This window comes from Muntiacus reevesi, chromosome 22 (genome assembly GCF_963930625.1).
Source record: "Muntiacus reevesi chromosome 22, mMunRee1.1, whole genome shotgun sequence".
In the NCBI taxonomy this organism is placed as follows: domain Eukaryota; kingdom Metazoa; phylum Chordata; class Mammalia; order Artiodactyla; family Cervidae; genus Muntiacus; species Muntiacus reevesi.
The window spans coordinates 1,433,623-1,642,905 of NC_089270.1; the positions used below are offsets into that span (position 1 = coordinate 1,433,623).

The following is a 209,283-nucleotide window of genomic DNA, read 5'->3' on the forward strand; positions in this document are numbered from 1 at the left end:
TCATTGGATTGAACGTGCTCTGCTGAACAAGTTCCTGCAGTGGGGGAAGGTCTGCATGGGGGCCCAAGCAGGCGCTGTGACAAAGGCAGAGAATTTCCCCTCACCTGTCCGACTGGCCTCTGCAGCAGGGGCAGAAGTGGTGGCCCAGCAAACTCAGGGTGCTATTAGGAGTGATGCTGGTTGGTAGTCCACAGGGTACCCACCTCCCCTCCTGGACTGGGCGGCTGCTCAGAGCACCTTGAGAGAACCTGGGGCTTCTGTTCATATAGACACCGTGGAACCTGGAGGGCAGCTCTTGGGCCATCCCCTAGTTTATGGCCTGAGGCCCGTCTTGTGGGGTAAACAGATGGCAACGTGTTCCTTGCCTTGTAACTTCCCATCAGGAGGCAGGGTTTCATCTTCCCCCGTCCTTGAATCTGAGCTGACTTGCTTTGGCCCATAGGGTCCAGCAGGAGTGGCCGTGTGCCAGGTGACAGCCTGGACCTCAGGTGGCCTTGGAGGTCCCTCTAGTTTTTCACCTGGCCACAGTGTGGGCCTGTCCCGGGTGGCACGGGCCTATTGGGATGATCTGGTATTCTCAGAACAAGAGAGACAAGCTGGGCTCTTTCCTGGTTGCCAAATCCATGCCCAGGCCCAGTTCTGGGAGCAAAACTCGAGGAAGCTACCACCAGGCTCTCTAATCCCCATTCTGACATGCAGCCCCACCAGGGCTGGCACGCACCTTTGCTCAGAGTTGGGTCTTAGGACCCCCTGAGATAGGCACCGCTGTCTTCTCCATACAACAGGCCAGGGAACCTTGAGACCTGCCTGAACCCTGGAGCTGGGATTCAAACTTAGGCAGGAGCGATCCAGGGTCCACACTCTCTGACTCCGGGAGACCTCCAGCCCGCTTTCCCAGGACCTGGCTGGGCCGGAAGCCGGCGGGAGTTCTCCGTCTTCAGCCCTTTCCTGACACCTACAGCCTTCAGAATAATCAAGACTCAGCCTGATATCCGGGCCCTCCAAGGTCTGCCTCTTGCCTCCCGCGACCCCCGTTGCTCCCAACCCCTGCACCCTGGCATGCTGGGCAGCCTTCAGCTCTCTGGTCATGCGTGTCCACCTCTGCCCACCCAGGCCCCCTTTTCCTGGAGCTGCTCTCCTCCATTCTAGTCCTTTGGATGCTGAGCTAGCTCCCTCCGGGGAGCCCTCCCAGACGGCCCGGTTGAGTGCCTCCCCCGGCTTCCCGCAGATGGGCCAGTCTGTGCTTCCCTCCCTCCCTCCCTCCCATCTCCGCCAGCAGCCCGGTAAAGGCCCGGGATCGCGGGGAGCAGCCGCGCGCGGGCCCAGGGCCTGGCGCGGCCAGGAGGCCAGACCGGAGGCGACGCAGATCCCAGGGAACCAAGGCCGAGAGAGGGGCATGTTCCAGCCCGGACCACGACTCCCGGGAGGCCTTGCGCGCCGAGAGGCGCCGGCCGCTCCTCTCGCGGGAAGGTAGGAGCTTTTTTTGAGTTCGCGGGCGTGGGCGGGGCCGGAAGCAAGGCGCGTTTCAAAGTGGTGATAGATGGTTTTCCTATCCAATAGGGTTGAAAATAGAGCCCCCTCCACGGGCGGACCGCGGGGGTTAGGGACGGCGGCGGCCAGTAGGGAGGCGCGGGGGCGGGGCCGAGGCCCCCAGAGAGGAAGTGGGTCGGTACTGAGGCGGCGGCGGCGGCGGCGTCTGCTGGAGGTCTTCCCTGAAGCTGATCGTGGAGGTGCTCCCCTCGCTCGGGTGCGTCGACCGCAGCGCCCGCTGAGCCTCCCCGGCGCCAGGCAGGGCTCGACTTCGCGGGGGGAGCGGGCGGCAAGCCGGCGCCGAGCGGGTTCGGGGGGTTTTTGTGGCCTCGCGCGGCCTGAGGAGGCCTCGGCGCCGCGTCCCGAGGAGCCGCCGGGGCGCGGCCGACCCCGCTCGGGCCCCGACCCACGACCGAAAACCTCTCCCAGGGCCCCGCGCGGGGGCCGCAGGAACCCGGAGCGGGCGCGGAAGTGGGGAGGCCTCGCCGCGGGTGTCGGCATCCCGGGCAGGCCGCAGCCTGGGCGCCCCGGTCTTAGCTTCACCGGGGAAACTTGAGGCGGCGGGGCGGGGAGGGGCGCGTCCAAGGTCACCGGGAAGGCCGGGAGGGGCGCCGCTCGCGGGCCGGCGCGGGCGTGCGGGGAGGCCGGGCGAAGGTTTCGTCCCCGCCGAGGCCGCCGCCTTTGTGTGCTCGCGCCATCGCCGCCGCGGGCTGGCGAGTCGGCCGGGCCGCCGGGCGGAGCCGTCTCCAGGCCGTGTCGGGGCTGGCACGCTCGAGGCGGGGGTGTGGGCAGAGCTCAGCGGGTCTTAGGCTCCGCGCGCTGGTCGGACGCGTGGCCGCCGAGGCCTGCGGCCGAGCCCGCGGCGGGCGCCTGTAGACAGGTGCCTAAAGCCCAGGACTCGGCGCAGGCCGCTTTCCACGTCTTGACCCGTCGAGGGAAAAGGGAAGAGTTCAGAGCCTTGGTAGGCGTTTTCTTGGGGTGTTGGCTTTTGTGTAACTCCAGCCCCTGCCCGTCGACTGTCACGGCCATAGCTTCCTTCTTCTGCGCCACTCTTCTTGGAACCAGACCTGGGGTCTCCAGCTATGTGGTCCTGCACTCTGTGCTCCAGCTTAGGCTGCCTTAGTGGCCAGGAAGCCTGAAGCGGTCTGCCCAAGGTCACAGCCTCGGTTCCCTGCCTGCAGAACTAGACCTTTGAACTCAGTGACCAGGAGCTTGGGGGCCGATTGGTTATGAAAGATAGAAAAGTTGAAGGGAATCGTTTGGCTTTGTTTTTCTGGTGGTTTGCTTTTTGAGGGGTTGGGGTGGTTCCCCTGTGAGTTTGAGAGCATTCAAGTAGTGCTACGATCTGTTTGGCCTGAACTTGAGCTTCCAACTTGGACTCAGATCCTGCTTTAGTGCAGTGTTTGTAAACCTTTCACATTCATGACTCCCCTCCATCCCCAGCCTTTTTTACACATTGTTTTCCTAATTGTTCTCACCAAACAATTGTTCGCTGCAGAATGTTAATGATGCCTTCCTACTGTAGGCTCTTTTTATGAGCTATATGCATGTTTATGCTTTGCACATAAAAAGAAGGGGCTTTCCCCGCCTTTAAGAATTCATACATTAATATTTTAAGTCATCACATTTTGAGGTCTTCTGTGTGCCAAGCTTTTGCTTGGACGAAAATAGGCATGGTACAGGCCCTGGTGGAGTTGAGGAGCCAGAGTGGAGAGAATGAGGGGTATTCCCCGAGGTTGAAACATCAGATGGGGCTGGAGAGGTAGCAGGAACTAGAATACAGAAGGTCTGTGGTGCACCTTCACAATGAGGAATTCAGGATTTATCTTAAGGCCAAGTGGGAAATCACTAAGTTGAGTTATAAGGAGGGAACTTAACAGGGTTAGATTTGCGTTTTAGAAAAACCACTGTTCTATGAGAAGGATGGTTAGAAAGGTGGACAAAACTAGTTGCTTCAGGAGCAGTTAGGGAGAGAGAGAAGGGTAGCTTGGGCCAGGGTAGTGACTACGGGTGTTCCCAGGTGGTGCAAGTGGTCAGGAATCCGTCTGCCAACGCAAGAGATGCAAGACACTTGGGTTTGATTCTTAGGTCGGGAAGATGCCCTGGAAAAGGAAATGGCTTTCCACTCCAGTATTCTTGCCTGAAAAATTCCATGGATGGAGGAATCTGGCGGGCCATAGCCCATGGAGTTGCAAAGAGTCAGACACAACTGAGCGTGCACACACTCAGGGACCAGTCACTGAACTTGGTGATGCCAGTCATGGAAGTTCTTTACTGACTTTTTACTTAAAAACTTTTAGCAAAGTCCATGTCTGGGAGTTTATACCCTTGCCAATTTCTGGGAAAGACTTGGGGTGCTGCTTGATGAAAATATATGCCCAAGTTGGTTGGTTTGTATGTGTTCCTGTGTATATGTTACCCATGTCTTATTTTGGAATGATTTATGTACACTTTTCACTATCCCCAAATTAGGGGTTTTTGAGGGATAAGGTGGCTCCTGTAGAATATCATAAGGTTGACTGTTGTTGAGTGAGATATGAATCATATGTGCTCTTCTGACTTATCTTTCCTAAATAGCTTGTTTCTTAGAAGAACTTTGGGAATTTTAGAGCAAGGCATTTTGAGGTTTCCTCTCTAAGGAGGAAGGCCCAGAGCACAGATTCCGCCTCACCCCAGGGTTACAGGTCAAGTGTGAGTAAACGTGGGGTTAAGATGGAGGTTGCTGCTCCACAGGGATGGGGAATTTTCTTTGGAAGGGTTTTGTTTTTTTCCCCCCAGGCATAAGTAAGTCTTAGCAGGTTTATTGAATACCTCTTTGTGAAGAGAAGGAAAGGCTTGGGAACGTTTCAGAATGAGTATTATCAGTAGCCTTCTTGTGCAAAAGAGAAGTGACCATCAGGCTTTCCTGTACTCCAGAAACCACATGGTTTCCTGACGTGCCCAGTAGGGTACCTTAATAGCAGAGTGTGCCTCCGGATCGCTGAGTAGATCGGCTTGCTCTGTAGATTTTCTTGACAGACACAAATTTAAAATGAAAGGATAGCTCCTGAATGGCGTTATTACCTGTTAATGCCATTTTGTTTGGGAATTATAATTTTTTCTTTTTGGTGTTTATTTATGTGACTGCACCAGATCTTGGTTGTGGCCGAGGGGGTCTGTAGTCTTCACTGCTGCATGTGAACTCTTGTAGTTGGGGCATGTGGGACCCAGTTTCCTGATCAAGGATCAAATCCGGGCCCTCTGCCTTGGGAGCTTGGAAAGTGAGCCACTGGACCTCAGTGAAGTCCTTGGAATCATAATTTCTAGTAGTAGGAGTGTGACTCAGATGTCTCTAAGGGTTACTCTAGGTTTGTGATGTAATAATCATGTCTACTATTTAGGAGTCTCTACTGCTAAAAAATCCACCCTGCCTGGTAGTTTGGGTTAGCTCCATCTTACGTGTCCTGAAGCACGGGAGGGGCAGAGTCACTTACCCAAGGTCATACAATTAGTAAGCAGACCTAGCATCTGAACCTCAGACCCCAATGTCTTTGTTCCTTTCGCTGGACTTTGTTAGTGTTTATAGTTACATTTCTTTTTCAAGGAAGGTTTACCCAGAAAGGGTCTAATTATAAATATTCTCGAGAAACTTAATTTTCAGTCATTGCATTGTACTCTTGAGTATAGTTCCTGTTCCTGAATGACCCCCTCCCCCAAGAAAGTGGTCTCACAACCTGGGGATTTTCCTGTCTGCTGCACCTCACTTCTCATTTTAACCAAACCGTTGCTGAATTCTGCTGCTTGCTATAGCAGACCAATATAAAGTTTGCTGCTTTTTTGAACACCTTCTTGATATTTTTCAATTCTTAACTAATATTTAAAAACATAAGGTTGTGGCCTCTTTTTCAAGTTGAAAATGCTTCAGATAGAAATGTTGTGTCCTATTCTCCCATGATGGTCTTCTGGTTTTAAATGTTCCTTTGTTTCCTCATGGTGACTGCATTTTTATTTGCAGTGTAACAAGGCTCCATTTCCCCATCTTTTTTCCCACCTCAGAACACTCTGTGCCGTCTTGAAGAATCTGCCATCTCTTTCATCTCTTTCGTCTCATGAAGTTGGTAATTTAATTTCAATGGGAAAAAAAAATCGTTGAGCTACCATGTTTGTGCCAAATGCTGTTCAAAGAAGAGGGTTCAAACCTGATGGGTTTTGACATAGATTTATGTTTAGCAGATTGGAGTGCAACAGAAACAACAGAGGATGAGGAGTGACAGAAATGTACGTAACGTTTCTTTGAGGTCGACCTAGAAGAATGAGCAGTTCTCCAAAGTGGGATGGGGTAGGAGACCCTCACAGGCGAGGTAACAGCGTATATCAGATTACAGTGCTGGGACTGTCATCCACAGTACCCGAAGTGAGGCAGTCAGTTCTCTGTTGGTTTGTTTTAAATCAGTGTATTCAAATATAGTAGATTTTACTCAATTCTGCTCTCACCAGTTGTTTGGAAGCAAGGATTAATTCCAGCAGAACTGATATTTTACGAAACAGGTTGAATATAATGGGGCTGTTGAGTTTAGTGTGCATAATTTCACAAAGAAAGTTGAACTCAGCTGAACCAAGCCACAGAGACCACGAACGCCTCAGACACCTCTCAGCTGTATCAATTCACTGTGTTTGAGCCACACCCCCTGCACATCTGATGTTACAACACCCTGTTTCCCAGTAACTCACAAGCCACAGACTTGGTCAGGTGCCACGGTTATTATGGTATATGGGCATCTCTTAACCATTTAATTTGTCTAACTATACTGCCGCTTTTGTTAGGTTCTTACTGGGTATGTGTGTGAAATTGTCCAAATTTTGGAGTGTTGTACCCCTAATTCCACTTTTACCCCAAAACTCTATACACCTTTTATATTGTATGGTGATTTTTAGGAAGACCTGTGTCTGTCACTGCAAGTGAGGCCAGGCCGCTTAGTGGTTGGCTATACCCATGAAGGCAGTGGGTGCGTTCTTCTGGGGACGTTTGTCGTGTCCTTGGGCCCCTTGGAGTCTGGCAGATGTCTCTGAGCTCCTGTTTAAAGGTTTGACTTCTCGGGCCCCCTGAGCGTTCTTCCTCCTGCTTTGCTGCGTTGCCTTTGGAACATCCCCAGTGTCCCCTTGTAATGGGTGCCTGCTGTCCGGGGAGCCAAGGACCGTTGCCTTATTCTAGTTCCGAGGACGAGAGCTGCAGAGGGTCTGGATTCCACCCCCAAGGTGAACGTCTTTAAAGAGCTGGGTTTGGCTTGCCACTTGGTGATGGCATGTATGCACCCTTTAGCCAGCCCACGTGTGTGTCTGCCTGAATAGAAGGCCATTCTTTGGCTAAGGACTCCTGGGGGCAGAGCTATTTGAGACCAGCTCCCCTCTTAGGGCTTCCCTGGTGACTCAGACGATAAAGCGTCTGCCTGCAATGTGGGAGACCCGGTTCGATCCCTGGGTCGGGAAGATCCCCTGGAAAAGGAAATGGCTACCCACTCCAGTACTCTTGGCTGGAAAATCCCGTAGACAGGGGAGCCTGGCGGGCTACAGTCCATGGGGCTGCACAGAGTCAGACACGACAGAGCACCTTCCCTTTGTTTCTGGTTTCTTTCCCTTCATACGCAAATGGAGGGATTCTCTCTGGGGGGCTCCACTGCGCTGCTGCCTGCTGTAGGTGAAGGCCGGAGAGCCGCATCTGTGAGCTGCCGACGCCCCCGGCCACCACCGCACTCTGCACCTTGGCCTTCCTGGCTTAGTCCACACACACGCACCCCCTCAGCCCACCCCAGGTTCCTGGTTCAGCGGAAGCCGCAAAGGTTCCTAGCTTTGCTTTGGTGCCCTCCGCACAAGCCTAGCATGCCTCCTTCCTGGGAGTTTTAGGGTCTGTCTTTTCGGCCTCTGGTATGTTTTCAGCCTCTGGTGGAAATGGATCCTGAGGTTTCCTTCATTGTATTTCTCTTGCTCCTGATCCCCTGCAGTACCTTTGTTTGTATTAATATCACGAGCCCTTCCCTCCCCTCCCTGCTGCACCCCTCCCCCACCCCCTCCCCAGCCCAGGCCAGGATGACTGAAAGAAAATGAGAAGTTAGGTAGCGGTCACGGGTGGGGCAGCCACTGAGCTGTGCTTCTGTATGTCCCAGAGAAACCTGCAAAGAAGTGGTCGCAGGACCAAGTAGGCAACTTCTTACTTCCAAAATTAATTGGTTGAACTTGGTGTCTATTGATATCCCTCCCACTTGTGAAAACTTTCCAAACCTATTACCGATACAACCTTGGGAGATAATGGCTTTGGAGAATTGAGGTACCCCCTCCCCGCCAGGCTCCAGGGCTTTCACTGATAAAGGGTCAGCCTAATGTTTGGGGGGGATTTGTCTTAACCCTGCATGTGAAGCTATGGAGAAATTCCTGAGAAGAGCTTCATCGAGAAGAGGGTGAGCCAGCACTCTGGTGATGTTAGAGTCATAGGTATGTTTTGGAGGTACCAGAGCTTGGAGGAGACTGAGGGTCCTCCCGCAGGTAAGCTTCTTACAAATGTTTCTCAGCTGTACCCACGGCAGAGCATTTCTGAATACTTGATTAAATCCTTTTAAAAGTATACAGGAAAGAAAAGAAAGATAAAGTTTGTTTTTTAATTTTTGTGTTGTGGTAAAATACGCATAATGTAAAATAGACCATCTGAACCACTTGTAAGTGTTCAGTGGTAAGTAAATCCACTTTGTTGTGCCGCCCTCACCATCTATCTCCAGAACCTTTTGCATCCTCCCAGGCAGGAACTCTGTATTCATTAAAGTAAAACTCCTTGTCCCCCAGCCTCTGGCAATTACCATTCTACTTTCTGTCTCTGAATTTGATGTCTTGGGACTTCATGTAAGAGGAAGTATGCAGTATTTACCCTTTTGTGTCTGTCTTCACTAACTAAGCATAATGTCTTCAGGGTTCTTTTTCTTAAGGCTGAATAATACTCTTTTTCCTTTTTTTTTTTTTTTAACTGATTTTCAGAAAACTGAAGTTCATTCTTAATTCTGGGCCCTTGAACCTCAAGGCTGGATTATAAACAAAAGTAGAACATCTCTTTACCCAAAGAGTTGTTCTTTTTTTCTAGTAGAAGCAAAAACAATCCTCATCGGGTCCTTTGTTTGGAGAAAAGGGGAAACTTTCCTTGGGTGACAAATCGCTGAGCAGGTGCGAAGTCCCCTGGTGCCCCTTTCAGCCCTCTGAGACGGCTGGCGCGGTCCGGGTCCCACAGTAAGTGTGCCTCGGGCCCAGCTGTGTGTCTCCGGGCACAGTCAGCTGCTCTCTGTCCTTGCCAGTCCCTGCGGGGCCCCAGGGGAGATGGGTGGGCGGCCGCTGGGCCTCCTTCGGCATCGGTAACTGGGAGGGGCTGCCCGGCGTCTCCCCGCGGGCTCTCCAGCTCCCTGTCCGCCTGGGCAGGGTGGTCAGCCATGTCCCGCCAAGTCTTTTCTGGAAGTGAGCTGAGCTTGCTGAGAGCAGAAATGTTTGTTCCAGTTCCTTCTGGGGTGGAGAGTTTGCTTTGTTCTCACCTAGTAGCACTCACACTTGGGAGAAGAGCTGTGGTTACTGGCCTTTCTGATGTGATACCTGTTTATTAGTTAATTTATTGATTGTCTTTCCACTTAGAATGTATGCTCCGTGAGTGTCTGTTTTGTTCACCATTGTAAATCCAATCCCTGAAGCAGTGCCTGACTCAGAGTAAGCCCCATGCACGGAATTGTTGAATTACTCAACTGGGAGGGTTCCGTCCAGGGTGCTAGAACCTACTGGGCACTTTGTTTCAGTATCACAGCTGCGAGGTAGGGGCTATTTTTCCCACATGGAAGATGGTAAAACTGAGGCATGGAGGTCAAGTGTGTGTGCAGGGCTCTGGGGCTCATTTGGCCAGTCTCATGATTGCTGTCTATAAAGTGCACCCTCCTTTGTATAAGCAGGAGACTCTTAATTTTTATTAAGTTCTGAGGCCTGGTCGTTGATGTGACGGTGACATCAGTGTTCATTTAAGAAGCTTTGGTGAGGACTCACCAGTTCTCCCGCAGTTAGGACTCCATGCTCTCACTGCCGAGTGCCTAGCTTTGATCCCTGATGGGGAACTAAGATCTCACCAGCTGCAAGGCTGGCTGCATAATTTAAATAAATTTTAAAAACGTGTGACCTAGACCGTTGGTACTAGCCAGGGCCTCGGTGCCTAATCAGTTGCTGATAAATCGGCCTCGCATTGATGAGACTATAGGTGGAGGCTTCTCTGCTTTTACCATGCCGGCATTGAGTCAGACTCATTTTGCTCCTGTCTCAGAATAGCTTCATGAGTTGACAGAGATCCGCTCTGTAACTGCCACACACAGGGAGTGCGTGACCCGAGGTGGCTGCCTCTCGTCTCCCGGTCGGACACACAAGTAGCCACTGTAGAGCCCAGATCGCAGCAGCCTCACCTGCCCTGGTGGCTGAGGGTCCTTGGGCCGGCCGTGGGCCCTGGCTGGACAGAGCGCCTCGCCCAGACAGCTCCCTGGGGCCCTGCAGCTTCCTTGTTTTCTGGCACACCCCTTCCCTGCCCCTCTTCTGCTGATCCCTCCTTTCTTGGCTCCTGGGACAGTAAGACCACAGGATCCAGCTGCAGCCAACACTGCCCAACAGTTTCTAGCCGTGATGCATGTAGACATTCGCATATAATCAGATGCACAGAGGCATCACATGCACATGATCGCGTGTCACCCCAACTAGCGTTGGGGGGGTCATCTTTCATGTCCGTAGTAGCCTCCTGGGAAAAAATCAACCTCTGACAGCAATGTCATGATTGAGTAGACCGTTAAACTTGTGAGAACGCTGAAGGTACTAACCTTCACACCTGCCCGCTGCCATCCAGTCAGGTGGTCTCACTTCTCTCCACACTTGCCACTATCTCCAAGCCACACAGCTTTCTTCTGCCTGGGTTACTCCTCGCCTCCATGCGGGTCTGCGTTCTGACTTGTCCAGGCTCTCACAGGCCTCCTCGCGCAGGTGGTTCTGTCTCTGTATGAACCCCTGCCTGCCCTGTCCCAGGAGCCGTGTGGGCCTCAGGGCTCCCACACAGCACGCTGCACATCTCGGGCAGATCCTCTGTTCTCTTTGGATGGCCCTGCCCACCGATGTGTTTGTTGAATAGCTCCATCACTTGGGGCCTCGTCTTCAGTGTCACTTCCTCCAGGCAGCCCAGTTTGGCCCTCCGTAATAGCTAGGGCCTCCACTTGCTTGGTCATCCATGAGCAGCTCCCTGTGGCCAGCTCACTGGCCTCATTCTAGGTCTGTCTGTTTACTGCTGCTTTCTCCTTGAAATGCCAGCTTTTGTCAAACTGATAGCCAAGTTTTCCAGACTGTCTTTCTGCCTTGTGATTCTCTTTTCAGGTTTTTTTTTTTTTCCTACCTGACTTCCCAAATTGTAACACAGATTCTAAAACCTCTACCTCAACCCTAGTTCTCTTTCCTGGGTTTTTCAGCTGCCTTTGGACCTTTCTCCTTGGATACCCACGTGCAGCATTTCTAAAACTAAGGTGTCTGCCTTGTTTATCCCTTCCCTAGCCCGGTTCCATGGCGTCACTCCCATGGAATAGCCAGATAGATAACCTCGCAAGGGCTGGTCTTCCCTCACCTTCCTGTCAGAGCGTTAGGGGGTCCTGGCATCTGGCCTTCTTGACCATTCCCAGTGCCACCCTCTACTCCTGGTCTTTTCTTAGTGGCAGGGACAACATTAACCACCCTGTCTCACTTCTGAGCCACTCACTGCTTCAGTAACCAAGAACATCTCCTTTGGGCAAAGGATTAGCTAGGTGCAAAGTGGACAGAGCTCTGACCTCTGGCACTTCTTCAGGTGAGGCATGCTGAATAACTGCACCGTTTGCCTTGGAAACCACAGTGGGGGGATGTTGCTGAGATGGAGTGCTGGCATGTTGGAAGGAGTTCCTGGACACTAAGTTTGAGAAACCTGGAAAACACCCATGTTCCATATTGTTCCTAGAATTAATACATCTGATTCTGGCTTGTATTTGTGTTTTTAAGACTGGGTGTTCTGGTGCCAAACTGCCCTGGTTTAAATCCAGAGTTGGTGTTTACTCGGTGTGGACTGTGGGCAAGTTGCTTAACCCCTGGTCATTCTTGGCTCCCTTGTGTGTGAAATGTCACCATAATGGTGTCTGCCTCCTTGTTGGGTGAGAGGAAGATTATACAAGATGGTGTGGAAAGCGCTTTAGTGTCTTGCACACAGAAATGACCTCTGAGTTTGAGCTGTTGTTAGTTTCACTATTCTAGTGGCTTCTATCACCTGCATGGCCCAGAACGCTTTGTAGTTGGTGAGGGTCATGTTTCCCACAACCCCTGGCCTCTCTGTCCGCACACTGCACTTCCATGTTCGCAAACTGGCCTGCTGGGGAGGCCCCCCACAACCCGGGTCTCCCCACCTCCACACTCTGGTGAAATCCAGCCCCTTGGCAGATTTTCCTGAGGCTGGCCTTCCACCCTTTTATGTCCTCTGACCGCTGACCTTTATTATCCCCTAAAGGAGAGCCAGGTATGGAACGAGCTGTTGGGTTGGGTTGGGGCGTGGGAGGGTGTAGCCGAGCCTGGGGCTGCAGGTGGGTGGCAGAGAGCGGGGAGGGTGCGCTCGCCGAGGAGTGGGGAACCCTCTGGCACAGCGGCCGGATGCGTCTGGAGCCACCATGTTTGAAAACCTAAAACTTAAAACAAGGAGGAGGCAAGAGGCTTTGGATCAACCAAGGTTTGTGCATTAAATTATTTCCTTGTGCTCAGCAGACAGGTCACTGTCGGTGACATTTGTATCAGATTCTTCTCAATTCTGAGAGAGACTGCTGGGATCGATGAGTTCTGGATTAGGATCCAGGAAGCCCGGTGGCTCTAGAACCACATGTGATCTGGTCTTGTGAGTCCCCAGGGGCTGTGGAGGTGCCGCCGCCTCCCGTGCTCACCAGGTGGACTGTCTTCATCTCTGCTTGGGGAGGCGCTTGTGCCAGTCACGAGTGAGGGCACCCCTGGGCTGGCCTGAGGGTGTCGGGCGAGGTCATGCTGTAGGCCAGTTGCGAGCCTCCTTGGAGAGAGTGAGACAGCACAGAGACTGTCTGCAGCTCTTGTGGGGCCGGGGGAGGCTCGGGGGGGCGATGTGTGTGCTTCCGGCTGACGCTGATGTGCACCGGAGTCCAGCTCAGCATTGTCAAGCGGTTACCCACTGGTGGGAATAAACTACCTGGGGTCTGAGTGGATGATGCGGGCGGGGGCATGCCTGGATGCAGACTGCCGGGTGCTGGAGAAAGGCTCAGCTGGCTGGACGCTCCCTCAGTGGGGCTGCTCCTGGAGAACCTCTGGCCTCTCCCGGTCCTCTTGGTTTCCCTTGCACCGGGCTCATATGCCCCAGTTGTTGCAACATCTGAGCTGTCTGCTGGCACCCACCCCAGACCGGAGCTGGTGGCTGGATGTATTCACTGCTGCATTCCCAGGACAGGAGCCATGCTGATGAGTGCATGATGTGGGGAGACGTGCAGCCCGTGGGTCCGTGGTGGAGCTGGGTCGGTGCGGCGATCCACAGCCTCTTAGGGCTGCGCAGTGGGCGGTACCGGTCCAAGTGCTCTTTGTAGTAGCTCCTGTAATCCTCACACACCGTGAGGTTGGTGCTGTCTTGTTTTAGAGACAAGCAAATAAGGCCTGGGCTTCCCTGATGGCTTAGCGGTAAAGAACTCACCTACCGATGCTGGAGACATGGGTTCGATCCCTGGTCTGGGAAGATCCCCTGGAGAAGGAAATGACAATGCTCTCCAGTATTCTTGCCTGGAGAATCCATTGGACATAGGAGCCTGACAGGCTGCAGTCCATGGGGTGTCAGAGTCGGACACAACTGAGTAACTAAACAACAAATAAGGCACAGAGAAGTTCAGAGTCTCGCCCAGGGTCACAAGTAGGGGTTTGGAAGTGTGACCCCTCTCCATGGTGTCTGGCTGTGGAGATATGCTGTAACTGAAAGGCCAGATGGCCTCCACAGGCCATGCTTAGGGGTCGGGACTTGATGGGGACCTCGGGAAAGGCTGTGGGGTCAGCTGCTGTCTCCAAGATATGTTGGCAGTATGGTAGAAGAGTTCCAGGCTGGGGGGACCATGTGGAGGAGGCGGCAGCACTGGGGATGAGAAGAACGGGGTTGACAGAGGTCCCGTGTCTCACACGTGTATGATTGGTCCTCTCCAGCTCCCAGGCTGTGTCCTAGACAGGCCTTCCCGTGGCGTGGCCTGCAGTGGCCCCACTAGCCTTGCTTCGGGACTTGTGAGCCCCATCCTAGACTTACTGAATCTGAATCTAGTTTAACAAACCCTCCAGGTGAGTGAGCCTGATGCAGGCTCCACTTTGAGAACGCCTGTCCTTGTGCAAACCACTGTCACCCCGGACGGGCTGACCCAGAGCTGCCGCCTCCCTCTGCTCTCCGGTCCCTCGGCTTTGCCCTGTGCGGGGTCCTCTCCCACTAGGAGCCCGTCTACACTGACTGCACCCTGACTCCTGCCTGCACGTTTTGGCCGCTCCTTCACTGCTTTCGCCACTGCCTCCCTGAACTCAGATCTGCAGGGTTAGTCCCCACCTTCTGCGGGCCCTGAACAAACCAAGGGCCTCCCGTTCTCCAGGAGCCTCTGCACCTGCTGCGCTCTCTGCCCTTCCCGGAGCCTGCCTGGCTTCCCGACCCACAATTGCTTAGTCCTTCTCCGCTCATCTGTTGCCAGTGGCAGAGTCTCAGCTGGGCACGCAGGGTGGGTCAGGGTTGGTGGCCCTTGTCTCCTCCCCTGAATCGTGGGCACCTGCAGCAGGCTCCAGTTCCCAGTTGTGGGGAGAGGCAAAGGCTCTTTCCTTCCTGGGATTGTGCCGTCACATAGAGCAGTTCTGGTTTTCGTCGTCTTCCCAGAAACTAGCACAGGACTCTGCAGGGGTTTCTTGTCTTTGTGTGTGCGTGTCTGGGGGGGTCCTTTTCTTTATTGATCTCTTGATTACTCCAGAGAGGATTCAAGAAGGGAGGGGGCTTCAGCGTCACCCACCCTCCCAGTTGGCAGGAGCCTCAGAGTGTGTGCAGTGAGGCAGGGTCACTGCATCCAAGGGAGCTGTGAAGGAGAGGCCGGAGCTCAGGGTCCCCAGCCTGTCACAGTCAGAGTCACAGGGCAATAGCTGCTTTCCTAAGCTTGAGTGAGGCAAGCCGTGTCCGCACGGATTGTGCAAAAGGGTTCAGGATTTTTCCTTTCGTAACAGAGACCTGGGCTTTGTCCCTTCTGCCTGCTCCCCCAGTGGGTCACAGGTCATCACCATTCGGCTGCCTGGAACGGCCTAACTAGAGCTGGTCGCCCAGTGACCAGCAGCTGCCTGGCACCCTGCCGTTTGCATTTTGTCTCCCGGCACAGCCTGGGGGAGGTGGGCACACCTTTGACAAGGCCAGAGCCCGTCTTAGCCTCATGGGGGTGACTCCAGACAGGCAGGGAGGGGGCCGTGGGCCGAGGAGCATCTGTGTGAGTTTCAGCAGCCAGGAGGGCGAGGGGTGACCTCATGGTCCTGCTTGCAGGCTGTGGGGTCACGCGGTCCTGTCTTCTGCAAGGGTGTGTATCTCCCACGGAGGATGTGGGTTAGGACGTGAGTGCGCAAAGTGCTCAGCAAAGCGCAGCTGACAGAAAGGACCAGTAGGCGATTGAGCTGAACTCTCTTGTCAATAATACGGGTGCAGCATTTGTCAACTTGATACCTTTATTTTCCAGGGCTTGAAGATTCTGGAAATCTGCGGGGGTGCAGATCCCTGTGCTAGTCAGAAGATGAGTAAGCAGCAGGCATGAGAGGCTGAGGCCAGGCCTGGTCTAGACTGTGTGTGTTTCTCTGTAGGCTGGCACCGAGGGTCACCATGAGCACGGTGAGTTTTACAAGTTCATGGATTCTATTTTTTAAGGCTAAACAACTACTTCATTCCTTGTGTATCTAAATTATGAGAGTACCATAAAGGTGCTTCTGAGTAACCCACATTCCTGAAAGAGTGTGTATAGGACCTTTCAGTAGTTACAGCAACCTACTTGCCTTTGGTCAGAGTTTCCAGTGTTTTGGTTGATGCCCTAAACACAGAGGCTGAGAAGGATGGCCAAGGGTTTGAAATTTTACGCGTTCAGAGCAGCTGCCGGCGTCCTGGAAGTATTAGGGCTCTGGTTTATTTAATTATTTGCAACCCGGTGTTCCGTTTTCCTTTCTGTTTCTTTCCCCTGTGTGGTCCTTGATCTGACGCCGGCATTGGTGGTGATCATAGCCCTGGGTGAGTTCTCTCAGACTCAGTGGCCAGAGTTGGTCACTGTAATTGCCGTTTTAGACGACAGAGGTAGCTGTGGTTTGTTGTAACCCAGATGTCACCGGGAACCCCTTGAGTCTAGAAAGTGCTTGACGGTCGCCCTCCCCGCTTTACTGCCTACTAACGATGCTGCGCATGTGGTCTAAACTCAGAACAGCTGTTTTCTGAAACAGAGCATTCCCAGCCAGTGGACCAGCTGTGACACTCATCCTCTCTCCAGGTTCTAGAAGTGTTGGGGTGGCAGGGGGGAGGATGAGGATGACCAGTCAGCTCCCGGGGTGAAGAGTGATGGAAATCCTATAGATGTTGTTCTGGCCCAGCTCCTTCCCCTTGGTCTATCCCTTCTGACCAGTGCAGTCCCCACTGTATTCCAGGCCCCTGGACCTGCCCTTTAAAGTCCAGGTGACCTCCCACCTCAGTCCCTTATCTGCAGGGAAGCCTCCTGAACCTGGACACTTCCCCTCAGAAGCCACACTCTGAACAGACAGAGCAGTGTGGCCCCTTGTGAGAGGCTGTGAAGCAGCTGGTTAGACTCTCCTCAGGGCAGTGTGAATGAGGCGTGGCGGTGATCAGGCGGTCAGTTTTAACCCAGGCTGCGGCCCTCTGAGGGCTCTGCTGGTCCACGGCAGGAGAGCATGACGAGAATCATGGGCGGGGCGGGGGCAGAGCCGTCCTCAGATTCTAGGCTGTCAGCCTGGCCTCTAGGCCGTGCGGGTGGAAGAGGAAAAGGCGGAGAAGTATAGGGGGCTTCTTGTGGGGAAGGGGGGAGGGGGACGGGGACACGAGATGGTCAGCAGGAGGGCTCGAGGGAGGTCCTCAGGGTGGAGCCGCCAGTCGAGGAGGTCCCTCAAAGCTGTGTGAGAGCTGGTTCAGTGAAGAGGGAAGGGGCCGGCGGTCCAGGCGGGGAGAGGCTGAAGGAGGAGAGGCCTGTTGCTGGGATGAGGTGCGGGTTAGCGGGACACATCGGTACGGTGACAGGACAGGGCTGTTGGGTCTGCACCCGGACTGTGGCCAGGATCCAGGACTGCTGCCTCCTGCCTGGGAGAAGCCGCACAGCGGGGGCTGAAGGGTTCTGTTCAGCAGTGTCTGCCGAGAAAGACTTGGCCCTTTTCCAAGGAAGGACGCTATCAGGACAACTTCAAAGAGAGTGGGGTAGAGCCTTAGGTAATCTGGTAGCTGCTGGGGAAACTTAGAAACACCAGGCGGTAGCCTCACCTCTGGCCTGAGGGACGGAGCAGCTCCCTGCTGCGGAGTTCAGCATGCTGCTGCCCCTGGCCTCCAGGCCCCCCGGGGCTGGGGGGCAGCTCCCCGGGCAGCCATCGGATGAGAGCGATGGTTAGAACACGGAGCGAAGCCGGCTTCTCTGTTGCCAGCGAGCACTGGGCTGGGTGAGGGGCACTCCTCAGTCTTATGTGGATCCCGAGGACGCTTGCCTGTCCTGCCAGCATGTCCAAGGTTAGGATGCCTGGTGAGGCACGAGAGTGTAGTAGTGGCATCTTCGCCAGCGCTCCGTGCTGTGCATGCGCCTCATCCTTAGGAGAGCTCTGTGCGGCTGGTACTGGTGAGGAGGTGTAGACGTGGTAGGGAGTGACTGCCCATATCACCCATTGTGGACAGAGTGGGCCCAGCACCACTGAGGAGCGGGACAAGGCAGGGAGGAGCGCTGAAACGGAGCTGGGGTTGGTCGGGGCCGCACAGGGCGCGGTAACAAAGCTACGTCAGATGGGGGCTCTGTCTCTGGAGGGAGACCACAGGGGGCAGGCCAGACGTGCTGGAGCGCGTTGGTACCTGGCTGGAGGACTCGGGGTCTGAGCTGCAGACATGCTGATGAACAGTCTAACCTTCCAGAAGGCGCGTCTCTCTGGAAGCCCCTAGGAGCTAAAACTGGTTCTTGTATAGCATAAAGAGCTCCACTCTGTACTCTCTAACGGTCTATGTGGGGAAAGAATCTTAAAAAAAAAAAATACATATATAAGTGATTCACTTTGCTGTATGGCAGAAATTAACACAACACTGTAAGTCAACTATACTCCAATGAAAAATTTTTAAATTCTCATTGCAAGAAAAAATAAAAATTTTGGTTCTTGGAGCTGTGGGGAGTGGTTATTAGGGTGTAAACTACGATTTGATAGTATTCTAAAAATTTAGAGGCCAGAACCCTTTCCCAAAAAAAGACCTGCTTTTCACAGGGAATAGAAACTTGGGAAACTGAAGGTCTTGGGCTGAAAGACAGAAAGTGCTCAGTGGGGTCAAATACAAATCCAAGGGAAATAGGTCTGTAACTTTTGGTTAAAAGAAGGGGTTTCTAATTCCAACCTGGACCAGAGGCCTCCATAGAGTTATATGCCACGTACTTATGATGGACTAACAGTCTGTATAACAGAAGATTTTTATTTTTCTAACTGAAATCTTACTGGTCAGAAGCTATTTAACTGTTTCTTTTCCCCTGGAAACCCTCAGAGAAAGCGTCGTGGTGGGACAGTAAATTCTAGACAAGCCCAGAAGCGAACTCGGGAAACCACCTCCCCACCTGAGATGGCCTTGGAGGCAGAACCTATAGAGCTCGTGGAAAGCGGTAAGATTGCCAGCAACCCTGCGACCCTGGGCGTCAGTTGGCAGCCACCGGCCTGGTGCAGGCTACACAACCTGTGGGCTCAGTTTCCTCATCTGAAACGGGGGATGGGGTGTGTGTGTGTGTGTGTGTGTGTGTGTGTGTGTGTGGATAAAGGCATATATGTATGAGGATAATGTGTGTGTGAGGATAATGGCATGTGTGTGCGTGCAGATAAAGGCATATATGTATGAGGATAATGTGTGTGTGAGGATAATGGCATGTGTGTGTACACAGATAATGTGTGTGTGTGTATAGGAGGGTAATGGCATGTGTGCGTGCGTGGATAATGGGGTGTGTGTGTGTGTGTATGCGGATTATGGCATGTGTGTGAGGATAATTGTGCGTGTGGATGATGTTGTGTGTGCATGCGGATAATGAATGGCATGTGTGTATATAAGGATAATGGCATGTCTGTATGTGAGGATCATGGCATGTGTGTGTGTGGATAATGGCGTGTGTGTAGGTATGAAGATAATGGTATATGTGCACACGCAGATAAATGGCGTGTGTGTGTGTGTGTGAGGATAATGATGTGTGTGAACACATGAATGATGCGGCGGCTGTGTGTGTGTGTGTGTGTGGATCATGGCGTGTGTGTGTGCAGTGGCTCTGTAGAGCTCTTCTAGCTCTGAAATGAGTCGGTGACATGGAGCACTTGGAACTTGCTTGGCAGATGGCACTGTACAAGGTTCCGCTCAGTCACTGTGTTCGTAAGACCTACGATCTCAGACTCACTGGTCACAATGAAAGCCGGAGTGAGCCCGAGCTGCCCCTGGGCCTCACCAGCCGTCCTTTGAGGCTGCACAGCGTGGATGTGGACACTGTCTGGGTCCACCTTTTCTCTTTGAAGTTGTGTCTCAAATTACTTGGCCTCAGGAAGTACTCAGGTTTCTTCTCTCGTTTATTAGGACAGACAGTTGCCCCAGAAGGCAGACCTGTGTACAGACCTTCCTGGGTTGGAGGGCATTTGGTGCGGGCAGAGGCAGGTTGACTTCTTCCCCTCCGCTTGCCCTCTCAGGGGAGTGGCGGACGGCCTGTCAGGTCTCTCTGCTCTGCACACAGTAAGGTTGCTTTTATAGTTACGAGGCATGAAAACTGACACTTGGAGAGAAGCGGCTGGCCTGAGGTCGTGTCATGGCCCTTCAGCGGGTGAAGCCCTCCGCGTTGTCTCTGTGGCCTCTGACCTCACTTCTGACGGACTTGTGCAGCCCTGGGCCACCCCGCTTCCCCTGCCCGCTCCCCCAGCAGGTGCTCAGCCCACACGTGCTTCTCGAAGGGCTGAGACTCCAGCCTGGCTGAGGCCCACTGTCTCCACTGTGGCGTTTTCCCCTCGGTTAGCCTCACGCCCACGTGCAGGACTCCGTGCACAAGCTACCATTTGGCATATTTTTATTGTTAGACCCCAGAATTGTGTTCACCAGAAAGAGAAGCAGTTCTGTAAGTTGTGATAGATCCATTATGGGCCGTTCTTTAAAAGAAATAAAATCATTTTGTATAATTTACGTTGGAATCTTTGATATATTATGGTTTTTATTCCTGTGAACTTTTTAATCCAGGAGAACAAAAATTTGAATATGTTAAATGTATCACAAGTCACATTCCCCAAATATTAACTATTATTTCTAGAACTTCTTCCCTCCTACTTTTTAATGTTACTAATAATAGAAACAAAGATGGTTGTAAATCTTTCAGTTTATAGAAATGGAGGTTGTACACTGCCAGACCCCAGTGCTGGTAACCGTTTGGCACACGTCCTTCCCACTTGGCCTGTGCGTGGGTAGACATGCACTGTATTCTTGGGCTCAAAGGCAAGTTGCAGGACAGGCTCAACCTCTCTTGGCAAGTTGGGGGTTTGGGGGAACCGTTGTGGCCCAACCAAGTTGTGAAGCGCTGACAGGCTAAGTGGAGATTGCAGTGTAGCTGATGAAGGGTACAGCCTGGGCCGTGCCGTGACCTGAGGGCGGGGGGGCGGAGCTTTCAGACAGACCCGCCCCGAAGCCCGAGCCCAGCGCGCCTGGTCCCTTCCTGGCTGTGCACCCCCACGCAGCCTGGCTGACCCGCTGCCTCTCCGCTGTGAATGAGCAGGGGTGGGGTGTGGAGGTCAGCAGTGGCAGTGTGATGCCGCGGGGAGGGGGTGGTGTATTGGTTAAAACCACACAGTGCTGTTCAGAGCAGGACTCGAGGGGTGGTCACTGCTTGCCCCTTTACCGCTGTGCTTTAGGGGTGTTAGTTTTGTTTAAGCCGTGTTCTGTTAGTTGTCATGTTAATGAAACTGAGCAGTATGCCTTCACTTTCCCTCTAAAGCTTGTTAAAACGCTTTATTTTGAAGCGGGAGACGAAATAGTGGACCTCACCTGTGAATCTTTAGAGCCTGTGGTCGTCGACCTGACTCACAATGACTCTGTCGTGGTAAGTGGGGAAGCCTGAGCGTGGGTGCTCTCGGCGGTGGGCCCCTGGCTGGCACGTCCGAAGGCCTTGGTCATGGGTTACAGCACTTAAGGTGGAAAATGTTTCAGGAAAGTCATTTCTTGTGACTTTATTGCTTTAATTAATCACAAGTGAGCCTCCTTTGCATAGCTGGGGGGAACTCTGAGGCTTGGTCTCTCTTTAGTCCCTGATTCCACCTTTAATACCAGCTGCATGACCTTGGGCAAGTTACTTAATCTCCTTCACTTGTCCATAAAATGAGGATAATGCCATCGGTGTCAGTAGGGTACTATGAGGATTAGAAGAATCCTGTGTTTGAGTGCCTGGCACCCAACGCCAGGCACTGTAAAGCCCAGTAAACATGTGTTTACACCCTCTTGGCTGGTGGGAATGGGGACGTTCGCGGAGCACTGCCGCGGGGTCTCGAGGCCTGGAAGCCGCTGCCGTGGAGCAGGCAGGCTCCCTGCACTGCCCACTGATGCCCGACGGTGCCATGGCTCCCAGATGGTGGAGCCTGGGAGCTGCTGGCCCCCCCCGCCCCAGGGCACCCGCCTGCCCCTGCATGGCCTCCAGGAAGGAGACCTGCTCGGGTATGGGGAAGCCGTTCCCGCAGCCCAGCTCCCCGAGGCAGGGCGCCTCCCTGGGTGGGGCTGGGAGTCTGCTCGGCCCGTGTCCTGAGGGTGCCCTTGTGTCTCAGGATGCTGCTGATAGAGGCCGCAGGTGTGCGGAGCGGAGGCGGACCCGTGTGAGGGGGCAGTGGGGGTGGTGCTGCTGAGGACTGGTTTGCTGGGGCAGGTGGAGCCGAGTCTCCCCTCGGTCTAGGGCCCATGATCTTGGGGCTATCCTGGCTGTGCTTAGAACCTCAGGGTGACACCGAGAAGCTTCGAGCCTTCAAAAGAAGCAAGAGTGTGAGGACAGGGAACTGACCTGACAAGAGATTTACACTCGGGGCCCAGTTTGAAACTGCTGGGCTGTCTGGCTGTGTGTCCGTCCGTCGCATTCTGCCACCACCCCACCCCACCCCTCCAGAGGCCAGGCAGCTGCTCCTGCTGAGCCTGTCAGCTGTCCGAGCACTGGGGACACCGCTCCTGAGCAGGAGGCAGTCATTTCACTGGAGATAAGTCTCAGTGGCTTAGCTGTCAGTGGTCGCCGTTGGGCCTGTGAGTGTTTTCTAAGGCGCATACATCCAGCTTTGCTGCTGTTCCTGGCAAGCTCCCTGAGGTTCTGAGAAGACAGCTGAGTCTGGCACCTGGGCTGACTCCTGCAGCTCCATTGCTGATTGACACTTCAGAGTGCCGCCAGTCCTTCTTGCCCCCAGCACTCGGTGTCCACCTGGAGTGTGCCAGGCCCTGGGGAGATGGCCAGGATTCTGCCCGCAAGGGGACGCCGATGGCTGCTGCTGAGTGACAAGCCAGCGTCGTCATACCCCTTCTACGCCCTGATTTTGTTTTGATGGTTGCTCTGCCTTGCCTGCGTGGGCTGCTTTTCTGAGTGCTCTAGCCTCCTCCTGTGTCCCCGGCTGTGGAGAGTCACTGGGAGACACTGGACAGGAAAGCTGGCACTGGGGGCGGTGGGGAGCCTGACTGGTGGTTGGGTGGAGGGGAGACCAGCCTGAGAAGCAGGGGTTCCTGGGTTCTGGTGGATTCCCCTCCCTGTGGCCTCAGTGTTCCCAGATATAGAATAATTGGGATTTGATAGCATCCCTTTTAGTCTAATCGTTCTTCATTTTTTGTTGATAATTATTTTAACAAGTCCAAACGCCAGTTTTAAAATTCACAGTGAGAAGTATATCTAGGGTGAAATTCTCACTAAGCAGATGCACTTGGAGTACTTAGTAATATTACTGACTCAAGACAAGGGGCCTCTATTAGAGGGGTTACAAGTTTAGGGTTACCTCAGATGCCACATTCAGGAGAGTGAAATGATTGTGTTGTTTCCCAGATTGGGGTAATCTTACCAGCCCCCCAGAATCCAGGGGGTAGACTAAGTGTACCACTTGGACCCTGTCTGGGAGTAGCTTGGCATCTTTACACCCCAGGACCATGGTAGAACTTTGGTGAACCCTCTTAAGACTGAAGGAGAAACCACAGACTGTTTCTCCAGGGTGTGTGTTCTCTTGGCGGTTGCTGGGCAGTGACCCCTGTCTTACACAGAGGCCGCTCCCACCCAGGCTCCCCCCACTGCGCTTCTAGCCTGTCTGGTGTTGCCGGGGTCTCCCGTGAGCTTTCTGTGTGTTCTCCCCGTGACCGTCGGGGTCCAGTACCTTGTCATGCTTAGTGGGGGCTCGTTTTCCTCTTTGGTGTGTTGCCTGTTGGCAGTTGTTTTTTTTTTTTTAACTGAATCTTTGCTCATTTTTCCTTGTGACTGCCTGCCTTGTCTCATTTTTTTAATAAATTTCTAAATATGAGCCTGCCATTAGTTGTGTATTGAATCTTCTATTCAGAGGCTTGTCTTTTCTCTTTTTTGTTTATATACAAAGGGTCTTAACATAGTTGAATTTATCAACTTTGTTAATGAAAGTACTGTACCATAAAAATTTCTTCCTATATTCCAAAAGTATTACTGTTTGACATTTCACATTTAGGTCTATAATCCATTTGAATTGTGTATAGTTTGAGATAAGATTAGATACCTCTTAGTAACGAGATGATTGGATGGCATCACTGACTCAATGAGCATGAGTTTGAGCAAGCTCTGGGAGATAGTGAAGGACAGGGAAGCCTGACATGTTGCTCTCCATGGGGTCGCAAAGAGCTGGACACGACTGAGCAACTGAACACCAAGATTAGATACTTCACAGTAAACTTTATACCCTGGAGTAATTTTGCAAGTCTTTTGTTAGGAGATTTATTCCTAGGTATGTAGTATTTTAGGATGCTATAAATGGTGTTTATTTTTTATTTTATTTTATTTTTTAATAAATGGTGTTTAAATTTTTCATTTTTAATTTTGATTTGCTAATATAAAGAAATGCAATTGATTTTTCTTTTTTAACAATTCTTAATCTGTAAATCTTTTGAATTTTTGTGTATATGGAACAAGTTTTGGTTCTTCTCGATTTTTTTTTTTTTTTTTTTGGCCTTAACACATTGGCCAAAAAATTCATTATTGACTGAGTAAAAACAGTGACAGTCATGGGCATTCTTGTTTCATTCAAAATCTGAAAGAGTCCTTTCAGTTCTACCATTAAATAGGACCTCTGCTATAAGGCTTTTGGGTTTGTCGATACCCTTACCAGAGTGAAGAAGTTTCTCTTTTTCATGTTTGGCTATAAGTTTCATCTTGAATCAGCGTTGAAATTTAAGTCTCATCTAATGATGATTTTTTTCCCCTTTCATAGGTTGAAGTGGAAAATTATATTGGTTTCTAGTGTTAAACCACTTAAGCATTGTGGTTGTAACATAATTTTTTTTTTTCTATGTTGCTAGACTCAGTTTGCCAATATTTTATATATAATTTTTGCCACAATTTTTGTGAGTTAAGATTGATGGTCGGTAATTTTTCTTTATAAAGTTCTGGTATCAGAGTTTTGGTATCTTTATAAAGTGATTTGGGGACCTTTTTTGCTGTTCTTCAGAAGATTTTGTGAGATTGGGACTATTCCTTCTTTGAATAGTTGGTAGAACTCTACAGAGAAAGTACTTCAGTTCAGTTGCTCAGTCGTGTCCAGGGCTTTACTACCCTATGGACTGCAGCATGCCAGGCTTCCCTGTCCGTCACCAACTCCTGGAGCTTGCTTAAACTAATATCCATCGAGTCAGTGATGGCATCCAACCATCTCATCCTCTGTCGTCCTCTTCTCCTCCCGCCCTCAGTATAAAAGACCCAGCATCAGGGTCTTTTTCAGTGAGTCAATTCTTCACATCAGGTGGCCACAAGTATTGGAGTTTCAGCTTCAGCATCAGTCCTTCCAATGAATATTCAGGACTGATTTCCTTTAGGATTGACTGGTTGGATGTCCTTGCTGTCCAAGGAACTCTCAAGAGTCTTCTCCAATACCACAGTTCAAAAGCATCAATTCTTTGGTGCTCAGCTTTCTTTATAGTCCAACTCTCACATCCATACATGACTACTAGAAAAACCATAGCTGTGACTAGATGGACCTTTGTTAGCAAAGTAATATCTTTGCTTTTTAATATGCCTTTTAGGTTTGTCATAGCTTTTCTTTCAAGGAGTAAGCGTCTTTTAATTTCATGGCTGCAGTCATTTGCAGTGATTTTGGAGCCCCAAAAAATAAAGTTTGTCAATGTTTGCCATGAAGTGATGAGACCAGATGCCATGATTTTAGTTTTCTGAATGTTGAGTTTTAAGCCAGCTTTTTCACTCTCACTTTCATCAAGAGGCTCTTTGGTTCCTTTTCACTTTCTGCCATGAGGGTGGTGTCATCTGCATATCTGAGGTTATTGATATTTCTGCCAGCAATCTTGATTCCAGCTTGTGCTTCATCCAGCTTGGCATTTCACATGATGTACTCTGCATTTAAGTTGAATAAGCACTGTGACAGTATACAGCCTTGACGTACTCCTTTCCCAATTTGGAACCAGTCTGTTGTTCCATGCCAGTTCTAACTGTTGCTTCTTGACCTGCATACAGGTTTCTCAGGAGGCAGGTAAGGTGGTCTGATAGTCCCATCTCTTGAAGAATTTTCCACAGTTTGTTGTGATCTACACAGTCAAAGGCTTTGGCATGATCAATAAAGCAGAAGTCGCGTTTTAGTAGGTTTTGGTAATTATTGGGGCCTTTCGGGTGGCTGAGACAATAAAGATGCTGCCTGCAGTGCAGGAGGTCCAGTCTTGATTCCTGAGTCAGGAAGATCCCCTGGAGGCGGGCATGGCGCCGCACTGCCGTATCCTTGCCTGGAAAACCCCGTGGACAGAGGAGCCTGGCAGGCTGCCGTCCGTGCCGTCGAAAAGAGTCGGATGTGACTGAGCAACTACGCGTTCACGCTTTGGCAATTATTGGGCTTCCCTGGTGGCTCAGATGGTAAAGAATCTGCCTGCAATGTGGGAGACCTGGGTTCAATCCCTGGGTCAGGAAGATTTCCCTGGAGAAGGAAATGGCAACCCACTCCAGTATTCTTGTCTGAAGAATCCCATTGACAGAGGGAGCCTGTTGGGATACAGTTCATGGGGTTGCAAAGAGTTGAACACAGCTGGTCAGCTTTCACTTTTCATTTCACTTTGTTAATTACACTTTGTAGGAATTTGTTGATTTCATCTAAAATTTTCATTTTTATTGGCATAAGTCTGTAATGTCTTCAGTTCTGTGGAATCTGTAGTGATGTCTCATTTCTGATACTGGTTATTTGTGTTTTCCGTTTTTTTTTTTTTAGTTTTATTAGATCTTTTAAAGAACCAACTTTTAGCTTTGTGTATCCTTTTTCTTATAAGTTTGTTTTCATTCATTGGTTTTTCCTTTCTTTGAGTTATTTTGCTAATTTTCATCATTTCTTTTCTAATAAATGAATTAAAGATTATATTATCTTTGGCTATAGCCTACAAATTGTGTTTATGGCTGAAAGTGAAGAGGAACTAAAAAGCCTCTTGATGAAAGTGAAAGAGGAGATTGAAAAAGTTGGCTTAAAGCTCAACATTCAGAAAACTAAGATCATGGCATGTGGTTCCATCACTTCATGGGTAATAGAGAGTCCCTTGGACTGCAAGGAGATCCAACCAGTCCATCCTAAAGGAGATCAGTCCTGGGTGTTCATTGGAAGGACTGACGCTGAAGCTGAAACTCCAGTACTTTAGCCACGTCATGCGAAGAGTTGACGCACTGGAAAAGACCCTGATGCTGGGAGGTATTGGGAGCAGGAGAAGGGGACGACAGAGGATGAGATAGCTGAATGGCATCACTGACTCGATGCCTGTGAGTTTGAGTAAGCTCCGGGAGTTTGTGATGGACAGGGAGGCCTGGCGTGCTGTGATTCATGGGGTCGCAAAGAGTTGGACACAACTGAGCGACTGAACTGAACAAATTATGTTGTTGTTCATCAGCTAGGAGATGACTCAAGGTCACATGAAGGGCATGGAGCTGGGAGGCCAGGCTGTGGGTCCATTCTTTTTTGTCTTTCGGGCAAGAAGTCTTACCTCCGAGCTCTTCTTCCATTGAACGTGGGGACGTAGTCATCACCAGTGAAGGGGGCTCTCTGGCCACCGTGTATTCATTTGTTTTTCAGTCACTAAGTCTTGTCTGACTCTTTGCTACCCCATGGACTGCAGCACGCCAGGCTCCTCTCTCCCCCACTGTCTCCCTGAGTTTGCTCAAACTCATCCATTGAGTCAGTGATGCCATCCAACCTCCATCTTCTGTCGTCCTCTTCTCCTCCTGCCCTCCATCTTTCCCAGCATGAGGGTCGTTTCCAATGACTCAGCTCTTTGCATTAAGTGGCCAAAGTATTGGCACTTCAGCATCAGTCCTTCCAGTGAGTATTCAGGACTGATCTCCTTCAGGATGGACTGGTTGGATCTCCTTGCAGTCCAAGAGACTTTGACAAGTCTTCTCCAACACCACAGTTCAAAAGCATCATATTCTTCAGCGCTCAGCCTTCTTTATGGTTCAACTTTCACATCCATACATGACTACTGGAAAAATCATGGCTTTGATTATACAGACCTTTGTCGGCAAAGTGATGGCTCTGCTTTCCGTATGTTTTTGGTTTACTTTGCTCAGATCCTTCAGAGAAAGTACTGCTCTGGCAGCTGTAGGGTTGGAAATAAATTTCTTAAATTACAAGACTTGAAAGTTGAAATGACTCCTTGATCCATGGGCTGCAGGATGTTGTGTTACTCGGCAAGAAAACAGCATTTGTCTCGTTCATCTCCATCAGAGCTCTTGGATGATCAGGTTCATTGTCAGTGAGAGGGAATGTTTTGAACGAAATCTTCTGAGCAGTATGTGTCAGTTTTAGATGGTCAGTAAATGATGTGGTGACGAGATGTGCTGCCATTCAGGCTTTGTTGTTCCGTTTACGGCGCACAGGCAGAGTGGGTTGATTTAGCACCATTCTTAGGGGCTATAGAGTTTTTGGAATGGTAAACGAGCATTGACTTCAACCAGCTATTTACGCTCCTAATGAGGGAGTCAGTCTGTCCTTCGAAGCTTTGAAGCCAGGCATTGACTTCTAGCTATGAAAGCCCTGAATGGCCTCTCCTTCCAATAGAGGCTTTGTCTACACTGGAAACCTGTTGTTTAGTGTAGCCACCCACATTAGTGATCTTGGCTGGCTCTTTTGGGTGACTTGCCGCTTCTACATCAGCAGTTGTGGCTTCACCTTTGCACTCTGATGCGCCAGAGACAGCATCTTTCCTTTGACCTTGGGATCCAACCCCTGCCAGCTTCATACTTTGTGCAGCTTCCTCCCTTCTCTCCATTCTCACGGGATTGAAGAAGTTGGGGCCTTGCTCTGCCTTGGGCTTTGGTTTATGGAAACACTGTGGCTGGTTGGATCTTCCGTCCAGACCAACGCTGACTTTCACCCCGTCAGGAGTAAGCCTGTTCACTTTCTTATCGTTGTGCATTCACTGGAGGAGCACTTCACATTTCCTTGAGGAACTTTTCCTTTGCATTCACAAGCTAGCTAACTGGTACAGAAGGCCTAGCTTTTGGCCTGTCTTAACCTTTGAAGTGCCTTCCTTACTAAGCTTCATCATTTCTAGGTTGGGATTTAAAGTGAGATATGCAGAAAAATCTCGCGCAGGGTCAGGTGTGCTCGCAAGCTGCGTCCGCCGCTACTCGTGCCGGTGTTGTCTGCGCTCGCGGTGAGAGTACTCGGTGCGGCGTTTCCCGTTCTCCGTCCTACGCCGCTGCAGTCCGGGCCTTGCCTGAAGCAATCCGACCATGTCTTCAGCTTTGGAAGAGCTCCAGAAAGATCTAGAAGAGGTGAAGGTGCTGCTGGAAAAAGCCACTAGGAAAAGAGTACGTGATGCCCTGACAGCTGAAAAATCCAAGATTGAGACAGAAATGAAGAATAAGATGCAGCAGAAATCACAGAGGAAAGCAGAACTTACAGAAAATGAGAAGCCAGCTGCTGTGGTTGCTCCTATTACAACAGGATATACAGTGAAAATCAGTAATTACGGATGGGACCAGTCAGATAAGTTTGTGAAAATCTACATTACCTTACCTGGAGTTCATCAAGTGCCTGCTGAGAGTGTGCAGGTGAATTTCACAGAGAGTTCATTTGATCTTTTGGTAAAGAACCTAAATGGAAAGAGTCACTCCATGATTGTGAACAATCTCTTGAAACCCATCTCTGTGGAAGGCAGTTCAAAAAAGGTCAAGACAGTTACAGTTCTTATCTTACGTAGAAAGAAAGCAGAAAACACGGTGGGACTACCTGACTCAGGTTGAAAAAGAAGCAAAGAGAAAGAAAAGCCCTCCTATGACACTGAAACAGATCCCAGTGAGGGATTAATGAATGTTCTAAAGAAAATTTATGAAGATGGAGGTGATGATATGAAGAGAACCATTAATAAAGCCTGGGTGGAATCAAGAGAAAAGCAAGCCAAAGGAGATACAGACTTCTGAGACTTTAAAGTCTTTTCGGGAACTGTGATGTGGAAAAATAATGTTTCCGATAAGGAAATGTTGCTGAGCTGCACAAATCTGACATATAACTACTTACAGCCTTCTTCTAAGTAAAGGCAATGAGTTCTCCACTTCCTGCTGGAGGATTTAATTTAAATAAAATTCGCTTGTTAAACACTAAAAAATAAATAAATAAATAAATAATAAAGTGAGATATGCAGCTCTTTCGCTTCAACACTGCAAGGCCGTTGTAAGGTGACTGATTGGCCTAATTTCAGTATTGTTGTGTCTAGGGTGTAGGGAGGCTCAAGAAGAGGGAGGGAGTCATGGGACAGTTGGTCTGTGAAACAGTCAGAGTATATATTTATCACTTAAGCTCATCATCTTATATTGGTGAGGTTCGTGATGCCCCAAAACAATTAGGGTAGTTACATCAGAAATCACTGATTAGATAGAGCCATGATGAATATAGCAACAATGAAAAAGTTTGAGATATTGTGAGAATTACTGGATGGTGACACAGACACGAGGTGAGCAGATGCTGTTGGGAACAGTGGGAGCAGCAGGGCTGCCGGGGACTTCAGCGGGTCAGAACCACAGCGCGTGCGCAGCGTGAGGAGGCCGCTGGGCCTGGAGCCCGGCCCTGGGCTGGTGGGTCCTCCCTGCTGGCCTCTGCCCGCCTCCAGCACGGGGCCGGGTTGGTCTCAGTCCGTGGCGTGCGCTGCTCTCAGGGTCCCTGCTTGACCTCCTCTGGTCGGTAAAGCATGAAGCCTGCAAACCTTCTCCCAGTGAGGCCCTGTCTCTGGCAGTAGCCTGTGTGGCGGGTGGTGGGCTGCGGGCCCCTGGTGCCCTTGGCGGTGTGGCCCTGGGGCGTCTGTTTGAGTAGAGCCCGTGGGCAGCTCCAGGACGGTGAGCGGCACGCCCACCCACGCAGCTCCCGGGACCCTCAGCACCGGGTGCCAGGCTCAGCCACTCCAGGCCTGGCTGCTCCCCTGAGGATCCCGCATGGGAACCAAATGTGCCAGCCTGATTGTTGAAGAGTGTTAAAAGAGTGCAGAATATCCTATGTCAAGTTAACTGTGTCTTTCTCTTCTGTTTTTCTCCTGTTTCCAAGATTGTTGAAGGTGAGTGGTCTCCCTCCTTCCTTGGGTTTGGCCGAGGGTGGGAACACCCCCTGGGGCAGCCCTGCCTGCTGCGGGGACTCACCCCGCCTCTGCTCGCAGCAGGGTTGGGGGCTCCTCCTGGGAAGACGGGAGGCTGGTCCCGAGGTGGGTGGGGCTGAGAGGCCCTTAAACGAGGACTCGAACCTTAGAGAGGAGGCGGCCAAGGAGGAACGGCAGGCGGCTGCGCCAGGACCACGCTGATAGCTGTGTAGTGAGCAGTGACGAGGAGGAGCTGGCCCGGGACAAGGACGTGTATGTGACCACCCACTCCCCCAGGAGCGCCAGGGAAGAGGCAGCTGTGGGCCTCAGGTACCAGGGGCCGTGCTGGGGGCAGGCTGTCTGCCAAGCAGCCTCTGGATACATGGGCCCTTGTCCCCGGAGTGAGGATCCCTTCTTCCTCCAGTTTCCAGTGAAGAGGTTGGACGGAGGCAGGCTGTTAGAAATCCCGGCCCCTCGGCAGATGCTTCAATCCTGGGCTCAGAAAGGGCTTGTTGAAGCGTCTGGGTGGCGGGCGGATCCCAGGCTGGGCTCCACTGTCCCCCCTGTGACCTGACCAGGTGCACCAGGCACTGCCAGGGCGTGAGAGTAGCTGAGGGTGAGCCCCAGCACCCCCGCCTCCTGCAGTAGGAATGCTTGGAGGAAGGGGGTGCTCGGCCAGCCCCTGCCCAGACAGGGAGGCTGCAAGGGGGACTCCCATTGTCTGCACTTTCTCTTGCCCTCTCTTCCCCCCTTTCTCCGAGGACCCCTGCGCCATGGGACTGCCCACCTCCCAAGTGCCTGGGCTGTGGCACTTGGGCATGAGGCTGTGAGGAGGGGGCATGGGCGGCTTAGATGGAGCCACGTAGCGTTAGGAACTGACCATCTGGCTTGCATCCCTGACGTGAGCTCTGTGCTTCTAGGCCCTCCGGCACCGTCAGCTGCCCCATCTGCATGGACGGGTACTCGGAGGTAAGCAGGCTCGGCTGCGTCTTCCCTGGTCCTGGCCTCAGGCTGCTTCAGTCAGGGAATGAGACGAGCGCTTCTCCGGTGGGCTTGGACGCCTGTCTTGCAGTCATGCCGGGGCTGGCACATGGCGTGGCGCACATCTGTGAAGGGAGGGCATGCCATCTCTTGGGGCCGCACAGTCTTGGACTCTGGCCCCTTCATTCCCTGCACTGCCCTGTGCCAGTCCTGTGTGTTCCCCACCCGGCCTCAGCAGACGCTGCCAGTGTTTTCCGTGGCCCTGGGCCCTCTGGCTCTGCCCTATTGCTGCCTGGGGTTCCTTGAGCCCCAGGGCTTCACCTTGGGCTCTCACTGCCCGAGGTTGGCTCCTGCCTGTTTTCTGGCTTCAGAGATGCTGCCCGTACCTTTTGGAGCCTCAGAGGAGCATCCTTAGTTCTCCAGACCCCCTCTCTGCTTTCCTGCTGCAGCCCCTGGCCCCTCCCCGCTCATTCGTCGTCTTAGGAACAGGTGGGAGTGGACGCTGGGGCTCCGGCTGCTCCAGTACAAGACGTGACCTGAAGGCTGTTTGTATGTTTTCCAGATTGTGCAGAATGGACGTCTCATTGTTTCTACAGAGTGTGGCCACGTCTTCTGTAGCCAGTGCCTCCGTGATTCCCTGAAGAATGCTAACACTTGCCCAACCTGCAGGAAAAAGATGAGCCACAAACGGTACCACCCCATTTACATATGAAGTGCCGAGAGTTGCTCAGGAGAGACAAGTGGACACAGAGCCTGGCGGGCTCTCTGTGCGCCTTACGTGGCTCGTCTGCCTCCCGTTTCTTGAGCTCAAAAAGACTTTCAGAATCAACGTCCAGTATGTAAACTGCTCTCTTGTTTCCAACCCCATCTTAGATCCTTTTGTTACCTCTAGTTGGATGCCGTGGAGCTGGAGCCAGGCCCCTCCCAGCCGGTCGACATCTCCTGGGTAGTCTGGTTCCAGGGTAGGAGAGAGGGAGTCAGGCATGCTGGAAATGAGAAGCATGGTTCTAGCCTCTTTCAGAAGCTGCCCGTTTGCCAAGAAGTTTTCCCTGTTTGGAGAGTTTGCCCCATCTTCCTCCTGGTGGTGTCGTGGAGCACCAGCCCTGGTCAGAGAGCACGCAGGTCCGCCCAGCTCTCCTGGGCATGCTACCTCGTCCCAGGCGTCTGCCCACCGCAGTGACAAGCCACACATGGTCCATCCAGTCTGAGGATCCCAGAAGCAAGCGTGGCCCCAGAAAGACCAACCACTGGACTTTGTTTTCCATCCCTTGTGATTTAGAGGCCACCCATGAGGCCACCTACATTGATGTCAGAGGTTCCTGCAGATCACCAAGGCCTTGGCACGGCAGTCCCTAGTTTCTAAGAACGAAATGTGCAATAAAGCCCGTTCTTTGCCTCCTTTCCAGCAGCCCAGGAGACGTAGCGCTCTCAGTGTCCTCGGGGGGCCTCGTGTCGCCTGCGGAGCAGTGCCTGTGTTGCCCCGTCCCGCTCACCACCTGTTCTCAGGACCTGGACCCGCGCCCGAGCTCACCTGGCGTAGGAGTCACAGTGGGGCAGGCACGTGGCCGGGTGTCCTCCTTTCTGATAAAAATCATCCCGTGTTTACCATAGGCCCTCTGGTCCTCAGTTCCCACTGCCTAATGTCTACTCAAGCATAGACCCGGGCGGCGGTGGCAGTAATTGTGGCCTTATCAGCTGCCCACGTCTATCCTGTTGGCCCAGTCACAGCCACCTTCGAGTCAAAGCTTGGCTCTCCAGACTCAAGCTGGGCACCACCACCCCCGCAACTGACATTCATTGCAGAAGCTGCTCTTCTGGCCATTGGGCCTTGATCCTTTGGGCTTCGATTGCTCCTTAGATTTTGGTGGCAAAGTTCTGTGCCCCTCCTCCCAGGGGCCCAGATAACACCCTTCTGCTCAACTCCAGGTGTGAGAGCCTCTGATCCTCAAGGAGGTGGCAGCGTGGCCCACGGGTGGCTCCCGGGGAGAAGCCCTGCAGAGCCTGCCGCCTGCACCTCCACACCCTCCTTCCTCAGAGGGCTTCAAGCCAAACCCACAGCCTTCCGTGTGAAACAGCTTCAAGGTGGAAGGGGGTCTCCTCTGGCGTTGCTAGCAATAACTGACCTTCAGTTTTTCCTTCTGGAGGAGCAGGGACTCAGCACAGAATTCACTTTAAACAGGGCCGAAGGAGTGTCCCTCCTCTGTGAAAGGAAAATTCATGCTTCATTCTGACTTTATAACTGTTTGGCTCACTTCCAGTTGGTTTGATAAAAGTACTCTTTTCTCCTTACAGTCGAGGAAGGCAGGATATCAGTTCTCGTCAGCGTGATGGGCACTGTCTGCCCTTTGAGTAGACACAGTGTCCCCGTGAAGTTCCCTTCAGGGCTTCATGGAACACTCCTTTTTTTTTTTTCTTTTTTTTAATATTCTAACAATACCCAGACTTCAGAAGCCAGGACAACCATACAGCCAAAATCTCTTACGCTTTATGCTTAAGGACAAATGGTTGATCATAAAAGTTGTGTTCCTTCATACTAAACTGGGGGAAAATGTTTAGTTTCTACTATTCAGAAATTGCAAAATAGAAAAAGTTGATATGGAAAAATCCCTTTCTCTCCCTCAGTGTACATAGTTCAGATCTTTCTTTGTTGCGTTTATAAACTTTATCCATGTCTGTCAGTCTGTTTTTGACTTCTCTGCTAGTGTTACAGGTGAAAATAAATCATTAACTTGAACCAGGTACCTTTTTCGTGCGTTCATTTACTCATCGGGATCCATTTCACCTCTCAGCCCACACCCTTGCCCAAGGTACATGAGTCCTGTCTGCCTCCAGCTGTGTGTATCTTGGGGCACACATGTGTGGGAAGGTGGCTTGGTCATGTATGCACCAGCTTAGACGCCAGCAGGTAAGAGGTCACTCTTGGTCGGAGCCGTGAGTTGAGCAGAATTTTAAATTCAGCCCCTAAGGAGTGAGGTTGACTGTGGGTTGTGTGCTCCGACTTGCCAGTGCCAGCCCAGGAGTGGAGCTCTGAGCAGTGTGGACCTAGTGCACCAGCCACCACACACGGTTTGTCCTCCATGTGGGAAAGGGGACCCAGGAGGGCATGGCGTGCCTGTGAGTGCCTTGGGAAGGCTGAAAGGATGGATGGGCCTGAGGTCTCCAGAGAGGAAGTGATGGCAGAGCTGGCCTTCTCCTGTGTGCCCTTCTCCATTCCTGTCTCGTGGTCCCGAGATGGAGCAGGCTCACGTGCTGGAGGCCTGGGGCTCCGGGGCTCACGACTAGAGAACTTCAGAGTCCTGCCTTCCACAGGAGACCACCAGAGACAAAAACTTGTTCAGTCGTGTAGTCTAGGTAGGGCGAAGAGGAACAGCTCCTGAGTGCAGAGCTCAGGCCCGCGCCCTCCCGGGGTACGGGCTTCCCAAGGCCTGAGGCTCTGACTGACCCCACACTTCCTGGGTGGCCACCACAACCCAGCAGTGGTCTTGAAGCCAGGATCCAAGAGGCCTCCATCCTCGGCAGGCCCTGGGAGGAGAGGAGCGTCCCGTGAGAGGGTTAACAGCAGCGGGGCCCCCAAAGCTGCCTGCTGCAGGGGCTTGTTTCTAGGTTTCTTACTTTAGAAACTTAAGTTGTGTTTTAACTACATTTTTCTGTTGTTTGCACATAGTGGTTTTTGTATATTGTGTAAGCATCCTTGCCAAAGCTTTATTCTGGTAAGTCTCTGGGTTCTATTGAATCCTCTACATTCACCGCCATATCATCTTCAGTGACTTGGTCTAATTCTTGGAACATTCTCTTTCTTGCTGGACTTGTAAGAGAGTTAGCAAGAAAGGAAGGTCAGATGAGGTAAGAGTTTGTCTTTTATTTCTGTTTTATTTTATCCACAATGGATGTATGTCCTTATTGATTCTTTTTCTCCTGTACTGGGATACAGGATATTTTCCCCCTTGAGATCAGTTAATACTATGTTTCACATTAATTTTTTTTTTCAGTGTATACTAGCTTTGCATTTCTTTGGTAAATCCACTTTGTTCATGATTTATTGACTTACAGGTTTCTTTATTTTGCCACTATTTGGTTTTGTTGTTCAGTCACTCAGTTGTGTCTGACTCTTTGTGACCCCATGGACTGCAGCACGCAAGGCTTCCCTGTCCATCACCAACTCTGGGAGCTTGCTCAAACTCATGTCCATTGAGTCAGTGATGCCATCCAACCATCTCATTCTTTGTCGTCCCCTTCTCCTGCCTTCAAGCTTTCCCAGCGTCAGGGTCTTTTCCAATGACTCAGCTCTTTGCATCAGGTGGCCAAAGTATTAGAGTTTCAGCTTCAGCATCAGTCCTTCCAATGAATATTCGAGACTGATTTCCTTTAGGATGGACTGGTTGGATCTCCTTGCAGTCCAAGGGACTCTCAAGAGTCTTCTCCAACACCACAGTTCAAAAGCATCAATTCTTCAGTGCTTAGCCTTCTTCATGGTCTAACTCTCACATCCATACATGACTACTGGAAAAGCCATAGCTTTGACCATACGGACCTCTGTCGACAAAGTGATGTCTCTGGTTTTTAATAAGCTTTCTAGGTTGGTCATAGCTTTTCTTCCAAGGAGCAAGCGTCTTTTAATTTCATGGCTGCAGTTACCATCCACAGTGATTTTGGAGCCCAAGAAAGTAAAGTCTTTCACTGTTCCCATTGTTTCTCCATCTGTTTGCTATGAAGTGGTGGGACCGGATGCCGTGCTCTTTGCTTTTTGAATATTGAGTTTTAAACCAGATTTTTCACTCCTCTCTCACTTTCATCAGAAGCTCTTTAGTTCCTCTTCATTTTCTGCCATAAGGGTGGTGTCATCTGCATACCTGAGGTTATTGATATCTCCCGGCAATCTTGATTCTAGCTTGTGCTTCATCCAGCCTGGCATTTCACATGACGTACTCTGCGTATAAGTTAAATAAGCAGGATGACAATATACAGTCTTGACGTGCTTCTTTCCCAATTTGGAAGCAGTCTGCTGTTCCATGTCCAGTTCTAACTGTTGCTTCTTGACCTGCATTCAGATTCCACAGGAGGCAGGTAAGGTGGTCTGGTATTCCGATCTCTAAGAATTTTCCACAACTTGTGATCCACACAGTCAGAAGACTTTAGTGTAGTCAGTGAAGCAGAAAGTGTGTTGCTCAGTTGTGTCCAACTCTTTGCAACCCTACGGACCGTGGCCTGCCAGACTCTGTCCACGGGATTCTCCAGGCAAGAATACTGGAGTGGGTTGCCATTTCCTTCTCCAGGGGATCTTCTGGACCTAGGAATCAAACTCAGGTCTTCTGCATTGTGGGCAGACTCTACTGGCTTCCCTGGTGGCTCAGCTGGTAAAGAATCCACCTGCAATGTGCGAGGCCTGGGTTTGATCCCTGGGTTGGGAAGATCCCCTGGAGAAGGGCATGGTAACCCCCTCCAGTATTCTGGCCCAGAGAATCCCATGGACAGTATAGTCCATGGGGTCGCAAAGGGTTGAACATGACTGAGCGACTTTCACTTCACTTCGGTGAAGCAGAAGTAGATATTTTTCTGGAATTCTCTTGCTTTTTCTATGATCGAAATGTTTGGTTTAGGGTTTTTAAAAATACATGTTCACAAGTTACATTGACCTATCAAGGAAAGATTTTAAAATGCAGATTTCTCTTTCTGCCTCTGCTGTTTCTTAGTTGTGGCATGCGGGCTCTCGTTCCCTAATCAGCTATGAAACCTGCGTTGGGAGCATGGAGTCTTAACCACTGGACCACAAGTGAAGACCCGATCTTTTTTTTTTAATGTTTCAGAATTATTCATATTTAAAATCAGTTACAGGTTTCTACAAATTGTGTATTTCATCTTTTTGTAAGAGTTTGGTATCAAGTTCAAAATATTCTCTTATAAACTAGTTTCTGCAGCACCTTCTTTATCATTAATACTAATTTATGCTTTCCCTTTATTTTAAATAAGTTTTCTTAGAGATTTGTCAGTTCCACATTTATGTTAATTCCAGTACCCACAGTTTTTGTGGATCTAATTCTGAGGCCTTTTATTCCTGCTGGCTATAATAGTGACATCCTTCTCGGTATGTTTTGTGAACTTTTTTCTCCCTTACATTGAACCCATTTATCTTGGTGTACTATCGGAAAATTCTTTGAGATCTGGATTGAAGGTGGATTCCTCCAGAAAGTATTAATCCTTGCTTTTTTTGTTTTTAACCCCTTTTTTCTTTTTATTTTTTTATTGAAGGATAATTGCTTTACAGAATTTTGTTTTTTTCTGTCAAACCTCAACATGAATCAGCCATAGGTGTGTGTATGTATATCCCCTTCCCTATGAACCTCCCTCCCTGTTTTTTTTTTTCCCTCCCTGTTTTTAACCCTTGCTTTTATGAAATGTTTACGGTTGTTAAATGTTTAAGGTTTTTACTCAAGGCCTTTTATACTGTGAAATATGGACTTCCTAGGTGGAACTAGTGGCAAAAAGAAAAAGAAAAAACAGCCTGCCAATGCAGAAGTCATAAGAGAGGCGGGTTTGATTTCTGGTTCTGGAAGATCCCCTGGAGAAAGCCATGGCAACCCACTCCAGTAACCTTGCCTGGAGAATCCGTGGACAGTGGAGCCTGGCAGGCTACAGTCCGTGGGGCTGCACAGAGTCGGACACGACTGAAGCGACTTAGCACGCACTGTGAGACAGAGAATAGAAAAAGCATACCTCAGACTTCCCTGGGAGTCCAGTGGTTAAGAATCTGATTGCCAACTGAGGGGACCCAGGTTCAGTAGCTGGTTGGGGAAGGTTCCACATGCTGGGGAGCAGCAGAGCCCGTGGGCCACAACTACTGAGCCTGCTCTCCACAGCAAGAGAAACCACTGCAATGAGAAGCCCCCGCACTGCAACCAGAGACAGCTGTTTGCCACGACTAGAGAAAGTCCACACACAGCAAGGAAGATGCAGTGCAGCCAAAATTAAATTTAAAAAGTTTCAAAGCATATTTCATAGAATTACTTCAAAAGTACAGTTTAGTGAATTACCATAAAGCAAATGTTCATGAAACAACCAACTGCAAGAAGAAACTATTAATCAACACCTTAGAAGCCCTTCCTGTCCTCTCTCCCAGTCAATTTTTATAATGCTGAGTTTCAAGCCAGCCTTTTCACTCTCTCACCTCATCAAGAGACTGTTGAGTTCCTCTTTGCTTTCTGCCATTAGAGTGGTATGCATATCTGAGGTTGTTGATATTTCTCCCAGCAATCTTGATTTCAGATTGTGATTCATTCAGTCTGGCATTTTGCATGATGTACTCTGTGTATATTGTAAATAAACAGAGTGACAATATGCAGCCTTGACATACTTCTTTCCCAATTTTGAACCAGTTCTTTGTTCCATGTTCGTTTCTAACTGTTGCTTTTTGATCTGCTCAGAGAGATATTCATAGCTATAAATTTCTACATTGCAAGATAAAATCAATAATTAATTGGATGCCTTAAGGAACTTGAAAAAGAACAAGCTAAACCTAAAGCTAGCAGATGGAAAGCAACAGAAGATAATGAAGGAGAGATATGAAATTGAGACTAGAAAACAATAGGAAAGAACAGACACTAAAAGTTGGGCCAGGCCCTGCCCACCAGAGCAAGAGCCAGTTTTTCCCATCACCAGTCCCTTCCACCAGGAAGCCTTTTAGCCTCATCTGTCAGAGGGCAGACAGAAAAAGAAGACGCACAATCCCAGAGTGACTAAAACAAAAACCATATTACAGAACATTAATCAAGATGAAAAGGAAGTTATGTCCCAGATGAAGGCACAAGATAAAATCCCAGGAAAACAACTAAATGAGGTGGAGACAGGCAATGTTCCAGAAAAAGAATTCAGAATAATGATAGTGAAGATGATCCAGGATCTTGGAAAACAGTGGAGAAGATGCAAGAAATGTTTACCAAAGACCTAGAAGAACTAAGGAACAAACAACCAGAGATGAATAACACACTGGGAGGAATCAACTGAATAACTGAGGCAGAACTGATAAATGACCCGGAGGACAGAATGGTGGAGATCACTGCCACAGAACAGAATACGGAAAAAAGAGTGAAAAAAAAATAAAGACAGCCTGAGAGACCTCTGAGACAACACTGAACACACCAACATTGGCATCATAGGGGTCCCAGGAGGAGAAGAAAGAGATCCTGAGAAATTATTTGAAGAGATAATTGCTGAAAACTTCCCAAACATGGGAAAGGAAATAAACGAGTCCAGGAAGCACAGAGTCCCAGGACAAGATAAACCCAAGGAGGAACACACCAACCCATAGTAGTCAAAAGTGATGAAAGGGAAGAACCTGAAACCAAGAACACTCTACCAGCAAGACACCTTCCAATTTGATGGAGAGGTCAAAAGCTCTCCAGAGAAGCAAAAGGTGAGAGAATTCGGCACCACCAAACCAACTGTACAACAAATGGCTAAAGGAACTTTTCTAGGCAGGAAGCACATGAGAAGGAAAAGACCTACAGAAAATAACCGCCAAACAATTAAGAAAACGGTAATAGGATCATACATACTGAAAATTACCTTAGATGCACCAACCAAAAGACAGACTGGCCGTGTGGATGAAAACATGCGTATGTGTACAGTTCCATCACATCACTCTGCTTGATCCCCCAAATTGTATGTGGCTATTTTATATTGTTAGGTTAATCTTCTTCCCATGATGGCTTGCGCTTGTAATTTTCTTTTATTTTTTTGTTTGGTTATTGATTGTGAAAACTGATAAACATATTTACATCTTTTACTATTGTGATTATGTAACTATTACTTAATACCATTGTATCATGAATGGTCAACAGAAAAATAATAGAATTCTGTATCACCGAAACTACCGTTTAATAGGAAAACTTGCAACCACTTTTTAAAATCCAAATGGGTATCAGAATTATCTTGCAATTTTAGAAAAATACAAATGCTCAAGTATTGCTTTTTTCCTCCAGAGCTCCAGATGTTTCTAATGAGCAGTCATGTTTAAAAGCAACTGGACTATATAATGATCTTTGATCTAGTTTCACTTTATCATATTCAGTGCTCCCATTCCATTTACTTTATGTTTTCTAATTTCTCCATCTTTTTTTTTGGATGTTTTTTTCTCAAGTCTTTATCAAGTGTAGTAGAAAAGCTTTTGTATACATATATAAAGATAGTATGTATAATATATATGTTTTAGAAAACTTCCCAACTTTTGCCTAACTAAAAAATTTATGACGTTCTGATTCCACTTGTTTGACTTAGTATAAATAGAATGCTAGATTTCTAGTTAAGAAAAATATATATGCAACAAAGGTTTTACTATATTATACAGGGGACTATAGTCAATTATCTTGCAATAACCTATAATATATTTTCTATTATCTGAAAAATAATGTGTGTATATATACAAGTGAATCACCTTTCTGTGCGCCTGAAGCATTAAGTCAACTATACCTCAATAAAATATATATTAGGCAAAAATAATAATAAAAACAACAAAGTAAAAAACAAACCTTCAGCTAGGTTGATGCAAAAGTAATTGCAGTTTTGCATTGTTGGACTTTGCTGTTTGATATTGGAACACATCCTTAAATGTGGATATGTTATACATCATTTTAATGCACATTGGTCACTTTATGTTTTTTTGCTAATAACGTATTACTTTTTATTTTATATTTATTTTAGACTAGGAAAATTATATTAGACAAAAAGCAAATTAGAGGGATTTTCTTATTCAAGTTCAAAATGGGTCTAAAGCAGCGGAGACAATTTGTGACATCAGCAAAGCATTTGGCCCTGGAACTGCTAACAAACCTACAGTGCAGTGGTGTTTCAGGTTTTGCAAAGAAGAGAGCCTTAAAGACAAGGCATGCATGAAGTTGACAACAACCTATTGAGAGGATTATGGAAGCTGATCCTCTTACAACTACATGAGAAGTTGCTAAAGAACTCAACACCAACCATTGTATGGTGATTGGGCATTTGAAGCAAATTGGAAGGTGAAAAAGGTTGGCAAGTGGGTGCCTCAAAAATCATCGTTTTGAAGTGTTGTCTTCTGTTATTCTACACAATAACAACGAACCATTTCTTGATTGGATTGTGATGTGTGATGAAAAGAAGTGGATTGTATTGTGACCACTGCTGACGACCAACTCTGGTTGGACCGAGAAGAAGCTCCCAAGCACACTTTCTGAAGCCAAACTTGCACCACAAAGGTCATGATCACTATTTGGTGGTCTGCTGCCCGTCTGATCCACTACAGCTTTCTGAATCCTGGCAAAACCATTACATCTGAGAGGTACAGATGTAATGTACTTCAGCAAGTAATGTAATCTCGGCAAATCGACGATGCACCAAAACTGCAACACTTGCAGCCAGCAGTGATCAACAGAATGGGCCCAATTCTCCTCCACAACAATGCCTGACTGCATCACACAACCAATGCATCAAAAGTTGAACAAAGTGGGCTATGAAGTTTTGTCTCATCCACCATATTCACCTGATCTTTTGCTGACCTACCACCACCGCTTCAAAGCACCTTGACAACTTTCTGCACTGAAAATGCTTTCACAACCAGCAGGAGGCAGAAAATGCTTTCCAAGAGTTCTTTGAATCCCAAAGCGTGGGTTTTTATGCTACAGGAATAAACAAACTGATTTCTTGTTGGCAAAAATACGTTGATTGTAATGATGCCTATTTATAATGACTTAAAATTCATGATCTGAAACCATAATTACTTTTCCACCAACCTATAGATTGACTTACGAGCAAGAGAGAAGCTTCAAACTGCTTAAAACAATGGAACAGAGGCTGCTACTGACCTTTACAGTAACACAGAGGGTTATAAGACTATGAACACCTTCATGCCAACAAATTGGATAATGTTGATGAGATGGGCAAACTCCTAGAAACAAAGTTACATGTAGAGTTTCCTAAATAGTACACAATACATAAAATTACAGTATGAATTCAGCAAAGTTGTGGGATACAAATTCACAAATCAATTGTATCTCTATGCCCTATCAGTTAATAATCTGAAAGGGAAATTAAGTTTCCCATAGCATCTAAAAAGAATAAAACACTTAAGAATAAATTAACCAAGTAGGTATAAAATTTGTACACTGAGACCTTACTATAACAACACCACAGAACATTGCTGAAAGAAACCTTTAAATAAATAAACATCCCATGCTGCTGGGTTGGAAGACAGTATCCTTAAGTTGGCAATACTACCCAAAACAACATAATACAGAATCAGTGCAATCCTTAGCAAACCCAGTGGCAGTCTTAATAGAAATGTATGGAATTTTAAAGGACTGAGGGCAGATAAAATAATCTTGAAATAGAAGAATTTGGAAGATTCACTTCCCAATTTGAAAACATTATAAAAGTACAGGAATCAAAACAATGTGGTGCTGGCTTTGGGACAGATATAGAGACCAGTGGAGTGAGACTGAGCCCAGAAATCTTCACTTCAATGGCCAAGTGATTTTCATAAGGGTTTCAAGATCATGCAATGGAGGAGAAAGGTCTCTCTGATAAATGGTGCTTGGAAAATTGTATATTCTCATGCATAAGAATTGGAGTAGGAAATGGCCACCCAATCCAGTGATCTTGCCTGGAAAGTTCCATGAACAGAGGAGCCTGGTGGGCTACATACAGTCCATGGGATTGCAAAGAGTTGGAAATGACTGAAGAACTGAACATGTGCAAACAATGAACCTGGGTCTTTAAACCATAAGTAAAACTTAATTTTAAAATGGATCAAATACCTAGATTTAAGAACTAGAACTATAAAAATTCTTAGAAAACATAAATGCAAATATTCATGATTTTGGATTTGGCAAAGCTTTATCATATATAACATCAAAGAGGCAACAAAAGAAAAAATTAATTTGACTTCATGAAAACTTTTGTGCATCAAAGGATACTATTAGGAGATTGAAAAGACAAACCACAGAACAAGAGGAAATATTTGGAATTCACCCATCTGATTGGGGTCAAATAATCAGAATATATAAAGTGTTCCCACAACTCAAAAAGAACAAGAAAAATCAGCCTAATTCAAAAACTGGTAGAGGACTAAAACAGATATTTGTCCAAAGAAAACATACAAATAACCAATAAGCCCATGAACTCAACATCATTAGTCATGAGTAAAATGTTCATCAAAACTACAGATACCACTTCACACCCATTAGAATGGCTATTTTAAAAAATACAGAAAACAAGTGTGATGAGGATGTGCAGAAATTGCAAGCCTTGTGCATAACTGCTCGAAATATAAAGTTATAAAGCTGATCTAAAAACAGTTTGCTGGTTCCTGAAAAAGTTATATATATAGAATTACTGTGAGATACAAAATTTTCACTCCTAGATTAATACCCAAAAGAATTGAAAACGGACTAAGGTATTTGTATATCAGTGTTCATAGCAACATTATTCACAGCCAAAAGGTAGAAAGAACCCAAATGTCCATCCATATATGAATGGATAAAGTGTAGTATATCCACGCAATGGAACAGTATTCAGCCTGAAGAAAGAATGAAATTCAGATGCATACTTTCAACATGGACTAACGATAACATCATGCCAAATGAAATAAGCTACACACACAAGTACAACTACTATGATTCCAGTTACATGAGGTACTTAAAATAGACAAACTCATAGATGCAGAAAGTGGAGTAGAGGCTAACAAAGCCTTGGAATATTCACTGGGTAGTTGATGTTTGAGATGGTGAAACATTCTGGCAAAGGATAATGGTGATGGCTGTACAGAATTGTTCAGTTCAGTCGCTCAGTTGTGTCTGACTCTTTGCGACCCTGTGAACCGCAGCACGCCAGGTCTCCCTGTCCATCACCAACTCCCAGACTCCACCCAAACCCATGTCCATTGAGTCGGTGATGCCATCCAACCATCTCATCCTCTGTTGTCCCCTTCTTCTCCTGCCCTCAATCCCTCCCAGCATCAGGGTCTTTTCCAATGAGTCAGCTCTTCGCATCAGGTGGCCAAAGTATTGGAGTTTCAGCTTCAGCATCAGTCCTTCCAATGAACACCCAGGACTGATCTCCTTTAGGATGGACTGGTTGGGTCTCCTTGCAGTCCAAGGGACTCTTTAAAGAGTCTTCTCCAACATCACAGTTCAAAAGCATCTCTGTATGACAAAACCCACTGAAATGTTGTGAAGTAATTAGCCTCCAACTAATAAAAGAAAAAAAAAGATAAAAACAAAAAAACAAAAGCATCAATTCTTCGGCGCTCAGCTTTCTTTATGGTCCAACTCTCACATCCATACAAGACCACTGGAAAAACCGTAGCCTTGACTAGATGGACCGTTGTTGGCAAAGAAATGTCTCTGCTTTTAAATATGCTCTCTAGGTTGATCATAACTTTCCTTCCAAGGAGTAAGCGTCTTTTTTTTTTAAGCGTCTTTTAATTTATGGCTGTAGTCACCATCTGCAGTGATTTTGGAGCCCAGAAAAATAAAGTCTGACACTGTTTTCAGTGTTTCCCCACTTGTTTGATATGAAGTAATGGGACCAGATACCATAATCTTTGCTTTTCGAATGTTGAGTTTTAAGACAGTTTTTACACTCCCCTCTTTCACTTTAAGAGGCTCTTTAGCTCCTCTTCACTTTCTGCCATAATGGTGGTGTCATCTGCATATCTGAGGTTATCGATATTTCTCCTGGCAATCTTGATTCCAGCTTGTGCTTCCTCCAGCCCAGCGTTTCTCATGATGTACTCTGCATATAAGTTAAATAAGCAGGGTGACAATATACAGCCTTGACATACTCCTTTTCCTATTTGGAACCAGTGTGTTGTTCCATGTCCAGTTCTAACTGTTGCTTCCTGACCTGCATACAGGTTTCTCAAGAAGCAGGTCAGCTGATCTTGTATTCCCATCTCTTTAAGAATTTCCCACAGTTTATTGTGATCCACACAGTCAAAGGCTTTGACATAGTCAATAAAGTAGAAATAGATGTTTTTCTGGAACTCCCTTGCTTTTTCAATGATCCAGCAGATGTTGGCAGTTTGATCTCTGGTTCCTCTGCCTTTTCTAAAACCAGCTTGAACATCTGGAAGTTGACGGTTCATGTATTGCTGAAGCCTGGCTTGGAGAATTTTAAGCATCACTTTACAAGTGTGTGAGATAAGTGCAACTGTGTGGTAGTTTGAGCATTCTTTGGCATTGCCTTTCTTTGGGATTGGAATGAAAACTGACCTTTTCCAGTCCTGTGGCCAGTGCTGAATTTTCCAGATTTGCTGCATATTGAGTGCAGCATTTTCACAGCATCATCTTTCAGGATTTAAAATAGCTCAACTGGAATTCTATTACCTCCACTAGCTTTATTTGTAGTGATGCTTCCTAAGGCCCACTTGACTTCATGTTCCAGGATGTCTGGCTCTAGGTGAGTGACCACACCATCATGTGTACAGCATTGTAAATGTAGGTAATGCCACAGAGTCACACACTTGGAAAGGGTTCAGTTCAGTTCAGTCGCTCAGTCATGTCTGACTCTGCGACCCATGAACTGCAGCACACCAGGCTTCCCCGTCCATCACCAACTCCCAGAACTTGCTCAAAGTCATGTCCATTGAGTTCGTGATGCCATCCAACCATCTCATCTTCTGTTGTCCTCTTCTCATCCTGCCTTCAATCTTTCCCACCATCAGGGTCTTTTCCAATGAGTCAGTTCTTTGCATCAGGTGGCCAAAGGATTGAAGTTTCAGCTTCAGCATTAGTCCTTCTAGTGAATATTCAGAGCTGATTTCCTTTAGGATGGACTGGTTGGATCTCCTTGCAGTCCAAGGGACTCTCAAGAGTCTTCTCCAACACCACAGTTCAAAAGCATCAATTCTTCAGCACTCAGCTTTCTTCATGGCCCAACTGTCACATCCATACATGACTACTGGAAAACCATAGCTGTGACTAGACTGGATTACTCTGCTGGCAAAGTAACGTCTCTGCTTTTTAATATGCTGTCTACAGTGGTCATAGCTCTTCTTCCAAGGAGCAAACGTCATTTAATTTCATGGCTGCAGTCACGATCTGCAGTGATTTTGGAGCCCAGAAAAATAAAGTCTATCACTGTTTCCATTGTTTCCCCATCTATTTGCCATGAAGTGATGGGACCAGACGCCATGATCTTAGTTTTCTGAATGTTGAGTTTTTAGCCAACTTTTTCACTCTCCTCTTTCACTTTCATCAAGAGGCTCTTTAATTCTTCTTTGCTTTCTGCCATAAGTTTGGTGTCATCTGTGTTTCTAAGGTTATTGATATTTCTCCTGGCAGTCTTGATTCCACCTTATGCTTCATCCAGCCCACATTTTGCATGATGTGCTCTGCATGTAATTTAAATTAAGCAGGGTGACAGTATGCAGCCTTGATGTACTCCTTTCCCAATTTGGAACAAATCCGTTTTTCCAAGTCCAGTTCTAACTGTTGCTTCTTGACTTGCATACAGATTTCTCAGAAGGCAGGTAAGGTGGTCTGGTATTCCCTTCTCTTTAAAAATTTTCCAGAGTTTGTTGTGATTCACACAAAGGCTTTGGCATAGTCAATAAAGCAGATGATTTTCTGAAACTCTTGCTTTTTTGATGATCCAACGGATGTTGGCAATTTGGTTCTTCTGCCTTTTCTAAATCCAGTTTGAACATCTGGAAGTTCATGGTTCACGATGGAGGAGAGACACTTCACAGCCTCAGGTCATAAGTGAGAAACAGACGGACTGGTATTTTAGGATCTGTTACTATGTTACAGTCTGCTTACCTGAAAAATATAGTTTGAATGTCCACAATTTCTTAAAAAACTTTTTTGTATTGGGGGTATAGCTGACTGGGGGTGACAGAGATGAGATGGTTGAATGGCATCACCAGTTCAAGGGACATGAGTCTGAGCAAACTCTGGGAGATAGTAAAGGACAGGGAAGCCTGGCATGCTAGAGTCCATGGGATCTTAGAGAGTTGGACGTGACTTAGCGACTGAACAACATAGCTGATTAATAAACAATGGTAGTTTTAGGTGAACAGCAGAAAGGTCTCAGCCATCCATGTATCCATTCTCTCCCAAACTCCCCCTCATTCAGGCTGGCACATAACATTGAGCAAAGTTTCATGTGCTATACACTAGGTCCTTGTTGGTTATCTATTTTAATTAGAGCAGTGTGTACATGTCCATCCCAAACTCCTTAACTATCCCTCACCCCCATCCTTCCCCCACCCTTGTAACCATAAGCTTGTTCTCTTGAAATCAGGTTTGTTTCTGTTTTGTAAGTAAGTTCAGAAGGGATATCATACGATGTATCTCCTTCACTGTCTGACTTACTTCACTTATTATGACATTCTTGAGGGCCATCCATATTGCTCCAAATGGCATTGTTTCATTCTTTTTAATGGCTGAATAATATCCCATTGTATATATGTACCACCTCTTCTTTATTCATTCCTCTGTAGATGAACATTTAGGTTGCGTCCATGTCTTGGCTACTGTGAACCGTGCTGCAGTGAACACGGGGTCCCTGCATCTATTCGGGCTGTTTTTCCTCTGGATATATGCCCAGTAGTGGGGTTGCATGGTAGCTCTGTTTTTAGTTTTCTAAGGACCCTTGATACTGTTCTCCATCGTGCCTGCACCAGTGTGCATTCCCACCAACACTGTAGGAGGCTTCCCTTTTCTCCACATCCTCTCCAGCAGTTATTGTCAGTGGATTTTTTGATGATAGCCATTCTGGCTGGTATGAGGTGATATCACACTGTAGTTTTGATTTGTGTTTCCCTAGTAATTAGCAATGTTGAACATCTTTCCATGTGCTTATTGGCCATCTCTAAGTCTGCTTTGGAGAAATGTCTATTTAGGTCTTCTCTTCATTTTTTGAGTGGGTTGTTTGTTTTGATGTTGTTTATCATCATGAGCTGTTTGTAAATTTTGGAGACTAATCTCTATTGGTCACATCCTGTGGAAATATCTTCTTCCAATATGTATGTCCACAATTGTTTTTTGTCTCCATACATGACTGACAGTTTGACTGGCTATACAATTCTACTTAAATGTGATTTTTTCCCAGAATTTTGAAGGCCCTGCATCACTGTTTAGCATTGAATGTTACTAATTAAGAGGTTTAGTGAGGTTCTTTTTTCCTATTTTTTTTTTTTTTTAGATGAAAAAGTTGGTTTTCCTTCTGAATGTTTTTAAGTTTTTGGTTTTTTTTTTTTTAAATCTCTGGTTTACTACAATTAACCATCTTCCTCAGTGGGCTCTTTCAATCTGGACCTTCATGTTGGTGGTATACTGAGGAGCATAGCTGCGTTCCACTCTGGATGTTCAAGTCTTCATTTCTGGTAAATTACTATTATCTTTAAAAAAAAAATACTTGTTTGGGTGCACCTGGTCTTAGTTCCAGCACATGGGACCTTTAGTTGCGGCATGCAGGATCTAGTTCCCTGACCGGGGATGGAAGCTGGGCCCCTACATTGGGAGTGCAGAGTCTAAGTCACTGGACCAGCAGACAAGTCCCATATTCTTGCTTTTAAAAGGTATTTCCCTCCATTGTTCCCCCTCAAGCTGTTTTTATTTGGCTGCACTGGGTCGTCACTGCAGGTGTGAGGGCTATTTGCAGTGCAAACTCTACCGAGCGTGCAGGCTCAGTATTGCAGCCAGGGGTGGGGTGGGGCTCAGCTGCCCTGCAGCACGTAGATCTAGTTCCCTGACCAAGGATTGAACCGTGTTCCCTGCACTGGAGAGCAGACCCTTAACTGCTGGACCACAAGAGAAGCCCTCCCCCAGAATTCTTAGGGGAAAGTTGTTAAGACTCCTGAAGTGAGATTTTAAGTCATTCCGAATTTTCTGTGTCTTTTTGTTCTACTTCCTGTATAATTTCCTTCTAATTTTCTTTTTGTTCTACTTCCTGGATAATTTCCTTAGTCTTGTAGCCCTTCTATTGAATTTCTTTTATAATTTTGGCTATAATTTTAATTTTCAAGACTCTTTTCTTAAACATCTCTGAGGCTACGAGCAGTTTTTGAAAAAAAATTTTTATTCCCTCCATTAACTGTTTCTTTGCCTGCCCACCCTGCCCATACATTTTTTCATATTCCCACTCAAGCCATTTCTTAAATGACTGGTGATCCTTTACTGTTCCTTCCTGTTTACAAGCAATGTGATTAAAAGCTGACTAGAAGCTCCATGTGGGCAGAGCTTATGACCTGTGGACTGCAATTCTGGGTGATCCTCAAGACCTGCCTGATTCTTTGGGCTCACCAGACATCAACATGCCCGTGGCTGCGCTCGCTGTGTAGTTTCCGCAGGGCGTTTCCTGTCTCCGCCCGGGCGGGAGCTCACGGCCGCTCGTTCTACTTGGGGCAAGGAGATGGCTTGAGCAGGGGTGCTCAGCTGCTCTTTCTGCAGGCTTCATAGAGCCACAAACTAGAAAAGACTTTCAGGTAATGATTCACTATTGTGTAATGCTCCCTGATGATGAACTCTGAGACAATGAACTCACCTAACTTTTCTTACAAAACCGTCTTGTGCTATTAGTACATATTCACATCTTCATTAAGAGTACACATGAAAGTAACAAAATTTGAGTTTTACAAAAGTATCCAACATATGCTGCCTTTTCCTGCAAGTGGTTCTAAGAGATTTCCAAATCAGGAGGGTGCTTTGAATGGCTATCTCCATGCCTGGAGCCTCTCCAAGGTCACTGTCCACATCTCCCTGTGACCACTTGTGCTCCTGCCAGACCAAGCTGCTTCTACTTTTAAGAGTACACAAAGACCCTCCTGACCCTATGTCCTGCATTCTCCCTTGTGACGGTTATTTTAGGTCAGCATGAGTGGGCCCTAGAGTGCTCAGATATTTGCTTAAACATAATTCTGGAGGTGTCTGTTGAGAGTGTTTTGGGATGAGATTAACATCTGCATTGGTTGACTGAGTAAAGCAGATTGCCCTCCTTGACGTGGGTGGGCCACATCCCATCAGTTGAAGGCCTGTGTAGAAGAAAAAGACAGCTCCTGTTGCCTGAGTGCCTCTAAGCTGGATCATTTATTTTTTTCCTACCTTTTGGACTCACACTGAAACATCAGCTCTTCCTGGGTCTCATACCTGGCTGACTTTCAGACTAGAAAACCTCCATTGGCCCTCCTGGTCCTCAGGCTTTTGGACTTGGACTGCACCACTGGCTCTCCAGTTTGCTAACTGAAGGTCTCAGGACTTGTCAGCCTCCATCATTTTATGAGCCAATTCCTTACAATAAATCTTATCTGTTTCGTATTGGTTCTGTTTCTCTGGAGAACACTGACTAACACATCTCTCAAGGGGTGAAAACTGATTCTTAAGGGAAGAAAGAAATCTTAGATATTACAATGGTTTTTGGCCCTCCCAAAAGTTTGATTCTACCAGACAAAAGTTTGTTCCTTAGTATTTTCTCCTTAATATCTTAATTTTCCCTTAGGGGTAGCTAATAGAAAATGAGCTGAGAACCACTTCTTTATGCCTTTTGTTTGCCAAGAGCACCCTCTCCAACTGCTGGGCACCCTTCAGGGGTGTCCCAGCCTCTAATCTTGCTCCCCTGACATCCATTCTCAATATAACAGCCAGAGGTTTCTCAAAAACATGCATCCTACATGACAGTCCTTGCTCAGAACCCTCCATGACTCTCAGTTCCTTTAGAATAAAGCCTGACCTTGATTTTGGTGGGTCCCAGGGACTGCTGGGCTTTCCCCTGCTTGTCTTGAGCGGCTGAAACACCTTTGCTATGACAGTTACTAGCTCTGGTCCAGCTCTCCTCCTCAGAGAGGCTTCTGTCCCCAGGCACCAGAGATCTCTGGATTGCATCACCCTATGCTCTGCTGAAACCACGTCGTACCTGAGCCACATCTGAGCTGGAACCTGGGCCTTGCCTCTGACTATCTGGGTGACTTTGGGGAAACCCCGCACCATCTGTGAACTTCTGTTTCTCATCCACAGGAGAGGGCTAATGGTGCCTATCTGGAGAATGGCTGTATGGATTGCATGAGAACATGCAGCAGCAGAGTGGACGGTGTGAAACTGCTTGACAAACAGTCATTATTATGTCACTCATTCATCCAGCAAATACTGGATTGATGTGTGTCCAGCCCTTGCCTAGCAGGAGCTAAGGTTCAGAGGTGCAGGAGGCAGACATTCCTATGGCCAAGACTAGACTTCTCCGGGGATACTGGTGAACACCAAGAATCCCAGTCCAGTGCGACGTGCTCCGACAAGCAAAAGCATAGCGTCTGTGGGAGTGGGGAGTCTGACCCAGGCTTGTGGGGAGAATGAAAGTCACTCGATCGTGTCCAATTCTTTGCAACCCCATATACAGTCCACGGAATTCTCCAGGCCAGAGTTCTGGAGTGGGTAGCCTATCCCTTCTCCAGCGAATCTTCCCGACCCAGGAATCGAACCTGGGGGTCTCCTGCACTGCAGGCGGATTCTTTACCCACTGAGCTATGAAGGAAGCTGTGGGCAGGGGGGCCGAGCAAAACACTGCCCACCCAGTGGAGTGCTAAGACAAACACCCCCACTCACCCTGTCAAACGCTACCTTCAGCAAGGTCATTCAAGACCCAGCAGGAGGAGTGAGGGGTCTTCTTCTGCCTACATGATAGATCATATTAGCTCATTCTGGCTGTGGCACTAAGAATAGGTCAGAGGATTAAAGGCCGCGGCTGCAGCCGGGGCAAGGGTGAAGGTGAGGCGGAGTCCTGGCAGGCCCAGAGATGAAGGTTGTGGGGCCCAGGAAGAAATGCAAATGAAGGCCCTGGTACCATACACCCTAGCGCCAAGCTCCTCTGTATCTCGGCCCTGTAACCAGCCATGGAACCAAGGAAGGTAAAACCCGTCTCCTGTGTCTCGGTGTTTGTGAAGGGTGGAGCCCTCCTGAACGCTGGGCCCGACGAGGGATCGCTGTGGTCCGGGTCTGAGGGCAGACTTGTACCTGGGGCTTGTCGATGACGGGCAAGCGGCCCGGGGAAGGTCCCGGCGGAGCGGCCCCACTGCAGGGCCGGGGGAGGGCCTGACGGGGTTCGTGGCTTGTGCGGCGGGTGCATGCGAGGTCGTGAGGAACGGCTGGACCGCCCTGGGACAGCGCAGGGTCGCAAGGTACCGGGAGGCCGGGCGGTGGCTGCAAAGGGGCAGCAGGAAGAAGGCGAGGTGGGAAGGGCGCCTCCGGGCCAGCGGTTCTAAGCGAGTGGCCAGGTCTGAAGGCTCTTGGCGGCCCCATCGCCCGGGGCAGGAGGCCCCTGACCAGCCGGCAGCGAGACCCAGCGCTCTCCGTCCGGAAACGCGGCCCAGCCCCCGAGGCGGGTCCTTCGAGTCCCACTTAGTCACCTGGACTCAGGCGAGGGCCCCAGTCCAAGGTCACAGAGCCAGCCGGTGGAGGCGGATTCGAACCCGGAGCCGGGCCAAGGTTACAGAGCCGTCCCGGGCGGGCCAGAACCGAGTCTCGCCTGCCCGACGCCATCCCGGGGGCAGAAACGGGCGGCGGACCCGCGGCGGGGGCGTGGGGCGTGGGGGCGTCTGGGAGCCTGTCAAAGAGGCGGAACTCTCCTCATCGCCGGCTCGTAGTTCGCTCACCCGGCCCTGCGCTGGGCCGGGCCCCGCCGCCTGACTACAAGTCCCAGAAGGCCGCGCGGCGCAGGCGGGGAGGGGGCCGCGCGGCTGGGGCCCGGGGTGACGTCACCTCCGCATCTCGCTCCCCGTGCCGCAGCCCCTCGCGGCGTCGGGGCGCTTGAGCGCGCGCGGCCTGACGGGAATCGTAGTTCCTACACCAGGCGGCGCGAGCGGCGGGTGCGGGCGCACGGACTCTAGCTCCCGGCGTGCCCCATGGGCCGGAGGCGTGTTAACGGCGGGCGGGGAGGGCGCGGCCGGAGGGGGAGCGGCGCTCGAGAGGGCGGAGTGAGGCGGTGGGGGGGGCGGTGAGGGGGGGGAGGAGGGCGCCCACACCCCTCCCCCTCCCCGCCGCTCCTTCCCCCTCCCCCGACGTAAACTGGGATCCCTTTCCCCTTGTGTCCGCCATATTGGACTCTAACTCTGGTCAGCGGCGGCGCCGGGCCCGGTGGACTCGCCGTCGCTCCCGCCCAGCCGCCGCCCCGCAGCTGCCGCCCGCCCGCCCGCCCGGAGGCGACCCCGCGCAGCGCCCTGCCCCCCCCGTCCCCCGCCCGCGGCCGGCCGGAGCGTGTCCCGCCGCCGCCTCAGCCTCCCCGCCTTCCCCGCCCTCCGCCGCCGCCCGCGGCCCCGCGCCCACTCCGCGCCCTCCCCGCCCGCCCGCCATGAGCCCGGCCGACGCCAAGCGCGGGGCCAAGCGCCGGAAGAACAAGCGGGGCGGCGGCGGCGGCGGCTCGGGCGGGGGCAACGGCGGCGCGGGCGGCGGCAAGGCCGGCCCGGCAGCGGCGCTGCGCGGCTCCCAGGCCGCGGGCCTGGCGGCCCCGGGCGGCGCGGCGGCGGCGGCGGCCAACGGGCCCCTCGGCGCGGGCGCGGGCGCGGGCGGCGCCGCCCCCGGAGGCTACTTTGAGGTAAGCGGCGGGGGGCGGGGGCGGTAACGGTGCGGGCCGGGGGCCGGGCGGCTCGCGCCCTGACAGCCTCCCGCGGGGCCGGCGCGGGGGACCGCGGCCCCGGGCTGTGGGAGGCGCCGCTCGCCCGGGGCCGGGCCGCCGCCGCCGCCAGGTGCCGCATCTCCCGGGAGCGCGCGGCGCCCACCTGCGCGGCGCTGTCACGGGCGGGCCGGGGCCGCCTCGGCCCGCGCCAGGCCCGTCCTTGAGGTTTACTCGGGTGCGATTCCAGAGCCACTGGGCGTCAGGTGGACGCGAGCGGGGCTCGCCGCGCGTGCCCACCTCCTTCCTCGGCGCCCGGTCATTGCCGAGCGCCTCCTCCAAGTTTTCTTGTGCTCCTCCGAAACGGGCGTTTGAAAAAAGAGCCCTGGCAGTCCTCGCAATTGGCGGCCCTGGCTCTTCACCCCTTGCTCTTTGAAAGTGTTTATAGAGGTAATGAGTGGTCTGGTTACTCAGGTATATATTTGAATCGTCATTTTTTTTTTTTTTTTCTTTCTTCTGTCTTTGAAGACAGTAGCACACACCGCCGCTGCTAGCTGTGGATGGCTGCCACTTTTATTCCGCTCTTGGTCACAACACTTTGCAAGACCCAGGATTGGTACGCGGATATGCAGTTGGCGGTCATTTCCACTCATTCAGTCGGCTGCTGAAAGATAATGGATTTTTTTTTTCCCAGGAGTTTGTGTTGTTAGGACTGTTTTAAGTTGGTTTGAAGACATTTTGCAGCAGTGAAAACAACCGAAAGCCTCGTAAGGAGTATTTGTGTGCCCGTTTCTGAGACAGAAATTATGCGGGATTGTAAATGTTGTGTCGGAATGATAGGTAGTGAGAACAGGTAAGAAATCATTGCATATGGCATGGCTCTCTGGTGCTGATACTATTATCTGAATACATAGTAATGTGTGTGGGCTTTAGTTGTAGCTTATAGGGTTTTGAGTGTTCTCTGCAATTGTTGGAACATTATTTATATTGTCAGCTTTGTTTTGGGTCACAGCCCTGCATTTCACAGTCTCTAGAGCTTGCCATTTTCCAGTACACTGGAGAGCGAAACTGGTGTCGTTCTTAGGATACTGGGTGAGGCTTACGTATTTGCATGGATGGAGTGCAGATTAAGGGCCCTGTTTGCTGCCTCTGGGGTGGGGAAGCAGGGAGGTCTGCTTGAGCAAATTCTTTATAAAAATATTGGTAATACTGGCTGCAGCTGGATGTAAAATAGATCCATTTTTATTGATTTAATAAAAACAAATTGGTGGCACAATAAAAATTCTTACAGTAGCCTTTCATACCATTGTTCTTAGTTTTAATAATTCTCACTTATTTTACATTATTTAGCTAAAATAACCTTTTAGTTATTATTCGAATGAACCTTTTCAAAGTTGAATAACTGTCTGCCTAGTATTATCTTGACAGGACCGATTATTTTTTCTGTTAAATTTTAGAATTCAGAGTTTTGACTGTGATCCACTATAAGAGCTAAATACCTTGAGACTTGTAGTGCTCTGCGCACACCCTGCACTCACAGATGTACACACACACTCACACTGCAGGGTTTACAAAACGATACTCTTGATATTTTCTAGTATCTTTTGTTTCGCTCAGTTTCATTAACAATAATGGTGGTTGTAATACACAGATTATTTTATTATGTACTGTTGAGTTGCGACCTGCACCTTTGAAAACATTCTTTTCTACTATACTTTGAAGTTTTCAAGCTGTGTCTTTAGTTTTAAAAGTACTTCACAAGTGTTTTATTAATAACGCATCAAAGATACTGTTTATGGTAACAGGTGACACCAATCACAAAAGTTCTTCGTGTAATTCTGAAACCTCTGAATTGTTTCCCCTCAGATGGTGAGCTTTTTGGGACACCTTGTTTGGGGCAGAACAGGCACCCCAAACAGTGTTGGTCAACGAGTAACGGTAAATGGGTGCTGGCCCTGCATTTCCCAGAAAGGCTTATGGTTCTTGGGGCGCCTTGTTTCCATCTCAGTGGGTTCACCAGGGCAGAGGGTGCCTAGGAGAAGTGAGAGTAGGAGGGCTGTCTGTTCTCAGGAGGGTCTTAGCTCCCTCGCTCAGTGTGCTGGCCACGGCGCTGAGTGTGGACCCAGGACCACCTTCCTGGGAAGTGGCTTTGAGGCAAAGGGACCCTCCAAGTGTCGTTGGCTCCTGCAGGAAAATGAGGACTGTGGGATAAGTAGGAAACATAACTGAGCTTCTAGAGTCTTCGGCCCATCACCTCTTGGTCTTTTGACTAAGCTCGGTGTAGAGTCTTCGGCCCAGAGCACAACTGTCTACACAAAATAAACAAAGCTCGGGGACACAGACTTGCTGCGCTCTGCGCCCTGAGGCACAGCCTCACGCTGCCCGTCTTATAGGCTCCCGGCTTCTTGGGTTGTTGGGAGAATTACACAATTGGAGGCTGGGAAGTGGGCACACGGCTTGTGTCTGATCCTGACCCTTGTCAGGAGGCCGGCCCGGCTGGCTGGACAGCGGCTCTGCTGCAGGATGCTTCCATGAAGCGCGCTCTCGTGACGTGATGCTGCAAAAATGATGACATGCGTCTTGGACCAGACCTGTTCTAACAGCCAGGTGTGCGGGTCTGCTCTAACGTGATGATAAAGAGTTAGCCCTGTGTGAGAAGTTGGTAGGTGAAGGATATTATGAAAATATCTTGCTTTTTTGCATCTCTATTTTAAAATATAATTTTCATAACATTCATGTTGCATTAAGTGAAGAGAGAAGCTTACAAAATAAAAAAGAAGTGTGTGTGGGAATGTCCTGGTGTTCCAGTGGTGAGGACTCCACACTTTTGACTGCTGAGGACATGGACTCAATCCCTGGTCAGGGAACTGAATCACAGCGTGGATGGAAAAAACAAAACATTGAAGAGAACAGTGTTTGTAGTAAGGATCCGATTTTGTAAAGTATCTCTGTGTGTATATATATTTGCATAGGGAGTCTCATAGGGTATATACATAAAAATATTTTGTGGTGGAAATTCTGATGGCTTTTTTTTTCCTTTTTGCACATGCCTCAAGCTTTAAGACTTTTCTACAATGAACACTACTTACGGAACAAAAAGGTGAATGATATTTTTACAACGTGATATTACCGTCATTTTTTCTTTTGCAAATAAAACTAAATTTGGCTTTTCCCTCCCTTTAACAGTTAAACATTCAAGTGTTTACACAAAATAAAAATATTTATACCATCCCAATTCTGTGTTTGAATTGGGGTGCAAAATTAACTCATACACATGATTATTTACCAAAATTTTTGTATTGTGGAAATTGAGCCATGACATAGCTATTGGGGTATCAATTTACATAAAATGTACACTTATGGAGGGCTCAGATGGGTTTTTAGGGCTATTTTGTAACGCTGTTAGAGGTTTATGACAGGAAGTTGTTTGGGGTACAGATCAAGGTACATTTTCAAACAGTGATACTGTTTGAAATCAGAGAGCATGGTGTGTAGGGAGCATTTGTATTGATAATAACATAAATCCTTTTTTGTTGCTGAAAAAGTGGTAAGAAGATACTATTAATGTTTCCGTTCTGTTCAGTCGCTCATTCATGTCCTACTGTTTGTGACCCATGGACTGCAGCACGCCGGGCTTCCCTATCCTTCATCAACTCCCAGAGTTTATTCAGACTCATGCCCATTGAGTTGGTGATGCCATCTAACCATCTCATCATCGTTCTCCTCCTGCCTTCGATCTTTCCCAGCATCAGGGTCTTTTCCAGTGAGTCAGTTCTTTGCATCAGGTGGCCAAAGTATTGGAGATTCAGCTTCAGCATCAGTCCTTCCAATGAATATTCAGGACTGATTTCCTTTAGGATGGACTGGTTGGATCTCCTTGAAGTCCAAGGGACTCTCAAGTTTTCTCCAACACCACAGTTCAAAAGCATGAATTCTTCGGTGCTCAGCTTTCTTTATGGTCCAACTCTCACATCCATACATGACCACTGGAAGACCACAGCTTTGACTAGACAGACCTCTGTTGGTAAGGTAATGTCTCTGCTTTTTAATATGCTCTTAGGTTTGTCATAGCTTTTCTTCCAAGGAGAAGGTGTCTTTTAATTTCATGGCTGCAGTCACCATCTGCAGTGATTTGGGAGCTCAAGAAAAAATAATTAAAATAATAATGTTTAAGGGCCATCGTACAGGGTATCCTCCTAGAGAAGGCCATGGCAGCCCGCTCCAGCACTCTTGCCTGGAGGATCCTGTGGCCAGAAGAGCCTGGCGAGCCCCAGTGCGTGGTGTCGCAGAGAGTGGGGCATGACTGCAGCTAGCGCCGCACACGCCCTGCGCCCTCTGGTCGGCTGGGGCGGCTGTGGGTCTGGGCACCGCTGGGGCCGCGGCCGCCGTGCGGTGCTGCTCCTCACGACTCGCGGGTTCCCTGTTTTCCTGGGGGGGTGCTGGGCTGGGTCTTCATTGCTTTCTTTAGGTGCGGGGAGCAGGGGTGCTCGCTAGTTGAAGTCCATGGGCTTCTCACTGCGGAGGTCTCTCTCGTTGTTGAGCACTGGCTCTGGGGCGCGGGGGCGTCAGCAGCTGCGGCTCCCAGGCGCTAGATGCAGGCTTGGTAGTTGTGGCACTGGGGCTTCGTTGCTCCACGGTACGTGGGGTCTTGGATCAGGGGTCAGAGCCGCACCACCTGCGTTGCTGGGCGGATTCTTTGCCAGCGAGTCACCAGGGGAGCCCTGGTTTGCATTGGCTTCAGTGACCTGAGGAAGTAGGTCCGGTAAAAATCTAGAGCCTTGTGTGATTCAGCAAAGATTTGCAGTGGGCAAAGCCCCAGGGAGTGTCTCTGTGTGCAGTATTCTGTGTGTGCACACCAATGGCACCAGTTTTTCGACATAGACAACATGGGTAAAAAATATTCCCAGTGCCCTAGAGTGTGCCCACGTTCCCCTCCTCGTCAACCTTACTGTTCTTGTGTGTTTTGCCTGTTTTTGATTTTCACATAAAAGTGCTCTGTGGTAGGGCTCTTCGGCTCACCAGCTATATTTGAGTTACATTCCTGTTGTTGATGGAGCAGTTCGTCATTCCTTTTCATGGCATGAGGTTTCCGTTGTGTGACTATCTCACAACTTAACCATTCTAACATTGATGAACATTGGGCTTGTTTTATTTCATGACTGATACAAGTCAGGCTGGTATGCACATTCCAGTACATGTCTTTTGATGGAGAGAGTGCTCCTTTTGGTTGAGTGTAAACCCGAAGTGGAATTGCTCAGTATATATGTGGCTAGACTTTGGTAGGTACCGTTAGAATTTTTCTAAGTGGTTTTATTATATGCTAATTTAAAAAATTAACATGTAGTTATATCTATTTATCTGTCTGTATATTATCAGTTCAGCACAGTTGCTTAGTCGTGTCCCACTCTTTGTGACCCCATGAACTGCAGCACGCCAGGCCTCCTTGTCCATCACCAACTCCCAGAGCTTGCTCAAACTCATGTCCATCGAATCAGTGATGCCATCCAACCATCTCATCCTCTGTCATCCCCTTTTCCTCCAGCCTTCAATCTTTCCCAGCATCAGGATTTTTTCTAGTGAGTCAGTTCTTTGTATCAGTTGACCAAAGTATTGGAGTTTCAGCTTCAGCATCAGTCCTTCCAATGAATATTAAGGACTGATTTCCTTTAGGATGAGCTGGTTGGATTTCCTTGCGGTCCAAGGGACTCTCAAGAGTCTTCTCCAACACCGAAGTTCAAAAGCATTAATTATTCGGTGCTCAGCTTTCTTTGTGGTCCAACTCTCCCATCCGTACATGACCACTGGAAAAACCATAGCTGTGACTAGACGGACCTTGGTTGGCAAAGTGATGTCTCTGCCTTTTAATATGCTGTCTAGGTGGTCATAGCTTTATTCCAAGGAGCAAACATCTTTTAATTTCATGGCTGCACTTAGCATCTGCATTGATTTTGGAGCCCAAGAAAGTAAAGTCTGTCATTGTTTCCATTGTTTCCCCAGCGATTTGCCGTGAAGTGATGGGACCAGATGCCATGATCTTAGTTGTCTGAATGTTGAGTTTTAAGCCAACTTTTTTACTATCCTCTTCCACTTTGGTCAAGAGGCTCTTTAGTTCTTCTTCGCTTTCTGCCATAAGGGTGGTGTCATCTGTGTATCTGAGGTTACTGATATCTCTCCCAGCAATCTTGATTCCAGCTTGTGCTTCATCCAGCCCGGCATTTCTCAAGATGTACTCTACATCTAAGTTAAATAAGCAGGGTACCAATATGCAGTCTCGATATACTTCTTTCCCAGTTTTGAACCGGTCTGTTTCCACGTCCAGTTCTAACTGATGCTTTTTGACCTACAGACAGGTTTCTCAAGAGGCAGGTAAGGTGGTCTGGTATTCCCATCTCTTGAAGAATTTCACACAGTTTGTTGTGATCCACACAGTCAAAGACTTTGGCGTAGTCAATGAAGTAGTAGATGTTTTTCTGGAATTCTCTTGCTTTTTTGTATGATTCAATGAATGTTGGCAGTTTGGTTCCTCTGCCTTTTCTGAATCCAACTTTAACATCTGGAAGTTCTCGGTTCAGGTACTGTTGAAGCCTAGCTTGGAGAGTTTTGAGCATTACTTTGCTAGTGTGACATGAGTGCAGTTGTGCAGTAGTTTGAACATTCTTTGGCATTGCCCTTCTTCAGGCTTGGAATGAAAACTGACCTTTTCCAGGCCACTGCTGAGTTTTCCAAATTTGCTGGCACATCGAGTGCAGCACTTGCACAGCATCATCTTTTCGGATTTGAAATAGCTCAACTGGAATTTCATCACCTCCACTAGCTTTGTTCGTAGTGATGGTTCCTAAGGCCCCCTTGACTTCGCCTTCCAGGATGTGTGGCTCTAGGTGAGTGATCACACCATCGTGATCATCTGGGTCATAAAGATCTTTTTTTAATAGTTCTGCTGTGTGTTGTTGTCACTTCTTAATATCTTCTGCTTCTGTTAGGTCCATACCATTTCTGTCCTTTATTGTGCCCATCTTTGCATGAAATGTTCCCTTGGTATGTCTAATGTTCTTGAAGAGATCTCTAGTCTTTCCCATTCTATTGTTTTCCTCTATTTCTTTGCATTGATCAATGAGGAAGGCTTTCTTATCTCACCTTGCTGTTCTTTGGAACTCTGCATTCAGATGGGTATATCTTTCCTTTTCTCCTTTGCCTTTTGCTTCTCTTCTTTTCTCAGCTATTTATAAGGCCTCCTCAAACAACCGTTTTGTCTTCTTGAATTGCTTTTTCTTGGGGATGGTTTTGGTCACCACCTCCTGCACAGTGTTACAGACCTCTGTCCATAGTTCTTCAGGCACCCTGTCAGATCTGATCCCTTGAAATCTGTTTGTCACTTCCACTGTATAATCCTGAGGGATTCAATTTAGGTCATACCTGAGTGGGCTAGTGGTTTTCCCTACTTTCTTCAATTTCAGTCTGAATTTGGCAATAAGGAGTTCATGATCTGAGCCACAGTCAGCTCCCAGTCTTGTTTTTGCTGACTATAGAGCTTCTCCATCTTTGGCTGCAAAGAATATAATCAGTCTGATTTTGGTATTGACCATTTGGTGAAGTCCATGTGTAGAGTCTTGTCTTGTGTTGTTGGAAGAGGGTGTTTGCTATGACCGGTGTGTTCTCTTGGCAAAGCTCTGTTAGCCTTTGCCCTGCTTCGTTTTGTACTTCAAGGCCAAAGTTGCCTCTTACTCCAGGTATCTCTTGACTTTGTACTTTTGCATTCCAGTCCCCTATGATGAAAAGGACGTCTGGTTGTTTGGTGTTAGTTCTAGAAGGTCTTGTAGGTCTTCATAGAACCGTTCAACTTCAGCTTCTTCAGTATTAGTGGTTGGGGCATAGCCATGGATTACTGTGATATTGAATGATTTATCTTGGAAACGAAGAGATATCATCCTGTTGTTTTTGAGATTGTATTCAAGAACTGCATTTCAGACTCTTTTGTTGGCTAACGAGGGCTACTCCATTTCTTCTAAGGGATTCTTGCCCACAGTAGTAGATATAGTGGTCATCTGAGTTAAATTCACCCATTCAAATCTATTTTAGTTCACGGATTCCTAAGATGTTGATGTTCAGTCTTGACATTTTCTGTTTGACTCCTTCCAATTTACCTTGATTCATGGACGTAACATTCCAGGTTCCTATGCATTATTGCTATATCTACTATATATATAGATAGACAGGTGTGTGTGTGTGTGTGTGTGTGTGTGTGTGTGTGTGATGGTTTAGTCACTAAGTGATGTCCGACTCTTGAGATCCCATGGACTGTAGGCCACCAGGCTTCTCTGTCCATGGCATTTTCCAGGCAAGAATACTGGAGTTGGTTGACATTTCCTTCTCCAGGGGATCTTCCCCACCCTAGGATCAAACCAGGGTCTCCTGCATTGCAAATGGCCTCTTGCATTGTAGGCAGATTCTTTTTACTGACTGAGCCACCAGGGAAGCCTTCTATATGTGTATGTGTGTGTTGGTATATATACACGTGTGTGTGTATATACGCATGCAGTTTGGCTTGCGGGATCTCAGTTCCCCAACCAGAGATTGAACCTGGACCATGGCAGTGAAAGCTTGGAGCCCTGACCTCTGGGCCCCCAGGGAGCCTCCGCTCCACGCACAGCCTCGCATGGCCCCGTCAGAGCACAGATCAGTCCCAGTGCCCTGGCGGGCTCCCCCCAGCTGTGCCTGCGCAGTCCCTTGCCTCCCGCACCCCAGCTCTGGGTGGTCATGACTTTGTTACTGTGGTTTTGTCTTCTTGGGAAGTCATATAGATGGAATCATACAGTCTAACTTTTTGAGGCTGGTTCCTTTCACTCGGCTTAGTCACTTTGAGTTTCATCCAGATTTTTGCAGGTATGAGTAGCTTGTTGCTTTTCACTGCCACGTAGTATTCTGTTATGTGGATGGATTGCTGTTATGCATTCTTCCATTGGTGGACATTGGGGTTCTTTCAGTTTTTGATGGTAATGAATAGAGCTGGTAAAACGTTTGTGTACAAGTTTTCGTATCAAAGTAAATTTTCATTTCTCTAGGGTAAATACCAAGGAATGGGGGCATGGTCAGTGGTGACGTTATAAGAAACTGCCCAGCTATTTCCGGAGTCGCTGTGCCGTGCCGACGTCCCGCGAGCGACGGCGAGAATCCCGTTGCTCTGCGCCCACGCCAGCTCTCAGCGCTGTCAGCAGGCGTCGTTTCGTGCTGCGTCGCTTCAGTCGTGTCCGACTCTGCAACCCTGTGGACTGTAGCCCGCCAGGCTCCTCTGCCCATGGGATTCTCCAGGCAGGAATACTGGAGTGGGTTGCCGTGCCCTCCTCAGATGTTATTTTAATCATTAATAAATAGGTGTGTAGTGGTGGTGTGATTTAATTTACATTTCCCTAGTGACTACTGTTACTGAACACTTCATTTATTTGTTATTCTTGTATCCTCTTGGATGGAGTGTTTAAGACTTTGCTTATTTGCTTTATTTTTTTTACTTGTTTTATTTTCTTACTTTTGACTTCTGAGAATTCTTCTTAATTCTTGTTATGAATCTTAGGTCAGATTTGTGATTTACAAAAAAAGTTTCAGTCTGTAGCTAGTCTTTAAATTCCATCAACTTTTTTTTTTCTTTTTTTGCAAAGAAAAATTAAATTTTGATGAAGTTCAACTTTCCAGATTTTTCTTTTATAAATCATACTTTTTGGTATCATGTTTAAGAACTACTTGTTTTATAAAATCTCATAAAGATTTTTTTTTTTCTGCATTTTCTTTTGAAAATGCCGTAGTTTTACATTTAGAGCTGTGATTCGTTTTGACTTGATTTTGTATCAGGTATCAGATTTGGGTAGGATGGATGTCAGGTTTGTTCCAAACCCATTTGTTGTACCTTTTCTCCACTGAATTGATGTTTCACTTGTGTCAGGCATAGTTGAGCGCGTTTGTGTGGGTTAGGGCTGCATTCTGTTGCCTTGATCTGTGAGTCTGTCTCAAGGCCTGTACCACACTGTCTCAATCACTGTGGGTCTTACAGTATTAGTAAGATGATTCATCCAACTTAAGATTGTTTTTGCTATTTGGTCATTTCACTTTTCCATACATTTTAGAATCAGCTTGTCTGTGTCTACAAATAATTCTGCTGGGCTTTGATTAGAGTAGCCTTAAATCTATAGGTCAGTTTGGTGGAGAATTGACATGTATACTGTATTGAATCTCCCAGTCTGTGAACATGGTCTGTGGTTCTGTTATGTTTCTTTAGTCATCTTTGATTTTTTTATAATTGAGATGGAATTGACACACCGCACATCTCTGGTCTTTTTTGTCAGTGTTTTGTATTATAATGTTCAGCACACATATCCTGTATATGTTTTGTTAGATTCATAAATGATCAGTGTGGCTTTAAAGCTATACATCAGTTTGGTGGAGAATCGACGTAAATACTGTGTTGCATTCTCCAGTCTGTGAACATGGTATGCGGTTCTATTTCTTTGGTCATCCTTGATTTTTTAAATTGAGATAGCATTGACATACAGCACATCTTTGATTTTTTTCATCAGTATTTTGTACTATAGTTTCCAGCGTACATATCCTTTACATGTTTTGTTAGGTTCATAAAATATTCCATTTTTTTTCAACTTCTGTAAAGGGTGTTTTGAAGAATTTGTGTTTCTATTCATTGCTAGTATATAAATGTTATTAATTTTTGTGTGTTCAGCTTTTATCTGTTGATCTTGCTAAAATCATGTATTCTGGGAATTTCTTTGTGGATTTACACTTTAAAAAAATATTTATTTGGCTGCGCTGGGTCTTCTTGGCAGCATGTGGGATCTTCGATCTTTAGTTGTGGGCCCCCCTGTGATGGGAGCATGGGGTCTTAGCCACTGGACCACCAGGCAAGTCCTTTGTTGCATCTGCTTTTATAAGATATCTGTAAATAGTTTTCTTATATTTCCCTTGCCTGACTTTGGTGTCAGTATAACGCTGGCCTCATAAAGCAAATTAGGAACTGTTCCCTTCTCTGTTAGTAGTTTGTGCTTTTCAGAGAATTGGTCCATTTCATCTTAACTGTGGAGTTTATGTTTGTAGAATTGTCTGTAGTGTCCCTTTTATCCTTTTAATGTCTGTGAGGGGTCTGTGTTCTCTCTTTGATTCCGATACTGTCTATTTGTCTTCTCTCTTTTCTGCCAGTCTTTCTAGAGGCTTTTCAAGTTTTTAATCTTTTTAAAGAACCAGCTTTTAGTTTTATTGTTTTTTTCTCTTTTCTTTGTTTTTATTTTGTTGATTTAAAAGAAAAATTTTTGAAAATTTTATTTCTTACTCTTTGTCTTATTTCTTGCTTTGAGTTTGTTTTGATTTTTCTTTCTCTAATTCCTTAAAGTAGAGGTTTGGATTATTGATTTGAGACTATTCTTCTTAAAAATATGTATTTTCAAGATAACGTATTTCCTAATATATATACACATGTGCATGCTATGTACTCTGTCTAAGCCATAATTTAACTTCATCCCACAAATTTTGGTATGTTGTACTTTAATTTTCCGTCAGTTTAAAATATGTTCTAATTTCCCTTGAATCTTCTTCTTTGATACTATTTAAAAGTCTGTTGATTAGGGACTTCCCTGGTGGTCCAGTGGTAAAGACCTACCTTCCAGTGTGGGGCATGGGGGTTCTGACCCTGGTGCAGGAACTGAGATCACGCCTGCCTGCCGCTGGGCTGAAACCTGCGCCACGGGCTGAAACCTGCGCACCTCAGCTAAGGTCTGTGTGCTGCAGCTGACGCCTGCGCAGCCAGATAACTAGTTAAAAAGATAATTTATCATGTTACTGAGTTGTAGTCTAGTTCCAGTATGGTCAGAGAACAGCTTGTATAATTTTAATTTTTTGAAAAATTTTAAGGTTTTATGGCCTGTGTTGGTGAATAGTGCTTATGTGTTTTAAAACATGTAAATTCTGCTGTTATTGAGTGGAGTGTTTGCTTGAATGTCAAGTTAAATTTTTTTGTTTAATTCTATAGTTTTAAAAGAGTTTTTGGAGTATGGTTGATTTGCACCATTGTGTTGCAGGGGTATAGCAGTGAGTGGTTACAGGTCAATTCTGTATTCCTGATGGCTTTCTGGCTCCTGGTTCTGTCAGTCGCTGAGAGCGGGGCGTCGGGGGCTCCGGCTGAGATGGTGGTTTCTCGGTTTCTCCTTACAGTCGAGTTTTTGTGTTGTGTGCTTCAGAGCTCTGTTGTTGGTGCGTAAGCGTTTATGATTGTTATGTCTTTTTGGTGACTTGATTCTTTTTTTCATTTAGGTTATGTTCCTCTTATCCCTGGCAGTTTTCTTGGCTCTGAGGTCTACTTCCTCTGATACTAACAGAACCACTTTAGTATATTTTAATTGGTATTTGTGTGATATAGCTTTTTCTATTATTTTGTTTTTAATCTACCTATGTTCTTTTACTTAGTGGATTTCTTATAGACAGCTGCTTGATTAACTTTCGTCAACGATGCATATTCCTGTTTTCATCTTTATTTGTATTTCATTTCCTGAAATGTCCTTACTAACTTGAGGCCTTTTTTCCTGGTTAGAGTACTGTCTGTCTGCTGGTACTGTAGGGTGCTTCTCTGCATTCTGGGACGCGCTCTTGTCTGACTCCATTGGCCTTCCGAATACACATGTAGGCACAAGCTGACTTGGTTTTAGAGACTGTATAACCAGAGTGAGCTGAAATAGAGCAACATGTATCTTGTGGGCCCGGAAGACATTTTTTTTAACTGTGCAAATCAGTGTTAGTTTCTAGATTATTGTTGGTCACCCAGCCATGTCTGACTCTTTGCGACCCCATGGACTGTAGCACTCCAAGCCTCCCTGTCCCTCACCATCTCCCAGAGTTTGCCCAAGTTCATGTCCATTGCATCAGCAGTGCCATCCAGCCATCTCATCTTCTGATGCCCTCTTCTCCCCTCAACCTTTCCCAGCATCAAGGACTTTTCCAGTGAGTAGGCTGTTCGCATCAGGTGACCAAAATATTGGAGTTTCAGCTTCAGCATCAGTCCTTGCAATGAGTATTCCAGGTTGATTTCCTTTAAGATTGACTGGTTTGATCTCCTTGCTGTACAAGGGGCTCTCGAGTCTTCTCCAGCACCACAGATTGAAGGCATCGATTCTTCAGTGCTCTGCCTTCTTTAACGGTCCAGCTCTGCAGTTTCTAGATTATCTTAGAGTAATTCCAGTAATATTTGTGGCATTTAATTACCACATTTCCTGTGGAAATGAACTTTTTCTCATTCATAGAACGCAAAGAACATTTTTCTCTCGATTTGAGTACATTATTAGTTACATGTTGAAACTGAATAAGAAGTTAGGAGATTTAACTTCTGCTGACCCAGGATTTTTTAAAAAATAAACTTTTCTTTTTTTTGGAATAATTTTAGACTTAGAGAAAAGTTGCAGAGTTAGTATAGAGAGTTCTCATACTCCCTTCAGCTGACTTTTCCTAATGTTGACATCTCCCTTAACCTTGGTGTGTTTGTCAGAACTAAGACATTACAATTGGTACAATATTATTAACTACAGACTCTATCTGGGTTTCACTAAGTTTTCCGCAAATGCCCTATTTGTGTTCTTGGATTGATTCCAGGACATCTCATTCTACAGAAGTGCTTGGCAGTTACTCCCCTGTGGTGAAATAGCCTGGCAGGGGACACGTTCTCTCCGAGTTCCTGCTGAGAGTTTGGCCCCCTCTGTGGCGGTTCCTAAAGGGCGCGACCTGCGGTGTAGGTGCATCCCTGGTCGACGGTCAGGACAGCCTAGAGAAGGGAGTTAGCAGCCCTCTGCCAGAGCTGCTTGGCCGCCTTGGATGAAGAAATCCCATAAGTGGATTCTTGACGCTTCTTGTAATATTGTTGCTGGTGTCTGGTTTTAAAAGCATGAAAAGCAGCACCACTCATTAAGTGGCTTAAATTGTAGCTACAGTCAATATTCTTTCTATTTTTTGAGTGTGCCACATGGCTTGCGGGATCTCAGTTTCCCAGCCAGGGAGTGAACTTGGGCCACCTCAGTGAAAGTGCCAGATCCTAACCAGCAGACCGCCAGGGAACCCCCCAACAGCCTCTGTTGCTTTAAAAGAATGGGAAGTCAGCTGTATCTCACTTTGAAAAGGGGAAAACAGGAAGGTGGGGTCTGTCAGCCAGTCATTCCAGTGGCATGTCTCTCTGCAAACACGTGTTGACTGCTGCCCACGCTGCTCCAGTTGGTGTGCTGGGACGGGCAAGTCAGAGACGTACGGAGCTTCGGAGCTGAGCAGGACAGTGACAGAACACGCGTCTGCGGCCCGACGGTGTCTGCTGCCTGAGGAAGCTGAGGCCCGGAGAGTCGAGCTGGAAACGCCTGTGATGGTCCTGGTGAGCGGCCCCGCTTGCCCCCTCCAGCTCCTGGTGGCGTTTATCACTCACCATTAGCCGCCCGAGAGGCAGAACCCTCCTGTTACTGTGGTGTCGCTTGTTCTCACCCCGCTGCACATCGTCTCTCTCTAAGCCCGTCTTTGCTCCTGCTTTCTTCACCGTTTCTACACGTAATCCACGCTGGCCTGAGCAGCTGGAAGCCTTCGCACGTCCTTGGTGACCCCTTTCCTCGTTCTCCCTCCCGCGCGTCGCCTCCAGACTGGCTGGACGGCGGGTTCTCATCCTTCTTGCTCTCAGCCAGCTTCCTTCCATCTCGCCGCCACCCCCTGTGTCTGGCACCGACACAGCCACGGTGTTCCGCTCGCGTGGTGCGGCCTGCACAGCGGGAGCGGGCTGGGCTCTGGGGTGCTGCGTCTTTTTAAAAAATACTTGGCTGTGTCGGCTGTGGCACGCGGGATCTTGTGTCATTGAGGCCTGGGGGATCTTTAGTTGCGCCCTGTGGGATCTCGTTCCGGGCCAGGGGTGGGGCCTGTGCCCCTGCACTGAGAGGGGGCCCTAGCCCGAGGACCTCCGGGCCGTCCCCGTCGGTGCCGCTGCTGCTCAGCGCTGCTCTCGCGCCTTTGCCTGGAGCTGCTGTGTCTCCAGGAGGGCACGTCCGGTCCGTGGGGCGGGTGTTGCCTTCACTAGCCTGGGTTCCCTCGGTGCCTGTCCTCAGTTGGGCCACAGCCCTGGGTTAGAACGGACCACAGGCCCCGGTTTACTGGGCTCTTTTCTCTACAGTCAGCTCTGAGGCTTATCCAGCACGTGGTACACGCTGAGAAAGCTTTCCTGTGAGGTCCAACCAGTTCACAGGAGCTCCTGAAACTCCTCCCTCTTTGCCTTTTTCCTGAAATGTGTTGTTCTTGTCTTCTAATTTGGAAGAAAACATTGTCTTTGTTGTTTTTTCGCAGTGAATCCTATACTCCAGAGGTTCTGACTCTGGACTAGATTTGAGCAAGTCTGTTAACCGTGGAAGCTCGCGGCAGAGTGTGTGTGTGAGCGCGGCCTGTTGCCACGTCGCTCGTCCTCTCCTTCGTCAGTCTTCCCTTTTCTGTTGCGTTGTGTTCGTTAGCTTTGAGATTTTGAGCTTACCGTTTTTCCTTCCCTCTCAGTCTGTCTCTTGCCCTTCATTAACCATTTAACCACATTTCTGTCTGACGTTTCCCACCTACTGCTGCCAGATCCCTTGAAATACTGGTTAGCACTGCTTGCTTCTCTTCCTTCACCCTCAACTCCCATTTTCCCCCCTCACCCACCTCTTTCACCTGCCACTTTAATCAGCCTTCCCGGAGATGATTGTGACCTTCCTACCAAATCCTGATGTTTTCTTTCAGTCCTGATATCCTTTGAGTTTGTTGCATCTGACGTTGATTACATGTGCCTTTCTGGAACTCTCTCACCTTTCTCTGTGTGGCACCGTCCTGCTTCTTCTCCCCCCTCACTTAAGTGCTCACCTCGATACAGGACAGTCTATGTTCAGTTCTTCCTCTCGGGTTCAGATTTATACTTGGTGTTTTTACCATGTGTTGGTAGAGGTTTCTGATCTTAGTGAGAAACTCGGAGGGTTGACTGAAGTCTAACATTGTGCTCCTACTCACTAGGATGGTGGTGGAGGCCTGTTTCCCCTCATCTGTGCCACGTGAACTCAGCTGGTCCATGTTTAGGCTTAACTCTTCTTTCCATGTTGCAAAGTAGGGCTTAGGTATTACTGGTTTGTTTGCTAGAACACTTAGCAAGATCTCAGGCCGGCTCTGTGTGGTTGTACATTGGACATGTCTGTCAGGTGAGAAGGTTGTGCTGTATGTTAATCTTGAAGGTCTTTGCAGCGTTGTATCGTAAACTGAGTGTGATTGCTGCTCCTGTGGTCACACACTTAGGCTGCCCGTCGCCCACGGGAGGGGTCTCAGGCGTGTGGACTGTGCAGAAGCCCCCTCAGAGCAGGTGAGGTGCTTCCTGGGGCCGCACGAAGAGCAGGTTGGTTCGTATTTTTAGATAAGACATCGCACTTCATAGACTCTTAGTGTGGATCGAGGCTGACGCCCGCACGTGGTCTGTATTTCCCAATCAGGAGTCTCGCATGATTCCTGTGGTATCCTGAGGCAAGAGAGGATGTTTGTGCGCTTAGCGGAGTGTTGATGCCTATGGCAGTTAATGAGTGCTCATTAAGTAAGTTCATTACTTCGGCTGCTAGTTTTAATTAAACTGGGTCTCACAGAACAGGTAGTCTTAAAAGAAACCCTGGATTGGAGAGAATGCTGATAACGAAAGCATAGGAAACAACAAGGAAATTGATGGCAGACCGCCACCACTACCTCCTATATCAGCTCTTTGTTAACCATATAGTGAGGTTGAGAACAGAGAACTGACTCAGAGATTATTTGAAGAGTGACGTTTTATCCAGGTTTACTAACGATGTGTCCAGAGTGGTTATCGTGTCTTGGGATGTTAGACAAGGAAAGCAGATAGCCTTCACAGTTAAAGTGTTTACAGGTTGAGCATACAGAAGAGAAACAGCACCTACGTGTTTTGCAGCCATGTTTAAAGTTGTAACAGTGCTCCATCTAGTACTGTACAAAATTTCATCAAGCTTAAGCATGGACTACTTTTATTTTTATTGGAATATAGTTGTTTTACAGTTCAGTTGCTCAATCGTGTCGAACTCTTTGTGACCCCGTGGACTGCAGCACACCTGGTCTCCCTGTCCATCACCAACTCCCAGAGCTTGCTCAAACTCATGTCCATTGAGTCAGTGATGCCATCCAGCCATCTCATCCTGTTGTCCCCTTCTCCTCCCGCCTTCGATCTTTCCCAGCATCAGAGTCTTTTCCAATGAGTCAGTTCTTTGCATCAGGTGTCCAAAGTATTGGAGATTCAGCTTCAGCATCAGTCCTTCCAGTGAATATTCAGGACTGATTTCCTTGATGGACTGGTTTGATCTCCTTGCAGTCCAAGGGACTCTCAAGTTTTCTCCAACACCACAGCTCAAAAGCACCAATTCTTCAGCACTCAGCTTTCTTTCTAGTTCAACTCTCACATCCATACATGACCACTGGAAAAACCACAGCTTTGACTAGACAGACCTCTGTTGGTAAGGTAATGTCTCTGCTTTTTAATATGCTGTCTAGGTTGGTCATAGCTTTCCTTCCAAGGAGCAAGTGTCTTTTAATTTCATGGTTGCAATCACCATCTGCAGTGATTTTGGAGCCGAAGAAAATAAAGTCTGTCACTGTCACTGTTTCCATTGTTTCCCCATCTGTTTGCCATGAAGTGATGGGACCAGATGCCATGATCTTAGTTTTCTGAATGTTGAGTTTTAAGCCAGCTTTTCCACTCTATTCTTTCACTTTCAATAAGAAGCTCTTTAGCTCCTCTTTGCTTTCTGCCATAAGGGTGTTGTCATCTGCGTATCTGAGGTTATTGGTATTTCTCCCCGAAATCTTGATTCCACATTGTGCTTCATCCAGTCTGGCATTTCTCATGATGTACTCTGCATATAAATTAAAGAAGCAGGGTGACAGTATGCGGCCTCGATGTACTCCTTTCCTGTTTTGGAACCAGTCTGTTTTTCCATGTCCAGTTCTAACTGTTGCTTCTTGACCTTACATATTTCTCAGGAGGTGGGTGAGGTGGTCTGGTATTCCCATCTCTTGAAGAATTTTCCACAGTTTGTTGTGATCTGCATAGTCAAAGGCTTTGGCGTAGTCAGTGAAGCAGAAGTAGATGTTTTTCTGGAACTCTCTTGCTTTTTCGATGATCCAGCGGATGTTGGCGATTTAATTTCTGGTTCCTGTGCCCTTTCTAAATTCAACTTTAACATCTGGAAGTTCTCAGTTCATGTACTATTGAAGCCTTGCTTGGAGAATTTTGAGCATTACTTTACTAGCGTGTGAGATGAGTCCAATTGTGCGGTACTTTGAGCATTCTCTGGCATTGCCTTTCTTTGGGATTATAATGAAAACTAACCTTTTCCAGTCCTGTAGCCACTGCTGAGTTTTCCAAATTTGCTGGCACATCGAGTGCAACGCTTTCGCAGCATCATCTTTTCGGATTTGAAATAGCTCAACTGGAATTTCATCACCTCCACTAGCCTTGTTTGTAGTGATGGTTCCTAAGGCCCCCTTGACTTCGCCTTCCAGGATGTGTGGCTCTAGGTGAGTGATCACACCATCGTGATCATCTGGGTCATAAAGATCTTTTTTTAATAGTTCTGCTGTGTGTTGTTGTCACTTCTTAATATCTTCTGCTTCTGTTAGGTCCATACCATTTCTGTCCTTTATTGTGCCCATCTTTGCATGAAATGTTCCCTTGGTATGTCTAATGTTCTTGAAGAGATCTCTAGTCTTTCCCATTCTATTGTTTTCCTCTATTTCTTTGCATTGATCAATGAGGAAGGCTTTCTTATCTCTCCTTGCTGTTCTTTGGAACTCTGCATTCAGATGGGTATATCTTTCCTTTTCTCCTTTGCCTTTTGCTTCTCTTCTTTTCTCAGCTATTTATAAGGCCTCCTCAAACAACCGTTTTGTCTTCTTGAATTGCTTTTTCTTGGGGATGGTTTTGGTCACCACCTCCTGCACAGTGTTACAGACCTCTGTCCATAGTTCTTCAGGCACCCTGTCAGATCTGATCCCTTGAAATCTGTTTGTCACTTCCACTGTATAATCCTGAGGGATTCAATTTAGGTCATACCTGAGTGGGCTAGTGGTTTTCCCTACTTTCTTCAATTTCAGTCTGAATTTGGCAATAGGGAGTTCATGATCTGAGCCACAGTCAGCTCCCAGTCTTGTTTTTGCTGACTATAGAGCTTCTCCATCTTTGGCTGCAAAGAATATAATCAGTCTGATTTTGGTATTGACCATTTGGTGATGTCCATGTGTAGAGTCTTGTCTTGTGTTGTTGGAAGAGGGTGTTTGCTATGACCGGTGTGTTCTCTTGGCAAAGCTCTGTTAGCCTTTGCCCTGCTTCGTTTTGTACTTCAAGGCCAAAGTTGCCTCTTACTCCAGGTATCTCTTGACTTTGTACTTTTGCATTCCAGTCCCCTATGATGAAAAGGACGTCTGGTTGTTTGGTGTTAGTTCTAGAAGGTCTTGTAGGTCTTCATAGAACCGTTCAACTTCAGCTTCTTCAGTATTAGTGGTTGGGGCATAGCCATGGATTACTGTGAAATTGAATGATTTGCCTCAGAAATGAACCAAGATCATTCTGTCATTTTTGAGGTTGCACCCAAGTACTGTTATTTTGGACTCTTGTTGACTGTGAGGGCTTCTCCATTTCTTCTAAGGGATTCTTGCCCACAGTAGTAGATACAATGAACATCTGAGTTAAATTCACCCATTCCAGTCCATTTTAGTTTGCTAATTGCTGAAATGTCAATGTTCACTCTCGCCGTCTCCTATTTGACCACTTCCAATTTGCCTTGATTCATGGACCCAGCATTCCAGGTTCCTATTCTGTGTTGTTCTTACAGCATCAGACTTTACTTCCATCACCAGTCACATCCATTACAGGGTGTTGTTTTTGCTTTGACTCCGTCTCTTCATTCTTTCTGGAGTTACTTTCTCACTCTTCTCCAGTAGCATATTGGGCACCTACCGACCTGGGGGCTTCGTTCATCAGTCAGTGTCCTGTCTTTTTGCCTTTTCACACTGTTCATGGGGTTCTCATGGCAGGAATGCTGAAGTGGTTTGTCGTTCCCTTCTCCAGTGGACCACATTTGTCAGAACTCTCCACCATGACCCATCCTTCTTGGGTGGCCCTACATGGCATGGCTCATAGTTTCATTTAGACAAGACGGTGATCCGTGTAATCAGTTTAGTTAGTTTTCTGTGATTGTGGTTTTCATTCTGTCTGCCCTCTGATGGAGAAGGATAAGAGGTTTGTGGAAGCTCCCTGATGGGTGGGCCTGGCTGTGGGGAAATCTGGGTCTTGTTCTGAAGTCCTGCTTTACAGTGCGTGATAGTGTCTGGTTCACAGCCAAGTGAATCACCTCTCTGGTGTACGTATATTCCCTCCCTCTTGAGTCTCCCTTCTCCCTACTCTTCCCGCCCCCTTAGGTCCTCACGATGAGCTGAGCTCCCTGCGCTGCGCGGCTGCTTCCCACTAGCTGTTCATGTTACACATGGCAGGGTGTGTATCTCAGTCCTGATCTCCGGATTCCTCCCTTCCCCATCTCACGTCTGTGTGCCTGTTCTGTACATCTGCATCTTTGTTGTTGTTTAGTTGCCGAGTCATTTCCGACTCTTTGTGAGCCCTTGGACTGTAGCCCACCAGGCTCCTCTGTCAGTGGGATTTCCCAGGTAAGAATACTGGACTGGGTTGCCATTCCCTTCTCCAGGGGATCTTCCTGACCCAGGGATCGAACTTGGGTTTCCTGTTTGGCCGGCTGATTCTTTACCAACTGAGCCATTGTGTCTCTATCCCTGCCCTGCAAACAGGAAGGATGAACTTCTTTTGAGGAAACTTACATTTCTCTAAGTTTCGGTTGCAGAAGCAACTTCAGCTAATTTGTACAGACAGACATTTAGTATGGAGAATCAGAAATGTATAACGTTTTGGAAGGTGTTGGTGGACAGGGTCTCTAATCTGGGCTTCCAAGAATGATTTCCAGAACAGAAGTACTGCACCCAGCCAGGGAGCCGACCAGCCCAGCCCACAGCGTCTGCCGTCCTTGTCTAACACGGACAGACAGGAGGGGCAGACGTGCTGCGGTCCCTGGGGCTGCGGTCCCTGGGGCTAGGGGAAAGGGCTGAAGAATCCCCAGGAGGCAAAATGGCAACAAGGTGAACACATTGATTTGTTGGCAGACAATTTGGGCATATTCACAGAAGACAGTGCAGAAGGTTTGCAGAAAGTAAATTGTTAGAGTAAATGATGATGTGTGGAGGGTTTGCCCTGGGATGGTAGAAGCACAGGTGTTTCTAAATAGGTTTCAGCTAATGCTTTTTGGTAGATTCAGATTGACTACTTTTCTGTGTGTGAGCTGTTGAGTAACCGAGAGCGTGTGTATTCTGAAACAATTTCTTTGGTAAATAGGGTTTTGTGGGAAAACTAGATATACCAGTGATGGAGCAGCCAATGTAATTAAAAAAAAAAAAAAAATCTTGGATGCAGTGAGATTGAAGCAGGAACAGCACCACGAGATGCACAGAGAGATTCTTAAGCAGCGATTTGAAGCCAGAAGCACAGAAGGCATCAGCCTGAGACCTTTACAAAGCAGTTAATCTTTACAGTGTTTCTGGTGAGAGGGGAGTAACTATGAAAATACTTGGCAAGACACAGGTTTGCTGGTTAGCTTGTGGCAGAACTAAAAGCATTGCCTCTTCTGTGCTGAATTGTTTTTCTTTTATGCAAGGACGAATGGTCTAAGTTTGCTGACCTTTTTTATAACAAGTGGCTGTCAGTAGAAGATCAGATAGAAAATTCAGTATTTTTGAGAAAATAAATACTTAATCTGCCCCCTCAAGGTAAAGGCGACATTTTAACAATAAGTAGAAAACTGCTTTTTGAAAGGAACTCTTGCTGTAGAGAGCATTTTGAAAATGGTTGTCTTCGTAATTTGTTTTTGTTTTGCTTAGGTAATGTAAATGTCATTTTAGTGCACACTTATACCTAGAAATGAAACTTTTAGCCATTTAAAAGCTTCCTGTTGTAGTTCTTACTTTTGAACGTATTTTTTAAAAATAAAAGAATATCATATTTTCTGATTCTGTTTAACTACAAAGAACTTTGATGAGGAAGATGAAATTTGGCTAGCTGAATTTCAACAAAAATCCTTGTGTAATTGATTGATAGGATTGAAAATCGATTAGCATGATTTAATAAATGTAGCCAGCGGTGTATTTCTTCTACTTAGAGCTCTGTGTCTATAAAGTAGAAGGACCATTTCAGTGAAGACTGGCAGTAAAGCCAGTTTTCTAAATAATTAAGTTCTTAGTGCTGCGGCAGTCTCTGGCTTTACATGGCACCCCACTCCAGTGTTATTGCCTGGAAAATCCAGAGGAGCCTGGCGGGCTACAGTCCATGGGGTCGCACAGTGTCAGAGCCGACTTAGCGACTAAAACGATGATACCTTGTTCTCTTTGGATTCCTAAAAAAAAGATACCAAGATTTAGAAAAATAATGACGTACATTCCATCACAGTGGCTTCCTTAACTTTTTTTTCTCATGAGTTTCTGTGATATGAAATGTTTTGGGTGTTAATAAAAAATACAGGCTTGCAGAAGTGCAGTCCTGTGTGTGTGTCCCTGTACGGTCCTGCCTTCTGTGAGTTTCCCACGTGTGAGCCTCCGTCGGCATGCTAGCCCTCCTCTGCACGGCTGGCCTGCCCCCTGGCCGGGCCGTCGGTGCGCGGCCCCGCCTTCCTGGGCGGACTGCCCGCGGGGTTAGCCCGCTCACCTGTCACCTGGTGCTGTCCCACAGCCTGCAGGGTGGTCCTGCCTTCCCCCTTCCGCTCTCCAGGGAAGCTCTTCTTCACTTCCTCTCTTTTCCCGCCCCCAGCCCCTTCCTTCCAGTTCTGCCTCCTAAGAATCCATCTCTTTAAGGGCCTGAACGGAGGCTTCCTTCTCCATTCCCCCATCCTGATCTCTCAGCCACAGCCATGAACTCTGTGACACTTGAACACTTGCATATACCTGCGCATTTATTGTCTTTTACTAGATTGGAAGTTTATTGAATACAGAAAAGTTTTAAGGGCATCGTAACCCAACATCGTAGCCCAATAAATATTTGCTGAATGGATCAAATGAAATGTAGAATTAGGAATTTTTTTAAGTTACTTGAAAATTTCAGTATCACTTTTGAACTGTGGAAATTTTTCACGATGTGAATTTAGAGAGTCTAGCCAGTTTAGTTCAGATGTTCAATCCTGCTAAACGAAAGGATACAGGAAAGCATTCTAGGACAGTGTTTCCTGCTATAAGGAGTGTGTATTACTGCCAGTCACTATATGACTACAGGATAAGGGGCAAAAACAAGAGAGGTGTCACTGAACAGGGGGTGGGTGTTATTTGGAAAGAATTAGATCTTAGGAGATAATGCCCTGAACATGTTTCCTTGTGTGCAGGTCCATTCCAGGTTTAGTTAATTTTGACTCCGGGATACGGAAGGACCTTCAGATCATCCTCTGCCCTTCACTGCGGTGTGCAGACTCATGTTGTGGATGAAGTCTTTGGCTTGTTCTGGAAGTTAAACACAATTTGTTTCAGTTTTATCCTAATTATTTATTGAAAAGCTCATGGGCTTATTCATCCAGACTCTGGTAAAGAGCCAGCTGATTAGAAATCCACGTGTGGGCTTGAGAAATTGCAGTTGAATTTCTGTTGCTAAGAGTGATGGAACATACTTTCTAAAAACTAGATTTTATTTAGCAATAAGACAAAGCAGTCCAAACATAGTTTATTCAGTCATATTTAAAAATAGTTGTGCAGGTATGAGGCTAGAAACCTGTATACAGGACAAGAGCAATAGTGAGAACCGGACATGAAACAACAGACTGGTTCAAAATCGGGAAAGGAGTACGTCAAGGCTGTGTATTGTCACCCTGCTTGTTTAACTCATGTGCAGAGTGACAGTGACAGTCGCCCAGTCGTGTCCGACACTGTGCCACCCCACGGACTGTACAGTCCACGGAATTCTCAGGCCAGAATACTGGAGTGGGTAGCCGTTCCCTTCTCCAGGGGATCTTCCCAACCCAAGTCTCCTGAGTTGCAGGCGTATTCTTTACCAGCTGAGACACCATCATGCAAAATGCCAGGCTGGTGACTCACAGTTCAGTTCAGTTCAGTCACTCAGTCGTGTCCCGACTCTTTGCCACCTCATGAACCGCAGCACGCCAGGCTTCCCTGCCCATCACCAACTCCGAGTTTACCCAAACTCATGTCCACTGAGTTGGTGATGCCATCCAACCATCTCATCCTCTCTCCTCCCCTTCTCCTCTTGCCCTCAATCTTTCCCAGCATCAGGGTGTTTCAGATGAGTCAGCTCTTCACATCAGGTGGCCAGAGTATTGGAGTTGCAGGTTCAACATCAGTCCTTCCAATGAACACCCAGGACTGATCTCCTTTAGGATGGACTGGTTGGGTCTCCTTGTGTCCAAGAGACTCTCAAGAGTCTTCTCCAACACCACAGTTCAAAAGCATCAATTCTTCGGCACTCAGCTTTCTTTTTAGTCCTACTCTCACATCCATACATGACCACTGGAAAAACCATAGCCTTGGCTAGACCTTTGCTGGCAAAGTAATATCTCTGCTTTTTAATGTGCTGTCTAGGTTGGTCAAAACTTTCCTTCCAAGGAGTAAGCATCTTTTTCATGGCTGCAGTCACCATCTGCAGTGATTTTGGACCCCACAAAAATAAAGCCAGCCACCGTCTCCACTGTTGCCCCATCTATTTGCCATGAAGTGATGAGACCAGATGCCATGATCTTTGTTTTCTGAATGTTGAGGTTTAAGCCAACTTTTTCATTCTCCTCTTTCACTTTCATCAAGAGGCTCTTTAGTTCTTCTTCACTTTCTGCCATAATGGTGGTGTCATCCGCTTATCTGAGGTCATTGATATTTCTCCCGGCAATCTTGATTCCAGCTTGTGATTCACCCAGCCCAGTATTTCTCATGATGTACTCTGCATATACATTAAATAAGCAGGGTGACAGTATACAGCCTTGACGTACTCCTTTTTCTATTTGGAACTAGTCTGTTGTTCCATGTCCAGTTCTAACTGTTGCTTCCTGACCTGCATACAGATTTCTCAAGAGGCAGGTCAGGTGGTCTGGTATTCCCATCTCTTTAAGAATTTTCCATAGTTTATTGTGATCCACACAGTCAAAGGCTTTGACGTAGTTGATAAAGCAGAAATAGATATTTTTCTGGAAGTCTCTTGCTTTTTCTATGATCCAGCGGATGTTGGCAGTTTATCTCTGGTTCCTCTGCCTTTTCTAAAACCAGCTTGAACATCTGGAAGTTCATGGTTCACGTACTGCTGAAGCCTGGCTTGGAGAATTTTGAGCATTACTTTGCTAGCATGTGAGATGAGTGCAATTGTGCGGTAGTTTGAGCATTCTTTGGCATTGCCTTTCTTTGGAATTGGAATGAAAACTGACCTTTTCCAGTCCTGAGGCCACTGCTGAGGTTTCCAAATTTGCTGGCATATTGAGTGCAGCACTTTCACAGCATCATCTTTTCGGATTTGAAATAGCTCAACTGGAATTCCATTACCTCCACTAGCTTTGTTCGTAGTGATGCTTCCTAAGGCCCCACTTGACTTCGCCTTCCAGGATGTGTGGCTCTAGGTGAGTGATCACACCATCAAGGTTATCTCGGTCATGAAGATATTTTTTGTATAGCTCTTCTGTGTATTCTTGCCACCTCTTCTTAATATCATCTGCTTCTGTTAGGTCCATACCATTTCTGTCCTTTACTGAGCCCATCTTTGCATGAAATGTTCCCTTTATATCTCTAATATTCTTGAAGAGATCTCCAGTGTTTTCCGTTCTATTGCTTTCCTCTATTTCTTTGCACTGATCACTGAGGAAGGCTTTCTTTTCTCTTCTTGCTATTCTTTGGAACTCTGCATTCAAATGGTTATAGCTTTCCTTTTTTCCTTTGCTTTTCACTTCTCTTCTTTTCACAGCTATTTGTAAGGCCTCCTCAGACAGACATTTTGCTTTTTTTTATTTCTTTTTTTGGGGGATGGTCTTGCTCCCTGTCTCCTGTACAGTGTCATGAATCTCCATCCATAGTTCATCAGGCTCTCTGTCTATCAGGTCTGGTTCCTTAAATCTATTTCTCACTTCCACTGTATGGTCATAAGGGATTTGATTTAGGTCATATCTGAATGGTCTAGTGGTTTTCCCTACTTTCTTCAATTTAAGTCTGAATTTGATGACTCACAAGGTGGAATCAATATTTCCAGGAGAAATGTCGATAACCTCAGATAGGCAGATGACACCACTTTAATGGCAGAAAGTGAAGAGACACTAAAGAGGCTATTTTGAAGGTGAAAGAGGAGAGTGAAAAAGATGACTTAAAGCTCAACATTCAGAAAACAAAGATCATGGCATCTGGTCTCATCACTTCATGGCAAATATATGGAGGAAAAAGTGGAAACTGTGACAGATTTCATGTTGGGGGGCTCCAAAATCACTGTTAGATGGCTTGGTGGGTTCCTAACATTCTGGCAGAGAGAATCGTTTTTGGGCTTTCTTGATAGCTCAGTTGGTAAAGAATCCGCCTGCAATGCGGGAGACCATGATTCGATTCCTGGGTCAGGAAGATCCACTGGAGAAGGGCTGTGCTACCCACCCCAATGTTCAGCCACTCTGTGGCTCAGCTGAGAAAGAATCTGCCTGCAGTGTGGGAGATCTGGGTTCGACCCCTGGGTTGGGAAGATCCCCTGGAGAAGGGAAAGGCTACCCACTCCAGAATTCTGGCCTGGAGAATTCCGTGGACTGTATATCCATTGGGTTGCAAAGAGTCCCCATGAATGAGCAGCTGTCAGTCACTCACTCAAAATCACTGTGGACGATGACTGCAGCCATGAAATTAAAAGATGCTTTCTCCTTGGAGGAAAATCTATGACTTTGCCAGCAAAGGTCTGTGTAGTCAAAGCTATGAATTTACCAGTAGTCATGTATGGATGTGAGAGTTGGGCCATAGAGAAAGCTGAGCACCACAAAATTGATGCTTTTGAACTGTGATGCTGAAGAAGACTCTTGAGAGTACCTTGGACTGCAAGGAAATCAAACCAGTCAATCCTGAAGGAAATCAGTCCTGAATGTTCATTGGAAGGACTGATGCTGAAGCTGAAGCTCCAATACTTTGGCCACCTGATGCGAAGAACCAACTCATTGGAAAAGACCGTGACGCTGGGAAAGATTGAAGGCAGGAGGAGAAGGGGACAACAGAGGATGAGATGGTTGAATGGCATCACCGACTGAGTTGACATGAGTTTGAGTGAGCTCCTGGAGTTGGTGATTGACAGGGAGGCCTGGCGTGCTGCAGCCCATGGGGGTTGCAAAGAGTCGGATACAACTGAGCGACTGAACTGAACTGAAGCTGTTTATATATTTTGGAAATCAGTCCCTTTTCGGTCACATCATTTGCAAATATTTGCTCCCATTCTGTAGGTTGCCTTTTCGTTTTTTATGTGGTTTTCTTTGCTGTGTAAAAGCTTTTAAGTTTATTGAGGTTCCGTTGATTTACTGTTGTTTTTCTTCCCATTACTCTCGCAGGTAATTGCTTCAGTGTATGTCAGAGTGTTACGCCTACATTTTCCTCTAGGAGTTTTATATACCTTACAGTTTGGTCTTTAACCCATTTTAAATTTATTTTTGTGTGTGGTGTTAGAGACTGTTGTAATTTCATTCTCTCACCTATAGCTCTTCACTTTTCCCAGCAGCACTTAATGAAGAGACTGTCTTTTTTGCATAGTTTCTTTTTGCCTCCTTTGTCATGCATCAGGTGATCACAGGTGTGTGGATTTATCTCTGGACTTTCTGTCCTCTTCCTGTGATCTATATTTCTGTCTTTGTGCCAGTACCATGCTGTTTTGATTACTGTAGCTTTGTGTAGTATGAAATAAGGGAGTTTAATTCCTTCAGCTCTGTTTTTTCTTTGTCAGGATTGCGCTGGCTGTTGGGGTCTTTTGTGTTTCCATAAAAATACAAGTTTAAAAATTTTTTGTTCCAGTTCTGTGAAGAGTGCCATCTGTAATTTGGTTTGTGCTCAGCCACCCTTCGTGTCTGACTGTTTGCAACCCCATGGGATGTTGTCTGCCAGGCTCCTCTAACTGTGGAATTTTGCAGGCAAGGATACTGGAGTTGGTTGCCATTTCCTACTCTAGGGAATCTTCCTAACCCAGGGATCAAACCCACGTCTCTTGTGTCTCCTGCATTGGTAGGAGGGTTCTTTACCACTGTGCCATCTCGGAAGCCCTGGTAATTTGATAGGGATTGCTTGAATCTGTAGACTCCCTTGGGTAGTATTATAATTTTAACAATATTGATTTTTCCAATCCAAGAGCACAGTATATCTTTACATCTGTTTATGTCATCTTCATAGTTTTCAGAGTACAAGTCTTTTGCCTCCTTAGGAGGATTTATTTCTAGGTATTTTATTCATTTATGATTAAAAATAAAAAACTCTCCAGAAGGTGGATATAAAGGGAACCTACCTCAACATAATAAAGGCCACATATGACAAGTTCACAGCTAACATCATACTCAGTGGTAAAAAGCTGAGAGCATTTCCTCTAAGATCAAGAACAAGACGAGGATGTCCACTCTAGCCACTTTTATTCAACATAGCTTTGGAAATCTCAGCTACAGCAATCAGAGAAGATTCTTCTAAAAGAATTAAAAGTAATCCAAATTGAAAAAGAAGTAAAACTGCTACTGTTTGCAGGTGACATGATGCTATACATAGAAAATTCTAAAGACTCTTACCAGAAGACTGCTGGAGCTCATTAATAAATTCAGTAAAGTCATGGGATACAAAGTTAAAACAGAAATCTGTTGCATTTCTATACACTAATGACAAAAGTTCAGAAAGAGAAGTTAAGGAAACCATTGCATTTATCATTTCATCAAAAGACTATCTTAAAATACCTAGGAATAAACCTTCCTAACGAGGCAGACTCATGGGGTCGCAAAGAGTCGGACATGACTGAGCAACTGAACTGAACTGAACGAGGCAGACACGTACTCTGAAATCTATAAGACGCTGATGAAGGAAATCAAAGATGCACAAGTTTCTGGATAGTCATGGGATTCATGTATTCATCCCTGAATTTTAGGACTGGCATATTGTCATAACTTGACTTGACATCATTCAGTGCTCTTTAGAGTGGTTGCCAGCTGCTCAATCTGGGACCAGTTTGGATCTGCGCTTCCTTGGAGAGATAACCATAGTCTTATCTCTGCCTGCAAGGTTGAATTCAGTGTGTTGAGGTCTCCATTTGTAAGAATGTAGTGCATTCTGTGAGCCATTGTTCACTTCGTAATCTGGATGGCTCACAGCATTTTAAGTTGAAAGGGTCCTTCTGAGCTGAAGAAGTAACTAAATCTCTCTTAAAAATCTTTGACAATGTACTCAGAAGGTATCAAAGTAAACCAGATCTCCATGTTTTTCAGTATAGTTTAAATTTTTTCTAAGTATTTCATTGTACTGGGGAAGAATAGTGATACTCCTGGTCATCTCCTGTTATTCCTCCTTGCCGGGGTCACCACACAGTTGTGTGGTCTATCACACAGCCCTGAAGGACCCTCCAGCCTTCTCTGTCAACTGGAATAATTGAAACTTGTTTTTTTTCCTCCTTCATTGACGAAATTCCATGGTGACCCAGGGAGTAAACCTTTCCTTGTCTGGATGTCAGGCTGTATGCGGCCTCCCCTGTGGGTGGAGGTTTGGGGGTCCCTGCCTGGAGCAGGGGTTGGCTAAGGAGCCCGCCCTGTGAGCCGGCCTGCCTGCTCCCGTGCTCTGCTGTGGTCAGGCTCCTTATTGCATGAAACAAGGTCGCTTCACTCAGCTAAGTATAAGGCCTGCTGCTCACAGGCACCTGGTCGGGCCTGGAGGTCCTCCTTGCCGCGGGCGGCCTCCCTGAGCCCCTCCCCAAGCCCCCCCCCCCCCCCCCCCATTCCACCTGCCTGACCCCGGCTCCTCCTCCTCGCCTTTGATGAATGCTTGTGCCTTGTGGTTTAGTTCACGTTTGTCTGAAGTGGACCAGATCGTACTTTTTGCTTGGCTTTATTGTGGCCCAGCTGTGCTGTGAAGGGCTTCCTGTTCCCCGTTGGGTTTGTTATCCTTCTGAGGCATGGAGGAGAGGGCTGGACCGGGGATGCAAGGCAGGGGGACCGTGGGGACATGTCCCCTGATGAGGGCCACCTCGCAGGCAAGCTCAGAGATGACCATCTGTCGGGAGAGTGCACTTTGTTCAGTTACACGTAAGAAAGTCACGTGTGCAGTATGAGTTTAGGGTTAGTGGTTTCAAGGCAGAAAACCTAGTTTTATGTAAAGATTCTTGGCGGAGGAGAGTTTTGAGGGATGTGTGTCAAGTAAAATCCTAGAGCACAAGTGTGTATTTGCCATTTTCTAGAATTGTTCTCAGGACATCCAGACAGGTCATGAAGACCGAATGTCAGCCGAGAGTTAAGCTGAAAGCAGCACCCCCAGCCTTCTTCTAATAGCCTTTCCCCTGAGTGAGGTCCTGAGTGGTCCCTCCTGGAAGGCAGATCGCCTGAGGCTGTGGTCGTCACCACTGGCTGGCCTGGGGGCCTGGGTGTTTTTCCGACCTTGTCAGTTCACTATGGGACCCAGAGAGGCTCTTGTGCTCCTCTGATTTGTAAAATGAGCAAGTAGGTGGGGTTACGGTTATGGACCGGGCCTCACGGCTGCCTGTGAATTAGAACTGTCTGTCGTTAGTCCAGAAAAGAGGGAAGCCTTCTGTCTGGCCCAGCCTTCTCCAACGCCCCAGCCTCCCCCACGAAGCGTGCTGGAGCAGGGGGCCTGCTGGAGGGGTGGGGACTGGGATGTGCTGGGCGGGGCCTGCAGGCCTGGGCCCGAGGGTTTTGCTCTTTTGGTTAAGAGCACCTGGAGACCCTTGGTGGGCTTTGAAAAGTGGAGCTCTCTCTGGCTACAGTGAGGATTATGGTTTGCTGGGTGACAGTGGATACCAAGGTGCCTCAGTGACCCAGGTGAGCGGTGCCATGGGGATGGAGAGTGGGCGGAGTGCGTGTGGGGGGCTCACAGCGAACTCTCAGAAGTCTGACTCCACAAGCGATTTCCCTGCGGTAGGAGATGGTGCGGGAAGGCTGGAGTGGTGGGCGGTCTGCGTTCCCTGCATGCGTCTGTGTGTTTACTACTGACCCGTCCTGCTCCTGCCTGCAGCTTCCTGTGGAGATGGCACGTAGCCGCTTGTGCGTCACCAGCGTCCCTCTGTCCCGCCGGTGTCTGCTGGGTGCCTGCTTGTCCAGTCTGTTCTGGACGGAGGGTCTCGCGTGCCCCTCTGACCACATCAGGTTTTATCTTGTTAAGAGGGGAGCCTGGGGGAGTTTTGAGTAGAGGAGTGATAGGCGGTGACTTAGGTTCTAAAGGGCTTCCCTGATAGCTCACTTGGTAAAAAATCTGCCTGCAATGTGGGAGTCCCGGGTTCTATTCCTGGGTCGGGAAGACCTGCAGGAGAAGGGAAAGGCTACCCATTCCAGTATTCTTGGGCTTCCCTTGTGGCTCAGCTGTTAAGAATCCACCTGCAATGCGGGAGACCTGGGTTCAGTCCCTGGGTTGGGAAAATCCCCTAGAGAAGGGAAGGCTACCCACTCCATTATTCTGGCCTGAAGAATTCCTTGGTCTATATATATAGTCCATGAAGTCGAATAGAGTTGGATATGACTGAGCAACTTTCACTTTAGGCTCTAAAAGAGTGATTCCAGATGCATCCTGGGTGTAAAGGGCAGAGGCCAAGGCAGAAGGCCAATTGGTGGCCTGGTGTCAGGCCCGGGGGTGGGGGGCAGTTGATAGGCGTGTCGTGTGCCTCCTTGAAATTGGTTATGGACTCAGGGTGGGTGAGGGCTGTGGGGAACGGCCTGTGGGCATCTTACCAGGCCCCAGATCTTCCCCATATTGGGCGGGACTGTCCCTCTGCCCACCTGCCATTTTCTTCGCAGTGGATGCTGCCGGAAGCTCTGGCTGACCATTGCCACAGAGGCCCAGGCATGTGAATTTGGGTTTGGACACGTTGAGCCCAAAGTGCCTTGAGACATCCAAGGGGAGGTACAGGTTAGATGGTTTTACCATAGACATCTGCGCCCCCGAACCAGCTTCTGGGAGTTGTGTGTGCGGGTGGTGGTGGACGTGGCTGGTGGAGACTGCAGCCTGAGTCGAGGCTGAGACCAGGGCCTCAGGGTTCTCGGACACTGGGGAGCTGCAGCCTCCTCCCTGGTGTTGATGCTTACATCTGAGCGGCCCAGTACGTTTGAGCAGAGGAGTTCTAAATCCTGTATGCATGGCCTTGTTCATTATATGAGTAAGTTCACTCTGGGGTAAGTTAAAACCAACATTAACATCGAAGCAGCATTATTTCATCATTTAATTCTGGCTATTGAGCAGTTACTTGGGTAGGAACGAGGCCTTTTGCCCTGTTGGAAGCATTGAAAAGCTGAACTAGATTTTTAAAAATACATGGGAAATAAAAGGACTTGTGGGTTCATGACTCACCTGTGGGAAGGGAGGCTTCGTGACCCACTCACTCCATCTGTGGCACAGCCTCTTGCTCGATCCCTGGGTTACACAGTGCTGGCTGACCCGTGAGGGGAGGGGGGCAGCAAGGGGGGCGCACGGCCGTGAGGATCAGAGCCGCAGTGGTCAGCTGAGTCCTGAGTGAGCCGAGTCGGGGTCGATGTCCAGCAAAGGAGTAGAATCTGCTCAGTGACTCCCAGGGCCAGAATTGCCAGGGGTGTCAGGAGTTTGAACTGCAAATTGGCATGGTGTAAAGAATGCAAGTTTACTCATTGAGCAAATTTGTTGAGGGTTTTTGATGTGTTAGGTACAATCCCTAGATACTGTGATTGTAACATCAGAGGAACATATATAAATCTTGTGTGTTGCTGGAGATGATCCGGTTTCAAGTAAGTGTCATGTGGAGTGGTTTCTACTTTGAGGAAGCTTTTTCCCCCTGTGTGGCCCCCCCCCCCCCCAGTGATCAGATAGAAGGAGCAGCAGTCCAGGCCTGTAATAGAAAGCAGATCAGAAGTTAGTTTATATGATCTTTTGGCATTAATTGGCAGTGTATCCAGTAATTACTGAGTAGTTCTGCCTCAAACCTGATTATTAGTATATATTAACCTTAGCTGGCAATCAGGAACTTCACTGGTGGTCCAGTGGTTAAGACTCCTGCCTCTACTGCAGGGGGCGAGGGTTCAATCCCTGGTTGGGTAATTAAGATCCTACATGCCACCAGCACTGCCAAAACCAAAAACCAGCAACGACAAAGAACATGAGCTGGCTCCTGTGCAGCATTTACACAGCACCTGCTCTGTGCTAGGCCTTGTTCTAACCGTGTAGGTTGCGTGTTCTTGTCCTCAGTACCGTCTGCAGTGGAGGCGCTGTCACCCCCGTTCTGTGTTGAGGAATTGGGCGTGGGAAGGCTGTGGGTCTGTGCAGGGCCAGCTGTGCGGCTCTGAGTGAGGGCTGACCCGGACGGCACCCGGGCTCTGGGGGCCGCCTCTGTGCCTGCTGGGGAAGGGGACGGCTGCCCCTCCAGGATCTGGCCTGGAGAATTCCATAGACTGCACAGCCCATGGGGTCGCAGAGAGTCGGACACGCCGAGCGACTTTGACTTTCTGTGCCTGTTTCCGCACAGCACTGGGGAGGGAAGATGCAGGCACCTAGGGTGGGGGGCGCCGTTCTCAGAACAGTCTTTGTAGTTTGGAGGGTAAATTCCATACACACACACAGTGCTTTCTTGATGTGATCTCTTGAGTTTTTTAGATTTCTTTGTATTGGGTTTGATCTCAAAGTTACATTACCTAAGGTTTTCCGTTGCCATGAAGACTAAAATACCTCAAAATTTTGAGAGTATTATGGAGTCCATGTAATATTTATTACACATGTTCATTATTTTGGTTGTAACTAATTGGTATCATTCTATTCTTAATTTTACGAAGGCATGGATTTGAATGGAGAAAACGTTGAAGTTAGGTTTTCCTGGAAGTCACTTAGCTGGGGACTGCCCATCCCCCAGCACTCATTTCATTTAAACTATTTTGTGTGGTTTTTTTGCCCTGTAAACAGTGATTATCTTATGAGATTAATATAGTAAAGTCAAACAGTGCAGTGTGTGGTTAGAGGCAGAGTTTATTTTAATCTTATGTGTTTCTTAAAGGTCTGATGAGGTCATGTAAATATTTTAGTTATTTCTCATAGCAGGTGTCCTTTTTTGAAAGAATTGTTCACTGTTTACTCCTTTCTGGCCGCGCTGGGTCTTCTGTCTGTCTGCATGGGCTTTCTGTTGCTGTGGCGAGCAGGGGCCACTTGCTGGCTGTGATGCGTGGGTGTCTCGTCTTGGTGACTTACCTGCTGTGGTGTGCAGGCTTCAGGAGGTGTGGCGTGGGTTCAGTAGTTGTGGCACGAGACTTGATTGCTATGTGGCATGTGGGATCTTCCCAGATCAGGGATGGAACCCAGGTCTCCTGCATTAGCAGGCGGACTCTTTACCACTGAGCCACCTGGGAAGTCCTAGGTCTGGAACTTTTAAAGGAGGTAATTCTCTGCTAATGTTTTCAGTTTTTTCATGGTCACTGGTTTAGGTTTGATGTTTCTGCCTGAATCAGTTTTAATCATTCATTAATTAGAATCAGAAAGTGTTTTATCCCTTTTATCTTTTTGTTAAAATATACTGACCGGATACACTGGGACACGTTCCTGGACTTGATATGTAGTTAATGTGTGTGCTTTTTGTTTTTTTTAATACTGTCTTATTTTAAAATATTTTCAGTAACCTCCTCCCTTTATATTTGACCTTTTAAAAATTATTTTTATTTATTTTTTCTCATTTTATCATGAGCTTGTTTTTTGGTTTTTTTTTTCAATTGTTTGGCTGCATTGTGCTTACATGATCTTGGTTCTTTGACCAGGGATTGAACCCATGCCCTTGGAAGTGGAAGTGCAGAGTTATAACTAATGGACCACAGGGAATTCTTCTTTTTTTTTTATTTGTAAATTTTATTGAAATAAGGTTGATTTACAATGTTGCGTTAGTTTCAGGTGTAAAAATTATTTTTTAAATTGTGGTAAAATATTTAACATAGATTTGCCATTTTAACCATTTTTAGCATAGAATTCAGTGAGATCTACCAAGTTTAAGTACTCTTTATTGTTTAACAATTCTCTTTTATATGTCATTAAACTTTTCATATTTTAAAGTAACTTGGTCCTATTTTCTTATGAGCCTTTCTGAATTATTTATAATTTTGAGCCAGATTTTTTTTCCTTCAAAATAATATTCGTTGTTAAAGCTGTGAACTTAATTTTAAGTACAGCTTTGGCCGGACACCATCAGTTTTGTTGTTCTAAATCTGTTCACTAACCAAATTCCGTTTAGTGCATGTCATTTGCTAGTTACTATAGTTGCTACTGAGAATTTAATGATGGTCTTTGTACGCTAATATTAATTATTGATGGGACTGTAATTTTGAATTTATTACTTCTTTGTTACAATATTTATATGAGAGAGCTTTGACTGTTGAAGTGAATTGGATTTGAAGTATATGATTTCAACTTTAATAAATCTTATATTTCTTTTTTTTTAAGTGAATATGTCCTGTACAACCTATGCCTTTTGAAATGTAAGTTTGTTTGTTTGTTTGGTAGCATATTGTTTGATTGGTTTGTGTTTCTGGAGCTTAACAAAAGAAGGATGTGGTGGAATTTAAATCTTGACAAAAATCCAACAATCAAGTCTTATTTAAATTTGTCATTTACGTTTTTGTTTACTTGATTTGTTACAGATGGCTAGGTACCCTGTATGACCTGTGGTAAATCCTGTTAAATTTTACTTGGAGACACTAATGCTTTTTGCATTATGTGTTATATTTCTCTGACTTTAATACTGCTACCCATGTGTCTGTTTTATTTGCATCTACCTGCTTTATTTTGCCCGTTTAACATACCTGTCATTTTGTGATGATAGACAGCCGCCGTTGACCCCGTGACCCCTCGGAGCCTCTGCTTCCCGCGGTCTCTTGTGGGTTCCGCGGCGGCCCTCTGAGCGGGTGTTTCATGAATCCCGTGGGCAGCCTTCAGCCTTCAGCGACTGCCGTGCTGTATTTCATCCTGAACGTCTTTTTCCTGAGCAGCTGTAGGGTGCGGTGTGGTTTTAAAAAATAAACAGAGTGTTTTTTAACACCTTACAGGGTGTCTCTTTCTCAGAAGAAAAAAAGTGAGCTCTGCGAGGGTTTAGTGACAGGTCATGTACCTTGTTAGGAGATGGAGTTGGGATTCAGATCTCAGCATTCTGGCTTCAGAGTCCCAGGCTCTTCATATGAAAACACTGTCCTTCTGCAGTTTTTTCTCATTTCATTTCCACTGATGTTCCATCTATGTGTGTTGGTCTGCCTTTGATAGTGAATGGTGCTGATTGAAGGCATTCTGTTGGTCTGCCCCCACTGACTTATTCCATTGTATCCTTCATGTATTTTTCAGCATATTTTATTTAGAAGCATGTTTATGTATAAAAACAAAGTCATAGCCGACTAAATTTTGTTTGGGGAGGGATTATAGTTCTGGCATAATGTTTTATTTTTTCTTCATTCTTTTTCATGACATAAATTCAGAGGGTTGGAAAAAATTTATCAGCATTAATGTTACTATTCTTGGAAGACCTGTCAACATTTTAGAAGGAAGCTTAGATCCACCACCTTATCTAGTCACTGATTGTTGTTTGTTTCATTTTTTTAAAGTTAGACTATTTTGAGAAAGATCTTTATTTGCTTTACACAGCAGTAAAAAATATGTATTATACATTGCATGCGTGTGTGCTCAGTCATGTCTGAATCTTTGTGACCTCATGGGATGTTGCCTGCCAGGCTTCTCTGTCCATGTGATTTTCCAAGCAAGAATATTGGAGTGAGATACCAATTCCTTCTCCATCATTTTTGTTTGTTTGTTTTTTTAACCTGTTGCTTCAAAGGCATTAGGAGTCCAGCTGGTCAGGCGAGCTTCTGATATTCTGCAAACGTGTCACCAGTGCAAGCATTCAATTCCTGAGCGCTCAGACTCCTAACCTGTCAGAGCCTGAGTGGTGGAGGCGGGAAGGAAGCACTTTCTGGATTGGTCACTAGGTGTCGGCGAGATGCTCCTCTCATGCGGACCCTTCTTTCCCGGACATTAGGAGACACACCACAGTAGCGCCTGTTGGTCATCTGTGCCGTGTGTGTAAAGCTCGGCTTTGTGGGGCAGCTCTTTAACCCCAGAGCCTCCTGTCTGCTGCGGTGAGTTCTCAGGAGGCCGTCGCAGCGTGCTCTGGAGCCGGTGCTGCCAAAGGATCCCGTGTGTGGCCGACGAGCGGCGCCTCACCTCACTGTTCCCCTGAAACGAGCTCCTGGGTCCATTCTGTACCCTAACAGTGGATAAGACACTCAGGGTCCCCAGGTGGTGACGTTCGGGAGCAGGCACACTGGATTAAGCTGGGTCCAATGAGGAGACAAAACCATGTACTAGTCATTTACACCAGAGAGGCTTAGTGTATTAAGGAATTACTAAGCTGTGATAGGAGAAAACTGTCAACTGGAAGGAGAGCTCTATACTCTAACTCAGGGCTGTTACCCAAAGGACACACGGGAAGGGGACCACTTGGCAGGGCTGGGGCTGACACCGTGTTGGAGCCGATACCGTTGCAGCTGGATTGCCTGGGCCAGAGCTGGTTCACGGTTCCCGGGCACACAGGAGCAGCCTGGGGCGCAGGCGCGCTGAGGCTGCAGAGGTGGCCAGGGGCCCTCTGTATGTGCGTCCTGGGGGTGTGCTGTCTGCTGCGAGGGCCACAGGAAGTGCCCCTTGGGCTTGGGTGAGCCAGGGTGGCTGGAGAGGGGCACAGAGACTCAGGGTGCCCCTGCTGCAGCCCGCTGCTGGTGCAGACGTCCCTTGTGCGTGAACTCCTGCCCTCGCGTGTGTCCCTGGCCAGCCAGCCCTGGGGGCAGGGACCGAGGAGGGGGCGCAGGAAGTGGTAGCCACGGCTGGGGCACTGGTCCTGCACTCTGGGGCTCCCAGTTGCGTTTCTGCTTCCCAGTCCTGGGGCTGGAGGGAGCACGTGCTGCCAGATGCTGGAGACGCTCTGCCCTGCAGACAGGTCCCGGATGGGAAGCCAGGTCGGCCTTGGTGCGCCTTCCCGTCCTTGAGCGGATGTATCACTCCGTCCTTGCTGCCGTAGCTCTTTGTTCACGAGCTTGCTGAGAGGTGGTGAAAGAGGGCAAGGGTCACGCACAGGGCAGGGCGTCTTGTCCCCCGCTTCTGCAGTGGGTGTCACCATGGAGCTCTCAGGACACAGGCCCACTTGAGCTCCGTGCCCACCAGCCTCACATGCCTTCTCTAGATCTCTTTGCTACCAATTAGCCCTCCCTGTTCTTTCCAGACTCCTGACCGTCCCTGCCAGGGAGTCAGTGTGGATTTGCACCTCTGGCCAGGTCTGCTTCCTGACCAAGGGTGCAGCTGAGCGCGCTTCCCAAAGGTCGGCTCCCTGGAGGGAGTCCCCCGCGCAGAGCCTTGGGGACCACTGAGTGCCAGGCATGCTGCAGCCATCCCGGGCTGAGCCAGCTTGTCGTGATGGTTGGCTGTCCACAGCCGCCAGATCTTTCCTTAGTTACTGATCGTAAGGAGCTCGCCACGAGGACATAGGTTTTTGAAGATGTGGCTGCGCAATATATGTGTGATGTCAGGGTCTTCTCACACAAGTTACCCTCCTGGGAAGGTCGGGTACTTCCTGTGTCAGGCGGTCAGCCTTTTCCTGTCTGCTGCCTTCACTTTGAAAGCCACTGGGTGTGATGGTGCTCAGCCCAGGAAGACTGGAGGGTCTCCTCCTCGTTCATTCAGTGGGCCTTGCCTGCCCTAGGAGCGATATCATGGAAGGTGTTGGTGGGAGGACTGTGATTGAGACAGAGCTCTGGTCTCGCAGTCTACAGTCGGTTCCCTGGGGGGAGGCCGAGACAAGTGTGCCCACCGGAAAAGTCGTGAGAAGTGCTGTGCGAGCAGGAAGAGCGTGTCACTAATCGTGAGCCTGGGAGAGAGCTGGAGCAGAATGAGTCAGGTTTTAAACGGAGGATGATGCGGGAATCATACGAAAGATGAGGGCGGTTCTCCAGGTGGGCCATGAGAGGAGGTTTCCCTCCCAGACCCCCCCAGGAGGTTGGCTTGCAGAGAGGCGTTAATCTCAGTGCTATGAGTACATGGCCTGAATTCAGACTGCCTGGGTCTGAGTCCTCATCTGTGATGTTGGCTGAGGTTGCTTAGCGGCTCTGCTCACAGTGCCTCATCACAGTTACGGGAGGAAGTGGGCTGTGCGTCTAGCACAGTGCCGCGCGCCGTGTCAGCTGTGAGGCCGGACACTCGTCTCCCCTCCTTACGTTCGTGACCTGAATCAGGCTGCTCCCTGCCGTTTTCCCAGGGGCCAGAGCGCAGAGCACCCTGCTGGGCTCCAGGAGATGCTGCCTGCGTGCACGGAAGAGCTCAGGGCACTTTGCTGACGGTGAAGTGTGTTTCTGGCAGTGCGTTTTGTCTGCATTTACCGTGATCCCCCCCCCCCCCCCAGGCAAGAGCAGAACGGACACTCTTGACGGCGCGATTACTTGGCAGCTGCTTGTGTGCCGGTGTGAACGCTCGTCAGCAGGCCGTGGCCCAGTCAGGTCTGGGGGGATCGTGCTCAACTGCGGGATCCTAGCCCCTTACCACGTGCTTCCAGAAGAGCCAGCTTCTCTGCAGCTGGAGGGCCAGGGGAGGCAGTCTCCTCTCACTTAGAGAGGCACAAACACTGAGTATTTTTTAAAAGCTAATTGTATCAACTCCCAAAACAGTAATTAAAAATATGTGTGTCTTGAGGGAATATGAATACAGTGCCAGGGTGGAATGTTCATAGTGATTTTTTTCTCTTGGCTGTGCTACAAGGCTTGTGGGATCTTAGTTCCTTGACCAGGGATTGAACCCTGGCCCTTGGCAGTGACAGCAGAGTCCTATCTACTAGACCGCCAGAGAGTTCCCTGGTTCACAGTGATTTTAAACCTTCGGTCTGACAGTCTTTGGTCAGATGACAGTGAGCCCCGCCTTGGGGGTTGGGCCTCTGCTCCTGTGTGACTCGGGCTCATTTGTGGGTCCCTCACTCGGTGCCAGGGAGGGGCTCTGGGCACCTCCCTCCTCACCCAGGCCTGCGAGGCAGGTGTTTGAAGCCAAGGAGACTGAGGCAGAAGGTTAGGTGAAACCCACGGTGCCCTGCTAGTAAATGAAACTGGGCAGTCTGGCCTTGGAGCAGGCATTCTTAACCGTGCCTTGCTGTCATTAGTAGACTTTTTCTTTTTTCACTTTGAAAAATACTTTATCGAGGTATAATTTGTACACGGTATGCATGCACTTTAAGAGTACAATTCTGTGAGTATTGGCAAGTGACCATCGCCCCAGTCAAGGGTTAGAAAATGCCCATCACCCAGAGCTCCTCGTGCACCTTTGCCAGCCCATCCACTCTCCCCTGTCCAAGGCAGCTGGAGGGGTCACGGATGGGACGTGATTAACGTTGATCATCTTGCTACCACTTTTCTGTGTTACGTTTGCACTTCCTTTTCTTTTTCCTCTGCTTCTGCCCCTTTAGGGTTTAATTTAGTATGTTTTGTAATTCCATTGTATCTCTTCTATTGACTTATCATTAGATTAGTGAAAAAGTAATTGTGGTTTTGGACTGTGAATTTTAAATCATTGTAACTAGACTCAAACACATCTTTATTAATCAAGATAAGAACCACTACAATCAACACATTTTTGCCAATGAGAAATAAGTTTGTTTATTCCTGTAGTATAAAAATCCATGCTTCAGGATTCAACAAACTCTTGAAAAGTATTTTTTGCTTCCTGCTGGTTGTGGGAGCATTTTCCCTGCAAAAAAGTTGTCAAAGTGCTTAAAGAAGTGGTAGTTGGTTGTTGAGATGTCAGGTGAATACGGTGGATGAGGCAAAACTTCATAGTTCAACTTTCAAAGCATCGGTTACGTGATGCGCGGTTGGGCATTGTGGAGGAGAACTGGGCCCATTCTGATCGGTGCCGGCTGCAAGTGTTGCATTTGGGTGCATCTCATCGACTTGCCGCGCATACCTCTCAGATGTAATAATGGTTTTGCCAGGATTCAGAAAGCTGTAGTGGATCAGACGGGCAGCAGACCACCAAATAGTGATCATGACCTTTGTGGTGCAAGTTTAGCTTGTGCTCTGGAGGAGCTTCTCGGTCCAGCCACTGAGCTGGTCATAGCTGGTTTTCATATATAGACCACTTTTCATCACATGTCACAAGCCAATCAAGAAATAGTTCATTGTTGTTGGATAGAATAGGCTTCCCTTGTAACTCAGTCAATAAATAATCTGCCTGCAATGCAAGAAACCCGGGTTTGATTCCTGGGTTGGGAAAATCCCTTGGAGAGGAAAATGGCAACCCATTCTAGTATTCTTGGCTGGAGAATCCCATGGACAGAGGATAGAATTAGGGACGACTGCACGTCATTGGAAGGACTGATGCTGAAGCTGAAACTCCAATACTTTGGCCACCTGATGTGAAGAGCTGACTCATCGGCAAAGACCCTGATTCTGGGAAAGATTGAAGGTGGGAGGAGAAGGGGACGGCAGAGGATGAGATGGTTGGATGGCATCACCAACTCTATGGACATGAGTTTGAGTAAACTCCAGGAGTGGATGAAGGATAGGGAGGCCTGGTGTGCTGCAGTCGATGGGGTCAAAGGGTCAGACACGACTGAGCGACTGAACTGAACACTTCAAAATGATGATTTTTTTTTTTTTTTTAATTTTCTGTCAGCTCATGAAGCACCCACTTAACAAGCTTTTTCAGCTTTCTAGTTTGGTTCAAATGCTGAATGACTGTAGAATGGTCGAGGTTGCGTTCTTTGCAACTTCTTGAATAGTTGCAAGGAGATCAGCTTCAGTGACCCCCTCAATTGATCATTGTCAACCCCCGATGGCCAGCCCCTGAGTCCCTCATCTTTAAGGCTCCTGTATCCTCTGTAAGATTTCTTGAACCACCACTGCACTGTATGTTCATAAGCAGTTCCTGGGCCAAATGCACTGTTGATATTGTGAGTTGTTTCTGCTGTTTTACAACCCATTTTGAACTTGTGTAAGAAAATTACTCAAATTTGCTTTTTTCTCTAGTATGTTCCTGGTCTAAAATATAAAATAAACAGCAAGTAGTAAGTCATTAGTGAAAAAACATAAAGCGAGAAATGCACATTAAAATGATGTATAACAGGGCTTGCTTCAGCAGCATGTGTACTAAAATGATGTATAACATAGCATATTTATTTAAGAATATATTCCAGTATCAGACAGGAAAGTTCAACATTGCAAAACTGCAATTACTTTTGCACCAAACTTTTAATGTATGGTTGTCTTTGCATTTACCGGAGACATTTTAAGTTAATCCAGAGTTTACCTTCAAATGATACGCAGTTGCTTCACAGTGTATGGTGAGGGAGGACCTTACATGGTGTATTCCCATTTCCTCTTTGTTCTGTTGACGTTATTCATTTTACTTTTACAAATACTATAAACACAGAATACATTGCTATTCTTTCTTCTGAAAGTCAGTCACACTTTAGTGCAGTTTTTTAAAGGGGGAAAACTGATCTTATTTTACTTTCGCTGTGTTCCATTCTCAGGACTCTTCATTTCTTTGAATAGGTCCAAGTTTCAGTCTTAAGCTATGTTCTTTCTGCTCAAAATGTTTTAACGTTTCTTGTAGGTTAAGTCTCCTAGCAATGCATTTCTTCAGTGTTTCTGGTTTTTTTTTTTTTTTTTTCAGCTTCAGTAATAAAAATTTATTGAGAATTCCTGGGGGGGTGGTTATCGCCTCCGGACCACGAGGGAGGAATCAACACCATAGCAAATCACTGAGAAGTCACAGTGTCCCCACACCCCTGGCCAACACGGGGAGGGAAGTCACTGCCCAGAAGTGGTCAGTCTGCTCATCAGAAGGGCTGAGAGGAGCGACACAGAGGGACCGTCTCAGGATAGCGGGGTGGGGTGGGGTGGGCCCCAGGTGAGTCCTCAACACCAGGGCAGAAACAGACCCACTTCCTCCCTGGAGGCAGAGTTCTTGGTCACCAGGCTCATTTCCTACCCTTGATGAGACCGTCACTTCCCCGGTGAAACTTTCATCCTGTCGGTTGAGCACGAGGTTGTCAGCAGTGAGGCAGATACGATTCTGTGCGGTGGCGATCGTCTTGGAGATGTCCTGGGCTGCCCGGATCTTGCGCAGCTTGACATAACCTGGGTTCTTGCTCAGGGCCTCTCCCAGGTCAGCAGGCTGCGGTTAAGGGGCCACACGAGGCCAGATCTCACTCAGGGCCATCCTAACCACTCCCCGGGCTCGACCCTCCCCTGGGCCGCAGATCCAAGGTTGCGCTCACCGCCTCGCGCCCAGCCCCACCTGTCGGCCTCCCTGCAGGGTGCTGCCGGCAACTGGAGGCAGCCGCGAAGTGAGGCAAGGCCAGTCTTCAGTGTTTCTTTCTGAAGAAGTCTTTATTTCTCCATTACTTCTTTAGTTAACAGGCTTAAATTTTTTTGTTTATTTTTGGTTTACATGGATTTCCACAAGAGGCCAATTCTAATTCTTATCTTTGTTATACTGTGTGTGGTGTTTAACCTTTTATCCCTGACTGCCTTTAAGATGTTCACTTTTTTGTTTTCAGCAGTTTGGAAGTGATATGACCAGATTTTTTACATTGTTTATCGTTTTGTTTGTTTATCCCATTTGATGTTGTTTCTGTACTTCTTGGATTTGAGGTTTAGTGTCTGTCATTAATTTTGGAAATCTCTCAACCACTGCTTCTTCTGATCTTTGTTCACCTCTTCTGATGACCAGTTTGTTAGAATGTTTTGTATGTGAGAATGTCTTATGTTGTCTCACTTAGTGGGCATTCTGTCCAAGCTCCCATCACCACTCATTTTTCTCTTTGTTTTTCAGTGGGGTGATTTCCATTGACCTATCTACAGCTTCACTGAAGAGAAATGTTTTTGTTTTTCTGCTGAAATTACTCATCTGATTTTCCATGCTGTTTATAGTTGTTAATATAGTAATCGTAGTAACTTTAAATTCCCTGTCAGATCGTCCCAAAACCTGCCTCACATCTGAGTCGTCTTGTTGTTTTTGCCAAGCTGTGGCAAATCCGGGATCCTAGTGCCCTGACCAGGGATTGAAACCACGCCCCCTGCAGTCTGAGTATAGAGTCTTAACCACTGGGCTGGTAGGGAAGTGCCTCTGAGTCTTGTTTTGATGGTGGCTTTGTCTTTTGGGAGTGTGGTGTTTCTGGGTTTTTTTTTAATGCTTTTTGTCTGCCTTATAATTATTTTTCAGAACCGCACGTGTTATATAGGACAGTTGTTTATATGCCTGGAAACGGGCGCAGATAGGCTTTCGCTGCTGTTGTTTGGATTCCTTTTGTTAGGAGCTGGGCTCCGTTTAGAATTTGTTGTTGGCATGCCTGTGTCAGAGCTCTGCAGCCTCCCGATCCCCTGCGATGCCTGTGTGTAGTGTGGGGGGCGGTTCCCGGAGCTGTGTCTGCGCTCTGAGTCTTCCTACCTCTCCCGGCGTCTCCGCACTCCCTTGCCCTCTCTGTCCCTCTCCCAGCAGCCTTCCACTTTGGCTGTTCCTTGAAGCTTTTCGTAAGGTGTTTTGTTTCTTTGGCCACGGCATGTGGCTGGTGGAATCTTGGCTCCCCAACCAGGGATTGAACCCGCGCCCTCAGCAGTGGACGTGCAGGGCCCTAACCACTGGGCCCCACTTGGAGCTTTCCGACTCGGACGTGAGCGGGAGTGGGCTGGTGCTGTCTCCTTGTCCTGAGGGGCAGCCTTCTGTATGTGTTGACCCTGAGTCTTGGGGTGCAGTCCTCTCAGCTCTTCTACCCCTTCCTTGGCTGTAGTTGGGGGCTCCCTGTGAATCTTGCCCTTTCTCCAGGAGCAGCTCCCCCAACCCCCTTTTCCTTCCTCCTTTTGCAGTGAGGGTTCAGCAGAGTCTTTCCCTGGGCAGTGTGGACAGGGAAGGCCTTTTTCCCTCGGGCCTTTTCTCCACAGTGGACGTGGAGAATGGAGAAGGATCGGGATGGAATTTCTTGCCCCTCAGACTTGGCTGCTGCTGCCCTCCCCAGTTCTGCACCAGCCCCAGCGCTTGTGAGGGCCCTCGCAGATCTTCCCAGTGACCTCTTGGCGAGTTTCCTAGGGACGTTGCGGAGGGCACAGATCCCCCAGCTGCTGTGGCCGCAGACGTCGTCCTGCCCGCCAGCCCCCAGCCCCGCGCCGCGTCCTCTCTGCTCAGCGAGCCCCTCTCAGCAGCCTCAGGCGAGTGCGTGCACTCGCTCTTCTTGCAGGCAGTTGGATTTTGGGCCAGTTTGCTTTGTCAGTCAGTTTCCTGATGGGTTCCCCCAAAAGTCACGGGCTGGAGTTAGTTTGGTTGGTTTTACTGTACAGGTGGGAGCATCGCTCCTCCCAGCCGCCTCCGGCCGAGCTGAAGCCAGGAGGAGCCGTGTCACCAGGGACTTCAGTTTCATGAAGTCCAGCTTGTCAAATGCGGTTAGTGCTCTTGGGGTCCTCCCAAATGTCTCTACCCCAAGGTTGAAATCTTGTCTAAGTAGGAAAATCTTCTGTCTAATATTTTGTCTTCTTTGAGGTTGGGGAGATTTTCTCCTTTGTTTTGTTATTAAAGTGTCATAATTTTAACTTTCATGTTGAGGTTTGTTACCCATTTCAAGCTGTTGTTGTTGTTTTAAATTTTGATGTATGGTCTGTGGTAAGGTTGGAGGTGCATCGTGTCTGACTTGGGATCCCATGTACTGAAGCCCACCAGGCTCCTCTGTCATGGAATTCTCCAGGTAAGAACACTGGAGTGGGTTGCCATGCAATCTTCCCAACTCAGGGATCGAACCCGCATCTCTTATGTCTCCTGCATTGACAGGCAGACTCTTTACCACTAGCGCCACCTGGGAAGCCCAGGGTTGGAGGTTACGCTCCGCTCCCCCCCCCACATATGGACATCCAGCTGTGTTACTGAGAAGCCTCTCCTTTCCCCATGGGATTATCTTGTTCCTTTGTGAAACATGTTTTTTCAAAGCTTCTTGTTAAATTTCACAGATGTGCATACAGTAAGTGTACGTATTTTACATGTGTACTCATTCTCTAAGTCGTATCCAACTCTTTTGTGACCCCATGGACTGTAGCACTCCAGATTCCTCTGTCCGTGGGGTTTCCCAGGTAAAAATACTGAAGTGGTTGTCATTTCCTTCTCAAGGGGATGACCCTGACCCAGGGATTGAACCTGCGTCTCCTACTTTAGCAGGTTGATTCTTTACCACTGCATCACCTGGAAGCTTACAATAAGTGCTCAGCTTTGCAAATTGTCCCAGTGTGATCCCTGGTGTCAGCACTATTCAGATAGAGAAATAGAACGTTTTGAGGGCTCCACAAGCCCACGAAGGCTACGTCTTGGATACAGATCCTTTTCTTTGCTTTCGTGGGTAACCACTGAGCGTGTATTCCTAAGCACTACGGTTCTGTCTTTTTAACTTTACATACTTGGAAGTTTGCAGCATATAGTTGTTGGTGTATAGCTCCTTTTACTCAGTGTTTTTAAGGTTTACTTAGAACTTTGCTAAAGTTTTTCCAGCTCCAAACTGGACTAAAATTTTTGCGTTTTGACGGGAATTCTGCACAGATCATGTATTCTTTGCAGCACGTCATCTTAGGAGTCTGCGACATTGGTTGTTACATGACAGGTGTTGGTAACCCTTCACACGTGGTTAAGGTGGTGTCTGACCAGCGTCTTCACTGTAAAGTTAATAATGTTTTGTGTTAAGTAATAGTCTTTTATAGAGAAATATTTTATCATCATAACTATCCTGATTCTCGTCAAGCTTTCTCCCTCTAATTTAGCACCCAGTAGTACTTCTTGGTTGAATCAGTTAATACAGTGGTAGCAAAATGGTGATCTTCTAATTCCGCCATCCCTTCTGTATTTATTGACATTCTGCAGCAAGCTAGAACTGCTTTTCTTCCTTGTTGTTTGTATACTCCTGGCATAATTATGGACTTATGGTTTCCTGTTCGGTTTTTGGTGTGGTTGCCTGTTTTACACAGTGTATCAGATGGAGCAGTGGGAACCCCTTCCGGCTGGCTGCTGAATCCTCATTCTCTGAGTATTTGCTCACTTTACCGTACCAGATGTTTGTTCTTACCTCGAGTCTTCCCTTCCACGGGCCTGAGATCAGCCGTCCATCCAAGGAGCCCTGGTTCAATGGACAGTAGTATTTACAAGTAAAAACGTGAATCTGTTGAAACCTGGAGTTCACACTGAATCTTCAGTTCCAGTCCAACATTTGGAGTTTATTATTAGCCTTCCTTCTTGCTGTGTTTGTGTGTCTCTTCTGCAGTGAAAACCTGGCTACGTTATCTTCAGCATGTTTACTTCTTAGCTCGGTTCTGCCGTGTGTGAGGGTCTCTGCCTGCCAGCTGCACTCCCGGCGCTGGCACACCTCCAGCAGACGGCGCTCCCGCTCAGCGCCGCAGCGCACACCAGCCACGGCCGCCAGCACGTCCACGGCCGTGAGGGCCACGCTTGAGTTCTCTCTTTCAGAGCTTATCATTCAGTGGTATCTAAAATTAAAAAAAAAAAATCAACCTTTATAAACTATTAATTCTCCTTATTTATCTTTATATCCTTTTGGATTTTGTGTGTGTACAATCGTGTTATCTACAAATAATGGCACTTCTTTCCCCCTTTTCTAATCGTTAGTCCTTTTTTTTTTTTCCTTCCTTTACTGTACTGGCTGGGATCTCTGCTGAGTAGAAATGATGGTCGTTGGTACCTTCATTTCATTTCTGATCTGAGGAGGAAAACTTTCACTGTTTCATCTTTATGTTTAGTGATAATAGGGTTCTTTTTTCAAGATGGCCTTTATCAGTCTAAGTTACCTTATCTTCTTCATATGCTGCAAGTTCTTTTTACTAGTGAATGAATATTCAATATTATTAAAAGCTTTTTCTGCATCTTTTTAACTTTCCCCGATGACTCAGTGGGTAAAGAATCTGCCTGCAGTACAGGAGACACAGACGTGGATTCAGTCCCTGGATCAGGAAGATCCCTTGGAGGAGGAAATGGCAACCCACTCCAGTATTCTTTCGTGAGAAATCCCATGGACAGAGGAGCCTGGGGGGCTACAGTTTATGGGGTCGAAAAGAGTTGAACACGAGTGAATGATCAAATGCCTGTACACACACACACTGCATCTATTTTAATTACATGGTACTTGTCTCTTACTCTTTAATGTGATGGAGTAATTAGAAAATCAGCTCAGTGTTAAACCAACTTTGCTTTCCTGGTAAACCCATTTGGTCATGGGAATATCCTTTTTTCTGTGTTACTGGATTGGGTTTGCTCATAAATTCACGTAGGACTTTTTCATCTGTTTTCACGAGTGAGAGTAAATTGGGTTTTTCTTTCTCTGTCACATTTTGGTGTACCAATTATGGTTAATTTTTAGTATGTACTCTTTTTTGTTATCTGTAGTAGTTTGTCTAAAGTCAGATATGTTTCTCTTATTAAATTTCTGGTATAAACCATCTTGGCTTGGAGTTACACATGTTTGAATTTATTTAGTGATTATAGTGTTGCTCCAGTTTCTGTTTGTCGATTTTGAAAAGTTGTATTTTCTGGAAATTGTTTGAGCTCTTCATCAAACTCTCATCTAAAGTTTGACCTAAAGATGTTGCTAATATTCTTATTATTTTAAGTGATTGTTTGATCTGTAGTGATGTCTTTTTCATTTTTGACGTTGGTTTTTTTGTACTTTGTCCCTTAATAAGTCTTATAAGTATTTGTCTGTTTTATGGGTCTTTTCAAAGAAGTAGCTTTCGGCTTTGCTGGTATTCTCTGATCTGCAAGTATCTGACTGGTGCCCTTTTAGACTCAGCCTCTCTGAGACGGGGCCCTCATCCAAGAGGCCTTCTCGCCCAGGAAGTGACCCCAGCACACCCTCTAGTGGTCTGGAGCCAGCTTGCCTGGGTGTGAATCCTTGCTCTGATACAAACTTGAACAAGTCTCGTAATGTACACACCTCAGTCTCCCTCTTTAATGAAATGAGGACGACAGTCACACTAACAGTGTAGTGGTGTTGGAGTGATTGGAAGCTGCTGTATGCATTTAGGGAATTGGCCTGTTGCATCTGTGTTGCAGATACTTTGTCTCAGTTCAGTTCAGTCACTCAGTCCTGTCTGACTCTTTGTGACTCCATGGACTGCAGCACGCCAGGCTTCCCTGTCCATAACCAACTCCCGGAGCTTAGGTACTCATGTCCATCGTGTCAGTGATGCCATTCAACCATTTCATCCTCTGTCGTCCCCTTCTCCTCCTGCCTTCAGTCTTTCCCGCCATCAGGGTCTTTTCCAATGAGTCGGTTCTTTGCATCAGGTGGCCAAAGTATTGGAGCTTCAGCTTCAGCATCAGTCCTTCTAACGAATATTCAGGACTGAGTTCCTTTAGGATTGACTGGTTGGATCTCCTTACAGTTCAAGGGGCTGTCAAGAGTCTTTTCCAACACCACAAGTTCAACAGCATCAATTCTTTGGCGCTCAGCTTTCTTTATAGCCCATCTCTCATATCCATACATGACTACGGGAAAAACGATAGCTTTGACTGATGGACCTTTGTTGGCAAAGTAATGTCTCTGCTTTTTAATATGCTGTCTAGGTTGGTCATAACTTTTCTTCCAAGGAGCAAGTGTCTTTTAATTTCGTGGCTGCAGTCACGATCTGCAGTGATTTTGGATCCCCCCAAAATAAAATCTGTCACTGTTTCCATTGTTTCCCCATCTATTTGCCATGAAGTGATGGGACTAGATGCCGTGATCTTTGTTTTCTGAATGTTAGAGTTTTAAGCCAGCTTTTTCACTCTCCTCTTTCACTTTCATCAAGAGGCTCCTTAGTTCTTCTTTGCTTTCTGCCATAAGGGTGGTGTCATCCGCATATCTGAGGTTACTGATAATTCTCCCGGCAGTGTTGATTCCAGCTTGTGCTTCATCCAGCGTAACGTTTCTCATGATGTACTCTGCATATAAGTTAAATAAGCAGGGTTGACAATATACAGCCTTGATGTACTCCTTTCCTGATTTGGAACCAGCCTGTTTTTCCATGTCCAGTTCTAACAGTTGCTTCTTGACCTGCATACAGAATTCTCAGGAGGCAGATCAGGTGGGTCTGGTATTCCCATCTCTTCAAGAATTTTCCACAATTTATCGTGATCCACACAGTCAAAGGCTTTGGTGTAGTCAGTAAAGCAGAAGTAGATGTTTTTCTGGAACTCTCTTGCTTTTTCAATGAACTATCAGATGTTGGCTATTTGATCTATGGTTTCTCTGCCTTTTCTAAATCCACCTTGAACAGCTGAAAGTTCACGGTTCACGTACTGTTGAAGTCTGGCTTGGAGAGTTTTGAGCATTACTTAGCTAGTGTGTGAGATGAGTGCAATTGTGCGGTAGTTTGAACATTCTTTGGCCTTGCCTTCCTTTTGGATTGGAATGAAAACTGACCTTTTCTAGTCCTCTGGCCACTGCTGAGTTTTCCAAATTTGCTGGCACATTGAGTGCAACGCTTTCAGAGCATCATCATCTAGGATTTGAAATAGCTCAACTGGAATTTTACCAGCTCCACTAGTTTTGTTCTTAGTGATGCTTCCTAAGGCTCACTTGACTTTGCATTCCAGGATATCTGGCTCTAGGTGAGTGATCACACCATCGTGATTATCTGGGTCGTGAAGATCTTTTTTGTATGGTTCTGCTGTGAATTGTTGTCACCTCTTTTTAATATCTTCTGCTTCTGTTAGGTCCATACCTTTTCTGTCCTTTACTATGCCCATCTTTGCATGAAATGTTCCCTTGGCATCTCTAATTTTCTTGAAGAGAGCTCTAGTCTTTTCCATTCTATTGTTTTCCTCAATTTCTTTGCATTGATCCGTGAGAAAGGCTTTTTTTTAAATCTCTCTCTGCTATTCCTTGGAAATTTGCATTCAAATCTGTTTATCTTTCCTTTTTTCCTTTGCCTTTAGTTTCTCTTCTTTTCTCAGCTATTTATAAGGCCTACTCAGACAGCCATTTGCCTTTTTGCATTTCTTTTTCTTGGGGATGGTGTTGCTCCCTGTCTTCTGTACAATGTCACGAACTTCTGTCCATAGTTCTTCAGGCACTCTGTCTATCAGATCTAATACGTTGAATCTGTCACTTCCTCTGTATAATCGTAAGGGATTTGATTTAGATCATAACCTGAATGGTATAGTGGTTTTCCCTACTTTCTTCAATTTCAGTCTGTATTTGGCAATAAGGAGTTCATGATCTGAGCCACAGTCAGCTCCTGCTCTTGTTTTTGCTGACTGTATAGAGCTTCTCCATCTTCAGCTGCAAAGACTGTAATCAGTCTGATTTCAGCACTGACCATCTGGTGATGCCCTGTGTAGAGTTGCCTCTCATGTTGTTGAAAGAGGGTGTTTGCCGTGACCAGTGGGTGCTCTGTTCGCCTTTGCCCCGCTCTGTTTTGTACTCCAAGGAGATACCTGTTACTCCAGGTATCTCTTGACTTTCTGCTTTTGCATTCCAGTTCCCTGTGATGACAAGGACCTCTTTTTTGGGTGTTAGTTCTAGAAAGACTTATAGGTCTTCATAGAACCGTTCAGCTTCTTCAGCATTACTGGTCGGGGCATAGACTTGAATTACTTTGATATTGAATGGTTTGGCTTGGAAAGGAACAGAGATCTTTGTCTAACTTTGTATTTTTAAAAAACTGTTTATGTTTTGCAGAAGTTTTACACTTCTGTGTGAAAAGAGAGTTTGGGGTTTAAAATAAACATGGCATATAAAGCTACTGTTCACTGAGGTCACCCATGATCTTCTAGCTGTTCTTTTTCCTGTTTCTAAAGTAATTATTCTTTGTGTCTTCCTTTTCTTCTATGCCCCGTGTTGGAAATTTTATTCTTTATTAGTACTCATAGACGTCTTCTAAGGTGGTGAATAGTGGTAAAGAACCCACTTGCCAATGCAGGAGATGTAAAAGACAAGGGTTTGATCCCTGGGTCAGGAAGATCCCCGGAGGCGAGCATGGCAGCCCACTCCAGTATTTCTCCCTAGAGAATTCCATGGACAGTGGAGCCTGGAGGGCTACTCATTGGGTCACAAAGAGTCAGACACGACTGAAGCGACTTAGCACGGCACAGACAGCACTCATCAGTTGAGTTCAGTCACTCAGTTGTGCCTGGCTTTTGCAGCTCCAGGGACTATAGCATGGACTACTGCCAGGCTGCTCTGTCCCTCACCAACTCCCGGAGCTTGCTCAGACTCATGTCCAGCAAGTCAGTGATGCCATCCAACCATCTCATCCTCTGTCGTCCCTTCTCCTCCTGCCTTCAGTCTTTCCCAGCATCAGGATCTTTTCCAATGAGTCAGCTCTTTGCATCAGGTGGCCAAAGTATTGGAGCTTCAGCTTCCGCATCAGTCCTTCCAATGAATAATCAGGACTGATTCCCTTTAGGATGGACTAGTTGGATCTCCTTGCAGTCCAAGGGACTCTCAAGAGTCTTCTCCAGCACCATGGTTCGAAAGTATCAATTCTTCGGCACTCAGCTTTCTTTATAGTCCAGCTCTCACATCCATACCTGACTACTGGAAAACCATCGCTCTGACCAGACAGACCTTTGTTGGCAAAGTAATGTCTCTACTTTTTAATATGCTGTCTAGGTTTGGCATAGCTTTTCTTCTAAGCAGCAAGCGTCTTTTAATTTATGCTGTAGTCACCATCTGCAGTGATGTTGGAGCCCAAGAAAATAAAGTCTGTCACTGTTTCCATTGTTTCCCCATCTATTTGCCATGAAGTGATGGGACTGGATGCCGTGATCTTCATTTTCTGAATGTTGAGTTTTAAGCCAGCTTTTTCACTCTCCTCTTCCACATTCATCAAGAGGCTCTTTAGTTCTTCTTTGCTTTCTGCCATAAGGGTGGTGTCATCCGCATATCTGAGGTTACTGATATTTCTCCCAGCCGTGGTGATTCCAACTTGTACTTCATCCAGCCTGGCATTTCGTATTTTGAACCTTGCCTGAAATGTTCCCTTGGTATCTCTCATTTTCTTGAAGAGATGTCTAGTCTTTCACACTCTTATTGTTTCCCTCTATTTCTTTGCACTGAGGAAGGCTTTCTTATCTCTCCTTTCTTTGGAATGCTGTGTTCAGATGGATATATCTGTCCTTTTCTCCTTTGCGTTTCACTTCTTTTCTCAATTTGTAAGGCCTCTTCAGGCAACCATTTTGCTTTTTTGCATTTCTTTTTCTTGGAGATGGTTTTGATCACCACCTCCTGTACAATGTCAAGATCCTCTATCTACGGTTCTTCAGGAACTCTATTTAACAGGTCCATATTTAACAGGTCCAATCCCTTGAATCTATTTGTCATTTCCACTGTATAATTGTAAGGGATATAATTTAGTTCATACCTGAATGACCTGATGTTTTTCCTTACTTTCTTCAATTGAAATTTGAATTTTGTAATAAGGAGTGCATAATCTGAGCCCCAGTCAGCTCTGAGTCTTGTTTTTGCTGACTGTATAGAGCTTCTCCATCTTTGGCTGCAAAGAATGAAATCAGTCTAATTTTGGTGTTGACCATCTGGTGATGTCTGTGTGTGGAGTTGTCTCTTGTGTTGTTGGAAGATGGTGTTTGCTCTGACTAGTACATTCTCTTGGCAAAACTCTTGTTAGCCTTTGCTCTGCTTCTTTTTGTACTCCAAGGCCAAACTTGCCTCTTACTCCAGGTATCTCTTGACGTCCTACTTTTGCATTCCAGTCCCCTGTGATGAAAAGGACATCTTTTTTGGGTGTTAGTTCTCAGAGGTCTTGTAGATCTTCATAAAATCATTCAACCTCAGCTTCTTTGGCATTAGTGGTTGGGGCATAGACTTGGATTACTGTGATATTGAATGGTTTGCCTTGGAAGCAAACAGAGATCATTCTCTGTTTTTGAGATTACATCTGAGTACTGCATTTTGGAGTCTTTTGTTGACTGTGATGACTACTCCATTTCTTCTAAGGGATTCCTGCCCATAGTAGTAGATATAAAGGTCATCTGAGTTAAATTCACCCATTCCAGTTCATCTTAGTTCACTGATTCCTAAGATGTTGATGTTCACTCTTGCCATCTCCTGTTTGACCACTTCCAATTTGCCTTGATTCGTGGACCTAATTTTCCAGGTTCCTATGCAATATTGCTCTTTACAGCATCGGACTTGACTTCCTTCACCAGTCACATCCACAACTGGGTGTTGTTTTTGCTTTGGCTCCATCCCTTCATTCTTTCTGGAGTTATTTTCCCACCGATCTCCAGTAGCATATTGGGTACCTACTGACCTGGAGTTCATCTTTCAGTGTCCTATCTTTTTGCCTTTTCATACTGTTCATGGAGTTCTCAAGGCAAGAATGCTGAAGTCGGTTGCCATTCCCTTCTCCATTGGACCACATTTGTCAGACCTCTCCACCGTGACCCGTCCGTCTTGGGTGGCCCCACACGGCATGGCTTAGTTTCATTGCGTTAGACAAGGTTTGGTCCACAGCCTCAGGGTGTGGAGTCGGTTCTCAGAGAAAACCAAGAGGGTGTGCACACCAGGCGGCCAGGCGAAGACAGCATGTCAGGCAGGCGGAGGTGAGCGCCTGCGCCTCCTGCTGAGGGTGTCAGTGTGGGCCTGCAGAGCCGGTGGGGCAGGGCCCCTGCTGGAGGGGAGGGCTCCCGGGACCGTGACGTGTGCCGGTACGCGTGGGTCACCTGGCCACGTGGGGCTCTCCAGTCCCTGGTGTGCTTTATGTGTGAACACATCCTCATACTGAAGGCCTAGTATGAAGAAAGAATGTAAAATATCTCACTCTATATTGGTTATCTTTGATGTGATAATATTGTACATATATTGAGTTCAGTGAGTCGATTCAATGTGTTGGCTCTCTGCATCAGGTGGCAAAATATTGGAGCTTCAGCATTGTTTCAGGGTTAGTGTCCTTTAGGATTTCGTGGTTTGATCTCCTTGCAGTCCACGGGACTCTCAAGAGTCTTCTCCAGTACCATGACTCGTTGGAAAAGACCCTAATGTTGGGAAAGATGGAAGGTCAAGGCAGCAGAGGGTGGCAGAGGATGAAATGGTTAGGTAGCACCACCAGGTGAATGGAGGTGAGTCTAAGAAAGCTCTGGACGAGAGCGGAGGACAGAGTAGCCTGGCGGGCTGCAGTCCGTCAGGCCGCAGAGAGTTGCACATGACCTAGTGACTGAACGACAGCACTGAGTTAAATACAGGCTTACTAGAGTCACCTGTCTTTTGTGGGGGAGGTGTTTAATACACTTTTTTCTTAGAGCAGTTTCACAGAGAAATTGAGCAGAAAGTACAGCAGGTTCCCATGCATCCTCACTCACGCACAGCCCCCACAGTGTTAGCGTCCCCACGGTGGTCTGTCAGAGCCAGTGAGACGTCCTTGGGCACCCTCGCCCGGAGCCCGTGATTCTGGGTGCTGCGCGCTCGGCGGGTGGACAGCTGTCGGATGGCGCGTGTGCTCCGCTCTGGGCTCGCACCGTCGTCTCGCTGGCTCAGAGACCCTCTGTGTCCTGTCTGTGCCCTCCCTCTGCCCCGTCCCTGACAGCCGCTGTCTGTTACTGTCTGCATAGTTTTCCAGAAGGTCGTGTAGGGATCACACCGTTTGTAGCCTTTTCAAATTGGCTCCTTTCATTTAATAATACACATTTAAGGTTGCTCCATGTCTTTTCATGGGTTGATAAGTCTTTAGCACTGAATAATAATCTGTTGTCTGGAGGTACCAAAGTTTATTTATCCATTCACCTTCTGAAGGAGATTTTGGTTGCTTCCAAGTTCTGGCAGCTATGAGTAAAACTGGTAACAAACATCTGTGTGCAGGAGTTTGTGTGGATGTAAGTTTTCATTTGGGTAAATTCTGAGGAGCACGATTGGTCAGTTGCAGGGTGAGAGGCTATCTGATTTTGTAGGAAGCCCCCAGACTGCCCTCAGTGGCGGCCGGCGCCGTCTGCCTCCCCACCAGCAGAGCTGAGAGTCCCTGTCGCTTCCCAGCCTTGCCAGCACGTGGCATCCGTGTCCCGCGTTTCGGCCATTCTGCCAGGCGTGTTGTCTCCTTGTTTTTGCCCGTGTTTTCGGTTTTAACTTATTACACGGTTCATGTTTGCAGCTTGCATTACATTTCTCTTAGAGTGGAGTGGACAGCCCGGAAGGCGTTGCTGAAAAGGAAGGAAAAGATTGGCAGTTAGTTAGTACCCGGAGGCAAAAAGTGAGGTTAAGAGGAGAGTGTTTTCTCTTCAGCCTGGGAGGAGTAAGTAATAGCATGTTTGTATCCTAATGGAGACGATGCAGGAAAGAAGGAAAAACGGATGACCTGACAAAGAAAGGGGCTGGTCAGTGGAAGAGGCCTCAGGCAGAGCGCAGGGCCCAGCCTGCCCGAAGGTGAGGCGGCCCGGCGGGCAACGCGCCTGAGGGCGCTGTGCAGGCGCGGGCGGAAACGCTGCTGCGTGTCCACACAGGTGCCGGCGCCCTCACGCCCCCGTCAGCAGCGTGTCCTGCGCCCACCTTCCGCCCCTCTCCGCAGCGTCAGGTTTCTTCTAGTCTTTAGTAATTGTTTTCACTTTCCCTCTTTGAGAGACTGGGGGGAGCAAGGGCTTTGGCAGCCCCTGTGTGCCTGGCCAGGACCTCCAAAGCAGACACTGCGGTCTGGGGGGCCCCGAGCCCGGCCCGCCTGCTGCTGCTGCCCACGTGCGTGCTGCGCACGCCTCTGCTCCACATGCCCGAGCTGGGTGTCTGTGTCTCCGCTCCCCTCCTCTCCAGCTCCTGGGCAGACACGCCTCCCTGTCCCCTAACCCTCTTAACCATCCCACACAGTCGCTGTGCCCATGGCCCTAACTCCTGTCCCCGCCTTGTGATGTTTTCGGACCGTGACAGTTTTAGTAACAATCCTGGAGACTGACTCCATGTCATCAACTCTGTTGTGGGAGGTAAAGGGTCCTGCAGAAACCAGGCGCTGTCTGTGGGGTCCAGGCAGGTCCCTGGCTAGCCTCTGCTGTGGTTCCCTGTGAGGCGGCTGCCCCCCGGTGGCCAAGGGCGTGGTGGTGGTTGTGGTGGGAGGGTGGGAGGAGGGGCTGCTGCCTCTCTGCTCAGGGGCAGGGCCCTGTTTGATGACTTGGGCTCACCGGCTATGTGAATGGCTACTTTTGGAATTACTTAAGGTCACTCAATTTTCAATATGACTGACCCATTTAGGGACTGACTAGAAGCTTTTCTGACTCTCTGTTCTATTTATGTGATTTTTCTCTCCCTTCTGGTGATTTCTGGATATTGCTATGAAGACTGTTAACATCCTTTACAAAATGACTGGTTACCGTGATTTTCAGGTACCTTCAGATTTGTAAAGGGATGCAAACTGCAGTCTGAGAAGTTAGAAGTACTCTGATAGCAGTTTTTCATTTGCCCATAGTAGATTATTGTTGTTCAGTCACTAAGTCATGTCCGATTTCACAATCCCATGGACCGCAGCATGCCAGGCCTCTCTGTCCTTCACTGTCTCCAGGAGTTTGCTCAAATTCATGTCCATCGAGTCTGTGATGCTATCTAACCATCTCATCCTCTGTCGTCCCCTTCACCTACCACTGTCAGTCTTTCCCAGCATCAGGGTCTTTTCTAATAAGTCAGTTCTTTGCATCATGTGGCCAAAGTATTGGAGCTTCAGCTTCAGCATCAGTCCTTCCAATGAATATTCAGGACTGATTTCCTTTAGGATGGACTGGTTGGATCTCCTTGCCATCCAAGGGAATCTCAAGAGCATCAGTTCTTAGGCGCTCAGCTTTCTATTTGGTCTAACTCTCACATCCATACATGACTACTGGAAAAACCACAACTTTGACTATATAGACCTTTATTGACAAAGTATGAAGAAGGAAATGGCAGCCCGCTCCAGTGTTCTTGCCTGGAGAATCCCTGGGACGGGGGAGCCTGGTGGGCTGCTGTCTGTGGGGTCGCACAGGGTCGGACACGACTGAAGTGACTTAGCAGCCGCATTGACAAAGTAATGTCTCTGCTTTTTAATAACGCTGTCTAGGTTTGTCTTAGCTTTTCTTCCAAGGAGCAAGCGTGTTTTAGTTTCGTGGTTGCATATTTTGAACTGAATGAGAATGAAAACACTGCATATCAACATGTATCAAATACAGCAAAGCAATGTTTAGTAGGGACATTTACAGCGTTAACCATTGGCAAGAGAAAGGGTTCACTGCCCTGTGCTTCCGTCTTAAGAAAGTAGAAAGTCAGAGAGTCAACCATACCCAAAGATACTCAAAGTAATGAAATAATAGAATAAAAGCAAAATGCAGTAAAACATAAAAAATTTTAATATGGAAAAATCCATGAAACCAAAAGCTAACTGTCTTAAGAATAATAAAATTAACCTTATGGTAGGCCAAAAATTTGAGTGGATACTGTATAAACCTGTGAAAAGATACTTATTGTATTGTTAGGAAAACCACATTGAGATAGCAGTACACATTGGTTATGGGGCTCCAATGAAAACCTTACGATGAGGGTGTTGGTTAAGTGGGACTCCTTATCAGTGCTCTTTGGGAGGAGTTTGGCAATTTTGGCTTTTTTTTCCCGGTCAAGGCGCATGGCCTGTGGCATCTTAGTTCCCTGACCAGGGCTCCTGTGCCCCCTGCAGTGGAAGCACAGAGCCCTAACCACTGGACTGCCGGGAAATCCCGGCGGTTTCTTAGAAGTTAGACACCCCAGTTATGCTACTCCTTGGTATTTATGCAAGAGAAGCAAAAACATGTGTTCCCAGCAAGATTTATACATGAATGTTCACAGCAACTACTGTTTGTGAAGCTGAGCCGGGGAGACAGGCTGCCTGTGCGCAGACAGCAGAGTGTGAGGGAGCTGTGTCTTGGCTGCAGCGGACCCTGCTTGGGAGGGGAAGGAGCAGTCCCATGGCCCGCACCAGGCAGCATCTCCAAGCGATGACACTGAGAGAGAAGCCCGACGAAAGAGGAGCTGCCGTGTGACACCGCTCGTCGCAGGCGATTCCAGGAGTTGCCCCGTGAACCTGTGGAGTGGGAGCTCGCCGCGGTGGCCTGTGATGGGGCGGGGCGGGAGGGCGAGGCGGTGAGGAGGCAGAGTCGGGGCGTACTCGCCACCCGAGGACCGCCTCCCGTGCAGAGCTGAGTCTCCAGGCGTCGGAAGGTTTGACCTCTGTTCAGGACGCGTCTGGCTTTACAGACCGTGTGCCCTGCCGATTCCGAACCATAGAAAGGATCGTGCCTGCTCTCCTGGGTGTCTACCTCCACGTTGTCTGGGTGGTTAACGCGCCTGCGTCGGCCCTTGCTCTTGACCTCTGCAGCCCGTCCTCCGCTGTGGGGGGCCCCTGCCCGGGGGGGGCGAGTCCTGACCGCTCTGCTCCCCTGCGCTTGCCTCACATGTGATGACCACCCCAGAGTTGGTTGTCCGCATGCCGGGTTTTCTCTGTGAGGTGAGACCTGGGTCACGCACTGCCCTTCTGAGCAGCCTCCAGCCCCCGCACAGCACCCCCAGGCTGGCTGAGCAGCCCCGGCCCCTCACCCTCGGCCCCGGGCCTCCCCTCCGGCCTGCGTCCTGCTGTGGGAGGACCTGTGCGCACAGCCGCCCCCATGCCGGCGCCCCTCTGCCGGCTCTCCCCGCAGCTGCTTCCGTCTGCGTTGTCCTAGCCCTCGGGTCTCACGTAGCTCTGCTCTCATTAAAGCCACGCTGTCCTCCTCGTCCGCTCTGCACCCTCAGCAACTTCATGTCTTCATTCTGGCAGAAAAGCACTTAGCGCGCTGGGCCATCGGAGGTTCTGTCTGTGTTTACTTGTCCGACATCGCTCTCAGACCAGCAGGGCCCGGGTGTCTGACCCGTTCACGGGCTGTGTCCGACCCCTGTGCCCGAGTCGTGCTCACCGAGGCTGCTCCACATGCAGTCCAGCGTCTCTCCTGCCCCCCGTCCCGGGGGCACCGCCTTTGCAGCGGTTTCACCCTGGCCTCTTCACCACTTCCCTTCCCTCATCTCTTCTCCTCGCATGTCCTATCTCCGTGTCCAGACCTGAGTGAGGCCAGGCCCCGCGGCTCCCTGCCCCCTTCTCCTCTGTCCATGCCCCAAGGCCTTTAGCACCAGCCCGCCACTTGAGACGTCTCCTCAGGGAGGCCCTCGACAGCTGCAGTGACAAAGGGCATCATCCTCAACCCCTGACACCTTGTCTTGCTTTCTCTGCTCAGCCACCGCTGTCTAACGTTCCGTGACTTGAGAGCACAGATGTTTGACCTTGTCCTCGTGTTTGACGAGCACTGCACTCCCCCCGGCGGGGAGCTGGGTTTACTCACCGTGCGTCTCCGTGCCTGGGCCAGTGTCCTGCACCCAGTGGGCTCCCAGGAAGCCCAGCGGGGATGGACCCTGAGCTGGGTGCTCTCAAGTCACTTCTGCCTCTTAACATTCTGATTCTGCTGGGGGCCTTTGTCACCTTGGGCCCAGCATCTCCTGCTCTGGGTAGAAAGGCAGCCTGCAGAGGCCTGAGGCCTGGGCTGTTCCGCCGGTGATGGGCTTGGGACCTGTCGGGACAGAGTAGGGCAGCTGCTCCCAGGGGCGGCCGTGCACAGCCGTTCAGGTGAGCCCACTCAGACACGCAGGCGGCTGCTGAGCTGGGCGGTGAAACCCAGGCGCACCTGTGGGCATGACGGGCATCATCAGGTTTGATCGCTGGTTCTCGTAGGCAGGGAAGAAGAGAGGTATGCGCTTCTGTGTCTCAGCGGTGCTGTCTCATCCCTGTAATCACTCATGTTTTCCTTCATCCTGTCTGCCCCCTTGATACCTGGTCCCTCCAGGCCTTGCTGACAGCACCTGAGGCCCTTCAGGAGCGCTCTGGCCGTGGTGGCGGCAGTCACGGCAGTGCGTGTGTCAGGCCAGCCCGCAGCATGGGGCGCGCCGGGGCCGAGTGCAGAGCCAGGCTGTGGGCCGGGCGGAGCCGGGAGTGTGCGGGCCACGCTGGGCCAGAGTGGCCCCAGCCCAGTGCTGGCCTGCCTGCCCGCCCGCCGGGCGCACAGCGAGGGCTCTCTGCGTGGGGGCTGTGGTCCCGAAGCCGCCACCCCCCGCGCACTCTGCTCAGGGGCCGTGGCCCGTGTGGCTGCATCGGGAAGGCTGTGACTGGCCTCCCTGCTCCACTGTGGCCAGCTGTGCCTCTCTAACTGCTCTCTAGGATTTGCAGGGTGGTTCCGCTAAGGTGCACACAGTGCCTCAGGGCTCATGTTGATTTGGATTAAAATCTTGGCTGCTACTTGCTCACCTGGTGACTTTAGGCCCGTTTTAAACCTGGGCGCCAGTTTGTGGGTTTCTAAGGCTAATTTTATTTTTCTGATGGCGAGGTTGATATTAGAGAGGATCTGGAGTCATGATCTTTCCTCTTCCTCCTGCCTACCCTCACCCTTCAGTTTAGGACCTGTTTCAAAAGTGGATGTAGATAGTGAGGCTGGAGTTGAATCCGTAACTGCTGACACGCTTGGAGGGAGGCTGGTCTTGGGTGTGTGGCTGCTGTCAGGCTCCTAGATGTGTATCTTGACTTGAACTTGAACAGCCTGCCTCAGAGGTGGCTTGGCTCTGTAGGTGAACTCAAGTCACATTGCCGCCTCAGCCTTGAGCCCCGAGTGCAGACATCTCTAGAATCGTGGCTTTGACCTTTGTTGCTGTTTTTGGCTGCACTGAGCAGCTCGTGGGATCTTAGGTCCTCAACTCAAGCCCTCGACAGAGAAAGCAAGGAGTCCTAACCTCTAGAGCTCCAGGGAATTCCCTGAACTTTGTTAATGGTTAAAAGAAAAAAGAAAATGTCCTGGTGCTTTCTCAGTCTGAATTGAGGCTGATGCTTCCTAGCAAGTGGAGGGAATACAGAAGTCTAGGTGAAGGGGTAAAGACAGATTTCTGCCTCCTCCTTAGATGTTCTTTATGGTATTGCTCTTTTATTTGAGGTATGTGTTTCTAGAATGCTGGGCACAGTTTTATTTAACAAATCCCCTTTGATGTTTCTCAGTGTGAACATACATGTGCATTAAAGTTTTAGAACTGTTAAGTTTGAATGGTCCTGGCTTTGTAGCTCATGTTTTGAAAAAACTTTTTTTTCTTTTTTCTGTTCCAGACTCCTTTTAACTTTGGCATGAATCATAGAACACCACCCTACCCCGCTGGGGATTACTGCCTTCTGTGCAGAAGCGAGCGGAAAGACTCTTCGTTCTTAGAGAGTGGAGTGAAGACCGCAAGCAAGCTGGCCCTGTCCATGGCGCCCAAGGGCAACAGCGTGCTGCACCTGCCGCTCTGGGTGTGCCCCGACTGCCGGCGCACCGTGGAGAAGGATGAGCGCCATGGCGGCCTTGAGCAGCCGGCGGTGAGTGCCCGCGGGGCCGCGTCCTGGGACCGGCCGCCGCCCGCGCTGCCCTGTCAGCCCGGCTCTGCCCCCCTCGGTCAGCAGGTCAGCCCCGTCAGCGAGCTTGGCGGCCCACCAGGCGGGTTTCAGCGTTTTATGTCTGGTCGCAGGATTTCTTTGGCGATACAGTTTGTTGAAAAACTAGACGGCTTTGTGTGCGCTCAGTTCTAGACGATTCCATGTGCCGGTAACTTGCCTGAACGTCTCTTCCCGGATGCAGTTCTCAGGTCAGGCTCCCCGCCCTACTCTGCCCCCTCCCTTTTCATGCCTCAGCTCAGTGAAGCCTTCTTGAGAACGTCAGCATCTTCAGCCCAGACAGCGTCTTCGTGGGCCGTGGTTAGGAAAGGGCTTTAGTTTCTCTTCTTTAACCAGTTCGTGGCTGTGCTGGGTCTCGATGGCGGCCCTCGGGCCCCCTCCAGTGTGGAGCGCAGGGGACTCTGGGCCGTGGGCCCCCACTGTGGTGCTGCTCTCATGGAGCGCGGGTGCGCGGGCTCGGTAGCTGTGGAGCTCGGGCTTAGTTGCCCCACAGTGTGTGGGATCTTCCCATACCAGGGATTGAGCCTGTGTCCCCTGCACTGGCAGGCAGACCACCATGGAGTCCCGAAAGGGCTTTCAGACCTGGTCTGTGGGTTCTGGAGGGAGTTGCCTTGCAGCCGTGTAAGGCCCCACATTCTTGGGCTCGTCCGTGGCTTTGATTTCTGCCTGCTGGGTCTTTTCTGAGCTGTGGTCTCTGTGCTCCCGCCTCTCTGCATGGAGCACTGTCTGCTTGCTGACCCGAGGCTGCTGTCCACTTGAGCCCCACTCAGGCCTGCTGCCACTCGGCAGAAGCCTCCTCACTGCCCCCTGCCGAGCCGAGACATCTGTTTTAGGGTTTCCTGGAAGGCAGCACCCAGCTCACGTGCTAGCTTCTGGAATAGTGCTGTAACAGCTGCAGTTCAGAATCCCGTCGTTTATCAAAACAGAGGTTGGCTTCTCACTAGTGTGCTTCCCGCACAGCCCTCTTTCCTGCTCTGTTCTTCTCCTCAGCACTTCTTTCTAACATACTGTGTATTTTACTTACTCACCTTGTCTTTCTCCTTCACTGGAATGTACGCTCCAAGAGGCAGGGCAGCTCCTCTTGTGTGTTTCCCAGTAACAGCGCTCAGTCACTGCAGCTGCTCAGTCGTGTCCCAGGGGCTGCAGCACGCCAGGCTTTCCTGTCCATCACCATCTCCCCGACCTTGCACAGACTCATGTCCATTGAGTCGGTGATGCCATCCAACCATCTCATCCTCTGTCATCTCGTCTCTTCTTGCCCTCAGTCTTTCCCAATACCAGGGTCTTTTCTAACAAGTCAGCCCTTTGCATCAGGTGGCCAAAGTGTTGGAGTTTCAGCTTCAGCATCAGTCCTTCCAATGAAAATTCAGGACTGATTTCCTTTAGGATGGACTGGTTGGATCTCCTTGCAGTCCAAGAGACAAGTTCAACTTCTCCAACACCACAGTTCAAAAGCATCAATTCTTCGGTGCTCAGCGTTCTTTATGTTCCAACTCTCATATCCATACGTGACCACTGGAAAAACCATAGCTTTGACTATACGGACCTTTGTCAGCAAAGTAATGTCTCTTCTTTTTAATATGCTGTCTAGGTTTGTCTTCAGTTTTTTAATGGAAGACTATTTGGCATTACTGATACTTGTTTGTTCTTTGTTACTTCCAGTAGTCATTCTTGAGTCTTCCTCCAGCTCATGCATTCTCTTTGCTTCCTAAACTTTACCGTCTTTGGCTCCTGTTTGCAGTCCAGCTCCTCTGCAGTGGCCTGACTGCCTTGGGACAATGGTCGCTATGTCCTTCCTGGTTTGGAGGCAAGTGGAAACGCCTGTTGTGGCCCATAATCAGTCTTCCCAGGAGGAGAGTCTCGTTTCCTGACTCTGATTTTGCCTGGACGATGCATCCACAAATGAGGCTTCTCTCCTCATCAAAAAAGTGGTCCCAGGGACCACAGAGGTGTAATGTTAACCAATGTTTGTAGATTTAAACCTTGTGTTGCTTTTGTATGGCTGACTTCTTTGTTCAAGATGCTTAAAACCACTGAACTTTTTTTTTTCTCAATGAGATGTAATTTACATCTAGTAAAATTCACCCATTTAAAGTGTATTTATAGTTCACTGAGTTTTGATAGATTTATGCAGTTGCGTAAACACTGTCACCACAGTTAAGACACAGAACCCCCAGATGTTCCCTTGTTCACCTTGGTGGTGACCCTTCCCTCCTCCCAGCCCCTAATAACTACTGATGTGGTTTTTATCCACATGGATTTGCTATTTCCAGAGTGTCACGCACGCTTCTTTCACATGGTGTGATGCTTTGAGAGCTGTGCGCCACCATCGTGTTCCTTGTTTTCACTGCATAAACTGTAGAGACATGCTGTTGTTTGTGGATCTGTTTATCGTTGACGTGTGTTTTTGTCATTTCCAGACTTGGACTGTTCTGAGTCGAGCTGTTGTGAGCGTCCTTGTGCAGGTCTTTCCGCAGACAGCCTTTGTACGCGTCACTGTCCTGGTTTGCTCATGTCTGGTTGAGAACTTGGCATCTGCCTGTGAAGGGAGTCACCTCATGGAGGCTCGTTGAAGGCGTCTTGTCTTGTATGTCTTTCGGAGCCTCGTAAAGTGAGTTGAGGTGTGTTGCTGTTCCTGGTCTTCTCTGGAGAGTTTGTTTACTGTTGGTGGTGGTGTATGCAATGTCTGTGGTGTGTGTAGTGTTGGTGGTGTGTGTGCAGTGTCAGTGGGGTGTGTGCAGTGGTGATGTGTGTGCAGTGTCAGTGGGGTGTGTGTGCAGTGGTGATGTGTGTGGTGGCGGTGATGGGTCGTGTGTGCAGTGGTGGTGTTGGTCCTTCCCTCGTGGGGGCAGTGCCAGGCCACGCCTGCGGAGGTGGTCGGCAAGGTGGGCCCCGGAGCTGGCTCAGACCCGTGTCTCTGACGGCTGCCCCCTGTGCTGGTGTGGGCCGGGCTGGGGGGCCTCCCCTGTGGCACCTTCTCCTTCCCCCGCCCCGTGTCTGGGGCCAGATGCACTTGCCTGGTGAGCCTGCCCTGCCTGCGTCCGCTGGCCCTGGGGGAGAGCACCCAGCCCCAGGGGGAAGGCCTGCGCTCGCATGGGGAGAAGGGCCGGCCGCCCTCGGCCCCGGGCACTTGCTGCGAGTGCAGCCGTCCCCTCTGACCCTCTGTGCCACCCCCTTGGCCGGCGCCCCTGGGCCTGGGGGCCATGCCTGTGTCCCCGTGGTCAGGGGCGCGCTGGGCGAGGCCTGTGGACCCGGCGCTGAACGCGCTCTGTCTCCAGAGGTCGTGCTGGCCTGCCCGCCTCGCAGGCCTCGCTCAGAGGCCGGAGCGAGAGCGTGTCCTGCGCAGACGCTGAGAAGCTTCGGTTTCGGATGTCCGCCTGGGTCCCGGCTCTCCGGTCACGGGTCTGAGCGTGTCCCTCCAGGGGCCGCTGCCCCGCTGGGTCCTGCCTCACGGGAGGGGCCCGCCTCCAGCGCTGCCCCGGCGCCCCTGACGCTCCCTGGTCTCCCTGCGGCTTACGAGGCCGCCTCCCGGGTGCACCCCCGATCCCAGGCAGCCGGTGGTTCTCGTCCTCTCCTCCTCCGGCCCCAGCGCCCGGCCGTCCCCATCCTATCTCTCCCCCCAAGCCCCTGGGTCACGGCCTCCTGTGTTCTCCACGGTGCTGCAGGGCTGGGGGTGCGTTTTGAACTTTTGCTTCGGTTTCTGGAACAGATAAGACATTTTCCATTTCTTTTCAAGTCGTGTGTGTGTTTATTCGCTCAGTCACGTCTGACTCTCTGCGACCCCATGCACTGCAGCCCACCAAGCTCTTCTGTCCATGGGATTCTCCAGGCCAGAACAGTGGAGTGGGTTACCATTTCCTTCTCTGGGGGATCTTCCCCACACAGGGTTGGAACCCGGGTCTCCTGCATTGCAGGTGGATTCTTTGCCGTCTGAACCACCAGGGGAGCCCCTTTTCAAGTTAGCTGTGGTAAAGTGTATTATTAGAAGCTGTCAGTTTGTGTGCGGGGGTCTGTTTTTAGTAGCTACCATACCTGTAGATACAGCTTTTTATTCCTCATATTTGTGCTTTTTCTGTTCTTTTTTTTAGCCTGTCTCACTAGCAGTCTGTCAATCGTGTCTCCAAAGAGGAACTTGAAAAATCTTTAAAAACCTCTGTTTCTACTCTGTTCCATTCATGACTGCTGTTGTGTGTGGGGTGGGGGTGTCTGTCAGACACTGTGGCGCATGTGGCAGATGCTCAGGGCCCCGCCCTGCCCCCCCAGCGCCCCCTGCCCCTTCACAGACTCCCCTGCGGGCACACTCCGCTCTGTCCCTGACCAGGTGCCCTGCTCTGCTCAGGGTGTTGGGAGGCGGTGATGGCAGATGCCACCAGGTCCTGGGCCACAGACAGACGCGTGTCAGTCACGGACCTGGTTCCCCCGGCTCCTTGTCCTCGGGAGCAGGGCACAGATGCCATGGCAGGGTGGGGTGCGTGACAGTGTGGGGACTCCCCATCTTCCAGGCCTCTTCCAAGGGCTGGGGAGCTGGAGCTGGGTACCAGCTGCTTTAGGGTAGCGGCCCTCCTGCGCTCATCTCACCCGGAGACCGGGGGCGCTTGCCTGCTCCGCCTGCCCGCGCCCGCACAGGAGGGAGGGGGCACCACCCGCGCGCGGGCGGCCCGGCCTGCACGCCAGCGGCCCTGCCCAGGCGGCCGTGGAGCTGGCGCCTCCTTTATCGGTGGCTGCTCTCCCGCCTTTCTGCGTAGGGTTCTTCCCCAGAGCCGTGTTCACGGCTCTGCCGCCATGTGTGCAGGGAAGCTGGTTACTGCTCCGTGTTTTGAATTGCTGGTAGTATCGGCTTAGGTTTAAGTGTCATCCAGCCGTGGTTATTTCTGTTTTCAACAGTGAATTGTTTTTAGAAGTATTTGTAAATATCCAAACCTAAGTTTTGGGTTACTTGCAATCATACTGACTTCTAATTTAATGCTGTTGCTGTTGGACAGCATGGCCTGTCTGACGGTGACTCTTACCAGTCAGATACGCTAACATGCGGTGGTGGTGCGGTCGCCCATCCACGTCCGACTCTGCCGCCAGAGGCCTCGCCGTCCCTCACCATCTCCCGAAGTTTGTGCTGATTCATGTTCATTGCATTGGTGATGCCATCCAGCCTTCTTCCCCTCTCACACCCTGTGCTCCATCTCATCCTCTGATACCCTCTTCTCTTTCTGCCCTCAGTCTTTCCCAGTATTAGGGGCTTTTCCAGTGAGTTGGCTGTTCCCATCAGATGACCAAAATACTGGAGCCTCAGCATCAGTCCTTCCAATGAGGATTCAGGGTTGATCTCCCTTAAGATTGATTGGTTTGATCTCCTTGCTGTCCAGGGAACTTTCAGGCGTCTTCTCCAGCACGACATTTCAAAGACATCAATTCTTTGGCGTTCTGCCTTCTTCACGATCCAGCTCTCACAACCGTGCATGACCACTGGGAAGACCATAACCTTGACTAGACCGACCTTTGTCAGCGGAGCAATGGTTCTGCTTTTCCACACACTAGGTTTGCCATAGCGCTCCTGCCAGGAAGCAGTCATCTTCGGATTTCATGGCTGCAGTCACCAGCCTCAGTGATTTTAGAGCCAAGAAGAGGCAACCTGTCACTGCTTCCACAGCTTCCCCTTCTATTTGACATGAAACAATGGGGCTGGATGCCATGATCATAGTTTCTTTAATATTTAGTTTTAAGCTGAATCTTTTCACTCTCCTCTTTCACCCTCATCAAGAGGCTCTTTAGTTGCTCTTCGCTTTCTCCATTAGAGTGGTATCTTCCACGTCTCTGAGGTTGTTGCTGTTTCTCCCGCCTATCTTGATTCCAGCTTGTAACTCATCCACCGGCGTTTCTCATGATGTGCTCAGTGTACAGGTTAAACAAACAGGGTGACGGCAGACAGCCCTGTTGTGCTGCTTTTTCAGTCTTGAACCAATCAGTTGTTCCATACAGGCTTCTAACTGCTGCTTCCTGACCCGCATACAAGTTTCTCAGGAGACAGGTAAGATGGTCTGGTATTCCTATCTCTTTAAGAGCTTTCCACACACAGTCAAAGGCTTTAGCATAGTCCATGAAACAGAGGTAGATTTTTTTCTGGAATTCCTTTGCTTTCTCTATGATGCAGGGAATGTTGGCAATTTGATCTCTGGTTCCTTTTCGTTTTCTAAACCCAGCTTGGACATACGGAAGTTCTTCATTTGCATAATGCTGAAGACTAGCATGCAAGATTTTAAGCCTGACCATACTAGCTCGGGAGATGAGTGCGACTGTCTGATGGTTAGAATGTTCTTTAGTACTGCCCTTCCTGGGAGTTGGGATGAGGATTGACCTTTTCCAGTCCTGCGGCCACTGCTGGTTCTTCCAGATTTGCTGGCATATTGAATGCAGCACCTTGATGGCATCCTCCTTTTCAGGTTTTAATTAACCCTACTGGAGTTCCATCACCTCCACTAGCCTTGTTACCAGCAGTGCTTCCTAAGGCCCCCTTGACTTCACTGTCCAGAATGTCTGGCTCTGGCTGCCTGACTACACAACCATAGTAATCTGCTTCATTAGCATCTTTTTTGTACAGTTCTGTGTATTGTTTCTATCTCTTACTGATCTCTTCAGCATCTGCTAGATCTCTGCCATTTCTGTCCTTTATTGTGCCCATCTTTGGCCAAATGTTCCCTTGATATTTCCATTTTTCCTGAAGAAATCTCTGGTCTTTCTGCTTCTGTTATTTTCTTTCAGCTTTATGCAGTGTTCATTGAAGGCCTTCTTGTCTCTTTGTGCTGTTCTTTGGGACTCTGCGTTCAATTGAATGTACCTTCCCCTTTCTCCCTTGCTTTTCTCTTCTCTCCTTTTTCAGCTGTTTGTAAACCCTCCTCAGATACCCACCTTGCCTTCTGGCTTTCCCTTCTCTTTGGGATGGTTCTGTTTGTTTGCCTTACTGTACAGTATCACAGACCTCCATCCATAGTTCTTCAGGAACACTGTTAACTAGATCTAATCCTTTGAATCTATTCATTACCTTTCCTGCATATTCATAGGGGATTTGATTTAAGTCATACCTGGCTGGCCTAGTGGTTTTCCCTGCTGTGTTTAGTTTTAGCCTGAATTTTGCTATGAGAAGCTGGGGATCTAAGCCATAGTCAGCTCCAAGTCTTGTTTTTGCTGACTGTATACAGCTTCTCTATCTTTGGCTACAAAGAATGTAACCAGTTTGATTTCAGTGTTGACCATTTGGTGATGTCCATGTGTAAAGTTGTCTTTTGTGTTGTTGAAAAAAGGTATTTGCTGTGACCAGTGCGTTCTCTTGGCAGAATTCAGTTAGCCTTTGCCCTGCTTCATTTTGTTCTCCAAGGCCAAATTTGCCAGTTACTCCAAGTGTCTCTTGACTTCCTACTTTTGCGTTCCAATCCCCAGGGATGAATAGAACATATCTTTTTTTTGCTGTTTGTTCTAGGAGGTCTTCTAGGTCTTCACAGAACTGTTCAGCTTCTTCAGCATGAGTGGTTGGGGCATCAGTTCAGTTGCTTAGTCGTGTCTGACTCCCTGCGACCCCATGAACTGCAGCACACCAGGCTTCCCTGTCCATCACCAACTCCCGGAGCTTGGTGACAGTCTTGTTCGAGTCGGTGGCGCCATCCAGCCATCTCATCCTCCCCCTTCTCCTCCCGCCTTCAATCCTCCCAGCATCAGAGTCTTTTCCAATGAGTCAGTCACAGTATGAAAAGGTAGGGGCATAGACTTGAATTACTGTGATGTTAAATAGCTTGCCTTGAAAATAACTGAGATCATTCTGTCATTTTTGAGGTTGCACCCAAGTACTGCATTTTGGACACTTGTTGACTTTGAGGACTACTCCATTTCTTCTATGGGATTCTTGCCACAATAGTAGATATAATGGTCATCTGAGTTAAATTTGCCCATTCCCATCCATTTTAGATTCCTAAGATGTTGGCGTTTCTTCTGCCATCTCCTGCCTGACCATGTCCAATTGACCTTGATTCACGGCCCTAACATTCCAGGTTCCTGTGCAATACTATTTGCAGCATCGGATTTTACTTTCCTCCCAGACACGTCCACCGCTGAGCGTCCTTTCCGCTTTGGCCCAGCTCATTCTTTCTGGGGCTCTTAGTAGTTCTCCTCCGCTCTCCCCAGTAGCATATTGGACACCTTCTGACCTTGGGGACTCACCTTTTGGTGTCACGCATCTTTTTATTCTTTTCTACAGTTCATGAGGTTCTCATGGCAAGTATGCTAGGATGATTTGCCACTTCCTCCTCCAGTGGATCACGTTTTGTCAGAACTCTTCATTATGACCCATCGCCTCAGTCTCATAATATGTGTGGTTAGGTTTTTCTAAATACTCCATGTGTGCTTGAGAATGTTTTCTCAGCATTTAGGTAGAGGACTCTACCCCTATTTGATCACCCCGTGTTAGTTGTGTTCTCATTAATTTTCTGTGTGCTTAGGTCAGTTAGCATCTTCCACCATGTGTGCGTGTCCTTTTTTCTTAAAAGTATTTCCAGTTTTGCTCTCTAGATGTTAGGGCTCTGCTGGGTGGACACAGGCTGTTGATTAAACCCCGGTCTTGCTCGTTGGTGTGGCAGCCTCTCTCCTCAGGGCCTTTTCTTCACTGCTCAGGCACACGCGAGCCCTCCATCCCTTCCTCCCCCTCCCACAGCCTCATCGTCTCAGCTGCCCCGTGCTGTGTCTCATGAGGGGTCTTGTGCAGTCAGCACAGAAATGCGTCTCATTTGGTCTCTTGAGAAGCGATTTCATACTTTTTATTGAGATAAAGTTGATACACAGTAAGTTTCAGGTGAACAGCAGTGATTCACAATTTTTAAAGGTTATGCTCCGTTTGTAGTCAGTAAGGCTGAGCACTAAAGAATTGATGCTTTTGAAGTGTGGTGCTGGAGAATACTCTGGAGAGTTTCTTGGACTGCAAGGAGATCAAACCAGTCAATCCTAAAGGAAATCAACCCTGAATACTCAATGGAAGGACTGATGCAGAGGCTGAAGCTCCAATACTTTGGCCACGTGGTACAAAGAGCTAACTCATTGGAAAAGATTCTGATACTGGGAAAGACTGAAGGCAAGAGAAGAAGGGGGTGGTAGAGGATGAGATGGTTAGATAGCTTCCGTGACTCAATAGACATGAGTTTGAGCAAACTCGGGGAGATAGTGGAGGACAGAAGAGCCTGGTGTGCTGCAGTCCATGGGGTCCCAAAGAGTCAGACACAGCGTAGTGACTGAACAACAGTTAGTATAAAATATTGGGTATATTCCCCTGTCCTGTACAGTATATCCTTATAATTTGTTGCTTATCTAATTTACACATAGTAGTTTGTATCTTTTAATCCCCCTCCACTCCCCTGCCCCTCCTGCCTTCCTTTGCCTATTGATAACCACTAGTTTACTCTCTATGTCTGTGGGTCTGTTTCTCTGTTTTGTTATACTCACTAGTTTGTTTCGTTTTTTAGATTCCACATATATAAGTCACATCATGTAGTAGTTGTCTTTCTCTGACTTATCTCACTTAGCATAACACCCTTCAAGTCCATCCATGTTGCTGTCGATGGAAAAGTTCTCTGTTTCTAATGGCTGAGTGGTGTTCCACTGTGCACACGTGTCTGTACACACTGCATCTTTGTCCGCTCATCTGTTGGTGGACATTTAGGTTGCTTCCGTGTCCTGGCCCCTGTAAACAGTGCTGCTGCAAACACTGGCGTGCATGTGTCTTTTCAAATTGGTGTTTTCATTTTCTTCAAATATCTACCCTGGAGTGGAGTTGCCAGATTGTGTGTTAGCTCTGTTGCTCGTTTTTTGAGGAAGCTCCTCATTGTGTAACACAGAGACTGCACCAGTTGCCTTCCCACCAGCAGTGTACAAGGGTTCTCTTTTCTCCACATCCTCACCAGTAGTTGTTATTTGTGGTCTTTTTGATGACAAGACATTCTGACAGGTGAGAGGTGTTAATCTCATTGTGATTTTGATGTGCATTTGAGAAGCTATTTATTTTAAAAAAATGCTTATTTCTTTTTTTGGCTGAGCTGAGTCTTAGTTGCAGCATGCTGGATCTTTCAGTTGCAGGCTGTGGGATCTAGTTCCCTGATCAGGGATCGAACCCAGGCTCTCGGCCTTGGGAGCGCAGAGTCTTAGCTACAGGACCACCAGGGAAGTCCTGAGGAGCTATTTCTTAATGGCGGAATGAATCCTCGTCCCCTCCGGTGACCGCTGATCTCTTTGGGTTGATTTCTGCTGCAGCGATATTTCCCCAGTCAGGCTTTGCCCTTCGTCCCCACCCACCCCCCTCCCGCTCCTCTTCCTCAGTTACACAGCCTCACCACTGTCCCTCTGCACGCTGTCCTGCTCTTCCGGAGCTTTGAGCTTTATTGACAGGTGTCACACGGTACGCGTCGCTGGTTCAGTGTCGCGTTTGAGATTCTTAGATGTTTTAGTGTTTTCATTTTCGTCACACTGTGTTGTTGCTGTTCAGTTGCTCAGTGTCCGACTCCTTGTGAACGCATGGACTGCAGCAGGCCAGGCTGCCTTGTCCTTCACCATCTGCCGGAGCTTGGCCAAACTCATGTCCATTGAGTCAGTGATGTCGTCATCTGACCATCTCATCCTCTGTTGTCCCCTTCTCCTCCCACCTCCAATCTTTGCCAGCATCAGGATCTTTTCCAGTGAGTCGGCTCTTCACATCAGGTGGCCAAAGTATTGGAGCTTCAGCTTCAGCATCTGTCCTTCCAGTGAATATTCAAGATTGATTTCCTTTAGGATGGACTGGTTGGATCTCCTTGCAGTCCAGGGAACTCTCAAGAGTCTTCTCCAGCACCACAGTTCAAAAGCATCAATTCTTCAGCACTCAGCCTTCTTTGTGGTTCAACTCTGACTTCCATACTTGACTACTGGAAAAACCATAGCTTTGACTCTGTGGACCTTTCTCAGGAAAGTAATGTCTCTGTATTTTAATGCGCTGTATAGACTCGTCTTAGCTTTTCTTCAAGGGCAAGTGTCTTTTAATTAATTTCATGGCTGCAGTCACTGTCTACAGTGATTTTAGAGTTCAAGAAAATAAAGTTTGTCAGTATTTCATTTTTTCCCTGTCTGTTTGCCATGAAGTGATGGGACTGGATGCCATCATCTTAGTTTTCTGAATGTTGTTTTAAGCCAGCTTAAACACTCTTCTCTCTAACCTACATCAAGAGGTTCTTCAGTTCCTCTAAACTTTCAGCCATAAGGGTGGTGTCATCTGCATTATCTGAGGTTATTGATGTTTCTACCAGCAATCTTGGTTCCGGCTTGTGCTTTATCCAGCCCGGCATTTCGCATGATGTACTCTGCACATAAGTTAAAAATAAGCAGGGTGACAATATACAGCCTTGACTACTCCTTTCCCACTTTGGAACCAGTCTGTTGTTCCATGTCCAGTTCTAACTGATGCTTCTTGACCTGCATACAGATTTCTCAGGAGACAGGTAAGGTAAGGTGGTCTGGTATTCCCACCTCTTTAAGAATTTTCCAGTTTTTGTGATCCACACAGTCATAAGTTATAGTGTAGTCAGTGAAGCAGAAGTAGATGTTTTTCTGGAATTCTCTTGCTTTTCCTATGAATCCGGCTTGTACATCTGGAAGTTTTTGGTTCTGGGAAGTTTTTGTTGAAGCCTAGCTTAGAAGATTTTGAGCATGACCTTGCCAGCACGTGAGATGAGTGCAGCCGTGTGGTAGTCTGAACGGTCTTTGGCATTGCCCTTCTTTGGGCCATGTGAGTTTTCCAGTCCTGTGGGCCACTGCTAGGTTTTCCAAATTTTCCAAAATTGCTAGCATATTGAGTGCAGCACTTTCACAGCATCATCTTTTAGGATCTGTAATAGCTCAGCTGGAATTCCATCACCTCCACTAGTTTCGTTCATAGTGATGCTTCCTAAGGCGTGCTTGATTTCGCATTCCAGGGTGTCTGGCTCTGGGTGAGTGATCACACCATCATGGTTATCTGGGTCATTAAGATTTTTTTGTACAGTCTTCTGTGTATTATTGCCACCTCTTCTTAATCTCTTCTGCTTGTTAGGTCCATACTGTTTCTGTCCTTTATTGTGCCCATTTCTGCATGAAATGTTGCCCTGGTATCTCTGATTTTCTTGAAGGGATCTCTGGTTTTTCCATTCTTTTATTTTCCTCTGTTTCTTTGCATTGTTCACTTAGGAAGACTTTCTTATCTCTCCTTGCTATACTTTGGAAGTCTACATTCAGGTGAATATATCTTTCCTTTTCCCCTTTGCCTTTTGTTTCTCTTCTTTTCTCAGCTGTTTGCAAGTCCTCCTCAGACGACCATTTTGCCTGTTTGCATTTCTTTTTCTTGGGGATGGTTTTGATCACTGCCTCCTGCACAGTGTTACAAACCTCCATCCATAGTTCTTCAGGCACTCTATCAGATCTAATCCCTTGAATCTATTTGTCACTTTCACTGTATAATCATAAGGGATTTGATTTAGACCATACCTGAATGGTCTAGTGGTTTTCCCTACTTTCTTCAGTTTAAATTTGAATTTGGCAATAAGGAGTTCATGATCTGAGCCACAGTCAGCTCCTGGTCTTGTTTTTGCTGAGTCTATAGATCTTTTCCATCTTTGACTGCAAAGAATATAATCAGTCTGATTTTGGTGTTGACCATCTGGTGCTGTCCACATGTAGAGTTGTCTCTTGTGTTGTTGGAAGAGGGTGTTTGCTATGACCAGTGCGTTCTCTTGGCAAAACTTAGATTTTGCCCTGCTTCATTTTGTACTCCCAAGACCATACTTGCCTGTTACTCCCGGTATCTCTTGACTTCCTTCTTTTGCATTCCAGTCCCCTATGATGAAAAGGACATCTTTTTTTTGGTGGTAGTTCTCAGAGGTCTTGTAGGTCTTCATAGAACTGTTCCGTTTCTTCGGCATTAGTGATTGGGGGCTAGACTTGGATTGCTGCGATATTGAATGGTTTGCCTTGGAAACGAACCAAGATCATTCTGTCATTTTTTTACTGCATTTCGAACTCTTTTGTTGACTGTGAGGGCTACTCCACTTCTCCTAAGGGATTCTTGCCCACAGTGGTAGATACAATGGTCATCTGAATTAAATTCGCCCATTCAAGTCCATTATAGGTCACTGATGCATCAAATGTCGACGTACACTCTCGCCGTCTCCTGTTTGACCACTTCCAGTTTACCTTGATGCAAAAACCTAACATTGCAGGTTCCTAGGCAATATTGCCCTTTACAGCATCAGACCTTTCTTCCATCACCAGTCACATCCACAACTGGGCATTGTTTTTGCTTTAGCTCCGTCTCTTCATTCTTTCTGGAGTTATTTCTCCACTGATCTCCAGTAGCATATTGGGCACCTACAGACCTGGGGAGTTCCTCTTTCAGTGTCCTATCTTTTTGCCTTTTCATACTGTTCATGGGGTTCTCAAGGCAAGAATACTGAAGGGGTTTGCCATTCCCTTCTCCAGTGGACCACATTCTGTCAGACCTCCCCACCATGACCCATCGGCCTTGGGTGGCCCCACATGGCATGGCTCAGAGTTTCATTGAGTCAGACGAGGCTGTGGTCCATGTGGTCAGTTTGGTTAGTTATCCACTGTCCCCCTTTGTGAGTTTATACTGCAGTGTGTTTGCTTTCCCGATTTTGCTGTTTCGACTGATGATCCTGGAGCACAGGCTTACACATCCTGTTGTATATACGTGTAGCAGAGGAAGTGCTGGCCCATAGCTGCCACCTGTGGGGTCGCGCAGGGTTGGACACGACTGAGGCATCTTAGCAGCAGCAGCAGGGTTAGCTCAGCCTGCAGTGCAGGAAACTCGGTTTGATTCCCGGGTTGGGAAGATCCCTTGGAGAATGGGTAGGCTACCCACTCCAGTATTCTTGGGCTTCCCTGGTACCTCAGACGGTAATCTGCCTGCGGTGCGGGAGACCTGGGTTCGATCCCTGGGTTAGGAAGATCCCCTGGAGGAGGACATGGCAACCCACTCCTGTATTCTTGCCTGGAGAATCCCCGTGGACATAGTAGCCTCGTGGGCTACAGTCCTGGGGTCGCAGAGAGTCGGACACGACTAAGCAAGTAAGCACAGCACAGGGTTAAGATTAATAGCATATTTGTTGATGAAAACTATTTCCAAAACAAAAGTAGTAAGAGTAGCGCTCTTTTCAGGTCTTCTTCATGTTTGGATAATGGAGGACAGCCGGGATCTCCTCTCTGCTTGTGTGTTAGGTGGTTCGATTGAAGCTGCATGTAGTCACTTTTTCAGGCAACTGTGGGTTTTCCCTGGTAGCACGCCCGGCTGTGACAGCTAGCAGTTTCTGTGGGTGAGCTGCAGCGCTCTGAACGAATCTCTTGCCCACACGCGAGTGTGCAGCACCACACGCTGGTCATTTGCACAGTAGTAGGTTACCCAGGGAGGGAGAGCTTCCCGATAGGGATGTCTTTCAACGTCCAGGTTTGTGTTTTATTTTTCTTAACAAGTCACATTTGTTACTGTCACCACCGATATTCAGAAAGGTGTCCAAATGTGTATAAGCTTTCAAACCGTCTGTAATGGACACATGTTTTCCAAACTTCTGATTTTTGCTTGAAAGCTCCAACTTTGTGACTGGCTACAAGTAGCATCAGCTGTTTTCCTTGAAGAGACAGGCTTATTTCATTCATTTTTGAGACGATGTCCGACAGTATCCAAGTCTGAAGACGCACAGATGGGTCTGGCAGGCACTCGGTACGGTCAGGTTGATGTTTCCGGGACAGAGGGGCTCACTCGCTGCACAGCTCCGCTCTTCGGAGAGTTGCCAAAGCTCTCTGTGCAGACTCCCGTTTCGTCACATTAACTGTTCACAAGACGTGCTTAAGGGTTGAGGTTTAACACGGCTACTGACTTGGCAGCATCACGGACACTTACAAGTGGCGCTGACGTTTCTAACTAAGTGCATGATGGTGAAGAGCCAGCGGCTCCTGGTCCGCTGTGCTGTGGGTGTCGTGATGGCCGTGGCCCTGTGACGCGTTTTCAGAGAGAAAGGCCTCTTACCTCATGCTCGTCAGATCTGCCTGGTCATTCTTGGTGCTTTCCGCTTCTGTGTACTTGAAAGTTATCTTGTCAGTTCCACACACGCACATGCACACAGCCGCCAGCACACGGACACATACACAGAAGAAAAACCCTGTTGAGGTTTGACCAGGATGGTACTGACTGTGAGCTGGGAGGAGGAAAGTTAACTTCTTTCTAACATGAAGTTTTCTGATCCCGTAAGTATATGGACTCTCTTGCCAGTTATAAATGTTCCATGTTTTTCTGTATTATGCTTTTGCAGCTTTAAAAAAAGTTAATCAGAATTACTTGACTTTTATTTATGTTATTTCAATGGTTTTTTTGTTGTTGTTGTTTTCTTCCTTTAACTTTATTGGTATAGATGTCACTGAGCTCTCTTTTTAACTTGTTACCTGGATATTGCTAGATCCTCCCCACCCGTCTGACTGTAGGTCAGACAGATCTTCTGACTTCACTTCTGTCAAGTGGAATCCGCAGTTTTATTTTCAAGATTTGCAGATTCAGGGGCTTCCCTGATGGCTCAGTGGTAAATACTCTGCCTTCAAGTGCAGGAGACACGGGTCCAATCCCTCATCCAGGAAGGTCCCACATGCCGTGGAGCAGCTAAGCCTGTGCCCCGCCAGGAGAGAAGCCCCTGCCGTGAGAATCCCAGCCCGCAACAGAGCCCTTGGCTAGGCCTGTGCTAGCGGAGCGGCGGGGGCAGAGGCCAGGCTGCACTCTGAGCAGTCCCTGAGTGGTGGGGAAGCTGAGATGTCACGGTGGGGGGCTGGTGACTGAGAGTCTGCCTGCCAGTGCGGGGGACACGGGTTCGATCCTGGGACACAGTCTGGGAGTATCAGAGATGCCGCAGAGCACCTGAGCCTGTGCACCACGCCTGCTGAGCCTGTGCTCCCAACAGGAGAAGCCCCCGAAATGGGAAGCCCGTGCACCGCAGGGAAAGTAGCCCCTCTCACCAGACTAGAGAAGACCCAGCGTAGCCAGAAATAAGTCAGATTTAAAAAGGGGTGAGGGGGCTGATGCTTCAGCGCTTCACTGTGTGGGGGGAGAGGGCGGACCCGGAAGGGACGGTGAGGCTGAGGGGGCCTCGGAAGGGACGTGAAGTAGTGAGGAGAAGAGCTGGCAGTTGGGGAGGGTTTGCCGTTCATTTAAATCCTATTTTTGCTATGTAATATTTGATCTATGTGTGACCATGTATACAGTATACACGTTGCGAGGGATAATAAGCCCCGGTCAGCATTGGAAACCAGACCATCGTGCGCCCCCCTGCCCATCTTTTTTTCCCTCTCCTTCTGAGATAGCCACTGTCCTCTCATATTTATCATTCCCTCAGTTTCTTAAACCCTTTTAAAACTGCCTGTCTGTGTCTCTAGATGATAAGTTGGTTTTACCTGTTTCTGACCCTCGTGAGAGTGGCGTGTGCGTGTACTGCCTTAGTTTACAGCAGTCCTCGTGCTCTCTGGGAAGCTGCACTTTCCCTTTGACTGACGTAATGAATTCACTCTTCACATACTACACTTCACATATAATTTAGTGTGTGATGTATTGTGATTTATTCATCAGTAATCTGTGGAGAACAGACAGTCTTTTCCATAAATCGTTCTGGGACAATTGGATATTCACACGTGAAAGAATGAAACTTGGCCCATGTCTTACACCTCTCAGAAACATTAGTTCAGAATGGGTCACAGACTTCAGCGGAAGATTCGAAACTTTGAAACTCCTGGGAAATAAAGCTTCTTGATGTGGTCTCAGAAGTGAGTTTTTGGATTTGACATCTAAAGCACAAGCAACATAATAAAAAATAAATAGCTGGGGCCACATAAAGTTAAAGAGCTTCTGCATAGCAAAAGAAACCATCAAGAAAGTGAAAAGAAAATCTGCAGAATAGAAAAAAATATTTGCAAACCACATATCTGATAAGGGGATAATACCCCAAATATGTCAAGAACTCTCTACAACTCAGCAAGAAACCAAACAACCCAGGTAAAAAATGCACACAGGGGGCCTTTCCTGGTGATCCAGCGGTTCAGACCCTCCTGGTCATGTGTTGTATTTTCCTGCCTCGTGACTCTGTTGCCAGTTGTGGACATTGTCCATCTTATGTGGTTGAAGTGCTGGGTCTTTTAAGCTGCGTGGGACTTGGGCAGAGCATAGTAACCGAAGGTCATCTGTCCGAGGTGCACACGGTGAGGTGACGCGTTTAAGAGTTCGCTGTGTGGTCACGGTGCGTGCGGTTCCTCCCTTGTCAGCGGGAAGCGTTACATCCCAGGATCGTGGCCGAGTCTGCCCCGGCCAAGACGCTACCCGGCAGCATCACTGGTGCTCGCGTGCAGTGGCCGGCAGGTCAGAAAGGGTCGTGCCCTCACAGAACAGATCTTGTCGTGGCGAAGACAGGGGCAGTTTGTCACGTCAGAGGTTAGCCAAGGAGACGGGGTTCGGGGCTGGCAGCGCGCCGCTCGTGTGGACAGGCCCCCTTGAACCTGGGGAGTGAGGAGCCAGCAACAGGAGGCCGATGCACGGGCCCGAGAGGGCGTTCTGAGGGTGCCGCCTGGTGCGCAGGGGCAGCCTTGTGGGTGGACGGTGGGCCCAAGGGCACGGCTGCTGGGGGGCTGCGGCTGGCGGGCTCGCCGGGCCTGGGGCTGGGGGGGCACGGCAGAGGAGCGGTGGTCGCAGGGCAGAGAGCATTGGGTTTGGAGCGGAGAACTGGTTCACCCCCTCCGCCCAGTAAGCTTCTTTGCTGAGGCATGGCTGATGGATTCTTCTGGCACAGCCGTTCACAGGCTCAGTGGGTCACGCTCTGTGTGCGGGGACCAGCGCAGTCATGTAGAAGCAGACCTCTGTTCGGGGAACCCTGGAAGGCTGGGAGGACTGCAGAGTGTTCGCAAGTGCTGGTGACGGCAGGGGCTCTTTGCAGGGGATCTGCACGACCTCACGCTTGTTTTAAACACCACCTGCTGCGGCTCGGAGGACAGGTCCCTGTGTGTGAGCGTGGTCGTGGCACCGCAGCATCGAGGCCCAGGCGCTGGTGGTGGCCTCAGCTGGGCAGGCCCCGCGGTGGTCGTGGGTGTGTGCGTGGGCACGGCTGGCCGCCCACCCACCGCAGCTGCCTGCCCGGCCCTGCCCATCAGACCATCGCCCCTCAAGTCGTCTTCAGGGCGGGATTGTCTTGTCTTCAGATATTCGGGTCCCGTCCACAAAAGATCCCGGGTGTCTCATCTGGCTTAGGGCTTCTCCCCTGGGTCGCCAGGGTTACCAGGGCACGTCTTGAGGGGGCAGGGCTGCCTGTCCCATGTCCTTGTCGTCCCCCCACCCCCCGCTGCTCCTGTTGTTCACGGTCTTGCTGTGATTCTCTGGGGCCGGCTCCAGCATCCTCACGGGCCCGCAGCGGACGGCTCTTGCTTATAGGAGGTTGCGGTTTTCCTGGACTCAATTGAGACCTGGCGCTGGCCTGCCCGCTGGGGACTGTGACGCCCCGTCCCCACTCTGCCTCCAGAGTCATCCCAGGGTCTCTCGTGCAGCAGGAGCTTTCTTGGGGGGTTCCTTCGTGACTGCAAGCCCTGCCTCAGCTTGGGGGTGGCTTCCCAGCTCCCGCCCCCCGCGTGTTGGGGGTTTTCTTGCACTGGCTCCGCTCAGCTCTGCTGCCAGCGGGGCTTGTCTGGAGACTCCACTCAGCCCACGGGGGCAGGGGCGGGACGATGCGGTCCTCGGGTCCCCAACCCCTCCCGTGGGGGCTCTGCTTGTGGCCGCCAGCCGGCCGGCCGTGGGGGAGAGCGCGCGAACACCTTCCTGCCGCAGGTGGGGGCCTGTAGGCCCCAACTCGGAGGGACAGGGTGGCAGCTGCTTGGGTCCCAGGACCGCGTTCTGAGGCAGGAAGAGGTGCGGGTGGGGTCTGTGCGGCGGGCCCGGGGCTGTGGCCTCCGTGCTGGCCAGGCTGGGGGTCGAGGTGTGAGCCTGCTTCCCGCTGGATTCCGTGGGGCAGACTCGGAGAGTGGCTGCCGGGGGCCCGCTGAGCACCGTCTCGGGGGTGAGGTCGTCACGGGGGGCGGTGTCCCCGGGATGGTGCAGCGGTCAGGGCGCTGGGGTGGAGCTGCTCTTTGTTCCCTGTTTAGGGAAAGGACAGCAGCTTTCCAGCGCTGCTCTGGTTTCTGCCCCGCTTGACTCAGCTGTCGGTGCACGCATGCCCCTCGCTCCTGACTCTCTCCCCCTGCGTCCCCGTCCGACCCTTCAGGCCCTTACAGAGCCCTGGTTTGGGACTGCCCTTTGTAAAACACTGTCCTTGTGTGGTCACGGTGTGACTGTCTGAAGGTTAAAAAAGTAATTGGTCCTGGGCAAAACGCTCAAATGTCAAGAGAGAAAGTTTCCTACGCATTGTCAGTTGAAATGTTTTCTTTTTAACATGTAGGTTTTACATTTTTTCTAAAAGGTGTTTTCCTGAATAGTTAGTGGCTAATTGGGCCACGAACGTTTAACCTGACGTGTCTGTTCTCTTTCTGAAGCAGGGTCAAGACTTCCTTCTCCACACCCCGCTCGGCTCGCAGACAGAGGCTGGCAGTGGCGGGCGGCTCGCCCTGGGTGCTCAGCCGATGCCTGCGGCCACCCCCGCGGACCCCGCGTGCGCCTGCGAGGCCTGCAGCGAGCGCAGGTACCCCCCGGGCTCCCCTTGCTCCCCGCCCTGAGCACCGCCCGGAGGGCGGGGGCTCCCTGGATCAGCAAGCCCCACACAGGGGCTGCCCCGCCTGGGGGGCTGCCGCCGCCGGAGGACGGGAAAGAGAGCGGGCTGGCGCACAGGGGCTGGCCCCGCGGTCCCCTGACTGCCCGGCTGCCTGTGTCCCCAGGGAGATTTCGGCAGAGGCGGAGCGGGAACCCCAGCAGCTGCAGAACTACTGGTCAGAGGTGCGCTACACCGTCCGCTGCATCTACCGGCAGGCGGGCACCCCGCTCGCGGACGACCAAGACCAGTCCTTGGTGCCCGACAAGGAGGGGGTGAAGGAGCTTGTGGACAGGTACGCCTTGCCCGGGCCCGGCCCCTCCCGGAGCCCCCGGGTGCTCAGCGGGCCCCTCTCAGGGTCAGCCTCAGGCACGCGGTGGCAGCAGACGGGCCGGGTAAAGGCTCCGGTTCTGATTCCACTGGACGCTTGTTGCCTGCAGGCTGAGGGGGAACGGACGTGCCCCGTCGCCCCTCAGCGCTGAGGTCGGCAGCAGGCAGTGCTGGGGTGCGGGCTGGCCCTGGGGCGGTGGGGGTGCTCCTCGGGCCCTGCTGGCTTGTTGCCTCACGGAGGAGAGGCGGTGACGCCCCTGAGCAGCTGAGGGACTGCAGGCTCTGTGGGGTCAGGCCGTGCCTGGGGAGCCAGCAGCTGGCCTGTTTGTGTGGCCGTTTCTCACTGGGAGGGGCCCAGGGTGTGGCCGGGACCTTGGCACAGTGACAGTGCAGAATTGATTCTTCTTTATAGTTTGTACACTTCCCAGGTGAGGTGAAGTGAAGTGAAAGGCGCTCAGTTGTGTCTGACTCTGCGACATACAAGAGTCCCCACAGACCATGCAGTCCATGGGATTGCCAGGCCAGAATACTGGAGTGGGCTGCCATTCCCTCCTCCAGGGGGTCTCCCCAACCCAGGACAGAACCCAGGTCTTCTGCGTTGCAGCAGATTCTTTACCAGCTGAGCCACAGGGAAGCCAGACTTCCCAGGGGACTCAGCTGGTGAAGAATCCGCCTGCCAGTGCAGGAAACGCAGGTTCGATCTCTGGGTGAGGAAGGTCCCCTGGAGGAGGGAATGGCAGCCCACTCGAGCACTCTGGCCTGCAAAGTTCTTGCCATGGAGAGAGGAGCCTGGTGAGCTCCAGTCCATGGGGGTCACGAGGAACAGAGACGCCTGATCATAGATAGCGACGGAGCCACGACCGCCACCACCGCAGTTCGTGCCGTCTTGTTTCTCTTTTTAGAGGCGTTCCAAATAAGAGCAGTGAATTAGGTGGATTTCGCTTTGGTCTGCTTCTCCTGGTTTGATTGCAGTCTCTGAGGTTTTCTCCCTCCTGTTCACTGTGCATTCTGGAGGTAGGAGTGGTGACTGGCCGTGGGCTATGGGAACTAGTCAGTGGTTTTTTTGTACCTGAGATGACTCTAGGCAGTATACGCCTTATTCAGCAGTTGGGTTTCTTGGTGAATATTAGGAAAATACGTATAAGCTGCACGTCAGACCCGTCACAGCTATGGATGCTCAGGAAGAGGCCTAAGTAAAGCAGAAGACAGTGAGACTCTGAGCAGAGAGCAGAGCAGACGGGCGCTGTGCAGGAGTCCCGGCGGCGCTGTGGGAGTGCCTGAGGTCGGGAGACAGCAGTGCCCTGGTGGGGGGTCATGCTGTGGGGAATGCAGAAATTCCAGCCCCTGTTTGAGGTCTGTGTGTGTCTCGTGTTTTTCACATGTTTTATATGTACTGTGTTTTTTGTGGTCTTCATGTCTAGAGGACACTTTTTTGTTGTTTCAAACGCCAGCACAAACCCCAGGAAGGGTGTCTGCAGGGCCCATTTCTGGGGCTCATGCAGCTGACTCCCCCTGCCCCTCCCGTGGCCCTCAACGTCCAGCGCTCCACCCGGCGCTCACGCCCCGCGCTCACACCCTGCCAGCGCGCTCCAGCCACACCGGTTCTCATGGTGCCGCCACCAGCAGTGCTGGCTTCTGCTTTTCGCTCTGTCTGGAGTGTTCTCCTCACTCAGATTTCTTTTTTCCCTTCCGTCCTTCCCATTGGCCTTCCCTGGAGGTTCAGTAGTAAAGAATCTGCCTGCCAGCACAGGAAACATGGGTTCGATCCCTGGGTCAAGAAGAGCCCCTGGAAAAGGGAACGGCAACCCACTCCAGTATTCGTGCCTGGAGAATTCCACGCGCAGACTCGTCTGGTGGGCTACAGTCCATCCGGTCGCAGAGAGTCAGACCAGACTTAGTGACTTAACAGCAGCAGCAGTCCTTCACACTAGACTTCAGAGTCCCTGTCTCAGAGAGACCATCGGACCTGACCTCCGGGGACCTCCCCTCTCTCCTCGCCCGCCCCTCTTCTGCGTTGTGTTACCCGACTCCCTGGAGTCGCGCTGGGACTGTGGCCCCGCCGCCGGGCCGCTGTTCCTCGGCCTCCACAGAGTCTCCGTCCTCCTGCCTCAGTCAGAGGACTTTTACAACATCTGTCTGCCAGAGGACCACGTGGTCATGGTTAAATTTGTAAGATGCAGAAATGGACGAAAGAAATGAAATGTAGCACATGTCCAGTCCCCCCAGGCTAAGGGAGCCCAGGAGGGGGCATCCAGGCCCCTTGTAGGGTCTGCTGTCCCTGTCGTTGGAGACTTCTGTGACCTCCTTTAAGAGATGAGGTGCATCGTTTCAGAGAGTAGTCTCTGTGCTGGTCATTAAAATTATGCTTGTTATCCTACGTTTAAAAACCAATCGTCGATCTGAATTGAACTAACCACAGTGGGAATTCCTCAGTTCTTCTTGTTTCTCTGGCCATGGTTTTCATAAGGCTGCAGGGTTCTGTTTTTACTTGGCTCTTGTCTTTTACAGCCGAAGTGGTGTGGTGTGGTGATTGAAAAATGAAATGTGCTCAGTTGCTCAGTCGTGTCTGACTCTTTGCAACCCCATGCGCTGTAACCCACCAGGCTCCTCTGTCCATGGAGTTCTCCAGGCAAGAAGCCTGAAGTAGGTTGCCATTCCCTTCTCCACGGGATGTTCCCGACATAGGGATGGAACCTGCGTCTCTTGTGTCTCCTGCATTACAGGCAGACTCTTTACCCACTGAGCTGCCTGAGAAGCACAAGTGAAATAGGTGACAACTTCTGCCCCTTTTGCCCAGCGTGGTGCCCAGAGGGGAAAGGAGCCGTGGTCCAAATCCAGGAGCCGTGTTTCTCTCGGTTTCACTCTTGTGTTCCGTGCTCGCGGGTCCTCCTGGCGACGGGCTGTGCACGGAGCCCGTCGCCGCTGCCTCGGTGTCATCGGCTTCCGCCTGCAGGCTCCTCAGAAGTGCGCAGTGAAAGCCAGGAGTCTCTAACCACAGGCCTGCCAGTTACTGCAGAACAAGTTTGTAGAAGTTGACTGTCTCCGCGTTAGGAAGGAAATTGGTCAAACAGATACTTGATGTTGTGACCTGATTGGGGGGCATGTACTGATTTGTTATCTCTGATCTTCAGCTGACACATTTTATCTTATCACTTAGTTTTTTGGTGGGAAAAGAGGTATCCTGTCTCTTAAGATTCCTCTGATGATGAGAGCAGTACTAGCCTGTTTGTACTGTAGACTGAGCCGCTAGGAAGAAGGACGAGCCGCCTTCCAGTCCAGGCAGCTCCTGTGGGGTTGTTGCTCCTCAGCTGGCAGCACGGACATGTTTTCCTGGGGCTCCAGCCCAGCTCCCCTGCGCACGCTCTGCCCCCTGCTGGCAGTCTGAGCGCAGCGGCCCCCGCACCGCCCCGCATCTGAATGGGGTGCTCGGCAGACGCCAGCCTCGCTGTGGTCTGCCCGGTGACCCCTGGGCGCCCTGCCTGTGGAGGAGGGGGGTGGCGGAGCTGGCCCTGCAGATGAGCGTGCCTCTCTCCCATGCAGGCTCTGCGAGCGGGACCCCTACCAGCTCTACCAGCGGCTGGAGCAGCAGGCGCGGGAGTACGTGCTGGAGATGAAGGTCCGGCTCCTGCGGCAGCTGTCGGCCGCGTCCAGAGTGAAGCCGCCGTCCGGCCTGCAGGGCCCGCCGCAGGCGCACCAGTTCATCTCCCTCCTCCTGGAGGAGTACAGCGCCCTGTGCCAGGCCGCACGCACCATCAGCAGCTTCCTCGGCACGCTGGTGAGGCGCCACATCCCGTTAGGCTGTCCGCTGCTTGGGCAACGTGCGGGGCACGGGGGCTGCTTCCCCTGCTCGGGCGACGTGCGGGGCGCGGGGGCTGCTGCTTCTCCTCAGGTGACGTGCGGGGCGCGGGGGCTGCTTCCTCTCCTTGGGCGACATGCGGTACGCGGGGGCTGGCTGCTTCCTCTCCTCGGGCGACGTGCGGGGCGCAGGGGCTGCTTCCTCTCCTCTGGCGAAGTGCAGGGCGTGGGGGCTGCTGCTTCTCCTCAAGTGACGTGCGGGGCGCGGGGGCTGCTGCTTCTCCTCTGGCGACGTGCGGGGCATGGGGGCTGCTTCCCCTCTTTCCTGTCCCTTGGGACTTGGCTGCTGCATGGGAGGAGGGGCGTGGTGGGGAGCTGGGGCCGGGGGCCGCGTGGGGCAGCGAGGGGGATGGCGGGGGCACGCCTCCACGGGGCAGAGCGCTGCGTTGTGCACACGGGAGGCCGGGCTGGGGTGGGGCAGGCTGTGGGGGCTGCCCAGCGCTGGACTGAGGAGGGGTTCGTGCTCAGGTGGGAGGTCGGCCCCTGTGGGCGTCTCCAGTCCTGGTGAAGGGGACAGGCAGGCTTGCTCTCCCTGGGCCTGTGACCGCAGGGGCTGCAGGAGGAGGTGGTGGGCACGCACCCCTGGGGCCTGGCCTCGGCGGGCTGGGCGCACCTGCGGCTGGACGGGAAGCAGGCCCTCTCTGCTTTCTTGGTCTAACCGTCTGTGGGGGCGGTCCTCATTGTGCACAGTTTGTTATTAATGCCGCTGGCCTTGGGTGCTTTCTTAGTGGTAAAACTGTATTTTGAAACAAATACAGTTGGTTTCAAAACTGGTGGTTCTGAAGATTTTAAGCGTAAGGGTCTTTGTGTGACGCTAAAGTTGATGGGCCTCAGTAGAAAATGAGCCCGTCCTGCCGGTGGCTTCCAGGGCCAGGGGCCGCCCCGAGCCTCGCCCCAGGGAGCACCGGCTCTCCCGCAGGGCAGTGAGCGCTGAGAGCCGGGGCCCTGGTTGTGAGCGCGCGGGCGCGGCTGCGGGCTGTGCGCAGCGCCCCAGCGTCCGGCTGGACGGGCGGCTTCCTTGCGTCTGCCTCTGTGCCGAGTCTCACAGGGTGCTCTGGGTGAAGTTGTTCAAGAAAATGGGGCCTTCTTTACTCCGGAAGGGGAGGAGCGTTGGCACAGACTCCTCAGAGCGCTGTGGGCGTGCTTCTCTGGGGCAGTCCACCGGGGCCCAGGGCCTCTTGGCGGTTGGCTGCAAGCTGGGCCTGAAGCTGTCCCCAAACAGAGTGGACTCTGCTTCGCCACAGTCTGTTGGGGTCGCTCACCCTTCAGGGGGTTTTTGAACATCAGACCTTGATCGTTTGGGAAACATTGGTTCACTGAATGAGTTGCACAGATCTGCCTGATGATCTTCAGTGTCAGGTTAAGCAGCACAGTCCTCAGCATATAAAATCACTTCTGTTACCATCATTGTGATCCTCTTCAGAAGGGCCTTTAAATTGGAGAAGCTTCAAGGCCACAGTGCCAAGTGTCCATTTTCCAGAGTTCTAAGTTTTGCTTGAAAGCTCAGGTTTTATGGTGGGCCACAAGAGGGTCCTCCGCATGAGTCCCCTGGCGGTCGCCCCGCCTGCTCCCTCTCCGCTTGCTGCCCCACCCCGCCCTGCTTCTCCAGGGGCAGCGTCTTCCACGGGCCCAGAGCTGCAGAGCACGCGGACCGCGTCAGGAGGTAGAGGGCGTCTGCACAATGTGACTTTTCTGGGAAATGTCCTTGTATCCCCGGGGTCAGACAGGTCACAGGCTTTCTGATTATCGTGAATGCCAAAGTAAAATTGGAACTGAAATGAGGCCTCCGTTCATCCAGGAGATGCCTTCCCAGGCTGTAATAGGCGGGAACCCTGAGTCTCCCTTCTCAAGGACAGCAGGGTCTTGACCAGCCTGCTGTTTCTCAGGCTCTGTTAGGACGTGACCGCACACACTTGCCCTTCTTCCAGCCCCACGCTCTCTGCAGGAAGTGACAGGTGGGAGTGTTTGGGTGGAGGGGCCAGGCCCAGGTCGGCCGGGAGCTTTGCTGCGGCCTCTGGGTGCAGCCGCGCTGAGTCTGCTGCCACCCCCGCCCCTGCCCCCGCGCCCGCTCAGTCTCTGCAGCAGCTGTGACGGCGCACCCCCGCAGGCCCTGTCCCGGGCCCGGGCAGGTTGCCCGGTGTGTGAATGGAGCACCGCAGCCCCGAGGTCAGGGTTATTGTGGGGGCTGCGGGACGTGCCCCTCACTGGCGTGCGTTGCTGTCCCAGGCTGATCTGAGATGGTGAGGCCAGTGTGGGGGCTGCTCACCCGCCTCATCTAGAAGCGTGACTTCAGGTCTCACAAAATGCCAATGTCTTCCCACAGCAGTCCTCACCTCTGGCCACCTTTAGCGGATATGCCCTGCCCAGAGCTCTGGTCCCGTCCCTGCCAGTGTGACTCAGGGCTGCACTCACACCAGCGGGCAGGGGCCGTCCCCTTTTCCCCAAGACGTGCGGCAGCCCAGGCCCGCCCGCTGCTCCGGGACCCCTTCCCGGGACCCTGGCTCGTGCGGCTGTGCCTTTGCTCTATGTTCTCTGCCACGGGGACAGGTCGTCACCTGGGCGTGGGCCTCTGCCCTGCCCCTGGGAACCCTGGCAGACTGCGGCCCGCTGCGTTGTCTGTGTCCCAGCTGGCGCGGCGCCTGTGCGGAGGGACCTCTGTGGAGTGTGTGCATGCTTTCCACACGTCATCTGTGACTCCGTGCTCACGACGCGCACGTCTTCAAACAGCGTGCCTGATCCAGCTTCATGCCCGGCCGTGGGCCCAGTGTCTTGGTTCCCAGGCCCCGGCCTTCACCCCGCCCAGCTCTCCGGTGTGGGAATGGCTCTGAGAGGCAGTGCAGGAGAAACTGGTGTGAAGTGTTTTGGTAAAACATGCAGTAGGAACCAACAGTGGAAACGCGGACAGAGGTGAGGGTTTGAGGGTCCCTGCCGAGGCTCTGTATGGCTGCAGCGTGCACGCGGAGGGCCCCTGCGCGCAGAGCGTGTGTGCCTGTGTGGAGCAGGCACGCGTGCGCCCAGCATTGCTCTGCGGGCATGTGTGGGTTCCCCTTCACCTGCTCTCTCGGCCCCCCCACCCCTGCTGGTGAGGGCACAGGGCACCGGGGCGTCCACGGGGTCAGCCCCTCTGCTCGGCCGCGCTGAGCGGTGGGTGGGGACAGACCAGGCGGCGGGTAGACTGAGGCACTGCTGCAGCAGGGACGGGAGTGCCGTGCTCCCTGCGGTCTGTGGAGGATGTCGGTGGCCCAGTGGAGGAGTTTCCCTGGGTGCGAGGTGACACGCCGCAGGGAGCGTGCATGTGGCTGACATGTGAGTTCACGCACGTGTGGTTGCAGCCAGAGCGGGTGTGTGTGAACAGAGCCCCAGGCCCCGGTTCTCTCTGGAGGGCCCTCGCTCTGATGACTGGAAGGGTATTGAGTGTGTAAAGCGGTTGTGGAAAGTAGTGAATGAGGTGGCCATGTTCATCAGAGAGAGGAAGAGCTGACCTCCCCACGAGGTTGCCAGCGTGGAATTGTCGGTCTTTTAGACTCCCCTCAGGCTCTTCTCTGGACAGGCTGGCCATGATCGTCCCTGGGCGCCAGAGGGTGTGTAGGCAGTTAAGTCGTTGGACTGGTGGGGCTCTCAGTCCGCTCGAAGGCCCTGTTGTGAGCGACACCATTGGCTGTGAGCTGAGCGCTCTCTCCTGCGCCCTCAGCTGTGTGCGTCTTGCTGAGTCAGTTAGGAGGAGGCGGGAGGCCCAGGGACTCGCTGCCCCTCAGAGAACAGTGTTCTGGGCCTGCATAGAGGGACATGGTTTGTGGGGGGACGGGAGAACGCGCTCTGCCAGTTCTCCAGTCTTTAATTCAGTGCATCTTCTCGTATGTGTTTAATGAACTAGGAAAACGAGCACCTGAAGAAGTTCCAGGTGACGTGGGAGCTGCACAACAAGCACCTGTTTGAAGACCTGGTCTTCTCGGAGCCGCTTCTCCAGAGCAACCTGCCAGCCCTGGTGTCACAGATCAGGTAGTCGGTCTCCCCCATGTGTCCTGTCCCTGGGGCGCGGCAGGCGTGCGCCTGGACACCTCCGCCACGACCGTTCCTGCCAGGAACGTGCAGAGCTGAGGGGAGAATGCAGCCTGGGGAGAAAGCTCAGAACGCGATGAGTAATACAGCTAGAGCGACAAACCCAGGATTAATGCGACTAAATTACGCCAGAAGTTCCTCCTGAATAAAGCAAAGCTGGGATACAAGGTGTTTCATTTGACAAGACTCGGGTTCTGCTAGGTGGCCGTGGGGTGGTCCCCTCTGTGGCACTTGGGTGGGGAGAGAGGCGGGCTGATGGGGCCGGGCGTGGTGCGGGGGGCAGTGGCCCGGCAGGTCTCTCAGATGCGCCCCCTGCCTCGGGGGCTCGGGGCTTCCTGCTGCTGTTTGGGCTCCATCAGGAGTCCCCGTACCGTGCTCGGGGCCCCTCGCTCTGTCGATGGGGAGGAGAGAAGCCCCCGTCTTTATTCCTTACTACTCATGTGCATTTCCACAATCTTCCCTGCTTTTTGATTTGCTGTATCTTTTTTTTAAAGGAAAAAACTACAAATGATCTCAAAACTTTACTCATTTAAAGAAACTGACTTGACTTAGGAAGGTTCTGTGTCTCAGTGGTTTGTTTTGGTTTTTTAGTTTACTCATTTATTTCTGGCCGCACTGGGTCTTCTTGCCATTCGGGCTTTTCTCTGGCCGCGGTGAGCGGGGGCAGCTCTTCGCTGCAGCACGCAGGCTTGACGTTGAGGGGCGTCTCTGCTGAGCACGGGCCCAGGACTGGTGGCGCGCCGGCTTTGTTGCTCTGCTGCACGTGGGGTCTTCCTGGACTAGGCACCGAGCCCATGTCCCTGCATCGGCAGGTGGACTCTTGACCGCTCTGCCTCAGGAAAGTCCTGGTGCCTGTGTTTTCTAAGAGCTTTATTGAGGTCTAATTGACAGACCATATTAATCCACTGGTTTAAAGTGTATGATTCAGCAGCAGGAGTTACATTTTTAATAATAATTGGACCACCACCACCAGTATTTCCAAAACGTCCCTGTTGCTCCAGGTAGACTCCGTCACCATTACATGCTGACCTCCGTTCCTTTTGAGGTGCTCTCATCTGCAGGCCCCACCCTGCCCGCTTCCCCTTGCAGCTTGTCTGTCTGTCAGGGAGCCTGCATCGTGGGTCCTGCAGGGCCGCCAGGCCTGGTGCTGCAGCGTGCACGCCCTCGGGGCCCAGCTGGCCTGTCCGTGTGGCCACAGTTGGTGGAGCCAGCTGGCGGAGCGGCCCCGCCAGACTCTGCTGCCCCTCGGGGGACCGGGAACCTGCTGCAGCTCCTTAGCTTGTGATGGTTTCTGTAGCTGTGGCCCGACTTGGTCTTTATTTTAAAATACGTATTAATTGTCAACCAGTGAAGTTGCTCAGTCGTGTCCGAGTCTTTGTGATCGCATAGACTTGTAGCCTATGAGGCTCCTCCATCCATGGAATTTTCCAGGCAATAGTACTGGAGTAGGTTGCCATTTCCTCCTCGAGGGGATCTTCCCGATCCAGGGATTGAACCCAGGTCTCCTGCATTGCAGGCAGATGCTTTACTGTCTGAGCCACGAGGGAAGCTAAGGGAATGTTTAATTAGGTTTCTAAGTAAATAAACTCACCCTAAGTGATGTTATCTCATTTCCTTCTCACTCACCGCCACATGCTGTTTCACATAGACATTGTTCATCGTAGATACCACCACCCATCATGTGGGGTGGTTGTGTTTGCAGAGTGAATGTTGAGGTGATGACCTGTTTGCTGAACCGTTGATGCCGTTTGACCCTGAGGACACTTGCTGCCGTCGGGTGACTTCCTGTTCCAGTCTGCACCCCAGCCTGTGCCTGCTGGTTGGGCTCTGAGTGTCTCCCCCCCCCCCCGCCGCCCCTGCGCCCTTAAGAATCCAGGACCACCCCGCCCCCACCCACAGCCGCTCTGCCCTCCCCTGGCTCTGAGCAGGTCTGCCGCGGAGCACAGGAGAGCGCCTCGGGCCGCGGGCGGTGCAGAGGAGGCCGGACAGCCCCCCATGGGAGGCGGGTCTGCGTGAAGGGTGGAGACGGGTCTGTAATGGCGGGGCTGCAGAGGCCCAGGAGGACCACGTTGCTGCCTCGTAGGCTGCCACGCTCTCCCCTGGCTGCCCGTGTGCTCTGTGGAGCCCAGAGCTGCCTCGGCGAGGCCTGGGGGTCAGAGTGCTGAAGAGCGGTGTGTCCTGGGGCCGGGCTCAGCTCTAGGAGGGCACTCCTGGGCTGTTAGCCCTGGCGTTGCTTGGCCGCCGTGGTTGCGGCTGGCTCCCGGCCCTGCGCTTTGCTGCACAGGTTGGCAGTGACGTGGGTTTCTGTGTTTCCCTCCGTGCGGGGCCCACAGGACGCCGTCCTCGCGCGTACGTCTCCACACAGTGGTCACCCGCAGGGAGGGGGCTGTCTGCACCGTGGACCCCTGCTCGTTCTTCAGTCACGTTGTTTGTTTTTATCATAAAATCACTAGGTTGTCATTGCAATCTGAAATTCAGAAATAAAGTTCAGAAGTAAAGTTCTGAAAACAGGAAATCATGATGAGAGGTAGTACCGTAAACAGTTTGGTGTTGCTTCCAGACTTTTTTCCAGCGTCCACGCCTCACCCCCCCCACCAACACACACAGGCATTTTAAACATGATGACATAGCCCTAGCTCTGCTTCACATGGGAGCGTTTCCATTTCAGGTGTGTGTGCATCTGGGTGTGAGCAGGTGGGCGTCTGAGTCTGCCTGGGAAACCCCGTGCGTGCAGTGGCTCTGACCCAGCGGGCAGCTTCCGGCTCCTCTGCGTGAGCTCTGCGGGTTATTGACCCTGCTCACGCCAGCCTGTGCCCCGAGCAGTTACAGTGGTGTTTTGGAAATTCCCGGTTAGGTCTTTATCACCGTTATTTTGGCTTAGATGTTGACGTGTTCAGAGATTAGGAAAACGAAGGGTCTCTAAAGTCAACCTGCCTTATGACAGGACCTGCCCCCTGCCCTGCGCTCCCAAGCACCCTCTTCTTCAGAAATCCGGCTATTTACCTGGGCGTGTGTCTTTTGTTTCCTGTTAATTCTCTCATTTGTCGCCTTACCATCTTAACAAGATATGATAGAGAATAAATGAAACTGTAATTGTATTTTTTTGGACTGAATTTCCTGTCATACTTAATGTGAAAGTCAGGCCCACAGTTTGTATTTCTTATTAAATGTTGTGTTTTCTCTGGATCAGCGTATCTGAACGGGCAAGAATACTTTACGAGCCCACCTGTCGTGACGGCATCTCTGGGCCTTAGTCTTTTTAGAGCAGCATCCTTCACAACTCATTTTTTTCTCAGGATCTGTTCCTTGTCTGAGCTGCTGCTTTAGGCCAGACTCGGCTCTGGGCGCCTGGCCCGTCTCTTGCGCGGGCCCGGCAGCAGGCTTGGGGCAGGTGCAGTGGGGGCCCCCGCCGCCTCAGGAGGGGAGGTGGCGGCAGGGCGGTTACAGGCCTCTGTCTGCAGGCTGGGGACCACGACTCATGACGGCTGCTGCGAGGACACGTACAGCGCGCTGCTGCAGCGGTTCCAGCGCTCTGAGGAGGAGCTGCGCGCCGTGGCCGCCGAGTGGCTGCAGTGCCAGAAGAGAATCGACGCCTATGTGGACGAGCAGGTGGGTGTCCGCAAGGGGTGTGCCTGGGGGACGTGCCCAGGGATGGTGGGGGGGCGTTCCAGGGCACACCCGCGGGCTTGGCCATCGCCCAGGCTCCGGCCTCCTGCAGGGCCTCTGGGAGCCGCTCCAGCCCTCGGGAGCTGTTGACTGACACTTCCCGTCCAGAACCTGGGGACACACGGCCCCCCATCTCCACCCACTGCTGCGTCTGAACGGGAACACAGACCTGGACCAGGCGGGCGGGTCCAGCGTGGAGCAGTGGGGCACAGGCCCCCGTGCCCCAGCCTGTCCGGCAGCACGAGCCAGCCAGTGGCCCGAGTGGCCTGCCTGCCTCACCCGGGCGGTGGGAGCGGGGAGGCGCTCGGCACGGAACTCTCCCGAGGGCGCGGGGTAAGGGCTGAGGGAAGCCGTGGTGGAGCCCAGGGCGCACCTCTGAGGCTGTGGGGACGTACGCCCTTGGCTCTGGCTGAAGACGTGAGCTGGGCCAGTGTCCTCCTCGGACCCCAAGCGCCGCCCGGCCTCTGTGTGGTCCTTGGTCTCAGTGTTGCCTTCTGAGCCAGGCACGGGGTTGGGACACGGGAAGGGCCCGGCCTGTCCCCAGGGCGCCCTTTGTTCCAACCCCTCTGTGTTTCCTGGAGTAGCCCAGGAGTCCTGCAGCCTCAGGGACCATCCTGTTCACAGGGGTGTCTCGCTCAGGATGTGGGAGGGTTCTCCTCGCCATCCTCCCCCAAGTGGTCAGACTGTCTGCCTGCCGGTGCCGCTGGCAACCTTCCGGAGCTCGGCGCCACTGAGCCAAGCTCGTTCTGTGTGGCCGCACCTGGCCTCCTCGCAGCCCCTGTGCACTTAGTGTGTGGCCTCGGGAGTTGCTCTGCTCATGACACGCTGCCCCCTGTCCTGTCGTTCCTGTGGAGGCAGTGGTGGTTTGGGGTTTCCTTCATGTGACCCTTGTTCTCCAGCTGTGCTCGCTGACCTTGACCCCTCGGCTTCAGCCCCTGTGGGGGCGCAGCTGGCCCTTGTTGCTCGGTTGACGGGCGTTGGGCCGATGCGGCTGCCGTCTAGCTGCCCTCCCTGGGTAGCCTCCATCCGGACCTTCAGCAGCTGAGTCAGGCCGAGCGGACAAGCACAACCCGCCCCCGGCCCGCCCGCCACCTGCTCTCTGGGCTGGGGGAGCGTGGGGTGTGGGGACCCGCCGTGCCTCTCAGCACCAGGGCTGCAAACGAGTGTGGGGCTTAGCTGTCTGAGGCCAGGTTCCTCTCTTCAGGGTGCGCTGGACTCCAGAGCTCTGTTTGGACACTCTGGAACCCCACAAGCCCCATGGCGTGTTCCTTCTGGGTCCACATGGACGACAGGCTGCTGCAAGGACAGCGGCACACCGTCCGTTCCGAGAGCGCCCCGGCAGTGTGTGCTGTGGTCCTGGGTGGCGATGTTGGCGGCTCTGCCTCGGCTTCCTTCTTGGTCCTGTGAGAATCTGCAGCTGTAACAGACCTGCAGGCAGAAGCGCTGCTTCCTGGTGAATCTGCCGGAGGGCCAGTCTGGGGCTGAAAGACTGGCGCAGGAGTCCACAGGCCGTCACTGGGGAGCCCGTGCCGAGGACCGTCGTAGTCAGGCTGTGGAGTCCGGGTGTGAGGGCTGTGGGGTCCCCAGGGCCACTCCAGCCAGGCCAGACCCCCACAGGAGATGCAGGGCAGCCTGAGGACCCTGGGAGCCAACAGGGCGCATGACCTGCATGAAATGGGCAGACTCCAGAAACAGGACCAGCGAGACCTAAGCCATGAGAAAGTGGAGACTCTCAGTAAACCTGTAACTAGTAAGATTGAGTCAGTAATTGAAAATCTCCCAACAAAGAAAAGGTCAGGACCCAGTGGCTTCACAGGTGAATTCTAGCAAACATTTAAGAATTAACACCCACCCTTCTCAGAGTTTTCCAGAAAACTAAAAGGGGGGAAACACTTCCTAATTCGTTCTGAGGCCAGCATAGCTCTGATGCCAAAGCCAAAGACACGACAGGAAAACTACAGACGAAAACTGTGCTTCTGTAGTGAGTGTCGACGCAGGAGCCCTTAACAGCATACGACAAGCGGAATTCAGCATGTGTAAAGGTCTGTACGGGTGTAGCTTTCCCTTTTCTCCTTTGCTTCTCACTTGTCTTCTTTTCACAGCTATTTGTAAGGCCTCCTCAGACAGCCAGTTTGCTTTTTTGCATTTCTTTCTCTTGGGGGTGGTCTTGATCCCTGTCTCCTATACAATGTCACAAACCTCTGTCCATAGTTGATCAGGCACTCTATCAGGTCTAGTCCCTTAAATCTACTTCTCATTTCCACTGTATAATCGTAAGGGATTTGATTTAGATCATACATGAATGGTCTAGTGATTTTCCATACTTTCTTAATTAAAGTCTGTATTTGGCAATAAGGAGTTCATGATCTGAGCCACAGTCAGCTCCTGGTCTTGTTTTTGCTGGCTGTACGGAGCTTCTCCATCTGCAGAGAGTATAATTAATCTGATCTCAGTATTGACCATCTGGTGATGTCCACGTGTAGTCTTCTCTTGTGTTGCTGGAAGAGGGTGTTTGCTATGACCAGAATGGCTGTCTGAGGAGGCCTTACAAATTGCTGTGAGAAGAAGAGTAGCGAAAAGCAAAGGCGAAAAGGAAAGATATTCCCATTTGAATGCTGAGTTTCAAAGAATAACCAGGAGAGATAAGAAAGCCTTCCTCAGTGATCAGTGCAAAGAAATACATGAAAACAACAGAATGGGAAAGACTGCAGATTTCTTCAAGAAAATTAGAGATACCAAGGGAACATTTGATACAAAGATGAACTCAATGAAGGACAGAAATGGTATGGACCTAACAGAAGCAGAAGATATTAAGAAGAAGTGGCAAGAATACACAGGAAAACTGTACAAAAAAGATGTTCACAACCCAGATAATCATGATGGTGTGATCACTCACCTAGAGCCAAGCATCCTGGAATGCGAAGTCAGTGGGCCTTAGGAAGCATCACTAGTGGAGGTGATGGAATTCCAGTTGAGCTATTTCAAATCCTAAAAGATGATGCTGTGAAAGTGCTGCACTCAATATGCCAGCAAATTTGGAAAACTCAGCAGTGGCCACAGGACTGGAAAAGGTTAGTTTTCATTCCAATCCCAAAGAAAAGCAATGCCAAAGAATGCTCAAACTACCGCACAATTGCACTCATCTCACATGCTAGCAAAGTAATGCTCAAAATTCTCCAAGCCAGGCTTCAGCAGTACATGAACCGTGAACTTCCAGATGTTCAAGCTGGTTTTAGGCAAGGCAGAGGATCAAATTGCCAACAACCCCTGCATCATCAAAAAAGAGAGTTCCAGAAAACCATCTAGTTCTGCTTTATTGGTTATGCCAAACAAAGCCTTTGACTGTGTGGATCACAATAAACTGTGGAAAATTCTGAAAGAGATGGGAATACCAGACCACCTGACCTGCCTCTTGAAAAACGTATATGCAGGTCAGGAAGCAGCAGTTGGGACTGGACATGGAACAACAGACTAGTTCCAAATAGGAAAAGGAGTACGTCAAGGCTGTATTTAACTTATTTAACTTATATGCAGAGTACATCATGAGAAACGCTGAGGCAGAGGAAGCACAAGCTGGAATCAAGATTGCCGGGAGAAATATCGATAACCTCAGATATGCAGATGACACCACCCTTATGGCAGAAACTGAAGAAGAACTAAAGAGCCTCTTGATGAAAGAGGAGAGTGAAAAAATTGGCTCAAGGCTCAACATTCAGAAAACTAAGATCATGGCATCCGGTTCCAACACTTAATGGCAAGTAGATGGGGAAACAGTGAGAGACTTTATTTTGGGGGGCTCCAAAAATCACAGCAGATGGTGACTGCAGCCATTAAATTAGAAGATGCTTACTCCTTAGAAGGAAAGTTTTGACCAACCTAGATAGCACATTAAAAAGCAGAGACATTACTTTGCCAGCAAAGGTCAAGTCAAGGCTATGGGTTTTTCAGTGGTCATGTGTGGATGTGAGAGTTGGACTGTGAAGAAAGCTGAGTGCCGAAAAATTGATGCTTTTGAACTGTGGTGTTGGAGAAGACTCTTGAGAGTCCCTTGGGCTACAAGGAGATCCAACCAGTCCATCCTAAAGGAGATCAGTCCTGGGTGTTCAATGGAAGGACTGATGCTGAAGCTGAAACTCCAATACTTTGGCCACCTCATGCGAAGAGTTGACTCGTTGGAAAAGACCCTGATGCTGGGAGGGATTGGGGGCAGGAGGAGAAGGGGACGACAGAGGATGAGATGGCTGGATGGCATCACCGACTCGATGGGCATAAGTTTGAGTAAACTCTGGGAGTTGGTGATGGACAGGGAGGCCTGGCATGCTGCGATTCATGGGATCACAAAGAGTCGGACACGACTGATCGACTGAACTGAACTGAACTGATACATACAATAAATAATCTGACAAGGACGTTATGAGAACAGTCTGATTTATAATAGTACTGATAAGAGTAAAATACTTGGGAATTAATCTACTCAGAGAGATGGAAGACTTGTACACTGAGGACTACAAAACATTCTTGAAAGAAAATAAAACACAAATAAATGGAAACACATCCTATATTCTTGGATTGGGCAATTAAATATTGTCAAAATGTCAGTGTTACCTACAGTGTTGTATAGATTCAGTGTGATCTCCATCAAAATCCCAATGATGCCTCTTGCAAATCTAGAAAAACCCATCCTAAAATTCATATTTTATGTTACGCGTGTTTTATTACCACAAGGGGAAAACAGCTTTCTGCCTTTCTACAATTGGAAACCATCCTCTTCCCTAAAGCAACTGACAGATAAATGCTTATTTTGATTTACCTGTCAAGAAACTGTGATATTAATATAAATGAGGGAAATTGAGCAGTTTTAGTTGCATCAGAGGGTGCCACTCATTCTGGAATCCTTGGAATGGGTATCGGTCTCATTTAATCAAGTAGCCTTTTAGAAATTATACAGTAATTCAGGATTTCAAAATATTGAACTCCTGTAAAATAATTAGTATGTGTAAATAAATATGGCCATGAGAAGACAGTTGACAGCTTTGAAATCAGTTTTTTTTGTTTGGGTTTAAAAGTTTTACCCTTTATTCGTTGTGTGAACACGTGTAAGTCTGTGCTGTGCTTAGCCGCTCAGTCATGTCTGACTCTGCGACCCCATGGACTGGAGCCCACCAGGCTCCTCTGTCCCTGGGGTTCTCCAGGCAAGAATACTGGAGTGGGTTGCCACGCCCTCATCCAGGGGATCTTCCCGACCCAGAGATGGAACCCGGGTCTCCTGCATCGCAGACGGGTTCTTTTATCGCCTGCACCCCAAGGAAGCCCCCGGGTACTGAAACGTTCCAAAGATGAACCCCAGAGGCTCTGAGGGGGTCAAAGAGAAAGAGGTGTTGGTATCACTCATCAGACAGTTGCTCTGAGCTCTGTAAGAGGATAAAGAAGTGATTACTTTTTCTAATAGTTAGCTCATTTTAAGTCATTTTTAAAATTTGAAGTAGTGATAGCAACATGAAAGAAAAATGTTTTTCATAAAAACTGCAGGCCTGTTGTACATAAAGGGACAATTAGCAGCAACATTGAATCTTCCCATGCAAAAATATATCTCTTTTTTAGGTTGTCTGTTATATATTATGGTTTTATAGTTTGTACATTTCTTACTGAACTTATATGTAGGTGTTTTATAGTTTTAGGTATAATTATGAGTAGTATCTTAAATGGTGGAACAGTTTTCTGAAGAGTCATTGCTGGTTATAGGAAAGCTGTTTTCACTTTGTGTTCAGTCTTCTCACCATATTATCATCTCTCAAACAGGTTTGGAAGTGATTGCTTTGAATTTCCTAGGAGACCATAGTATCACCTGTAAATAAGAGCTCTGTCTTCCCCTCTTTGGCCTTTGAACTTTGTGCTTTGTTTGTTTGTTTTTCCCTTCAGCTAGAACCTTCAGAGCTTGGTGACTAAGAGTATTCCTAACACAGCTTCCTTGTTCAATTCCTGGCTTTGGAGGTTTCACATTAAGCCTAGTGCCCGCCATACAAGTTTTTTATAAACTAAAAAGTCCTTTTCTCTGTCTTATCAAGGTTTTTATTTTTGTTAAATTTAAAAAAAAGCAGGAACAGAGATTAAATTTCTATGTTTTTTTCTTTTCTTACATACTTTTGTATGAATTACATTTAGTCAGTTCAGTCGCTCAGTCGTGTCCGACTCTTTGTGACCCCATGGACTGCAGCATGCCAGGCCTCCCTGTCCATCACCAACTCCCAGAGTTTACTCAAACTTATGTCCATCGAGTTGGTAATGCCATCCAACCATCTCATCCTCTGCCGTCCCCTTCTCCTCCTGCCTTCAGTCTTTCCCAGCATCAGGGTCTTTTCCAATGAGTCAACTCTTCGCATGAGGTGGCCTAAGTATTGGAGTTTCAGCTTCAGCATCAGTCCTTCCAATGAACACCTAGGACTGGTCTCCTTTAGGATGGACTGGTTGGATCTCCTTGCAGTCCAAGGGACTCTCGAGAGTCTTCTCCAACACCACAGTTCAAAAGCATCAATTCTTTGGTGCTCAGCACAACTACTGGGAAAACCATCATTGTGACTAGACGGACCTTTGTTGGCAAAGTAGTGTCTCTGCTTTTTAATATGCTGTCTAGGTTGGTCATAGCTTTTCTTCCAAGGAGCAAGTGTCTGTTAATTTCATGGCTTCAGTCACTGTCCACAGTGATTTTGGAGCTCCCCCCAAAAATTAAATCTGTCATTGTTTCCACTTTTACCCCATTTATTTGCTATGAAGTGATGGAACCAGATGCCATGATCTTTGTTTTTTGAATGCTGAGTTTTAAGCCAGCGTTTTCACTCTCTTCTTTCACCTTCATCAAGAGTTTCTTTAGTTCCTCTTCGCTTTCTGCCATTGAAGTGGTGTCATCTGCATATCTGAGGTTATTGATGTTTCTCCGAGCAGTCTTGATTCCAGCTTGTGCTTCATCCAGCCTGGCGTTTCACATGATGTACTCTGCATATAAGTTAAATAAGCAGGGTGACTGTGTACAGCCTTGACATACTCCTTTCCCAATTTTGAAGCAGTCAGCTATTCCATGTCATTCCAGCGTTGAATTATATTAGGCTTCCTAATTTTGAGATATTCTTGCATTCCTGGAATTAAACCCTACTAGAGTATATATTATTGTTTAATGCATTATTAGGTATTTTGTTTAGGATCTTTATTACTGTATCTGTATTCTAAGGTATTACTGAGTTTTCATCTTTGAGGTCTTGTTTGTTTTGTATAAAGGTTACGCTAATCTCATAGAATGAATGGAGAAACTTTCCTTTTTTTTTTTTTTTCAATTTTCAGGAATAGTTCAACTTTCCTGTTCTGTGAAGGAGAAGGATAGACTGATAGATCCCACCTTAAAGCTTTGGGATCTGGTCCATTGTTGCAGGGGGAGGAGCAGGGATTCAATATTTTTTACTGCCTTTTCAGTAAACGCTGTGTTTATGAACCTGTTTGGGGATTTCTGCTTCTTAAGTGAGTTTTACAAATTGATATTTGCCTAGGAAATTATCCACATCATTCAGATAAAGGGGTGGGTGTACACTTTGCTCACGGGGCAGTTGACAGCGGTGGGGACTTGACAGCCGCCAGACAGTTCATTCCCTCCCTCTAGCTTCATGTGGCAGAGAGCGTGCTTAGGAGGCCAGGGAGGAGGCAGGCCTTGCTCCCAGTGCCCCAGCTGTGCCCACACCTCCCCCCAGCTGCGCCCATGCGTTCCCCCCAGCTCTGCCCACGGCCTCCCCCCAGCTCTGCCCATGGCCTTCCCCCAGCTGTGCCCATGCGTCCCCCCAGCTCTGCCCACGGCCTCCCCCCAGCTGTGCCCACGGCCTTCCCCCCAGCTGTGCCCACACCTCCCCCCAGCTGTGCCCACACCTCCCCCCAGCTGTGCCCACACCTCCCCCCAGCTGTGCCCATGCGTCCCCCCAGCTCTGCCCACGGCCTTCCCCCAGCTGTGCCCATGGCCTTCCCCCAGCTGTGCCCATGCGTCCCCCCAGCTCTGCCCACGGCCTCCCCCAGCTGTGCCCACGGCCTTCCCCCCAGCTGTGCCCATGCGTCCCCCCAGCTCTGCCCACGGCCTTCCCCCAGCTGTGCCCATGGGCCTCCCCCTAGCTGTGCCCATGTGTCCCCCCAGCTCTGCCCATGGGCTCCCCCCCCCAGCTGTGCCCACGCCCTACACCACCGCCTGCACACACACACACACACACACACCCCCACCCCCCACCCCCCCCCGCCGCAGCCGCCAGAAGTCTGAATCGTTTGGAATGTCAGACGCTTCACCATGTTGACTCACCTTCTAAAGCATACTGTGCAGGGCCAACACGATCCTGGTGAGGGACCTGTTTGCAGCTCTTCTTTAATTAAGAGAGGCATAACCTGCTCGTGTTTTTTCCTGTTGTAGAAAATCTCCTTTGTATGTGTCCGTGTCCTTTCTCACTCCCGCCATTTTTGTGGTTCATTTCTTCCATTGTTCAGCCTGGCAGGAAGTTCAGAGAACCAACTTTTGGGTTTACCGATCACCTTTGCTTCTGGGTTTTCCCAGTAATTTCAGCCTCTAGGTTTACTTCCTTACTGGTTGAAGTTTTGTATTAAGTTACTCTTGTTTCATTTCGAGGGTGTATTGGTGGTTTTTGTCTGACTTGAAGATGTGGTAGGCTGTTTACTAGGCAGCTGCCCTGTGTTGGCTAGAGGGGAGCTCCGCTGGGGGCAGCCCCTGTGGGTGGTGCTTCCTTCCTTGTAGGACAGACCGCCACCCGCAGTGTTCCGATCATTCGGAAGATAATCCCACTCCGCCCTTTCAGTGGTTGTGCTTCAGTTTTTAATAATTTGTAAGAATACCTCTGTATAATCATCACTTACTCCCTTCATAGTCGTCTCCTTCACAGAAGTCAGTGCCTTGCGCCCGTTCCTGGTTCCTCTTCCCCTCAGTCTCTGACCTGTGGTCAAGTCTGCCCTCCTCAGACCTGACCGCCCTCACCATTTCCGAGTCTGCTGTGCAGCCGTGCTCACTGTATGACAGTCACCATCGTCCGGCCCTGGGATGTGCTCACCGCGGGCTGAGGCTCGTGGCCAGACAGCGGCGGGGCACCCACCCTGGCGCCAAGCGGACCCCGTGCTGGCGGGCCCCACTCTGATCTCAGCCTCTCTTTGTCGTGTGGATTCATCTCTGTGTTTCTTGTGCACGAAAACTGATGATTTTGAGTGAGTCAGTGAGCTGCTGAGGTGGAGCGTCCGGTGACCTTCTGTAGTTGGAGCTTCTCCTGTCTCCACATGCGGTCGCTTGCATCATTTAAAAAGTCTCCCCTTGGAAGTGTCCTGGTAGCTCTTGCTGGTACTAAGACTTTGTTTCTGTACCCCCCGCGTTTCCCGCAGATGACGATGAAGGCCAAGCAGCGCATGCTGACGGAGGACTGGGAGCTCTTCAAGCAGCGGCGGTTCATCGAAGAGCAGGTGTGCACGGGTGGGAGGGCGTGGTCGGAGCGAAGGTTTTCGCCGCAGAGCAAAGGGCTCCAGAGCCCACGTTGCACCATCTTCTTGGCAGACCTGTTTGCAGACTGGTTTTCCTTTCCGTTTCCTCGTCTCTGTACTCCTCCAGGGACATCCGCTTTTATCGAGTACCTCTCCCGGCTCACAGCCTCCCCACGTGCCCGGGCTCCTCCCGGGCGGGTGCTGCGTCTCTGGATTCCCTTCCGAGGCGGCGCAGCGAGGCCCCAGGGCCGGGCCACGGCCCTTCCTTGTGTGCTGGCGCTGTGCCTTCTCGAAGCTGCTGCCCGCCCCGCTCACCCCTTCGTGCCGCAGGTTCTCCCCGCCCCGCCCGCCGCCTCGGCAGCGCTCAGGGCCCGGCGTGCTGGTCTGGGGCGTTGCCTCGCTGGGAGACTTGCCCGCTTGCCCCGGTGCCTGCGCGGTATCTCCTGGCTGCTGTCACAGTGAGAGCCTGGGCCTCCGCCCCCTCCCGCCCGCGGTCCCCTCTGGGCAGCACGCGTTGCCACGGCTCCCGGGCCCCGCGCACTGAGCCTGTGACCTGTGTCAGCGGCCGCCGCCCGTGCCTGAGCCTGAGTTGCTCCGCAGGCTCATTTTCTGAAATGCAGAGGCGCGCCTGCTCCAGCGGGAGTTGAGGCGCTGCTTCCCCAGTGGTCCCCGGGCCCACCGTTGCCCCAGGCGCGGCTGGCGTGCTCGGCAGTGGCCTTGCTCCCACCTGCCGGCGCCGTCTGTGTGCACAGGCCTGGGGCCCGGGGTGCCGCTCCGCGCCGCTGCTGGCCTGGACACCCCGTGCCCGGACGCCGTCCGCACTGCCTCCCGCACCGAGCTCAGGCCTGGTGGGCCCCAGCAGCCTCCCCGCCTCTCCAGCAGCTCTCCTGGGCTCCCGTACCTCATGGTTTCCCCTGAAGTTTGGTCTCTCAAGTTTCTGAAGTTTCAGGTTCTGTCTCTTCCTCCAGAATCTAAGCTCCTGGGAGGCAGCGATTATCTCTCTGCCCTGGTTCCCAGTGAGTCCCCAGCCCACAGGAGAGCCAGGGCAAGACTGGGTGTCCCCGTCACGGGATGTGTCCTGCTGAGCAGCCTGCTGGGCTCTCCCCCGGCCTCTGTCCGAGCCTGCTCTCCCAGCCACGCCATGCGTACCGCTGCTGCCCCCCTTCCCGGCCCTGGCCCTCTTGAGGAAGCTGCGGGTAGCGGGTCTCTGAGTGGGACATACACAGCACCAGAATTACCGAAAAATACAGCCGTGTCATGGGGCAGGTCTTGCAAAGTTAACCTGTTGTCTTGTGATTTCCTCCAGTTCACGAAGAAGAAAGCCGTGGCTGGCGAGAACAGCTTCACGGACACCATGCGGCACGTGCTGTCCTCACGGCTGAGTGTGCCCGACTGCCCCAACTGCAACTACCGGAGGAGGTGGGCGCGCGCGGGGCCCCTGGGCACGTCTGCTGTGCCCGCTGGCTCTGCGCTGACTCCCTTGCTCCCCGCAGGTGTGCGTGCGATGACTGCAGCCTCTCCCACATCCTCACCTGCGGCATCATGGACCCCCCGGTCACGGGCGACATCCACATTCACCAGCTGCCCCTCCCAGTGGACGCGGCTACCGACTGCCTGTCCGAGATGCGCCCGCCTGGTGTGTCGTCAGCCAGCTCAGGGTCAGCGTCTAGCTCTCCCATTACCGTTCAGCAGCATCCCAGACTCATCCTCACAGACAATGGCTCTGCACCCACATTGTAAGTCGTGACTTTGTTACGAGGTTTCAGAAACTTAACTCATCCGATTCCAAGATGTAGACACAATAATGTCTGCAGCAGTACAGGAAGCGTTAAGGGTGCTTTTCAAGAAAAAGGACCATTCATTTTTTAAAATCGCTTTTAAATCATGGATGCAGTTTCATGAGCCGCCAGATGAGGTGAGGCAGGCGCGCGTCGGTCTGCAGGGCGTGTCTCCCGTGCTGGCCTGGCCCGCACCTGTCCGTCTCGTCCTCAGCCGGCGTCCACGCTTGCTCCATGTCCTGCCGAGAGCTCAGATGATCACTTCAGCAAGCGACTGAGAGGTTCTGTCCGTGTTCCCACATCAACCACAAGACGTTTTGTGCGGGCCAAGGGGTCCCCAGTTCACAGGGTGGGAAGCAGGCCCCATCCGACCCCTGGATGGGCCGTTCCCCTGGTGGGTGTTCACTAAGAGATGAAACATACCTTCCATGTGTCGTGGTGCCCGTTGGGGTCGGGAGCCCGGGGGAGGGATGGTCGCCCCAACCTTGCTGCCCGTGTTCCTCGGGTTTCTCAAGGAGGGGTTTCCCGACGAAACCAGGATGGGTTTCCCGACCTGAGTTCGTGCGTTGACTCTGAGGTTCTCCTTCGGCGTCCCTCAGTTCTCAGCAAGGCTTTGGTCTCGGACGCTGAGCTCCGCGGCTGCTCTCACTGGGCCCTGTGCTCCTCAGAGCCTGTGCAGGGCGGAGGGCCATCACAGCCAGGCGTGAGCTGGCTCATGATGGAGTGGCCGCGGCCAAGCACCAGTCATCAGGGCAGAACCCAGGCTAGCAGAGTGCCGCCTGCTCCCGGGCCTTAGTAGCTGACGCCAGCCGTGGGCGCCCACACTGCTGGTGGGCCAGAGCCAGGACCGCCTGAGGCGCTGCGGGCATCTGGCCGCCCGCGCATAGGGTCCGTGTCTTCCCAGCAGATACGGCCATCCCAGCACCTTCGTGGCTCCTGGCCCCGTATGTCCTTTTCCTGGTGCCGCTTCCGAGTGGTGAGACGGAAGCGGGGCATTTCTGTGGCGGGGCCGTGGGGCTGCCTGAACTCCCGAGTCTGGAGTCGCTGCACTGCAGGGAGCGCGTGGGTCTGTTACTTCATTTGGCCCCCCCGGGGTGGTGTGGGTACTGCCCAGGCCAGCGCCTGCGTCCACAGCTGCGGGCGCCCCGGGGCCGGGCGTTCCCAGCGGCTGGCCTGCCCGTGCGTGCTGTGGCCGCTCCAGGTGGCTGCGCACGGTGGTCCTGGGACTCGGTTCTCCCAGAAGTGGGCTGAAGCTGAGTCTGGCTGTTCTGCACCCTCTGCCCTGAAGCCCAAAGGGCTCCAGTTCTTAGGCTTTCTCCTTCTGGAAGGTTGAGTCTCACAGTGGGTGTGGAGGCACGGTGGTGTAGGACCATGGGGCGCCGCTTACTGTCAGGCCTTGAGCCCCGTACGCTGAGCTGGGAACTCAGTGCCGGCTCTTCTCAGGTACCAGAAAGCCTTACGTGTGAAGTGGTCTTCACAGCCTTGAAGTCGTGTCACTTCTTTTGGTAGACATCCCTTGTCTGTCACTGGGACGTCTTGCTCACGCTGGTAACGGGTTCTGAATGGACGTGACTGCGGCTGGCCTTGTGGTGGAAAAGCTGTGTTTTGTCACAGAAGTGCATGTGATGTTTTGTTCAGCTGGCTGTCTCTGAAATTTTGGTGGTTATAGAAACAAACGCTGAAGACCCAAGGTTGGTTTCTATACCCCTTTAATTATAATAAAAAATAGCGTCTGCTTGGAAATGGCAGAGAGAACAGTTGTACACTGGGGTGCTTCAAGTTGATCTATTGAAGTTTTCTGGTTTCCTTAATGTTTCTGCGTTTGGAGTTCTCTTTTCCGTTCTTCCAGACGGAACAAGCGGTCATCTTGGGGCATTTCCCTCCTGGTCAAGGTTACTGGGAGCCGCTGAGATGCGTGCGTGGTGCTCGGCGCCATGCTCCTGTGCACGAGAGCGGCTCTCCTGGGTGGGCAGGGCGCGGCCCCCAGCGGGCGCGGCCCCGCAGTGACCTCTCTGCGCGTCTCAGTTGCAGTGACGATGAAGACGTCGCCCCGCTGTCGGCCAAGTTTGCCGACATTTACCCGCTGAGTAACTATGAGGACGCCGAGGTGGTGGCCAGCATGAACGGCGTCCACGGAGAATTGAACGGCGGCGGGGAGAACCTGGCCCTAAAGGACGAGGTACGCACCCAGCCTCCGCATCACGACGATGAGTTGCCCCAGATGGTGTCTGGGGTTTGAGCATCCTGTGTTACTCTGGTTTAAAAACCATAAGTTACAGGTGACTGTCTTTAAAGTCCCCTCAGGTAAGCAGTACCAGCGGCAGTTCCTCGGAAGCTGATGACGAGGAGGCAGACGGCGAGAGTAGTGGGGAGCCCCCGGGAGCCCCGAAGGAGGACACAGCTCTAGGGAATGGGAGCCCCAGGGAAGAGGAAAGTAAAGTGGACAGCCCACCCCCGTCTTACCCAGCGCCGCAGGTATGGCTTTATCTCCTTGAGCTTGGCTTGGCCCAGGCTGTTGTTTCCGTGTCTGGTTTCTCTGAACATGAGTGCTACTGAACACAAAACCGAGGCCACTTGCAAATAAGCAAGCATGACTTGTACCCTTTCTTGATTCTTGCTCCTCGATCCGGAATCTGTTCCGGAACCTGTAATGTCATCTTGATTTTGCCCCACAGTGTGGGTCCAGGTAGTTAGGCGTCATGGAGGTTTTTTGTTTGTGTGGAAGCAAAGGAGGGTCATGTTGTTGAGGTTTTTGTGTTTTTTTGTTATATTTTTAATAAAATGAAAGAGTGGAATGTTAAAATTTCAAAAAAATGTTGGTTTTGTAAGGGAGCTTTCTTTTCTGGTAGCAATCTTCTGTTAACAAAAGGTGAGGATATTTTGCCAGACTGTCATTTTTTTCTTAGAGACCCTGGTTTTATAATAGATGCTCAAGCAGTTCTTAAAGGAAGAACACGTGAAGGCCAAGGCTGATTAAACCATTGTAACAGGTAGTGCAGTCTGCAGGAGAGGGGGCGCTGGAAGGGGTGCCCTGGGCCGTCTGCCCACTCCCTCCCCCTGGCCAGGTCCAGGACCTGCTCCCCCCAGCCCTGCTCCCCCCAGCCCTGCTCCCCCCAGCCCTGCTCCCCCCAGCCCTGCTCCCCCCAGCCCCTGCTCCCCCCAGCCCTGCTCCCCCCAGCCCCTGCTCCCCCCAGCCCTGCTCCCCCCAGCCCCTGCTCCCCCCAGCCCTGCTCCCCCCAGCCCCTGCTCCCCCCAGCCCCTGCTCCCCCCAGCCCCTGCTCCCCCCAGCCCCTGTTCACCCCCAGCCCCTGTTCACCCCAGCCCCTGTTCACCCCAGCCCCTGCTCCCCCCAGCCCTGCTCACCCCAGCCCCTGCTCCCCCCGAGCCCTTGCTCCCCCCAGCACCTGCTCACCCCCAGCCCCCGCCCCAGCCCCTGTTCACCTCCAGCACCTGCTCACCCCAGCCCCTGCTCCCCCCAGCCCTGCTCCCCCCAGCCCCTGCTCCCCCCAGCCCCTGCTCCCCCCAGCCCCTGCTCCCCCCAGCCCCGCTCACCCCAGCCCCTGCTCCCCCCAGCCCTGCTCCCCCCAGCCCCTGCCTACCCCCAGCCCCCGGCCGCCCCAGCCCCTGTTTACCCCCAGCCCTGCTCCCCCCAGCCCTGCTCCCCCCAGCCCTGCTCCCCCCAGCCCCTGCTCACCCCAGCCCCTGTTCACCCCAGCCCCTGCTCCCCCCAGCCCTGCTCCCCCCAGCCCCTGCTCACCCCAGCCCCTGCTCACCCCAGCCCCTGTTCACCCCAGCCCCTGCTCCCCCCAGCCCCTGCTCCCCCCAGCCCCTGCTCCCCCCGAGCCCTTGCTCACCCCAGCACCTGCTCACCCCCAGCCCCTGGCCGCCCCAGCCCCTGTTCACCCCCAGCCCCTGCTCACCCCAGCCCTTGCTCCCCCCAGCCCTGCTCCCCCCAGCCCCCGGCCGCCCCAGCCCTGCTCCCCCCAGCACCTGCTCACCCCCAGCCCCCGGCCGCCCCAGCCCCTGTTCACCCCCAGCCCCTGCTCCCCCCAGCCCCTGCTCCCCCCAGCCCTGCTCCCCCCAGCACCTGCTCACCCCCAGCCCCCGGCCGCCCCAGCCCCTGTTCACCCCCAGCCCCTGCTCACCCCAGCCCCTGCTCACCCCAGCCCCTGCTCCCCCCAGCCCCTGCTCCCCCCAGCCCTGCTCCCCCCAGCCCTGCTCCCCCCAGCACCTGCTCACCCCCAGCCCCCGGCCGCCCCAGCCCCTGTTCACCCCCAGCCCCTGCTCACCCCAGCCCCTGCTCCCCCCAGCCCCTGCTCACCCCAGCCCCTGTTCACCCCCAGCCCCTGTTCACCCCCAGCCCCTGTTCACCCCCAGCCCCTGTTCACCCCAGCCCCTGCTCCCCCCAGCCCCTGTTCACCCCCAGCCCCTGTTCACCCCCAGCACCTGCTCACCCCAGCCCCTGTTCACCCCCAGCCCCTGCTCCCCCCAGCCCTGCTCCCCCCAGCCCCTGTTCACCCCCAGCCCCTGCTCCCCCCAGCCCTGCTCCCCCCGGGCCCCTGCTCACCCCGGGCCCCTGTTCACCCCGGGCCCCTGTTCACCCCAGCCCCTGTTCACCCCCAGCACCTGCTCCCCCCAGCCCCTGCTCCCCCCAGCCCCCGGCTGCCCCAGCCCTGCTCCCCCCAGCACCTGCTCACCCCCAGCCCCTGGCCGCCCCAGCCCCTGTTCACCCCAGCCCCTGCTCACCCCAGCCCCTGCTCCCCCCAGCCCCTGCTCCCCCCAGCCCTGCTCCCCCCAGCCCTGCTCCCCCCAGCACCTGCTCACCCCCAGCCCCCGGCCGCCCCAGCCCCTGTTCACCCCCAGCCCCTGCTCACCCCAGCCCCTGCTCACCCCAGCCCCTGCTCCCCCCAGCCCCTGCTCCCCCCAGCCCCTGCTCCCCCCAGCCCTGCTCCCCCCAGCCCTGCCTCCCCCAGCACCTGCTCACCCCCAGCCCCTGGCCGCCCCAGCCCCTGTTCACCCCCAGCCCCTGCTCCCCCCAGCCCCTGCTCACCCCAGCCCCTGCTCACCCCAGCCCCTGTTCACCCCCAGCCCCTGCTCACCCCAGCCCCTGTTCACCCCCAGCCCCTGTTCACCCCCAGCCCCTGTTCACCCCAGCCCCTGTTCACCCCAGCCCCTGTTCACCCCCAGCCCCTGCTCAGCCCAGCCCCTGCTCCACCCAGCCCCTGCTCCACCCAGCCCCTGCTCCCCCCAGCCCTGCTCCCCCCAGCCCTGCTCCTCCCAGCCCCCGGCCGCCCCAGCCCCTGCTCCCCCCAGCCCTGCTCCCCCCAGCCCCCGGCCACCCCAGCCCTGCTCACCCCAGCCCCTGCTCACCCCAACCCCTGTTCACCCCAGCCCCTGTTCACCCCCAGCCCCTGCTCCCCCCAGCCCCTGCTCCCCTCAGCCCCTGCTCCCCCCAGCCCTGCTCCTCCCAGCCCCCGGCCGCCCCAGCCCCTGCTCCCCCCAGCCCTGCTCCCCCCAGCCCCCGGCCACCCCAGCCCTGCTCCCCCCAGCCCTGCTCACCCCAGCACCTGCTCACCCCAGCCCCTGCTCCCCCCGAGCCCTTGCTCCCCCCAGCCCTGCTCACCCCAGCACCTGCTCACCCCAGCCCCTGCTCCCCCCGAGCCCTTGCTCACCCCAGCTCCTGCTCCCCCCAGCCCTGCTCCCCCCAGCCCTGCTCCCCCCAGCCCCTGCTCCCCCCAGCCCCAGTGTACCACCAGCCCTGCTCCCCCCAGCCCCTGCTCCCCCCAGCCCCAGTGTACCACCAGCCCCTGCTCCCCCCAGCCCCCCTGCCCCCCAGCCCCCGGCCCCAAGAGCCAGACTGACTGACTGTGTGTCCTTCCAGCGTTGGTTTGTGCAGATACAAGCGCTCTCCTCTACTGAAGAGAAAGGCCTACCCTGACACTCACGCCCCCACCCCGCCCGGCCGCGCGTCCTGACCAGCTTGGTTGGCGCTCACTTCCTCGTGCTCTGCTGCTGGCCTCCCTGTGTCCCACTGTGGGGACAGGCCCTAGTTATGTGGTGTTTTGTTTCCAGTCTGCTGATGGACACTTGTGTTTGCCTTCTTTTACTTTCCCATCGTAAACTCTCCTGTGAGTGACCTCACATGTCTGACGTCTCACCCGTAGGAGGTTTTGTCCCCAGGAGGGTCACCAGCAGCGGCTTTCTCCGGTCAGAGTGTGGTGGCCTCCTGCGGTCACAGGGGAGTTTTGAACTCTTGCCAATCTGATAGATGAGAAATGGCATCCCTGTGAGGTTTCAATTTTTATTTCATTTTTGATGGACAAAGTTAAGCTTTTTGTCGTATATATTTAAGGGCTCTGTGGGCTGTCTCCTTTTCTATCTAGTGTTTGGGTTTAAGAGTTCTTTAAACAAGTCCTTTATCAAGTAAGTGATCCACAAATATTTTCTTTTGGTCTGTGGTATGTCTATTAGGTTTTTTTTTTACAGTGTTTTTGAAAAGCAAAAGTTACTGATTTTGATGCATTCCAGTTTATCAGCTTTTTCTTTCATGAATCATGCTTTTGATGTCATATCCAAAAAACTTTTACCTAATACAAAACTGTTTTCCTCTCAAAGCTTTGTAATTTTAGCTCTTGCTTAGGTTTGCCGTCCACTCAGCTCAGTTTTGCTAATGGTCTGAGGTGAGGGGCGTGTTTGATGCCCAGCTGGCACAGTGCTATTTGTCAAAAAGACCATCCTCTCCCCTGCTGAATTGCATTGGCCACTTGTTGAAAATCAATTGACTGTGAACGTGCAGATTCGTGTCCGTGCTCCGTGTCTTGCTCCTTTGATCTCTGCATCCATAAACCCATATTCTGCTTGACTGTTGCTTTATGGTAAGTTTGGAGATCAGGCAGGATCTGCCTTACTCTTGTTGGGTCTTTTTCAGAATTGTTTAAGCTGTTCAAAGTCCTTTGCGTTTCCAATATGTTTTTTCCCAGGTGTGAAAGTGAAAGTGGTTCAGTTGTGTCCGCTTCTTTGTGACCTCACGGACTATACAGGCCAGAATACTGGAGTGGGTAGCCATTCCCTTCTCCGGGGGATCTTCCCAACCCAGGGATGGAACCCAGGTCTCCTGCGTTGCAGGCAGATCCTTTACCAGCTGAGACACCAGGGAACACTCAGTTGGAATGTTAAGTTTCTTAGAATTAATTTTTTTTAGGGTGTAGTTGTTTTGTAATGTTGTGTTAGTTTCGTACACATTTCATTTTACTATTTTTGGGTGGGGTCCGCACCTCATGGCTCACAGGATCTCAGTTCCCTGACCAGGCACTGAGCCTGGGCCATGGCAGTGAAAGTGCCGAGTCCTGACCACTGGACCCCCAGGGAACTCCCCCCTTAGACATTTTAGGGACAACTTGTTACCTTCTGCAAAAGACCTGCTTGGATTTTAATAGAGGTTGTGTTGAATTCTTGAATATTTGGTAAAATTCATCACCAAAACCCTCTGGGCCTAATCTTTTATTTGTGGAGTGATAAGGATCAATTTTGGGAAAAGAGTCTTATGAAAATTGCACATGCTGTTTCTTTCCATTTGTTTAGGTCATCTTTAGTTTCTCTCTGCAATTTTTAAAAATTTCTAGTCTGTGTCTCTTAAGTTTATTCTGAAGTTTTTAGATGTTTTTTGATTCTATACTAAAGGTATTTTCTAATCTTGGTTTTCTTCTTCATTTCTTTAATATTTATTTATTTGGCTGTGCTGGGTTTAGTGGCAGCACGTGGGATCTTCCATCTTCCTTGCGGCATGCAGAATCTTTAGTTGTGGCGTGAGAACTCTTAGTTGAGTCTGTGGGATCTAGTCCCCTGACCAGGGTTGGGACTCGGGTGCCCCCTGCATCGGAAGCACGGAGTCTTAGCCACCGAACCACAAGGGAAGTCCCTGATTTCGATTTTCAACTGATTGTTGGTAATATGTAGAAATACAGTCAATTCTTATGTATTGATTTTGAATTCTGCAGCTTTGCTAATAAACTTGTTTGTTCTAGTGTGGTTGAGGTTTTATGGGTTTGTTTTTGGGTTTTTTTGGTAGATTACTTTGGGTTTTATACACGCAAAATCGTGTTGTCTGTGAGTGAGCAGTTTTACTTCTTCCTTTATGGTCTGGATTCTTTTAATCTCCTACTCTTTCTTTATTGAGCTAGCTAGGACCTCTAGCACAGCATTGAACAGAAGTGGTGCAAGCAGACATCTCTGCCTATTCCTAGTCTTAGGGGGGCAGTGTTGAATCTTTGACCAGTAAAATATGATGGTAGCTGTCGGTTTTTCTTAGATGTCCTTTGTCAAGCTGAGGAAATTCTGTCCTACTCCTAGGTTTGTTTGGGTTTTTTTTTTTTTGAGAATTTTATCGTGAATATTCATTGTATTTTTAAGATACCTTTTCTCCATCTCTGAGATGTCCCTGTGGTTTTCATCCTTTGTTCTGTTACCAGGTTGTATCTCATCAAGGGATTTAAACCAATCTTGTGTTCCTGGGATAAATCCCACCTGGTCATGGCATATAGTCTTTTTTTTTTTAATATATGTTGCTTGATTGGTTTGCTAATGTCTTATTAGGATTTCTGCATCTACATTAATGAAAGATATTGGTCTGTTGTCTATCTTCATGATGTCTTTGAAACTCACCGTTAAAAAAACTTAAGATCATGGCATCCAGTCCCATCACTTCATGGCAAATAGAAGGGGGAAAAGTGAAAGCAGTGACAGATTTTTATTTTGGGGGGCTCCAAAATCACTGCAGATGGTGACTTGCAGCCATGAAATTAAAAGATGCAGAGAGTCAGACACGACTTAGCTACTGAGCAGCAGCAGCAGCAGTGATGTCTCCGCCTCAGAGAATGAGCCGGGAGTGTTTGTTCTGCCTCTGTTTTCTGAAGGGATTTGTCTGAGATTGACATCTTTTAAATATTTGATGGAATTCACCAGTGAAATCCCATGGACCTGGTCTTTGTTTGTGGGAAAATTACTAATTCAGATTTTGTTTACTTGCTACAAGTCTATTCAGATTTTTTATTTCTTCTTGGATTGAGTTTAATGATTTGTGTCTTTTTAGGAATTTATCCATTTCATCTAAGTTGTCTAATTTGATGTCTTATGGTTGTTTATTACCTCTTTTTAGTTCTGTGGAGTCAGTAGTAATATTAATTCCTAATTTGGGTAATTGTTTACTCCTTTATAAGTCCCTCAGTCAGTTTGGCTAATATTTTTGTAAATAGACCTTTTTTTTTTTTCTGTTTTTCTCTTTTCTGTTTCATTGATTTCTGTTCTGATCTCCATTATTTTTTTCTATATTCTTGGGGTTAATTTTTTCTTTTTCTAGCTTCTTAAATTTAAAGCTGAGATTACTGATTTTAGAGCTTCCAAATTTATTAAGACTTGTTTTATGGCCTAACATGTGGTCTAACCTAGATGTGCACTTGAAAATTGTGTTCTGCCCCTCTTAGGTGGAATGTCCTATAAATGAAAGTTCAGTCAAATTGATAGCTTTATGCAAGTCTTCTGTATCCTTACTGATTTTCTATGTAATTCTAAAAATTACTGAAAGAGACATATTGAAGTCTCAAAAGTTATAACTTTTGGATTATCTATCTCCTTTTTAAAATCTGCCAGTTTTTGATTCATGCATTTTGGGACAGTGTTGTTGAATGTATATCCATGTAATTATTGTTCTGCCTCCCTAATATATTGGCCCTTTTGTCACTGTGAAATATCTCCCTGCTGATATTTCTTATCTGAGACTATTTTCTCTAATATTAATATAGCCATTCCAGCTGTCTTCAGGTTACTGTGTGTATGTTTTATAAATTTTTATCCTTTTAGTTTTAGCTTCTTTGTGCCTTTTAGCATGCTTGCTCTTACGTTTTCACTCTGTCCTCCGTCAGCTTCTGCCTTTGGTTTGGAATGCCTCACTTACACTTCACGTCACTGTGGAGGGTCCTCCAGCTGCCTTTCGCTGCCGCTTCTCTGTCTCATGTTCTTGTACCTCTGTCTCTACTTCCTTTTTTCATATCAAACAAAATTTTTGTGTACCATTTTAAATTCTGCTACTGATTCTTGAATTATATTACTTTTGTTTTGTTTTTTAGTTAGTTTTTAAAGGGTGTGGGGAGTTGGGAATAGGAAGAGCCCTGGGCAAGAAAGCTAGATTCCTTCTGTTCTTAAGTAGAAGTTTAGCAGATGTGCATGAATAAGCGCTTCTCAGTATGTTTTCCCTTTGGTTGATTCCAGAGCCTCAGAGTGATGGCCTTTGACATTGCGTTCAGTTTTGCACTTGTTTTGAGGGAGAAGAGTCCCCGACTGCTTCATTCCGCCTTGGCCGGAAGGCCCGTCTCTGGCGCACTCTGAAGAACCTCTGTGAGGCCATCCGTTAAGCGGTGTGCGCCCAGCGGAGCGTGGCCCCAGTGCTCTCGTGCTTGGTCCCAGCTCCCTCCCTCCACTCTGCCATCGTGCAGTCCCCGCGGCCCTGCTCAGACAGGCGCGGGATGCAGACGGGTGAGGCTGCCGCCCCGGCAGACGCCCGGCTGGGGTGAGGTGCGCACGCCTTGTCTCTCCAGGCCTCTTCAGTCCCAGTCCTGGGGGCCCTCGCTCACCTCGCGAGGAGGGACCCGTCTGCCCGGGGTGTCAGGACGGGCCCCGCTGCCTCTGTATTTGCTGTGTGGCTGATTCTCGTTCAGTCCATGTCATTCTTTGTTTCCCTAAATACTCAGGACTCACTCACTAAATACTCTTTTATTTTTCCTTTCCCTTTAGGCAGAACAAGCTCCAAACACTTGTGAATGTCATGTTTGTAAACAAGAGGCGTCTGGATTAACGCCGTCAGCAATGACTGCTGGCGCCCTGCCTCCCGGCCACCAGTTTCTGAGCCCTGAGAAGCCCACGCACCCTGCTCTGCACCTGTACCCCCACATCCACGGACATGTGCCCTTGCACGCCGTCCCGCACCTGCCTCGCCCTCTCATCCACCCCACCTTGTACACGGCGCCCCCCTTCACACACAGTAAGGTGAGCGGGCGGGAGGGGCCGGGGCGCCCACACGTCTCTCAGACCTTGAGCAGAGCCTGTTTAAGCAGACAGACCCGTAAAGTGGCGGCTTGTGTGACCACGATCACGGGAGGCTCTGCAAGTGTTTCCTTTTACTGTAATATCTTCACCTCCTGGGGTTTGGAACCTTTACTCTTGTAAAAACAGTCATGAGAGTCATGGTTCATTCCTTCGGAATTGACCATGAAGTGGAGAGGTTTTCACGTGGTACTGGTGTAATGGGTTGAGCTGGGGGCCACAGGGCCTCTGCCCACCCAGAGGGCAGCTCAGTTCTCCAGCTTTTCGGGGCCTGGCGGTGGTGGGTAGAATAGCTTGAAAGCAGCACGAGTCCTCTGACACTGGCTGGGCTCCACAGGGTCCTGCATGGCTGTCCTCTGAGCGTGACGCTGAGGACTGTTATGTAGAAAGGCACGGGCTTGAAGGAGGGACCCTGGGCACCGTGCGGCGGAGGCTCCTGTGCCGGCAGGTGAGCGGGGGGCCGGGGGCCGCCGGGCGGGCCCGGGAGGACAGAGGGTGACGGCCGGGAGGGGCGGCGCACACTGCCCCTCGTCCGTGAGCCTGAGGCCCGTGCTGAGCGCCGTAGGCTTTGCAGTGAGCTGGTTAGGCTTGTTTCATTATTCGTACCTTAGATAGCTTTGCTCTCTAGCTACTTTGAACTTACTTTAATTGACTCACATCATAACTTTTAATTTTTTATCAGTTATTCTGGCTAATGTTATTAGGTCTAATCAGTCAAAAATGGAACTCTCCCCAGACTATACTAATAGACGGTGATTCTCTGCTGCGAAGAAAGGGCGCATGTGGCGTGAGAGGGACTTTCTCAGACGGCACGTCACCCTCGCTGGGGCGGGCGCCAGGTGGGGTTGCTGGCTTGTTATAGAGTATCCTCAGTCTGTTATGTTCTGTGATAGTAAGTGCTTGGTAACCACTCAGATTTATGCCTGAATTTTATTAGGTTGACTATTGCTTCTGTGATAACCCAGTTAGTAAAGAATCTGCCTGCAATGCAGGAGACCCCAGTTCGATTCCTGGGTCGGGAAGATCCCCTGGTGAGGGGATAGGCTACCCACCCCAGTATTCTTGGGCTTCCCTTGTGGCTCAGCTGGTAAAGAATCTGCCTGCAGTGTAGGAGACCTGTGTCCAATCCCTGGGTTGGGAAGATCCCCTGGAGAAGGGAAAGGCGACCCTCTCCAGTATTTTGGCCCGGAGAATCCATGGTCTATAGTCCATGGGGTCGCAAAGAGTCAGACGTGACTGAGCGGCTTTCACTGTGACTCACTGCTCAGTTCAAACACATAATGACACTTTTATTTGTCGGGTGATTTTAAGTAGCATATTCATGTATATATTCAAGGCCAGGCTGTTTGTATGGTCCGCCCAGTCCTTCACCCTTTTCCTCAGGTGAGCATATGAGTTTGGGAGCTGTTTGCTCCCTGTTCTTAAATAGAGCTCCATTTCCTAGTCCTAGGGAACCACCTGGAGAAGAGGGTGTAGAATGTTCTCTCATTTGTTTGTGCTGGTGTAAACTATTCAAGAATTAGTTCCTAAAAATCTTCAAGTAAACTAGTGAAATTTATTATTCCTAGTCTAGTTAAAACTGATTATTCCCCTGGGTTTTGGCCTTTTCTCAGGATGTTACCTGCAGTGTATAGAAGGATAAAGGGGAGGAAGCATCGTCTGTGTTGCAGTCTGTTACCACTGAACTGTAATCCAGTAGATAGATGAGAAAGATTCATGGGTCGAAAATGCAGAGGGCCAGCTATTAAGCTGTATTTTAATTACTTACTGTTAGTGTCAAGATGAGTCACTGATACAATTAAAATACACTAACTGGGTGCCATTTTTATTTGGAAAAATGAGATGCATTTGACAGAATGCTTCACTCGCACCTGGTATAAGAGCGTTTCTCTACATAGTCCCACGCTGTCACCTGCTTAAGCAGGCTTTACAGAGTTGGCGTGTGCCCCTCGAGCTAGCTTGGCTCAGGTGAGCGCCGTGGCCGCACCCGTGCCTGAGCGCACAGAGGCCCCGGCCCTGCAGGAGCTGCTGCAGCGGGGCGCCGCTGCGGTGGGAGGGCGCGGTCGTCCTCAGCCCCGTCAGGGCAGGCCTCTCAGCGAGATGGCTCCCCCACGCAGGCGGGGGCAGCCCGAGTGTGGGCATGCCTGCTGAGGCTCTTCTGACCGGCTTCTGTTCCTGTGTCATCAGGGCTTTTAGGAATTTCTGCTCTGGTTAGTTGTTGCCTTTAAGACTATGTCACTCTAGTTGTAATTCTTTTAATTCATACTTTTGCCATTGTGGGTAAATAGTACCTAAAACCCTTGGAATGGTTACTGTTAAAATTTTATTTTCTTGAAATTAGAAAGACTTAAAGACTATTTCCATTTTCAGAAGTCTTCATTACCACTGATATGTTTATAATTTGTATGTTGAGTAATGTTACTTAAAAATTAAAAGTAGTTTGCAGAAGGTAAATACAGTGACGAAATACTGAAGAAAAAAATTAAAACTAAGTGACAGGGAATCTAGTTTCCAAATATTTGGGAGTTCTCTAGCTATCTTTCTGTTACTGATTTCTACTTCAATTCCTCTCTGGTCTGAGAGCGAACACTGTACTCCTAGTCTTTCAAGTTCGCTTTGTGGCCCAGGGTGTGGTCTGTCTTGGCAGATGCTCTGTGTTCCTTAAGACGGATGGTAATCTGCTGTTTTGTGTGCAGCGAGCAGCGGCCGGTTGGCGGGGCTGAGTCCAGGTGTGTCCTTACTGGCCCCCGCTGCCCCTGTGCCTTGCCGATGAGGACGGTGGAGGTCCGCAGCTCGCAGTGGATCTGCCTGCTCTCCTGCAGACCTGGCAGGCTCCGCCTCACGTAGTTTGATGCTCTTCTGTTAGATGCTTGTGTGTCTGGGATGCTCATGTGTCCCGGAGGGTCGGCCCTTTAATCACTAGGCAGTGGCCTGCTCTACCCCTGGTGTCACTCCGCGCTCTGAGGTCTGGCCTGTCTGCAGGCAGAGGCGCCGCCGCCCTCGCGGACTGCTCCCTGGGGTAACTTCCCTCTGCTGCTCGCAGCAGGTGTCTTGTCGACAGGCATCCTTGGATCTTGGGGCTTTGGGGGCTGGAGGAAGCTTCTTGTTGTTTAGTATATTCTGATAATCTCTGCATTTCCATTGGTGTGTTTATTCCATACAATTTGTTTTTTTTATGTGTTTAGATGAATGCCCATGTTTGTAACTGTTTTCTATTTGTTGCCCAGAGGCTTCTTTTTCTGCGTTCTCTACTTTGACTTGAACATTTTCTGATTCGTTTTGTTTCCTCTTGGCGTATCAGTTACACTCTGTCCCCGTTCTAGCAGTTGCATCAGGAGGTACTTTCTGACGAAGCTGGGCCGCTCCAGCACCACCGTCCACTCTGCGTGCGCCTGCACTGCTTGTGACAGGCGGACCCACCTCCTCCCTCAGGTGCCCTGTGACGCTGCGGCCGTCGTTTCCATTCATCCAGTGTTAATCCCCTGGGACACTGCTACCATTATTGCTGCAAAGGGTTTCTTTTTTTAGATTAATTAACAGTGAGAAAAGAGATTTTGTTTTACTTGTGTTTATTCCTTTCCCATTGCTCTCTCTTTATGTAGATCCAAGCTTCTGACCTATATTGTGTTCCTTCTTCCTGAAGAAAACCTTCTAACGTTTCTTGCAGGGCAGCTCTGCTGGAGATGCGCTCCCTCAGTGCTTGTCTGTCTGAGGAAGTCTTTATTTCTCCTTCACTTTTGAAGGATAATTTCGCGGGATACAGAATTCTAGGTTGGTGGTTTTTCTCTTTTTTCCTTTGAACACTTAAAACATGCTTAACCCCACTCTCTCCCTGCTTGCGCAGTTTAGGTGGGATGTCTTCTGTGACTGTGTCCCTTCCTCTGTAGGACAGGGCTTTCTTCCCCTCAGCCTGCCCCCAGGCTGCTTACAGGATTCTGTCTTTGGTTTCCTGCAGCTGGAATGGGATGAGCCCGGGTGGGGTCTCCTGGGGGTCTTGCTGATGCCCTCTGAGCCTCCTGGCCTGCTCTGGTGTCAGTTGTGAGTTGGGACTTCCTTGGCCATCGCTCCTCCAGGTCTCCTTCCTGCCTGCTCTGCTCCTCCAGATTCCAGCCCCCATGTGGAACATCTTTTTTGAGAAGGCCCCAAATTCTTGGACATTCTGTTATTTTTTCTTTTGTCATTGTTGGTGCTGTTTTTTGGAGGATTTTGTTTGTTTGCATTCTTATTTCTCTTCGTGTCTCAGTTTGGAAAGCTTCTCTTGCACCTGGAGGCTCACTGATTCCCGTCTTGGCTGTGTTCAGTCTGCCGAGTCTAGGTTTTTCTCTCCGCGTTTTTTATTTCTAGCATTTCTTTTTTATTCTTTATTACAGTCTCTCTGCTCACGTTACTAATTAGTTTTTGCATGCTGACTGCATTTCCTGTCAGAACCCAGAGCACACGAGAAGTTCCAGGTTGCCTGTCTGCCTCATGGTTCTTCCTGTCCACTGCTCTGCTGTCTTCCAGAACCTCTGACCAGACCTCCTCATCCTGCTCTTCGTACCCGTGGTCCCTCCCAGCCTGATCCTCTTCTATTCTGGGAACTTCTTTTTGGATCACTCTTCCAGTTTGATGGTTCTCTAGTTGTGTCTAACCTACTCAAGTTTGAGTTTTTAATCCTACTTGTAATTCTTATTTCTAAGCTTTATTTTCAAATGTTAGAAACTTTTTATAGTCTCTTGTTCCTCGATCACCTTTTCTTTCATTTTTCCTTTCTGTGAGCATTTCACACATAGTTACCCTGTGTTTGGATGAAGCTGTGAGGCTCTAACCTTTTTTTTAATCGTGAGGTCATGTTTGCTCAGTAGACCCTGAATAGGGGTGCTTCCTCGAGAGGGGATTCCGCTTGCTGGCGTGAAGGTACTGCTGGCATGCTGACCCCCGGACCCCCCAGCTCCCCTTGTCTCTGGACCTCCTCCCGTCGGACCCTGAGGCCATCCCCTCATCTCTGTGACTGTGGTGCACACGCCCCCAGGGTGGCCGTCCCTTCCTACACCTCCACTGGGTCCTGTTTTTCTTGCCGTGATCTAACCAGCTCCTTGTGAACGGCTTCCCTTGCTTTCTCTGTAGCTCAGCACCTGGTTACAGAGGTGTCCTGTGCCGCTTATCTGGGATGTGGAGTGACATGTCTCCCCTGATGGACAAAACCCGAGGAGAGTGGGGAGGACCCTGCACCTGAGAGAGAAGCGCCCACGTTGCCGGCGCCGGCTCCTCCCTGCCGCTGGCCCGGGCCATGCTCGAGGCGCCCAGCTTTAAGTGCTGTGTCCTTCCCGTCTGGAAACCGTGTCAAGAAGCCGTTGCCCCCTCAGGACAGGGCCGGAGCGCAGGTGGAGCGCTCTCTCGGGCTCTCCGCAGGGGCACGGGGTGTTCTGGGAAGGGTCGGTGAGCTCAGTGCCCTGAGGGAGCTGGTGACACGCCTCACACACGGCTGTGGGCGTGCACACCCCTCACCCCTCACTGGGCTACGTGTGTGCAGCCTCTGCGGACGTGGCTCACAGAGTTACACGTGGAACAAGTGTGAGTTCAGTTGGAGTTGGAGGAAGGAAAAGGCTGTGTGGGGAAGAGGGACATACATTGATTTCCATTTGCAGGTCATGGCGTGACTTGTGACCTGTGTTCATTTCAGAGTTCGGTCCTTCTGAGCTGAGAAATAGCAAAAGGAAGGCAGTGCCTTTGCCTCCTCCCCTCTGCCAGGAGCACTGAGGATCCTTTGAGGAGAAGCCCAGTGAGGAGCGCCTCTCACCGCTGCTCTCTGGGTGCTCGCCGGCCCTTCCGTTCGGGCGCTGGGTATTGGTGGCAGGTGCCGCCCGTGTGGGGCTCCGTCCGCTGCTCCCCGGGCTCTGCGCTCCAGGCAGGACAGGCTGGGTCTCACGACTGCTGCGTAAATTCAGAAGTGTGCTTGGCTGAAGTCAGCAGTTAGTGTGTCTGGACTTCCAGTTAGAGCAGAATTGTGCTTTCCTGTGAATCAGTTTTGTCTCAAAGTAAAGAACATGTCAGAACTTCTATGAATTGAAGTCATATGGATTTGTATAAAGATTGAAATCAGTGTTGTAATTTAATAGCGTTATCCACATGTGCTTAATATGGAAGTATGGCCCCCAAATGGTCTAGGTGACAGGTGCCTCTTCTTTTCCTGAAGAAAGCCCTTAGCTCTGGAGGTTGGCAGGCCTCTTGTGCAGACGCCTTCACCCAGGTGCAGCTTGTTTGTTGCAGACCTCTGCTCCCCTTGGTGTCCACCCTGGACCTACTGTTTTGCACGGGGGGTCTTCTGAACCAGACAGACAGCGTCACTAGCTCGCGTCTCCAGTGTAACAGCGCCGTGGCCACAGGCCTTACTCCACTCAGCATTTGCTGAGCACCAGGCGGTGCCAGGCCCTGTGCTGCCTGCCAGGTAAAGGAAAACAGGACTCCCAGCCCTTGCTTTCAAAGATCTCGTCGTCTAAAGAGAAGACAAAACCCTGATCAAATGTGAAAACTCGGAACGCTGTGACGTACTTTGATAGAAATTGTAGATGCAGTGCAAACAGATGGCCCTGAGGGGAGACCCCTGCCCCGGAGCCTGTGGGTGGGCCTGCAGAGAGGTGACACAGGACAGAGCACTGATGGCTGAGCAGAAACCGGAGAGACGTGTGTGGTGTGGTCCAGGCCGTCAGCCAGACGCTCTCGGGGAGAAGTCGGCAGCGCTCGCTCTCCCCGGGCTCTCAAGGGGCTTGCGAGCGCGCAATGTGTGTCTGCGTCTTGAGCCAGTCGGCCTGACCGCAGGGACTCCCACCTGCCGGCGGGCTCTGCCGCGTCCCGAGGCCTAGGACTGAGACCTCCCATTTGATCGTGACTCGTCGTCCATCCCTGCTCAGCGGAGCGGCTCGCAGCTGTCCCTTCTCCGTGGAGACTGACACCTGTTGAGAGTCTCCTTGTCCTTGCCCTTTGCCCCTGAGACTTCCACGGCAGTCAGCTGGTCAGGCTCCCGCTGCGGTGCTGGGTGTCCAGTCTGCCGTTTCCTCCCGCTGTCAAGTCCCGAGTCTGCTCCAGCCTCACCCTCCACCTTCGTCTACCTGAGCCCGTTGAGGGTCGGTGGTGTGCTAAGCTGCTCAGCTGTCCGAGCAGAAGGACCCCACCCCCACCCCTGGCCCCGTGGGAGGGCAGCAGCACCTTGGGCTGGGGGTGGGGTTGCTGGCTTGTGTCTAGGAAGACCCCCCTTAGCACTCAGGAAATGCTTCCTTTGGGCCAGGCGACTGTACTCGATGTGTACTGTCTGGTTTAATTCTTACCACGTCCCCTGTAGGTAGGTGTTTCCAAATTACAGATGAGAAAACTAAAGCACAAAAAGACTGAGTAATTTGCCTGCGGTCACACAGCTAGCAGAGGGCGAGCCAGCCCGTGAACCCCTTAGACCGTGCAGCCCAGAGGCTGGGACAGGTCGGGACTTGGGTCCAGCTCCGTCCTTGCCGCGGCCACAGACCCTCCCCTCTTCCCTACCCCGCCAGCGCTCCACACCCCCGTCCATACTAACCGCTCCCCATGTCATCCTTGTACCCGGCTCCTCCCCCAGAGTGCCGCAGACCCACTTCTGCACTCAGCTGACCAGACCATCTCACCTTGCTGCCTAGAACCTTCTGCACCCCCCAGCCCCCCAGGATAGAAGGCACACAGGCATGTCTCCGTGGACTCCCAGCCTGCTGGGTTGACTCCCTTGTGTCTGGACGCCAGCCGGCCCTGTGCTCTGGCCCATCCCTTCCCCCCTCTGCCCAGTCCAGTCCCTGGGGTTCTGCTCCTGGGGGTCCTCCCCAGCCCCCACCCCAACCCTCCCGGGGCCGAGCGCGCTCATGGCTCAGGTCCGTGTCCCCAGGGGTGTTCCCGTGCACACCTGGGCTAGGGGATGGCGTGTGCTGGTGTCAGCGAGTTGCGGGGGCGGCAGGGCCAGGCTCCAGGTGTAACCCTCGGACACCTTCTGTAACTCGAGGCGAGGGAGGTGCGCCACCAGTAGGCTGGACATGAGTCTTGATTCCGACAGTGGTGAGCGCTGACAGGGAGAATCCTGGGCTCATGGACTTGTTGGGGCGGGCCACCGCAGCCTGGGCGTGGGGGGTGAGGGGGCAGTGGCGGCCTCTCCAGGGCGCAGCAGCTCGGCTGTGGCGGGAGGATCAGCCAGGCCAGCAGGGTTGTGAGCTGCAGTTCGGACGGCCTTAGGTGGATGCCGTGAACCGCACTGTGGGCCGGGCAGTAGCCTGAAGTCTGGGGGCCAAGGGAAGACTGTGTCCAGAGGCTGGTGAGCAGGACAGGGTCGGCCACACCACGCTCGGGCCTTGGTTCTGCGTCAGGGGGTGGGGAGCCACCGGCCCAGCCTGAGCACAGAGTGACATGCTCACTCTCACGTCCCATGGGCCCGCTCCAGCCGCGCCGAGGGAGGGGTGTCGGGCACGGGTGCGGCTGCAGGCAGGGGGGCAGGACGCCCAGGCCTGCAGGGGGCAGCTGACGGCCAGTCACCGCGGGCACGTTTGGGCAGGGCTCTCCCACTCCCTGGGAGGGCGGGCTCAGCTCAGTGCACGCGGCCCAGGTGTGAGGGAACGGGGCAGAGCTGACCCCCCTATCAGTGGCTCCACGGGGACTTCTGACCGGCGGTTTTTAAACGCCAGGTGAGAGTGAGCCATCGGAGCAGATCTCGTGCAGACGGGCTCGTTTAAAACGCGCCTCGGGAGCGGCACTGGCAGTCCCCCAGCGGTCTGAGTGTGTGCGGTCAGCCCCCTGAGCGCCAGCTGCTTTTCGAGTCTGCGTCCCATGCCACTGCCCCGTCCCGTGCGGCCCCACGTGTGATCATGCGCGCGTTCTGTGAGGTGTGTTCCCCGCATGCCTGTTCACGGCAGGCGTGCCCCCCAGGTTTCAATAATGACTTGTGTGTCTGTAGTTTAAATTCTTAGGTAAACAGAATATTAATTTTGATATGTGATTAGAACATTTTTTTTTGTAGGCTTTACCACCAGCACCTGTTCAGAATCACACAAATAAACATCAGGTATTCAGTGCGTCTCTTCAAGACCATATTTACCCGAGCTGTTTTGGGAGCACTCCAGAGTGGACTAGTTCTAAGTTTATAAGTCTTTGGGGATCAGAAGTGATGAATGATAAGAACTGGAACCCTGGCGCTTTCTTGCCAGATACAATTTCTGGTAAGGAACTCGTTAAACCTTTGTTGGAGTTTACAGAGACCCGAGCTGAGTGGATGCCACCTGTTGCCGCAGCTCCCTAGCAGGTCCCAGGCTGCTCCTTCCCCTTGCTTCCGCCGAGGGCGGCAGGCCCCCGCCCTGTCAGGCTGCTGGTCACTGGCCGAGTCCCACTGTACCAGCAGAGCCGCGCAGGCCCCAGGCTTGGTGGCCGGGAGCCCGCGGCCTCAGACGCTGGGTCCCCCTGCCTGCAGGCTGCAGAGGGTCGGCCTTGGTTCCTGAGCAGAGATGGCCACCAGACCTCGGCCCAGGCAGCAGGGAGCTGTGGCTTGAACGCTGTGACTTCCGTTCCTTCCTGTGCTCCTGCTCTGCCCCTACATGGGCCCTGTCCCCGCTAACAAGCACCTTCCCCTGGCCACCTCCGCTGCTGAGGCGCTGGCGCCTTCCTGGCGGGACAGGGCGCGCGGATGAGGGCTGCCCGTCTGCCTTATCGCTGTTCCGTGTGCGGACGGCCCTGGGGGCCCCACCCCAAGCCCTGCATGTGCTCGAACGGCAAGCTAGACTTGACGTCTGGTCTGTGCTTGAAGAGGGTTTCTAGCTGTGTGACCTTGGGCAAGTTACTTAGCCTCTCTGGCCTCAGTTTCTTTGTCTTTAGGTTGGGAATAACAGTGCTGAGCTCAGAAAGTAGCTTTAAGACCCTGAATGACTTTTGGAAAGCACCTAGCACAGGGATTGGCACATAGTAGGCGCTCAGTCAGTTTTTCTTAGATACAAGCTAGCTGACTAGCGTCATCGCCGTGGACTCCTGACCCTAGCAGCCCCAGGGTTTGTAGTTTAGGCAGTAGCTGCCCTTTAGGTTTGAGCTAATCCTGTGTCTTTTGGAAGCCTTAATTTTCCCATTCTTCTCTGAAGGGAGTGACATATTAGGGCCAACACTCTCAGAAGCAAGACCTGAAGCTCTTCCGCCACCATCTAGCAGTGAAACGGCTGCAGTTTCTGATAGTAAAGAGAAAAAGAGTGCTGCAAAAAAGAAATGTTTGTACAATTTCCAAGACGCTTTCATGGAAGCAAACAAAGTGGTGATGGCCACGTCATCGGCCACGTCCTCTGTGTCCTGCACGGCCACCACGGTGCAGTCGAGCAGCAGCCAGTTCCGCGTGTCGTCCAAGAGGCCGCCTTCCCTAGGTAAGGCCCGCCTGCTCGCCGGGGCCCTGCTGCCCAGGGGCCCCGGGGCTGGGGCTTGCTCAGCGCCTCGGTGACTGCCTCCCCCTCGGCGTGCCCAAAGGCATCAGTGTGACGGACAGCTACAGGTGCCGGGGGGCGTGTCCTCTGCTGTGCCACCCTGCGTCCCACCTTGCCTCTCTTCACGTCATGTTCTGTGAGGGGAGGAGGGCATTGCTTTCAGAACACGGAGAGGGATCTTCTGTCCCTTAAAGCAGGAGCCTCGTGCAGAGTGAGCCGACAGGGTGCCAGCCTGCCCGAGGTGTAGCCCGGCCGCTGTGCGGGCCCTCGTGCGGAGGTGCTGTCACCGCCGCTCTGATCTGAGCCCAGGGCAGAGGGCGCTCGAAGGTGATGTCAGAGGCGCATGGGAGCAGGACCACAGAGGCCTCGTGAGCCAGTGAGGGCTGCGTGAGCATCGAGAGGAGGAAAGGCGTGGCTGGCAGCACGCAGCCAGCATTGAGGGTCCTTCGGGGTCCTCAGGAGAGGGAGCTGGGGGTGGGGGGCTCTCTGGGTCACACCTCACTGCTGCCTCGGATGCACGACCCATAGTGCAGAGGCCGCTCTGCGCCCAGGTAGGCAGCGCCACAGGTTTCAGACGCGGGTCTCTGTTCGGAGACCGCAGCAGGCCTGCCGTTTGGGCGCAGGGCCCACGGGTTGGCCCCAGCGGCTCCTGCACGCGGACCGAGGGAGCCGGGCCGCCGGGAGCAGGCGCCTTCAGTGCTCCGGTGGGGTCAGTGGGAGGACCCCAGGCCACCGTCATAGGACTCGTGCCCCAGCATTTCTCTGAGTCAGAATTGTGGACAGCTGGCCTCAGCTCGGGAGAGGTCAATGTTGTGTCAGGAAGAAAGAGTTTAAAAGACACTGGGCTGGGGGAAAAGCCCCCAGAGGCTGTGGGCGAGGCGACAGTCTGGGTGGGCCGTGCCTGAGACGACCCCCCCCGGGGCGCTGTGTCTGCAGCCGGGCTGGCCTGCCCGCTTCACAGCATAGACGCGTATTCTCAGGAGCCCAGGCCATGCGCCCAGGGGCAAGCAGCTGCCGCCCCCACCTTAAGCCACCAGGTAAGTGTGTGTGGGGGAGAAAGTAAATGTAGCAAAACAGTGGCGAATCTCAAATGCAGGTGAAGGGCAGGTTTTCTATGGAGTTGAACATTTTCGGACCAAAAGTTAGTTTTCAAAAAACAAAAAGCTGGAAGTTAGAGACAGGCCGCAGTCAGTGACTCCAGCATCTCTGACGCAGGTGACGTCTTTCACGGCATCAACAAGGAAGATCACCGGCACGGGGTGCCGGCCGCCCCGAGGAGCAGCCCCACAGGCCTGGCCCCTCTGCCTGCCCTCGCCCCCGCCGCCCTCTCGCCAGCCTCCGCGCCTCACCTGGCCAACATCGCAGCTGTGTCCTTCCCCAAGACAGCCGCCTCCCCCGGCTTCGTGGAGTCGCTCAAGAGCTTCTGTCCTGCTCCCGTGGCCCCCCCGCCCCCCACCACCGATGGCTCTGTCAGCGCACCCCCCAGCGTCTGCAGGTGAGCCTGACCTGGTGGGGAGGCTGGGGTGTGGTGCTCCCTGACCCCCCGGAACGCAAGAGCAAGCGCCTGGGTGTTTTGGAGTGGTATTTGGTACATGTTAGGCTTCCCAGGTGGAACTAGTGGTAACGAACCTGTCTGCCAGTGCAGGAGACCTGGGTTTGATCCGTGTGTCAGGAAGGTCCCCTGGAGGAGGACATGGCAACCCACTCCAGTAGTCTGGCCTGGAGAATCCCATGGACAGAGGAGCCGGGTGGGCTGCAGTCCATGGGGTCAGGAAGAGTCAGACACGACCAAGTGACTTAGCACGCATGCAGGAACAGAGAACTGTACAAGATGCTCGATAGGTTTTAATGAAAGACAGTTTTCGTTCCCTTTGAACTTGCCGCCACTCCCCACGCACACCTCCCGGATGAAGCGGGGTGGGGGAAGGGACGTGTGTGGCCCTGATGAGCCCCTCTGGGTGTGACCCCTCACGCTGTGCCGCCTGCGTGGGCCCCTGGCCGGGCAGGCCCGCACCTTGCCGGCGCCCCTGCGGGTCAGGCTGCTTGCTGACAGGCCCTGCGCGGTTTTGCAGCGACCCTGACTGCGAAGGGCATCGCTGCGAGAACGGCGTGTACGACCCGCAGCAGGAGGACGGGGACGAGAGCGCGGACGAGGACAGCTGCTCCGAGCACAGCTCCAGCACCTCCACCTCCACCAACCAGAGGGAGGGCAAGTACTGCGACTGCTGCTACTGCGAGTTCTTCGGGCACGGCGGGGTGAGTACCTGCGTCTGCTCCTCTGGGCCGCCTCGGGGGCCGCCGTGCGGGAGCGCGCTGCTGGGCGGCGGGTGCTTGCGGACTGCACGCTTCAGTAAGAGTGGTGAAATCCACAAAGTGCTCTGCAAGAACAGTACCCCAGGTTGAATCCAGGGTATGGTTATATCGTGTGTAAAGCTTTATTTGCAGCATAGTTGTTATTAAAATCAGGATGCTGTCTAATAAAATAGCAGTTCTACTTCTAGGTTGTACTTGTCCTACAGAAATAATGAAAAATACTTGCCCAGAGTTGGTTGTTTTTGCATTTGATTGTGGTGTTTAGAATAGTAGATGAAGTCAGACCTGCTGACACCCAGGCGTGGGCGCTGTTGAGTGTGTGCACATGGACGGCAGCCCTGCGGGGCCGTGTGTCACACTCGTGCTGGGCTCGACGGCACGGCCCAGCGGGACAGTCCACGCTGTGCGGTGTCCCAGGACAGCCGCTCCGCCCTCAGGAGCAGGTGTCAGCCGCGCTGCCTGGGCGGGCCGTGGAGGAGCAGAGGACAGGAGGTGTCTGCTGTCTTCTCCAGTTCTGTCTGCGTTTCCTGAATACATGCACTTGTCTTTAGTAGTCGGTGAGAAACCTTCTCACCCCTGGAAAGGGAACCTGCGAGCGGGTGCGGAGAGAGACGGTAAACCTGTTTATTGCCGTGAAAAGGTAGTGAAGCTCCATTGTATTAAAAGTGGATCAGGTAGTATGAATAATTGTTTATTTTTTAGTTTGAAAATAACCATTTGTGTGCATAATTGTACGTCCTCTGCCAGATTTTCTCTGCCAGATTTTCCCTGGATGTATGGAGCTCGACAGGTCAATGCCAGGATACTACCTTTGGGTAATGGGTGATGAAAGGCTTCTCTTCTTCTTGCCATTTGTTTCTTTTATTTGTTTTTCCTGACATACAAGGGGTACTTGAGTAATAAGAAAAAATTCTATTTAAATGCTGTGGTCTGGAATCTGTCATATTCGCAGTCATTAAAACTTGAGTTAGTCGTGTTTTCATTTGTCGTAGCCTCCAGCCGCACCCACAAGTAGAAATTATGCAGAAATGAGGGAAAAGCTCCGTTTACGGCTGACCAAGAGGAAGGAAGAGCAGCCCAAGAAGGCGGACCAGCTCTCGGAACGGGAGAGTGTGGTCGACCATCGCAGGGTGGAGGATCTGCTGCAGTTTATAAACAGCTCGGAGACCAAGCCCGTGAGCAGTACGCGGGCCGCCAAGCGCGCGCGGCACAAGCAGAGGAAGGTAATCGGGGCCCCGGTGGCCTCGGCCAGCCCGAACGGGGCCCATGCGTCCCTTCCGAGCCGTGACTCTCAGACCAGCCCCCGGGTCCTTGTGCTGCCTGCTTGGCGATAGCAGGCCCGCCCTCTGTCTGTTGAAGGCGCGTCTTCCCCAGGAAAGCCGAGGCAGGAGCCCTCGGTTGCCGAGGGCAGGGGGCGCTGTGGGCTTGTGGAGCCAGCGGGCAAGGCGTCTCTTTGCTCCGAGCTGGCGCTCCAGTGCTGTGCATGAGAGCAGCGGCCAGCCCTCTGGCTGCCCCGCCTGCCCGCTTCTCTCGAGGACCCTCCCAGTGCCCGGCTCCCCGAGCGCCTCAGCAGGCAGGCGGGCTGTGCTCACGGGGGGCTCGTCAGGCCGCAGGCCGACCGTGGGGTGATGAGGGGGCCTGCCCGCCCCGGCTGGGCCGCTTGTGCGGTGCTGCCCCCAGTGTCGCTCACGGCGACTCTGGGGTGGTCGTCGTTGTGGGGTGTGGGTTCGCTGCTGGCGGCGCACCTCCTGGTCCCGAGACGGGTCCCAGTTGACCCCAGGTCTGAAGAGGGGCTTGGAGGGACCAGCCTGTTCCTGCCACACACCTGGTGTGGGGAGCGTGTGCTCCACCCGGTGGCGCTGCAGCGTGGGGTCACAGGGGTCCACTTCCCACTGGGTTCCCCGAAGCCTCGGCTTGGGCAGGTGCTTTCTGGGCTGTCCCCCCGCCCCTGTCCTCTGTGCTCTGTCCTTGCGGCAGCCTGACTCCAGATGCGGCTGCAGGCCCTCCAGGCTCGGCACAGGCCGCCCCGGCGCCCACTCACCTGTGTGCTCTCCGCCCAGCACCTTGCTTTTCAGGGTGACCGGGGTCAGGCGCGCTGTGGCTGCTGCGCTGCGGGGGGTGCGCGGGTCCCCGGGGGGCCACTTGGGGGTGGTGTTGGTGCCGCCTCCAGAACGCCGCCTCCCTGACAGAGGGAGCAAGGGTTTTGAACGAACTTTACTTGAGATTTTTTGAAAATCTGTCACTGAATTTTCAGCCTAATTTTATATTTAAGTTTTGTGGAAAGACAGGTTGTCTCTTATCAGTATTGCCTTCTGAAATACTGTGAGGCATGTTGAACTTTGGAGGGACCTTTGCATTTTCCCAGCACAGGCCTCACTGGAGCCCGCGATGGAGAAGCTGTTCTCTGTTCTCTTACTGGGTGTTTGTTTGCTAGACAGGGATCTTTTCCACTTATGCTCTTGGAGTGTGTGTCACTGGTAACATGCAGTCTTCACCTGAGATGAAAATTAGTTTCCTGCCAGTTGGACAGCAGAAATAAACATTGTCTGTCTGTCACGTCATGTTGAATATTTTAGAAAGTCATTAGCCCTATCACGCTAGTGAGCACAAGTTGGAAATCTTACCTGCTAGGGTGGGAAAAAGGAATTTCTAGTTCCTTAGCACACTTTTTCTTGTCTGTCCTTGTGACCCCGTGAGTGCGTCAGCAGGGGCTTCACTGGGTGGGCTTGGCAGCACCTGCGAGGCGCCCGCTCAGCCCTGTGCTGGCAGCTGCGTCCTCCACCCGCTCCCGGACGCTGGGCCCGTGGGGGCAGGAGCACACAGCCGCCCTGACCTCGGCCTCTGCTCCCCACCCCCGACCCCCCGGCAGCTCAGGCTGTGGGGGGCTTGCTTGTTCACCATCACCCCTGCATTGACATGGGTTGCTCTGAGGTTTTGGTCTGTTCCAGCCCCTTTCAGAGTTACCGTCTCACCCGCGGCTCACTTTCTCAGGCGCCCCGCTTCTCTGTCTCACGTTGCCTTTCCTTCCGTCGCAGCTGGAGGAGAAGGCACGGCTGGAGGCCGAGGCGCGGGCCCGGGGCCACCTGCACCTGCGCGAGGAGCCGCGGCGGCGGGCCGAGGACGCGCGGCTGACGGAGGGGCTGCAGCGGCTGCAGGAGCTCCAGACGCTGCGGGCCGTGAAGAAGAAGAAAAAGGACCGGCCCGGGAAGGACTGCCCCAAGTTGGACATGCTTGCTGGCAGCTTCCAGACGGCCGCAGAGTCGGCGCCCGGCACCGAGACCATCCACAACGGCTTGCTGGAGCCGACCGAAGACCCCGAGACCTCATCCCCCTGCCCCTCCAGACATGCGGACCATGCGGGCCCGGGGCCGGAGGCCGACCCCTCCAGACACGGGGACCCTGCTGAGCCCATGGATGCCAGGGAAGCCAAGCGGCTCCTGCCCAAGGGGGTCAGCGGGGAGCAGCAGGAGCCTCTGTCCTTCCTGCTGGACATGGTGCATCACCACAAAGCGGGCGCCGGCCCTCAGAAGCCGCGGCCGGGCAGCAAGGCCGCCGGCGAGCCCACCCGGAAGCCCGCGGAGCCCCCCCGGGCCCCAGAAGGCCTGGCCCGGCCCCGACCGCAGCCTGAGCCCAAGGCCAGAGTGCTGGACCTCCCGCCCCTGGTGGACCCCCGGAGGGAGGAGAGGAAGGCCAACAGCAACAACAACAACAGAAAGCTGAGCCACGTTCGCGAGGAGAAGCCGGGCCCGGGCCCCGCGGAGGCCCCTGTGCCCGGCGAGCCCCTGCAGAGCAGCAAGCCAGCGCCCGCGGAGTCCCCGCAGCCCAAGGGCCGGAGCAGGAAGAGCAAGAAGAAGAAAGGGGAGCGTGCCAGCAGCTCCATCGGTGAGTGCAGGGGCGTCTCCCCAGCACAGGGCCATGTGGGCACCGCTGCCACGTCTGGTTGTCGTGAGGCAGCCTCCGGACCCCCCGACCGCGGGAAGAGCGCAAGGACCCCGTGCACACCCCAGTCAGCGGTCACACTGGCTCCGTCCTCCTGGCCTCCGGACTGTGTTTCTGAACCAGAGCAGAGTTGTTTTGCCCTTTGCCCTTTAGATGCTCCTGTGTGTGTTTCCTCCAGAGAGGGCGCTCTCTCCAGACCACGGGACGGTTGTTAGAGGCGAGGGATCGACGCCGCCCAGGCTGTTCTCTGCCTCGGAGACCGGAGCCGCGTTCCTGTTTCTCTGTCCTGTGATGTCCTTTAAGGGAAAAGCTCGTTTCTCCTGACGCGGGGCCCTCCCCGGGGCCCCCTGTCAGTTCCTCCCTTTCTCACAACCTCGTGTTTCTAAAGAGTGCGGCCCATCCACATTGAGAATGAATGCCTTCTTAGAATCCTTTCGCTTGGGTGCCGTTTCCTCACAGGCAGGCTCAGGTTGTGCGTTGTTGGCAGCGGCTCTGTATCCGCGGGCACCGCGCGGTCAGAATCACACCCTGCCCGCCTGGCAGAGACCCTGGTGCTCCCTGGCCGCTGGGTGGGGAGTGTCTCCTCCATGAGGACCACGCCTCCCGGCCTTTGCTCAGGCCAGTGTCTCGGGCAGACAAGCCCCGTGTGCTGCATCCGACGCTTGCCCGCTAGTGTGAGCATCCGTGGCCAGCAGCCCTCGCTCGCCAGACAGGTCGTTCTGGTGCTGTTTCCAGATGGCGCTGTTTCTGTCTTCCTTCTGCATTTCTCACGCGGTGTCCTGCAGGAGGGGCCGTGTTCTGTGGGCAGTGTGGCAGGAGTCTTCGCCCGGTGCTGTCGGTGGCACCCCTTTACCTGCACTGTCTATTTCAATGCCCCAGACTCAGCCCGGGGGCCCCTGGCGGAGGACCCCCTGCGCCCGTCGCACCGTGGGCACCCGTGCGCCCTGCTCAGTCAGATGTGCGGCTCAGCGTCCTCTCTTCCCGCTCTGAGACCCGCCCCGGGGGCTGCGGGGGTGTTGCTGGCAGGACTGAGGCGGGAGCGTGTGCGCGGCCGCCCGCACTGGCGCTGCACCCCGCCGCCCCCTGCTCTGGGCCCGGGGCTCCATGCGGGCTGGGCTCAGAGCTGCCGCACGGTCCACGGGCCCAGGTGGGGCGGCGCCGCTGAGGAGCGCCGGCTCTGGGCGCCATCCAGGCGCGGGGGGCGCGTGCCCACCCTCTCGGGAGCGTCCTGACGTCAGGCTCCAGACCCGGCCCGTCCGGTAGGGGCTGTCACTTGCCTTTTCTCGGACTGCAGCGAGCCCTGTTTTTAAGGGCTGTTTCACATCTTTTCGTGAATTTCCCGCCTGTGTCTTTTCTCACCTTGCAGTTGGCGTGCGGTCCCCCCGTCCTTGTGTGAGAGGCCTGTGTGAGGGGGCTGCCGTCTGCGGCCACGGTGCCTGCTGCAGGCACTGCTCAGGGCTCAGTGGACGCTGGCTCGCCGTGTGCGCTGCTTCTGGCCTCGCGCAGGCTTCCCCGGGCACCTCCGCGGTCAGCTCACTGCTCTCTTGTGGTCTCGGGACTTGGAACAGTTACTCTGAGGTGGCGGAGGAGTGCCCCGTGTTGCTGGTGGTAGATGGTTTCGCTTTTGTCGCTGATCTCCCAGATAGGTGTATTTGGGGTTTATTCTCGAGTGTCATGTGAGGCATGAATCCAGTTTCCTCCTCAGGCGGGTGTGCCCACACCAGCTCCTGCAAAGCTCCTCTCCAGGGGCCCAGGGCGCTGCGGTGGGCTGTGCGGGGCCGTGTCCTTGGGCCTGTCTGGGATTCCTCCTCTTCCCCGGCTGTCTGCCCAGCCTGGGTGGGCCGGGTGAGCTGCTGCAGCGGCTCCTCTCCCCTCAGAGTCTTTTTCAGTGTTTTCTTGGCTGTTCTTTCGGGTTTGTATTCCCATAGGAACTTCAGTGTAAATGTGCCTAACTCCCTTTAAAAAGAAAAAACCTTGTTGGTGTCTCTATTGGTACTGTGTTAAATTTATAAATTAATTTAGGGAGAATTGATTTGTATGATGTTGTTTGTCCTTGCCAAGAACAGGGGGAGTTTTTCCATGTGTTTAAATCCACTTTCTCTCTTTTTGGAACGTTTTAAGTTTTCTCTAGTAGGTTTTTCACATTTCTTGTTAAGCTTCTTCCTGAGTATTTACTCTTCCTTGCTTTTAACCTTAATGCGATGCCTTCTGCCATCGTACATTCTGACTCTGGACAGTCCGGCGCAGCAGCCAGGCTTGTGTCACCCCTGAGCACTGAGACGGTCCCAGTGCGAGGTGAGAGGATTCTGAGGGTAAAAACATACACCAGTACAACCTAATATGAAAAAAAGTAGAATACCTCAATATAATTTTCTACACTGGTTACATACTGAAATGATCTCTCGGCTATGTTTAGCTAAGTATATATTCCCAAAGCTAGTTTTCCCTGTTTCTCTTTACTTTTCGACGTGGCCCCTGGAAGCCCTCGCGTAGTGTCCATGGCCCGAGCTGTTTCTGGTGGACGGCGCCCCCCGCCTGGTCTCTGCGTTTATGTGTGAAAAACGCCGCTTTCTGCGCCGTAGCTTTCCGTCTTCCACCCCAGTGAGTTCCTGCAGTCTTGTTGAGTCTCTCGGGTTTTCTGTCGTCCGTTTGCAAATAGAGAAAGCTTTACTCTACTTTTCCAGTTCTTAAGCCTCATTTTCTCTTACTTAATTGCATCATTCGTAATCTTAATGGAAACATCTGATGTTTCTATATTAAGATTTTGGCTTTAAGGTTCATGTATTTTATCACATTAAGAAAATATCCAATGTCCTACTTTTTAAAAATACTTCATCAAGAGTGAGCTGATTTTTGTCAGGTTTTCTAGCATCTGTGTAGATTAAACATTTTTCTTCTTAGACCTGTTGCACTTCATGATGATTAGGAAGGTTTTGTTTTTCATTTTCAGTATTCTTGAGAAATTCGCCCTCCACTGGGACTGTTCAGGCTTTAATGATTTGATAGGAATCTCCCGTGCGGCCCCCCTGGGCTTGGCACCTTTTTTGTGGACTAGTTTCCTGAGAACATTCTCTCTGTCCTCTGTGGTAATCGGTTTGTTAAGGTATTTCTGTCTTTTATGAGGTTAATTTTTGTAAAGTATGTTTCTGTGGTAAATGATCGGTTCAGCTAGTCTTCCAGCGTAGTCACAGAGACGTCTGCAGAGCGCATGCCTTTCTCTTGGTTTTGTTTTCAGCTGTGCTGGGTCTGTGCTGTGGCATGCGGGCTGAGTTTCCCCAAGGCACGTGGGATGTTAGTTCCCCGACCAGGACTTGGACCTGCATCCACTGCATTGGAAGATGGCTTCTTCACCAGTGGACCACCATGGACGTCCCCAAAGCACCTTCTTAAAAACTTTCTTTCAGTGGTGGTTTTCCTCTCATCATTTCCTATTTTGTACGTTTGTGCGTCCTTTTTCCCTATTCTGTTTGACTCTGTTAAATTTAATAGTTTATCTGTATAATTTTTTTAAAGGCTCTTGATTTAGTAATTAGGTACATTTTTATTCTTTCCTCTGCTGCATTAGTTTCCATTTTTATCTTTTTTTCCTGTGCTTTTTTTTGTTAACACTTCATTGTTCTTTACAACTTTTTTACTTGGTAATTGAGTTCATTTCTTTTCTTCTTTCAATTTTATTGATCAGAGTAACATTTTGAATTTTTCTCTGAAAATCTTTTCTCTGAACTTTCCCTTTAAGTATATCTCATAATATCTGATAATGTTTCCACTTGGTTTCTTTTTTAGAAATTCAGTAATTTCCATGTAGTTTTTTTCTCTCTTTCACCCAGTAGTTTAATAGGTAGGTTTTAGATTTCCAGATGGGAAAACCTCTCATAGTAATAATTTCTAGGTTTTGAACTCTGTGATTTGAGAGTGTTGTTTATAATTATTTCTACTTTTAATTACTGGTAATTTTAAATTACTGGTATTATGTTTGTGACTAGTTTTTGCAATTGCTTTGTGTGCATTTGAGATAAAAGTATATTTTCTCTGCTTTCATGGTATAAAACTATATGTAAATACATGTTTATATCCATGATATATTTTTGAATTATGTTTATTTTTGAGTCTTCCATACTTTCCTTGGCTTTTGTCCTCTTAACCCATATTCTGTAATTTATTACTGAGGTTTTTATTTTTCGTGTAGTTTTGTTTTACAAAGGTGGTTTCTGTGTTACTTGGTGCACATTCCCAATGATTTCTTACCGAATTGTGGCTTTTATTATGAAAGCTCTCCTTTTTGCTGTGCTTCTTGCTCTCGGCCTGACTTCTGTTTGCCTACTGGGCACCTTTGTCATGCTTCGTTTCTGGCCTTTCTGAGCTGCGTGGTTTTAGGTCCTTCCCTTGTACACAGCTTAGACAGCCGAGTCTGCTGTGTGAGCCTTGCTGACAGTCTTACCTGTCGCAGGTGAGTCCGCCCCTTTCCGTGACATCACTGTGTGATGATTAGACCTGTTTCCTGTTTGTGTTCTCCTTCCGGGTGACGTGTTCGCTTTGCTGCTTTTTCCCCTAAATGTCGCTGTTTCGGAACACCTGTGGCTCTGTGCCCCCACCCCCGCCCCTCCGGGCCCCTCCCTGCTCCTGGTGGGACCCTGGTCCTGCTCACTGCTGGGGGGCAGCCGCACGCTGAGCCCCTTCTCTCCGCTCCCCACTTCGCCATCCTTCTCGTGCCATTTTTCAGCAGCTCTGTTGTCAGAGCGCTTGGTGCTCGTAGGTCTGCACGTGAGTGCGTGCAGCGGGTGCCCGCCTCCTGCAGAGATCCTGGGCGCATGTCCTCCCATCGGGGCCGGGGTGAGTGCCCCGCGATCCGGAGAAGCAAGCAGTTTCTGTGGTCTGGACAGTGAGCAGCCAGTCAGGCTTGGAGTGAGTCCTCGGTCAGCTTTCTCTCCACTCTGGTTAATACAGCTTATTTGTGCAAAAAGTGTCTCTCTAATACTGAATCTGGCTATAGTTCCATCCTATTTTTTTCCTTATGCCATGATTTTTGACCCTGGTTATCAGTTCTAATCAGAAAAGAGTATCAGAAATCACTTTATAGTGGCAGCGTCCCCAGCAGACGTGCCTCCTGTTGTGTTTGCTTTTGTGGTTGAAGCTGCTCTTCTAGAACTATCATATTTATGGAACGGCTTGCAGTTGGGCCTTCTGAGACGTTGTTTTCATGACTCGTGTAAACCCTCCTGGCCCACTGCGCCTCTCCTGGCGTGTCAGTGTCCCCGAGCAGGTGGGCCCGGCAGTGCTGCTGGGAGGTATGCACGGGAGGCCTGAAGAGCGGGCGCGGCTCGGGGAGGGGCGCGATGTGCAGGCGGGAGGGCGGGCTGGGGGGCGCAGCACGAGGCAGCCGCAGCCGTGACGGCGCACAGGCTTCCCTGGATGTCGACAGGGAGCGCGCCCAGCCTGCTGACCGGGGGCCGTGAGCGTGAGGAGCGCGAGTGGAGGGGCGCGGCTGTGCCCGAGTGGGGCGGCTGCACGGAGGAGGTGGCCCCGTGCACGTGCGGCCCGGCGGGGGTGGGGTGGGTGGTGCTGTTGGTGTCCAGCTGTGGCTGAAGCCAGGGGGACGGGGCTTCCGGGAAGGACCCGGGCAGCGAGCTCTGGGCCGGGGGCTGTGGTCCTGCCGGTCCTGGGGGCAGCATTGCTGTGGCGGGTGGGTGTGACGGCCCCCGCCTGCCGCCGGGACCCTTCAGAACCGTGGGCAGCTGCTGTGCAGCTAAGCCGCGGCTCCGCTACTGTAACTCCGTTACGGGGTACAGTCTGTCACTCTCCTGTGCAAATGCCCAGTGAGAGGAGGAAAGTCTCTATGGAAGGTGCCAAAAAGTTGTCCCATGCCAAGGTGGGGACAGAGTGGAGGGTGGCCTTTAACAGAGCAGCAGCGGTGGTCTGCACGCTCCTGGGTGGAGCCTGGGGGTGCGCGGGCACCTCTGCCCCCCACCCCGCCCCCCGCAGTGCGCAGGTGTGCACGGATCAAGCCTCCGGCACCTGAGCTCAGGCAGGACGCGCACCGCGCGTATAAGGTATAAAGTAAAAGCAGAGGAGAGAGTTACGGCCCCCAGAGGTGCCGGGGCTGCCTGCTGTAACCTGTCTCCAAAGAGGGCCCCTCACTGCAGACTGAAGGACAGCCTTGCTCTTCGGTCGGGACAGCCGCAAGGCCGACGATGAAGTCTCTGGAGGGTGCTCGAATGAACCGGAGGCCCGGGAGAGCCGGGCTCCTCCAGAGGCTGGGTCCAGGGCGCAGACGTGCAGCGTGTCTGTGGCGGCCCTGCCCTGCCCCTCCAGCGGGGGCCTCTCCAGGGCTCTCCCCCTGGCTGCAGCCCCTGCGCCGCCTCTGCCGGGCCTTCAGTCCACATGAGTCGGCTCATCCCACTGTGTGGTGTTCCCAGGCGCCCGAGCGATACCCGCCCACCTCTGGCCCTGTGCAAAATCTCATCCTGGAAAAGGTGGTTAGTTTGTGAAGTGGCTGAAGTAAAACCAGATTACTTTGTTCTGTTCTGTTCTGGTAAGATGGCCTGCTGTTTAGTTGACTTACCTTTTTTCTTTCACTTTGCAGATGACGTTTTTCTGCCTAAAGATATCGACCTAGACAGTGTGGATATGGATGAGACTGAGAGGGAAGTGGAATATTTCAAAAGGTAAATGTTAGGCCTGGTGTCTGAAGAAGCAGTGGTTCCGTGGTGCTGTGCATGCCCCTCCCAGAGCACTGCGTTAGCCTTGGGCAGAGGTCGTGTCAGCGGGCCCCGCAGCCTGGCCACTCTGCCGTGTCCTAGCTTGTGGAGGGCTTCTGTGCGCGTCCCACCCACACCCCGTGCCCCGCACTAGCCGCCTTGCCCCCGCAGCCCCCGCTGCCTTCCCCGGGTGTGTGAGGCTGCGCTTGCGGCATCACGGTGCCTCTCACAGTGGTCCTCGCCTGCAGCGCCCCCGGGGGCCGAGGGCCACGTCTCTGTTCTCACCGCTCTTCCCACTGACCTTTATCTGTGCTGGCACTGGAACAGGGATAGGGCCTGCTCTTAAGGTGTAAAGTAACATTTTGGATAATTTATTCCATTTTCCTGGTATTCAGACATGTTTAATAATGTTTGTCATAATTTCAGTAATATTTTGTCTATTATGTGAGTTACAGCAAGAGTTTTTTTCTTTAAAGTGCTTTCTTCTTTACTTAGCAGTACTGTACTTCTTTGTTTCAGAAAAAACACACACACATAACACTCAAAAAAGCAGTTTCCAATGTCATTAACTCATATTTGAGATATCTGGAAATTATATATGTTTATTATATAATGTGCGTGTGTGTGTGTTTTAAATCTTAGAAGATGGTAAAACATTTGCATTCATAATAAAAACTCTTTACTAGGATAGAAGGGCATATCCTTAACATGATACAGGGTATCCAGAAAATACAGTAAATGTTACACTTAATGGTGAAACATTAAAAGCTATTCTTTGATATTAAAATAACAATTTTAATAAGGATACCTCTATCACAAGTTTTATTTCTTAAGATATAAAAAAGAAAAAAGGGATAAGGATTCAAATGAAGAATTGGAATTGGCATTCTCAGATGATATGAATGTGTTTGTACAAAGTCCAAAAGAAGCTATAGCTAATTATTCAATTCTTAGGCAGTTTGCCCTGAAGCTGGGTTCTGGAGGGCAGGGAACGGAATAGGGCATCTCTTGCATGTCGGTGACACTTCGGAGGAAAGTTTCCCCAAGGTGGACCTGCGGGATTCACACAGCTTATAATCACAGATGACTTACTATAAACAAAGATTGTCAAGCACCCAGGACTTAGGAAAAACAATAAAAATCTAGAAGTGGAAAACAGAGTTGTTAAAATCAAGGTCTCAATAGATAGGTGATAGATTCAATGCTGCTGAAGAGGGAATTAATAAACTGGAAGGTACACTGGAATGCACCAAGAGGTAAGGAAAATAGAAAATGGGAAAGAAGCGTCAAGAGACAAAGAGGAGGCTCAGTCTAACGTACGTCTAACTGAAGCCCCTCTGAGGGGAAATGGAGAGACCGTGGAAAAGCAGGATTTAAAGAGACGAGGATTTTGCAGAACTAATGGGTATGTGAATCTACAGAATCAGAAACCCAACATATACCAATAGGATAAACAAACGAAAATCCATTCCTCCACATGGCATTTGAAACCAGAGACCATGGAGCAATATTTAGTATTCAGAAAAGATTGTCAGTCTATAATTATGAATCCCACAAAATTATTCTTTCCCATAATAAAGAAAGGTGTAGGAGCATGCTGAAAAGAGACCTGTTTAAAAGGAAACTGCTGTAAAATTATATACATAAAAAAGGAAATTGGGAATTCCCTGGCAGCCCAGTGGTTAGAGCGCCTGTGCTTGTGCTGCAGGGGGCACGGTTCATGCCCGTCAGGGAACTAAGATCTTGCGAGCCACACAGCATGGCACAGAAAAGGGGAAATTGAGCTCAGGAGGTTAGTCTGATGTACACGGCAGGGATGAAAAACTTGCTGGTAAATCTTGGTAAATGTCTAATTGACGTTATACTTAAAGGAACCCCAGCACTGATCATCGGCATGTCTGCTCAGTGTTACGTAATCAGAACTGAGTATCCTCAGCCCCTTTCTTATTGTTGGGGTAGTTAGCATTCAGACTGAACCTGAATGGGCAGGACACAATTTTAAGAGCAAACGCTAAAGTAATAGAAATAAAATGTATAAACTGCTAATCAGTAGGAGGGGAAAAGTCAAAACTCAAAGAGAGAAACAAGTGTAGAGAAAGTACAATAGACAGATTTTAGAAAGATGATAGAAGTCCAGTTGTCTCAATAACCATCATAGGCAGTAGGCAGAAAGAATAGTTTGTCAGACTGTGTTAAATTTTTTTAATGTATATACACGTAAATACATATACATGCTATATACAAGAAAATAACCTGAACTGTAACGGAAAGAGAGGCTGGGGGGCTTCCCGGTGGCTCGGTGGTGAAGAACCCGCCTGTCAGTGCAGGAGACGCGCGTTCGCCCCTGGTCTGGGGAGGTCCTGCCTGCAGAGGGCAGCTGGCCTGAGCCCAGGCTCCCCAGGAAGGGGCGTCGCCGCGAGGAGCAGCCCGCTCACTGCAGCTGGAGAGCAGCCGGCAGAGCCACGAAGAGCCGGTGCGAAAAAAAGTGAAGAAAACCGTCTTCTTAGAAAACAGAGGTGGAGATACAGAGAGAGACAGACAGCTGTTGCAGCTGTGTTATTCTCGGATGACACAAGGGATACTTGAAGTTTGCTGCCTAATGATAAAATGTTCCGTTTGTTAGCAAGAAATAGGAATTTCAAACCTACGTGTCTAATGAAACAGCCTCAAGATACAAAAAGCAATTTGGGCTTTAGAGAGAATTAGACACAATAAATGGGCCCAATAAAGGACAGAAAGCGTATGGACCTAACAGAAGCAGAAGATACTAAGAAGAAGTGGCAAGAATACACAGAAGAATGGTACAAAAAAGATCTTCACCACCCAGATAACCATGACGGTGTGATCACTCACCTCAAACCAAACATCCTGGAATGCAAAGTCAAGTGGGCCTTAGGAAGCATCACAATGAACAAAGCTAGTGGAGGTGATGGAATTCCAGCTGAGCTATTTCAGGTCCTAAAGATGATGCTGTGAAAGTGTTGCATTCAGCATGCCAGCAAATTTGGAAGACTCAGCAGTGGCCACAGGACTGGAAAAGGTCAGTTTTCATTCCAGTCCCAAAGAAAGGCAATGCCAAAGAATGCTCAAACTACTGCACAGTTGCACTCATCTCACAGGCTAGCAAAGGGAGGCTCAAAATTCTCCAAGCCAGGCTTCAACAGTATGTGAACTGTGAACTTTGGGATGTTCAAGTTGGATTTAGAAAAGGCAGAGGAACCAGAGATCAAATTGCCAACATCTGTTGGATCATGGAAAAAGCAAGAGAGTTCCAGAAAAACTTCTACTTCTGCTTTATTGATTATGCCAAAGCCTTTGACTGTGTGCATCACAACAACTGTGGAAAATCCTTGAAGAGATGAGAATAACAGACCATCTGATCTGCCTTTTGAGAAACCTGTATGCAGGTGAGGAAGTGACAGTTAGAACTGAACAGGGAACAACAGACTGGTTCCGAATAGGAAAAGGAGTGCGTCAAGGCTGTATAACTTCTGTGCAGAGTACATCATGAGAAATGCCGGACTGGATGAAGCACAAGCTGGAGTCAAGATTGCCAGGAGAAAAGTCAATAACCTCAGATATGCATATGACACCGCCCTTATGGCAGAGAGTGGAGAACTAAAGATTAGCCTCTTGATGAAAGTGAAAGAGGAGAGTGAAAACGTTGGCTTAAGGCTCAACATTCAGAAAACTAAGGTCAGGGCATCCGGTCCCATCACTTCATGGCAAATAGATGGGGAAACAGTGGAAACAGTGAGAGGCTTTATCTTGGGGGCTCCAAAATCACTGCAGACAGGGACTGCAGCCTTGAAATTAAAAGACACTTGCTCCTTGGAAGAAAACTCATGACCAACCTAGACAGCATATTTTAAAAGCAGAGACATTATTTTACTGACAAAGGTTCATCTAGTCAAAGCTATGATTTTTCCAGTGGTCATGTATGGATGTGAGAGTTGGACTCTAAAGAAAGCTGAGCGCCAAAGAATTGATGCTTTTGAGCTGTGGTGCTGGAGGAGACTCTTGAGAGTCCCTTCGCTAGCAAGGAGATCCAACCGGTCCATCCTAAAGGAATCAGTCCTGAATATTCATTGGAAGGACTGATGCTGAAGCTGAAGCTCCTGATGGGCCACCTGATGGGAAGAACTGACTCACTGGAAAAGACCCTGATGCTGGGAAAGATTGAAGATGGGAGGAGAAGGGGACGACAGAGGATGAGATGGTTGGATGCCATCACCGACTCAATGGACATGAGTTTGAGTAGGCTCCGGGAATTGCTGATGGACAGGGAGGCCTGGCGTGCTGCAGTCCATGGGGTCAGAAAGAGTCAGACACGAAGGAATATTAAGCAGCCTTAAAAACACTGAAACAGCGCCATTCACAGCAACATGGATGGACCTAGAGAGTACCCTACTGAGTGAGTCAGCCAGATAAAGACCAGTGTCACATGATGTTATGTGTAGAGTCTGAAGTGTCACAGAAGTGAACCTGTCTGTGAGACAAAAACAGAATCACAGACCTGAGAGCAAGCTGGTGGTTGGCCCGGGCGGGGCGGGAGGGTGGGGTTAGGGATGCAGACTCCTCCACGGGGAGTGGGTGAGCAATGTCCCGTGATCGCCACGTGGCAGCGAAGATGCAAAGGCACACAGGTGTGAGTGAGGCGCTGTGGTGTACCACAGAAAACAGACATTGTAAAAAGCAGCGCTCCAAGAAAAAAGGTTTGCTCTCGAGAGCACTTCCACTGAAGCTTTAAATGCTGGAGTTGGGTAGTAAAAACCTGAGCATTAGTGAGTTACCGATTTCATTTGAGAAATTGGAAAAACAACAATAGAATAAACGCAAAGAAAGTGAAACAAAGGAGGTGATACATAAGAGAAATAATGAAATAGGAACCAGAGATCAGCAAAGCCAAAATTTGAGTCTTTGGAAACATTAAATAAACCTTTGAGAGACTAGTCAAGAAAAATAGCCAAAAGACACCCCAAAACATCCTGATTAGACTAGAGAAGAAGGAGGGTGTCGGTGGCCATCCAGGCTGGGTGACGGCACTCTGTCCCACTCCTGTGTGTGTGTGAAATTCTCTGTAACATGAAGAGCTTCTCTGATTTTGTGGACATGTAAGTGAAAAGGAGGCCACAACGCCAGAGACGGGATCAGTGTACAACAATTCATTTTAAAATTTAAAGAAAACACGAATTAACTCAGTAAAAAAAATAGCCTGAGTGGTCCAATAACTATTAGCCTGAAGCAGTAGTTCCACGTCTTCCCCGTGAGAAAACCGCGTTCTGAGAGTTTCACCGTGAGTTCTCCAGGACTTTCAAAGAAAGATGGTTCGGTCTCACAGATGCTACCAGAGGACTGCAATGAGACAGCAAGGAGCATGCTCCCAATTTGTGTTTTTGTTTGTTTGGTTTGTTTTTTCCTTTTTATTTATTTGTTTAGCTCTGCCCCACAGCATGTGGGATCTAAGACCCTGATTGACCAGGGATCAGACCTACACGCCCATCTGTGGAAGGGCAGAGTGTTAACTGCTTGACCTCCAGGGAAGTCGCCCCACTTCATGTTACAAAAGAAATGCAATATTGATACCAAAACCTGCTAAAACTAATACCAGAAGAAGATGAAGAATCGCAGATTTGTTTCTCTCATGAATGTTAGATGTGAAAATCATCAAGATACTCATATTTCAAATAACAACAGTATGTTTTTAAAAAGTGGCATGTTACCAAACTGGCTTATTCCAGGATTGAATTACTATTAGGAAAAGTTTTTTCCTACATTAATATATGAAAGAAGAGCCATGTGATCATTTCAGTGGGTTCAGACAAAACCTTGCTAAGATCTAAGCACCCATTTATAATTAATTTAAAAAGAAGACAACCAGTAAGCAGTGGAAGGAAATATCTTTAGCCTGAAAAAAGGAATTCACCAGAAGAGAGAGAAACGTAGGTGGAGCATCTTCCAAAGCGGGAGGAGTGTGGGAGCACGTGTGGAGCAAAGCCCGCCATCGCACGGGTCCCGCGCGCACGGTGGGTTTGGACCGGCAGAGGGACAGGACGGGAGGCGGGCCTGAGATCTGAAGGGAGGAAGTGTGTTATGGACAGACAGACAGACCTCTTCACAGGTGGGCAGACGAAGCAGTCGATGTCCCAGAAACCTTGTGACTGGTTCCCCGTGGGGACCTCAACCAGCTGGCGCTGGGAGTGGCCGGGGCCCAGCCCCGCCGCAGGCAAGGAGCGGAGCATCAGGTGCCCCCATGGAAAAGAGCTTGCCGATCCACTGAGCTCGTGACAGCCAGTCCTGTGCCCCCAGGAACCCGCGCCCAGCCCCGCCATGTCCCAGGAGCGCCCCCCAGGGCCCTGTCCGCCCGGCGTGGTGCGGCCTCGCGGCAGGACCGCGCACACGGTGGCGAGGGATGAGGCCGAGTGGAGAGGCGCCGCGCGCCTGTGTGTGCGGTCAGCCCCCGCCCCTGAGGACGCCTGGGAGGTCCCGACCCTGCAGAGAACCGCGAGGGCCTGTGGTGACCAGGCCGGGCTGGCTGCGGCCGGGGCTGGGTGCCCAGGCTTTTACATGATGGTTGCACACGGGTGTCGCACACACACGTGGGCGTGCCTGCGTGACGCGTGGGCCACGCCTGAGGGAGGTGGTGTGGGGGGAGGAGGCGGGCCCGCTTCTGCAGTGCCCCTGAGCCTTGCTTGGGTTCAGGCCTGGAGCCGCCGAACGCCCTGGGCTGCGTATGAAGGTGGGGCACACGCGTGCTGGGGGAGGCAGCAGAGGTGGAAGCTTCCAGAAGCTCTAAAAGGCGGCCTCGCTGGACTTGGGGTTTGGGTTCTGGGAGATGGTGCAGCCCTTTGCCCAGGGGCAGGCTGGCCCTCTGGGCCGCAGCTCCGAGATTAACCTCAGAGGAGGCGGAAACGCTGCCCCTGTTGGACAGGGGACAGCTGTACCATTTTCTGCTTTAATTCAGATTTCCGCTACCTCATCAGTGTGGGAAGGGAGAGCATTTCAGAAGTGATGCGAAGGCTTTTGAAAGAAAATATTCCTTCTCTCATTGAGTGCAGAACTTGGCCGTCACTGCCTGGGGACCGGGGAGCCAGTGCAGAGCCAAGGGGCCTGGAGGCCGGGGGCGCCCCGAGGGCGTGGCGGGGTGCAGTGCTGTGCAGAGCCGTGTTTCACGTCACACCCTCATGACTCGTGGGTAAGGGAGGGCAGGCTGGGGGCCGTGGCAGAGCCGGGCCAGGCTGGGCACTTTCCCTGAGGACCGCGAGGAGAAGGACACAGAACCGCAGGGGTGTCCGGGGCTCTGGCCAGTGTCCCGAGGGGGCCCGTCCCCCCCAGCGGCAGAGGTGTTCCGGTCCCCGCCATGACTCTGCGGCTTCTTGTCTTCCAGGTTCTGTTTGGATTCTGCCAGGCAGACCCGACAGAGACTGTCCATCAACTGGTCCAATTTCAGCTTGAAAAAAGCCACCTTTGCTGCCCACTGAACGAGGATGCTGGAGGGGGCCGCGCGGTGGCCGGCCCGGCCCCTCCGACGAGAACCTGCTGCTCGGCCGCGCTGTGAGCTCGCGTGCGTGTTGTCTGTGCGTGAGCCGGCCGGATGAGCCGCCCCTGCGCCGCCGGCCCTCTGCGTCTCGCCCCGTCCTGCCACCTGCCCCTGGGGGTCTCCGCTCAGCTCCGCCCGCGTCCGCCCGAGGGCCCGGGCGGGCAGGCCCGCCGTCCTCCACAGCCCACTGTCCAGAGTGTACACGTCGCGCGTCCGTGTCTGACCCCCGACTTGTAGCCAGCTTGTGTAAGACCCCCGCAGAACGAGACCGTTCCGAGCAAACACCCACCAGTACTCACACCATGAAGTCTGTAGAGTGTACAACTGTATTAACACGGAGCCTGCCTGGCGACTTTTTTAACATATTGTTAAGTAATATTAAAATCATGTCTTTCTTTTTGAAAGATGGAATACATTAGTACAGCAGGAGACCTGGTCTGGTTGCTTTGTGCCGGGGTCGGGGGTCGGCGGGGGAGCGGGGGCGCCTGCGCCGTCACAGCGCCGGTATCCTCCTGCCCTCCCGCCAGCCGGGCCCGCGCCTCCACGGGCCAGCACCGCCCGGCCGGCCCCCGGCGCTATCGGGGGGCCGCGGTGAGTGCGGGAGCTCGGGGGGCGGAGGAGCAGGGCGGGGGGCACAGCAGACGGATGTGGGCTTCCCCGCGGCCGGGGGATGGGGCTCTGACACAGCGACGGAGACTGTAAACGTCTGACGGGGCGCAGGTGAGCGGCCCAGGCCCCAGTGCAGTGAGGAGTCCCAGCGGCCCTTCCTTGAGCCCCGTCAGCAGGAAGCTGCTGTCTGCTCGTGGCCGGGCTTCCCTCACCCCCTAGCGCACTCTAGCTCCTGCTGCTCCGGCCCCGGGGGAAGCGGCTTCCACGCGCGTCCCTGAGGGAGGGGACAGGGTAAGAGCCCGCCTCGGTCTGGCTCTTCGCTGGCGAGGTAGGGGGACTGGCCCTGGCGGTGTCTGACGCCCCCCGGGGCGCCCAGGGAGCGGGCTGAGGAGGCAGGCAGGGCCGTGGTCACCGTGGGAAGCCTCCCCCTCATGGGCCGTGCAGACGGGACCCTGGTCTCAGCCCCAGACCAGGCCGGGGGGCAGGTGAGGGCGGCCGGGGCTGGGGAGGGGCCTGCATGGCTCTGCTGCTGGGGCGGCCCTGACTGGGGGCCGGGGTCCAGGAGGGGTCGGCAGTTGCAGGGAGCAGGCGAGGGCAGCAGGCGGGGGGTTTGGTCGAGCAGCGGGCTGGGCTTTCCTGGGCATCGAATGGTCCAACAAAGGGGGAAGCAGGCTGAGCCGTGACCACGGCTGGGGTCCTCAGAGAGGCACAGACCCCACTGCGTCCCTGGACCCCCACCAGGGCCGGACGGGGCGGGGCCAGCGTCCACTCAGGCTCAGACCAGCCTGTGCCCCGTTCTCTGGGTGCCCCCCACCTTCCACACCCACTCTGCCCGGCGGTTCTGGTCCTTGCACGTCTCGGCCTCCTGGAAGCCAGCTGACCTGCAGGACCACCCCTAGTATTCCTCGTCCCTCAAGGGGGTGTCTCGGGAATAAGAAAGAGGGTGGATTCAGGCCCCAGGAGGCGGAGGCCCCAGGGTGAGGCCGGGTCCTCTCCCGATCACCGCAGCTACCGCGGGGGGAGCCCCCCATGTGCCCAGCGAGGTCGATGCTCAGCCGCGGAGGGCCTCCTGCCGGCTACAGGGGTAAGTGAGTGATCTGTAGACAAAGCAAAGTGACTGTGGCTGGAAGAGAAGCAGCAAAGGGGGCCTTTATTGAAACCTGCCACCTACATACTCATCGCATTAAACCAAAATGTGGCAGTTCTCAATTTCATTAATGCGCTCTTTTTTTAAGGAGAAGAAAAACCTGCCCAGTTCATACTGTTTTACTGTCTTCAACACCAAACCTCTAAGTCATCGCAGAGAACGACAGAATGGAGGTGACTTCCTGCTTCGTCTTCACGATCACAGGCAGGCACTGCTCCTGTTCATCCAGTGCTGGAGGAAACAGCCGTGCAGGCCGGGAAGAAGTTCCGAACGGTCTGAGCTCTGAAGGACTCGCTCTCCAAGCGGGACGCGTGGCAGAGGATTGTGGGCACGGGGCAGGCAGGTGGGCCCCGTGCGGCGTCGGCCGCGGGCTGAGCGTGCTGAGCCGGGGCTGTGACTCCGGACGCTGTCTGGGCAGGGAGAGCAGCGCAGAGCTGTGTTTCCTGAGGGAAGGGCCCCCGCTTCCTGCCTGGAGGCAGCTTCCGGGCCCGGCACTGGGCGGGGGGCCTGGAGCTCCCAGACAGGAGGGGGCTGCAGAGGCGTAAATCCCATGAGCCCCGGGGGAGTTTGCACCACCCAGGGCGGAGACCGGGGGACACACGGCCGTGCGTGGAGTCCCCCGCCGGGTCTGAGCTGCCCCTGGATGGAACCTAAGTCTGGCACAAGCCTTGAAAGGAGCAGAGCGGGCCTGAGTGTTAACCTCACTGCCGGCCAGCAGAGAGCCCGCCCGCACTGAACACCGTCCCGCGTGACGAAGCACAGCTCAAAGTGTCAGGGCCCAGGCCGTGCCAAGGAGGGGCTGTGAGCCACGAGCAGAAGAAACATCAAACAAGCAAGAGAATCGGAGCCAAAGATGGCGAGTCTGCGGACAAGAACCTTAGAACATCTGTTAAAATCTCATGACTCTGCTCAAACACATAAAGGAAAGTGTAAACGCAATGAAGAGCTGGAAGCTGCAAAAAAAGATCCAAATCCAGAGGGAGAAAAACAGTGTCTGAAATGAACAATACCCAGGATACAAGTAACAGCTGACTAGAAACTCTGGAAGGGAATACCTGTGGACTCAATGACAAATAAGCAGAAACTACGAGAAATGAAAACTGACCTTTTCCAGTCCTGCGGCCACTGCTGCGTTTTCCAATTGGCTGGCATATTGGGTGCAGCACTTTGACAGCATCATCTTTCAGGGTTTGAAGTAGCTCAGCTGGAATTCCATCACCTCCACCTGCTTTGTTTGTAGTGATGCTTCTGAAGCCATTTGACTTTGGAGTCCAGGATGTCTGGTTATAGGTGAGTGATCACACCTCCGTGGTTATCTGGGTCATGAAGATCTTTTTTTGTACAGTTCTGTGTATTATCACCACCTCTTCTTAATCTCTTCTGCTTCTGTTAGGTCCATACGGTTTCTGTCCTTTATTGTGCCCATCTTTGTATGAAATGTTCCCTTGATATCGCTGATTTTCTTAAAGAGATCGCTAATCTTTCCCATTCTATTGTTTTCCTCTTTTTCTTTGCACTTCAATGAGGAAGTCTTTCTTACCTCCTTGCTATTCTTTGGAACTCTGCATTCAGATGGATATATCTTTCCTCTTCTCCTTTGCCTTTCACTTCTCTTTTCTCAGCTCTTTGTAAGGCCTCCTGAGACGACCATTTTCCTTTTAGCATTTCTTTCTCTTGGGGATGGTTTTGGTCACCACCACCTGCAGTGTTAGGAACCTCCGCCCAGTAGTTCTTCAGGCACCCTGTCTGCCAGATCTAATCCCTTGAATCTATTTTGTCACCTCCAATAATATAATCGTAAGGGATGTTTTTTTAAGGTCATATCTGAATGGCCTAGTGGTTTTCCAAGTTTTCATCCCAATCCCACAGAAGGGCAGTGCCAAAGAATGTTCAAACTACCACACAATTGTGCTCATTTCACAGGCTAGCAAGATAATGCTCAAAATTCTTCAAGCCAGGCCTCAGCACACATGAATCGAGAACTTCCAGATGTTCAAGCTGGATTTAGAAAAGGCAGAGGGACCAGAGATCAAATTGCCAACATCCACTGTTATCATAGAAAAAGCAAGAGAGTTCCAGAAAAACATCTGCTTCATTGACTATGCAAAAGCCTTTGACTGTGTGGATCATTCTTCAAGAGTTGATTTTCTGTGATTATGGTTTCAGTGTGTCTAAAAAATAAAAAAATTAAAAAAAAAAAAAGAGTTGGGAATACCAGACCATCTTACCTCCTTCCTGAGAAACCTGTATGCAGGTCAAGAAGCAACAGTTAGAACTGGATATGGAACAACAGACTGGTTCCAAATTGGGAAAAGAGTACGTCAAGGCTGTATATTGTCACCCTGCTTGTTTAACTTATATGCAGAGTACATCATAAGACACGCTGGGCTGGAAGAAGCACAAGCTAGAATCAAGATTGCCAGGAGAAATATCAATAACCTCAGATATGCAGATGACACCACCCTTATGGCAGAAAGTGAAGAAGAACTAAAGAGCCTCTTAATGAAAGTGAAAGAGGAGAGTGAAAAAGTTGGCTTAAAGCTCAACATTCAGAAAACCAAGATCATGGCATCTGGTCCCATCACTTCATGGGAAATAGATGGGGAGACAGTGGAAACAGTGTCAGACTTTATTTTTCTGGGCTCCAAAATCACTGCAGATGGTGACTGCAGCCATGAAATTAAAAGACACTTGCTCCTTGGAAGAAAAGTTATGACCAACCTAGACAGCATGTCAAAAAGCAGAGACATCACTTTGCCAACAAAGGTCCATCTAGTCAAAGCTATGGTTTTTCCAGTGGTCACGTATGGATGTGAGAGTTGGACCATAAAGAAAGCTGAGTGCCGAAGAATTGATGCCTTTGAACTGTGGTGTTGGAGAAGACTCTTGAGAGTCCCTTGGAGATCCAACCAGTTCATCCTAAAGGAAATCAGTTCTGAATATTCATTGGAAGGACTGATGCTGAAGCTGAAACTCCAATACTTTGGCCACCTGATGTGAAGAGCTGACTCATTGGAAAAGACCCTGATGCTGGGAAAGACTGGAGGTGGAAGGAGAAGGGGACAACAGAGGATGAGATGGTTGGATGGCATCACTGACTCGATGGGCATGAGTTTGAGTAAACTCTGGGAGTTGATGATAGACAGGGAGGCCTGGCGTGCTGCAGTCCATGGGGTCACAAAGAGTCGGACACGACTGAGCAACTGAAGTAAAGTGATGCATTAGTTTTCTGGGGCTCCCATAACAAAGTGCCACAAACTACATGGCTTAGAAATGTATTCTCCAGGTTCTGGAAGATGTACATCTAGAATTCAGGTGTCAGCAGAACTGGTTCCTTCTAGAGGTTGTGAAGAGAAAGCTCTTCCGTGCTGCGCTCCCAGCTCCCCGTGGTCACTGGCGGTCCTTGGTGTCCCTGACTTATCCACACGTCACTCCGGTCCTGGCCTGTCTCCACATGGTGTTCTCTCTCGTGTCTGTCTCTTGCCCTTTTCTTATAAGGACACTGGTCACTGGATCTGGGGTTCACCCTAATGCAGCAGGACATCACCTTAGATTACACCTGCAAAGATCCTCTTTCTAAATGAGGTCACATTCACACAATCTGGGGATTAGGACTTCAACATTTTTTGGTGAACTTATTTTTGGGGGGAGACATAATTCAACTCAGCAGGTTTTCTTAATCGGCTTTTCCATTTGTTGAAAACACACAGGAATACAACAGATGCTTCATACTTTGTCTCCTGAGATTGTCGACTTCCTGATTAAGCTGTTTTCTGAAGGCCCCCTAGGGTCTTCTACATACACCATCTGTCATCTGTGGGTAGGGCCAGTTTAATTTCTTCTTTTCCAACTTTTCTAGTCTTCATTTTATTGCCCGGCTGCACTGGGCACCTCCTGTAGCAGCGGGAACTGCAGGAATGATAGTGAGCAGCTTGCCCGATGGGCCCTCCTCAGGGACAGCACTCAGCGCCTCATCAAGTGCAGAGCTGGCTGCGGGCCGTCCGGACACACCTCGGTCAGACTGAGGAAACCCCTCTACTCCTGGTTTGCGGGTGGTGGTATCATGAGTCGGTGTTGAATTTTGTCATATGCTTTTTTTGCTTCTGTTGAGATGATTATATGGGGTTTTGTTTGTTTGTTTGTTTGGTCTGCTATGGTGAATTATTTTTTTAATGTCAAGCAATCTTATATTCCTGTAATTGCACTTGGGTATATTTTTTATTTATTCTTTTAGGATTTTTGCCTCTGCGTTCGAGAGCGATCTGTCATTTTCCTTCATGCCTCGTTTTTCTCGCGTTTCAGTCTCGTAAACTGAGTTAGGGAACATTCCTATTCTGTTTCCTGAGTCTGTAGGATGTTGGTGTGTCTTTCTTAGACGTTAGGAAGAGTTCACCAGGGAATCAGCTGAGACTGTAATTTCCTTTGTGAAAAGACCTTTAATTACAGATTCAGTCTATTTAAGTGACACAAGGCTGTTCCGCTTTTGTTTCTTCAGTTTTAGGAAGCTGTGTGTTTGAAGGACTTGATCCATTTCATCTAAGCTGCCACAGGTATTACCTCCATAAACTCTTCATGGTATCTCATCTGTTTAACATCCTAGAGATCTATGGTGATGCTCATCTCTGACTCCAGATTTTAGCAATTTACGTTTTCTTAGTCAGTCATGCTGTGGGTTTATCAGTCTTGTTACTATTTAAAAGAACTATTGGCATTGATGATTTTTGTCTGTTTTTCATTTCATTGATTCTGCTCTTTTATTATTTCCTTCCATTTTCTTTGGGCTTAATTTGCAGTTCTTTCCCTAGCATCTTAAGATGAGCACTTGGATCAATGAAGTCTCATCTCCCTTCATCCTAATTCATACCTTCAGAGGTATTACATTTCCCCTGGTCACTGCTTTCGCTGTATTCCACAGTTTTTAGCAACTTGTTTATTTTTTTTAGCAACTTGTATTTTCATTTATACTCAGTTCAAAATATTTCCAGTTTCCATTGTATTTATTTTTCCCGTGGATCATTTAGAAACATGCTGGGTATTTATTATAGTTATCGTTCTGTTACTGAATTGTTGTGGTTTAACCTTAGTGGAATCAGGCTGGAATCAAGAATAATCAAGCTGGAATCAAGATTGCCAGGAGAAATATCAATAACCTCAGATATGCAGATGATACCACCCTTATGGCAAAAAGTGAAGAGGAACTAAAGAGCCTCTTGATGAAAGTGATAGAGGAGAGTGAAAAAGTTGGCTTAAAGCTCAACATTCAGAAAACTAAAATCATGGCATCTGGTCCCATCACTTCATGGTAAATAGATGGGGAAACAGTGGAAACAGTGTCAGACTTTATTTTTGGGGGCTCCAAAATCACTGCAGATGGTGATTGCAGCCATGAAATTATAAGATGCTTTCTCCTTTGAAGACCAAGGAGTTATGACCAACCTAGACAGCATATTAAAAAGCAGAGACATTACTTTGCCGACAAAGGTCCGTCTAGTCAAGACTATGGTTTTTCCAGTAGTCATGTATGGATGTGAGAGTTGGACTGTGAAGAAAGTTGAGCGCCGAAGAATTGATGCTTTTGAACTGTGGTGTTGGAGAAGACTCTTGAGAGTTCCTTGGACTGCAAGGAGATCCAACCAGTCCACCCTAAAGGAGATCAG

The 209,283-nt window shown here is 50.5% G+C and overlaps 2 protein-coding genes, 1 non-coding gene and 1 pseudogene across 8 annotated transcripts; 3 read left to right on the top strand and 1 right to left on the bottom strand.

Moving 5' to 3' along the window:
- Positions 1-1,612: 1,612 nt before the first annotated feature.
- Positions 1,613-202,299, top strand: LOC136152956 (protein FAM193A-like). 6 transcript variants are annotated; one of them, XM_065914528.1, is made up of 24 exons: positions 1,613-1,747; positions 15,300-15,448; positions 18,332-18,446; positions 20,815-20,894; positions 116,548-116,877; positions 136,456-136,601; positions 136,795-136,962; positions 140,538-140,772; positions 144,727-144,851; positions 148,373-148,520; positions 157,980-158,057; positions 159,382-159,494; positions 159,569-159,811; positions 161,879-162,032; positions 162,149-162,328; positions 170,639-170,890; positions 179,949-180,147; positions 181,054-181,326; positions 182,599-182,878; positions 183,456-183,639; positions 184,689-184,919; positions 186,732-187,578; positions 194,216-194,297; positions 201,718-202,299. In XM_065914528.1, the coding sequence occupies exons 2-24, from the start codon at positions 15,440-15,442 to the stop codon at positions 201,809-201,811; spliced, it is 4,566 nt and encodes a 1,521-aa protein (XP_065770600.1). In that variant the 5' UTR covers positions 1,613-1,747; positions 15,300-15,439; the 3' UTR covers positions 201,812-202,299. The 6 variants fall into 6 exon arrangements, with proteins under 6 accessions (XP_065770600.1, XP_065770599.1, XP_065770602.1 ...); XM_065914527.1 differs by having other exon boundaries at positions 1,616-1,788; XM_065914530.1 differs by having other exon boundaries at positions 1,617-1,788; positions 116,548-116,793.
- LOC136152969 (calcyclin-binding protein pseudogene) lies at positions 28,583-30,549 on the top strand (annotated as a pseudogene).
- Positions 97,720-97,820, bottom strand: LOC136153092 (small nucleolar RNA U89). Its single transcript, XR_010660333.1, has one exon. It is a non-coding gene; the product is annotated as a small nucleolar RNA U89 (small nucleolar RNA).
- LOC136152883 (uncharacterized) lies at positions 162,553-165,791 on the top strand. Its single transcript, XM_065914366.1, is given in 6 exon segments — positions 162,553-162,558; positions 163,175-163,701; positions 163,746-164,907; positions 164,992-165,153; positions 165,155-165,568; positions 165,570-165,791. Coding segments are annotated over 6 exon segments (2,493 nt in total).
- Positions 202,300-209,283: the final 6,984 nt, after the last annotated feature.

Bases quoted from the DNA above. Each gene is read 5' to 3' on its own strand.
- LOC136152956 (XM_065914528.1), top strand. The intron at 136,963-140,537 runs GTACGCCTTGCC...TCTCCCATGCAG, and splicing joins GTGAAGGAGCTTGTGGACAG to GCTCTGCGAGCGGGACCCCT. The intron at 170,891-179,948 runs GTGAGCGGGCGG...TTTTTTTTGTAG, and splicing joins CCCCCTTCACACACAGTAAG to GCTTTACCACCAGCACCTGT.